Below are 288,358 nucleotides of genomic sequence, written 5' to 3' on the forward strand. Positions count from 1 at the left end.
GTATGTTATCACTTGTATGGACTGAGGGATAATTTAGTAATTCTTAACCAAAATGTAAAAAGTTCATCTGTGTCCTAAAATGAATGTATGCTATCCTAAATAACACTTCTTTTTGGTATACTAAACAACTGAAACATGTTTTTCTAAATAGATCGTATTTAACAGTTAGATGTAATCATTCTTTATAAATACTTCTACGTTCCTCATATCTCTTTGGAAATACAGAGAGAAGAAAAAACTTTATAGAGTTATTTTCAAGTTTATGATTTAAAATTTTATGTATTAAGATAAACTATAAAAAATAGTGTCAAGCAAAATAAGAAGTGGTTCAAAAATGAAAATACATACTGTGTAGAATATGAATTTTGGCATATAACTTCATATCTTTGACAACATTATCAGAAATGTGATGTGTGTGAGCCCCATAAATTTAAAGTAGTACTTTTTCAAGATTCGAGGAGGTACTAAAACTTTCTACTGAAATAACAGAAACAAAGTACACATGGACATTTTAGTGCTATTTTCTCTAGCTAAATTCTTTATTCCCTCTTCAATTAGGTTATTGTAATTAAAACAATATGCCGGAAGATGTTTTGACAGAAATAAGTCTATAACACTATTTCTGAGTCACATTCTTTTTCTTGGAAACATTTATCCAACTATAGTCATTTTAAGCCCTACAAATTGTTTTTACATTAAAATGACTAATAACTCTGGGTGTTCAATATGCATGTAATATTTTTCATTGGTAAATTTTTATTTAGTTCTCCTTGACAGATCTATTCTTAATATTGTTATGTCATATTTTCCTGTGAATATAATCAGAAAATGTATAGGCTGTCATATTGGAAAAAAAAGGGGGGCGGGGAGATTCTTCCAGGATTTAACATATTAATATAACAGCATATTCTTCAATAAACCTCCACCCTCTGAATATAAATATTCATGTGATTATTTAAAGGAATTTTCTCTATTTAGGAGATGTAACTTCTTGTAGTTAATTTCTTATTATTTTACACTGTTATTTCCATGTAGAGCTAGAAAATACATGTTCAATATGTTATTTGGCATAGTTTGTTAAATTATAATTGGTGGCACAATAAATCATTATGCTTTTGCCTCACTGTCTGCATTCTTCTTTGGTATAGTAAAAATCTATTGTTTAGTATTCAATTTAATAGAAGAGCATTTAATAGAAGTTACATTTTTCAAACATCCACAACATAATAATTGACTTTTGAAATTATATTAAAAATATAGTCTTCATATTCTAAAAATCTCTTGATTAGCTTTAAAATATTGTTATATGTTGTAACGATGTTACATGAAGTTTATGGTTAAGAGTATTTCATAGTTCTCTAGATCTTTAAAAGGTAGTTGTTTGTTTGTGGTATAGAATTGCTTTTCCAGTTAACCATACTGTTTATTGAATTCTATATATTGAATTTACTGTTTCTATACTTATAAGTAAAGTTTTACAGATTTTCAGGGAAATTTTATATTTAATTAGAAAAGGGATATTATTTAGGAACTTTTAGCTATATTTTAATTAGGAAAGAATATACATTTGTATGATGGAGCAACTTGAGTATAGTATAGATAAAAGTATATGTTCCTGTTTTAAATTTTATGGTATATGAACATAGGTCCTTAATAAGCCAGTGATTTTGCACAGGGAGAGTCACTTAGGATAATTCATAATGTAGATGCAGCTGTAAAACACATCTTAGTTTATTAATTACTTTGGATTTCTAGTCAATCTAGAAAACAAGTCAGTTACCTCAGGAGAGAATTGTATAAAGTAAGCTGTGCTTACTGCAGATGATTTAACATGCATTTGTGAGATTACAGTTTATGCTATAGTGCTTGCAAAATAAAATATGTACTGTGATAAACTGTAATCACTACTAGGTTGACCAGCAAGAAAAAAATATCTACAATGAAAGTGCTTAAAGAAGTAGAAGGGACTGAGCCTGTATAACAGAAGCCAAGCAAGAGAAGAGAATCCAATGGGTTGACAGGGATTATTAGAAACTGATAAGAGAAGAAGCTTGTGTCATTGCCTCCTACTTTTACTTTATGGTTATACAAACTTCTAAGGACAACTTAGGTATTGGATGTCTTCATATAGTAAAGAATAAATATTCCATATTGGAGTCACTGTTCATTTGATCATTACTTCATTCATTCAGTCATTTACACCTATTGTGTAGCACTATCCATACAGTTGCCCAAGGCGAGGTATTCTAAATTTTTCTCACACTCTGTATATCCACTCAGTCCCAAGTCCTTTGGTTTCTTTCTTTTGAATCTGTTCCTTTCACTAGTCTCGATTGCTTATGCCTTTGCTCAAGCTTTTACCACATACCGCCTCGTCAACTCTGACTCTTCCCGTCCTACTTCAACCCATCCTACATATTGCTGTTGGAATGATCTTTCTAAAATGTACACTGCTTGCTTCCATGATTAGAATCTTCCCTTGGCATACCATATCTTTTAGAAAAGTTCAAACTGCTTACCTTAACTTGTAAACCTGAACGATCTTGTCTCCCTAAGCTCCTCTCTCTCCACTCAGCTCACTCTCCTTGATCCCCCAGCCATCCTGAACTACTTACAATTTTGAAAATGGATTGTGTGGTTTCAAACTTCTCTGCCTTCAGAATTGCTCTGCTACTTTTGTCCAAAATTATTTCTTCCACTTAGTGCATCTAAGTTAATTCATAGTTGTGTTCTGATACTACCTCAAGAACCATGTCTTTTAGAAAACTACATCAGACAAACTCTTGAGTCTGATGTAGTTGCCCTTCTTTGGGATCCTCTTGGCACCTTGGATGTGCCCTTAATCCAGCATTTATCACTTCATACTATAGTGATTATTTTGCTTATGTGTCTCCAACTAGATTGTAAGCTTCTTGAGGATAAGAACCATATCTTATTTAACGTTATGGTGTCTAGCATTGTGTCTGACCTGTGGTAGGTGTTAAATCAAAATTTGTTGACAGGATACACGTGTGATTTACTGAGCAGCGACTGTTAATGTTTCTTACATATGAACACTTTTGCATTAAAACATTTTAGCATAGACCATGTAAATAGCATGAATGTGCCCTTTGGTGCAAACTTCAACTACAGGGGCAGTAAGTTTCCCTAATAAAGAATGCACAGACTGCACTTCATCAACAAGGCCTCACGGCCCAGGGGCTACTGTATTCACTTCAGTTAGCTGGGACTCAGTCATTATCGGATGCCTAGGTAATTAGCCTCCTAAACACAATGGGTTTTATTCATGAAAGCAGTGTCTTATTAGAGTCCTAAATGGTCTTGTGTCCACCTATGGATTAGAACGACTTCTGGCCGACCAACTGTAACAATGCAGTAACCAGATCCCTCCCCTGAAGTGTGGCGGCTTCTTCCTCTGGTGAGCATTGCAGCATAGCATTGATTGGAGTTCCCAAAAGGACAGACTGCTGGGATTTCACTGAGTTTACAGAAGAGGTTTGGTAATCTCTCCGTGTCTCCTTGCTAAGACATGCTTGTTTAATAAACGTCTGGGGGGCTTCCCGGGGGCTTCCCTGGTGGCGCAGTGGTTGAGAGTCCGCCTGCCGATGCAGGGGACACGGGTTCGTGCCCTGGTCCGGGAAGATCCCACATGCCGCGGAGCGGCTGGGCCCGTGAGCCATGGCTGCTGAGCCTGCGTGTCCGGAGCCTGTGCTCCTCAACGGGAGAGGCCACAACAGTGAGAGGCCCGCGTACCGCAAAAAAAAAAAAGAGGAATAGCTAATTCTCACCTACCTCAAAGATTTTAGGGAGGGTGGGGAAGTCACAGTTAACTACCGTAAAGAACCTATTACTTGTGTACAACTAAGTTAGCTACTCCTAAGTTAGTTGTCAGGTCACAGCTGCAGTTCTCTGTCAGACACTACAGTAGGCATCACGGACCCAAATATGGCATGGCACAATGCCTAAGGTAGTAGAGTTAAAAATTCCAAAACCTAATTCATGATTGCTATAACACAGGCATAACCTAGGCACAGTGGAGCACGGAAGGGCTGTCTGTGTCATCCCAGGGGAATGATAATAACACACCATTCTGAAAATATTCGATTTATTAAAGTATTATTGAGATGGCAATTAAAAGGTTCTATTGACATACGTATGCTGAAACAGAGAAGATTTTGAAGATTTGATCATGGAGATTTTAGAAATGTATTAGTGGCTACACATTTTCAGATTTCTCTCTTTAACGACCTGTGTAAGCTGATTTGTAAAGTTTTTGGATATCCAAGCAAGGTAAAGTGATTTGGAAGGATTTGAATAAAAATTACCTCTCTGGTGACAAATTTTATGCCAAGAGAAAACAATCATGGTCCCTGTTGTGTTTAAGTATTCTTTTTATCAGGTTACAATAGGATTTCTGAGCCATGGCTGAATGAGTTCAGATATAAACGAAAAGAGTCCTCACCTTTGCAACTGTATGTTGAGTTTTCTGCGATTTTCAGATAATGAGAAAGCCAGTGTGAAACAAATGACTGTAATTCAAGGAAATCATTGTGTGTCACTTATCAAAGTTGCACACTTATAAAGTAGTTGAAGAGATTCTTACAGAACTTTTGTCAAGGAAAAGTAATTTGGGGGAAGTATTCAGATGACCACCACATCAAAGAAAAGTATGTGCTTATAGTAATATGTTAATGTAAATGATGTTGTGGAAAGAGCACAAGCTTTAAAGTCACTGAATACTGCTTTCAAACCTGAGCTCTGCTACAAATCAGCTATATGACTTTGGGAAGCAACTCAGTATCACTCAGTCTCTGCTTCTGCATCTGAAGGTTGAAATGAGGGTTGAATATAGATATAGAAATGGATATATTTAAAGATGTTAAATGTAAATACATATCTAGATACAGTACTTAGCACAATCTAGCAGACAGATGTAACTCAGTATACATTTAGTTCCTTTGTTTTCTTGCTTGAAATAAAGTAATCAAACATTTCCTTATTTTTTTCTGATTAATCCCAAATGGCAATCATAAGAGCTATTCTTTTTTTTTAAACATCTTTATTGGAGTATAATTGCTTTACAATGGTGTATTAGTTTCGGCTGTATAACAAAGTGAATCAGCTATACATATACATACATCTCCATATCTCCTTCCTCTTGCGTCTCCCTCCCACCCTCCCTATCCCACCCCTCTAGGTGGGCACAAAGCACCGAGCTGATCTCCCTGTGCTATGCGACTGTAGAGCTGTTCTTTTAAAGGGATATATACTATGGGTAGAAATAATTTGTATGTCACCATTTACTCCTGCATCTAATAAACTTCTCATTATTATCAATTCTCTTCCTTCAACAGAGCCCATGAAGGAAATTCAAAATCTTGTACTAAGGCTATCAATTCTTTAGTGATTAGTAATAAAACTTATTGTTATTGAAATTAATTGAAAGATGATACATATGGAGGACTAATTTTATATCTATACAGACTTTAGGTGACATTTCTAATATCTTTGGTGTGTTACAGTAAGACAATAGACTGCCTGGAATTCTGTAAGAGATTGTTTTCCAAAGATGGCTGCAACAGTATCCCATCCCATGTAGTGTTCTTACATAGTGAACTTGGCTTCACATCAAGAAATGGGGTCTATTTCCCCTTTGCTTGGTTGTGGATAACTTGTTACTTCTTTGTAACAATGGATTATGGCTACAGTGATGCTGTGTTACTTTTCAGACTAGGCAAGAAAAAGCCACCTAGTTTTTGCCACATTTTTTGATACTTGAGCCATGTGGGGCTGCCAAACTGCAGAGGTTATATGCAGGTGCTCTGATCAATAGCCAAATCTGCACTCGCAGCTAGTAGCTAGTATCAATTGTCTGCCAGGTAAGTGAGTCATTTTGGGTTAATTCCAGTACCAGCCAACATCTCACTATAGTTACATGACAGACCCCAAATGAGAACCACCCAGCTGAACCCTTAGCCCTTCCATATTCTTTTTTTTTATTTCAGATTTATTGAGATATAATTGATCCATAACCTTGTGAGAAAAATAAAATGGTTGCTTTAACCTGCTAAGTTTTGGAGTTAATTTTTATATAAAAATAGTTAAACAAATCCTTAAACTTTGAATAAAGCAAGGGTATTAAACATTTTGTCAAATATTCAACGGATTTAATTTATATGGCAACAGTTTATAAAATTCTTCTGAGACACTAAAGGAAAAAATAGACATGATAAGTCTATATGATTTCAGTTGTGTGGCAGAAAGCTATCTGATGGAATGTGTAATACACAGTATCCAAAAGGTCATACTTTATGAAAGATAAACCAAATTGAATCATAATGTAAAATAAAAACCTTGCAGAACATGTTATTTTATCACTGCAGCAGTTACTCTTTATATTATATTAGTTCTGGCAAATAGTTTACTTATTTGCCAGTCTTAGATTAAGTATCATATAATTTTCTTGCTGAAAATATTTGCTTATTTCCTCTAACAGTTTCACCAATGACTCAAATAAATATGGCAAGATAATTTGTAGAGATAATAATTTATGTTTGGTTCTTATTCCTATAAGATACAGAAAAGAATAATATAGATCCCTCCAGTCCTATTCCAAGAAGACAGGCAAGCTTTTGTTTTTATTGTTCCAAGGTTTGAAGCAGAAATGCCAAGAACTCAAATCAGGATCTGAACCTCACCTATCTTGAGTATTTGTGTGTGTGTGTGTGTGTTGGAGGGCGTTTAAGTAGATTATAACGGATATAGGCCCCCCTGGAGTGGAAGAGTAAAATTTGAGTTTCTACTGGGAGAGAGAAGGAAAGGGTTTTCCTAAGCTAGATCTTCATGGTAACAAAGTAGAATAAAAGATGCTTTCTGTCCTCAAGAAGGTTTATGGGTCCTGGAGACTGCAGATCCAGAAGTCAATGATTATAATAAGTGTGACAAGCAATTGACAACATAGATATAGAAATAATACTCTAGGTGAGCACATGTGCATTTGTATATGTGTCATGACAATGGGGGAAGAGACAAAGAAGATGATACGTAAGCAAGTTTAAAAGGAGCTACCTAAGGCAATGAAGGCTGGAAGGCAGAGGGAGGGTAAGATTTTGATGTATTTCCTATTTATGTTTTTCTTTTGTATTTCAGTATCACTTAGAAGGTAACTATTCTATTTCTGAAATTTCTTGTGAACAATTTAAATCCCACTTTCAGGTTTCATCTGTAATGCCAGAAATACTAGGACTCCTTTTTTATACCCTCCACAACATTCTCTTTATCTGTTGTATCACTTCGCCACTAGTATTTGCCTAAATCAATTATTATCTTCCTTGAGAAGGCAATTGATATTTTTAACTGTTCATCACTATATTCTCATAGTCTAGTGCAGTTCCTGGTTATGTGTCTGGCACATAAATAGAAAATGAATATTTGTCCACTGACATAATACATAAAATTGTATCTACCTCAACAATCCCACTACTTTTGGATCATTTTTATATCATATATTTTATGTTGTTTATCTTGTCTATCCTGTCATATTCTTTATGATTTCTATATGAAGAACTGATATTTTTGAAAGTTATGTTCAAAAGTTACTCGAGTTATTTAAATTCCATACCAACTTCTTCTAAATGTTTGTATTTTACCCTTTTAAATGATCACTTTTATCTTCTTTTCATTATTTATGAATCACTAAAGTAGTTAGTTTATAAAACATCCAAAGACCTTTTTTTTTTGAGTTTTCCTGTAATCTTTTAGTTATTGATGTTCTAAGTGCTATACTCTATTGTCCACTAAAGAAAGATGTATGAGTGGAAAAGATGTTGGAAACCGGCCTTTCTTAGTATGGCTCCTATAGCCGCCATGCAGTAGGGACAACTTGAGCTTAGTCTTAGATCACCTGCTTTCTCTTTCAGGCTTTTGGAGACATCACTCCACTGTCTTTGATAGTCTGAAGCACTCTTAAATTTGGTTTCCTGGTGGTAATCTGTTCACTCTCCTTCTGCTTTTGAAGTTTAGTGAACTTTTTTCTTGAAATTTAAGGCTTTTATTAGGATATATCCTAGTGTTGACTTCAGCTTGTTCATTTAACACCAGACATATTTTCTAATTTTTCCATTTCTCACCTTAGTTATTTTTCAGAATTTTTACATTATAATGTGGATTATCAATTTTGCTCTATTATTCAGGTGTTTTCTTTGCATATTTTAAGGTTGGATTGCAATGTTGTAATATCCATATCCATATTTCTTATATTAAATGTTTGCTGTTTTCCATATTTTTCTTGACTATCTTCTATTTTATAAACGGCATGTTCATATGTCACTATATCCTTTTTTTGTATTAAAGGTCCATGTTTATATGTCACTATATCCTTTTCTTGTATTAAAGTTCTTTCTTTCGCAGTGGAGTCAGATTAGTGTTTTCTGGTTTTCCTGTTACCTTGCAAGCTCCCCCGTCCCATCCCTAAGTTAGGACCTATCAATTGCAACTCCTGAGCCAGATTTTCCTCAGAACTCAGTAAGAAGAAGTTATCTTTTAGAAAAACGAAACAAAAATACATGTATGCATGTGTGTATGTGTACACACACATTTATTTTGTACAATCCCTGTTCAGTATTATTTTCCAATTAAATCACTGAATTGTAGTTTCTTCATTAAGAGTCTCACTGGTGTTCCTTATTGTTGGCTAATTCTGAAGCTATAGATAAACACTAATCTTAATTGAAAGTATTCAGCCTAATTGTTTTTTACCCTTAAGCAGGCCCATAGTACTTCTCCTTTGTTATTTCCTTCAGCAAATATATACTGAATACTTACTATATATGTCAGGCACTGTGCCAGGCATGGAGAGTATACAAACACAAACCACATAGTTACTACACTTGTGTGACTGTCTCATATGGGAAACAGCTATGTTATACAAATATAAGCCAAATTATAAAATATCAGGAACTATGGAAGTCCCAGTAATGTAATCGTGGTGGCTAATCAGAGAAAAGTTCTTACAGGAATTGAAACCAGAGATACTTCTTAAAGGACGAGGAGGAGTTATTTAGTGAATACCAGGGATGGAGATGGGAGAAGTGTGGAAGAGAAAGGCATTAGCAAATGCACAGAAGTAAGGACCAGCATAGTAGGTGGTGTGTGTGTGTGTGTGTGTGTGTGTGTGTGCATGCTCCCATAGAGTTTAGTTTTGCTGGAATTTGACTAGTCAAACAAGGAGTGGCAGAAGCCCAGAGCAGGTCCTGGAGAGCAGGTCCTGGAGAGCCTTGTACGCCTTATAAAGGGACTTGGATTTTATGCTGAAGGTGAGTGGTTCTTAATCTTTGGATAATGTTCCCCTTTGAGAATCTGTTGACAGCACTGGAACCTCTCCAGAACAGTGGGGGGAGACTTACACATGTTCATAGATTAAAGGACTTGCACTCAAGACACTTCATATCTTCTGCTCCAAATACAAGCAAATGACAAAATATTAAATGAAATTAACTGACAATAAAAAGTTATTTTGTGTGTGCATTTAAAATAGAGAATAAAATAAAAACTGTAAACAACAGTAATGTTGTGCAGGAAGGGATTGTGAAAGATGACATGATTGGCCAGGGGTAGAGGTAGAAATACTGTTACATTTTGCTAAAAATTATAGTTAAGTATTCGTATCAAAATTTTAGCAGAAGTCACCAAAAAGAATAAAAATGTAATCTACAGTTTTAAAATCATCATAGATAAAAGAAAACATAAAAATATTTATCAAATGGAAGGTAAGTAGGGAAGGAATCTAAGAAAAACTTTGGATAAACAGAAACCACAAAATAGGATTGTAATAAAATCCTAATATACTAGTAACCATAATAAATACAATTGGGCTAATTTCACCAGGCAGATTTTAACACATTGAATAAAAAGAATAAAAATTTTAGCCACATACTACTTATAAGGGACACCCAAGTTAAATAATTAATTACCTAAATCAAAACCACACAGAAATGGATGAGGAAATATATACCATTCAAAAAATAACCAAAAGAAAGTTGATCTAGCTAAACTAATATCAGACAAAACAATGTAAGGCAAAAAGCATTTATGAGAATAAAGCAAGGGCACTACTTAAGAATAATAAGAAGATAAAAGGGAAGGAGATTAAAAAATATGAGGTACTGATGGAGTACTAGGTAGCTTGGGACAAGATGGGGTCAAGGGTACACATGATGAACTTTAAGATTCTTGGGAAGGAATAGTGCAGATGGTTGAGAATGGGTGTAACCTAATTGTTGGCAGGCCTCTCTTGTGGTTAGAAAAATTGGGGTAGAGATGAGGAGGTGTGCATTTTCACTTGTGTCCAGTGGCTATTCAGAAAAAGCTCACTTTGAAGCTTTCCCAAGTTATTCTGGGAGGCTTGAAAGTGGTATTTCATATGCTCCCAGGACCATTCTCCCAGCTGCATTAACTGAGCTTATGGTCGACTGTTCAAGGATAAGTTCCTAGTCTTAGTACTGGATCGGCTACCTCCTCTCAGGACCATGTGGTTCACATTTTTCTTATGGGTTTGCTGAAAGCAGAAATAGGAACTGCATGTACATAACAAGCACAAGGAGGCTGATTACTCAGTGAAAGTTTACTACTCTTATTTTGACAAAACTACAAAACATCAACCAAGATTGTTCTTGTCCTTGGAGGTTCATGTATGAAAGATCTTCTCTTGTATTAAAGGGGCTTACCCATTTTATATTCTACACCCCCCTTTTCTTGACATAGAATACATGGTTGTCAGTGGTCTATACCCCTTCTACAGAGGGCAGCCATGAATGGGAGTTAAGGGGCTGGTGAACACATATTAAGGTGGCAAATGAATGTTAGGTTAGATTTAAATCTGGGGGGAAACTGAAAGCCTATTCCTTGAAATGACTGCTAGGCATCTACTCATTGAACAGTACAAGCATTAGTTAGGACCTCTCCTCCAAATGCTAGCAGGCATAGTATGGGAATGAAGTCGGCTATTGGGCAGGTTTCAGGCATCAGAATAAATCCAGATTGGCTTTTCTCGTTTGCTACATTGTTTCAATCCACATGACAGACGGTAGTGTCCTGGTATAAAATGATATCACTGGACTAGGATGACAGCTATTGGGGAGTTCAAATTCTGATCATACTTTGAAGGTAGAGTCAAAAGGATATTCTAATGTTGTAAATGGTATATGGCATTACCTATTGCCCCCCAAACCACCCATATGTACACTTATGATGTTGTCTAATGTTTTAGAAATATCAACAGTTAACTACTGAACCCTTCCAGTTAAGTTTGGCAGATTGACCACCCTTGCCCATCAGCTCTCCCTCCAAAAACTTCATTAAAATATCAGTGAAGAATCAAAAAAGTATTAACCACAAGGGTAAATTCAACATAAGGGAAAACCATGGATGAAAGATTTCAAAAAATGTTTAGACAACAAACTGATGGAGGAGATTTAATGAACTTACCAGATTAGAAGAAGTAGAAATCCAAATACCTGCAAGAGGTGGGGTACCTATAAGAATTTATCCAATTTGCCTTGAAGAATGCCTAGAACATGGGCTGAGGTGTGATTGGCAACATGATTGGTTTAATATCTGTACATCAACTGGTTGAACTTGCCTGCTCTCCTCACTTCCCTGAGCAGTCAGAGAGCGACTCTACCCACCTCCATCGTATGCAGCAACAGGTTTAGCCTGGAGAAACTAAGCCCAGGAGCTCTGGATTCAGAGACAACAGACATAGGATAAGATAGGGGTGAGTGTTGTAGCTAAGAATATTGGAATTATGTAAACATCTACGTATTGAAATACTGGACTAGCAGGCTGCTTCTCCTGCTTTGTTCCTAGACTCCTAGACAGCCAGGTTGCTACCCTCCACCAACATACACCAATGCACTTCTTCCAATCAGCTTCTCATTTTTACATATAAAGGGAATGCCAATAATCACTGGACATTTGAGAAAAGACAACTCAAGAGGCAGAGACAAAAACAAACAGAAAAAAACTTGGACAAAAACAATCAATGGAACAGAGAACCAAAAAAAGTCATAGTTAATATCCTCAAAGATAGAAGAAAAGATTATCTGTTTATGAAACCAAAACGGGATCTTATAGAAAAAGAAAAAATCAAAGAACAATTTTTAACTTTGGAAATTAAAAATATGATGAACAAGAACAAGTTTGCTTCAGCTTCTGCTGATGGCATGGCATGGCCCGGGAGCTGCTGGGAGACCAGAGTCTGCAGGAGGAGATGCTGCCAGTAGGAGGGTGGGGATGGGCAGCGGTGTGAAGCTGGGCTCTGAGGCTGTGGAGGAGGTGGCAGAGGCAGTGGAGGGTTGGATGCTTGTTGGGGGCACTGTTGAGCTGTGGGTCACTGACCCAGGGAAGAGTCCATCGTGTTCTTCTGTGCTCAGCTCTCTCCAGGCCAGATGCTGCCTCTCCCACCTAGTGAAGGATCTGGGGGCATAGGTCTTGGCAGTCTGGAATAAGTTCAGCTCTCTGAGCTACTGAAACTCTACTTGGAATAGGAACAGAAATTCCAACCACAAAAAAAAGGACTGAGCTTGACGAAGGCTTCCCCTGAGAACAATAACATTGTGTGTCAAAGACAGAGACAGGCCAAGATTTAAGGGATTTAACCAACTTTTTTATTTTCAATCTTGCACATAAACTTTTATCCTGGTTGTCAATATTTTGGACAGATCCTTGGCTTTTATGAAGGTGAAATCTAAAATTTGTCTTGCACTGGAGTCTATTGTTTTTGATGGCTGCCAGAAGAGTTGAAGAAGAATGTAATGATTCATCTTCTCATGAAGTTATCTGGAGTAGTCAATGTAAATGCACTGCTTCTGACAGAAAACGAAGGAAAAAAATAACTTTGGAAGAAAAATTAGAACTATGAAATGGAACATACTGCTGTATTAAACTTTTTTTTTCTTACACAAGACTATTATACTTCTTCATATTTCAGAAAGGAAAGAAATATTGAGCCTTGATAAACTGGAAGCTCAGCTGAAAGCTTGCAATTTTCTACTAGTCTTTGCAAAAGCAAAGCCATCTGTATTAACTTTGTGTCTTCTCAGTCTGGAAGTAGAAACATAATTCATTAAGTTATCACAGTTTCTCCAGCTTGTTATAAAGTATTCAAAGATTAATGATTCTGAGTCCTTTTACTGGAGGTAAGTAAATAGTTTCTAAATGACTAGCTGGATATTTTCTCTTGAACGTTGCAAGAAGTTGGTTTGGATTGTCTATAGGCACAGGGCCCATACCCTCCAAGACAGCAACTGTGGTGTTCCTGAGTTGTCCACAATACCAGAAGATTGCTGTCTTGATGAAAGTGAAAGTGAATCCTTGGAGGATGTGAGTTTTAGAGAATGAAGTCTCAGCAGTTCTCTCGCCATCTCAGTGATCAAAGATGCACTGTCTTTTTTGTCTCAAAAGTGGCACACTCTCTGTGTTTTCCATTTTAGAAATCTAATTACATTGTGTCAGAATTTAAAGTATACATATAGCTTATAAGCAATAAATGGGGAAATAGGTAGTTTTTGGTCCAGCCCCTATCTAGGTAGGAATACAAAGACTGGAACACCTGTTGTCTATAATTGTTCAGATCAGATCTGGTTTATTTTCATATTCTAAGCTATCAAATGTGTTAGGACCTCTCAAATGACTGAAAATGATTTAAATTTTGCACTTTAGTTTTTTCTTTGAATAAAATAATTTTTAGCTACTTTTCCATATGGATAATATATTTTGCTGGTAAGGATGTAGGGAGGTAAAGAGAGAACCTTTTTTTCCCCATGATGAAATATAAAGCAGAAGACTTTGATATCCGCTGAGAATAAAAGAGTCGAGTCTGAGTGAAGATGAGGTTTGAGGGGAGTGGTGCAAGTTCTGAATGTGTTTTGAGGGGAAGGTTGGAGGGAACTAATAAGGAAAGTAAGAGTACTGAGGTTGATGCTGAGGTCCTAGCCAGGGCTGAAAATCATGAATTTATAGTAGTGCAAAATCAAAGAATTGGGAGATTTTTATCCAGTATTCTCAACTATCAAAATGTAGAAACAGAAAAGGTTAACTGTTACTGCTCCAGGACTTGGGTTTTGCAGTTGCTGAACTTCTGAGGTCCAAGCTCAGTAAGGAAGGAAGTTAGCCTAGGATGGAACTGATAAATCCAAAGAAAATGGGGAATCCAGGGACTGGAGGGTTTGTGGAAATTGTTGTGCAGATTTGGTGGGAAGGATAGTAGGAGAGAGGTGAAAAAACAAAAATTTGTTTACAAAGTATAGAATATGAAACTTTGAAATTTCTGAGTGAGCTATTAAATGTGTTCTTTAGAGGAGCGCTGTACTGCAGAGGAGGAAAGGGTAAGGTGAACGAGGTCTAGGGAATTTGAAACTAGGATGCCATCCTTTGTCTACATGAATGCTAAAATCTCCTAGAATTACAGCAGAAGTATGGCAGAAAAATACTGTGAGCCAGGCCTGAAGGCCTCCATTCAATGAAATGAGCTTAACAAGGGTGATGTACAATAAATAGCCTTAAATGAGGATGGACTTTTACAGGCAGATGGAAGAGTAAAAGTCAGGAAGAAGAATGAGGGAATCACAGGAGAATGTCACCTCCACTACCTCTCCATGTATCCACTTTCCTGTGGACATCGGAAAAAGAATAGCTTTCAGTAGAGAGGCTTACGGGAGTACTAAAAGTCACAATTAATCAAGGTCTGTCTTCCTGTAGCATCAATTTCCATGCTTGGCAAACAATTTCATACATCTCAGATTAATAGAAATTCAGATGCATTTTGAAGTAGGATGCTAAATTTATGTACATTAATGATAAAACAGCAAACGACAAAGAAAATTCACACTATGAAATGCTGCTTTGGGCTAGTCCTATGGTTCCTTCTAAAGACTCTCTTTTCACTGTCACATATGTGGAAAACTTTAGAATTATCTAGGAGGTAAGGGGAGGGAAAGCGGCCCTGAAAGAGAAGGACACAAGGCAGTTCATTATCCACAGAAAGGACTCTTGCATGGCAACGAATAAGGTGGAGCTTGTGTTGTTTAATAGAGAGAAAGATCAGGAAGAGACATTTGAAAACAGTAATAGTGCAGGTGCCCAGGAAAAGAAAAGAGGAGAAAGTGTAGGAGGCTGCAATTGTTCAGTGATTAAGAAAAACAAGAATGAAGATTGTTCACAGGTGATTGTTCTCAGATATTTTCCATTCTAACTTTTGCACAAGTCATTTTTGTGTGAGAAGTACTGTACCCTGCTTGTCTCAGGCATGCGGTAAGGACTATATGTGAGGAGATTTCAGCCAGTGTTAAGAGTGCTGATAAATACAGGGTTTTTCATAGTGTTAGAAACAGTGAGTCATTAGTTTAAGTTCCTTCATCATAACCCTCCATGTATCTTATAATTAATTGAAATGGTGATGAGATGACTTAACTTTAGCTCAGTAACTCTTTTCTGTCAGGTCAGAGATAACCAATGAAGACCCCAAGACACGATTTTACTTTTTGAAAAAATTGGTTTTCATAATACTTGTCTCTTCAACCTCCTTAGGAGAGACAATAAATGCATGCAAGCTGCTAACAATGAGTTTCTCAGCACATTTAACTTGTTAAGTGCCCAAGTATCAGATCTTTTGGCCTTCTGCTCACACAGTGTCTTAAATCCCGGTTCTTTTATTGGAACTATTTGCTTTTATCAAAAATTACAGCAACACTGGTATGTTTTCCTCCTTAAGGGTTATTTTGTCCTCATGAGAGTTCTCTAAAAATGCATCAGAGTAAAGACATAACCTCAGAACCCTTGAAGCTCTTTTCCTCTGTTGCCCAAATGATTCTGCTATTTTGAAATTATGCAGCATTTTTCAACCTGAAAGCTTTGTGAAGAATACTTCCTTCCTCAAATGTTTTTGGATATTGAATTATAGTCCCTGTTTTCCCTGTCAGTGAAAGTGATCACATTATCTTCAGATAAACTAATTTCATGATTTATTAATAATCATATGGCAGTAATTTGACCTGGTAAGGCTATGAATGGTGAAATAGACTTTTTATGAGAAACTCTGGAATTTAAAGATGTATATTTTTGATCTAGCCTGAAAGATCGGCAGTCATTTCCAGAAGGACTGAAGGCAAGCTAGTTGAAAAATATTGTGAGTTTGGAGCCACTGATAAGGGGAATTTTTCTAAAAAGGAAGGCAGTGGCATCAGGAAAGGAGACTTGCTAAAGGTACTGGGTACAGACAGGAAATAATAGAATTGCCAAATTGGGTTTTTGAGGATATCAGGATGAGACTTAACCTGGAATTATTGAGTTTAAGTCTAGCGAGAAAGGACAGAGTAACTCCTGGGGCTGTTATCAATGGTCTGCTAGCCCGAGAGGGTAATAACAAAGCAATGCTAACCCTAGAATAAATTGTTTAATTTTTATTTTTAAGAGATACTCTTCTCACCTAGGTACAATAAAGCAACAGCTGACATCTATTAAACAAAATCCATACTTAGTCATTTCAGCATCAACTGATTTACTGAATTTTAAAAAAGACTTAAAATTGTCCTAGAAAATTTCCCAAATGTATTGAGAGGTAGTGGGGATTTGTGGTGGATGCTTAAAGATGATGCGACTTAGATAATTTGAAAAAGAAAGTGTGTGACATAAGGACTAGGATGAAGAAAGGCAATAGCTAAAAACAAAACAATGGAAGTCATATTATAAATATTAGAAAGATATTTGAATGACAGATTGTTTGGATTTTTTTCGAATGGTCACAGAAAAATACTATACATCCTCAAATAGAAAAGTAGCACTGATTTAGGAATTTTAATCAATGATGTCATGTTGGATGGGCGAGGATTATATAGACAATAGGGTGACGGTGGTGGCTATTGCAATTACATAAATACTACGTGAACCTCCCTTGCAGGGCAAGCTGCGATTATGGAAAAGTAAAGAAGGAATAGGTGTGAGAGGCTGTGGCTGTAGCTGATTGCATTTAAGCAAGCTGTTTCCACCATTGGTTTAAGATAGATGTGGTCTGTGTGATGGTGATTAGGTCTACCAGAGTCTATCCTGCCTAACTGAGGAGGCCTCTTGGATGAAAACTTGACCTAAGAGAAAAAGGGAGTCAATGACTCAATCTGTAGATATTCAAACCAAAACCAGGCATTTTTCATCCTTGGGGAATAGTGATGCTGAGTACACATCATTTTTGCCAGTTAGATTTGTCTCCTCTCTGGATCTATATTTTAAAGTAAAAACTAAGTTTTTAAAAAAAGTCTCTAAGATGGGAGCAAGCAACTCTGCTGTGTTATCCTTTAGTAGAACATAACACAAAAAGTGGAAAGAAGCATTTTCCTCCAATTCAAAAATTTGATGCTTCTGGGATTTGAGTGCCACTATTGCAGCATCAGCAGAAATGGTGGGCAAGGCTAGGAACAGTGATCGTGATCCTCCAAGGCTACATCACTAACCAGAAGACATGCTTGTATTTAATGAACAAGGCCAAGGAAGAAAAGAGGGATAACAGTACAGGTGAAATGTTAAAAAATATGACTTGGTTTAAGTACATGCGAGGTACCTGGTGGAACTCCCAGAAGTGCTTGGAAGGAAATGAATTTTGCATAGGATTTGTCCTAAATTATGAAATAAGGGGGAGAAAAGCAAAAAAAAAAAAAAAAAAAAGGGTGGGGTGGGGGAGGTGATATTTCAATTGATTTGGATTAGATAATGTGATAGATAGAATAATGGCTCCACAAAGATGTCCAAATCCTAATCCTCAGAAACTGTGAATGTTACATGGTGAGGGAGAAATTAAGGTTGAGATTGGAATTAAGATTGCTAATCAGCTAATGCAGGAAATTATTCTGGATTATGCAGGTGGGTTCAGTGTAACCCAAAGGGTCATCGAGGAAGAAGGAGACAGAAAACATAGAACCAGAGAAATGGCAGCATAAAAAAGATTCAACTAGTCATTGCAGGCTTTGAAGATGGAAGGGGACTATGAGCCAAGGAAGGTGGGTAGCCTCTAGAAGATGGAAAAGGCAAAAAAAATGAATTCTTCCCTAGAACTCTCAGTAAGGAATGCAGTCCCACTGACACGTTGATTTTAGCCCATTTCAGACTTCTGTCCTCTAAAACTGTGAGATAATAAATTGATGTTGTTTTAAGCCACTAAGTTTGTAGTAATATGTTACAACAGCAATAGGAAATCAATACAGATGTGAATTTATGGGAGTTGATGTGATTGATCAGGGAAAGAAAAGAGAAAAACAAATATATGAATCTTTTTTTTTTTTTTTTAATTTAAGTGGTCAATTGGGATAACAATGCATCCAGAGAAGCCAAACATAATTGGCAATGGGAGATGTTTTGGGGTAGAAGATAATGAGAGTCAACAGATTTATGTTGAGTTTGAGGTAGTAGAATGTTATGAAAGCGTAAATATCCAGATTAAAGAATAGATTTGGATTTGGAAATTGACAATATAGAGAAGTATAAGAATAGAAGATTAGTCTAAAGAGTATTTAGGGCAAAATATGGTTTAATTTTAGAGATTTTCAGATTTAGAGGTAGATCAAAATTATAAAAAATAAAATAATAGAGCAATCAGAAGTGGAAGAGGAACAAATAAAGGACGGGGATGAGTTTTAAGAGGGTTTGTGGAATGTAATTGGAGTTTGGTAAACATCTGTTGAATGAATAAAAGAGAAATATTTTAGAAAGTAGATAAAGGCTAAGACTGGGGTGGTTAAACGTGGCCTTGATAGTCAAGAGAGGTGAAATTGCTCCTATAAAATAATATAGACTTAGAAATTGACTAGTTTATTATACATTCCAAAAAAAACACAGATTAGAGTTTATGTCCTGAAAAGTATCATCTAATAGCAGTATATGTGAGTGCTTGTTTCACTATGCCCTTGCCCATGTGGAATGTTATAATTTGAGAAGGAGGATCTCAAGTGCATCCAACTAAATTGAGGTATATTCCTTGGTATATTATCAGTCAGTATATGACAAATTTTTATTTTGTATTTTTATGCCCTTTGTCTCCCAGCACGATACCATCCCCTTATGCTTTCTTTCCTTCTGTGCTTAATTTTTGTCCTGCCAATTCATACTTCCATAAATGTCTGTCCCTATGGACAGAGCACAGAGAACCTCATGAACCTGAATTACTGGGATTGGGGTCCTGAGTTTACCTTTTTTTGGCAAGTACAAAGGTGATTCTTATTTACACTAGAGATGATGAATCACTGCTTTATCATGTGATGTGACACTGGACACATAATACATACTGCTTTAGAATCTTTAATCTCTAATCCTCAGATATAGTCATTAGCCCACGGTTGCTATTCAGTCTAACTGAACCATGACCAGCTCATATTCCTCTATCTTTTCTTAGAGATTTCTATAAAAGACCTTGCCTACATCCACAAACTGCCCTATAAAGAGCTTATGATCTGTAACTTTCCCTGACCTGGATGCCTGGAGTATAAAGATGAACAAGACAGACATGCTTCTCATCCTGATAGAGGTTTAGTCTGGTGAGAAAGACAAATGTTAAACAAATAATTATACAGACAACTAATCAATTATAAAAGTGATAAATATTATGAATGAAGAGCTAAGGCTATAATAGGGGAATCTGTCCAATGTTTGTGTTTCTGTGTGGAGAGTGGTGTTAGAGAAGGATTTCATAATAAATAATGCTGAATTTGAGACATGAAAGGTGAATTGAGCTAGCTAGGTTAAAGCTGTTGGGCTTAAGGGAGTCTCAATCAAGAGAGTGAGTGGTTTACAGGCAGACAGAACAGCATGCGCAGAACCCATGTATGGAAAAACCCATTGGAGGATATCATATTAGAGATTGAGAATGAAAATTTAGTTATCCACTCAACAAAAATTTACTTGGTTTCTATTATGTGCCAGGTTTTTGGATGAAAGGTAACCCTCTATGGTAGGAGCACACAGAGCAAAAAGGGAAGGAAAAGTATGTTAGCATTAAATCGCTTGCCTTTAGTAACTTTGCTACTATTTCCTAATAATTACAGCTTTATTTCATAAAGCTTATAAATTATACCATTATAACTTGTTCTAAAAATGTTCTTCAGGTAGGACAGTCTTCTGGATTTTTCACTTTGTTCTCTGCCTTTTTGAATATTAGAGAAACATTAGATTCTCTCCAGGCTTCTGGAAGCTCACGTACCCACCAGAATTTCTCAAATATTTAATGCCCATTATACATCCTTCAGCAAATTCCTTTGAAAGTTATTTTACCACTCTTTGGATAATTCATCTGGTCTAAGAGAACTGGCCTCATTTTGAGATGTTGCTATGTCTCTTTAAATATCTTATGTTCTGGCTTTCAACTTCCTCTTTTTGGTATATTTATTCTACTCTTTACATATGGTTATTCACCTTGCAGGAGAATACAAATGCAAAATAGTTGTTTCATTTTCTTTTCATAATAACTATTTCCCCAAGCTGTTCCTTTTTTGGTTGTCTTTTTGCTCCAAAAATGAGCAAAAAGTTCTTCTAGTTGTCTTTAATATTTTTGTAATTTTAAATGAATTGTGAACAAGACTTCTTCCAAACATTCTTAAGTGCTACTATTTTATCACTGTCACTAATTTATTTGCCTTTTTAAATTGAATGTATCAGAAAACTTTCTTTGTGGAAATATCATTCTACTGTTTTTGCCCCCATATAATTTCTCATCAGTATCTCTTCTGTATGATGTAAGCAGAATTACATCTTGTGGAGCATTTTGAAAACTGTTGATGTCTTCCTTTTAGGTTCTGATGGCCTGCATTCATTTTCACTTTGTTATTAAACAAACTAATAAACTTTTCTTCAAAAGCGTGAAGAATGTTGTCTGAATATGCCCAGGATTTTCTTTTGTCATTATTTTAAACTCTAGGGTAGCATTGTTTCCTGTCCCCAAGGTTCTTGTCACTTCTACTTTACCAACCAATTTTTCCTTCTTGGTCATTATTGAGTTCAGAGTAGCAATTTCCCAAGTTGCTTCTACTACCCTCTAAAGGTAAAATTATCAGTGGAAGCAATTCAGTTTCTAACTATTTTGACAGTCCAGGCTACTCCTACCAGTTTAGTGGCCTGAGAGAATTTTTTTGTAGCCATTTGAGTAGAAATATTATGATAGTTAACTTAGCTATAATACAGCACCATAACTCATATTGTATCCCATTAAAAAAAGTTACAGAACAAAGACGAGTTATTCTTACCCAGAAGGTTCTACATAATCCAGACTCTTTCTTCCCAACTTCAACTCATACTAATCTCCTGCTCTCACACTTTACTTTAGACATGATCTGTTGACACAGCAAGCGTTTTTCTTTCTTGGGGCATTCATTTATTTACTTCCCTCTGCCTGGACACTGTTTTACCAGCACTCTGCAGAGCGAGTTCCTTCTCAATCTTTAAGTTTCAGCTTAACATTTACTTTTCTATAATAACCTGCTGTTTATTCCCTTCATACTACTTATTATAATCTGAAGTCATCATACTTACCTGTTTGTTTACGATATTACACCAATGAGAAAGTAAATGCTAAGAGGTAGGAAAATTTTGTGTCTTTCCATTACTGCATACTCATGCATAGTAAATCCTAAATAAATGAATGTTAAATAGGTAAGTAAAAGGTGTCCTGAAATGGTAAGTTCTTTGCAAAAATGAATTAAATAAAATTGTTGAGAAGTTCTTTGTTAAACATATTACTCAGTCAGAACAGCCAATTCATACTTCTTTTGAGTAACCTTTAGCAAAAGGTCATAGAGAAATGATTCTGGTAATATAAGGCAAAGAAATGCAGGTCCTATAGAACATCTAGAAAACTGGATAAAATGTAATATCAAAATTACCTGAAGGCACAGAAAGTTAACAAGGTTGTGAAGAATTATGAAGCAGACAAGTAATCCTGACATTTGGGGCACTACTTCTTTGGGTGATATATGCCAATTCCGAGAAATGGGTCTCAGAGGGTGAGGGGTGAGCAGAGCTTTAAACAGTCTTACAGGACTATAGAGACAAATTAGAATCCAGAATTTGTCAAGAAGGAATAGCATTGGCAAATTTCCCATCCTTAGTTAGAATTTGAAAGAATATACCCTAGAATAAGGTTGAACCAAAAGTAGAAAAGCCCTTCAAGAAAGCTGAACCCAGCATCAAGTCATTTTAATCCCTGTAAAGGGATGTAAGTGATCTATTATTATTAGCTTTCTTTGATGCATGAATCTAACAATAATTAAATGAATAAAGGATATCCTAAAATATCAGAATCTTTTTCAAAATGAGCTAAATAAAATAGCTGAACACTTCTTTGTATAATTGCTAAATTAGAACAGCCAATCCATATTTTTGAGTCACTTGTAGCAAAAGATCATAGAGTAGTAACAGAGAAGCTAGCAAAAGTAATTCCTCTGTAGAGGAAGTTAATGTCATCATAGGCCTCAGGTTATTTCCATAAAATTTCATTTATGATGCCTGTAAATATGATTTCAATAAAAAATGGAATAACTCATGGAGGCAATCAACATAATTTAAAACCAAGAGAAACAATAAAATATAGAAATAGATCATAAGAAATAGAGATAATGGAGTTACAGACTTTAACTATGCTGTGCTTGTTCAAGGAATTTAAAAAAAGATTGAAAACTTTGACAGGGAATTTGGAAGTATAAAACATAACAAAATGTAAATTTAAAGAAAAATTATAAAAATCAAAATTAAGTACCTAATGTATGGATTTAAACATACATATTGTAAGAAAATTATTGTGATGATTGGTCAAAAGAAAATGTTCATAACAAACCAAGGAGAAACAACATAATGAAAAAAATACAGAAAGCAATACAAAAGATATAGGAAATACAGTGATAAGATCTAACATAAATGCAATGGCATTAATGGAAGAAAAGAAATAAGAGAGCAGAACAGAAACAATATTTCAAGACCTAATAGCTACGAAGATCTAAATTTAATGAAAGCCATCAACATACAAGTTCAAGAAGCCCTTCCAACACAGAAAAGGATGAATAATAAATAAAAAGAATTATCAAGACCCATCAAGGTAAAATTGACAGAATATAAACTGCTAATATATATAAATAGAAAGTTTTCAAAACAGCAGAAAAATAGAACAAGAATGACACCTGATTTCTCAATAGCAATTAGAAATGAGGATATAATGGAATGACAGCTTCAAAGTAATGAAAGGGTATAAGTGCCAAACTAGAATTCTAACTCCAATAAAAAATATCCTCCAAAAATGTTCATAAAATACAGACATTCACAGACAAATCAAATTAGAGAAAATTTGTCATTAGCTGACTGTTCTGAAGGAAATAGTAAAGGTTGTTATTCTGGAAGAAGGAAAAAGATCCTAAGGAGCTCTGAGGTGGAGGAATAAATTAAGAGCAATGGACAGAAGTATATGGGAAAATATAAATAAATAGTAACTATACAGAGTAAGAATAATCATATTTTATAGTTACACACATATTATACATAAAAGTATATATACATTTAATATATTATATACAATACACATATACATGTATGTTATATAGCTATATCTCTGTATATGTAATTCATGACAACGATATCATTTAAATCTAGATAAACAGATTTAAAGTATTCTAAGATCCCTTCATTTTTCCAGAAGAGGTAAAAAAAATGTTATTTTAGACTTTTATAAGTCAAGACTACCTATTGAGAAAAAAGCAATAAAATTGTCATTATTCACAAATTGATAATGTAAATTGCAGTAATTCCATGTTAATAACTACTAAAATTCAAAGACTTCCGGTTTCTGGTTCTGCATGTAAAGACCTTAGAAGTCACCAATCCTGTCTTAAGAACAAGTAAAAGCCTGAACAGACTGAAAAATCAACTTTTCTTGGATCCACAGAGAGAGAAGGACACAGGGCAAACTGCTGCCCCCAAGACTGGAGAGCTGGGGAGTAGTGGCTTACCGGAGCAGAGAATCATAAACAGAAACTAGTGCTGGGAGTAGGAAAAACTGAACTCCAATTGAGAGATTCCTGGAGGCTCCATGTGGACAAATCTGAGAGTTTAAAACTCCTAGGTGACCAAGCTGTAGGGGGATTCCCACAGTGTTGTGAGATTTACCTCCAGGGGCATGACCAGATGCCCACAATAAATATCAGGGAAAAGTCCCCTCAGTCTTTCAGCAGAGGGAGGGGAAAAGGAACCAATTCGAAACAGCCAAAGCACTCAGTTCTTCTCAACAAAGCCTGCCCACAGGTGTAACTAGTTAACCAGAGCCTAAGCTGCTGAGCTACAATCAGAGTCTAACTGATCTGGAGAAGGGAAATACCCAAATCCAGCCCAATCGTTCCATTCTGTCCCATCTCATGGATGAGAAGAACACTGAGAAACTTGTGAAATTCAGAGTCCAGAGCATAGGTTCACTAAAAGACTGAGACCTAATCATGGGATTATAGAATGTGTCCTCCCTCCCACACCTCACCACCACCTTACTGAAGACCTGTTTACAGCAGTTCTTTTTACCTGGTACAGCATGCCTGGCTATCAAGAAGAAATATCACTAGGCATACCAAAAGGCAAAAACAACAATTTGAAGAGACAGAGAATGAGACATGGCAGAAACGTTGGAATTACCAGACCCTGAATTAATTAATTAATTGATTGATTGATTTTTGGCTGCACCACACTGCATGCGGAATACTTCCCCAACCAGGGATTGAAACTGTACCCCCTGCAGTGGAAGTGTGGAAGTGTAGAGTCGTTCTTTTTTTTTAAATTTAATTTATTTTTTATATAGCAGGTTCTTATTAGTTATCTATTTTATACATATTAGTGAATATATGTCAATCCTAATCTCCCAGTTCATCCCACCACCAGCCGCTACGCCCAATGTGGAGTCTTAACCACTGGACCACCAGGGAAGTCCCAGACCCTGAATTTAAAATTACTGTTGTGGGGAGACCTTCAAGACGGTGGAGTAGTAAGACATGGAGATCACCTTCCTCCCCACAAATACATCAGAAACACATCTACATGTGGAACAACTCCTACAGAACACCTACTGAACGCTGGCAGAAGACCTCAGACTTTCCAAAAGGCAAGAAACTCCTCACATACCTGGGTAGGGCAAAAGAAAAAAGAAAAAACAGAGGCAAAAGAATAGGGATGGGACCTGCACCAGTGGGAGGGAGCCGTGAAGGAGGAAAGGTTTTCACACACTAGGAAGCCCCTTCATTGGAGGAGACGGAAGGTGGCTGGGGGGAAGCTTTGGAGCCACAGAGGAGAGCACAGCCACAGGGGTGCAGAGGGCAAAGCAGAAAAATTTCTGCACAGAGGACCAAAGAAAACTGGACAGCTACATGTAAAAGAATGAAATTAGAACACTGCCTAACACCATACACAAAAATAAACTCAAAAGCGATTAAGGACCTAAATGTAAGATCAGACACTATAAAACTCTTAGAGGAAAACATAGGCCCAATGCTCTATGACATAAATCACAGCAAGATCCTTTTTGACCCACCTCCTAGAAAAAGGGAAATAAAAACAAAAATAAACAAATGGGACCTAATGAAACTTAAAAGTTTTGCACAGCAAATGAAACCATAAACAAGACAAAAAGACAACCCTCAGAATGGAAGAAAATATTTGCAAATGAAGCAGCTGACAAAGGATTAATCTCCAAAATATACAAGCAGCTCATGCAACTCAATATCAAAAAAACAAACAACTCAATCCAAAAATGGGTAGAAGATCTAAATAGACATTTCTCCAAAGAAGATATACAGATCGCTAACAAACACATGAAAGGATGCTCAACATCACTAATGTTTAGAGAAATGCAAATCAGAACTACAATGAGGTATCACCTCACACCAGTCAGAATGGCCATTATCAAGAAATCTACAAACGATAAATGCTGGGGAGGGTGTGGAGAAAAGGGGACCCTCTTGCACTGTTGGTGGCTATGTAAATTGACACAGTCACTATGGAGAACAGTATGGAGGTTCCTTAAAAAACTAAAAATCGAACTACCATACGACCCAGCAATCCCACTACTGGGCATATACCCTGAGAAAACCATAATTCAAAAAGAATCATGTACCACACTGTTCATTGAAGCTCTATTTACAATAGCCAGGACATGGAAGCAACCTAAGTGCCCATCAACAGATGAATGGATAAAGAAGATGTGGCACATATATACAATGGAATAGTACTCAGCCATAAATAGAAACAAAACTGAGCTGTTTGTAGTGAGGTGGATGGACATAGAGTCTGTCATACTGAGTGAAGTAAGTCAGAAAGAGAAAAACAAATATCATATGCTAACACATATATATGGAATCTTAAAAAAAAAGAAAAAAAAGGATCTGAAGAACCTAGGGGCAGGACAGGAATAAAGATGCAGACATAGAGAATGGACTTGAGGACATGGGGAGGGGGAAGGTAAACTGGGATGCAGTGAGAGTGGCATGGACATATATACACTACCAAACGTAAAATCGATCATTCTTGGGAAGCAGCCACATAGTACAGGGAGATCAGCTCTGTGCTTTGTGACCACCTAGAGGGGTGGGATAGGGAGGGTGGGAGGGAGACGTAAGACGGAGGAGATATGGGGATATATGTATATGTATGGCTGATTCAGTTTGTTATAAAGCAGAAACTAACACACCACTGTAGAGCAATTATACTCCAAAAAAGATGTTAAAATAAAATAACATAACTGTGATTAGCTATGCTAAGGGATCTAATGAATGAATTAGAGAGCATGCAAGAACAGATGGGCAATGTAAGCAGAGATGGAAATCCTAATTAAGAACCAAAAAGAAATGCTAGAAATTAAGAACACTGTAATACAGTTGAGGAATGTTTTTAATGGGTTTATTAGTAGACTGGATATGGCTGAGGGAAGAATCTGTGAAGCAGAGAATATATCAATAGAATCCTCAAAACTTGAAAAGCACAGAGAACAGTGACTGAAAGAAACAGAATAGAATATCCAGGGACTGTGGGACAACTATGAAAGGTATAACATATGCATAATGGGAATGCCAGAAGGAGAAGAAAGAGAGAAAAGAACAGAAGAAATATTTTAAACTATATTGACTGAAAATTTCCCCAAATTAAAGTCGGATACCAAACCACACATCCAGGAAGCTCAGATAACACCAAACAGGATTAATGCCAAAACCCCACTACACCTTAGCTTATCATTTTCAAATTGTAGTAAATCAAAGATAAAATAATCCTAAAAGAACGCCGAGGAAAGCAATACCTTATCTAGGAGAAACAAAGATGATTACATCTAACTTCTTCTCAGAAACCATGCAAGTAAGAAGAAAGTAGAGTAAAATATTTAAAGGGTTGAGTGAAAAAAGTCACCAGTCTAGAATTCTGTACCCTGTGAAATTATCCTTCAAAAGTGAAGGAGAAGTAAAAACTTTCTCAGATAAACAAAAATTGAAGGAATTTGTTGCCAGTAGACCAGTTTCACAAGTAATGTTAAAGGAAGTTCTTTAGAGAGAAGGTAAATAATATAGGTCAGAAACTCAGATCTACATAAAGAAAGGACTAATATTGAAGAAGGATAACTCAAGATAAAATAAAAACTTTTATTTTTTAAAAGATCTAACAGATAGTTCAAAATAATAATAATAGCAACAGTGTATTCAATTATGTATGCTTACATATAGATTATATATAAATATATAAACACTTATGTATGCTTATATATAAGTGAACTGAACGACAGCTACATACTATATAGTTCTAACGATTCAACATTTTGGAAAAGGCAAAATTATGGAGACAATAAAAAGATGAGTGGTTATCAAGTGGGGTGATGGGGGAGATGATTAGGCACAGCATAGAGGATTTTAAAGGCAATAAAATACTCTGTATGATATTATAATGATGGACGTACATCATACTTTGTTCCAAACCCATAGAGTTTGGACCAAGCGTGCAACACCAAGAGTGAAGCAAAAGGTATAGTATGGATTTTGGGTGTTTATAGTATGATAATATAGGTTTATCCTTGGTAAAAATGTACCATTCTGGTAAAATGGTGTTGAAAATAGGGGAAGCTATGGATGTGTGGGACAGGGGTTATACGAGAAATCTCTGTACCTTCTCCTCAATTTTGTTGTAAACCTAAAACTGCTCTAAAAATAAGATCTCTTAAAAAAACAGCAATGAAAATAAATGAATTACAGCTACACTCAGCAACATGGGTGAATCTCACAAACATAATGTCCAAGAAAAGAAGCCAGATATGAAAGGATGCATATTGAATAATTCTCTCTATATAAAGTTCAAAATAATGATATATTTGGTGTTGGAAGCTGAGGTAATGATCGGCAAGGCACTGGAGGAATGTTTTTGATATGTTGGAAATTTTTCTTCCTTATTTACACGAGTGTTACAAACCTAAAAAGTTTTCTTGAAAATGGTCAAAGGTATTCCTAATACCTAACAGTTAAAACAAAAAACTATTAACATATAAACTTGGTATATGTAGCTTTAAATGCATGCATGACTTTGACTCTTCAAAGTTAGATACATTACTAAAAAAGGAAATGTATGAATAACGTTAATTTTTTTTAGAGAATGGACTTGTGTACAAACTATTTTGTAAATAGTCTTGTAGTTCTGATAAAGTTGGTTTGTTTTCTGATATTTTCCAAATAATGCCTTGACAAATACATGAATCAACACAAGGTTATTCAAGGACAGACTGAACAATATCTACGTATGTTTAAGTCACTCTTTTCTATTAAATTTGTTAATCACAAAGGGCTTTATTTTGGCATATTAAGTTATCTGAAGACTTAAGACTTGTTCCCTATGAAGAACAATAATTATAAAATAACAAAGTATTTTTTTCCTGTTGGGTCCCTTCTTCTTGGAATCAGTAATGACAAGTGATTTTAACACCTATGAAGGATGTCAACAGCAATACTTTACATTTGAATGTTACACTTTTCAATGTTCTTTTATGTATGTGATTCATTTGATTTATTTTATTTTATTTTATTTTATTTTATTTTATTTTATTTATTTATTTTTTTTTTCTTTTTGTGGTATGCGGGCCTCTCACTGTTGTGGCCTCTCCCGTTGCGGAGCACAGGCTCCGGACGCGCAGGCCCAGCGGCCACGGCTCACGGGCCCAGCCGCTCCGCGGCACATGGGATCCTCCCAGACCGGGGCACGAACCCGTATCCCCTGCATCGGCAGGCGGACTCTCAACCACTGCGCCACCAGGGAGGCCCTGATTTATTTTAAAAGAAATCCTGTAAGGTAGACAATATGGGTTTTTTAAAATCACCATTTAAAAAACTGAGGCTATTGAAGACCATCAAAGTTAAATGATATGTCTAATGAATAAAGACGTTTTTGCCATGAGTAGGCACTAGTAAAGCCAAGGCTAGAAACTTTAAAATTCTAGTCCAGTATTCTTTCAAGAATATTCTTTATTCTTTTAATAAAGTCATTTAACTTTAGGTAACTATTGAATATGCTTGAAAAAGCATAGTTACTTGCCCAATTATTTCTCTTTTCCTCCAGGGATTTTAACATTCTTATTAGACTTTTTATAGTGTCCCATACATCTCCTATATTCTTCATTTTTTATTCCTTTTCCCTGTATGTGTTTCAGTCCTGATATATTCTACTAATCGGCTGAACTTCCACTTCACTAATCATTTCATCAGCTGTGTCTAATATCCTGTTACACTCATGTCTTAATTCCAGTAACTGTATATTTCATTTCTAGAATTTCTTATATTGTAACAACTAATATAATAAAGATTAATTCAGGCAAACATTATACATGAATGCTAAAACAAATAAAATGTTGGGAAAAAGAATTTTCATGTGATATCAAAGAATCATCCCACAGATTACTAATTACCACAGTCAAATGTACCTTTACCTGACAAGATTTGGTGGTCACTTGATTAGCAAATGACAACCTTAGCATCATCAATAGTAGTATAATTGGTTATTGCATGTCTTCAGATGTGATACAATAAAAAATATGCTATATCATCTATTATTTCCAAAAACTGTAGTTGAATCTAATAATAAGAGAACAATCAGACAAATTCAGAATATGAGACATCCTGCAAGACAAATGGCCTGGCCTCTTTGAAAACAGATGAAAGGAGATTAAAGAGACCTAATGAACACATGCAAATGCGTAAACATCGACTAGATCCCAGAATGGGGAAAATTCAATATTGAAGGTTTATTAGACATTATTGAATTACTGTTAATTTTCTTAGATATTATGGACATATAAGAGAATGTCTTCATTTATAGGAAATACATATTGAAATATTCAGAGGTGAAATGTCAAGTCATCTACAGCTTATTTTCAATTGATTCAGCAATATACACACATATACACATACATATGTGTGTATATTTGTATATATAATGTAAGTCCTTATACATATAAATGTAACTAAATATACATATTTAATGAACAAGTTAAATTCACTGATAATAAAATAAATATAAGGTAATAAAACAATAAAGTATTTTCCTTCTATATCAATAGAGAGGATAAATTATGCTTCTTCACACAATTTACTAAGGCAGAAAATGTGAAATACATTTTAGGTAGCTTTTCTTAAAATATTGAAAAGAAAATATATGAAATCTAAAGGAATAACTGCTACATGTCTTGAAAATGTGAACAATCAGAACATTCACCAGCTATCCTAGATATTAGAAACAAAATCTTAACATTATATGTTAAGTGAGAACGGACACTTTTTTTCTGGAAGTAAAATGTTCAAGCCCTGTGGAGTCTCTTGTCTCTTCCAGGGTAGCATATGTGTAGTGGACATGTTGTAGTATCATTTGACAAATTATATTTCTGGCTGTCCTTTCTGGCCAGAGTTCCATCATTCCACTTTCATTGCAAGTATTTGTGCTCCAATAAAGTAATTTTATCTTCACAGGAAGAGAGTCAAGACTTTTATTTTGCTAGCCTGAGAATGAGGCTTCCGGGTACACTTTCTTAATGGATTTTACAAAGTTACTAGCTTCACCTATGCTTTTTAGTCTAGCAATTGCACAAAGATATTTCTGTATTGCTTTTTTTCACTGTATAATAAATTCTAGTATGATTCCCATGAGGTAGATTCTGTGGAAACATTTTCCTTACTAAGAAAAAATGCATGTGAAATTAACTTATTTCTAAATCCTGGTGGAAGTGATGAAACTTGATGTTTAATGATGTTTCCTTGCGATTTAAAGTGCACATTTCTAAGACAGGGACAAGACTACAATTAAATTTCTAGTTTCCTCTATTGCCTAGAGGGAGAGTTCATCCAAGTTGATCCAGGCATTGCTTTCTAATAATTTCTTTTGCATCTGCTATGGCAACACAACACATCGTACTTTCTTATAACCACTGAAGTCAGAATTTTTCCCTGTATGTCTAATGTAATTTCCAAACTAGCAATTTCATTTGGTGTTCTATTGTTCAGATGAGAGATAGAGTTTAAGAAATAGTATTTGAATGAACAAAAATGCATAAGCATTTGTTTTATACTGGACATTTTCTCTATCCTTCATATATTATTGCTGTTGCTCAGGGTATGGGAGTAAAACAAAACAGGAAGATGGTAATTGACACAGTTGATGGGAGGAAGGTTGAGGGGTTTTAGGGCTGCATATTCTGCTCTATCATCCCCACTTTTTTTTTTTTTTTTGTGGTACGCAGGCCTCTCACTGTTGTGGCCTCTCCCGTTGTGGAGCACAGGCTCCGGACGCGCAGGCTCAGCGGCCATGGCTCATGGGCCCAGCCGCTCCGAGGCATGTGGGATCTTCCCGGACCAGGGCACGAACCCGCGTCCCCTGCATCGGCACGCGGACTCTCAACCACTGCACCACCAGGGAAGCCCTCATCCCCACTTTTCAAAGCCTGGATTCTAACTTATTTCTTCTATTTATAATTACAACTTCCCCAAACCTATTAGGTGAAGGACAAGAAAAAAAGGGGTATATGATTAGACTGTGAATCATTTTGCTTTTCATAAAACCACAAAGATTCAATGAGGGGGAAAAAAAAGTCAGGAAAAAAATAAAGTCATAAGTAATTGCAGTATCTCACCTCCTGCAAAAGAGGGTTCTCTTTTTCCTTTTGACCTCTCCACTGCACACCCTGCATCACATTAAGAAAAGTGACATACTTCCCTGGATTCTGGGTGACTGATGCAGGAGGTAACTATGTCAAGACAGTTTCCATGTGATGATGAGTCTGAGCAGAGACTTGAATGACACAAAGGGCAATCCAGGAAGAGATCCATAAAATAGCAATTCAGGCAAAGGAGACAGTAAATGAAATGGGCTCAAGAGAGGAAGTAGTTTTAGTACATTATGGAATAGAAATAAAACTACTAGGACTGGAGCTTAAGGTTAGGTTTGCAACATCACAGGAATCCTTATAGTTCCTACCATGATCTATTGGATTTATTGCTTTTGAAGCCCTGAGCTTCAATGTAAAGTGTATGACTACCCTGGGCTGCCATACTGGAAAAATTACATGGAGACATCCCATGAAACGACCCCGAGACTATGTAGATGGCAAACTCTCAGTCAGTCTCAGCAGATCCAGACCACAGTCATTTCAGTCTTCCCATCTGAGGCCTCAGATATCATGGAGCAAGGATGAGCCATCCTTTGCCATGGTACCTGACCCACAAAACCATCATAGGTAATAATAAGATGGCTCTGGTTTTAAGCCACAAAGCTTTGGAGTAGTTTGTGATGCAGCTCTAATCAGAACAGAATTTGGTTCTGGAAGTGTAGCACTGCTGCCCAAAGCATTTTCCATTGGCTTTGGGACCCAGTGGTAGACCAAAGCTGAAAGGGTCTCAAGGAGACTGTTAGTGGAAGCTGGAAGTAACCTTGACGAAACCATTGTCAAGGACTTGAAGGAAAGTGAGAAAAATGTTACTGGAGATTGCAGACAGAGGGTTCTTGTTATGCAGTGGCAGAAAGTTTGACAGTACTGTTGCCTACGGTCACATGAGAAATAGAAAGGAAACCTAATGAACTCATAGATCTGGCAGGGGAGATTTTCAGGCAGAATGTACAAAGTGACAACTGGCTTCTTTTTGCTGCCTGTGATAAAATAGGAGAAGAAGAGATGCACCAAAGAAGAAGCCTCTAAATTTTTGAGCAGAATTTAGAGAAATTACATGAACCAGAAATTGCTGGATTTGAAAGTAAAACTGTTTCTTTTCTCAATCTTTCCCAGCAAAAGAAAACCAAAGTAAGAAATCAAATTCAGATAGGGCTGTAAGATCCTTTGTTAAAATCCTCAAAAGATATAAGTTGGTATATCTCATAGATACTTTCAGTTAGACAAGAGCCATCGAAGGAATTTAAGGGTATGCCACATAGACCTTCCCTGTTAAAACAATAGAACTCCTAAGACTGTGAAGGGTTTTGTATCCTAGCAGCCTCACGGGGAACCCAAGATTTAGATGGGCTTTGAGGAAAATATATGAATGTATCTTTTGTTTAATGGAATAGATCCTAATTTGATGCACAAAGATTTAAAAAGAATTATATTAGATTGGACTAAAAGGGGCAGGGAAAGTTCAAAATGAAAAGAGGCTTTTGGACTCGAACCTGCTTCAGATAAGAAGCAGGCTGAGAAGCATCCTTATATTTTGGAAGATTTTCTCTTCTTATTTTTTGAATATAGATGACATATTAGAATAGGACATTAATTGAAAAATAGTGTCACTAAGTTAATTTTAAAGTTAGAAGGACATTGATCTATAAACTTCTGAATACCCATTAAAAATCTTTTACTTTGTAAGTGTATTGTATATTCTGGGTTTTGTAATTTTCCAAGGAAATAATACAGTTAGAATTGTTAAGGAAAGGCAGCAGAGCTGAGAGCACTAGGATTGCACTGTGAACGAGTCAGATTGAATCATCAGAAATCCAATGGGAAAAGAATCCAATACCTAAAATTCCCAGTTGTAGGAACTCAAACTCATAAAGAGCAATTTCCTCCACATGGCTTGCAACATGCAATAAAATTCAGCACAAATATTATTGAGAAAGACAACCTTTGCAGGCAAAACACCTGGATTCAAGTCTTGTTTCCTCCAATTACTAGAGGTTTGATTTCAGGCAATTTTAATAACCTTTCTATACCTACATGCCTTTCCCTCTAAAATGGGAATAGTCATTAACTTTAAAATGGGAATAATCATAGTACATATACTAAAGGATTGTTGTGAGAATTAAAAGGAGGAATAAATGTAAATCATTTAACCCAGAATCTGGAAGACGGTAGTTACACAATAATATAATTATAATCATCAAATGCAATATAGTCACCATTGCAGTTATTTCATCATCATCATCATCTTCATTATCTTCATCATTGATCATTTTAAAGCAGGCATTAACCTGGGCATTGGGGATATAATTGTAGCCAGGAAAGCCTTGATTTCAGCCCTTATAGTCTAGCATGGGAGATAAGCAATTAAACAAGTAATTGCCATTCTGACTTCTAAGTGTCCCGACAGAAAAAAATAAAGCATGCTATGTGCATATGCATAGTACTGAATCCACAGAACACAACATATTTTAGAGGACTGAGGAAGCCTGTGAGGAGATAATAATGTTTAAACTGAGATCTGAAGGTTGAGTAGCAGTTAGACATGGGAGGAGAGATGGGAAGGGTCCAAGAAAAAAGAATGGTATCTGAGAATTATCCTGAGGTAGTTCGAAGAAGGAGAAAGCATCAGAAAGAAATGACCCAGGTGAGATGGACAGGGACATCTTAAGGAACTTGGGTTTATCCTAAGTGCAAGAAAGTAATAAAGAAAGTAAGTAATAAAACAGGGCAGGGCATCATGAGTGTCTCTATTCTCTGAAAGACCATTTTGACTGCAATAAGCAGAATAGATTTTTTTTTTTTTTTTTTTTTTTTGGTATCAATACTGAGGGCAGAGAGCTCTGTTAGGGAGCTGTGGATATTATGCAGATAACACATGTTGACTGCCTGGACAGTTAAGAATGAAAGGAAGTGAGCAGACATGAAAGCTGCTTAGGAGAAAGAATTTTTTGAACATGGTGACAGAGTTGATCTTGGATGTGAGATAGAAAGGGATTGAGTCATGAATGTTTACTTTCCAAGTTTTTAGCTTGAGCATATCAATACCACTCATAGATTTCAGGAGGAAGTTGGAAAAGCCGAATTGAGGATTGAAGATAATGGATGATGAGTTTAGTTCTAGGTTTTCTGTTTGCAAGGCCTTGGGGACAATTTTTTATTTTTTATTTTTATTTTTAGTTATTGTCCTCAACTATGCTTTCTAAGTTGGTTCTACTGCCTAATACTTTTTTTTTTTTGGTCACTGCCTAAAAGGGGACAAAATCATTGAAATGACTCCTAGTAAAAGCAGAAAGTATTGCCTTTAGGGTTAGAGAGGAGTATGTATAGTGAGTATTCTCTTGGTTTAATATTTCATTAATAAATGTGTCACTCATCACAGTAATGAAATGAAATCAACTAAAGATGCTCTTAAATCTATTTAACTAAATGTCCAAATTTAATTATGGCAATAAAAAATGATTCAGGACATTCAGAGAACACTGGACTTTTAAAGATTATATATCATACTATGGAGTTAAAATTGATGCGTGTTTTTTTTTTTTCTTGACAGAAATTTGAAAAGTGTTTTATATCTCTTGGAAACAATTAACTGTGTGTTTCAGTATGGGGCTTAACATTTTATCTGAGAGGTTATTTTGTCATGCTAATTCATATGGAGTTTTAAACTATTTTTCACCTCTGTTCCCAAAATTGCATGATATTCTATGCTATCCCATAGTTCTATTTCTTTAAAAAAAAATAAAAATAAATTGTAAAGCAGGTTTCCATGCTCTGGTTAAAGAAGAATTTCAATAATATTTGTCTCTGTCTGGTTCCCTTTTAGAACTGCTCCTTTGCCCGGATATTATTTTTACTTCACTCAATTCTGTTTGAAACCTGCATATGGTAGCTTTTCAGGAGCCTGCTTTTCTACCCGTCTAGCTCTATTTCTAAATAATGAAGCTAAAATGGTGTGCTTATATTTGCTTTAGTCTTATTGCAAGTTTCTTTCAGCTTTCCTCATTCTTTGAGCTCATACTTTTATTTCCTGGGGAAACCCACCAGATTATTTCCGACCTTTTGCAAAACAATATTTGTGACTCATGGTTTCCATTCTTCTCTTGTATTAAATAAATCCAAACAAAGTCCTTCTTAAAAATCTACTTTGATTTCTGCTTTTTTTTTCATATGCTGTTTATTAAACAGAAGGAAGAGATACAGCTCTGAGATATTGTGATAATGGGTTTTCAATTCACTAAACAATTGGTATACTTCAAATTTGGTATTTATTTTTTGTTATGTCTATTTTCTTCTATTTCCTATTCAAATCATGGCTCTACATATATTCAAATCACGGCTCTACTATTTATTCTCTGACTAGGGCACAAGCATTGAGATTAAATGCCTGTGTGTTTGAAAGTTACCATCTGTGTCTTATTAGTCATGTGACACTGGGCAAATTATTTTAAAATTATGGAATCTCGGTCTCCTTATCAGCAAAATGCTGGTAAAATCATAGGTTGAGGATCAAATGAGTTACATCTAAAGCTGTCGGCCTTTTATTTTGCTCTTAAGTACTTAAAAATGTTTTGACTACTGCAGTTGCTAATAATTCTCTTTCCTTAATCACTCTGACAATCCGTGGCCTAATGTGAAGAAAATAAGTGTTTCCACACTTGCTTCTTAGACTTACTGTAATACTAATAAAATAATACATATATATGTCTATAGTTTGTCCTTAGTAGATGTTAGTTCCCTTCCTGCTCCACCCCTGTCTAATATATTCTGCAGATGCAATGTTCAGCTAATTTCTTGTTACATATTTATAAACATTCACTTCCATACAGCTTCCTATGGACATTTCATAAAGTGTAGGATGCTTTTTAAAAACACAGATTTCGAACTGCAGAAACTGGTGCAGACCAAACCAACTGAATCAAAATCTCAGGGTGGAGACTTGCATTTTGAAAGGCTTCTTAGGGGAGTCTGATGCACTTTAAAGCATAGAACTCTCCAGCCTGGGGAGAGGGAGAACCGGTAAAGAGAGGGAATCTATAAATGTATACAACGTAGTAGAGTAAGTCATACAGATATGAAATAATTAGCAGGAGAAGGCAGGAAAGTACTAAAAGTACAGATTATAAAATTTTAATGAAATATCTTATCTAGCATCCATGACCTATTGAGGAACAAGGACAATAGGAAGTAAAGTGCACTTTATTGGTATCTGCCAATAATTTAACCCTTAGTAGTAAAACAGTCGGTTACTCTAGGAGAAACTACTGCATATTGACCCATTTGTAAGTTAAAATGACATCAAGTAGTGCAGCCTGAATAACGGGCTGTTCCATTTACCAAAGCTTACCTATCTATCTATCTATCTATCTATCTATCATCTATCTTTCATCATCTATTTAAATGAATGGTTGGCACAGAGGACTATGACCCAGAATTTTTCATAACAAGAAGGCTATTTTCAACTCTTGCTTTTAATGCTCATCAGTCAACATGATCCTATATTAGTGGGAAATTTTTCTCATCCTTCAATCTAAATACCTTTTCTTAGCACTCTTGCACATTAATTTTATAAGCATACAGTAAGCTCAAATTGGCTAAATGTCTATGTTGTTATGCTGAGTATTTATGCAGAGCCTCTGGCTCTTGATAACCAATGCAAATATGTATTTCTTACAAATTAAACGACCAAGTTGTAAAACTAGTAATCTATGAATTCTTTGTATTTAGGTCTATCTTATCATAATTGTCACAAGTAACTATGTTGGATAGTAAAAAAAAAGTGTATTGCATAAACGAAGTCACTAAAAGATGGTTAATACATATATTTTTAAATTAAAATAATTTGATAAGAATACAGACGTATTGTAAGGATTCTAGAGTTTTGGTTTCATTACATCTTTATGGACTCTTCAGTATTTGAGCTAGTTTTGACCTCTCAGCAAGGCAGTGTGCTATAACAGATAAGAGTTAGGATTTGCCATCAGAAAATATGGGTTATGGTCCTGCTTCTGCCAATTAGTAACTATGTGATTTGGGGGTGAGACTTCTTCCTCATTTGACAGTGAAAGTTACTATTCATAGATGCTTAAAATATGCCAGAAACTTTTTAAGTGTTTTATTGGCCTTATGCCATTTAATTCCCATAGTAACTATACTGTCATCTTCCTCATTCTATAGAAGAGAAAATTGAGGCTCAAGGAGATGGGTAATTTTCTCTAGGTCAGACATCTAGGGAGCGACACTCAGAAGATAAACTCCATTTTATCTGTCTCCAAGGCCTGTGGAATTAACCACCATAAAATATTACCTCTCAAAAAGTTATAGTTTAAGAAAATATATATCATATATTGTTAGGTTTTTTAGAATTCACAATACATGATATAAATGTTAGTTATTGTTAAGAGGTCAGGTAAGTAGGCTCGTTTTTTACTTTTCAGATGAAGGGAACTTAGAGGATGAATCAGCTTGTATAACAAACCATTCCAAAACTTAATAGTCTCTACATAGTCTTTTCTTTAGTTCTTGATTCTGTGGGTCAGTGCATCTGGGCTTGGTTCAGCTGGACAGCTCTTCTGGACACATGCATAAGGGCAAGGCAGTTCTACTTCTGAAGATTAGCTGGGTATCCTCCAGGGGCAGAGATGAGAAGTTTTAGCTGTTGGTGCGGGGTGCTTTATATCTTTTAGTGGTTTATTTCTTTTAAATCCTTATTGTATTATGTCCTCTTACTTGTTTTCTAGTACTATTTTTCTTTGTACCAAAGAGGTGTGTGTGTGTGTGTGTGTGTGTGTGTGTGTGTGTGTGGCCGGGGGGGGATGGTATATATGTCTCTCATCATCAAGCAGGCCAGCTAAGGCTTGTTCTCATAGCACTAGGGTAGGGTGCCAAGGAAGAGAGAGAGCAGAAGCACACAAGACCTTCTGAAGCCAAGGCTTTGAACTGGTACAAAATCACTTGCACTTTTTCCATTGGCCAAAGCAAGTTACAAAGCCTGTATAGATTCAAGGTCTGGAGAAACAGACTTAATGGGAGAAGATGCAAAATCACATTACAAAGGGGCATACCTAAAGGAGGGGATGGGAACTTCTGGCCATCTTAAAAATTTTACTGCAGAGAAATTTTGCTTATATATATGTTGCTTTCTGAAGGTGAATAATATTTAACTAATCATTAGACTGGACTTTAAAAGAGTTAATTTGTTAAAGTGTTAAAATTTGACAAGTATGTCATTCTGACAGTCACCATGTGGCTTTATGAAATCAATCCACATTTCTGGTGGTGATGTAGCACAGTTTCTGTAGCCTTCTGTGATGCTGACCCAACGATATAAAGGAAGCAGTATTTCAATTGCTTCTCTGCAAGAGGTAATGTCCATACAGTCTTTTAAATCCTTGCTCTACACAGACCAACAAAGGAAACCACAACTGTTTTTCCTCCTCAGTTTTCCATTGCCAACTTTCAAAGGTTTGCTTCCCCGCCGTCCCACACGCTTTTATGTGTGTTTTACAGCAGGATCAGTGGAGTTAGTTAGCTGGAGGGGTTTTCTGTTCTCTCCTGTCTTATATAATGAAGGCTGGGTATTTGTCTTAGGATCTTCCCCTCTTATAATGACCAGAAAAAAAAATGTGAGACTGTTATTTCATTCACTGTTTCATTTACCAATTCTCCATTGATAAGGCATCTTATCCTTGTACCTTCCCGCATTCTTATTTCCAAAGTTATCCAAAATCTTCTCTAATTTCACATCTATTTCTTTATGAATCACAAGAAAATTCTGAATTCTTCTAAAAGATGATCCTTTTGCCAATGTGATTATTTCCAGAGAGCTTATATAACCTCAGGCTCAACTTGATTCATTAGATCTTTGTTTTCTCCTTGCCCCCCATGAGTCCTTTGCATTATTTTTCACTTTTCTTTTGGTTTCTATATAGAGCCTTTCTAATACAAACTTAACATTATCAAGCTAAAAGCTTTCATTATTGATTCCTGCCATCTGTAGGCGTTATCTTTCTGGAAGTCTTGTAATTTAGTGTAAATATTTCCGCCATTCAAATTAACAGGAGTAATTTATGTAAAGCATTTTGCACATAGTAAGCCCTCACTAAATGCTATCTATAATTATAAATGCTGCTGCTACTACACTTACTATTACTAATTTATTTTAAAGCAAACCATATGCCTTTTTCTCCCTATTGAATTTACATAAGCTATATAAGGAACTATCTAGACAATATGAGAATGCATGTTAGAATCTGAACATAATTTTTCTTTGTAAATTTTCTGGCAATGGAATTTACTATCACTGTTACTTTTAGAAATGCCTCAGTGACTGTGCAAAACTAGAATCATTCCCTCAGTATTTAAGCTTTACATTTTTTTTGCATGTTAGTAAAATTTATATTTTCACAAGGCTAGGTAGGTTATTATTACACATTTACTGTCATATTGTTAGTAAATTTCTTATAAATGTATACTTACCATATTTTCTTGCATTAGTTTCCTAGACATTAGTGGCCTTCCAAAGACCTTTTAGTTCTTCACTTTGTTTAGTTATTTACTGTCATAACAGGTAGGAGTTTTCTTTAGTGAATGGTTTATATTTAATTGCCTGCCTTGCGGCCCTGTATATTGCTAAAACTTTTTCATTAGTAACTCATAACTCTTGCTCTTTCCATAATGTCAATATCAGTATCTGTTTTTCAAAGAGACTTTCTCCTACATAAAACCTGGTGTTTTACCTACTCCATGGACTTCAAGTTCAAGCCTATCAATCTATCTCCATGGACTATGGTCTCTCTCTTCCTTCCTTCCTTTCTTTTCTTTCTAGAAATACACACACAGAAACACATAATCCATTGGTGGTAAGGTCTGATATGGGTTGCTCTGCGTCTCAGCCTTCCCCTCAAACCTCCCCTCCCCCCAGAGAGACGTGGGAGTCCTAACCTCCAGTACCTCAGAATGTCATCTTATTTGGAGATAGGGTCTTTACAGAGGTGTCAAGTTAAAATGGAATTATTAAGGTGGCACCTAATCCTATATGACTAGTGTTCGTATATAAAGGAGAAATTTGTTCACAGAGACAGGCATGCATAAAGGGAAAATGATGTAAAGAGACACAGAGAGAAGATGGCCATCTATAAGCCAAGGAGAAAGGCCTTGAAGAGGTCCATTTCTCACAGCCCTCAGAAGGAACCAACCCTGACAACACCTTAATCTGGAACTTCTAGCTTCCAGAACTGTGAGATAATAAATTTCTGCTGCTTAAACAATCCAGTTTGTGGTGCTTTGTTATGACGGCCCTAGCAAACTAATACAAGGTGCAATAAAAATTTGAGAAAGGGAGAAATGGCTAAAGAGATCATTGCTTCGTTACTTGGATATCTGTAGCTTGTCTTTTTAGCTTCTGATAAACCTGAATTTTTACTTGCTAGAGCATATGTTTCTGGAATAAACTTTTAAAACTTGTTTTGTTTTATATAACCATGATGTGGTGACTGGAGACCTACATTTCACTGAAAAGAGCAAGCCAGAGCCATGGATAAGATGCGAGAAACCGGACACACTTGTCACCTGTAAGTAGAGCTCTCTCCCTTCAGCTGCCATTAAGAAAAAAAAAAAAGCAATTTGTCTTAGATTTTCTCTCTCACTTGTTGGGAGGGGTGCGGCAGCGGGAAGAGAAAGGGTGTAGACAGTGGGGTGTAAATAAGGCAGACAGACGCTCCAGAGAGGGTGGGAATAGAGCTTCACTGAAGAAAAATAGAGGAACCTGGTTGGTACAACAGAGCTTCCCCAGGTCCACCCACCACCCACCACCCACCGTTCCCCGAGCTCTGGGCTTTGGCGGCGGGGGCTGAAGGCGAGCGGCGGGGAAGGGACAGCTCCAGCAGCGGCTGCTTAGCGGGGAGAAGCGAGACCTGCAGGTCCAAGTCGGAGCCGGGTGGCCTCACCTTCGAGTGGGTGAGCTCTCCGGCCCTCGGGTCAGCTCCGCGGCAGCCAAGGCCGGCCGCTCTGCCGGCTCCCGGCGGGGTCGCGGAGCGTCGGCTGGACCCGCCCCGAGCTCCATGGTCCGCCCGGCCCCGCGCGATGGTGACTCTGGGCGCCGAGGTCGGCGCGGAGCGAGCCCACAGCAGCTCGCACAATGAGGGCGGGTGGCGCGGCGCGCGGCCGGCGGGGGCTGTCTCCGCGAGCCCAGCGCCACGGGAAGCAGCCCAGCCACCTGAACCCGAAAAACGCCAACAAGTAGTTTCTCGTTGGAAAAGGGCGGCTCGGCTGGGTGTCGGGACTCCGTCCGGCTGCCCCGAGCACCTCGTCCACTCGGACACCATAGCAGAACCACTTTTCTCTCGGTCTCGTTAAGGTACCTATAGAGGCGGGAGGGCAAGGGGCTGATTTGCCGGGAAGGGCGTGCCGACCCTGCAAGGCAGGCATCCCCGCTCCGTTCCGCAGTAGGACTGCAGAGGTGAAGCCCAGGCGAGAGGTGGCTGGGAGGTCGGAAACGGGGACACTGTCAGCCAGGACTCCCAGCTCGGGGATGCAGGGGGTGTGCCTCCAGCAGCTTTTCCCCGGGCCGCGCTCCTCCTAGAAAGCACCCCTCCGCCCGCAAGACGTTTGTTGTTCTTGGGAAAGGGGGATGGGGTGGGATGCACTGATCACTTCTGCTCCCCCAAATGGATCCTAGTCAGGCGTTTCCTTTCCCAAGTAATAATAATTTCAACAATAGCAGTGATGTGAAAAGGAAATTGGATCAGGAAATTGGGGAGAGGTCTCCTTGGTGAAAGGCACCAGCAGGGACTTTTTTTTGCTCTGACTTCCGCGTTCAGTCTATTTGCCTGGCCCGGGAAGCGGAGTAGAGGTCGCGCAAGGGGCGCTCCCCGCGAGCCAGGCAACAGCGGGCTGTCCAGAGTTCACCGAGAGGACGCGTTTAGTGGGGGCTCGCCGCCCAGTCTGGGGGTCTCTCACCCAAGACTGCCAAGTTGCCTGGGCAGAGAGAACTCCCTGCCTAAGGGAACAGCCTCCCGGAGAGGGTAGGAGGGAGAGGGTCTCGGAATATGAGGGAGGAAAGGGACGGGGCACGGGGCGAGGGCGGGGGTGGGGAGAGGGGGAGGGGAGGACTTAGGAGGGAAAGGTAAGGGGTTTGGGGGAGGCGGGGGAGAGTTAGGGGCTGGGCACAGGTGAGACTCGAGAGAGCACAGAGGGCAGAGAGGGTGAAGGGGGCAGAGCAGAGGGAGAAAGGTGTGCGGGTGAAAGGCGTCAGGGAAGGTCAAGGAAGATTCTGCCTGCTATCTCCTCCGTTCTCTAGAAGCCTGGGAAAGGTACGGTGCTTGAGGCGGGGACAGGGCTGGGTGCCAAACTCATCCTGGGAGGGCCCTTTGCCCCTCGCCTTTCTGTCAACCCTGCATCTTGGGACTCTCGGGCTGCGAGTGGGGGTGGGAGTCACAGCGCGGCTCCGCCGGCCGAGATCTTTAACTTGGTGCTGTGTTCGCCTCCCCCCAGTCATGTCTAAGGCACAGAGATGGGCAAGATCGAGAACAACGAGCGGGTGATCCTCAATGTCGGGGGCACCCGGCACGAAACCTACCGCAGCACCCTCAAGACCCTGCCCGGGACGCGCCTGGCCCTTCTCGCCGCCTCCGAGCCCCAGGGCGACTGCCTGAAGGCGGCGGGCGACACGCTGCAGCCTTCGCCCCCTCCTCTCTCGCCGCCGCCGCGACCGCCCCTGCTGTCCCCCGGGCCGGGCGGCTGCTTCGAGGGCGGCGCGGGCAACTGCAGCGTCCGCGGCGGCGGCGACCACCCCCGGGGCAGCCGCGAGTTCTTCTTCGACCGGCACCCGGGCGTCTTCGCCTACGTGCTCAACTACTACCGCACCGGCAAGCTGCACTGCCCCGCCGACGTGTGCGGGCCGCTGTTCGAGGAGGAGCTGGCCTTCTGGGGCATCGACGAGACCGATGTGGAGCCCTGCTGCTGGATGACTTACCGGCAGCACCGCGACGCCGAGGAGGCGCTCGACATCTTCGAGGCCCCCGACCTCATCGGCGGCGACCCTGGCGACGACGAGGACCTGGCGGCCAAGAGGCTGGGCATCGAGGACGCCGCGGGCCTGGGGGGCCCCGACGGCAAGTCCGGCCGCTGGAGGAGGCTGCAGCCCCGCATGTGGGCCCTCTTTGAGGACCCCTACTCGTCCAGAGCCGCCAGGGTAAGGCCAGAGTCGCCCCCTTCCCTGCGGCGCCAACTTCTCCCAACTCCTTCCGCAACTTCCGGTTCTTTTCCGCCGAGGCCTCTGGGATGGGGGCAGGGGGCGAAGAGAGCAGGGTTCCCCAAGCAGGAGACGAGGGGCCCCTCCCGTGCAGGGTAAACTCAGGGACCCTGGCCCCGACCCTCCCTGCTCCCTCCCCCCGCCCCCCGGCACCCCCCTCCTCTCCTCCTCAACTGCAACTGAGATTTACTTCAGCAGATGGGACCGAAAGGGCAAATGTCGGCTACTCTGGGCGAGTCTGTCTGGACCCTTGTTCTGAAACCGCTGTCACACTTCCTGTTGAGTTTCTTTTTCTAACTCTTGTTCCAACGTTTTCTTTAGCTCGGATGGCCCTTCAGGCCTTCTGGTCATCACTATTGGACCTTTCCAGTGAGACCTGACACCGCTGCACACCTGACTCCCCCAGAGCAGTGGCTCCAATTAGGGATCTAATCTGAGGACAGTAGAGGAGAAATGAAATATATGTCCGTGGTTGGGCCGGGAGAGGGTGTGCCAGGAGGTTCATTTTGTGAAAATCTGCCGAATGTTGTTTCCGCCTGTCTCCTTCCAAGAGAGAGCGGTGCTGGGTTTGCTTGTCCCCGTGAGTTGACGGGATAGCCCACCTGCACAGTGAATTTTGGAGTCTGATGCATTTCCCCTTGTGCTGTATCTGTGTTTTCTACAGGTTGAACGCCAATTTGTCACTTTGGTGATCCTGGTTTAGTGGGAGTCTCTAAATTAAAGACTGGGTAATTTAGATTGTAGGCAACTTTATTATACTCTATAGATTGTGATCCCATCCTCAATTTTTCTTTTCAGTTTTTAGCTTGAGTGACAGTTTAAATTTAGTCCTTGATACCCGCGATTAATTCTTCAAAATCCCAATGAAGAGATTATAAAAGTAACTAATAATGGTTTCTCTAGTTTTAAAGGAAAGAAAAGAAATATAAATAACCCAAAATTATACAGTACGTGAATGGTTTTTAATTATATGTGAGAACGGGGTACTGTATTTAGTTAAATCTTTCTAACTGCGTGTGTCTGGTTTGCTTCTGACACCCAGAAAAGATTCCCCTTGGGCAGAATGGGAATTCTCCCAGCTTAACTTTGGCTCCATCCTCATTATTGTGTTCCCCTGAATGTCAGAAGTCTCTGCATCTGAGATGTTGTGCAGCTGATAACATGTCAGAAGATGTGCTTCTGATACCACTGTAGAAGTCTGAGGATATGTTTTGTTTTCAATTTGAAATAGAATATCAAAGAGACAATTTAAAGCATTGCTACTTTATGGGATCTGGTACTTAAATGCATACATAAATTCTAGTAAGTCCATGTTCTCATATTTGAATGTAGAATTACTAACTTCAACTCTGAAATCTTCCTTTTAAGACCATTCTATAAATTCAGCAAGAGTTGGCATTCAGGGGGGAAAAAGTGCATATTTATTTATTTAAGTTAAATCATAGACTCATGACCCTTACCTCTGTTGTTTTGGATTCCAGCTGAGTCCTACAGTGCTCCTTCCACTTGGCAGCTAACAAGATAATCTGCATTTGTTTTCAGACTCATCCTATAATTTTCTTATTTTATGTGGTATAAAAAAAGACAGGAAGTTTTATTATCTTTCCTCATAATAATAGAATACATTTTATTGTAGACCGGGTTGCACAGCAAAAACTTTAAGATGTTCAGTTTTTATTATTGCTATGGTAATTGATTCTATTGATTATTGGTCAGTGGTTAGACCATTAAACTGAAAAGAGTTTTTTAAAAATCTTACTAAGATTTCATTGTAGTAATATTAAGGATTTGGCCTGCATCCCTTTTAGGTGAGGAAAAGAACACAGATAGATTAGAGATTAATACAAGGTCAAAGAGCCATTAGAAGCAGAATCAGCTGAGAATCATAGACCTGGAAAATTCCTTTGAGGTCACCTCGTGAGGACCCTGTATTTTGTAGATGAGGAAAATGAAGACTGCAGATACTAAGTGAGGGCCAAGGTCATACAGCGAGTTATTAACAGAGCCAAAATTATGCTGGAGGTCTCATGACATCCCCCCCAGGCCCTTTCCACCACAACCACTGATTATAACTGACTGTCTGGCTTGTGAAATCTCTGCAGATAGTGTTGCTCTTGAGATTTAATGCAGCATAGGACAGTCACTAGAATTCTAACTTTGAAAGGACATCTATGACATATGTGTATGTGTATATATATACATACATATATATATATATATGTATATATATACATATATATATATATATATATATATATATATATATATATATATATATATATATGTTCCAGGTCTTTGGCTGTACCACCCAACATTAGAGTGCAAATATGGGATTCCAGTTTTCTTAAAATGAACGCTGTTTTAACTTTCCATTTTTATTGACCAGTTGATATGTAATGTTTTCCTTTTTGTTCAGATTGGCTAACATTTGTGGGACTTGTCTTCAAGAAAATCCCTTTTCAAATTATTAGGGGTTGCCTGAAGAATACTCGGAAGTAACCATTCTATTTAAATGTGATTTAATATTTTTATACGGACACTTTTAGTTCAGATGATTGACAGACAATGTTATCTGACTAATTTGATAAATAGAATTACATTGGGAGGTCACTGGATGAAATTATATTTTTCATGGACATGATTCTAGGAGACATAAAATCAGTTACCAAGTGGTTTGTTTCAGCTGTGGTCTTACTGCCACAAGTCTCATTCTTAATAGAAGTATTTAACTTTTATAAGCCCTCTTACTTTTCATTTTACATTAGTTCATCTTTTATTGATATACTTGAGATGAACAATTTTAACTGTCCAAATTCTATTCTCAATTTGTTATACCTGTTTCAACATTGTTCTTATCCTTTCCCAACATTGAGGAGATTGGCTCAGTTATATAATAGACATGTTTAATTTCTGACTTTTATGATCTAAAGTGGCAGACTGAAACAAGAGTGATAGGAACTGGATAATTAATTGAATTCTACAACACTGTATTTTTGCCTTTTGTTTCGGTTGGCATTTCCCCCTCCTCTATTACTTTTAATTTATGATGTAAATACCTATTTGAGGGGTCTAAATTGTTCAGGTTAACTTGGTAAATAAGTTTATACTTTTCATTTATGAATTATATCCTTAAGAATAGTATTCCAAAATAGAAATTTATAAAAACTTAAATATAAGTTGTCATGGAAACCTGTTGTTCAGAAAATGAGATCAGGAAAGAAAAGGTGAGATTATTCTGTTGATGCCATTGAGTGATATTTACAAATGGTAAAAAGCAAGGAGCCATAGATGTTTTTGTAAAAATGTTCTGCATTGTATATTTCCAATTTAATGTCTAAGTTTTAGAAGGAAATGAAGCTTGTATGCGCTTTCCTATGAAGGCATATAATTGTAAGTGAACAGGCACCAGGCAGAAATTCTTTAATAGAACTTCTAGATTTTTTAGAAGTTTGAAAAATAATATAAGCGCAAAATTTCCCAATATTACAGAGCTAAGAGTGGTTATATTAGATCTCCCTCTTCTTTTCACTTAGTTTTTGGGGGAAGGAGGGAAAGTGATTGAATTAGGTTCTGGTCTAGAGTGTGGCCCTTCCTTGGCAGCATGTATATCTTTGATTACTTGATAGACCTTTAAAAAAATTTTTTTTTACTCTCAAAGAGAATTTTAGAAAAGAAAAACAAAACAAAACAAAAAAACTGCCATAGAACCATATTTAAGATGTTGGCTTTTTGGTGTGGGTCTGGATCACTTCGTATATGTTCTCCAGACCTTTATCCATATACCACTATATGCAGATAATCCTGAACTACACTTGGATTATGATAGTGAATCCACCATTTATATAATCTTGAAAATATACTTTATTAGTATTTTAAATTGTTTTATTTCCACAGCATTACTAAAATATACTCCTTAAAACTGTTAAAATTTAAACTTAAATATCTAGAATTGGATTCAAAATTGCAAATATGTAATTTACATTTTATGGGCCATTTTTTCCTCTACCTCAAGGCACAAAACAAAACAGGAAAGAAATTATCTAAGTAGCTATTTGCTAGCTTTAAGTGTAACGTTTAATTAAAAAAATTATAATAAGGCAAAGACAATTTGAGTCATATATTAAGATTAAAGAAAGAAAATGTATTAATTCTTATTTTGTGAACCTTGCTCCAGTTAAAAGAATTAATGGTCAAATATAGCTTGTTTATAAAATATTGTTCTTAATTATTAAAATTTTAGAGTGTTTATTTAATCAGTGAATACTGATTATGCAGTCACTGTACCAGAAACTGTGTAAGCTACTGGGAATGCATGAGAAGATATAGTGCTTTGCCCTCAATAAGCTCACCACTCTATTTGTAATAAGATATTTCCTAAAACATTATCTATTCAATTAAAAATGCAACAAAATAACAACAAACAAAATTCCAGAAATATTATAGATGTTTTCCTCAAAAAATGTCTCACATTGAAATATTGCCTAGATGTGCAGGAAAATATTCCATCTAGAAATGATGGTCTCAGGAACTCCCTGGTGGTCCACTGCTTAAGATGCCCATGCTTTCACTGCAGAGGGCCTGGGGTTCAATCCCTGGTTGGGGAACTAACATCCCACAAGCTGCAGGGCGTGGCCAAAAAAAAAAAGAAATGATGGTCTTAAGGTATCGTTAGTCTTTATTTTATTATGTGAAAATGTTAGGCTTTTTCAATCTTGATTTTTCTGTTTTTCAAAGTGATTTATACACTGTCTTTCTGCAGCATTATTGAAGAATATGGTAAACGATGTACATATACCAAACAACTGAATTATTTGCAGTGTGGTCGAGTATCTTCATCCCTTCCATTTTAATTACAAGTTATGACCAACCACATGACAATGCAAATCCAAACTTCAGGCCCCTAAAAAGAGTCTGGTGTAATAGTCTGGTGTGTTTGCATTTGCTGTATAAGCATCTAAGTGTCCTTTGTCCTTTTCCAGGCCACTAATTGTATAGTTCACAAATTAATTTTTTTCTTATATTCCGAGCATTGGATAAGATCAGAGAGTGCCTCATTCAACATATAATTTTAAGAAAACAGGTAACTCTAATAGAATTGTATTTTCAATAGTGTATTTGATCACAAACTAGGTGATCTGATCCATTGCTGGGGCATTAGGCATGCCAAAGGTGAATAGCTGGACAGATTAGGTATGACTTTTTTCTGTTATATTTTCCCAAGAGCTCATCTGTAGAACTGAGTTGACAATACTAAATGAGAGTCAAGGAAATTTTTCTTCTCTGTCAAGAAGCTTATTTTCAAAGCAACTGAAAACAAGGAAATGTGTGTTTATAAAGAAATGCAGGTCAACCTTTCCCATTAGAAATATGTATCATTACTATTTATTTTTACTACTGCAAATAAAGTAAATGCAGTTTTCAGATCTCATATATTTTTCAAATTCTGAGTCATTTATCCTTTTTATTATGGCAACCTTTAAAGTATATCTAAATGAAATAGTAAATGACACTAAAGGACTGATAAAATATAAAAACAGATCTCCATAAGGAAATATAGAGTGGCAACATAATCTAAACAATAACCATCAATATATGATATAAACTTAATTCAATTCTTTTTGAAGTATGAAGGGCTTTTCTTTTGGAAGAGCAGCCAAGATTTTTTTTTTAATGACAGGGTAGCATTGCTTTTTTGCTTTTCTCATAGGTTGAAGTGTGGTGATTAATTTTAATACTCTGTTGTCAATATTTTCTCAGAAAGTGACTAAAATGTGGATGTTGGGAGGAGAAGAGACTAGAAGTAGAGAATATATGGAAACAGCATTGGAAAAATGCCTGAGTTGGAATCCATGAGACCTAGGCACTAACCTTGATTTCACAACTAGCTGTGTGACCTGAAAGAATTTACTTCATCTTCCTGAGTCTTGATATCCTTCAGCCTTATTCTGAAAGAAAAAAATGGGGATGACACACTGGACTACATAAGTATCCAAACTTCTTTCCAGCTCTAAGATTTTGAGGTTTGGAGGAAAAATAAGGATAGTGATTGCTAAAAATCCCTTGGGTGGGGGGAACAGTATGTCTGCACTGGTTTTGATTGTACTCTAGGGACCATCACCCTAATAGGGTAAACTAGTATGGATTTCTTTTGTTTTTTGCATTTTAACTTTCTGCCCTTTTTTTCCCCTACAGCTGTTGGGTAGCTGCTGCTCTGGTTACCATAGAGACAGGTTAGCTCCTAGCTTCTTGTTTCCATTGAAAACAGCTTTCTCTCAACCACATATTGATCTCAGGAAATCATTTTGCTGTGGCTCTGTCATGGAACCCATAAAGATGATCGGCTCTGTCATTTCCTAAGTCTAAGATTCAGTGCAGGTGTATACCCATCCACCCACAAGGATAACTGATTAGATAATCTCAGTTTTATTTCCATTTGAAAAGTGCCTTGTCAAAGACACCAGCGTTTTCCCCTTCCCGTATCTTATACAGAAGGGAAAGTCTTATTCACATAAGGATTTACAGATATGCCTAACACATTGAAGTGTTTACAAAATAGTGTCAAATTATTTAGTCCTAATCTCTTTCACAGCTCATTCTATCAGAGTAAGCATAGAGAATGGTATGCTGTCTAGCACACTTCATAAGCTTGTATTTTAATGTACTCATTAATGAAGACTATTTCAAGAGAAATATATGGATGTATTATATAGGGCACCAGATTTCTGTTTTGAGAAAAAATAGTTTTTCTATTTCAGTATATACATATTTACATAAAAAGATATATTCACTGTCATACTGTAGATACACACTCAGGGTTTGTATATGTTTATAAAATTTTTATATGGATAAATGAAGGAAGAGACTCATGGGAATATGGCTTAAAGTATTGATTGAGAATATTAATTTGTATGTGTGCATGTGTATATTTATATATATATATATAATATATATACTCTTTGAATGAGATTGGTATATAAAACAGACTTCTAGTGTGCGTGAGACGTAGAATTGGAAGGAAACTGGTGATCACCTGACACAATTAGCTCAACTCACAGAAAAAGCAGCTGGCTTGTTCACAGCCTCGGCTGGTTAGTGCCAGTAGCGGGGCTAGAACTTGGATCTTCTGAGTCCTGGCGCTCTTTGCATTCAATCTTGATTGTTTAGTCTCGGTTGGCTTTAATGTTAGGTGCACAGATTTTAGCTTTTGGGAAGCAGTAAGATGTTAGGAATAGTTGGGGTAGGGTCTGTCCTCTTCCATGTCCTATTATTCAGCAATAGCAGGGAAATTGTCACTGTTTTAGATATTCTCTCTATTTCCAGATCCCCTCCAGACGAATCCTTCCATTGCTGCCTTCTCTACCGGTTCTATATCTTACTGTTCTACTACCTTTAAAGCCTCAAAACTAACCTGCCTGTGCACTTACCTCCTATTTTTTCCCTCTATCCTTGTGTGTGTGTGTCTTTTGTAGTATGTTTTTCTACTTTTATTGAACTTACTGCCTTTGGAATTTTTAAATGCAACCCTAGTTCAACCTATTGGTGATGGCTAATGTGTTTTATAGAACATTCTCTTCTCACATGTAATTAACCAGATCATGGTTGGCTTTACACAGGAATAACTGGTAAATTAGAGTGAAAGATACTTGGAGTGTTTTTTAAGATCTGAAAATGAGATTATATATTGCTTGAGGTCAGCAAATACAGGACAGAAAAACTTTCCCTTCAATCTTCTTTTAGTAGACAGTTAGCCAAAGGTGATGTTTCCTTCCCTGTGGTGGGATGTAAAGCAGCATTATAATTTTGAGAATGTTTGAAAGAATGCATTTTATAGGAATCAAAACAGAAGAAGTTTCTGGTAATATTGGGAAAAAAGTACTCCATAATTGCTATGGTTACTTGACTGACCTTTTCTTCCGAAAGCTCATAATGACAGAGACATCTTTGTAATCTGACATTTCCTCAGTGTTCATGTATTAAGAAAACCCTATGCAGACAACTCAGTGTCATCTTCATTTTCTGTTTGAATGCTCTGGTGGGTTTGCTATCAGATGTTGGAGCTTTGCCACTCTTTATGTATCTGACAACGTTGCTGATATCTTTAAAAACTGGAGCAAAGGTCAAGATAGCCCTCCTTGGCAAGTGATCTGTGATTTAGTCTCAGCAATGGAAGGTGTTCTCCTTTGAGTTGTCTCCATGGAGAAAGTCCAAGTGACGAAAATATGCCACCTTTTGACCACAAACATTCTCTTATTTTACACCAATACTTTGTCCAGAATTTGAAAGTTATTCACTAAATGATAAAATGCAAAAATTTTTTTTATAAAATAAAGTGGTCCTAGATAATATTGTCATGATATCCAAATAATATTGTTAATTCTAAACTTAAGACATGTTTATGAATTATGTTTAAGCAAAAACAATTTGGATGAATATAAAATTATTCATTGAGTAGTTTGTCAGATTGGGCTTAATGAAAGGGACAGAGATTATTCAGAGTTTCTGTAAATTTTGTATCTCTGTTTGTAAATTATACAACAGAAGTTCAGGTATAGGGTTGCTTACTTTTCTGTTTATTGATTAAGGATAAAATGCCATGTGCTAAAAGTGAATATTGTGTAATAACTGTATTGGAAACAATGGCAAAGTAATCACAGCAAGAGGAAGCTTCCTTACTATTGGGCTGGCCAAAAAGTTCATTCGGATCGTTCAGTAAGATGTTATGGAGGAACCCGAATGAATTTTTTGGCCAACCCAATATATTAATTTGGATAAAATTGGTATTTAGGAAAACAGAACAATGCATCATTATCGTTTGATTTACTGTTTAAATTGTCCTGCTTCTCTCTTGGGGTGAACAGCAAGAGGGCAATTATGAAAATTATGAAAATACTCTTAATGAAACCCATCTTTCATAGAAATTGAGTAGGAAATGGACAGAAGAGAGATTTAGCTGGCCCTTTTTTTGTGCAAACAGAATCTAAAGTAGCAAGTAGCCTTTTTTTTTTTTTTTTTTAGCTGGAACTTTATTATCAGGCCTGAGTGACCTATGAGGGTCATATAAAATGATTAGTGGGTGCATCAAGTTGAACAACCATCATATTTGTATCGTGACGGAGAAACATTTGTGAGCTTATGCTTAATTCCTAGGTTCAAAATGGCGTTGACTGTGCTTTGATATTTGGAGTACAATGCTAGAGATATAAAATTCATGCAAATTAATGAAATCAAATATATTTTAATGTACTAATAGGCCGCAATGGCATTCAGAATGGATTAGTCTTCATTCAGAAGCAGGATTCGTTAGTTGTCTCACCTTCTCCTGAGAGTCCAGTGCTCAGTTTTCAGTTGTAACATGTGCATACTCTCAGTTCTTTAGTGTTTTTTAAATTTAGTGATTGTTTTCAATACTTATTCATTTTTCTATTTATGTATTAATCGTGGATTTAATTCATCTTAACTTTCTCTATATAGGTGATTTCTTGGTAACTTTACTTTTGAGCACTTGACTTGGTGCTTCACTGCTAGGTTTCTTTGTCAACAACATTTTGTGTTTCCTCTACCTTGGTTTGCATCACTTGGTTGATGAAGTGGCGCGCTGTCACCAGGTATTAGTACATTTTTCTCAGCTAAACAAACTGGAAGCATCAAAGATGAAAGCTGTCAAATGCTTTTGAATCTCTCTGCTGACAGTTATTGAGCTTCAACTATTGGCCAAAACTAGGTTAGTGCTGAGAATGCAAGGGTTAAAATTTGGCAGTTACCTTCAAGATGCTTGTATTCTCTTGGAAAAGAACAACTGTATGTCCATAGTTACAATATAATGCATTAACACTATAATAGAGATATTGGTATAGTGTGGACACACAGATTTGGGAGGGACCCACTCTCCTATACAGAGGAGATGAGATTTTAGTTAATGCGCAAGAGATAAAGTTTTTTTCCAGCAATCAAGGATTAGGGTAACAGAGTAGTGTGCAAACATGGAAGTTTCACAGAGAATACCATGCCATGTTGTATGGGGTAATAAAAAGATCAGAAGGCAGGAGAACGGGCTTCAGAGGAAGAGAGGGCTTCTGGGCTTATAAATGAGATTTTCTAATGAGATGGATATTCAGTCCAGGGCAGGAATAAACACTGTTATCTCAGTTTATTCCAAAATAGTGGTTCTGAAACTTAGATAGGAATAATTTAAGATGATGACTAAAATTTTTACTTCCCAGGTCTCACTGCAGTAGGATTTGGATAGGATTCAGATCAGATGAACATCTTTGGGGTTGTAGTTGGCTACTGACCCAGTACATGACAGTACTGTGATGTGGCTGCTGCCAAAGCAAATACAATTTAACAGTGAATTAAGATAATAATCATGCTTGGATCAGTAGCAAAGTGTGCTTTCTAGATCTGCAGCTCTTCAGGGTGTTAACAGATGTTGCCCCTCAAAAGAGTTCCATGGACAGATGAACTCGGAGACTAGTTTAAAACAAAGTTAACTAGGTTTTTATTTTTTATTTTTATTATTATTATTAATATCATTTTTACTACAGCTCTTTTTCAGGGCAAAGAGTTGAAGGACTAGCTGACAGTTGGTTTTGAGATGGGAGTGAATTAATGCGAAGTGAAGTCGTGTGAATTAAAACTCAGTTGGCTGAGTTCGAATCCTGACTGTTCCACTTGCTTGCTGTATAACTTTCACAAAGTTTAAGCCTCCCTCTTTTCATCTGGACTGGGGAGATAATAATTGTATCTGATTCAAGGAATTGTTAAAAGGGTGGATTGAGCATAGTCATGTTCAGGAGCCAGCATAGTGCCTGGTTCTCTAAATTTTAGCTGTAATGTTATTATCATCGTCGTCATCATCATCACTCTTCTTTACGACAAGCATTGCTTATTTTGGGAGATAGCGTGTTTGCAATAGCCCACCGTAAGGGAACTTTCTAGCATTTAGAATGTTCATAAAAAAATAAGTTGTCTCTTCCTGAGATTTTTCATATGGGTCTTGGATTACTGTCTGGAAAATTGTAGGAGTAATTCTATCCCTAATGAATAAAGGGTGATTAATTAGAACAATATCTAACATGTATGTATTATATACCAGGCATTTTACGAGTGGCAAGGTAAAGGCGTATTTCCTGCCTTTAAGGAGTTATGGTGTCCTGGAGGAGAACAGAAGGGAAATGATAGTGCAACGTCAGGAGAGCTCCAGTAGAAGTTAACGTAGTCTTGCCAAGGTGGGAAAAAGACTTCCTGGAGGAATTATGCCTCTGTTGGTACCAGAAGATGAAGAGGAGGAAATAGCTAGACTTTGTAGAGAAAAGAGCTGAAACAAAGTCCTAAAAGGGAGAGAAGGCAAGGCCTGTGCAACATACTGTAAATAATTCAGGACAGCTACAGCATTGCGTGAGGGATGCGGAGATACGGCAGGAGACAGAAGCTGAGGTTGGATCCAGAGGCTTGGTAAGCTCTGTTGAGAAGGTCTGGTCTTCCTCTGGTGGTAGTGGGGCACTTCTGAAGGATTTTAAGCAGAGCAATGGCATGCGTATTTGTAATTGGGAATATTATTCTGAAACCTTTATACTTGAAGAGGGGACTGGGCTGGGGAAAATGAGTACAAGTTTCTCAGAAGAGCTACAGTTTAGCATGTTATTGCAGTAATCCAGGTAAGAGATACCCGTGACCTTAATTAAAACAGTGGCCAGAAGGATGAAGTAAAATGAACATAATTAAAGTGGAATTGTCTATTAATTACATGCAGTGAATGAGGCAGAGAGAGAAGTCAAGAATGTCTCCCTAGTTTCTGTTTGCACAGTGGAACAAGACAACCTTTATGACTTTTTTCTAATTCAAGAGTCAGTGGTTATATGACTTGAGAAATCAGCAGTTATTCTTTCATGGGATTTAACACTATAATATTTTGTATTGTTTCGTGGTTTATCTTTTATACTTCAGTACCAATTACTCGATTATTAATAGCTATCTCATAGATTTTATAGTTGTGAAATTAGATGCAGAGTATGCCCCTTAAATTTTTTGGTTGCAGTAATTCACCACCATAAAAAGGTGGTGAGGAGTAAGAAGTCCTCTGTACAAGAAACATCAGCTTTTTTGGTTTAAAGCCCAAGAAAATAATATTAATTTTTGCATAATTTCTATGAAATGGAACTGACTAGTTCAATATAGTAGCTCAGGTAGACTCCAAAGCTAGAAGCTTAAAGTGAACTGGGGATTTAAAAAATACCAGTAAGATTCTGTGGCTTTAAAATACTCTTTGGAAAATTGCTTTAAATAAATATTTCCTTTAGATAAAAGTCCAGGAAGGAGCAAAGGTAGTGAGGAAGAAAAACAGAAATGAAAACAGACACCAAAGGAGTTAAACTGGGAAGAAGATGGTGTGTTCAGATCCAAGGCAGAGTAATTCCTTCTAAAGCATTAATGTACCATGCTATTTTCTTGCTTACAACCTTGTTATCCCTTTCCACTGGCTACATATTAAACTATATTTTCCTTAGTCTGGCTCTCCAGAATCTGTCCATCATCCATAAATGTAATAATAGCTCTCACAGCTCTACCAGTCAGACTGCATGCTTTGCCATTCCTGAATACGAGATGCATTCACATTGTTGCACATTTGTGCACACTGTTTTCACAGCCTAGAATACTTTCTCCTCCTCGATTTAACAGGTTGATTCAATCTTCTTTCAATAGCCTGTATAATTATCAAGTCTTACTTGACACCTTCTAAACTCTCTCAAAAGCAGTTCATTTCTTCCTCTGAGTTTCTATATCACTTTGTAGATAACTGGCTGTATTAGTTTCTCTGAGTTGTTGTAGCAAACTACCACAAACTTGATGTCTTGAAACAACAGAACTTTATTCTCTTATAGTTCTGGAGGCTAGAAGTCTGAAATCCAGGATTGGTTTCTTTTGAAGGTTTTGAGGGAAAAATCTGCTCCATGGCTCTCTCCTAGCTTCTGATGGTTCCTGGCAATCTTTGGTGTTCCTCGGTTTGTAGACACGTCACTCCAATCTCTGCCACCCTTTTCACAAGCTGATCTTCCCTGTGTGTCTCTCTCAGTTTCCTCTTCTTATAAAGACACCAATTTTTGGATTATAGCCCATAATAACCCAGTATGACCGCATCTTAATTTAACTAATTACAATACCTCTGCAAAGATGCTATTTCAAAATAAGGACATTCTGAGGTTTGGGGTGAACATGCATGTGGGTACATACCATTTAACCCAGTACACTGACTTTTCCATTTGGGCAACATTTTTGTAGTATCCAATAAGTCATTTATTTTCTGACTTCTCCTTTTCGATTTCAGTATGTTCTCATTTAATGGATACAGTGTATTCAGGAATCTCTGTGAAGATGCCAGTTAGATAATTTTTAAAGTTCTGTCTCATTTCTGGTATTAACTCTGGTCCCTCTATGGGTATTTTTTTCCTATTCTTTCACCTTTGTTCTTTTTTATAGTATTTATTTTCTTGAAATATCTTTTCCTTTGAAAGAGAGGTGGGGGTGATTATAGTGTTATGTGGGTAGATAGGCAGGGTCATGCAGAAACAAAGAATTCCCCTCAGGGTGTGTAGGGAGGAGCAGGTGGGCAAGCTTGGGACCCTCTCAAGGTTTAAGGAAGGAAGCTGTATTTGGGGAAAGAAATTTAGTGAATTTCAGTTAATGCAGGTGACCTTTCTCTTTTCTTTTTCTCCATGCTCTTTGAGGAAATCTGAGGTACTAAGAAGTTTACTTTACTTTTCTCGATCACACCAACACACCTAATAGAAACTGTCTTCTCTACTGTTGAATCTCTACATAATTTAGAGGGCTATTCTTGCTGGCTATATCCTGAGGGAAAATTCTGTAGCCAGCCACTAAAGTAATCCAGGAACTTCCAAGGAGTTGTCCCACAGCCAGCTCCTTGTCTTAGGGCCCGTTGCCTCTGAGTTTGAGGTTCCTCTGGCTTCTGGATCTCTTTGGGAAGAATTGGACCAACTCCCAGAAAAGCTTTCTCTTGCACCTGTATTGAATTCCATTCTCCCTCTCCCCTGAATCTGCATCTCGGATTCGTTCAATTCTGTTTGCTTTATATCTTAATATTTCTGGGTCAGTGATAGCAATGTTTCCTGTTTTCTATCCCTGTGATATTTTTTCATCATTTTTAATGAGACTTGGCCAAGGAGATGAGGTGTACTATCTTCCACTAGAATTTGATTGTATGTATATAGACTTCTTGCCCATACTAGTTATGAACTTCTGCATAGGGGCACCATTCCATTCTTGTTGTTGTGTCTGGTAGTTTTCTCAGTGGGTTTTTATTACCATATGAACAATTCCCTTAGTTCTCTTGTCTACAAGGATGTATTCCTCTATGATTCTTCCCTACAAAGTCATTGTTTCTTCTTACCTTCTTTGGGCCCACCTTCTTTATCTACTTTTTGTCTATTCTGGTCCCCAAATATATAATCCTAGTGAAGAAATTCAAAGCCGACCTATGGTGTGTGACTTTATCATTGCTATAAGAAGCTTGTTAGACTAACATTAATACAAAATCCTAGAAAATTATCACTTGGAGAACAGTGACACTTTAATTTATCATCTGCCCACTGAAAATACATTTGTAAGAACATGAACTTTGATGGTTAAACAGATGTTTGTGGTACTTAAAGTTCCCCAATAAAGCAGCAACATCAAGCTGAAATAATGTCTACATATTAGTGTGCTTTAATTTTTTACACAGAGACATTGCCAATGGGACCAAATGCTTAGTCCTTATTTTATAGAGAAACATCTGACTGACGATAATAGATGGCACTGATTGTCCTGTTTATTACACGGAAAAGGGGCCTTCAGTGAAGTGTGCTGTGTTCTAAGAAAAGACGCTGAAGAATGGACATTGTAGCAGCAAGAAAATTAGACAAGGAGAACGGAAAAAAAAAAGATTCTTCTTCATCACAGCACTGTTATCTCATTGCATTTAATATAATGGAAATATCCAAAGGTGACTTTTTCCTCATGCTACCCAGAATACAGTTTATCAAACCAGTGCAGTAATGAAGACCATTACATCTAAAACCTAACTATGCTCAGATATTCTCTCTAAATTGTGGCAAATATGAAGTCTGAGAAAGACATTTAAAGAAACATATACATTATAGTGGTCATGCAAATAGAAGGAATTGGAAAAGCCTTCATTTATACAAATATATTGTATATATTATAGAGATCAAGTAAAACTGTATTGTTTTTAGGAAAAACCATTGTGAGATAGTAGATAAAATAAAAATTATAAAATCATAGTATTCAAAGCGGAATAATTTTAGGACAAATTTATGTTTTTAAGATAAGGGATCATTGTAGTTTGTTTGTTTGTTTATTTATTTATTTATTTATTTTTTGCGGTACGCGGGCCTCTCACTGCTGTGGCCTCTCCCATTGCGGAGCACAGGCTCCGGACGCGCAGGCTCAGCGGCCATGGCTCACGGGCCCAGCCGCTCCGCGGCATGTGGGATCTTCCCGGACCGGGGCATGAACCCGTGTCCCCTGCATCGGCAGGCAGACTCCTAACCACTGTGCCACCAGGAAAGCCCTATTTTTAAAATAAAAAAATAGTCTTAAATCATAAAAGTAAATGTTCCTATTATGGACAATTAAGGGAATATATAATATACGAAAAAAGAAAATAGCCCCTTTGTCCCCCAAAGGCTATTAGAAATTTAGTATAATTATATTATTTTTATTTCCTCTGAGATAATTTTAGCCATAGTGGTATAGAGAGTTTTTTTAATCCAATATTTAATCTTTGTAATTAGGAACACAGTACCTTCCGATTTTATTCAAATCTGGATTTACATCTCAAAAAAGAAATTTATCGTTTACTTCATACATGTCCTATGTGTTTACTTCAAGTATTATACTATATATTTTATGTTTAGTTGGTATTGTGAATGGGATCTTGCTCTCCATTACATTTTAACTAGTTATTGATGGCATATGAGTAAGAACTACTTTTAGTATATTAATCATATGTATAGTTATCTTACTGAATCCTTATTGATAGAAATAGTATTTCAGTTTATCATTTTAGGTTTTGTGGATATGCCATATATGTAAACAATAATTCATTTTATAATTAATATATCTTTTATTTTTATTATATGTACATAATTGGTAACTATATTTATGGTCATAATTTTCAGATATATTTGTACCTGTTTAAAAAACTACCACTATTACTTTCTGTCATTATTTCTCATTTTTGAGTCAACTTGGAAACACTTCTTTGTGATATGCTATATATTTTAAATTTTATTTTTTAGGAATGAGTTGAGTATGATATTTTTTTGTGGGTATTCATAGGTCTGAGGATATCTTTCTGTTGCATTGACCTATGAAAATTATCTTGGCTACGTTTAGAATATTTGGATACACAATTTTGATTACTAAAATCTGAGGTTTCTGTCTCATATTTAGAAATAATGAAAGTAGAAGAAAAAAGTGAATAGGGAAATTCCCTGTGCTATAAGCACAGGCAGGAGCACTAAACAAATCTTGGCCCCAAGAAGGACATTTCTTGCTGCAAGTTCCACTTCTACTTCCACCTTTAGTCTCCAGTTTTCTTGGTATTCTGCAGCCAAGATTCAGAATTGTCCTGAATTTCCTCCTAATCCATTTATGTTCTAGCATAACCTCTCTTAAGAGGCAGCATATTGTGATGGCTAAGAGTAGAGATCTTGGCATCAGACAGAGCTGGATTTGGATATGGCCCTACGACATATTAGTTGCATGACCTTGGATGATATAATTAACTTCTTTAAGATTTTGTCTCATTATTTGTAAAAGAACCTCCCCATAAGATGGGTATTATGAGGATTAAATGATATGAGAACTAAATGAGATAATGCATTTAATGTGTGTAGCAGAATGCCTAACATAAAGTAAGCCTTCTGTAAATGGTAACTATTATCATATGAAGCTTGAGAGCAGGCTGATGTGCAAAATCTTTAGTCTAATAATTGGTGGCATCTTTCAAATGCCTGTTGTATCCCTAGATCTGGGGACAGGAGAGCCTCTTTTCATTGGATCATAGGTAGAAAATCCAGGAGGCTGTGGGAGAGTTTCCGAGATTATTTGCATTTTTGTCAATAGCTTGTGGAGCACAGCTGACAACTTTCTATCATTGCCTTGACTATAATTCCACTAAGTTTAGACCCTGTGTTGAAATGATGTAAGATAATATTCCTGATACCATTGCTTACTTCTCTGAAAGACATGAAGGGAGTAAAGATCATGAAGCACAGGGGAGACTGAAATCACTTTTTAAAATTTATTTATTTATTTATTTATTTATTTATGGCTGTGTTGGCTCTTCCTTTCTGTGCGAGGGCTTTCTCTAGTTGCGGCAAGTGGGGGCCACTCCTCATCGCGGTGCGCGGGCTATCTCACTATGGGCCTCTCTTGTTTCAGAGCACAGGCTCCAGACGCGCAGGCTCAGTAATTGTGGCTCACGGGGGCTAGTTGCTCCGCGGCATACGGGATGTTCCCAGACCAGGGCTCGAACCCGTGTCCCCTGCATTGGCAGGCAGATTCTCAACCACTGCACCACCAGGGAAGCCCTGAAATTACTTTTGTTTAGTGAATTACTGATGCCTAGGACAGACTGGTACACAGAAGGTCCTCAAAGAAGTGTTTCCTGACAGACTGGCCACTGATTATTTCGTAAGTGGTGAGGTATACTTCCCAGCCTGCAGTGCTCCAAAGACTTCTACTGCTTCACCTGCAAATGTATCTCTGAGGGGAGCAATGAGAAACCTTTCTTCCCTCAGCTCTGTGGCTCCCTGTGGTGGTTGTCAGACAAGAAGGAACAGGAGGACTCTTGAGCATTGTTACACTGCTGGTATTGGAGAACATCACCACACTGGCAACTCGCTCCACTTCTGAACTATCAAAAGAGTAACGACTAAGTAACTAATATTGTTACAGAAGTAGAATTCTCCCCTTTTATTAAGTAGTTCCCATTCCTTGAAAGATTATTGGTCGACTGATTTGCCAAGAATCAGTCGACCAATAATCTTGACCTTCCTAGTCAGAGGTAAGGCCTGCATGAACTGTAACTTTTAAGCTCAAGGGAGGTTTCATGTTTCTCTAATCCTGGCCAGTCTTCAGTTCCCCCAACCCCCATTTCAAGAGTTTGAGCCCAGGATGCTATGAACATTGATTCTTAACTATTCTCATCTGTAGATATTTTAATTAGTATAAACTCTTCCTGGATCCTGGCATGTTGTGAGTTTTTGTCCTTAATTTTCTGGGCTATTGTAATGTATTATATGTTTTTATGCCTGTAGGGTTGTCAGATAAAATATTCAATACAACACCTAGTTAACTTTGAAAAATAAGTGCTTTTAGTATAAATGTGTGTACCACATTGTGGGTCATACTTCTACTAAAAACATTTTGTTTCTTATCTGACATTCAAAGTTAATCAGGTAACCTATATTATTATTTGCTAAATCTGGTAATGCTACATTGCATTTTAAAGAGAATTCAGAAAAAAAATTTCATGCTTGCATTTTGCAGTGTTTCTCACTGTTTTAGCTTTAATTCCAAACACAAATTTTCCAACTGAATGTATTCATAGTACTGTACATTGTCTTCTGTAGCTCTAGCACTAATTTTTGAAGCAGTTAGTGTTCAAATAGAGACAGATAACTTCTCCAGCTGTCCAGTGACACCACTGCCAAAACAACAACAAAGATAGTTGGGTCCTTGCCAGAGGTGATTTCTATGGTCCCAGAGGTGGAGAAAGGGTAAAATTTAATACCATTTTCATTCAAACGTTATTGGATCAACATATCCCTGTATTTTTTTCTCTTCTTACTGGCTTTTAGACAACTTCTGCTTGCATGTTTTTTTTTTTTTTTTTTTTTTTTGCGGTATGCGGGCCTCTCACTCTTGTGGCCTCTCCCGTTGCGGAGCACAGGCTCCGGATGCGCAGGCCCAGCGGCCATGGCTCACGGGCCCAGCCGCTCTGCGGCATATGGGATCCTCCCAGACCGGGGCACGAACCCGTATCCCCTGCATCGGCAGGCGGACTGCTTGCATGTTAATAGTCTCTTCCTAGTATATTTTACTCAAAAAAGGTATGATGATTGCAAAAGAGGACTTTTAATTATTACTAAATAATTGCTCATAAAGGCTATGTTATTTGAGGAAAACTCAGTAACTGCTAATGAGCTATATAGAGATGCATCTTATTTCAGGTGTGTTTTAAAATATATGGGTATATGCATTCTTAACTTCTGGAAATTTGATTTCTCATAATTTTATTTTATAGTCCTCAGGTTATTATATTTATGTTATTAGTTGTGCTGTTTTCAGGCAGGCAATAGTCCGTGGGCAATTCAACTTAGATTAAGCAGTCTGTTCCATGATGTACTTGAGACAAAGTTGCGTCTTGCCTCTGCCTTCAGTTTGGTTCCACAGTCATTCCCTTTGGCCTTCACCGTGTCTCTTCTGCAAATAACTCCCCTTGCAAGCAGAGCCAGCATGCCCCACTGTGAGTTCTGCATGGTTCAGTAAGTGAGGAATAGGCAGGTGAAAGAATACAGCCAAGAAAATAAGGACAAAGAAAGAGGTTGGAACAAAAGAGCATACGCTATAACTGTAATTCAGTAAGACTGATTTTTATGGTGTTTGGTAACTTGTCTCTTGAAGTTGGTCCCAACAGAGGACTTCTAAAAATGCTTTCAACATTGGCAATTTCATACTAAGGGCATAATCTCCCCAAGAGGAAGTGTGTTCTTCAGTACACAAGTCCTTTGAGATGCTGCATCATAAAAAACAAATTCTGCTTGAGAAATGAGTCACACTGTATCTCCACCTGTCGATTCACAGTGCACATTGTGCATTAAGCCTCTGAGAAATCTCATTTAAAACAAAAAGGAAAATTGCCTATCTTCCAATTTCCTTCCCCAAAACACATAGTTTCAAGGAGTGTCTTTCTTTTTTTTTCTTTTTTTTATTAGTCTCTGCTTTTTTTTTTTTTCTTAACAGTTTTATTTTCACCTCAATCATATACATATATATTTGTTCACCGATCTTTAACACAGGCCCAGTTCTTTCCTTTGAGTATAGGTCTGTTGTCTGGAGTCTTCTCACTTTTTTGCATAAACCAAACCTATGTCTTTTTTTTTTTTTTTACTTCTTTTTTTTTTTATTAGTCTCTGCTTTACAACAAAGTGAATCAGTCATACATATACATCTGTTCCCACATCCCCTCCCTCCTGCGTCTCCCTCCCTCCCACCCTCCCCATCCCACCCCTCCAGGCGGCCACAAAGCACCGAGCCGATCCCCCCGCACCACGCGGCCACCCCCCACCAACCATCCACCCCACGCCCGGCAGTGTATACACGTCCCGGCAGTGTATACACGTGAGTATCTTTCATAAATACTGTCCTTTGGGCACTTTTTAAAAGGAGATGATATCATTGCTTATCTGAGTTTTGATTTGTGTGTTTTTAAAGCCATTGCTGTGGAGTCACATATTGCAGGAAAGGTGTTAAAATGGTTAATGAAAGGAAAATGACACCTGTGGTTCAGGTATCTAAGTTAAAATTTTATGAAATGAGAATTCGGTTCAACTCTGTGTGCCTTTGAGTTTGGCCACCATTCAAGATAACATTTGAGGGGTTTGATCACATGATTCTGTAACAGAATAAGGAATCAAGAGCTAAAAAATAAAAGAAAGTAACATGAAAAGAATGTCTTCACGCTTACACAGCAGACCTTTCAAGCATAGAAAAGACTGGTGAAATGCTGTCAACTTTGTAAATAACCAAGATTGTTTCTCAATCTAGTAATCTTACTTTTAGGATGAATTATAAGAAAGTGTATTCAATATGAAGAAACTAATCTTTGCACAAAAATATTCCTTGAATAATTATTTCATTTTAGTGAAAAATTTGAAATAACTTTAATTTCCATCAAAGGGAGATAAAAGATATATGTAAATTATGACAATCCACATGATGAAATATTACTGTACTGTGAAAAATAATATGTATGAAAAAATCTTAGTAATATGGAAAAATAGTTATAAAATATTCTCATAGCAGGTTTAAATTTTACTTATTTCATATATTATTAGCAACTTAAATATATGGTAAAAAAATTCTGAGAATTAGTAAAAAGTTATTTATATAACTGAGCTACAGAGTTTTGAGATCATTTACTTTTTCATCCTTAAAGGATTACGTATTTCTAAGTTTTGTACAGTGGTCATTTGTTAACTTTATAAAAAATATGAACATACCAGTTTTAAAGAGCACATTTCTAAGGTATAGCAGTGTGCACAAATAAAGCTCTTAGCACTAAAGATGTAGCAGGTCGGGAATTCTGTAAATCTTTCTGCTTTAAAGGAATAGGTAAAATTATCAAAAAATCTCACCTCTAATGTCTAAACTCTAATGCACACCACAGAGAGAAATTATCAGTGAGAAAAATTGCGTCCAATTTAATTTTTATTTATTCATTGATTAGATATTTATTGAGCTTTATGCCTCCTAAGTGCTATTGGTGCTGGAGATTATCTCTAGCCTGAAGAATCATACAGTCTAACTGGAATTTGGAGGTGCAGCAGACAGGTAAGCAAATTACACAGTTTGGTAAATTCATGAGAGAGATACACAGAATGTCTTAAGAACCCATAGGATGAGCATCTAACCCAGACCTGGAAATCAGGAGAGATTTCCTTGAGAAGGCAACACCTGAGCTGAGTCAAATGACAGGTTCAAAGTAGGCAGAAGAGTAAGAAGCAATATGTTCTTCATAGAGGGGGCAACACTGGGAATGCCTCGAGGTTGAGTGCCCCATAAGGCAATCATTTTGGCTTGAGTAGAGTACAGACACACAGAGGAATGGTGAGGGAGAGCCCTGTGTTTTTCCTTAAAACGCACTAGATGGTTCTAGAACTCCAAGAATCATTCTCAAAGAAGCCTAAAGAAAATTTCCAATAGTCTAGGATTTGTAGGCTGTTTTGTACTGTGACTCCACTGTTATACCTCTATTTTCTTTTTTGGCATTACAATGAAATTGAAATTAACAACTAAAGTAACATTTATAGACTATGATAGTACATTTATTTAGTAGATAGCATTTTTTTATAGCATTCTGTTTTCAGAAATACATACAAATTGAATAAGTATGCACACTAATAAATCACATAAACTTAGTAACGTGTTACCATTGCACCACAGTCCAAAGATGTCTTTCATAATTCTGTCCTCTATTATCTGGTTAAATACAGCATCTGTTATAGCATTCCTATAAAGGGTTACACATCAAGTCTTTTTCATAACTCTTTTTTTTTTTTTTTTTTTTTTTGCGGTATGCGGGCCTCTCACTGTTGTGGCCTCTCCCGTTGCGGAGCACAGGCTCCGGACGCGCAGGCTCAGCGGCCATGGCTCACGGGTCCAGCTTTTCCGCGGCATGTGGGATCCTCCCGGACCGGGGCACGAACCCGTGTGCCCTGCATCGGCAGGCGGACTCTCAACCACTGCGCCACCAGGGAAGCCCTGTAACTCTTGATTATTCTATTTCTTCCATGAGAATTTGACAGATCTTATAGCATTTCAGATGTAGAATTTGCTCTTAACATTCCAGATATGTTCTCTATATCCTTCCAGCTCTATACCGCTGTCCCTTCAGAGATAGCCTGCATTCATGTATCCATTAATGGATATTTACATACTAAAAATTTCCCATGAGAATATCAGCCCTGATTCTGAATAGTGAGGATTGGGCACGTAACCACCACGAGTATTTAAACTCTGTTTTGTCTCTGGATTCACAGATCATTTCGCAGGCAGGCACTGAGATATGTGTGTCTCTTTAATCAATGCGTCTTACAGGACTAGATGAATATTTTGAATATAATCTTTCTTAGGTGCTGTGAGATAATTAAAAGAGATCACTGTGCCTGGTGACTCCTACCTACATTTCCTTAATTCAGGAAAAAAATGCTGTGTGGCAGCACATTCTATCAGGCAATGTAAGAGAGTAAAAAGAAGTGCCTGGCAGAATTAGACCTGGGTTTACGTATCCGCTCTGTCAATTAAATTATTGATTTCCAGGCAGTTACCTCACTTCCCTTGCTGAAAGGGGAGATGTAGTAAGGGTTAAGTGAGAAAAACATAAATTGACTTCACATGGAAGGTACTTATCTAATGGTTGATATTATTGTTAGTGATTAAATCCAGTGCTATTAACCCAGGTTTCCTTAGCCTAGCCGATCGACATCTGTGGAGACTCAACTAGATGATGAAGTTGGGACTACTAAGTATCTGCTCTTGAACAGTGCAAAAAATGTTCAGTTCCTACAAAGGGATGTATGATTATTAAAATTATTCATTTTGTGTTTCTACAAAATGGAAGACTGTGTCATTAATGGGGCTACACAAGTCCTTATAGAATTAACATTTAGAAAACATGAACCAATTATTACAAGCAAATATGATGTGTTATAACAGTGTGTATACAGGGAACATATAGAAAGTGGACTTAATCAAGCCAAGGTAATCAGAGAAAACCTACAGGAATTAAACTTTATAGATTTTTTTTTAAACATCTTTATTGGAATATAATTGTTCTACAGCGGTGTGTTAGTTTCTGCTTTATAACAAAGTGAATCAGCTATACATATGTCCCCGTATCTCCTCCCTCTTGAGTCTCCCTCCCACCCTCCCTATCCCACCCCTCTAGGTGGTCACAAAGCACTGAGCTGATCTCCCTGTGCTATGTGGCTGCTTCCCTCTAGCTAGCTATTTTACATTTGGTAGTGTATATATGTCCATACCACTCTCTCACTTCGTCCCAGCTTACCCTTCCCCCTCCCCGTGTCCTCAAGTCCATTCTCTAGTAGGTCTGTGTCTTTATTCCTGTCTTACCCCTAGGTTCTTCATGACCTTTTTTTTTCTTTTCTTTTTTAGATTCCATATATATGTGTTAGCGTACGGTATTTGTTTTTCTCTTTCTTTTTTTTTTTTTTTTTTTTCGGTACGCGGGCCTCTCACTGTTGTGGCCTCTCCCGTTGCGGAGCACAGGCTCCGGACGCGCAGGCTCAGTGGCCATGGCTCACGGGCCCAGCCGCTCCGCGGCATGTGGGATCTTCCCGGACCGGGGCACGAACCCGTGTCCCCTGCATCGGCAGGCGGACTCTCAACCACTGCGCCACCAGGGAAGCCCTGTTTTCTCTTTCTGACTTACTTCACTCTGTATGACAGACTCTAGGTCCATCCTTTGAAGGAAGAGTGTGGATTAGGAGAAGTGGGTGTGAAGGAAATGTGTATGAGCTATGAGAGGGAGGGTATCAGGGGGACGAGGGGTGAGTGCGATACTCTTGAGGAAGAGAATGGAGCTGAGCAAGGCTGGAGCTCTGAGAATCTGAGAGGGAGAGTGGGTGGCGAGATTGCAAAGGCAGATGGAGATAGTGGAGAGCCTGGTAAGCCACTTAAGTATGGATAAAAGGACAAGGGCAAGAATGGAAGAACAACCAGTGAAGGAGGAATTACACAAATCGAGGCAAGATTCTTCTGTTTGAGCATCTTAGTGTACTTCCCCTTTATGGCTAATTGTGTCAGTGTTTGCCTATAGAAGTGTACACAGTGAATAGCAAACTTGAACTACAAGTTCCTTAAAAACAAAGCAACTTTTTATTGGACAATCTGGACTTTACTTATATTTTTTTAACTGGGAAAAATAGTAGCAGCTTCACTTTTTTTTGATCAACAAAATATTTTAAGACAAGAATATTATTCAGTTTACTTTCACATTCCAGGTTAAAATAGATTTCTGTTACTAAAGTTGTGGGACCATCTCAAGGGGAGCTGACATTTCATATTCTTACATCTCTTTATGGTGAGAAGAAAAAGATATCATTCAGTTGGACTTGAAAAGAAGCATAATGATTATGCTGAAATTCCTAACGTGTAGATAATATTTCAAAGACACATTAAAGCCTTACAGAAATTTCAGATGTAGTTTGCTTTTATCTCTAGGATCTTGTCATTTCCTGGTCTTTCCAGTCACTGGTTATTTTATTCCTGAGTATGACTGATAATTTTGGGCACAGTGGTTTTTGTATTTTTTTTTACTTTTTTTACTTTTTGGATTGGACACTGAAAAGAAAGTTTAAATATTTTTATTATGGTGGATATCTGCTATAATAGACTACAATTTGTTTCAGAAATGATCATGGTTACAGAAGCTCCTACTTGCTTAGCACAAAGGATTTGTCAAATCCAGGTTTGAGATATATGTATTAGTAGTCTGTTTGTGGGGAATATTTGAGCTAAGGTCACCAAAATCTCTGCATTATGTTACTTTATTATGAAACTTGTAAGAAAACTTCTAGTAGTGGAGTCACTCCTTTCAATTAATGCACTGTGATTTTGGAATGTCTCTGTTAACATATAAATATGTTTCCTGAGAGGGGTAACATTGTTGGGTTCTTTTTAGCCACAAACACTACAACAAATTAGTGATCAGATTGTTAACTGTTCCATCAGTGAGGGTCTGGAAGAAGTAAGAAGCAAAAAACAGTGTGTTTGGGGATAGAAGGTCCGAATGATAACTTCTTCATTCTGTCAGTCATGGTCTACTGTTAGACATCACGTGTCCCTAGCACCCAGTACAGTGCCTGACACAAAATAGCCCACAATATCTTGTCCTCAGTTCTCAAATCCTGGGGCAGAGGGGGAAGCTCTGGAAAGAGAACATTTTTTAGTAACTGATTTGTAGTAAAACTTGTCCTGAAGTGAGGTGAGGCTATTTATAGTCTTCTTTATTTATCCCACTTAGTGTGAATGTTTTGATTGTTGCAGAAATATTAATATGCTTGATTATGGGGTGCTGCCCCAGACCCTGCTGGAGGTGTTACGTAACATGTGTTAAAGGTACTGTATTGCCTTTTCAAAATCTAAAAAAATCGTAATTCTGAAGTACATCTGGCCCTAAGGGTTTTGAGTAAGAGACTGAAGATCTTGGAAAGTATCACGTATTCAGTGCTTCCCATGAGTCAGGTAGGACACCATGTGCTGACACACATCACCTTTTTAATACATGAGGGGCAGCTGTTTCAGAGTGGAAAGAGCAGGGATTTGAAAAACCAAACAACCTGGGTTGGAATTTCAGTTTTATTCTTTAACCACCTGTATGCCTTTGGATACTAGTCTTTTCCTCCCTTTACCTCAGTTTTCTTATCTCAAAATAGAGAGGTAACATTTCCCTAATAGACTTTTAATGGAGATAAAATGACTTAAGAAATGCAAAGCACTTATAACCATGCTTCAGAGAATTATTATTGTTAATCATATTGATAAAACTGTGATGTTGGCACAATGTTCCTCATTTTATATATGAAAAAATTGAGATATAATGAAGTTTGATAACTTGCCTGTGTTCACACAGCAGGAAAGTCATTGAGAAGGGTTTGAATCCATATCTGTGATGTCATCAGATCTGCACTTTTCACTGTTGTACTCTATTGCTTCTCTGCAAAAAATGGTGCTTTAATGAACTGCTTGGAATGAAAATATTGAGAGAAAGAGGCTGCTTGGAGAAGGTCAAGTGGTAGGTACTCTAGTGGGGGGCCTCAGCAGCCATGAAAAGGTGGACAGTTATACTTAAGGGAGGAGAGAGAAATCAAAGGCCGAGATAAAAGTTGTAAACACTTTTTGCTGCTCTACAATACTGCATAGGATTGGTCGCACCTGCATTGCTGTGGATAGGCAGGTATGTCCTGTAGACAGAAGGAGACTGGAAAAAGGGCGACTTAAGCATTGGAAAAAGTGAAAAAGTACTATTGTTAGAAGTAGCGAACCAGCTTACTTTATGAACACAGTTCATTATTCTTAAAGTAAGGGTAAGGAATTATTATTTTGTTAATTCAAATGAGGTCCTCAACCCTCGTACCTGGGATCATAACTCGGTTGCACTGTAAATGAACTGACTTTTTTTTAAACATCTTTATTGGAGTATAATTGCTTTACAGTGGTGTGTTAGTTTCTGCTGTATAACAAGGTAAATCAGGTATACGTATGCATATATCCCCATATCCCCTCCCTCTTGCGTCTCCCTCCCACCCTCCCTATCCCATCCCTCTAGGTGATCACGAAGCACTGAGCTGATCTCCCTGTGTTATGCAGCCGCTTCCCGCTAGCTGTCTATTTTACATTTGGTAGTGTATATATGTCCATGCCACTTTCTCACTTCGTCCCAGCTTACCCTTCCCCCTCCCCGTGTCCTCAAGTCCATTCTCTACATCTGCGTCGTTACTAAATGAGTTGACTTTTGAGTTTTGCCTTACGTTTCAATGGGAATCCTGAAAACCAATTCGTCACGTTCCTTACTTTACCTTGAGGATCATTATCTTCAGTATTGAAGACTGTCCACGAAGGCTCTCTTTTCAAGAATTTATTGTGAAGCATTGTACTCAACAAGTTATAAGAAGAGCAAAAAGTATGCAACTATGTGTGAGTAAATAAGAAAATTGTGAAGAAATTTATGTTTTTGGAAAGGCATAACTTATCAAAAATACTAACTATGGAAGACCCTGAAAATTGCCAAGAATTACACTAAGAAGGCTTGAACCTGACTAGTTTCATAACAAGTTCTTCTAAACTTTCGAAAAATGGTAATTTTCACAATATATAATTTATTTCAGAGCAACAGAAAAGATTTTATAAAAAGATACCAAGTAAATGTATGAAAATCTTCCAGTTTTAAATCTGACAGAGTAAAACTTATACAGCAAACGTACCTACAAGTATAGAATGCAAAACTACTAAATGGAATACCTGCAAGTTGAATTTAAAGATATTAAAACATTGATCTACCACAATCAGGTTGCATTTATTATAGGCATTATAGGGATGAAAATCTATTATTAAAACAAGTCAAACCAACACATCAAATAAGAAATAATAAACAGCTTGCATGCCTTGAAATCAAAAGAAAAAAACAATTAAAACTTAATTGGAATAGAGAGTGTTTAACAATAAATTGAACATACCAAATTCATTAGTTTTCCTTATACCAAGAAATAACTTGTGATGAAATAGAACTAGTTTATACACAGACGTAACATATAAAAGAGGCTTCACATTGTTAGAAATTAATAGCACCGATTCAACTACATGGAGACTTACATGCATAAATTAACCAAAATACATTAGTAGGTCTGGGGGGAAAATCAAATTGATTTCAAATCCTTTTCCTCATATAATTGGAATTGATATCCAATTACGGGGATTTTTTTTAATGCTTTGTAAATTTCTTCTTGTCTTCTGATTTAAGGAACATTTCTTTAGCTAGTTGTCATATTTCTTCTTCTATATTTTAACCAAAGTAGGAAAAATAAAATTGAGATTGATAAAAATGATAAATGGTCTTTTTTCTAAGGAGCAATTATTTTCACTTTTTAAAAATTATTTGCCCTCTGAATGTTTATAGACAAGTAAAACACTGTATCATTTCCTACAGAAAGCCTAATTTTTACTAGTACTCTGATTCAACCTTAGAACTGATTTCATTTTTTAGTAGTATATACATCAAATATTGTTGGAACACGTAGGTAAAATTTTTTAGAATTATGGGATTTAATTCTTACTCTTTCATTATTTTCTTTCCTTTAGTGTATTTCTGTGTATCATAATTAATCTTGAAGTGAGATTTCCTTCTGGTTTGTTTGTTTCCTATAGGGATGTAATGTTCAAGCCTAAAGATAAAATATGCACTGGGTTCCTGTTACCTCATCTATTAACTCATCTGTCCCAGAACTTTACTATTCATGACTTTTTTCCTTTTCTGAATAAGGAGGTCTGAAATGCTTGCACCTTTACGAAATGGCAGTGATACTAACTGTATAATGTAATTATTGTTAAAGAATAGATGGGATGGATATGTTCCTTAACTCTGAATTGTTTGCTTCATGCTGGCAGTTTGGATCCTTCTGTATCAAAGGCAGAAGTATCTTAGTGCTAAGCTGTGCTCCCAAATGTTTTCATTTATACTATCCCATTTTTCTTTACTACAGTTCTGTGACAGTTTTTTTTTTAGAGGGTGGTGAATTTTTGTTATTGTTATTATTCTGTTTGATTCAATTCCCATTTGAGGGTTACAGAGCTCTGAATAGTTGCATGCTTACAAAGTTGGTAAGCTGCAAAACCAATTTCCAAACTTGGTATATCTTGCTCCAAATCTAGGGTACTTTTTACTCTACAATGAAGTGTTTGAAAATATTTTTAACAGTCAACAAAACACAATGTCAAGAAATGAACTCTCTACACTGCCTTCACCAACATAACTCTGCTAAATGAATTTGATGTCGATTACACTAAGAGCTTCAAGAAGCATTTTGCCATCCGCATGGATCAATTTTCCAGTTTAATTCTTACCCACCACCTGATTTCTTTTTGGAAAGGCCTAGTTTCTAGTGAGAGCTAGTAGGCCTATGCATCCACACTAACTTGTGTGGTACAGTAGAACTGTATCGCTAAGCTTAGATGTAGGTTGTGATGAAAGTAGAAGAGTGTCTTGACTACTTCATTAGTATTTCACATCTGGGCCATGCCTTCAGTGTGTTCCTGGGGATAATTGTATTACAGAAGTTGAGAGGATTAACCAGTATTCTCATTGGGCACTCCACATTCCAGAAGACATGGGCATCAATGGTAGGCCTTGTCACTTGATTCTTGGACAAGGCTTTTACTCTGTCTGCATATCACCTTTAGTGTGTTAATATGCAACTCGATATCATCTTTAGTGTGTTCATATGCAGACAAGGAACATTGTTGTTTACCTCTGTCCTCCACTTTGTTCCTATATAAAATAACTCTGATTGTTTTCAGGTAGACACCATTCTCTGTATACAGCTATATGTCTCAGGTGATGTTGACTCCAACACAGATACAGTGGTGGACCTGAATGATCCAAGAACAATCCCATTTCTCTTGTCAATGAATGGTTCAATAAAACAATGAAATTTTAGGGCAAGTCTCCAAGGAAACTTTTGGAGAAATTGTCTTCCTTCTGAAGAGTTTGCCTCAAGATTAGAACTTAATTTTTCTTTTCTGTATGATATTATGTCCAGATATAATGACTGAAACAGTTGTTTGATGAAGAATGAAGTGAATACAAGGGATCTTAGAGCAGAAAAATTGAAGGAACCTGGTCACTAGGGGAGCTGCTGAGTCAACCAACCTTGAAGCCACTCCTGGTTTTCATAAAGTTTAAGATGAATTTTCCTATATTTTAAGTCAGTATTTCTTGTTTATTGCAGCTGAAAACATCTTAATTTACACAATTCCCAAATTTCCTTCCACTTTGACAATTCTTTAAAAAAATATATATATATATAATTGATATTCCACAGTAAGCTTATAGAATTAAAAGCACATTTCCTGAACCCTGTGTCTATTCATGGAATAACGTTACTTCTTCCTGGTGTTTCTTCACTGCTCTTTTTGCCAGGAAGTAGGGGAAGAAATCAGATTTTATTAAATTCTCTAATGTAAGTTTATTAAAACTTCTCCTTAATTCTCGCTTCATCCCATAGCAACTTCTCTTGGAAAGTAGCTCTTGTTTTTTATGTTTTTATGTTAACACTTGATTATCATATTAACAAGACAAAATAATAAAAAAAAATTTCAACTATAATTCCATTACTTTATGTTATGGGCTGAATCGTAGCCCTCCACAATTCACATGTTGAAGCCCTAACCCTCAGTGCCTCACAATGTGACTGTATTGGAGATAGGGACTTTAAAGAGGCAGTTAAGTTAAAATGGGGTCAATAGGGTGGGCCTTAATCCAATATGATTGGTATCCTTATAAGAAGAGGAAATTAGGACACAGAGACACCAAATAGAGAAAGAACCATGTGAGGACCCAGCGAGAAGGTAGCCATCTGCAAGTCAAGGAGAGAGGTCATGGAAGAAACTGAACCTGTCAATGCCTTGATCTTGGACTTCTAGCCTCCAGAACTATGAGAAAATTAATTTCTGCTGTTAAAGTCACCCAGTCTGTGGTATTTTGTTATAGCAGCTGTAGCAAACTACTATACTCTAAAACAGTTGTTTTCATTTCTTCCTGTTTTCCAATGTGTAAAGTCGAAGTGCAGTGTATAATAATTTGGAGCAATGTTTTACTTAACTTTCTTAACACTTTCATATTGATGCAGTCTTCCTCTTTATGCTTTCTGAGAGACACATTATCCCATCAAGATATTCCTTTTTTCACTATTGTGAATTAAATTATTGAGAACATTACTGAGGCATTAGTGTTAAGAACATATTTGAAAATACACATTTTTTCCATTTGATTTTTTTGACAAACTCTCAGGACTTGGACTGCTATTTCAGAGGTCACAAATATTTTTAATGCCCTTTAATAAGAAAAGCTAGATTAATATCCAAAGAGATTATATAAATTTACAATATCATTTGAAATGAATCATTCTATCTGTTTCCAAAGTGGAGATGGTAGGGATTCATTGCTAACTGAAGTGGTGGAAAAGACAGTTCAATCAGATCAATAGATCACTCTTACTGTAGTAAGGAGAATGGGTTTATAGAAATTAAGGCAAGAATGGCAGTTGGGAGGTAGAAGGCTCCACTAGTGATTTATGGGGCCATGATGATTATTCAATTAAGGCAATGCTAGTGAATATGGGAAAGGGACTTGGATTTCAAATGTGTTAAGGACATGATCTTAACATGATGTCAAAATGATTATGTGAAAGAGAGAGAGTCAGATAACTCCCAGGTTTTGGTCTGAGTGACAGGTGTCATTAATTAAGATTGTAAGAAAAGATGATAAATACAATTTAGACATGCTGTATTGATGTGTTTGTGGGACGTGCAGATGCATGTGTCCATCAGGCATTTGAACATATGCATGAAGCTTAGGGAGAGTAAGGGCTGGAGTATATTAGAGGGTTCAGGACAGGCATGTAGAGTAATGAGAATACCACCCAAAGAGTAGAACCCTAGGAGATGGCGAAACGTAAAGGGTGGGCAGAGAAGAGTCACAAAGTAGCTTGATAAATAATGGCCATGGAGGTAAGATATCATCATCCAAGAGAGAGCCAACCGTCAAACGAAGGGAGTAAAACATTTACAAAGGATTCAAACAAAGGTCAGCGTGACCTGTGCAATCTAGAAGTCCAAAAATATAAGGCGTGAAATGTGCCTATCCGATTTATCAACATGGAGATTATTGATGACTTTTGGATGAGCAGTTTCTGTGTGGGAAACTTCCATATTCCAGTGGGATGAGAGGAAATAGTAAAGTCTAGTGTAAAATATTATTTCAAGAATATTGTCTAAGAAAGGAAAGTAAAAGATAGAGTTTTAGTGAGAAAGAACTGCAAATTCAGAGAACTGTGGATCTGGATTCAAGGGAGGATATTGTTTGAGGTTGGATATGACGAACATATTGAGAGCCAGGAGAGATCAAGAAATTGAAAAAAAGGAAAATAAATAGATTTTGAAATGAGTCAAGGAAAAGACAGAAAATGAAATGACTTATAGTAGACTCTCAGTATTTCCTAAATGAATAAATGAGTTGATACCAGTGGAGGGATTAATGAATCACACAAGAATCACTCATCCTCTGAGAATGAAGGTAATTGCATAATACCAGGTTTAAATGTAGATAAAATTCTAAATGGGTCAGGAGATGAGCCAGTTTATGTCTGAGGTTTTGGTTTTTATGATGAAGGTAGCAGGTGAGAAGTTGAATAGGACATTTGAGAGGATATTAAAGGCTTGTACCATATATATTAAATTACTGAGAAAAAGAATTTATCAGGAGGAAAGATTACTACATAATTATATGATCTGGGTTTGGAGATTTTTCTCAATGAAGAGAGATGAGTGTGGACAGGGGTGGAGAGGGAGATTAGGGCAAGTCTCTTGATTCTCATCTTTCTCACTAAGATGACAACTAATGGGCATTGCCATGGAATATGGTATGTCATATTATTTTTCTTCAGTGTATAGTGTTGTTACCAGTTTTTTGTATTTTTTAATGAGAGGATTTGAATTCAAAGCTGCAAAAAGTGTGAATCTGGTAGAGTACAGTACATTGGGTACAGTTTATCTGTTTTTTAAAAAAATATGGTAAAATATACATAACGTAAAATTCACCATTTTAATAATTTTTGTGTGTACAGTTTTATGGTATTAAGTACATTCACACTGCTGTGCAACATTCACCACCATTTGTCTCCAAAACATTTTCATCCTCCCCAACTGAAACTCTGTACCCATTAAGCACTAACTCCCCATCTGATTTTCCCCCGCCCCTGGCAACCACCATTCTACTTTCTGTCTCTATGGATTTGGCTACTCTAGGAATCTCATATAAGAGGAATAATACAATATTTGTTCTTTTGTAATTGGCTTATTTCACTTAACATACCGTTCCGAAGTTTTCATTCACGTTACAGCATGTCAAAATTTCCTCCTCTTTTTAGGCTGAATGATATTCTATTGTATGTATGTATCACATTTTGTTTATACATTCATCTACAGGTGGGCACTTGGGTTGCTTCATATTTGGCTATTGTGAATAATGCTGCTGTGGACATGGGTGTACAGTTATCTATTCAAGTCCCTGCTTTCAATTCGTTTGGATCTATACACAGAAGTGGAATTTCTGGATCATATGATAATTCTATGTTTAATTTAATGAGAAATTACCATACCATTTAGCAGCTGCACACGTTTACATTCCCATCAGCAATACCCAAGGTTTCCAATATCTCCACTTTCTTGCTAACACTTGTTATTTTCTGTTTTTATGATAATAGCCATTTTAAATGAGTGTGAAGCTGGTATCTCATTGTGGTTCTGATTTTCATTTCTCTAGTGACTAGTGATGTTCAGCATCTTTTCATGAGCTTATTGGCCATTTGTATATCTTCTTTGGAGAAATGTCTATTCAAGTCCTTTGCCCATTTTTTTATCAGGTGGTTTTTGTTGTTGTTGTTGTTGACTTGTAGGATTCCTTATGCATTCTAGATACCATTCCCACGTCACATATATGCTTTGAAAAATATTTTCTTTCACTCTGTGGGTTGCCTTTTCATTCTGTTGATAATATTTTTGATGCACAAAGTTTTTAATTTTGATGAAGTCTAATTTATCTAGTTTTTCCTTTGTTTACTGTGCTTTTGGTGTCATATCTAAGAAATAATTGCCATATCCAACGTCATGGTTCAATTCTCCTGTATTTTTTTCTAAGACTTTTATATTTATCTGTTTTAATGGTAAATCATCACACTAATTATTTTTTAATACTATGAATAAGAAAGTATAATGGCTGAAATAAAATTATAATAAATAATATCTAAAATTAAACTAATAAAAATGAAAGTAACATATCTCATGGAAGAATTTACCTACTTATTGAAAATTAGGTTACAATAAAACTGTGCTTAGGGGCTTCCCTGGTGGCGCAGTGGTTGAGAGTCCGCCTGCTGATGCAGGGGACATGGGTTCGTGCCCCGGTCCAGGAAGATCCCACATGCCGCGGAGCGGCTGGGCTCGTGAGCCATGGCCGCTAAGCCTGCGCGTCCGGAGCCTGTGCTCCGCAACGGGAGATGCCACAACAGTGAGAGGCCCGTGTACAGGAAAAAAAAAAAAAACCCAAAAAGCAAAACTGTGCTTATATTCTTGCAATAATGCAAATAGTTTGCTAAACATTGATATGGGATAGGGATGAGCAAAGTTGATTGGGACATGGTCTTCTAAGAGATAGTAGATTATGGAATTCATTAGGTGATTAAAACAAAGCAGGAGTGCCCATAAGGCTTGAAAATTCCAACTTTCAGTAAAATCACATTGCTCTCAAACTCCACAGTTATCTTGAAAATTTTTCTACAATTTTCTACTTATCCAATTGATTGTTGAGTTTAAAAATGTTTATCTTACTATTACCTCTTACCTACATATTCTTCCCATTCGCACACTGCTGCTCTTTTGATATTACAGAAATAGCTTCCACAATGAACTTCCTATCTCCTCTGCATGGATTATTCATGGGAAGATTATGGCATTGGGAAAGTTGAAGCATGTATTTTTCTTAAAAAATTTGTTATTAGGTATTTAAAAAATACATTGAAAGAGACATTTTTGGGGAAAAAATCATAACTTTATTAGACTTCCGCACACTTATTTTATGGTTCAGGTTGTTTTCTAAAGTTATTTATTCAGGGTATGCCAACTACTCTTACACTATGTTGTTAATCTTGCTAAAGCACAACTCAGATAATATGCTTACTGACTTCAAATCATCCAAGGCTATTCTTATCTTCCACAGCATTTATGCATTCATTCATTTAAAAATATTGAGTAACTTCTATGTGCAAGTTGCTGTTTTGGGCACTGGAGATGCAGAAATGAACAAAGCAGACAAAACCTTTACTCTTGTGGATTTTACATTTTATTGGGGGAGCAGATAGAAAATAAATGAATAATTAAATACTGTATATTATGTGGTGATAAAAGTATGGAGAAAAATATTTGACAAGAGATGAGGGCTTCAGTGTCATAACTATCAAGAAGGGCTTCAGTGGAAAGAGGATATTTGAGCAGAGGCCTGAGGGAAGTAAGATAGAAAGTGGGGCAAAAATAAATTATGTGAGAAGTGTATTCAGATAGAGACAGTTGGCAAGTGCACAGCTTCCATGCTAGAAAGTATGCCTGGTGCCTTTGAGGAGCACCAGGGAGGCTGTTTGGCTGATGCAGGGATGGAAGAGAGTAGCAGTAAATGGAGTCAGAGTGTTTGAAGGGCCTGCAGGCTGTTATAAGGACTTCAAATTTTACTCTGAGTCAGACGCCATTGAAACATTTGAGCAAGAAGAGTGACACAACTTGGCTTCTGTTTAAAATGATTACTGTGGTCATTATTGTGAAACACACTGTAGGGTTGGGAGCAAGGGCTGAGTCAGGGTTAGGGGGCTATTGTAAGAATATAGGCAAGACATGGTGGCTCTCAACAGAAAGGAGGTTATAGAAGTGAGTTACAGCCCAACCTACGTTTCTTGTCCCATTCCAGCTCAGATGAGAGGATGGCTGGAGTGGATGACAGTGCTTAGGGCAAGCATGTACAATAATGAGAGTAGTACCAAGGATGGAACCCTAAGAAACAGCAAAATGCAAGGGTAACTGCCATCCCAGGTACACAGTGTTTCAGTTAAGTCTGACTTCCTGATCTTTGGCCATTCTTCTGTACTTTTTGCTATTTGGCCCTTTACCTGAGCATTTGCTCATCTTTCCTACATGTCAAAATTCTATTAATGATTTAAAATTCATCTCAGGGCTTCCCTGGTGGTGCAGTGGTTGAGAGTCCGCCTGCTGATGCAGGGAACATGGGTTCATGCCCCGGTCCGGGAAGATCCCACATGCTGCGGATCAGCTGGGCCCGTGAGCCATGGCCGCTGAGCCTGCGCGTCCGGAGCCTGTGCTCCGCAACGGGAGAGACCACAACAGTGAGAGGCCCGCGTACCACAAAAAATAATAATAAATAAATAAATAAATAAATAAATAAAATTCGTCTCAGATCCACTGCCTTCATAAATAGGGTTGTCAAATTTAGCAAGTAAAAACATAAGAGGTCCAATTAAATTTGAATTTCAGATAAACAATGAATACTTTAAAAATATAACTATGTCCCCAATACTGCATGGGACACAGTTTACTATTTTTTCATTGTTTATTAAGATTCAAATTCATCTGGGAGTCCAGAATTTTATCTGGCCAACCCTATTAATAAGCTGTACTTGAACACTGAAGTTTGTCAGGTTAGGTTTTGTTATGCCAAGGTAGATTGAAACTCCAGAGTCTTTGAGACTTTAGACAACAAAGTTTCGTTTCCTGCTTATACTACATGTACTTTATGGAGCAGCAGAGAAGCCCTATTAATTGTAGTTCTTCAGAGACTACCATTTCAAAGTTGCTTCTTACGATGCCAGAGGAGGAAAATAGAGAGCTTTGCAGAATCTCACATTAGCAATTAAATGCCCTGGCCTGGAAGTAACAATCATAACTGCCACTTGCAGCTCATTGGCCAGAAATAGTCCTTTGGGCCCATCAACTAAAGAGGAGCCAGAGTTCAATTCTATCATGTCCTGGGAAAGAGAGGGCTGGAACTATGTAGAGAAAAGCACCAAAGGTGTAATCTCTATGTACAATTCCCCATAGGTGTAATCTCCCCTTTCTTGAGCCCCGTAGGGATTTATTTGTTATTCCCTGATGATATTTATCTTATTTTAACCACTTTCTACTTATTTAATCCTTTTGGGATAAATTATTTGAGAGGCAGAGCTTAGAATTATATTGATGGAGAATAGAGCTTCAATTCATGAGCGTTGAAGTGTTCTTACATTTTGTGCCTCATTCACCTCTCTCTAGTCCCAGCCCTGTGTGAAGGTGGGATTTCATCTGAACGTTGCTGTTGAGATGTCCAGCGTTGTGGTCTTCAATGGTCCTTCAGGTACACAGGCTCTCCTCTGCTGCTCATTTGCCTGGCTGTTTTCCTGGAGGTACAATATGGCAGGCAGGAAGCAGATTCCTCTGCTTCTGGACACTACACATTCTCTGCTCCTTGCACCTCTTTACTGATGCTGTCTCCAGTTTGGAGGAATTAATCTGGTATTAATTTCTTTTTCTTAACCTTTTTCTTTTCTGCTATCCTTTCAGTCAGGTCAGACAAACAGATGTTCACACATAAGCACATGTGTACAAAACCACAGTTAATTCAATAGAACATATAGGAAAATATGTTGACTACTCAAATGGGAAATTTCTTTTTGAATCCATTTGGGATAAATAACCAAATTTTGGTGGATTTCTGCCAGAAATAGACTTCATTTTCTAACAACTGAGAAGACACATTGCAGTAAATACCAAGAATTGGGGAATGGAAGAAATTTGAGAGATTCAAACTCTAAGTGAAGACTGGATTATTATTATTATTATTATTATTATTATTAGATATAATAGTTAATAGCAACTTTTTTTTTACATCTTTATTGGAGTATAATTGCTTAACAGTGGTGTGTTAGTTTCTGCTTTATAACAAAGTGAATCAGTTATACATATACATATGTCCCCATATCTCTTCCCTCTTGCGTCTCCCTCCCACCCTCCCTATCCCACCCCTCCAGGCGGTCACAAAGCACCGAGCTGATCTCCCTGTGCTATGCGGCTGCTTCCCGCTAGCTATCTACCTTACGTTTGGTAGTGTATATATGTCCATGCCTCTCTTTCGCTTTGTCACAGCTTACCCTTCCCCCTCCCCATATCCTCAAGTCCATTCTCTAGTAGGTGTAGACTGGATTTAAATGACCACTTTCATATCTGAAGAGTGGATCAGAGGCAACACCTGTACTATGTCAAGGAAAATTCATTTGTATCTCAATAAGAGATTCAGACTATACAACCGTGCTGCAAAGTTTTCATCATTCTTGTGGTGAGAATGAGGCAAAATAAGATAGGTTTTTGTTACTTTTTATTTTATATTCACTAGGGGAATCCACGTGCCATGGAGAGCATCAAAAGTGATTAAGATAGTCATCCAATTATTATATTTCAGAACATTTGAAAAATTAGTTTTATATATCAGCACCCATTTTATGACAGTTTAGTTGTGTGTTTAATAATTTTTAAGAATTCTGATCAAGCTTAATCAATGATCTAGAATATTCAAGTTTGCTATGATTTTGATTACCAGTTAAATTAAGGAACTAGGTTGGAAAAATGTCAGAGCTATGAGGAAGAATAATATTTAACCAAAATTCAATCAAAATCTATATTAAAGAAGTTACAGTCTTTAAAATGACTTTTTGTTGTTAGGAAGGGTTACGTATATTATGAAGATTAAAAAAATGAAACTCAGAAGAGGAGGAAATGAAAGTACCCTGCAAGTGATTGTATTAGTTAAAATTCTTTCCAAACTGGTTTTTTACCTCGTTGTCCAGAGAAGATAAAGTACAAATGAAGTTTGGTTGGTTAAGCAAATTATGTATATATTTCTTTTGATTTCACAACTTTTAAAAGAGAGTTTTTATTTTGCACCCTAAATGATATTATCTTACCACTACTAATGGAACATCATTGAAGGTCTTGTTGTATACGTTTTGAATAATTTGTGCTATTTCATTGGTTATAATTAATTCTACTAGTTTTTTTTTAGAGTTGTTGCAGTCTTACGTCTATTTTGTGATAGTCAATGATTCATCCATTTATTCAAAAATATTTTTGTTCAGTGCTTACTGTGTGCCAGGCACCGTGCTATGTGCTAGTGTAGAGACTTACCTGGGAAAGACTATCAGGGCCAAAGACAAAGGCAATCCCAATTAGCTTTATGCTTGAAACAGATTATTTTAATTACTATGATTTATTTTTGATCACATTGGTTTCTGGGTTTCAAAAATGGAGGCTACACATAGAAAATTAACTGCCTGGTGGAGAGATAACTTTGACAAAAAATGTTTGCTCTTTCCTTTCTGGCATCTATCTCAACAGAAGATTGATGATTAAAAACATCATCTACTTGACTTTTGCAAAGGAAAGCCTTTCTGTTAGTCTTATTATTTGCATTATATTTGTGAGCAAATCTTTACAAATAGTCATAGCAATGGCTTAAACCAAGTAAGAGAATCTTTAAATGAAGATTGTGTAAACTTTTCTTCCAAAAATATTGAAACAGCTTTTTAATATTGATTTTGGCTGAATTAAATACATTTGGACAGATTCTAGGTTCTAGCCAGTCATACATTATGTACAACCCCTACTTATACATTAAGTATACATTATTACATTATTTACAACCCATACTTATACAGAATTATTTGGGAATAAGTATGATGAGGGAATAAACATTTTAAAAAATATTTGAGCAATTCTCCATCTGCTGATATGGTTTTAAACAGAAAACGTGGTTGTCAGAATTAAAGAAAGTCAAACGATTATATTTATCATTTTTGAATCTCAAAACCATTGTGTTTTGGCTTTTACTTAATTATATTTTCCTAGCAAGTTTATGTGAAACTTATTGCTTGTATGGAAACAAGGCAGTTTAAAATTATAGAGCATAGGAGTTAAACCAACTCTCTTGTTCGGCAGCCTGGCACCACCACTTTTTAGCTCCTTTATGACCTTGGGCAATCAGCTTCTCTGACTTAGTTTTCTAGTTTGCAAAACAGGGCTAGTGCTCTTATTTTGCTTTAGTAAAGGACTAAACACAATACCTGGTAAATAGACAAGTGCATAATAAACAGTCCATTATTATTTCTTATCGAATATATTTACCACATATACCTACTAGACTTATGCATAGTAAATACTCAAAAAGAGAGATACAAAAGTCATTAAGGATTTTTTTTTCTCCAGTGCTTGATTGATTTGCCCAACATAACCATGACTTTCAGTTTTCTCAAATCATTCATTGAAAAAAACAAAAACCAGCATTCATTTTGTCAATTACAGGAGGGTAAATGATGAACAGCAAGAAGAGATTAGATTTTTGGAGACAGGTATTCCAAATCACTTGGATGTGGAACTCATTTTGGTCTTTGGCAATCTCATATAATACATTTTTAACAAAGAGTTGTCATTCAAATATGGAAGATAAATTGTAGAGATTAAAGCAAAATTGGAAATGATGATTGAGGATTTAAGATAACTTTTTTAATGCATTATAGATTAAAGGCCATCAGGATGTCAGACAATCTTGAGATGCTGATTAAATTCTATATAAAATAGGAGTTATCTGAAAAGAAAGAGGATTTAAAAAATGAAAATAATAAAAAATTTATCCTGTAGAATGCATGTTTAATAACTCAGTCTTTCTCGCGGTACTTTTAGGAAAACAGAAATGCCCAAAGTGTAGAGCTGTAAACACAGTGCATCAATTATAACTCAGATTGGTGAAAGAAAGACCTCTCTGCTAAGAAAACTCTAGTTATCAACCTTTGTTTATTTCTAATTTCATGTGTCTTTACATATGTTAACCTCAAGGTTATTTTGCTTGTACAGCTTTCTCGCTGTGTCATTCCAGTATTTACCTATGATTTTCTTTTCGTATGTTATATTTATGAATGGTTCCTAGCTTGTAATTATCATTATTTCTAAAGAGGAAAATGTGACCCATCAGGAACCTTTATTTTATATTTTTGAGAAAAATGTTAGATTTTTAATCCATCAATTTACTCTTTGTAGTATTTATTAAATGAATTTTATTTTACAAATGAAAAAATTAAACAGTAAAACATGCTTGTTGCTAAATAGAAACAAAAGGAGAAAAAAAAAACAGATAATAGAGTAAAAATTCACCCATTGCCCTATGCTTGCTGATAACCACCATTACTATTTGGATGTATATTGTTTTATATTTTTCATGTGTTCACATGTACATGAATGCACATACTACACTGTTTTATTTTACAAAAATTAAACCATATAATACAGTTTTGTTCTCTCTCGCTCTTTTTTTACTTTACAATATATATATTCTCTCATTTCTGCCTGAATATAGATCTACATGGTAATTTTAATGGTTACATAATATTCCTTAGAAAGCTACATTATTTAAGAAATTCCCATTTTTGAACATTTAGAGCATTTATGAAAGGCAGTAATAGGTGTGTAATGGTTAAGAGCATGGTCCCTAAATTTAGATTTTCTTTGTTCAAATGTCAGCTCCAACACTAATGGATGAGTAATTTGGGGAAAGTTTTTAATACTTCTCTTGCTGGGTTTCCTCTCAGGGTTATGAGTATTTAATGGATCAATGATAAAAATCATAATATTTGTAAAATTGAGATTAATCTTGGGCTGGAAAAGCAGAGTGAAATCTTGTACACTGTCTCACTGCTGATGCAACAAAATCCTTCTAGAGGGAGAGGCCTGAAATAAACATTCTACAAGTCTCACCATTAGACATTTAAATCAGAGATGTATTGAATTGTACAGACAATGCAAAATATCCTTGATCTATTGCAGATCCTTACTGGATTAAATATTTAACCCCTCAAACTATCTGCCTAACTGTGGAAAGGATGAAACTGCTCTGGGGAAGAGATTTTCAACTTCAGCCTATGTTTTCTTTCTTAAATATACAATTTTTGATATATAAATGAAAACTTAAAAGACAAGTGAAAAGACAAGAAAATCAAGGGAAAATTATTAGACAGTAGAAGCAGACACACAGATAATTCACACAGTAGGGTTAGCAGACAAGAACTTTAACTACAATGGACATATTTAAAAAATAAAAGAAATATGAATTTTTAAAAGATGAAATTTGAAAAATGGAGAATTTTATATAGACTTTCAAACCATCAGAGAGAGTCAAGTGGATATTCTACTAATACTAAACTTAGGAACTCATTAGGTTGGATTAAAAACAATTAGAGATATCAGAGCACAGGTTTAATGAAATCAAAAGGCAGATCAATAAAAAACACATCTGGTACACAGAGGGGGAAAAAGAATAAAAAGAACAGAAAAAAAACTTAATAGATATTCGGGGCATAATAAATGGTGTAAACTTTGGGAAACTAGAGTACTAGAAAGAGAGGGGAATGAATGAAAGAAACAGTATTTAAAGTGATAGTGGCTGAGGATTTTCTAAAACTGGTAAAACTTAGGTTCAAAAGCACATGAAAAATGCTCAACATCACTAATTATTAGAGAAATGCAAATCAAAACTACAATGAGGTATCACCTCATACTGGTCAGAATGGCCATCATCAAAAATTCTACAAACAATAAATGGTGAAGAGGGTGTGCAGAAAAGGGAACACTCCTACATTTTTGGTTGGAATGTAAATTGGTACAGCCACTATGGAGAACCGTATGGGGGTTCCTTAAAAAACAAAAATAGAGCTACCATATGATCCACCAATCCCAATCCTTGGCATATATCCAGAGAAAACCATAATTCAAAAAGATACGTGCTCCCCAATGTTCATTGCAGCCCTATAGCCAGGACATGGAAGCAACCTAAATGTCCATAAACAGATGAATGGATAAGGAAGATGTGGTATATATATACAAGGGAATATTACTCAGCCATAAAAAGAAAGAAATAATGCCATTTGTAGCAACATGGATGGACCTAGAGATTGTCATACTGAGTGAAGGAAATCAAAGACAAATATCATATGATATTGCTTATATGTGGAATCTAAAAAAATGGTACAAATAAACTTATTTACAAGACAGAGTCACAGATGTAGAAAGCAAACTTATGATTACCAAGGGGGAAGGGCAGGGGGATAAATTAGGAGATTGGAATTGACATATACACACTACTATATATAAAATAGATAACTAATAAGGACCTACTGTATAGCACAGGGAACTCTACTCAATACTCTGTAGTGACCTATATGGGAAAAGAATCTAAAAAAGGGTGGATATATGTATATGTCTAACTGATTCACTTTGCTGTACAGCAGAAACTAACACAACATTGTAAGTCAACTATATTCCAATAAAAATTAATTAAAAAAAGAAGTTCAGAGAACCTTAAGTGAGAAAATTAAACACACCTAGGAACACAATATTCAAATTTCTGATAATGACAGATAAAAAGAAACAATAAATATGATTTAGCTGGATTTAAAAAAATAAAGAAATAAGACCCAACTGTATGCCAGGCATTGTTCTGTGTACTTGTGTAGCATCTAAAAAGCCATTACCTAACTCCAGACCACAGAGATTTACTCCTATGTTTAAAAGTTTTATAGTTTCACTCTTACACTTAGGTCTATTATCCATTTGGAGTTAAGTTTTGTATAGGGTCCAAGTTAAAGAACTAACTTCCTTCTTTGCATGTGGATATCCTAGCACCACATGTTGAAAAGACAATCATTTCCCCCATTGTATTGTCTTAACACTCTTGTCAAAAATTAATTGACCGTAAATATAAGGGTTTATTTTTAGAATCTCAATCCTACTCCATTGATTAATATGGCTATCTTTATACTACACTGTCTTGGTTACTATAGTTTTGTAATTAAGAAGTGTGAGTCCTCCAACTTTGTTCTTTCTCAGAATTATTTTGGCTATCCTAGTTCCCTTGAATTTCCAAATTAATTTTAGTATCAGCTTATCAATGTCTGCACAAAAGGCAGCTGGCATTTTGTTGAGTCTGTAGATCATTTGGGAAGTATTGCCATCTTAACAATATTAAGTCTTCTAATCCATGAACATGGGTTATCTTTCCATTTTTTAGAAATTTTTAATTTCTTTAAAAATATTTGTAATTGGGCTTCCCTGGTGGCGCAGTGGTTGAGAGTCCGCCTGCCGATGCAGGGGACACGGGTTCGTGCTCCCGTCCGGGAAGATCCCACATGCCGTGGAGCGGCTGGGCCCGTGAGCCATGGCCACTGAGCCTGCGCGTCTGGAGCCTGTGCTCCACAACGGGAGAGGCCACAACAGTGAGAGGCCTGCGTACCACAAAAAAATAATAATAATAAAAAAATATTTGTAATTGTCAATGTATAAATCTTGTACTTCCTTTATTAAATTTATTCTCAAGTATTTTTTATGCTATTTTAAATGGAATTGCCTTCTGAATTTTATTTTTGGTTTGTTCATTGCTAGTGTATAAAAATGCAAGTTGATTTTTGTATATTTATCTTGTATCCTGCACACTTGCTCAAATTGTTTATGTTATAATTTTTTTCAGTGGATTCCTTATTATCATGATATGTCATCTGTAAATACTTTTCCAATTCAAATGACTTTTATTTCTTTTTCTTGCATAATTTTTCTGGTTAGGACCTCCAGTTTAATGTTGAATAGAAGTGGCAAGAGTGGACATTCTTGTCTTGTTCCTGGTACTGGACTGTTTCTGATCTTAGGCTTTTGCCATTAAATGTAAGGGGTTTCTTAATGCCCTTTATCAAGATGAGGAAGTTCCCTCTATTCCTAGATTTTTTTGAGTGTTTTATATCATGAAAGAGTGTTGGATTTTGTCAAATGCCTTTTTCTATATTAGTTAAGATGATCATGTGGTTTTTGTCCTATATTCTATTAATAGAATGTATTACAGTGATTAATTTTTAAATTTTATTACATTTTATTTATTTTTTTTATTTTTTATTTTTTATTTTTTTTTCTTGCGGTACGCGGGCCTCTCACTGTTGTGGCCTCTCCCGTTGCGGGGCACAGGCTCCGGATGTGCAGGCTCAGCGGCCATGGCTCACGGGCCCAGCCGCTTCCCGGACTGGGGCACGAACCCGTGTCCCCTGCATCGGCAGGCGGACTCTCAACCACTGCGCCACCAGGGAAGCCCTAAATTTTATTACATTTTAATAGATTTAATCTAGCCTTGTATTGCTGGGATAAATCCACTTGGTCATGATATATAATCCTTTTTATATTTTAGTCAATTCAGTTTTCTAGTATTTTGTTGAGGACTTTTTTTTTTTTTGGTCTATATTTTTAGGGAGTATTGTTCTGTAGTGTGTGTGTGTGTGTGTATGTGTGTGTGATGTCTTTTTCTGGTTTGGGTATTAGGGCAATAAAGGCCTCACAGAATGGATTGGAAAGTGTTCCTTTCTCTTTTATTTTTGAATAATTTGTGAGGGATTGGTATTAATTTTTTTAAAGTTTGGTGGAGTTCACTAGTGAAACTATGTAGGTTAGGTTTTTTGTTTGTTTGTTTGTTTGATTTTGTTGGGGAGATAGTTTTTGAAATTACTACTTCAATCTCTTTACTTTTTTTGGTCCTATTGAGATTTTCCATTTAGTCCACTGATAAAATATGGGAAAAGAATCATTAAAGGATAGATATTATAAACACTTCTAATCAGGCTCAAAGATAACAATGCAAACTTCATTTTATCAGTTACCCTTAGAATTTTCATAAAGGGGCTCCATGGATGTGGGGGACACTACTAGGAAATGTACAAGTTCACTATCTTGACCTGAACAAGTTATAATCACTAAGAAATGAAATAGGAATTTAAGTATGTGTAGCAGTCATGGCTTGGCCTAAGAATAATTGTTATAACTGCAGTAGGTTGGTAGATCTTTTGGTGGTGAAGCTAGGGAAGTACATAATTGAAAACCTGACAGAATTTTTTAAATGAGCTTTCGAAGTATTAATGAATATCCAACAAAAATTTTGAATAATTCATGCAGATGAAGATACTTTTATTTCAATCATTTCTGACCTATGAATAACACATAGAAAACTCCAGGTGCCATACTACTGGGTGTCCTCATAAATAAAAAATAGATTTGGGAGGGGAAACAAAGCATTTATTACAGGTCCGTGTTTAAGGGACTCTAATTGACTTACCCAGAGAACATTTATGTTCTTCTTGCACATGACTGGTGGTTCCATTACCCAAATTCTACCTGGCAGCTGTTTAGTCCAGAGGAATGCACTCCAGTTAAGGATCAACAGTTATGCCCAAATGCATTAAGTGAAAACCTTCAGGGACAGTGGCTACTGGCAAAGGATCAGAAATTCGAATTGTTTTCAGGAACCAGAATTTTCTCGTTAGGGCACAGTGTGAAATGTATTAGAATATGTGTGGAGCTGAGAGTTTAATTTGACCTGTGATACCCTAGGATAGTCATGTGATAATATAACCAGAGTAGTCCCTAAAGTGGATGCTGATTTATTGTTCAAAATGAAGTGAATCAAATTCCGTTTAGATGGTGGTGTGTTGCATTGGGCTGAGTGAACATAAGAGGGGTCAACACACACACTAAGTCCAAACCATTTCCTCCACTGAAAATATATTTTAAAAATACAACAAAAAATAAGTGTGAGGATAATAATGTTCAGAGGCTGGGCTTGTGTTCTCCTCAAATGACCAAAGAAAAGCCGGTTACACAAGAGGGAGCTTAAGTCATGTATTAAAGGCAATTCTTTTTGAGAGTTTTGAGAATTCCTGAGTTCAGGTATCATTCTGTTGCTCTTCTTTCATATTTTTCTTGCAAATTCCAATCAAGGGGAGTGTGAGATTTTCCCCAAGGTAGTTTTAGAATAAGTGGGGTTTGCTTCACAGTAGCAGTAACAATCTTTGCAGGAAGTCTGATGGCAGTTTTGAAATGGGGTCACAGTTTGGAGAAGTCTAGCAAAACTATAAGTGTTGTAACACAAACACTTAGCATTTCAAATTTTTAGGTTTCAGGAAAATAACTCATCTTTCCTTTTACTTAATGTAATCTATATTTTTCAAATCATTGACATTGCAGTTCTCCAAGTGTAATGGTGAGATTTTCTAAATTACATTCAAGATAATGTCAACAGCTTTTTAAAAAACAAATGGAGCACAAATGGCTGGAATGAGTAAGTAGCAATAGCTATTTCTTATATGGGCTATTTATCTATCTCATATTGTGAAGCTTAACAATCCATAGACCTATGTGTGTGCTTAATGCTATATTTAATGCTCAGAATTTTTCAACTGTAAATGACTGGTATTAGAATGAATTATTAATGTGTAGAAACTAAATGCATCTGTTCCCAGTGAGAAGTGTTCTTTTTCTCCATCTGGTAGACTCTTGGCTTAGGAATCCCACTTGAAAAATTAGGTTTCTCCCAACAACTCTTTGTTTATTCCCTGCAGTGATTTCACAGTAACAGCTCTTTTACCTGGAGATGACCTATCAATCCTTTTTACTTTGGGGTTTCTGGTCAAGGAACTGAAAAAAAAAAGGAAATAAAATATCAGCTTTAGTGATTAATGGAAAAGCACATGATGACAGCAACTCCCACTTTTCTTCTTTCACCTCCTCCTTATCCCCTCTCTCCCTCCTTGCTGGGCTTCTCAGGGAAGCTACAATATGAGCCTTAGGTTTTGAGGTAAATGGAGCATGTTATCTTCCCCTGAACTGAAAACAGACTCACATGCTCAGGCTTGCCTGCATGGGGAGAGAGAGACAGGTCTGGATCTGCAGATCCACTTTTACTATGAGTTAAATAGGTTGGCTTTGTGAGGACAAATTGTAAGCAATACCCTCCTACCTTTATTTACAGGAAATAAAGAGGAAGTAGTTTGTGGCCTTAGCCTTTTAAATCTCTAGTAAAATACACCTCCCATGTGAATGTCTTGAGATGGGGGCTGCTAAAGGAGCTGGAAATATTTTCTTCCACTAACCTGCGAGTAGGCAGAGAAGGTGAAGTTACCTCTTCTGAAAAATGAAGCTAAAAGAAAGGGAGAAAGAGAGGTTTTCTGATGATGAGGAGGCAACACAGATGTCATTAAGTCTGTTCTTTCTCCTCAAAATCTAACACTGCACAGGACAAGCCTCTTTTCGTAGAGTTTTAGCAGGCTTGATTGTGCGTAAGTGTGCGTATGATTTAAGATGGGAAATCAGTCAAGGCAAAGGGACTTAACAATGTTCAACAGAGCAGGGCATGGCCTCTGACAGTGTGATAGCAAGAGAAGAAAGAACAAAAGTATAGAAGTAATCTAATAATTCGAAAGGCATTTGCCACCAGGTGCCACTTTGTGTGCTGGCGAAGAGTCCCATAAACTTGAGCCAACCTGGTGGCCTCAGGATATCATGGAAAAGAGTTATCATTAGGTTGAAAGCAGCAAACCCTGATCATTTAGAGAAACTCAAAAAGCAGACCTTGGAGTCCACATAACCTAAATCTTTCATAAGTGAAGAAACTAAGGTCAAGCATTCTGCTGAAGAAGCTGTATTTAATAAATTTTAGAAAGAAGTTTATAAAACATTAATTTTTTAACAAAAAGTTTAGTTTTGAGACAGGTAAACTGGCTCAGTGGAATAGTTGGTCATGCAGAGAGACTCACTATCAGAGAGAGCGAGAGAGGGGGGATATCTTAGTCTGTTCAGACTGCTATAACAAAAATACCATAGACTTGGTGGCCCATAAGTGACAGAAATTCATTTCTCACAGTTCTAGAGCCTAGGAAGTCCAAGATCAAGGTGCTGGCAGAAAGAGGTGTTTGATGAGAGTCTGCTTCCCAGTTCACAGATAGCCATCTTCTCAGTGTTCTTACACGGTGAAAGGGGCAAGGGATATCTCTGGGGTCTGTTTTATAAGGGCACTAATTCTATTCATGAGGGCTCCATTCTTATGATCTAATCACTTCCCAAAGGCCCCATCTCCAAATACCATCACACTCAGGGTTAAGTTTCAACATACGAATTTTGCAGGGACACAGGCATTCAGTCTATAATAGAGAATGAGAACATGACTGGACTGTCTTTGTTTATTTTCTATAATCCCCAATAGAACCTCACATAGCACTCTACTCATCATGGGTCCAGTCATTCTTGGCTGATGAATGTTGGATGGTGTACAGGTTGGGAATATTATAAGCACAGAATTCACAACCTTGAGGGAATTTAGTTACTGTAAGAGTTCAGTTCTATTAACGGTATCACTTCCCTTCTTCAGCATGTTTTCGTATCTCTGCCTGGATATTGCTTCTCAATTGCCAGTGCCTCTCCCCCTCTACACTTTAAGTCATAGTAATCTACTATGGGTAGGGGAACAAGGCTGTTTTTTCTTAGTAAGAAAATTTAGAGTTAAAATGTATTTCCCAGTTAGAAACAGCATTACATGACTCCAGGGGGTTGCAATTCACATTCAAGTCTCTAGAATTGGGCAGCGGACAACCTCCGTGAGTTTATGTGACAGCTCTAGACTGTAAAACTTGCCAGAACTATAAATTTTACCAAGGTGTTTAGAGTAATCACTTTTCTTTCTTTACATTGCTGGAGGAGAAAAGGCAATAAACTTCCCTGCTGAGCAGAAATCAGGATGCGTTAACGTCATGTTGTTCAAACTTTGCAGAACTTTATTCTGTAAAAGACCCTGATGTTCGATAAAATGAAGTTTTCATTTAAGTGATATCAGTGTGCTCCATTTGACAGATTATTTTTATTCATTTGAACTCTTTGTTTTGGGACTACTACTTGAAAGTAGCTTCCTATATGGCTTTGGGTAAAATTAGTTCCTACTTGAGTAGATACCAGTTACATTTTAAAAGTGTGTTTGTGGGATGAATCCACAGATGTTTACAACAATAGTTTAGATTTGATACTTTGGTTTAACTCTGAAAATACAAAGTTCTACATAGTATTTATTGTTGTTGCCATCAGGCTTTTTTCAAAAGCAAAAGCAGTCCTGAGTTTATACTTTAAGATATTGAGTATCTGTTAATCTCTGAAACATGAGATCTAATATATGGATATGTCTAAAACCTTTAATGATGTGGGCTTGTTAAAACCCAAATATGTAGGTTTGCCACCTCACACAACCTAGTAATAAATAGGAATGAAACTTATTCTGTTTTTATTTTTAATTTTATTGTATTTCCTGTTTAAGAATAGACACAGATTCCATTAAAGTTGTTTTTGTCTCATTTGCTTTTCATGGGAGATGCAAAATTTTCAAATCAATAATGTACTTGAAATTTATACTGCATGTTTTAAAACTGTTTCTTGTGGTTATTATCACCTACCATACATATCACTTGTGGAACTATAATAATGCATTTAACTGAGATGTTAAATGCATGTATTTCTTTTATATCTTAATGAAGCCTTGAGTACATTTATCTTATGATTTAGCAAATGAGGATCTGAATAGAGAAGATCTCAATGTGCATTTGACAACGGTGTTATCTGAAAAGCATGATGTTTCCGAGCAAATCACCTTCATGTTTTTGCAGATTGGATCCTGCTTTAGAAGTTGGTTATAATTCTGGATTTATTAATAGAAAGAGCACATTCCATGCCATAGTCCAATGGGTAAAGTGTTTGAGTTGTGAGTAAAGGTCACATTTTCACCCCATACTTCTAAGCCTTTTAAATAAGAATTTTGTCATTCCTGTTTCATTTCTTGGGTCTGATTAGGACAAAACCAAATTAAATTTTGCTCAGTATTGACTCTATGACTTGATTATATTCAAAGTCTCAGGGGACTAAAATTAAATCTGTAGAAGACAGCCCTGCTGTTAATAAATGCCTCTTATGTGGCCTTTGCCTTTGAAGTGTTACTAGATGCATTTTCAGATGAAGCTTCTGAGGTTTTTGGGCAAAAAAAAATCAAAGTAACTTTGTTGGCTGAAGCCTTGTTATGGTTTCAACATTTCACAAGACCCTGTTTCCAGTGCTTGAAAAGCAAGATTGATTTTTTTTTTAAGGAAATGTCATAACCATGAAAAACCCTTGGTTTGGATTTCAAAGCACCAGGCCCTCTTGGTAAGGAAAACCAAGGCTCTACCCAATGTAAAGATCAGAGGATATAGACTGTTACTTTGTTTTTTCCATTAACTAAAAATGTATGGCTGCTTCCTTTTTTTCTCTTTGAAGCATATCTAAAAATATAATCTTCAGTGATATAGTGAATGATTTCCAAATATACGTATGGTTTAATTCTTACTAAAGGTGGGCAGCAAAGTTGTGTCTGTCACTTTTTTCCCACTTTCAATTAAGGTTAAAAGTTAGATTCTATAAGTTCAGAAAATTAGAACTACAGTTTTGGCTTATAAAGGAACACTATTTTATTACTGTTCTATTTCACAGCTTGAGTTTGGTGGACGACAGACTTAGATTCAGACAATAAATTGATAAACTAAAAGACTGGTAAAAATTTATGTATTCATTACTGAACCCTGTGAGAAAACATGTCTCCCACTGACTTCTATTGACTTCAAATGTAAATTGTACAAGTTAGGTCCATAGGATCAGATTAATGACAAAGATTGGCCAAATTCAAATGTAACTTGAATCAGTGACCTGCCTGAGTGAGTTATGACTTAGATGGACTTGACATCAATAAAGCCTCCCTGTCATTTAATCTAGTCATTGTAAGAGAGAGAAGTTTCCAGAGGAGTGGGTGAACCAAAGGTTTATGAAGTTTGAAGTTTCCATTGAAAACGTCTTTAAATGATAAAGTAATTATATTGCTGATTTGAAGGACAGAGTTCAAGCTCCCAAATCAGAGATATCCATTAAGATCACCACTGTCAGTAGTCAGCTGGCAGGGAGTCTCATTTACAGTTAGGCATCTCAGATTCCTTTTCCCTATTTCTTTATCTTTTCCCCTCACTTTTGATGATTGGTGCTAGTAGATTACATAATATTACTCAGGCATAAATGACCAGAAGCTGATTAAAATGGCTAAAGTGTAGTCTTGATATTTGGATGCCTAGACCCAAAGAAGTATGTGGATCAAAGAACTCCTTGAGGGTGGATATATTAGTTAAGATTGGATTTGGCTATAAAAAACAGAGAAACCAAAAGACAAATTAAAGCTTTATTTTTCTGATTTGCCAAGAAGTCTTGAGATAGAGCATTGCTGGTTCAGCAGCTCAAGGATGTCAAAGCCTAGGTTTCTGCAAATTTTTAAGCCTTTCCCCCATAACCACAAAATGACTGCTAGAGCTCCAGCCATGATGCCCACAGTTCAAGGAGGAGGAAGGGCATGAACTAAGAACAAAAAGCAGGAGTAACCCATCCAAAAATGGATCTACCCAGTGATTCCCACTTACTTCTCATTACCACAATTATCCCTACCTTCAAAGTAAGTAGGAAAATGTAGTGCTTTGCTTTAGCTGGGCACATTGCTACCCCCTACAAAACTGAAGTTCTGTCAGTGAGGAAGAAGGGAGAATGCAGCTGTCAGGCTCTGCACAGGAAGGAACCAGGGTAGCACCTAGGATTGTCCCTGGACCATGGTGGACTCTCAGTAAATATTTCTGAAATTAAGTTGATTTATATGGAATAGGTGATACCCTACAGAACTTTAGTTTTAGCGAAACCACCCCCTGGCTCATAAACACACTGGCCATTTTCCTGGAAAAGGACCACATGGTAGACTTATTTGGGTATGATAATGATATTGAAAAATTCTAAATGGGCTTATGGAACCCATGACATATTATACAATTGGTAGGCTGTAAAGTTACATAAGGAGCTTAGACTTATCTGAGCAGGGTATCTATACTTTTTTTGAGTTTTATTATGTGCAAGATACTAGGTTAAGTGCTTTAGATAGTTTACCATTTTGTTTCACAGTAAACCTTCAGGGTAGGTGTCATTTAAAGATGAAGACATGAGGTTTAAAGAAATTAAGTGAGTTTGGCTAAACATAAATCAGGATTTGAATTCAAGATGCAACAACTCAGAGCAGGGATGGAAAACTTTCTCTGTAAAGGGCCAGATGGTGAAGATTTTAGACTGCAAGTGTCATAACTCTCCCGTGTGATAAAATATTATTTTTGTTTTCATATTTTTCAACCACTTAAGAATGTATAAGCCATTCTTAGCTTGTGGACTGTCCAAAAAATGGGCAGGAGTGTCAGCTTTTGTCCGTGGGTGATAGTTTACTGACCACTGCTCTAAATCCTGTGCTTTTGATCTTGGTGCTATACCTAACTGCTATAGCCACATCCAACTGGCATTTCCTAGATGTCTGCACTGTCTGTGATATCTCCACCCTCAAAAACTACGAGGAAGAAATATACAACTACTACTCTTGGTGACCTGAAATCAGACCTTTAGAACATTTTTTTTTATGTTGAAGCCTCACTCCACTTTTAAAATATACATAGTGCGACATCATAGGTACTTATTTTTTGTTGATGCTCCCTGATGACAACGTTTTCTCCTTTTTCAGATATAAGTAGTCCCAGTTCTTTGGGATTTCATATTGTCCTCTTCTGTGAATGTTACCTACCTTGCAGCCTTATTGCAAGAAGAAATGATGAACTCTATCTAAAGCACTTGTCCCCGTGACCTGAACCTTCCTACACTGGTCATTACGGATTGGTGCTCTGCTTGTCTTTAACTGCTTGGCGATGTTTAACTTATGAATTCTTCTCCCATCTTCTTCCTTGCTAAGCACCCTTTCCAGTTAGGGTCACCTGCAGTCTTAACAAGCCCTCTCGTTTTCTATCATCAATGGGTAAATACAGCCTATGAACTCATATGTCAGGATTAGATATAAAGCCTTGCCAACATAAACACACATTATCTTCATAGAGTCCTAATTTCTCAGCTATGAACTCTAACTTTGAAGGAAAACTACATTAATTGTTTGGGACTCCATCATTGTGCAATCATGCTGGTGCTGAGCTTATTCCCTTGAATGATGCGAGTTTATTTTTTTTGGTCTTTCTTGTCCCTGACATTTGTTTAAAACTGGATTTGAGACTAGCTTTTGGGGGAAAAAAGAATCACAGCTATTCTCAGTTTTTCTTTGTTTCTACTTTGTTCCTCTGACCCCAAATCAGCTATTCAATAGTAGAGTGCATGAGAGAACATGGCTTCATTACAGGCATCCTAGAATACAATTTCCTCAATTTATATAATTGGCCCTAACCTAGTTTGTGCATTCATAGTTGTTATTGCATATTTGAACCAGGGGCTTGTGCAGGAGAGGGGAAATTTTCTTGAAAGAGAGTTGGAAGACAGGACTGAATCTAGTGTCTTTATTTGCCCTGAACTTGTGTGAGCTCCAAAGTGTTTGGTGATAGTTTTGAAACTCTCTTTATACTTAGCACACAGCATGGCATATCAGTGAAAAAGTGTGTTGGAACTTGAAAAGTACTTCTTGATAGAGACAATAAAGACAGAACAATTGACAGAAGCAAATATTAGTTTTTCAAAACGCTTAAAATGTGAAAGAAATATCACATAGCAGTTGCTATGTTGTAACTATTGTAGAAAACCACAGACTTCTCTATTATCTATTTATATACTGTGTATTTAGTTTTATAGCACCAGTACCATATGATTTATGAAATGACATCAAACAAAAATAGCTCAGAATTATAAAAGCTTTAAGTGAGTTTTCCTCTCATGCTTATTTGGGTGACCAGCTCACACATTTCATGACTCAAGACACACCACTGCCAGTCAGATTTCTTTTTTAAACCATGGTTGCATCTATCTGTGCAGCAGCAGTACCAGATGGGATTGGGAAATGTAGTCAGTCTGATTTATCGTTGCTTATCCTCCACATGCCACAAATGCCAGAAACTAAGAGTCCTAATGCCTTGACATTTGCCAAGGTGTAAAAGCTGCATAATATGAGAGCCCCTGAACCTCCAAGAGAGAATCAGCCTGGGAGTCTGTAAATAGACAACTGTGAGGACAGGTGTGATGATCCTTGGAAAGGAGATCTCAACTAAGGCCTCCCAGATCTCAGCTGCTCTGTCTGTAACAGCCAGTTTTATCTCAAGAATATGACTTGTTTGAGATGCCCGTCTTTCAGATGCTCCCATCTAAATCTTCCACAATTATTTCTCCTGATATGACAAATGCAGTAATTGTACGTTTTGCTAAATAATTAAATATTAGGATGGACCCCAAGGAATCATCTACTTCAATGTGCTCTACCCGGTCAATTGTCTCATGAAACTACTCAATGGAATGAAAGTAAGTTTCCTTTATGAAGAGACCTGATAGTAAAACGTTTTTATTGTGAAATACACCATTCCTATGTGAGTGTGTAAAGTTATGTGCATACTTCAGAAGAAAATGATAAAATAAACATCATTGTCACATCACTGAGACTAAAAAATGGAACCCTCCATGACCCTTGTCCCATCACATACCACTGTATCTTCCTCAAAATGTCTATTATTCCAAGTTACAGTTCCTTTAAATGCATCTCTACAATATATGGTTTACTGTTGACCTATTGTGAACTCTAAATAAATGAAAAGTATTTCTTTTCCTTTTTTTTAACATCTTTATTGGAGTATAATTGCTTTACAATGGTGTGTTAGTTTCTGCTGTATAACAAAGTGAATCAGTTATACATATACATATGTTCCTATATCAAGGCATCTCCCTCCCTCCCACCCTCCCTATCCCACCCATGTAGGTGGTCACAAAGCACCGAGCTGATCTCCCTGTGCTATGCAGCTGCTTCCCACTAGCTATCTATTTTATGTTTGGTAGTGTATATATGTCCATGCCACTCTCTCACTTTGTCACAGCTTCCCCTTCCCCCTCCTCATATCCTCAAGTCCATTCTCTAGTAGGTCTGGGTCTTTATTCCCGTCTTACCCCTAGGTTCTTCATAACATTTTTTTCCTTAAATTCCATATATATGTGTTAGCATACGGTATTTGTCTTTCTCTTTCTGACTTACTTCACTCTGTATGACAGACTCTAGGTCCATCCACCTCACGACAAATAACTCAATTGCGTTTCTTTTTATGGCTGAGTAATATTCCATTGTATAAATGTGCCACATCTTCTTTATCCATTCATCCGATGATGGACACTTAGGTTGCTTCCATCTCCTGGCTATTGTAAATAGAGCTTCAATGAACATTTTGGTACATGACTCTTTTTTTTGTTTGTTTGTTTTTTGCAGTACGCGGGCCTCTCACTGTTGTGGCCTCTCCCATTGCGGAGCACAGGCTCCGGACACGCAGGCCCAGCGGCCATGGCTCATGGGCCCAGCTGCTCCGCGGCATGTGGGATCCTCCCAGACCAGGGCACAAACCCGTGTCCCCTGCATTGGCAGGCAGACTTTCAGCCACTGAGCCACCAGGGAAGCCCCCTTGGTACATGACTCTTTTTGAATTATGGTTTTCTCAGGGTATATGCCCAGTAGTGGGAGTGCTGGGTCATATGGTAGTTCCATTTGTAGTTTTTTAAGGAACCTCCATACTGTTCTCGATAGTGGCTGTAACAATTCACATTCCCACCAGCAGTGCAAGAGTGCTCCCTTTTCTCCACACTCTCTCCAGCATTTACTGTTTCTAGATTTTTTGATGATGGCCATTCTGACCGGTGTGAGATGATATCTCATTGTAGTTTTGAGATATCAAAAGTAGTTTGTATTTCTCTAGTGAGAAATACAAACTCTAATGTAGTTTGCATTTCTCTAATGATTAATGATGTTGAGCAGTCTTTCATGTGTTTGTTAGCGATCTGTATATCTTCTTTGGAGAAATGTCTATTTAGGTCTTCTGCCCATTTTTGGATTGGGTTGTTGTTTTTTTGTTATTGAGCTTTATGAGCTGCTTGTAAATTTTGGAGATTAATCCTGTGTCAGTTGCTTCATTTGCAAATATTTTCTCCCATTCTGAGGGTTGTCTTTTGGTCTTGTTTATGGTTTCCTTTGCTGTGCAAAAGCTTTTAAGTTTCATTAGTTCCCATTTGTTTATTTTTGGTTTTATTTCCCTTTTCTAGGAGGTGGGTCAAAAAGGATCTTGCTGTGATTTATGTCATAGAGTGTGCTGCCTATGTTTTCCTCTAAGAGTTTGATAGCTTCTGGCCTTACATTTAGGTCTTTAATCCATTTTGAGCTTATTTTCGTGTATGGTGTTAGGGAGTGTTCTAAACTCATACTTTTACATGTATCTGTCCAGTTTTCCCAGCACCACTTATTGAAGAGGCTGTCCTTTCTCCACTGTACATTCCTGCCTCCTTTATCAAAGATAAGGTGACCATATGTGCGTGGGTTTATCTCTGGGCTTTCTATCCTGTTCCATTGATCTCTATTTCTGTTTTTGTGCCAGTACCATACTGTCTTGATTACTGTAGCATTGTAGTATAGTCTGAAGTCAGGGAGCCTGATTCCTCCAGCTCCGTTTTTCTTTCTCAAGATTGCTTTGGCTATTCGGGGTCTTTTGTGTTTCCATACAAAGTGTGAAATTTTTTGTTCTAGTTTTGTGAAAAATGCCAGGGGTAGTTTGATAGGGATTGCATTGAATCTGTAGATTGCTTTGGGTAGTATATTCATTTTCACAATGTTGATTCTTCCAATCCAAGAACATGGTATATCTCTCCATCTATTTGTATCATCTTTAATTTCTTTCATCAGTGTCTTATAATTTTCTGCATACAGGTCTTTTGTCTCCTTAGGGGGGTTTATTCCTAGATATTTTATTCTCTTTGTTGCAGTGGTAAATGGGAGTGTTTTCTTAATTTCACTTTCAGATTTTTCATCATTAGTGTATAGGAATGCCAGAGATTTCTGTGCATTAATTTTGTATCCCGCTACTTTACCAAATTCATTGATTAGCTCTAGTAGTTTTCTGGTAGCATCTTTAGGATTCTCTATGTATAGTATCATGTCATCTGCAAACAGTGACAGCTTTACTTCTTCTTTTCCAATTTGGATTCCTTTTATTTCCTTTTCTTCTCTGATTGCTGTGGCTAAAACTTCCAAAACTATGTTGAATAAGAGTGGTGAGAGTGGGCAGCCTTGTCTTCTTCCTGATCTTAGTGGAAATGGTTTCAGTTTTTCACCATTGAGGACAATGTTGGCTGTGGGTTTGTCTTACATGGCTTTTATTATGTTGAGGTAAGTTCCCTCTATGCCTACTTTCTGCGGGGTTTTTATCATAAATGGGTGTTGAATTTTGTTGCAAGCTTTCTTTGATCTATTGAGATGATCATATGGTTTTTCTCCTTCGTTAATATGGTGTATCACATTGATTGATTTGCATATATTGAAGAATCCTTGCATTTTGGGATAAACCCCACTTGATCATGGTGTATGATCCTTTTAACGTGCTGTTGGATTCTGTTTGCTTGTATTTTGTTGAGGAGTTTTGCATCTATGCTCATCAGTGATATTGGCCTGTAGTTTTCTTTCTTTGTGACATCTTTGTCTGGTTTTGGTATCAGGGTGATGGTGGCCTTGTAGAATGAGTTTGGGAGTGTTCCTCCCTCTGCTATATTTTGGCAGAGTTTGAGAAGGACAGATGTTAGCTCTTCTCTAAATGTTTCATTGAATTTGCCTGTGAAGCCATCTGGTCCTGGGCTTTTGTTTGTTGGAAGATTTTTAATCACAGTTTCAATTTCAGTGCTTGTGATTGGTCTGTTCCTATTTTCTATTTCTTCCTGATTCAGTCTTGGCAGGATGTGCATTTCTAAGAATTTGTCCATTTCTTCCAGGTTGTCCATTTTGTTGGCATAGTGTTGCTTGTAGTAATCTCTCATGATCTTTTGTATTTCTGCAGTGTCTGTTGTTACTTCTCCTTTTTCATTTCTAATTCCATTGATTTGAGTCTTTTCCCTTTTTTTCTTGGCAACTCAAGTTAATGGTTTACCAATTGTGTTTATCTTCTCAAATAACTAGCTTTTAGTTTTATTGATTTGGTATCGTTTCCTTCATTTCTTTTTCATTTATTCCTGATCCAATCTTTATGATTTCTTTCCTTCTGCGAACTTTGGGGTTTTTTTGTTGTTCTTTCACTAATTGATTGAGCTGCAAGGTTAGGTTGTTTATTCGAGATGTTTCCTGTTTCTTAAGGTACGATTGTATTGCTATAAACTTCCCTCTTAGAACTGCTTTTGCTTCATCCCATAGGTTTTGGGTCATCGTGTCTCCATTGTCATTTGTTTCTAGGTATTTTTTGATTTCTTCAGTGATCACTTTGTTATTAAGTAGTGTATTGTTTGCCTCCATGTGTTTGTATTTTTTACAGATCTGTTCCTGTAATTGATATCTAGTCTCCTAGCTTTGTGGTCAGAAAAAATAGTTGATATAATTTCAATTTTCTTAAATTTACCAAGGCTTGATTTGTAATCCAAGATATGATCTATCCTGGAGAATGTTCCATGAGCACTTGAGAAAAATGTGTATTCTGTTGTTTTTGGATGGAATGTCCTATAAATATGAATTAAGTCCATCTTGTTTAATGTATCATTTAAAGCTTGTGTTTCCTTATTTATTTTCATTTTGGATGATCTGTCCATTGGTGAAAGTGGGGTGTTAAAATCCCCTACTATGAATGTGTTACTGTTGATTTCCCCTTTTATGGCTGTTAGTATGTGCCTTATGTATTGAGGTGCTCCTATGTTGGGTGCATAAATATTTACAATTGTTATATCTTCTTCTTGGATCAATCCCTTGATCATTATGTAGTGTCCTTCTTTGTCTCTTGTAATAGTCTTTATCTTAAAGTATATTTTTTCTGATATGAGAATTGCTACTCCAGCTTTCTTTTGATTTCCATTTGCATGGAATATCTTTTTCCATCCCCTCACTTTCAGTCTGTATGTGTCCCTAGGTCTGAAGTGGGTCTCCTGTAGATAGCATATATATGGGTCTTGTTTTTGTATCCATTCAGCCAGTCTGTGTCTTTTGGTGGGAGCATTTAGTGCATTTACATTTAAGGTAATTATCGATATGTATGTTCCTATTCCCATTTTCTTAATTGTTTTGGGTTCGTTATTGTAGGTCTTTTCCTTCTGTTGTGTTTCTTGCCTAGAGAAGTTCCTTTAGCATTTGTTGTAAAGCTGGTTTGGTGGTGCTGAACTCTCTCTGCTTTTGCTTGTCTGTAAAGGTTTTAATTTCTCCATCAAATCTGAATGAGATCCTTGCTGGGTAGAGTAATCTTGGTTGTAGGTTGTTCTCCTTCATCACTTTAAATATGTCCTGCTACTCTCTACTGGCTTGCAGAGTTTCTGCTTAAAGATCAGCTGTTGATCAGCCATTAACCTTATGGGGATTCCCTTGTGTGTTATTTGTTGTTTTTCCCTTGATGCTTTTAATATATTTTCTTTGTACTTAATTTTTGATAGTTTGATTAATATGTGTCTTGGCGTGTTTCTCCTTGGATTCATCCTGTATGGGACTCTCTGTGCTTCCTGGACTTGCTTAACTATTTCCTTTCCCATATTAGGGAAGTTTTCAACTATAATCTCTTAAAATATTTTCTCAGTCCCTTTCTTTTTCTCTTCTTCCTCTGGGACCCCTATAATTCGAATGTTGGTGCATTTAATGTTGTCCCAGAGGTCTCTGAGAAGGTCCTCAGTTCTTTTCATTCTTTTTTCTTTATTCTGGTCTGCAGTAGTTATTTCCACTATTTTATCTTCCAGGTCACTTATCTGTTCTTCTGCCTCAGTTATTCTGCTATTGATCCCTTCTAGAATATTTTTCATTTCATTTATTGTGTGGTTCATCGTTGCTTCTTTCCTCTTTAGTTCTTCTATGTCCTTGTTAAATGTTTCTTGCATTTTCTCTCTTCTATTTCCAAGATTTTGGATCATCTTTACTATCATTATTCTGATTTCTTTTTCAGGTAGACTGCCTATTTCCTCTTCATTTGTTAGGTCTGGTGGGTTTTTATCTTGCTCCTTCATCTGCTGTGTGTTTTTCTGTCTTCTCATTTTGCTTATCTTACTGTGTTTGGGGTCTCCTTTTTGCAGGCTGCAGGTTCATAGTTCCCATTGTTTTTGGTGTTTGTCCCCAGTGGCTAAAGTTGGTTCAGTGGGTTGTGTAGGCTTCCTGGTGGAGAGGACTAGTGCCTGTGTTCTGGTGGATGAGGCTGGATCTTGTCTTTCTCGTGAGGAGGTCCACGCCTGGTGGTGTCTTTTGGGGTGTCTGTGGCATTATGATTTTAGGCAGCCTCTCTGCTAATGGGTGGGGTTGTGTTCCTGTCTTGCTAGTTGTTTGGTGTAGGGTGTCCAGCACTGTAGCTTGCTGGTCGTTGAGTGAAGCTGGGTGTTGGTGTTGAGATGGAGATCTCTGGGAGATTTTCACCGTTTGATATTACATGGAGCTGGGAGGTCTTTTGTGGACCAGTGTCCTGAAGTTGGCTCTCCCACCTCAGTGGCACAGCCCTGGTGCCTGGATGGAGCACCAAGGGCCTTTCATCCACATGGCTCAGAATGAAAGGGAGAAAAAGTAGAAAGAAAGAAAGAAAGAAAGAAAGAAAGAAAGAAAGAAAGAAAGAAAGAGGATAAAATAAAATAAAAAAGTAAGATAAAATAAAGTTATTAAAATAAAAAATAATTATTAAGAAAATTTTTTTTATAAAAAAGCAAACAAAAACACAACAAAAAACAAACAAACAAAAAAATGGACGGACAAAACCCTAGGACCAATGTTGAAAGCAAAGCTATACAGACAATATCTCACACAGAAGCATACACATACACACTCACAAAAAGAGGAAAAGGGGAAAACATAATATATCTTGCTCACAAAGTCCACCTCCTCAATTTGGGATGATTCGTTGTCTATTCAGGTATTCCACAGATGCAGGGTACATCAAGTTGATTGTAGAGCTTTAATTCGCTGCTCCTGAGGCTACTGGGAGAGATTCCCCTTTGTCTTCTTTGTTCGCACAGCTCCCGGGGCTCAGCTTTGGATTTGGCCCCGCCTCTGCGTGTAGGTTGCTTGAGGGCGTCTGTTCTTCGCTCAGACAGGACGGGGTTAAAGGAGCCGCTGATTCGGGGGCTCTGGCTCCCTCAGGACGCGGGGGAGGGAGGGGCACGGAGGCGGGGCGAGCGTGCGTCGGCGGAGGCCGGCATGACGTTGCACCAGCGTGAGGCGCGCCGTGCGTTCTCCCGGGGAGGTTGTTCCTGGATCCCGGGACCCGGCAGTGGCGGACTGCACAGGCTCCCCGGAAGGGAGGTGTGGAGAGTGACCTGCGCTCGCACACGGGCTTTTTGGTGGCGGCAGCAGTGGCCTTAGCGTCTCATGCCCGTCTCTGGGGTGCGCGCTGATACCCGCGGCTCGCGCCCGTCTCTGGAGCTCCTTTAAGCGGCGCTCTTAATCCCCTCTCCTCGCGCACCAGGAAACAAAGAGGTAAGAAAAAGTCTCTTGCCTCTTCAGCAGGCCCAGACTTTTCCCTGGACTCCCTCCCGGCTAGCCTTGGTGCACTAACCCCTTCAGGCTGTGTTCACGCCGCCAGTCCCTGTCCTCTCCTTGCGCTCCGACCGAAGCCCGAGCCTCAGCTCCCAGCCCCGCCCGCCCCGGCGGGTGAGGAGACAAGCCTCTCGGGCTGGTGAGTGGTGGTCGGCACCGGTCCTCTGTGCGGGAATCTCTCCGCTTTGCCCTCCGTACCCCTGTGGCTGCGGTCTCCTCCGCGGCTCCGAAGCTTCCCCCCCTCTGCCACCCACTGTGTCCGCCCGCGAAGGGGCTCCTAGTGTGTGGAAACCTTTTCTCCTTCACGGCTCCCTCCCACTGGTGCAGGTCCCGGCCCTATTCTTTTGTCTCTGTTTTTTCTGTTTTCTTTTACCCTACCCAGGTACGTGGGGGAGTTTCTTGCCTTTTGGGAGGTCTGAGGTCTTGTGCCAGCGTTCAGTAGGTGTTCTGTAGGAGTTGTTCCACGTGTAGATGAATTTCTGGTGTATCTGTGGAGAGGAAGGTGATCGCGTCTTACTCTTCCGCCATCTTCCCCCCTCCAAGTATTTCTTTTCTTTTGACTTTATCTCAACATAATATTTTGAAATTCATCCATGTTTATTGTTGCTGTTTTCCCCGCTCTCCCTTTTCCCCACCCTCACCCCTACCTTTGCCCCAGTCTTTTGAGATAAATTGAGTTTTCAAATTTATTTTTCATATTGTATATTTCTCCTCTAATTTTTGGAAGTTATGTGGACTATAACTATTTTTCTAGTGGCTACCTTAGTACATATAACAGGAATACTTGAGGCCTCTAAATTCTTATTCCATGTCTTTTCTCTGCAACAACTTAAATACCTTAGAATTCCTTATCTTGAACACTCTTATAACAACTTACATATTATTATGGCTCAGTATTTTAATTCTGGCCTATTTACCCTCTACCCCACACAAACATACAATTAGTGATTTTTACTGCTAATGTAGTCAATCAATGTTTGTTTAAATTTGCCCAAATATTTATTAATATGTTATCTTACCATTCTATTTTACATGTCAAATCTCACATCTGAGATAATTTTCCTTTGGCCTGAAGGATATAGATGAAAATTTCTTTCAGTGAGGGTCTTTTGGTACTATACTTTCTCATTTATTACTTGTTTGAATATGACTTGAAATCTACAATACTGGAAATAGAACTGTGTTGACCATTATTTGTTCTCAGTAAACCAAGGGATCCATTCTTATCTGGATTCTATTGTTGTTCAAAAACCAGCAATTATTTGAATAATCATTCTTTTGAAGATTGTCTCTATTTTTCTCTCTCACTGATATTAAGATCTTCCCATTCATTTTGGTACTTTTTATTTTAATTGTATCTCTTTTTATTTTTCTGCTTAGGATTCATTGAGCTTCCTGGATCTGAGGATTGAGTCTTTAACCATTGTCTTGGAAATGTCTTCAGCATTATCTTTTTGAATACCATTTGCTCCCCTTTCTCTTTATTGGCTACTTTTATGACCTATAATTATACATACATTAGATTTTCTTCCACTCCATGTCTCATATTCTCTTTTTCATATTTTCCTTCTCTTTAACCCTCTGCATTATATTCTGGATAATATCTCAGGTGTTTATTGTGGTTCACTAACTTTCACTTAAACTAATGCATCTAGTTGATCCGTCCAATAAGTTTTTAATTTCTTTACTATATTTTCCATTTCTGTAAGTTCTGTTTGTTTTTTTTTCAAATATTGATTCCTGGTCATATTATCAAACATTTTATTTAGGATTTTAATTGCTTTAAATGTGTTAAATAAGTATATGATAATTCCAGAATCCGTTGTCTATTTTAATTTGTGTATTATTTATCTATCTGTATATCCATCTAACCTACTTTCGCTCTCCCTCCCTCCCGCTCTCCTTCCCTCTTCTGTCTATCTATATATTACATTCTGCTGGTTCTTGTTTTGGCTCAGGTTGTGAATTTTGACTGTGAGCTATTCATTTCTCTTGGAATTTTTACCAGTGGGGATTCTTGGAGGTCTGGTTTGAAGTTGAGCTCTTCCAGAGAGATTTTATATTTGTTTCTGCGAGTCATATGGCAGTGCACCAACCCAGGACACCTTGACATTCTCTACATGAGGACCTTGGGTCTAAACAGATAGTGTGAATTCCAACTGCAGACCTGGGTGAAAACTAATCTGTGGCTACAGATCCTCAGGAGGAATTTTAATTTTTCTTCACCCACATCCAGCAGCTAGACAGTCATGTATCTTCCCAAATGGAAGGGTTTATTTCTCTTGTACTTAATCTTCTTATTAGTTTCCCTGCATTGTGAGAACGTCAGGTTTTACCACTCTTGTCCTTGTGTGCAGTAATCACAATGGAAGCTCAAAGTCTTTTGGCTTCAGGTAAAAATTGTCCAGGTAAAAATCATCTTTGGTATTTGCTCATCCCCCAGAGCTCTTGCTTCCTTTTTTGTATTTTTCACATGAACTCAGTGATCTGTTCAAAATAACATTTATTACACACACATGCACACACACTCATATATAATTTTAGTTCCTCAGTAAGGAGCATCAGGCAGGGTATATAATCCACCGTACAGATGGAACTAGATATCCTGAGTGTTAATTTAAGGACTACAAATGCATACAAGATTGATTTTACCCCTAATTTTACTGTAGGGTTTTGAAGGTTATGTTTTACATAGCTGAGTTGCTGTTATAAGGTGCATTTTATTCTTGTAACCATATGAAGACAAATTTAGTGAATGAAGTAAAATTTAGTAAATTGTTGATATTCAGAGGGGCATAACATTAAAAGTGAATGTGTAAAGTATTGATATATTATTTAAACAATATAATATATAAATAATTTATAATATATAAATATATATAACTTATATATATTATTTATATATAAAATCTTTTTTAGAGTAATGTGGTCATGTAATATTTTTTGTTGTTGTTGAAGCCGGTATTTCATATGTATATGCGAAGATATGCTTGGCCAGTAAGCCTTTACAGAATTTTTAAAACTTCTGAATCAAAGAATTGTGAGGATTACACAGTTTCATTTGTTTTCTTTTATGAATGATATGTTTATGGTGCCCATAAAAAGGCATTATTTCTATGCTTAGGTTCAGTAGTAAAAGTAGCTAACTTTTGTTGAGCAGTTCTATGTGCTAGGGACTGTTCTAAGTTTTTAAAATTTATTAACTCAGTCCTCATCATGACCCTTTGAGGAAGGTACTTTTTAATACCTGTTTTATATATGAGAAAACGGAGGTCAGAGAGTCTGAGTAGCTCACCCATATTTACACAGTTACTTGCAGCCACGTCAGATTTAGCACCCAGACAGTATGGCTTTAGAATCCAGTTTTCTTAAATGACAATACATTTACTAATTTACAATGCATTTACATTACAAATATTCATTCTCTAAGTGACTTGGAAGATTGAGGATATTATTTATGTAACAATTCATTCCTTGTTTTGAAAATTATTTCTTGAATGCTTACTATGTCCCAAGAATTGCTCAAAGCACTTGGGATGTTCCTGCTTTGATGAAGCCCACAGTTAAGTAAATGGATAGCCATGCAATCAGATAACTGCATACCTCGAAATACATGTACAGTGGGAGGGAGACGCAAAAGGGAGAGGATATGGGGACATATGTATATGTATAACTGATTAAATTTGTTATAAAGCAAAAAATTAAAAAAAATAAAAATAAAAAAAAAGAAATACATGTACATATTAATGGTGCTTAGAGGAAGGATCAACTCAGTCTGCCTGTGAGAATCAAGGAAATTTTAAGAATGGTCTTGAGGGACTTCCCTGGTGGTCCAGTGGTTAAGAATCTGCCCTCCAATGCAGGGGACACAGGTTTGATCCCTGGTAGGGGAACTAAGATCCCATATACCGCAGGGCAACTAAGCCTGCCCATCACAACTACTGAGCCCGCATGCCACAGCTAGAGAGCCCATGTGTCGCAACTACAGAGCCCTCGTGCTCTGGAGCCCATGTGCCACAACTAGAGAGAAACCCAAGCGCTGCAATGAAGAACGGGCACACTGCAACAAAAGATCCTGCATGCTGCAACTAAGACCCAATGCAGCCAAAAATAAATAAATAAATAAAAATAAGAGAATGGTCTTGATATTTTTAATAGGCATTTACCAAGTTAATAAGTTGGAGATGGTGGTGATAATAGTTTATAAAAGCATAGCAGTTTTTGCAGAGCAGTATAATATAGAACTCTAAGCTCACTATTACTAGAGACTATACAATGTGTTAGTGTGGACGATGAGTGTGTAGTGAAAAAGGAATAAACTGTTAAGCAGAGGTCATTGAAGTTATTTTATTTTTATGAACCATCCGAATAATTGAAACTGAATGATTTTCTGATTTTTTTAAAAAGTAACATAGGGAATAGCACAAAGCCAAACAAAAATAAATAGTTAGCAGAAGTGAGCTCTAGTAGACTCTGGATAGAGCTGCAGTATTTTGGTTTATATTTGAGGTTGTTGTGATCAAGTGCCTTCAGGGGTCAGGCAGGTAATAGACAGTGGGTTATAGTAAGATATGAGGGCACCGTGGTCAATTAAAAAGTCCTTGCCCAACCTAAAGATATTTAAATTTAGTGTTTCAATAACACTGTATCTGCTTGTTGAATAAAATGGGAATTCTTACTGAATTTTCTCAGTAATCCTCATTTGTACCTCTTAGTTATGATGCCCATGATTTGAGTAAGAAGGTGTTGAGTTTTTGTCTGTCCAAACTTAATAAACATACGTATGCATTTTGATTTATTATCTTCCTTTTAAAACATTATTAGGTAATTATACTTGATTTTTTATTTCTTAGCAGATAATTAAATGTCTTCCAATGAATATTTTAAATTCTGGGACACATGTCAAAACATAAATTAAAACAAATATTTGCTATTTCACTCACAAATGTGGAGCACTAATGAAGATTAAAGATGACTAATATGAGATTTGAGCTAGAATATCGGTGGAAAGACATGCCACAACTAGTGGTTGCTTTTTTTCGTTTGTATGGCTTAGAAGACTAGTAAAGAAAACTTCCACAGATGTAGGTTCTATCCACTTTTAAATGGTGTACATTTTCTTGGCTTTTACCATATTACAGAATAATTTTTGGAGGAGAGGAAAATATGTGATCTTCAGAAGACTAAAAGGTAATGAGAAATAGACAGTATACAGCCTTGATCTGTGAATGCAAATGTGTAGACGCAGGATTTGCTTATTTTCTACACATTAATATTATTAATACAAGGCGTAGAGTAAGTGGGAAAACCATAAAATAAAATGCAGACTTCACACACACACACACACACACACACACACACACACACACACACACGGGTCCTCCAACTTTTCCACACCATTACCTTTTTTAATGACTAGATAAAGATTTCCTTAAATTACATCCTTGATTCACTGAGTTACTGGGAATTGGTCATTCATCACTTGCAGTTCACATTTTAATATTCTGGTAGACAGTGATAAGATGATATCAACTTTCAATTTCCACCAAGGATTTTTTTTTTTTTAGTAACTCAGTTATCAAAAAGCTTTTCACACTCATTGACATCGTGAAATGCCATGAGACATAAGAAGTTTTGTAAGAAATAACGCAGCTTTAAAAATGTTTGCATTGGCAAACAGGAAATCCTCAAACTGTTGAGCTGAAATAGAGGCAAAAAAACTGAATTGGCAATGCTGATTCATTCTTTCTTCTCTAGATAGATATTAAAGAGAATTAAGCCAAAAAAGGATTTCACTGTTCTTTGAAGAATTGGACCAGAGTTTGATGAGAAACTATAAAACTACAGCAGTGTTTGCCAGTGAACTTGCATTATGTTCTTGGTAAAAACAATTAAATAATGCAATTTTATTTTACCTATAAAATGCAACATAAAACACATAAGAAATCTTTTTCTTTTAATATGCTAAGTGGAAATATTAAAATCATAGTCACCAAGTTAATTTTTTGATTCAAATGACTATTTTTAACATTAGGAAGATATATCCAGAAGGAAAAAAAAAAACAGACAAAACAAAACACTTACTCTGTGTTATCCATACAACTAAGGCAAGGCAGACCTCCTGACCTAAGCATACATAGTTTAAAAGCAAGTCAAGGAGGAAAAACATTTCCTGAGAGCTCATTTTAAGTGAATAATTGGTACGGATTGGATGTCAGCCATAGAAGAGCTCTAAAGTTTTGTCAGTTTGGATGGAGGTTATCTCATTCATTTTTTTACTAGCCATGCAAAGGATTGAATTGGGACTTTGTTAAATTTACGTGTAACAATGAGTCATAGATTTATTTCTTTTTAAGGATGTTTGGGGATAACAGCCATGTCTTTCGATAACTTGTATTCCAGAATATTTAGTTCCCTGTGGATACTAGCACATACTAATTAAAAAAAACAGATGATAATTAAAAAAACAATAGTTATACTCACAGACAATACATTTGATGACTCTTATCTTTGTACAATAAAACTCATATTCTCCTTTTTTTGTTTCAGTGACAAGTAAAACTATTATAATTATTAATACAATGTCAGTCTTATAAAAATGGGTATTCACAATGAAGTGCAATGTTTTCTTAGGCAATCTTTACTCCCACACAATAATTCTTTACCTCTGTGTCATTTTTATTATCAGATGAAAAGTATGTCTACATGCATATTAGAAAAAATATTGCTGACACTTAAATTAGTTTTATATAATTAAGACTCCTGTCAAAACATATCGTGCATAATAGGAGTTTTCAAGCTGACTTATGGAAACTTTGGGGAAGGTTTTTGCTGCTATTTTTGCAAAAAGAAGCAAAAATCAAGGTGAAAACTACAAGAACTCACTAGACACTTTTGTTAAAGCCAGTGATGGAAAGAGAAAGGAATATAAAATAAACATGAGAACCCGAGAACAGATGGCACTGGGGAATTCTAAGCCAGAAAATCAGAGATTTCTCCTAGAACCTTCTTGGGGGTGTGAAGGTCAAGGAGAGCAGGGGATCAAGGATGGGGCCTGCTATTCCAGGGAAAGGTATGAAGAAGTGAATCTGAAGATAAATCTCTGACAAGTCAATCTACCTAAGAAGCAGGCTGCTAGGACCTCATCCAGATCAGGTACCAAACCTAGCCTCTACCATCCTAGTCATTTGGGGCAGCTGAGTGACAGAGTTGCATGTGATAGAAATCCTGGAAGGAAGGCTGTCCTCTGAGAGGGTTGTAGGACCAGGTACTAGGTGCCTAGTCACAGAGGTAGATTTTCAGAGGCAGACAAATTCTGTATCTGGGTGAGCACTAGAACATGAGGTATGGGACATAAGTATGGGAGAATGTGTAGGTAAGGAGTTACTTTCATCATAAATCTCAGAGGTTTTGGAGGTCACCTAGATCAACAACCGTTTTACATATGAGGAAACTAAGGCCTGTAGAGTCTTTAATCGTAAAACAGGATTAAGGAAACTCCTGGAATGAGATCTTGGATTGCCTGATTTCCCAGATGAGTGTTCTTTGAACAGCATGACTGCTTCTATAGGCCTGCAGGTCTGACTCTTCGCAGAGCCACTGAACTGCTTCAGCAGGGCTTTGTACATCCTCTTTATTAGAGACAGAGTTGATCTGAGAGTTGAGAGTGGGACTAAAGTTATTAATTAGGGTTAAAGGACTGTAGCTTTTAAAGTAAAATGAGTGCAAGAGTTTAATTACTTTATCACTTTGACACTCCTCCCAAGAGATGGGTGGCCATGTTTCTATCCTTTGAATATGGGCAGCCTGACCTGTGACTACAGCAAAGTGTCACTATGTGACTTCCCAGGCTAACTCTTTTTTTTTTTTTTTTTGCGGTACGCGGGCCTCTCACTGTTGTGGCCTCTCCCGTTGCGGAGCACAGGCTCCGGACGCGCAGGCTCAGCGGCCATGGCTCATGGGCCCAGCCGCTCTGCGGCACGTGGGATCTTCCCGGACCGGGTCACGAACCCGTGTCCCCTGCATCAGCAGGTGGACTCTCAACCACTGTGCCACCAGGGAAACCCCCAGGCTAACTCTTAAAAGGTAATACCACCTCTATGTAGTTCCTTTGGGACCGAGCTACCATGCCACGAGAGAACCCAAGCAGTCCAGGAAGGGGCTTAATATCCCTGGCTGAGGTCCCAGCTGACAGTCTGCACCTATCTTCAGGCTAAAGAATCATCTTGAAAATAGACTGTCTAGTCCCTGTTCAAACCTCCAACAGCTGATGCCACATGGAACAGAAGTGGCCTGTTCATCTCAAAACTGCAGATCCATGAGCAAAATAAATGACTGTTGTTTTAAGCCACTAAGTTTTGGGGGTGGTTTGTCACGCTGGATGCCATGTGCTTGATTACTTGACTGAAGTTGTCAGTGAGACCCTATATTCGAGAGAGCTTTAAAAACTGTTTAGCATACAGCTTTCATTGTTTCTGTCATTTTCTTTTCAAAACTTAAAGTTGGACTTGTGAATGACAAGTCTACCCAGATAGCGTAACAAGAAATTTACATTTGCGGATTTGTGCTTTCTGGAACCACAGTTGTTTTACTATTTTTGTTGTTGTTGTTTTATCCTGAAGCCAGACTGCCCTGGGTTCAAATATTTAATCTGCCATTTATGGTGGATCTTGGATAAGTTATTTAACTTTTCCTTGTCTCAATCTACTCACCTAAGAAATAGAGCCAATAACTCTCTTACAAGACTTTTTTGTGGCAGTTGTACAGGAAATTTATTTAAGGATTAGAAATTCAGTTTCTAGAGTCTGACCTGGATTTAATTCAAACATTGACACCTAAAAGGTATGCAGCATTAGGCAAGCCACTCAGCCTATCTACAACCAAACTTCCTCATTTGTAACGTGAGAACAGTATAAATACCTACTACAGCATTGTAATTTTGTGAGGATAAAAGAAATAATTCATGTAAATTGTATAGCACAGTATGGTACAGAGTAAATGCTCAAAACTTGTTAGCTATTATTTATTATTATTGGAATTAAATCAGATGATCCTTCAAAGCATACAACTGTTTTCTCCTCAGATACATAGTAACACCTGCTAAATAGTACTGTCCTTCTTCCAACTCCTTCTCAGGACCTCAGAGCTCACTGAATCCACAACAGTAAATTTACATTAGTCACAACCTTACTCAAACATGGAAAAATTGCTTTAACAGTGAGAAGAGAGATTCAAATTCTGAATGACTTTGATAATTGAGTAAATTTAAAAAAAATGGAATGCTCAAATGGGAAATCACTGGTTCAATCTGAATACAAGTGAAGAAGAGCTAGTAGCCATAGTGGCTGAGACGCTCCATATTAGCTGATAATATAGTACATACTGTTAGTAAAAATGCCCATACCCGAGAAGGTTTAAAATTAATGTGCCCAACAGCTACTATAATTACTGCTTGCTAACATATGTTATACTAGTTACTATTTAAGCTCATTGTAAGAAACTGTATCAGTTTATTTAATCCTCAAGACAGTCTAAGGTTGGAGAGGTTAACTGCATTATACTTGTCTCTGGCTAATCATAACCTAAGATGAAGGAGCCTCACTCCCTTGAGATGAATGTTGAAATTTATGAGAGGATTTAGAAGAGTACAGGTGGAAGTGATTCAAGGGTTTGAAAATAAAACATCTTGAGGAACAGTTTAGAAAACTGAAATTTGGTTTACAGAAGGGAAAAAAAAAAGAGATGTCATTAGAACAGCACTCAGGTGAATGGAGGGTTATGTGGTTGTGTGAAGGCACTAACCAGTTTTCACGAGGATTGCCCAGAGACAGGGGCAAGGCTAATAAGGGCAAGTTTTAGCATGAGTAACATAGGTTGGATGCAAGAAATGTCTTTCCCTCACTGAGAGACTACTGAGTGGAGCTAATGGAGGAGATGGAACTTTTTCTTCACTTTTTTTAAAGCATAGTTTTATCTTTAGAATGGCATTAAATGGTGTTCTAGAGGAGATAAACAACCTCTTTTTCTCGTATTTCTGGGTCTATGACATTAATCATTACATGTTTTTTAAAGATTTATTTATTTATTTATTTTTTAGTTTTGGCTGCGTCGGGTCTTAGTTGAGGCATGCGGGATCTTTGCTGAGGCATGCAGGATCTTTCCTTGTGGCGCGCGGGCTTCTCTCCAGGTGTGGCCTGCGGGTTTTCTCTTTTCTAGTTGTGGCACGCAAGCTCCAGGGCGTGTGGTCTCTGTAGTTGTGGCATGCAGGTTCCAGAGCTCGTGGGCTCTGTAGTTTGCAGCATGCAGGCTCCCTAGTTGAGGCATGCAAGCTCAGTAGTTGCAGCATGCTGGCTTAGTTGCCCCGTGACATGTGAGATCTTAGTTCCCTGTCCAGGGATTGAACCTGCGTCCCCTGCATTGTAAGGCGAATTCTTTACCACTGGACCATCGGGGAAGTCCCAATCATTCCATTTTTTAAGCAATGATAGATTATATGTCTCTACTTCTAACTTTTATTTCACTGAGTTTGTGATTATTCGTTTGTCTAAGGTTTTTATTTTTCTTTTTTGCCTATTAAGTAGCAGATATCTTTTTCTGTCTGCCTGCCTTTTGGTTCTTTATTCTTGAGCAGGTATGTATCTCAAATGTGTTTCCACCGACATTTACTTCAAAGGGTATTTTTTAAAATTGATGAAATTTGAATCAATCAGATTTACTACATTGTAGGAAACAAGGTCAATGGTCAAAGGTGGAAGGCATTGATAGACTTGGTCCAAGTTTACTTTTATAATGTTTTTTTACTATTTTTATTATACTTTTACTACTTTACTATTTTAAATGTTATAATTCTTATATTCATATGATTCTTTATAGTTACTAAATAACTGTAATACATTTTTGTTAGATTGTGATAATAACTATCCCTGATGAATCACACCCCTGGCATCTACATGTTTGTACAATCCCCTCCCATAGTGACTCTAGGCTTGGCCATGTGACTTGCGTTAGCCAACTGTATATTCATCTGTGTGATGCAAGCAGAGGCTTGAGAGATGCTTGCACATTGTGACTTGCTCTTTTGGAACATTCTGGAGAAGTTACACGGAGAAGAGCAAAAGTGCCCAGAACAAAAGTCCCAGTGAAACACCAGACATGTGAGTGAGACCGCTGTGGACCATCCTTGCCTGACAGATACCCCTCACGAGTGAACATAGGGGAGATGATTAGAAGACTCCATTCCAAAGCAGAATACTAAGTCAATGGATGGTTTTTGTTTAGACACCTAAATTTCAGGGTGATTTGTTACACAGCAATAGGCAACTGATACACATATTGCTATTTGAAGCATGTGGGGATATCAACTCTGTGAAGCAGTTAGAGAAGATTTTGTTGTCTCAATTTTGTACATGAGGAATCTATAAGGATGCTATTAGGTTTTCTTCTACTATGATACTTTATTAATTCCTTCAGCAGATTTAGAAGAAAAACAAAGTCTAATAATTATGTTATAATAAGCTTCTTTAGAAATTTTTTAAAATTCTAAGACAAAATATGAATCATATTTCCAAGGTCAAAATTATTTTATTTTATATTTGAAAAAGTAGCTATATTTCTGCTAAGACACTTCTTGCTCAGTGCTGGAGAAGAGTTGTATTAGCCACCATCACAACATACACTTAGAGGAAAAGAGAGAAAACCTGAGTGAGGGTAATACTTATGGATGTGGAATAGCAGTTAGAGTGGAACTAAATTTACACAGAAAGTTTTGTTCACGTAAGAAAATTTCACCCTCAATCATGATCTCTTTTTGAGAGAATTTTGTGCTCTTCCTGGCTGCCAAATTGTATTTCACTTGCTGCTGTTTTTAAAGTAGAACATTGCTTACAATTTTATCAACTTATTTCTAACTATAATTCACAGCTTCCTTTGAGGAAGAGGTAAAATTTTGGTTCATGTTTTATTCTTTTTCATTTCCTTTTCAAGGCATGGCCTTATTATTATATCTGGGCCAACTTGGATGCTTGAAGTGACTGATTCTTGTGCAGCAGAAGGAAGTGAAGTGAATTGGTTATTTTAACTCTAAAGAGAGCAAAGGCAGTCAAGCTGCTCTTAAAGATGTAGACAGTAAATAATATGATTTGTTAGGTCCCGAGGTCTCTAGGACATCATGCTAGAATGCTGTCATTGCCTTGGCTTTTTCTCAGGTGAGGAGCACAGGCAGGAATCTCCTTGAACCTTTTCTAAATAGGATCCCATTTTTTTAAAAAGTGAAACATTTTTGATAACCTCCTCTGCTTTCAATCACTCTTTCTGATTTCTTGTTCAAAGTCAACTTAGTAAAAGCAATGAAAATGTCTTGTTTTCAACTTTAGTGTGCATAAGGATCACCTGGGAAGTCTATTAAAACATAGACTCTTGCTTCACTGAAAATCTTCTGACTCAGTGGATTTCCTGGGGGATCCAGGAATCTGTTTTTGTTTTGTTTTGTGTTTAGAAAAGCATCCAGGTGATTCTGAAATGGCCTAAACCATAGTTTCATAAACTCAGATATAATTATATTTTTGTTATCTTCTAATTGGTATTGGTAAGTCACACATGTGTATAAACAATATTTTAAGACCTATGATAAAGATAGTGAGAACAATTAAGTAATAAAGTTTTTTATAGTGGATACAAGACAAGCAAATGGCTAAACAGTGGATATTTTTTTCCCTTGGCAAAGACAAAATGCCACAGCAAAAATTCAGGTGGTTGCTGTTCTCTCATGTCAAGAAATAGTCCAGATATGCAGTCCTCCTAAAATAAGCATTGCTTTTAAAAATGAAATTAGCAGGATTGTGTTTATGTCCATATCAGTGAGTCATTCCACATGAGGGCACAGCATGGGTGACTACTGATTAATGACAACCCATTCTAAGCAGCCACTACATTCCCATAGTGGGCTTTCAGCAATGCTCATAATCTTGATGCATTAGACTTTTCTCTTTAGAAAGTGAACTCAACGCTGTATTTTCATGTTCATAGCTATTAAAATAAATGTAAACTGCTGACAGGCACATTTTTGTGTCCCAAGGTTAAATCAGAGGTATTGGCACTCTGTTCCTTCCCATGCTGAAGAGGTGAGAATATTTGATGGGTGGATATTCTCTAATGGAAATGTGAACTGAGGAAGGAAATTTAAGCTGACTTTATGTCTCATTTATATCCTTTTTTAAAAGATCATATTGACTGTAAAGTTTTCTTCAGTCAGAAATAAGAGTGATCTGTGCAGAAATGTTTCAGCATAAAGATATATGTAAAAACAGTGCACTGGGACAAAATATTAATGATAATCCTGCTATTTTTAATGGATTTGACCATGTCATCATTTCTTTTATCCATACAATTTTTTCAGAAATATGATTAGTCCAGTTTTTTCCTTGGTCTTATAAAGAATTTAGTTATGACAGATAAACAACAATAACAAAAAATATACAGACTATTCACAACTGAACACAAGATCCTGGGACTTTGGGGAGAAGCCAGGAACACACTGATGCAGTTGTAAAAAGCCGTTATTGTAGTGGTGGTGGATAAAACCAGTAGGTTATATAATTCTCCAGGTGGTGCATGCAGTGTGTGAAACAAGTTGAGGACGGGATCCTTGAGAAATTAGTATTTATAAAAGACAAAAAGGAAAAAAAAGCCTACTGCTGGAGACTTAAAAGGAATGATCAGTGAGATAGGAAAGACCTAGGTGAGACAGTATCCTGAGGGCCAAATAGAGAAGAAAAACCCTAAAAGAGCCCATTAGATTTAACTGTTAGGTGATCACTGGTGACTTTGGCAAAGGCATTTTTGGAAGAAACTTACTGTAGTGAGTTGAAAGAAAAAAAAGGAAGACAGAGTAAGCTATTATTTTGATGACAGTGAAGAGAATGGTTATATATATAAAAGAGAGAAAGGATAATAGATGGAACTGAGTCCTAGATGATATGGGGAGATCTGAGTGCTTAAATTGACAGATTAATCTTAACTGGAGATTAAAGGAGCTGAAGCTAAGTTTAATGTATATAATGAAAAATGCTTAGTTTTTTCTTGATAGATTACACACTTGTCAAAGAAGAAACTACGTTAAATTAGAATATCAACATGCTCAGGGTACGGGTAGGGTGCAGTTATCCCTTGTACATAATTAATGACCGAAAATGGGGAATTACAATGAGCCAATTATTTTAAAGAGCTAAGCTAAGTCATTGGTCTGAGGAAATGAGTGGACAGAGATCATGTCCATTGTGATAGCCACAATTCTGTGATGTGTGGAGAAGGGAAGCCATTTGTCACAGTACAAATGTAGAATGTCCTTACATTTTCTTCCTTTGATTTTCAATAATAAGCTCTATCAAAAGTTCTGCAATTATAAAACTATTGCTGTAACATCTACAGTATTTCTTAGTTTATAAATTCTCTCTTGGACTAAAAATATTTATTTTCAGAAAGATGTCTGAAGTTTGGATATAAGCATTTGTTTGTTTAGCTAGCTATTTCTTTATCTCTCTTATTTTCTCTAGAGAATTTTAGGACTTTAATATGAGGAAAGTTGGACATTGAGTCTCCATGCGGTAAATGTTTGAATGTCTGACTGAAATAACACAGACCTGCCCTGTAGCAAAGAAGACACATTAATTTAACTACTGCCATTATCACATTCAAGCAGAACTGTGAGGACATAATGGTCAGGGATTCAGTGGCATTTTTGCCAGAAACAAACACCTGGAATGTTGCCTAATGAACCCAGCTACTCTCCATCTGTTTTGTCCTGGACTTATTCCCATTTGCTATGTAACTGTGGATAGGGATTCTAAGGAAAACAAGTATTTGTGACCCTAGGTCATAAGAATCAGTATAATTTTTACTTAGTGACTTGGGCTGTATAGCATTTGAGAGAGCAAATAGGAAAATATTTTTTATTTATTTAGAGAAAAATGGTCTGATATTGGTTATGAATAAGTTTACTAGAAACCATTCTTTTTTGTGAGTGTAATTATAATTATATGAAACCCGGTTAATCAGACTAACTGGGGAGGACTCCAGTTTGAATCTAAATTTTAGAACATTTAAAGCAAATGTGATTTTGTCACTTGCAAATGAACATTGCATTTAGTATTAGACTGAAAGTGTTTTCTAAGGGTGAGCGTTAAGAAACTTCTTGTATTATAAAATGATTATAATTGTATCAATAAATTATCTGTGAATAGTTGTTTCTAGAAAGACTGATACTGCTTTAAAAGAATTTATAATCTTAGTGCCTTGCAAAATCCATTCTGAGTCTAACCCAAAACATTGGATTGGTCTATGAAAGGAGAATAATAATGTCCTTTATGGTCTATGGATGGGTTGGGACAGGCAATGTTATAAACATGTGCATTACATATTTATGTACATTGCAACGGCTTCCAACAATGAACTTAGACATTGAATCATTTTTAAGTCATTACAAAGATATCCATGCTTATTTTTCTGCCATTCTAACATCATGTTTAAAAAATAATAATTTATGCCCAATAGAACTGCATTTTTCTTGTTTCAGAGAATACAGATATCAGACCTTCTGTGTTATAAAAAATTCATGTGTGTCTGTTAATCATATGCTTTCATGGTATGAGTAGAAACATAATATAATTATATATTTGGAGTATCACAATACTTTATTCAACAAGTAATCACTTGATGTTTATTATAGACAGTTCATTATGCTTTAATTTTAATTATACCATTTTAAGTGGATAATGGCTGACTTGCCAGGTGACTCTGACAACTGTCCAGGCACATTTTAATCACCACTGAAGATAATAATAGACAGCTTTTCATTTGTATGACAAGTTTTATTTGTTTGAGGAAATTAGGATAAATATTAACAAACACCCACTATTATATGCTCTTGTAGTACTCTTGTATCCCTTCACTTCTGCCACCTTTTTCCTTTTCTTTCTGTTTTTTGTTTATTACTATTATTATTATTATTATTTTAGTTGTTCATCCCAACTATTCTGCTTAAGGCAAGAGCCATGTCTGCTTGGTTTATCACTACATCACTGCTGTCTAGCCCAGTTTCTTGCACAGGGCCTAGGTTCTGTAATATTTGTTGGATGAATGTATTCCCATTTTATCAAGAATGAATTACAGAGAAGTCAAAATATGTGCTCAAATTTATAGAGACAGAGCCAGAATCTATTTCTTATATTTCTGGGACTTATTTCCCCCCCCACACCCCATTGGGCCATATCCATGCTGTTTGCCTAAAATGGTAACCAATAAAATTGGAGCTCCAATACATGTGGGGCTCAGTGACTGATCTTCAATTGTTGCAGAAGTCTCACAGAAAAAAAGTGATATTATTAGTCATCTCAACTGAGAGAAAATTGAGGAAAATGATTCAGTTCTAGCATTGGAAATATGAAAGGGTTCATAAGGAAGGTTTTTCTGGTAGTGTCTTAGTGTAAACTTTGGAATTGGTTTGAGTGGATTCTTGAAAACTTTCCTTTTATAGACATCATTAATTGCAATGAATGCTCATCTATCCTAAATGATGGGCAAGTAATGCCATTGAGCTCTGAGCTTAGCTACAAAACCCCCTACATAAACAATACTCAAGCAATATCAATACTTGGTTTATAAATCATTCTGTAACACAAGTCTTAATTTGTATGATGCTAGTAGCCAGATCTTGAAGACATTTTTAAGCATGAAAGACAAATACTGGACAAAATCATTTCCTCTTCTATAAACTTGTACAAGTTGTTTTATTTGAAGTTATTGAGTCTTGTACATTCTTTAAAGCTGAAAATACTAATTTAATACTTTTTATTTCTAAAGGTAGATCCAAATAGATATTTCTTCAGTGATCGATGAAATCAGGAAGTCATTTATAACTTTTAACAAATGTTCATACTTCTCCAGCCAGTAGGAGTTCTAGGGGGAATAAAAGCCAGTAAAATAGAAAACTGCAAAAAAAAAATCACTGTTGGATGTCTGTAGTACAGTGTTGCTGAAGTTCTCATCATTTGTTTAAAAGATCATGATCTGTAAATGTATGTCTCTATGGCTCTTACACATACTGAAAATCTCTAAAGGAGTCTTGCAGCCAGAAATGAACAGCTGATTAATCAGGGAAAGGTTTTGGCACTCCAGTCTAAATATTGGTTGAACTCATTTTCCTTTGGTAAGGGACAAAAATTTAGATCAGGGCAATTTTTATGAGTTATAGTCCTCGTTTGATACAGGAGCTAACTTGCAATGCCTGTTGCATTTAGAAAAGAAAATATTACAGTTTGGGGAATTATCCAACCCCTAGCACATACACTTTATTTCCTTATTTTGCTTTTGCCCAGAATATCTTTCAAAATTCTTTTCCTGTTGGAAAAGAATATTTTATTTTATAATTTTGTCTTAACATTGCTTTAAGAATCTGCTTGAGTAAGAGTCATCTTTTAATTTAGTTTGTTCAAAAATTCCAACACTCTCTTTAGGTATACTGACACTTCTGCCAAAACCTCACAAATAGACTCAAGGGAGCTGAAAGCTGATCCACACTGGTTTCAAAGCAGAATTTTGATGCATCCAAAATTGAATTGTGCTGCAATTAAAACAGATGATCAACAATTGGGCAATTATTATGATAAGGAAATTACTAATGAATGAGGCTTTAGATAAGGCTTATAAGAAATGAAAATTCCTTGCTTACCAAATTCCAACCTTTTCCCATTATATAATATAGGATAACCAAATAATATACAGTACCCACAGATGTCAAAGAGAAACATTTTGGGGTTTTAATACATGTAGCTTTGTATCACATATCGTGCCTAACAGTGTATATCCTGATTTTAACTATTTAGCTTCCTCCCCCATAAAAAATATTCTTCCTTCTTTTGCATTCCTTAATGCTTTCTCTAGAATCATTATCACCAATTTTCTTAAGCTACAAAACCTAGCATCATCATGAACTTCTTCCTTTGTGTCATTCTCCAGAGTCAGTGGAATACCCATCAGAATAAGTTTATTTCTGGAGTGACTTTTAAATGCAATCTTTCAATATTTCAACAGTTTTCACCCTGTTTTAGGCCCCAGTCATAACTTTTGCCCTGTAATCCATCTATTACACTGTTACTTGGTGATTTTCTCATCACATAACTAACTGATTATGTTCCTTTTTAGGAAAAAAACAACACAAAACAATAAAAATAGTAGAGGTAAATTTCTTAGTATGGAATTTATGCTTTAGGACTTTCTAAACACATTTTCCAAACTCTTGATTTTCTCCTAATTTAACTATAACCAGGCCACAGGGTAGTGATCCCTGAGAGAGGGAAGGTGAGTTCTACCATGGCCCCAGATGATTCCCTGGAGATAGTTTCCAGGCCACAGGCAAAGAGAAAGAATTTCAGAAAGAACCCAATAACCTCTTTCAGTAGAGGATACAGAGTTCAATGTGTGGGGATGTCAGGGCTGCTGTATTTGCAGAGCAAAATATGAAAGAGGGTGGAACTGCACAGATTGTCTCAGACATATGCCAAGGAGTTTCTTTCAATTTTTGGTTGAGTACTCATTTGCATATGCAGGGAAAGAACTACTGGAAGATGGAAGGTGGAACGATCCCAAAGGCCACATGGGACTGGGCATAGCTCATGCTCCAACAATGAAGAATGGAAAGACCTAATACACAGAGAATTCAGTAGAATCACCAAAAGTCACAAAGAAGTAGGATAATACAGCCCAAAAATCAGGGGAAAAAAATCAATGAAACATAACAAAATAAATATAGTGAAAATTAAGTCATAAGAAAGTAAAAAGGATAACACACATATTTAAATAAAATATTTGCAAACTATATATCTGATAAGGGACTGGTATCCATGATACATAGAGAACTCTTACAACTCAGTAACAAAAAGGATAAATAAATTTATTGATGGGCACAGGATCTGAATAGAAATTTCTCCAAAGAAGATTTACAAATGGCCAATAAGCACACCAAAAGATGTTCAATGTCATCAGTCATTAGGGAAATACAAATCAAAACCACAATGACATAACCACTCTACATCTATTAGGATGTCTGTAATAGAAAAAATGGACAATAAGTAATATTGATGAGGATACTAGAGAAATTGGAACCTTCATACATTGTTGGTGAGAATGTAAAATGTAGCCACTTTGAAAAAGAGTTTGGTACTTCCTCAACTGGTTAAACACAGAGTTACTGTATAACTTCGCAGTTTCACTCCTAGCTATATACCCAAGAGAACTGAAAACATTTGTCTACACAAAAATGGAGACATGAGTGTTTATAGCAGCATTATTCATAATAAACAAAAAGTGGAAACAACCCAGATGCCCATCAACTGATGGAAGGCTGAATAAAATGTGGTATGATTTGGTCATAGAAATGAATGAAGTACTGATATGTGCTACAATATGGATGAACTGTGAACACTTTATGCTAAGAGAAAGAAGCCATATACAAAACACCAAGAGACCTTCAAGATGGTGGAGGAGTAAGACATGGAGATCACCTTCCTCCCCACAAATCATCAGAAATACATCTACACGTGGAACTGCTCCTACAGAACACCTACTGAATGCTGGCAGAAGACCTCAGACTTCCCAGAAAGCAAGAAACTCCCCACGTACCTGGGTAGGGCAAAAGAAAAAAGAAAAAACAGAGACAAAAGAATAGAGATGGGACCCGCACCAGTGGGAGGGAGCCGTGAAGGAGGAAAGGTTTCCACACACTAGGAAGGCCCTTCACTGGCGAAGAGAGGGGGTGGGCGGGAGGGAAGCTTTGGAGCCACGGAGGAGAGCTCAGCAACAGGGGTGCAGAGGGCAAAGCGGAGAGATTCCCGCACAGAGGATCGGTGCCGACCAGCACTCACCAGCCCGAGAGGCTTCTCTGCTCACCCGCGGGGTGGGCGGGGCTGGGAGCTGAGGCTCGGGCTTCGGAGGTCAGACCCCAGGGAGAGGACTGGGATTGGCTGCGTGAACACAGCCTGAAGGGGGCTAATGCACCACAGCTAGCCGGGAGGGAGTCCGGGAAAATGTCTGGACCTGCCTAAGAGGCAAGAGAGCATTGTTTCGGGGTGCTCAAGGAGACTGGATTCAGAGCACCGCCCAAATGAGCAACAGAGACGGGTGCGAGCCGCAGCTATCGTCACGGACCCCAGAGACGGGCATGAGATGGTAAGGCTGCTGCTGCAGCCACCAAGAAGCCTGTGTGCAAGCACAGGTCACTCTCCACACCTCTCCTCCCAGGAACCTGTGCAGCAAGCCACTGCCAGGGTCCCGTGAATCAGGGACAACTTCCCTGGGAGAACACATGACACGCCTCAGGCTGTTGCAACGTCATGCCAGACTGTGCTGCCACAGGCTCGCCCCGCATTCTGTACCACTCCCTCCCCCGGCCTGAATGAACTGGAGTCCCCTAATCAGCCGATCCTTTAACCCCGTCTTGTCTGAGCGAAGAACAGACAGCCTAAAGTGACCCACACGCAGAGGCAGGGCCAAATACAAAACCGAACCTCAGGAGCTGTGTGAACAAAGAAGAGAAAGGGAAATTTCTCCCAGCGGCCTCAGGAGCAGTGGATTAAATCTCCACAATCAACTTGATGTACCCTGCATCTGTGGAATACACAAATAGACAATGAAACATCCCAAAATTTAGGTGGTGGACTTTGGGAGCAACTGTAGACTTGGGGTTTGCTTTCTGCATCTACTTTGTTTCTGGTTTTATGTTTATCTGAGTTTACTATCATTGGTAGATTTGTTCATTGATTTGTTTGCTGTCTTCCTTTTTTTTTTAATATATAGATATATATATTTTTTTCCTTTTTCTCTTTTTGTGAGTGTGTATGTGTATGCTTCTTTGTGTGATTTTATCTGCATAGCTTTGCTTTTACCATTTGTCCTAGGGTTCTGTCTGTCTTTTTTTTTTTTTTTTTGGATAGTTTTTAGCTCTTGTTATCATTGGTGGATTTGTTTTTTGGTTTGGTTGCTCTCTTCTTTCTTTTTTTATTACTTTCTAATTTTTTTATTTTTAATAATTTATTTTACTTTTTATATTAATTATTTTATTTTGCGTTATTTTATTTACTTTTTTCTTTCTTTTTTTCCCCATTTTCTTCTGAGCTGTGTGGCTGACAGGATCTTGGTGCTCTGGCTGGGTGTCAGGACTGAGGCTCTGAGGTGGGAGAGCCGAGTTCAGGACATTGGTCCACCAGAGACCTCCTGGCTCCAAGTAATATCAAACAGCGAAAGCTCTACTAGAGATCTCCATCTCAACAATAAGACCGAGCTCTACTCAACAACCAGCAAGCTACAGTGCTGGACGCCCTATGCCAAACAACTAGCAAGACAGGAACACAACCCCACCCATTAGCAGAGAGGCTGCCTAAAATCATAATAAGGTCACAGACAACCCAAAACACACCACCGGACGTGGTCCTGCCAACCAGAAAGACAAGATCCAGCCTCATCCACCAGAACACAGGCACCAGTCCCCTCCACCAGGAAGCCTACACAACCCACTGAACCAGCCTTACCCACGGGGGGCAGACACCTAAAACAATGGGAACTACGAACCTGAAGCCTGCAAAAAGGAGACCCAAACACAGTAAGTTAAGCAAAATGAGAAGACAGAGAAATACACAGCACATGAAGGAACAGGTAAAAACCCACCAGACCAAACAAATGAAGAGGAAATAGGCAGTCTACCTGAAGAAGAATTCAGAGTAATGATAGTAAAGATGTTCCAAAATCTTAGAAATAGAATGGAGAAAATACAAGAAACGTATAACAAGGACCTAAAAGAACTAAAGAGCAAACAAACAATTATAAACAACACAATAAATGAAATTAAAAATTCTCTGGAAGGAATCAATAGCAGAATAACTGAGGCAGAAGAACGGATAAGTGACCTGGAAGATAAAATAGTGGAAATAACTACTGCAGAGGAGAATAAAGAAAAAAGAATGAAAAGGATTGAGGACAGTCTCAGAGATTTCTGGGACAACATTAAATGCACCAACATTCGAATTATAGGGGTCCCAGAAGAAGAAGAGAAAATAAACGGACCAAGAAAACATTTGAAGAGATTACAGTTGAAAACATCTCTAATATGAGAAAGGAAATAGTCAATCAAGTCCAGGAAGCGCAGAGAGTCCCATACAGGATAAATCCAAGGAGAAACACGTGAAGACACATATTAATCAAACTATCAAAAATTAAATACAAAGAAAAATATTAAAGGCAGCAAGGTAAAAGCAAGAAATAACATACAAAGGAATCCCCATAAGGTTAACAGCTGATCTTTCAGCAGAGACTCTGAAAGCCAGAAGGGAATGGCAGGACATATTTAAAGTGATGAAAGGGAAAAAGACACAACCAAGATTACTCTACCCACCAAGGATCTCATTCAGATTCGATGGAGAAATTGAAACCTTTACAGACAAGCAAAAGCTAAGAGAATTCAGCACCACAAAACCAGCTTTACAACAAATGCTAAAGGAACTTCTCTAGGCAGGAAACACAAGTGAAGGAAAAGACCTACAATAACAAACCCAAAAGAATTAAGAAAATGGTAATAGGAGCATACATATCGATAAATACCTTAAATGTAAATGGATTAAATGCTCCAACCAAAAGACACGGACTGGCTGAATGCATACAAAAACAAGACCCATATATATGCTGTCTACAAGAGACCCACTTCAGACCTAGAGACACATACACACTGAAAGTGAGGGGATGGAAAAAGATATTCCATGCAGATGGAAATCAAAAGCAAGCTGGAGTAGCAATTCTCATATCAGAGAAAATAGACTTTAAAATAAACACTGTTACAGGAGACAAAGAAGGACACTACATAATGATCAAGGGATCAATCCAAGAAGAAGATACAACAACTGTAAATATTTATGCACCCAACATAGGAGCACCTCAATACCTAAGACAAATGCTAACAGCCACAAAAGGGGAAATCGACAGTAACACAATCATAGTAGTGGCCTTTAACCAATGGACAGATCATCAAAAATGAAAATAATAAGGAAACAAAAGCTGTAAATGACACATTAACAAAGATGGACTTAATTGATATTTATAGAACATTGCTTCCAAAACAACAGAATACACTTTCTTTTCAAGTGCTCATGGAACATTTTCTAGGATAGATCCTATCTTGGGTCACAAATCTAGCCTTGGTAAATTTAAGAAAATTGAAATCGTATCAAGTACCTTTTCTGACCACTACGCTATGAGACTAGATATCAATTACAGGAAAAAAACTTTAAAGAACACAAATGCATGGAGGCTAAACATTACACTACTAAATAACCAAGAGATCACTAAAGAAATCAAAGAGGAAATTTTAAAAAAAACCTAGAAACAATTGACAATGAAAACACGATGTCCCAAAACCTCTAGAATGCAGCAAAAGCAGTGCTAAGAAGGAAGTTTATAGCAATGCAATCCTACCTCAAGAAACAACACACATCTCAAATAAACAACATAACCTTACACCTAAAGCAATTAGAGAAAAAACTGAAAAAAATCCCAAAGTTAGCAGAAGGAAAGAAATCATAAAAATCAGACCAGAAATAAATGAAAAAGAAATTAAGAAAACAATAGCAAATATCTCACAGATTCATGGGTCAGAAATCTGTGTAGAGCATACCTCATCTAGGTCCATTGTTCAAGATCTCTCAAGGCTGAAAGCAAGATGTCACCTGGGCTGGTTACTTATCTGGAGGCTCTGCAGAAGATTCTGTCTCATTCACGTGTTGGCCAAATTAAGTTCCACGCAGTTGTAGAACTGAGGTTTTCCTTTCTTTACTGGCTGTCAGTCGGGGACCATTTTTGCTCCTAGAGGCTGGCTGACTTCCTTAAGCTTTCTATATAGCCCCACTCCAGCAATGATGAGTTGAGTTTCTTTCATGCTTTGAATATCTCTAACTTTTCTTCTACTTCATCTCTCTACCTCCAGCCAGAGAAAGCACTCTGCTTTTAATGACTCATTTGATTAGTTTGGATCCACTCAGATAATCCAGAATAATCTCTGTATTTTAATGTCTATAACCTTAATTACATTTGCAAAGTCCTTGTTGTTATGTAAGGTAACATATTCACAAGTCTGAAGACACTGAGGAGTTCATTCTGCCTGCTACAATCACAGTTACATGCCATTGCTTTCAGAAGTCCTCTATTTTGAAAAAGAGATCCTGATTATCCAAAAATTTTACTGAGTGAACTATAAAGAATGTAATTAATATTTGAGGATAAGATCTGTGAGAAATTATTATAATGTTTACATTTACCTTTTGATTTCTGCATATATGTTGAAAACCAAATATACCAAGATATCAATAAAAATTTTGGTCATCTTCCTTGTGAAATATTCCCTTCCATAGGCTATGAGTCATTTTGTATTTATTTGAGGCATTCTAGCTGACTTGTTGCATTGCACATCTGAAAATTTATAATCATCTAGTCTTGTTTATTTTGGTGGAAATATACAAAGTACCACAACTGCTCTGAAGCTTTAGGTCTTTTCTCAACATATGTTTATTCTAGTTATATCCTGAAGGGTATTCTACACATAATTGCATTGGTGCATCCAAGCAGTAATAATTTAGAAGGCACAACAGATGGAAATGATTTTATCATTGAATATCAATGAATGGAAGATATTGGTCGTTCATTCAGAATTGCCAATGAACTAAAGTGGATTCTAGGGCAAACCAAATCTGAGCTTCCCTATGTGGCTTTCCTACCTCACTTTACCTGCCCAGCATATGCATTGTTTTTTATTAGTAGGAGATCTTTCACAAGATATGAAACTCCCTATATGATTTTAAAAATGAAAGTATCCAAGTCAAATAAAAAATTCTTGCCCTCACAAATATGGGAAGCATATGCTTTCAATATCCACATCGATGCAGATGAATTAGTTCTTCCCACATCCTTACAATAATTTCTTGTTGATGGTTTTATTGCTTTCTATGTTATAATAATATCTGTAAGCTCATTTAAGTCATGACTTACATGGCTTCATATTACAGCCCTAACATTTCCTAATACTGATTCTAATACAAAACATGTGCTTAATTTTGATTACTTAATCACATCATTCATTTTTGCATAGGGCTATTGTGGGCCTATGTTATGTTAGTCATTGTTAAGTCCTGGGATGAGAGAGATACACTGGAAAAAGATACTTTAAAAATTTGTGGAGTAGCAGAAAACAACATATAAATAAATTATTATAATATAGTAGTGAATGCTATGATCAAGAGTATTAAATAAACATGGAGGAGAAAGACCTAACTGAGGTTAAAGACTTGAAAGATATAAATGTTTGTGTGGTGTTTGCACTTTAATACAGGTATATGAACTAAGACTGAAAATGTGTTATAAGCACCTCAGAAGTGTTTAGGACCATTCCCATACTTTTGAAAATTAAGCCTACTGGCATAACATGGATACTACACAGAACTTAAATAGTGTTATATAGACTTAATGATTTTAGGACTATGCATGAGATTTATTTCTGCATATGTCTTTAGGTAAGTTATTTACCCAGTCAAGCAAATATGTAATCAAATTACTATTCTGCCATAATTTTTTCAGCCTTCTAAAATATATTAAAGTACAGTAAGCTCTTAGGCATCATACCATTCTACAAATATCTTATTAGTATAATGATTATCAGGACCATTCAGAATGTTCTGTTTCTAGCAAACACTTCCTATCCCCATTTTTTCTGCATGATTTCCATATAGTGGTACAGATTACAGAAAGTCATTTTATTTCTTCTCTCAGTCCCTTTTCTGTTTTCTCTATTCACTTTCCTTTATTTCAAGGTGTATATATTAAACACTTCTTGTGCATCAAGCAGTGTGGTATACATTGAAAAGGGAGCCAAAACAGTGAGAACACAGTCTTGCCCTTAAGGAAATTAGAATGTAGGCAAGAGTCAAAATATAAACACCAATGAAAGCACAATGCTCTCTACTATTTAATATTCGGCACTTAGTAAACTGAGTGGTAGGGAAAAGTGAGCTCAATGTAAGCCACTTTATCCATGAAAACTATCAGTGGATATATGTGCTGACTTGTTACCGAGGCTAACTGGCAACCATGGCAGAGTTATAGTGGAACTCTTTCATAGAATGTTAGTGCCCTGACTCCCTGGCTGAAACATGTTCCAAGAGGAGTTGTTCATCCCGTGGTGTTGATGTGCTTGTTTGTGCTGATATGCCCCTATTTTCCCATTTCCCTTTGAGATCCATAGCCTGCCTTTATAAGATAGTAGTTTTGCAAGAGTTATGGGTGAAGTATATAACCATGAGAGAGAGCAAGTGTAACTTGCTTTTGAAAATTTCAAGTTGACATCTTGGCAACCTCAGTGTGATTCATGCTTTAAATGGTTTTCTCCCTACTTATATCAATGGACAGATCATTCAGACAGAAAATCACTAAGGAAACACTGGTCTTACATAAATTAGACCAGGTAGAGTTAATAGATATATACAGAAAATTTCATCCAAAAACAGCAGAATACACATTTTTTTCAAGTGCATGTAGAAAATTCTCCAGAATAGATTACATGCTAAGCAACAAATAAGCCTCAATAAATTTAAGAAGATTGAAATCATGTCAACCACCTTTTCTGACCACAATGCTATGAGAGTAGAAATCAACTACAAGAAAAAAATGGCAAACACTGCAAACGTGGAGTCTAAACAACATGCTACCAAACAACCTATAGGTCACTGAAAAAATCAAAGAAGAAATTGAAAAATACCTGGAGTCAAATGAAAATGGAAACAGGACAATCCAAAATGTAAAGGATGCAGCAGAAATGGATTTAAGAGGGAAGTTTATAGTGATACAAGCCTGCCTCAGGAATCAAGAAAAATCTCAAATAATCTAAATTTACACTTAAAGGAACTAGCAAAAAGAAGAATAAACAAAACCCAAAGTTAGTAGAAGGAAAGAAATAATAAATATCAAAGCAAAAATAATGAAATAGAGACAAGAAAAAAAGAATAGATCAACGAAACTATGAACTAGTTCTTTGAAAAGATAAACAAAATTGATAAACCTTTAGCCAGTCTCAGCAGGAAAAAAAAGAGATGGCCTAGATAAATAAAATTAGAAACAAAAGAGAATATACAACCAACACTGCAGAAATACCAAGAATCATAAGAGATTACTGTGAAAAACTATATGCCAGTAAAATGGACAACCTAGAAAAAATGGATAAATTCCTAGAAATGTACAATCTCCCAAGACTAAATCAGGAAGAAATATAAAATATGAACAGACAGATTACCAGTAGTGAAATTGAAACATTAATGAAAGAGAAAGAAAACTCCCAACAAACAAGTTCAGAACCAGACTGTTTCACAGGGGAATTAAAAAAAAATTTAAAGAAGAGTTAACACATACCTTCTTAAACTATTCCAAAAAATTGAAGAGAGAGGAATGCTTCTGAACTCATTCCATGAAGCCAGCATCATCCTGATACTAAAACCAGACAAACTACCACAATAAAAGAAAATTACAGACCAGTATCACTAATCAGCAGAGATGCAAAAATCCTTAACAAAATATTAGCAAACTGTATTCAACAACACATTAAAAGGATCATGCACCATGATTAAGTGGGATTTATACCACAGATGCAAGGATGAGTTAATATTTGCACATCAATCAGTGTGATACACTACATTAACACATTGAAAAATAAAAATCATATGATTACCTCAATAGACACAGAAAAAACTTTTGATACAATTCTACATCCTCTTATGATAAAAGCTCTCAGCAAAGTGGGTATAGAGAGAACATACCTCAATATAATAAAGACTCTATATGACAAACCCATAGCCAACATGATACTTAACAATGTAAAGCTAAAAACATTTTGTCTAAGATCAGGAATAAGGCAAGGATGCCCACTCATGCCACTTTTATCCAACATAGTATTGGAAGTCTGAGGCACAGCAATCAGATTAAAAAATAAAAGGAATCCACACTGGAAAGAAAGAAGTAAAATTGTTTTCAGATGACATGATACCACATGTAGAAAATCCTAAAGATTCTACCAAAAAACTATTAGAACTAATAAATGAATTCAGTAAAGTTTCAGGATACAAAATTAATATACAGAAATCTTTTGTCTTTCCATACACTAATAACAAACTATCAAAAATAGAAATTAAGAAAACAATTCAGTTTACAATTGCATCAAAAATAATAAAATACCTAGGAATAAATCTAACCAAAAAGGTCAAATCTGAAAACTATAAGACATTGATAAGAAAATTGAAGACAATACAAATGGAAAGATGTCATGCTCATAGATTGGAAGAATTAATATTGTTAAAATGACCATACTATGCAAAGCAATCTACAGATACAATGCAGTCTTATACCAAAGGCATTTTTTCACAGAACTGGAAAAAATAATTCTAAAATTTTTATGGGAATACAAAAGACCCCAAATAGCAAAAGCAATCTTGAGAAAGAAGAACAAGCTGGAGGAGTCATACTCCCTTATTTCAAACTAAACTACAAAGCTACACTTATCAAAACAATATGATACACATAAACAGACACATAGGTCAATGGAACAGAATAGAGAGCCCAGAAATACTCACATTTATATGGTCAATTAATCTGTGACAAAGGAGGCAAAAATATACAATGGAGGGAAAAACAGCCCCTTCTACAAATGATGCTGGGAAAAATAGGTACATACAAAAGAATCAAACTGGACTACCTTTTCACACCATATACAAAAATAAAGTCAAAATAGGTTAAAGACTTAAATGTAAAAGCTGATACTCTAAAACCTCTGGAAATAAAGATAGTAAACTTTGAAATAGGTTCTAGCAATATTTGTTTAGATCTGCCTCCTCAGGAAAGGGAAACAAAAGCAGAACTAAACAAATGGGACTACACCAAACTAAAAAGCTTTTGTACAGTGATGGAAACTATCAACAAAAGGAAAAGGCAGCCTACTGAATAAAAGATATTAGCAAACAATATATCCAATAAGGGGTTAATATCCAAAACATACAAAGAACTCTTACAACTCAACATCAAAAAAATTCAATTAAAAAATGGGCAAAGGGCCTGACTAGACATTTTTTCAAAGAAGACATACAGATGGCCAACAGACACATGAAAAAATGCTCAACATCATGAATCATTGGGTAATGCAAATCAAAACCACAATGAGATACACCTCACACTTGTTGGAATGGTTATCTTCAAAAAGAAAAGAAGTAGTAAGTGTTGGAGAGGATGTGGAGAAAAAGGAACCTTTGTGCGCTGTTGGTGGGATTGTAAATTGGTGCAACCACTATGGAAAACAGTCTGGAGGTTCCTCAAAAAATTAAATGTAGACCTGCAATCCATAAATTTAACTTATGGGTATTTATCTGAAGAAAATAAAAACACTAATTCAAAAATATAAATGCACTCCAATGTTCATTGCAGCATTATTTATCATAGCCAAGATATGGAAGCAGTGTAAGTGCCCACTGATCAATGAATGGATAAAGTGTAGTATATATATGTGTGTGTGGTGTATATGTGAATATTTATATTTATAATTTATATTTATATTTATACATAATGGAATATTACTCAGCCATAAAAAAGAATTAAATATTGCTATTTGCAGCAATATGGATGATCTAGATGGTATTAGGCTAAGTGAAATAAGTCAGATAGAGAAAGACAAATACTGTATGATCTCACTTATATGTGGAACCTGAAAAACAAAACAAAGAAACAAAACCAAAACCAAAACAGACATATAGATACAGAGAACAAACAAGTGGTCGCCAGGGGGGAAGAGGGTGAGAGGGAGAAATAGGTGAGAGGAATAAGAGGTACAATCCTCCAGTTATAAAATAAGTAAGCCACAGGGATATAATATACAGTATAGGAATATTGTCAGTAATGTTGTAATAACTTTGCACGGGGACAGATGTTTATTAGACTTACCATGGTGATTATTTTGTAATGTATGTAAATGTCGAATTACTATGTGGTACACCTGAAACTAGCATTATATTGTACATCAACCATATTTTAATTAAAAAATAAACTAAGGGCATCCCTGGTGGCGCAGTGGTTGAGAGTCCGCCTGCCGATGCAGGGTACACGGGTTTGTGCCCCGGTCCGGGAGGATCCCACATGCCGCGGAGTGGCTGGGCCCGTGAGCCATGGCCGCTGAGCGTGCGCTCCGCAACGGGAGAGGCCACGGCAGTGAGAGGCCCGCATACCACACAAAATAAATAAATAAATAAAAATAAACTAAAATATCTCCTATGACTCTTCAAGTTTTCTTAAAAAAAAAAAGCTATTTCTGCCACCTGGATAATAATTTCATTTGTAGAAGTCAGTGAAGAGGATTTTCAAGGTGGTGACAATCTGACCTTAGTTTCATGAATCTATAAATGGAAATGCCGAGAGGCATGAAGCCACACATTTGATTAGCAGGTGAGAGGCTAATCGCATCTTCTCTAGAGAAAACATGGAAATAAATGAAGCATGAATCAGTAGACAGTGGGACTCACCACTGGTGATTATCTGATTGTATGCATCTCTCTTTGCCTCCTATAAGAAATTAATTAGTTTAAAGCTTAACATTCTTTTTGAATAACATCAGCAGGGTCTGAAAACCCTCTTGAGGCTTGAATATCTATTGTTTTTCTCTTGTAGGATTTGAAAGACAAAACCCTAGATAGGTTTTCTTTTCCTATTAACAAAGAAGACTGGTATTGAGTATGCATAAATGTTAAAGTCTAAAATTCCTGAAGTGCAAATATGAACGACTCTTTTTGGTAACAACGTTCTCTTTGAGTCTGTAAATGGGGAGAGTAGGTGCTTACACTTAAAAGTACAAGGGACTTTCATTCTCTAAGCATTAATTGATTTAAACAACTATTTAATGGTAGAGTTTGTTGTCTTGCTGTTTTAACTGATTTTGTAAACTAGGTGTTGGGATCATGAAATTACGAGGAACTTTGAAAGGTCCACATACCCTGGCATGTTTCAACGTATGCTGAATATGAAGCTGACTTGTAAGAATTTATTTACACCCTTCAGTCCTCACATTGTTTTGATCACTGACAGTGTTCTGCAGAAATAGGCTTAGAGAATTACATGCATTTGTCTTTCTCTATGTTGAGTATATTTCTACTTACGTATGAGTATAATAGAACAGATTTCCAACGTGGGCCACAGAGGATTGAACATCTTTTATTGACTAATTTTATGGTTATTATGCTGAAGATTTTCCTTTATCATTCCAATGCCCATTTAAAAATCTAAATTGTAAATATTTGAGGGCTAAAGATATTATAATAAGAGAAGTAGACTAATTATGAGAAAAAGTAATAGAGAATAGACCGTAGAGTGTACTCTGTAATACAAATTTACTGCGAAATTGTGTTTGAAGCTGGGACATCCTATTATATTACTAGACATTTTCATTGCTACACCACTTTAATATTGAGAAAATTTTCATGATTATGTCCTTTATTAATGAAATAATAATGGTTTTGGCTTGACATGTTTCTTTCTTAGTTTGGAGAAAAGTCATATCCATATATTTTTAGATGATTATAGTCTTCGTTCCTCTCCAGGTAAATGCCATGAAAAAATTTTAATATTTTACTTAAAGATAAGAAGGGAATTCCATTAGCAATTCCATAATTGATAATTTATTTGAAAAGGTACATTGAGTTGTGAGATAGAAATATTCCCTTGAGTTTTTTTTTTAATGGACTCAACTTCTCATTATATTTGTCTTCCAAACATGCTCACATCTGCATTTTTTTTTCAAATGTTAAATTCTGTCTTTTTCACTTGCCTCCTTTTTTTTTTTTTTTTTTTTTTTTTTGCGGTACGTGGGCCTCTCACTGTTGTGGCCTCTCCCGTTGCGGAGCACAGGCCCCGGACGCGCAGGCTCAGCGGCCATGGCTCACGGGCCCAGCTGCTCCGCGGCATATGGGATCCTCCCGGACCGGGGCACGAACCCGTATCCCCTGCATCGGCAGGCGGACTCTCAACCACTGCGCCACCAGGGAGGCCCGCCTCCTTTTTTTAGACAAATCTGGTTTGCTCTCCCTTTTTTACTTCTCCATCATTTCTAGTCTTTATTATTTTCATTCCTAAGGGCAATGTGTATATTTGCCTCATCATCCTCTTTAAAGCTTTCCAGTTTGGGAATGAGAATCTATGTGTTTCGATTACTCAATAAAGGACTAGTTTTTTTCCCTATCCTTTTTCTTTATATTTTCCAATGGACATGTTCAATTATTATTTCCAAACCATCACAAGACCAATAAAACAGACCACTGAGACTACCAGTTTTCTCCATGGTTCTATAAAGCCATAGGCAATTTTCCTTAAATATCAAGCTTCTTTTTCTCTTCCTGTTAGCAGTTGGAGAGCTGACCTTTTTCTCTGAAAGCAAGTGAGAGATCCTATAATTTTCTATATTGTTTGAATTTAATTCAGCTACATTTTCCACTAGCGCTGTTATGTAGCTACTAATTCTCACTTTGTTAAAGTGTGGCTTTCCCTAGAACAGAAAGATTGTTACTACCTGTTTTCTGTAATTTCCATGATGAGTTCTCACTCATAAATCTTTGAGACAAGTGCCAAACCCAAAACATTAACTGATACAAACTAGGAAGCAAAAGTCTTTAACAATATACAGTATACAGTACATACAATATACAGTATAATATACAATGGTATATTGTAGAGTAGGGAATGCTTAATACAGCAGTGTTTTAGTAGGCATGATGGAAAGTTTGTTGAAATGTTTGGTTATCATACATGAGTTTTTCTTTTAATATATCTGGGTAATTTTGAAGAATTGACTCTCGACCATGTGATTTAAGAACACTGGGAAATCCTTCCTGCCCCCAAATGCTTCTCCAAAGGCATATTTCTAATCTTCCTACTGCTAGAGTAATCTTTTTTGTAACAAAAGCCTTATCCTGAACTTTCTTGTTTATAATCCTTTGATGTCCCCATAGGATTCAAGATAAAGTTCAGAAACTTCAGCTTTAGCCCATGACCATGACCCTTCATTTTAAGCCTCTACATTGAGCCTTGCGCATCATCCAGAGCCATTTTGAATGGCTTGTGATTCCTTCCTTGTCTCAGGCTGTTTCACACCTGTGCCTTCTTCATGCAGTCCTAAGTGTCTGGAGCATCCTCCCTCTCATATCACCAACTTCCTAATCCTACAAAACTCAGCTCATTTGTCACATTACACATGAAACCTTTATAGAATGTTTTCTCCAAACTCCTTTTGTTTCCATGGCATCCTGTGTAAACCTCATGTATTATATATCACTCCACTGTAATCAATGGCATTTAATTTTCTATATCCCCTGACATAAAATACTTAGAGATGTAAAAATAGCCTATTCAAGTTGTACCCTTAACAGCTTATACAGTGACTGGCACATTATACAGTGTTCAGTAAGGGTTTGTTGAATGAGTGTGTGAATGAATAAATTAATGCTGATACTTCAACATTGGAAATTCATTTTCCTGTTTTAAGGACTTAATTTACCAAGCTATTTTCTTTTAAAATGCAAATTATTATAAGTGAGATGACACACTAACTCAGTTTTACCTCCTTCAGTGCAACAAATATTCTTTAAAACTAGTTCATGTAACACTGGGCTAGGCTATAAAGATTAATTTCCTTACTATTTTGTGTAGTAGTAAGGTCTTGAGTTTGAGAGAATAGGGACTTGGGTTTCAGTTTCGGCTTCACAGCTTGCTAGATATCCATCTCTTGGCCTTATTTCCCTTATCATTTAAAAGGAAGAGAATGATGTCCATGTTTTGGTATTATTATAAGGAGCAAAATGAAATGTCTCTCTCTGTGTCTATATCTATGTATCTATGTATGTATGTATGTATCTATCTTATCTACCTATCTCATTTCCTAAGGCTAATATTCAAGTAGAAATTTTATTTGAACACTTTATTTTCCAATGCATGTTTCTAGGAAAGGGAGAATTCTGATGAGGAATGAGAAAAATAAGTGAATTTAGTTTGAGGGTGCCGGCCGGTAGCCTGAGTATGTATGAGTTTGATAACACTGCATACAAAAGGGTTAAAGGAGTACAGAAGGGGTGTTTGGTGCACAAAATGGCAATGACATAAAATTTGTCTCTGTAAAAATTCTTCCCATGACTGACCCTACACATTCTAATAGTCTTGGCTAAATACCTTATAAAAGGTGATATTGAAACAGAAGCTATGGTTCATATTCAGAATGATTATTTTCTGATTGCACCATTTCACAAGGATATGCAAATAGTGCAGCTAAGAAGCATCTGCTCCTCTTTTCTTCACTTAGTTTGGTTCTTCTGCTGAGAAACACAGTTGATTACTTTTGGTTGTAAATTTATTGGTAAGTTTCTGTTAAGAAGAATAACAGTATAATCATGGAACCCTAAACTGTTGGTTGGTTGGCTAAAATAGGTTGGTCTGATTTTGGCTCAAGTTCAAGACTTCAAAATTGTTTTCCAAAACATTCAATTTAGATGTGTATTTTGCATGCTTTGTTAATCTGTGTATCACTCAGACTGTGAAAAACTTGCTGCAGGAGAATGGTAGCCTCATGAGTTTGACAAATAGCATAGTTATTCCCGCCATGGTGGACTATACACCAATCATATGAACCTCTTTGATGTTCTTTGCCAGCTTGGTCATCATATTTGCCCACAACATTTGATGCATTTTGATTAATGTCTCCTCAATAGGAATAGTAATAAAGATATCAAGGATGGTAAATTTCAGTGGGAAGATTATGAACTTCTTTGCAGAATGTTGCAAAATATTTTTTATTTTTAAAGTTTTATGAACCTGGTAGGAGATAGAGATTTAATCACAATATATGCAAATTCTACATCTTTAATCCCTCTTTGATATGTAGAAAACATCTTTATCTTCAAAGACTCACCTGTGTCATGGCCCATTTCTATAGAATCATAGTTCTGCAAAGAATCCCCAGAGCTCATTTTTTTGTCTCTATGTATGATTAAATATTTAAACTATCTCAGATAATTAATTCTTAATCACTTATTAAAGCATCTTAAAAGCCTCCTCTACCATCAATTCATATTTATATCTCATAAAAACCTTCTCATTGAAATCTAAACTCTTGTTCTGGCCTCAGTGAAGCTATAAAACTTCTATATAGTAAATCCTCATAGAGCTGAAGATTATGATCAAGTAAACTTGCAGACTTTTAACTTAAAAAATTATGGTATAAAGGCATTTTGGGGTGTTTAAATCCCTTGGATATGTTTTGTGAAGTATGAATAGTCATACCTTTGGGTTTTTTTGAAGCATAAAAATTGATCAGTAGAGGACAGATTGTTTGCTCTTCTGGAGTTATACACAAGGTGAAAATTGATTCAGGGGAATGAGGACGATTTAAGTTCATACAGAACCAAATCCTGTGTACAGAAGGTAATAAAATTTCATGTAGCAAGAATTGAAAGGTTTGGACTCTTTAGTGGAATTTTGTACTTGCTTCCTTTAGCGATCTTAGGTGAAATTTTATTCCCTTCACTAGATGAATGGGGAACATATAAGGCTTTAGAGAGTGTAGTGTTTACCGAAGGATAGCTCCACCGTGTTGCAAAAGTGGTATTCAGTTTTGGGTTTTGACAAGTAGCCTTTGCAACCTCCTCTGGTCAGCTTCCTCTAGATCCAATGTTCCAAGTGCTGCTGATTCTGAAGTTTCTCCTGCTTTCTATGTGATTCTGAGAGGTGCTCACTGATTCCTGGGGTTTCTAAGACCATCAGATCCCTAAGGGTTTCACCAGGTAGGAAAGAATTGAAGGGGAAAGAAGTGTGGAGGGGTGCATACCCCAGAGGAAGAACTGTACTCAGATTGTATTGGACTGACATGCAGGTCAGGGAATCTGGTACCTTTTAACCCTTGACTTAATTGGTCTAGAATCAAGGCCTTAAACTGTGTCCTCAGAAAAAATCGTGTTGTTCCCACATGAAAGGAAGGAGGGGATGTTGCTGTATTGGTTTCCTTTGCATTCATTCCTAATGAATGATTAGGGAAGAGAACCTCAGGTAGAAGTAAGGATTACCAACTCACTGACTATTCAGCCCCAAAAGAGGCACTTGGGAATCTCCCTGTTGGGATTCATAGAGAAGCTTAGAATGGTGGGTAGATACCAATCTGTTTGTTTTGCTCTTCTCCTGAAGTGTATTTTTAAAACATTTAATTAGAAGAAAAGTATTTCATTGTGTCTATTTTAGTACTATTAAGAATAGAATTGGTTTCAAATGATACTCTAAGATTTATATGTCATTGATTCTGCGCCAGTTAAAATAAACTTAATGTTTAGGCTTAATATGCGGTAAAAATTGCCTTAAAAAAAGAATATTTTGTCATGTGTGTCTCTCTTATACCCAAATTTGAAGCTGAGATCTTATGCAACTGCTTTCATTTTTGTCCTAAAGTGGTACCTTACATTTATATAATGATGTTAGAGAAACATTCATCCTTTAAAACTGAGCAAGACCTATATACCAATCTTCACTTTTTTTCTACAAAATTTTTACTTACTTTTGAAGAAATATATTTAATTTAATGTAATTATCTGATCTAGTTAGGTAGGGATTTTATTTCATCGAGGATTTGCTAAACACTCAATTTAAAAAATATAATACTTGATAAAATATCTTTATAAATTATCAAGGCAGATTGGCCAAGACCTGAATTAAAATATCCTCTGATTAAAATAAATCTGAGTTTCAAAGATTAAATTTCTTTTAGTAAAACTATGACCTACAGCACTACCTGATATTTTTCCAGCTTTCTGGTTTTAACTAGTATCTGATATTTCATTATACAATCTTAGCAAATGTTAGAAGATAATGAATATTCCATAGATGAACAAAAAATGTTTGTACTTCCTCGTTTACTTTGATGCCTTTTAATTGTATTAGTGCTTATTTGGCCTAACAGATCAAATAAGAACATTCAGTCCTTGAATTTATCTGTTTTACTTACTGAAAACTATACCTAATAGATTTTCCTGTTTTGGCAATGATTTACTTTGATACTGAAGCCATGTGGAAGAGGTGAATCCTATTTTCCTTATCTTAAATATAGGATTAGTGATCAGTTCACAAGGATTAAATGAATGTCGTACATCACACAGCCACAGATGGGAAGAACTGGGACTTGAACTTTGGTCTTTGGATTCTGAATCTGTCATCTACTTATTACATGCTGTTCTTATGTTTTGCTTTAAGGATGTGTGAGCTAAGTTTTCTAGAAGGTTGAGATTTAAGCAATGGAATACAAAGTTTAAAGACCCTTAGGATATGTACTGTGGAACTGAGATTTTATTGAAAATGTGTCATGATGTATGCTCAGTTAGCTGAGCTTTTTCAGTCACATAACACAGCTTCAAGAAACAATTTCACTCACGTGAATATAGACTATAAAAAGATAGCTAACATTTCCTGAGTGTGTGCCAGACATTGAGTCAAGAAATAAGTCTACATCATTCAACACAATACTTGAAAAAGTCCTAATAGAAACATACAGTTATTGACCTGAGTTTATAGGTGACAAAATGTCTAATGAGCAGCAGAGCCAGGATAAAAACCCAAGTACGTTGAAGGTCAGAACCTTCAGCTTTGAAGTTCTGTTTCCTGGTCTTCTGACTTTTTAAAAACAAAACTTTCTGTTGATAAGTCAACATACAAAAAGGGGCACTCATCAAGGAAATTTAATGGAAAATAGTACATATATTACAACAAACTTAACTCTTAATTCATACCCTATTTTTCAACATTGGTAGGTGTAATGGGAAATGTGGCAGCTTTGGATTCCCACCTGTGTGGGTACTAAAATGAGTGCTGTTTTTCTCCATCACATAAATGGCTCTGGGACTCAGTTTCCGCATCTGTAAAACAAGATTTCATATCCTATAGGGTTGCTATAAGATTTGGATGATGATTTTTGGAGGGTGGTCATGACTGTATAAAATAGCTCCTATTTCTCATCTCCCTTCACACTAACAAATGAACTCTACTGTCCATGAGTCTAGGGAGGGCAGAGATAGCTCCATTTTTCTGGCAGAAGACTCATGTCCTTGCCTTGATGGTGGTGGAACATGGCTATTATTTCCCCAGATGCTCCTTCTCTTTCAGTGTACCATCCTTCTAAGTACTTTGGTGGGGGCCAAAGTTGTTAGTGTGACTCAAGCAGTGTCCGCAGCAACCTCTATGTGATGCTTCCGGTCACTCACTTTAGAGGCTGAGTCAGTGCTCAAGGAGCTGATAACCCAGAGCTCTGTGTTCTGACCTTTTCTCCATCATGAACTTGTGGAGTCCTTTGGATGAGATCACTGAAGCACAAAAGGACTTCACTTTTCTCCTTTATACAGTGGAGGTAGCCAAGGATCCCAGTGAGTATCAGAAATGGAATGCAGAGTTTTACTCTGACATTACAGCTGAGCTGACAAATGAGTTGCATTTATTTTAATCCATCAAATATGGTCATGGGAAATGAATGCTTCTGTTCCATTGGAAATTCCAGAAGAAATAAGACCAAGCTCTCCAGGCACAGCTGCAGAGTATCTGAATCACATGCTGAATATTAACCAAACTAATACAACATTCTGATTTCAACAGCTCATAAAAAATGTGCAATTAAACAAAGAAGAGTGCTTATGGTCCCGTGACAAAGACAATCACTTCTTCAGGGGCTTTCCCTGACTCCCTCCCACCTCCGATATTTTTCACTAGCACATATCGCAACTTTCATTCTCTAGTTATATGTGTGATTACTGGCTTAGCATCCTCTCTTTCCTGAGGGCAGGAATCATGTCTATTTTTCACTGCTGTGTTCTTAGCATCTCACCTCATGCCTGGCCCTGTGCTCAGTAACTAATTGTAAAATGAGAAAAAGGACTTGTTAGCAAATTGTCCTAAATCAGCTGACTCAGTAGAGAGAATACTTGGCTTCTCTATGAATCCCAAAAGGGAGAATTTTGGAAACAAAGCAGGTATAATAAATAGGAAATCCATTGAAATCAGCTATGTATTTAAGAACCAAATGGGGAACCAAATAGCATTGGTTATAGAAGTGTGTACTATTAGGAACTAGGGGTGAGATGAATTAAGAACTGGAAACATCATAAAGGCTAGAAATAGAAAAATAGAAGATATCCATGGCCAGTCTTGGCACTGTGGGTCATGTGGCCCTCTGGGAGGTGTACCCAGAGGACTAGAGTAGAAAGAAGCCTGCACTGTACAGTAGGCTGCTGTTGTTGAGGTTCCATATTAACTCAGAGAAGGGGATAAAATACAGCATCACCTACTGTTGAAAAATACATAAAGTAAATCTTTTGTGGTTTTATAATCAGAGCTAGTGTTTAAGGAAAAAAATGTTACAATGATTAAAAGGAAATGAAAAGATGTATACAGCTAAGAAATGAGAGCATAATCTCAAAGTCTTCTGAAAAGACATACGTGGAGCCCCTCTCAGGTAATTCCCACAATTCCTCTTAAAGAGACGCTTTCTGAGGACCACTAAGTGACTGCCTTTCCTGGCAGGGTAATTAATAACCAAATGCCAAGGAACGTTTTGTAAAAGACTCTCCTTGTTGCCAGAGTCTTTCATCAAATTTAGCACTTTTGTATTTGGGGATTAGGACATTCCTTTGATGGCTTTGGCCTCATTTGTGGCTTCAGTCCATGCAGCTTCAGAATCTTAAAAGGGTGCCATTCCCTAAGACATAGGATATAGTATATGAATTTGTTCCAGCTGTGAAAAGAACTGGCTGGGCTCAAGGCATGGCATTATAAAGAAGCGCCGCTGCATGTAATCCCAGCTGTAAATCCTGCTTGATTTAGAATATGGGGTCAAAGGAGGCCAGCAGGGGGAGGCTAAGGCTCCTGGTGGGAGGCCAGGTTAGGATACTGTGTCTGCCAAGCCTGACTGCCAGAATGCCCAGGAATCTATGGTCTGTGCTCCAACATAAATCAATCCTGAATATTGACAAGACACTGCTGCCATATTGTGGAGTCTCTCAACTGTTAAAATGATAGAATATTTGGGGTTAATGGGAAGTGAGTTATTCTGAACATCTCGTAAATGCAGATGGCTGGAACTATTCAACTGAAGCTCATAAGAGACTAAATTGGAAACGTTTAGACACAGAGAGATTGCCAGTGATGTAGAAGAGTCGACGTATAGATCCCTGGAGCTACATCTGACCTCAGAGCCTGTGTTCTTACCCCCAGCACTAAGCAGCTTTCTGGGGAAAGACAATGTTTTCTAAATGCAAGCTTGAGTAGAGTGATGGAACTAGCGTGACCTTGAACGACAGAAGAACTGGCTTCAAGTTCTGACCCAGTTGACCAGTTACTGGCTGAGTATTCTTGGTTAAGTCACTAACTTCTCGGAACTTGTTTGTTCATCTCTGTATTAGAGATAATAATAATTATTATTATCCTACATCACAGTGATTGTTTGAGGATCATATGAGGCATTGTATGGGAAAGCACTTTGCAAATAGTAAAGTGACTTATAATATTAGTTATTTTTAACCAAACTCTTTTCACTATCTCTATTAGAGATAGAGAATATCTATCTCCCTAGTTGTGACTTGGTTTGGTCAAAGCCACTTTTTAAAGAAAACCTAAATTTTGAACTTATTTGTGAAATGGCTCATTTGGCAGTCTCTGCAACGAGTTTTTGTTGTATTCCTGAAAACAAATGTGAGCAGTTTCAAGATCCATCTTGCAGTTACTAAGTTGTGCATTTAATATTAATCTATTCAAAAGGGCCATTGAGTGAAATGAAAAGGCCTGAAAGGATACAATGGGAGAGGATATCCAGCAAACACATTCCACATAACATTTCAATGTAATTGGTGCATTGCTTTATTCTTTGTAATTTCAGTGTCTCACTGTGATTTAGCTGGACTCTTGTAAGGCCTGGTAACTTAGAGTGAACTTGCTAAAAAGTAAGGTGCAGGTCACCTTTGGCTTGTAAGCAAATTCCCTTTTCCTGTGCCTGTAAGGCATAAAATTTGGGATATCATATTCATTCAGTACATTCTGTCTAGTTAGAAGTTCTTTCTCTCACTGTGGTAGAAAGGGATGTAATGCAAAACATAATCTCTTTCCTGGATTACTGTACTGGACCCTTAACTGAACTTTTAGCCCTTTTCTTACCTTATTTTCTATATATTAGCTTGAGTAAGTTTTCTAAAGTTTAAATTGTATCCCACTGCTTCCCTGCTTAAAACCATCTAATGGATTTCCAATGTAACCACAATAAAGTCTACCCTCTTGATCATGACTTATAATGCCCAGCCCTTCCTTCTGCCTTCTTCCTAAAATCTCCTGTTTGCTCACAATATTCCAGCCACTCTGGGTTTCTTATTACTCCTTGCCAGCTTGTTTCAGGTCTTGATCCTTGATTTCCTTCTGTTTGGGATGCTTTCTCCAGGGCAGCCTTCTCAGCATTGAGGTTGAAATGCAAAGGTCACCTCTTCCAACAGGGCAGGTTGTAAACCTGCCAACCAACCCACTCTAGACCCTACCACCCTACCTTATTCTTTTTTCTTATCAGTAGTATCTGAAGTTCTTTTATTTGCTTACATGCTCATCATCTGTTTCTCCCCAGTGGAATGTTAGCTACTATACAGTAACAGTTATGTGTTATCCTTGGCTGTGCCCTTGGAGTGTGGCACACCATAGTATTCAGAAATGGTGCTTAGTAAATGACCAATGATCATTTAACTGAAAGTTCCTAATTCACTTATCCTTTCTGAGATTTGGCTTCTTGATTTGTCTACAGAGAATGATAATTATCTGCTCTAATTCCCAGGGATTTTGTAACACTCTCTGAAAATGTTAGCATTCACCTTTTAAGGCCTTGTGTTAGGACTGAGGTACAAGGATGAAGGATTGGGCCTGTTTTGAAGAGATCACCATGCAGTGAGGTAGGCAAGGACACAGACAAATAACTTTGACACATGTTAACCACTATACAGGATCACTGCTTTGTACAACTCCAGGGGTGCCATTCAATTTGTGGTATGTAATACCCAGCTTCATTGCCCTAAATTATGTAATGCATTGTTTTAAACACTTTTAAGCATTAACTCATGTGATATTCATAAAAAACTGATGAGGATGATAGTTAAATGTCCATATTAACAGTTCACTATAAGAGAGTGTATATATGCTATTCTTACATATGTTATTACTATTATTTAGGTATTGCATGAATTTAAACTTTGATTATTTACCTCTCTGCTTTATCTTTTTGAACCTAGAAGCTCTAATTTTTAGTTTGTTCTCAATTATTGCTGATTTCCTTGTTTTTTAAAAAAATTCCCTGAACCTTCTTCAGTATTACCTTGGTTAAAGAATAATGATTAAAACTGTAGTCGCAGTGCTTGGTTATGTAGAAAAATAGCATTTGACCATAAAAGTAATTTGGACATTCCGAGACTATCCATGGTTCTAACAATTGCCACAAAAGGAAACAGTCAGCACTACAGTTGTTTTGGAGGGCCGGGGAGGGTGACCAGTTGTTATGGGTAGCTTATATAAATTGTCTGCTGTCTTTTTGCAGTCAAGACAATAAAAGCAATACAGGGCCAGCCTGTTGACAGGGCAGCCTGTATCTTGCCCAGATTTTCTCCTTTGTATATTTTGAAAGGAGCAGGCAAAATGAATTCAAAACAAAACCTTCTCGGAGCATTAGAAAGAACGAAAAACATTAAGCTTTTATACCCAGAAACTTCTCAATGTATGGAGATAGATGTGTAATTAAATCTGGAAGTCATTTCTTTCTTTTTGTTTTCTCTTCTTCTTTTTTTAAAAGCTGCAGTGCAAAAAAAAAAAAAAAAAAAAAAAAAAAGCTCAATTACCAGTTATAACGAGAGTCAGGGAGTAACTGCCCAAAACAGAAGAAAAATTGTTTTGCTATGTGAATGGAATTTTAGGGAGAGCAATTGTAAAGGAAAGTTTTCTTATGCTAAGCTGGAAATTATAGCTGAAGCAAGTGAGATGCCACCCTTTACTGCTAGGTAATTAAGGCAAATCCGGTTTTTTTGGAGGTAGATGGGCTGCAGGGAAAAAGTTGTATCAACCGTGAGTTGGAGACATGTCTATGGGGGTCAGTCTGTGGGGTCTACTAAGGAAAGTGGGTGCAGCATATGGGCTGAGGTTGCCAAGACAGAGGATGTTAGGAAAGGGGCCATCTTGCAGCTCAACATTTCCTACATTTATTACTGTTTTGTTCCACTTTTAAATATTGTTTTGTTATCTATTTATCTGAATTTCAGGATAAAATATGGTGCTTTGTCTCTTATTCCTACTGTTCTTATTTGGCTATTTTTAAATGTTGGTTTGCTCTTACAGTATTTTCCTCTGCTGGAATATATATAGTCAGACAGTTCCCTCAGAATGTTCATTTCACTTGAATCTGAATAAGAAAATGATACTATGTGAATTGGAAGAATTCCTAACAGTGATTCTTAGTAGCTGCCTTTATAGTATTCTTTTTGAAATCTAATAATATTTCCCTTTGCTTTAGTTTTGTGATTATTTTATAATGAGCAAGTCCAAAAATATAACCAGGTGGAAATATTCATCTGATACTCTCTTTGAGGAAGGGAGTGTGAGTCCCACTTGAGCCCATCTATCCCTCCTTCTGTATGTCTACAGAATCTGGATTTACATGCTTAAGAGGAATGTCTCAAGGGAAATGGAGGGATAGATGGGCATACAGATGGCCAAGAGGCACATGAAAAGATGCTCAACATCACTAATTATTAGAGAAATGCAAATCAAAACTACAATGAAGCATCACCTCATAAGGGTCAGAATGGCCATCATCAAAAAATCTACAAGCAATAAATGCTGGAGAGAGTGTAGAGAAAAGGGAACCCTCCTACACTGTTGGTGGGAATGTAAATTGGTACAGCCACTATGGAGAACAGTATGGAGGTTCCTTAAGAAACTAAAAATAGAGCTACCATATGATCCTGCGATCTCACTCCTGGGCATATATCCAGAGAAAACCATAATTTAAAAAGATACATGCACCCCAGTGTTCATTGAAGCACTATTTACAATAGCCAGGACATAGAAACAACCTAAATCTCCATCAACAGATGAATGGATAAAGAAGCTGTGGTATATATACAAGGGAATATTGCTTAGCCATAAAAAAGAAAGAGACAATGCCATATACAGCAACGTGGATGGACCCAGAGACTGTCATACTGAGTGAAGTAAGTCAGACAGAGAAAGATAAATATCATATGATATCGCTTATATGTGGAATCTAGAAAAATGGTACAAATGAACCTATTTACAAAACAGAAGTAGAGTCACAGATGTAGAAAACAAACTTATGGTTACCAAGAGGGAAAGAGAGTGTGGGAAGGATAAATTGGGAGGTTGGGATTGACATATACACACTACTATGTATAACATAGATAACTAATAAGAACCTACTGTATAGCACAGGGAACTCTACTCAATACTCTGCAATGACCTATGTGGAAATAGAATCGAAAAAAAAGTGGTTCTATGTATATGTATAACTGATTCACTTTTCAGTACAGCAGAAACTAACACAACATTGTAAATCAACTATACTCCAATAAAAATTAATTTTTTTTAAAAAAGGGAAAAAAATCCAGATTCTGCAGCCAGGTTCAGAATTCACAGCTCAATGACCTCAAAACAGTGGGGTTGAACTCTATTGTGCTCCCTTTTTAAAGTATAATCCCCTGATCTTTGGGTTCTGCAAAATGCATCCAACTTTCTTATTTTGCAAACTGGAATTAGATGAGTTTATGCTGCAAACCTATCACTTTGCATAATCCAAAGCACAAGATTCTTTGACAGGCAAGTCGCTTAGTATATTTGTTCAGCACTGTACCAGGCACTGCAGGGAGCTCAAGAGAAAATAAATCATAGGTACTGTTCTCAAGGAATAGGTAATTTTCTTGGATAGTTTAAATAGATGCATTCAGAGCAGGGAGTCCAGGGATGAGTTTCAGGTATGCACAGTTATAATTGTAATGTAATTGTATTCATTATTTTTCTGGGGAGAGTGTCTAGAGCTCGCTTTAGATTCTTAAATAATTTTGTTTAGAAGAAGGATTAAGAATCACACAAGTAAAGAAAGAAACAGGTTCCAATCTGTGCAATTCTGATTCCAAGTGTACCTTAACTAATTTGGAAAGGCATTGTAGCATGCTGAGCCCTGAAGAATTTAATATGTGGAGGAGAAACCTAACAGAATTCCAGGCAAAAGCACTGAAAATCATCTAACTCCTTAACGTGGAAAAAAGATATGGGACAAACTGTTTTGATGTAGGAGTATAAATAAATAAATAAATAAAATTAAATATATGAAATGGTATAAAACTGGGTATGGATTTTGGCTTTGCCATTTAATAGCTGTGTGGTCAGAATCTCTTGGAAGATCAGTTCCCTCATCTGTAAAAGTGAATATTAATACCTACCTTATAGAAGTATCATGAATATTTAGTGAGATAATACGTAAAAGGCTATGGGCAGGGATCCTGGTTCATGTTAGAAGTTCTATAAGTATCACTTCTTTTCTCTTTTAGATTCTAAGTTCAATGACATTTGGTGAAGATCACAGTAAGTGGGATAGCTGGCCATGAAAGACAGAAGTTGAGTATTGACTGGAGTTTTTTGAGACAGGGTCATGGAAGCATGCAAGAAACTGATTGGATTCTAAAAAGCAACAAAAAGGGTGGTGGGCATTTTAGAGAGGGAACAATACAAGCAAATGTACAGATAAAGGAAACAGAAGATGTAAGTAACTCTAGATACAGAGAGGATTCCAGGTCCTTTGAACATACCTGAAGGAAGGCTCAGTTCCACACATCACTTACACTTTGATTGAATGTTACCTCTATGGGTTGTAATCCCCAATGTGAAATATTATCCTCTAACGTTTTATGTCCTGATATAATTTTCTTGATCGTGCTTATACCACCAACAGCAGCAGTACATTATAAAACACAGGCTCAAGAGGGCAAGACTTACTCTATTTTGCTCACTACTAGGTATTTGCTGCTGAAACAGTATCTGGTATTTATTATATACTCTCTATATATGCATTAACTAAATTAATAATGCCTGCAAGATATTTAGGAAAAAGAACCCCCCATATTTGCTGACAAATTGGCTATAGGGTACAAAACAGGGGAAAGATCGAAACTGGCAACCATCTACAATTTTATCTTTACATTTTGGATTTTTTTTGTTTAGTGATATCTGTTCATAGCTGGTTTTGAATCTCTGAACTCTCATTTTGGTTGACTGCTTTACGTAGTATTCCATCAGATTTCATATGTCTTCCATTCTGCTTCAAATTAAAAATTTAGCTGAATGAAGTTCAAATGTAAGTTAGAGTAATTAAATTGCCTGATTTTTCTTTTGATTTATGTATGAAATTAAACTTTCATACACAAATATGTGTGTGTGGGGGAGTTACTTGGGGCAAGGAAAACTAGATTTAAAATAAATAAGCCAGGGCTTCCCTGGTGGCGCAGTGGTTGAGAATCTGCCTGCTAATGCAGGGGACACGGATTCGAGCCCAGGTCTGGGAGGATCCCACATGCCGCAGAGCAACTAGGCCAGTGAGCCACAACTACTGAGCCTGCGCATCTGGAGCCTGTGCTCCGCAACAAGAGAGGCCGCGATAGTGAGAGGCCTGCGCACCACCATGAAGAGTGGCACCGCACCCTCTTGCCACAACTAGAGATAGCCCTCGTACAGAAACGAAGACCCAACACAGCAAAAATAAATAAATTAATTAATAAACTCCTACCCCCAACATCTTCTTTACAAAATAAATAAGTAAGCCATAATTAAGTCAGATTAAACAGATTTTTTTGATTAAAAAAAATTAACTCTTTCCTAGAGGAGATTTTTAAATGGCTAGATGCTCTATGTCTTAGCATCAACACAGTATTATGATCCAGGTGAGGAGAATGGACTAAGAATGTCCTGTAATGGACAAAAATAAACTTCAGAATAAAAATACAAAGTGAAAAAGAGGTTTATTTATTTATTTATTTAATTTTTAAAACATATTTATTGGAGTATAATTGCTTTACAATGTTGTGTTACTTTCTGCTGTATAACAGTGAATCAGCTATACATATACATATACCCCCATTTCTCCTCCCTCTTGTGTCTCCCTCCTACCCTCCCTATTCCACCCCTCTAGGTGGTCACAAAGTATTGAGCTGATCTTCCTGTGCTAAGCGGCTGCTTCCCACTAGCTATCTATTTTACATTTGGTAGTGTATATATGTCCATTCCACTCTCTCACTTTGTCCCAGCTTACCCTTCTCCCTCCCCGTGTCCTCAAGTCCATTCTCTAAGTCTGCGTCTTTATTCCTGTCCTGCCCCTATGTTCTTCAGAACCATTTTCTTTTTTTTTTGGATTCCATATATATGTGTTAACATATGGTATTTGTTTTTCTCTTTCTGACTTACTTCACTCTGTATGACAGACTCTAGGTCCATCCACCTCACTACAAATAACTCAATTTCATTTCTTTTTATGGCTGAGTAATATTCTATTGTATATATGTGCCACATCTTCTTTATCCATTCATCTGTCGATGGACACTTAGGTTGCTTCCATGTCCTGACTATTGTAAATAGAGCTGCAGTGAACATTGTGGTATATGACTCTTTTTGAATTACGGTTTTCTCAGGGTATATGCCCAGTAGTGGGAGTTCTGGGTCGTATGGTAGTTGTATTTTTAGTTTTCTAAGGAACCTCCATACTGTCCTCCATAGTGGTTGTATCAATTTACATTCCTACCAACAATGCAAGAGGGTTCCCTTTTCTCCACACCCTCTCCAGCATTTACTGTTTGTTGATTTTTTGATGATGGCCATCCTGACTGCTTTGAGGTGATACCACATTGTAGTTTTGACTTGCATTTCTCTAATGATTAGTGATGTTGAGCATTCTTTCATGTGTGTGTTGGCAGTCTGTATATCTTCTTTGGAGAAATGTCTATTTAGGTCTTCTGCCCATTTTTGGGTTGCGTTGTTTGTTTTTTTGATATTGAGCTGCATGAGCTGCTTGTGTGTGTATATATATATATATATATATTTTTTTTTTTTTTGCGGTACGCGGGCCTCTCACTGTTGTGGCCTCTCCCATTGCGGAGCACAGGCTCTGGACGCGCAGGCTCAGCGGTCATGGCTCACGGGCCCAGCCGCTCCGCGGCATGTGGGATCCTCCCGGACCAGGGCACGAACCTGTGTCCCCTGCATCGGCAGGCAGACTCTCAACCACTGCGCCACCAGGGAAGCCCTGCTTGTATATTTTGACAGTTAATCCTTTGTCAGTTGCTTCACTTGCAAATATTTTCTCCCTTTCTTAGGGTTGTCTTTTCATCTTGTTTATAGTTTCCTTTGCTGTGCAAAATCTTTTAAGTTTCATTAAGTCCCATTTGTTTATTTTTGTTTTTATTTCCATTTCTCTAGGAGGTGGGTCAAAAAAGCTCTTGTTGTGATTTATGTCATAGAGTATTCTGCCTGTGTTTTCCTCTAAGAGCTTTATAGTGTCTGGCCTTACATTTAGGTCTTTAATCCATTTTGAGTTTATTTTTGTATACGGTGTTAGGGAGTGTTCTAATTTCATTCTTTTACATGTAGCAGTCCAGTTTTCCCAGCACCACTTATTGAAGAGGCTGTCTTTTCTCCAATGTATATTCTTGCCTCCTTTATCAAAGATAAGGTGACCATATGTGTGTGGGTTTATCTCTGGGCTTTCTATCCTGTTCCATTGATCTATATTTCTGTTTTTGTGCCAGTACCATACTCTCTTGATTACTATAGCTTTGTAGTATAGTCTGAAGTCAGGGAGCCTGATTCCTCCAGCTCCGTTTTTCCTTGTCAAGATTGCTTTGGCTATTTGGGGTCTTTTGTGTTTCCATACAAAGTGTGAAATTTTTTGTTCTAGTTTTGTGAAAAATGCCATTGGTAGTTTGATAAGGATTATGTTGAATCTGTAAATTGCTTTGGGTAGTATAGTCATTTTCACCATGTTGATTCTTCCAATCCAAGAGCATGGTATATCTTTCCATCCATTTGTATCATCTCTAATTTCTTTCATCAATGTCTTATAGTTTTCTGCATACAGGTCTTTTGTCTCCTTTGGTACGTTTATTCCTAGGTATTTTATTCTTTTTGTTTCAGTGGTAAATGGGAGTGTTTCCCTAATTTCTCTTTCAGATTTTTCATCAATAGTGTATAGGAATGCAAGAGATTTCTGTGCATTAATTTTGTATCCTGCTGCTTTACCAGATTCATTGATTAGCTCTAGTCATTTTCTGGTAGCATCTTTAGGATTCTCTATGTATAGTGTCATGTCATCTGCAAACAGTGACAGTTTTACTTCTTCTTTTCCAATTTAGATTCCTTTTATTTCTTTTTCTTCTCTGATTGCTGTGGCTGAAACTTTCAAACCTATGTTGAATAATAGTGGTGAGAGTGGACAACCTTGTCTTGTTCCTGATCTTAGTGGAAATGATTTCAGTTTTTCACCATTGAGAACGATGTTGCCTGAGTGTTTGTAATATATGGCCTTTATTATGTTGAGGTAAGTTCCCTCTAGGACTACTTTCTGGAGGGTTTTTATCATAAATAGCTGTTGAATTTTGTCAAAAGTTTTCTCTGCCTCTATTGAGATGATCATATGGATTTTCTCCTTCGATTTTTTAACATGGTGTATCACACTGATTGATTTGCCTATATTGAAGAATCCTTGCATTCCTGGGATAAACCCCACTTGATCATGGTGCATGATCCTTTTAATGTGCTGTTGGATTCTGTTTGCTAGTATTTGTTGAGAATTTTTGCATCTATGTTCATCAGTGATATTGGCCTGTAGTTTTCTTTTTTTGTGACATCTTTGTCTGGCTTTGGTATCAGAATGGTGGTGGCCTCGTAGAATGAGTTTAGGAGGGTTCCTCCCTCTGCCATATTTTGGAAGAGTTTGAGAAGGATAGTTGTTAGCTCTTCTCTAAATGTTTGATAGAATTCCCCTGTGAGGCCCACTGGTCCTGGGCTTTTCTTTGTTGGAAGATTTTTCATCACAGTTTCGATTTCAGTGCTTGTGACTGGACTGTTCATATTTTCTATTTCTTCCTCGTTTGGTCTCGGAAGGTTGTGCTTTTCTAAGAATTTGTGCATTTCTTCCAGGTTTTCCATTTTATTAGTATATAGTTTCTTGTAGTGGTCTCTCATGATCCTTTGTATTTCAGCAGTGTCAGTTGTTACTTCTCCTTTTTCATTTCTAATTCTATTTATTTGAGTCTTCTCCCTTTTTTTCTTGATGGGTGCGGCTAATCGTTTATCAATTTTGTTTATCTTCTCAAAGAACCAGCTTTTAGTTTTATTGATCTTTGCTCTTGTTTCCTTCATTTCTTTTTCATTTAGTTCTGCTCTGATCTTTATGATTTCCTTCCTTCTGCTAACTGTGGGGTTTTTTTGTTCTTCTTTCTCTAATTGCTTTAGGTGTAAGGTTAGGTTGTTTATTTGAGATGTTTCTTGTTTCTTGAGGTGGGATTGTATTGCTATAAACTTCACTCTTTTAACTGCTTTTACTGCAGCCGATAGGTTTTGGGTTTTTGTGTTTTCATTGTCATTTGTTTCTGGGTATTTTTAAATTTCCTATTTGATTTCTTTAGTGACCTCTTGGTCATTTAGTAGTGTATTGTTTAGCCTCCATGTGTTTGTATTATTTACAGTTTTTTTTTTTTTTTGCTCTAATTGATATCTACTCTCATAGCGTTGTGGTTGGAAAACATACTTGATACGATTTCAATTTTCTTAAATTTATCAAGGCTTGATTTGTGACCCAAGACATGATCTATCCTGAAGAATGTTCCATGAGCACTTGAGAAGAAAGTGTATTCTGTTGTTTTTGAATGGAATGTCCTATAAATATCAATTAAGTCCATCTTGTTTAATGTATCATTTAAAGCTTGTGTTTCCTTATTTATTTTCATTTTGGATGATCTGTCCATTGGTGAAAGTGGGGTGTTAAAGGCCACTACTATAATTGTTTTCCTGTCTTTTCCCCTTTTATGGCTGTTAGTATTTGCCTTATGTATTGAGGTGCTCCTATGTAGGGTGCATAAATATTTCAGTTGTTATATCTTCTTGCATTGATCCCTTGATCATTTTGTACTGTCCTTCTTTGACTCTTGTAATAGTATTTATTTTAAAGTCTATTTTGTCTGATATGAGAATTGCTTCTCCAGCTTTCATTTGATTTCCATTTGCATGGAATATCTTCCATCCCCTCACTTTCAGTCACTATGTGTCCTTAGGTCTGAAATGGGTCTCTTGTAGGCAGCATATGTATGGGCCTTGTTTTTATATCCATTTAGCCAGTCTGTGTCTTTTGGTTGAAGCATTTAATCTATTTACATTTAAGGTAATTATTGATATGTATGTTACTATTACCATTTTCTTAATTGTTTTGGGTTTGTTATTGTAGGTCTTTTCCTTCTCTTGTGTTTCCGGCCTAGACAAGTTCCTTTAGCATTTGTTATAAAAATTCTCTTGGCTTCTGCTTGTCTGTAAAGTTTTTAATTTCTCTGTTGAATCTGAATGACATCCTTGCTTCGTAGAGGAATCTTGGTTTTAGGGTTTTCCCTTTCATCACTTTAAATATGTCCTGCTACTCCCTTATGGCTTGCAGAGTTTCTGCTGAAAGATCAGCTGTTAACCTTATGGGGATTCCCTTGTGTGTTACTTGTTGTTTTTCCCTTGCTGCTTTTAATATTTTTCTTTGTATTCAGTGTTTGATAGTTTAATTAATATGTGTCTTGGCATGTTTCTCCTTAGATTTATACTGTATGGGACTCTCTGCACTTCATGGACTTGGTTGACTATTTCCTTTCCCATATTAGGGGAGTTTTCAACTATAATCTCTTCAAATATTTTGTCAATCCCTTTCTTTTTCTCTTCTTCTTCTGGGACCCCTATAATTCAAATGTTGGTGCACTTAATGTTGTTCCAGAGGTCTCTGAGGCTGTCCTCAATTCTTTTAATTCTTTTTTCTTTATTCTGCTCTGTGGTAGTTAGTTCCACTATTTTATCTTCCAGGTCACTTATCAGTTCTTCTGCCTCAGTTGTTCTGCTATTGGTTCCTTCTAGAAAATTCTTAATTTCATTTATTGTGTTGTTCATCATTGTTTGTTTGCACTTTAGTTCTTCTAGGTCCTTGTTAAACGTTCTTGTATTTTCTCCATTCTGTCTCCAAGATTTTGGATCATCTTTGCTATCATTACTCTGACTTCTTTTTCAGGTAGTCTGCCTATTCCCTCTTCATTTGTTTGGTCTGATCTGTTTTTACCTTGCTTCTTCATCAGCTGTGTGTTTCTCTGTCTTCTCATTTTGCTTAACTTACTGTGTTTGGGGTCTCCTTCTCACAGGCTGCAGGTTTGTAGTTTCTGTTGTTTTTGGTGTCTGCCCCCAGTGGCTAATGTTGGTTCAGTGTGTTGTGTAGGCTTCCTGGTGCAGGGGACTGGTGCCGGTGTTCTGGTGGATGAGGCTGGATGTTGTCTTTCTGGTGGGTGCACCACGGCCGGAGGTGTGTTTGGGGCTGTCTGTGACCTTATTATGATTTTAGGCAGCCTCTCTGCTATTGTGTGGGGTTGTGTTCCTGTCTTGCTAGTTGTTTGGCATAGGGTGTCCAGCACTGTAGCTTGCTGTCATTGAGTGGAGCTGGGTCTTAGCATTGGGATGGAAATCTCTGGGAGAGCTTTGGCCGTTTGATGTTACATGGGGCTGGGAGGTCTCTGGTGGACCAATGTCCTGAACCCTTGTCTCCCACCACAGAGGCTCAGGCCTGATACCTCACTGGAGCACCAAGACCCTGTCAGCCACACGTCTTAGAAGAAAAGGGAGAAAAAAAGAAAGAAAGAAAGAAAGAAAGAAAGAAAGAAAGAAAGAAAGAAAGAAAGAAAGAAAGAAAGAATAAATAAAAGTACAATAAATTTATTAAAATAAAAAATGAAAAGATATTGTTAAAAATAAAAAGTATTTAGAAAAAAGAAGGAAAGAAAGGAGCAACCAAACCAAAAAGCAAATCTACCAATGATAACAAGTGCTAAAATCTACTTAAAAAACAAAAACCAAAATCAAAAAACGGACAGAACCCTAGGACAAATGGTAAAAGCAATGCTATCCAGACAAAGTTACACAAAGAAGCATACACATAACACTCTCACAAAAAGATAAGAAGGGAAAATATATATATATATGAAAAAAAGGAAGAGAGCAACCAAATCAATAAACAAATCTACCAATGATAATAAGCTGTAAATACTAAACTAAGATAAACATAAAGTCAGAAACAAATTAGATGCAGAAAGCAAATCCCAAGTCTATCATTGCTCCCAAAGTCCACTGTCTCAATTTGGCATGATTCGTTGTCTATTCATGTATTCCACAGATGCAGGGTACATCAAGATGATTGTGGGGATTTAATCCACTGCTTCTGAGGCTGCTGGGAGAGATTTCCCTTTCTCTCTTTTGTTCTCACAGCTCCTGGGGTTTAGCTTTGTGTTTGGCCGTGCCTCTGTGTGTGGGTCACCTGAGGGCGTCTGTTCCCCAGCCAGACAGGATGGGGTTAAAGTAGCAGCTGATTAGAGGTTGGATAGGGGATGCCGGGGAGCTTGCGGCAGCAGAGGCCAGCATGACGTTGCACCAGCCTGAGGCGTGCTGTGTTTTCTCCCGGGGAAGTTGTCCCTCGATCACAGGACCCTGGCAGTGGCGAGCTGCACAGGCTCCTGGGAGGGGAGGTGTGGATAGTGACCTGTGCTTGCACACAGGCTTCTTGGTGACTGCAGCAGCAGCCTTAGCGTCTCATGCCCGTCTCTGGGGTCCACGCTGATAGCCATGGCTCGCGCCCGTCTCTGGAGCTCATTTAGGCAGTGTTCTGAATCCCCTCTCCTCGCGCACCCCAAAACAATGGTCTCTTGCCTCTTAGGCAGGTCCAGACATTTTCCCGCACTCCCTCCCAGCTAGCTGTGGTGCACCAGCCCCCCTTTGGATATGTTCACGCAGCCAACCTCAGTCCTCTGTCTCCCTGGGGTCTGACCTCTGAAGCCCGAGCCTCAGTTCCCAGCACCCACCCACCCCGGCGGGTGAGCAGACAAGCCTCTCGGGCTGGTGAGTGCCGGTCAGCACCGATCCTCTGTGCGGGAATCTCTCCCCTTTGCCCTTTGCATTGCTGTGGCTGCCCTCTCCTCTGTGGCTCCAAAGCTTCCCCCCTGCCCGCCCCTGTCTCCACCAGTGAAGGGGCTTCCTATTGTGTGGAAACCTTTCCTCCTTCACAGCTCCCTCCCAGAGGTGCAGGTCCTGTCCCTATTTTTTGTCTCTGTTTTTTTTTTTTTTCCCTACCCAGGTAGTGGGGAGTTTCTTGCCTTTTGGGAGGTCTGAGGTCTTCTGCCAGCGTTCAGTAGGTGTTCTGTAGTTGTTCCACGTGTAGATGTAGTTCTGTTGTATTTGTGGGGAGGAAAGTGATCTCCACGTCTTACTCCTCTGCCATCTTGATGGTCTCCCTGAATAAGAGGTATTTTGCCCCCTCATGTCTCTGTTGTATTGTGAATTTGCAAAAATGGGTTTCTGCGATTTAGGTGACAGTTTCTCATAAATAGTGGGCAGCCCGTGTATTCGTAGGCATTCTAAACTCCATTGGAATTGAGAGTGGCTACAACATTTGGAGCTGGAGATACGGAGGTTGGGTTGCAGTGTTGGGAAGTTAACAGGCCAGGATTTCTGTCATAGGATGGTGTGATTCCTTTATAAATACAAGCCCTAAATGCACTACTATTTTGGAAGATTATACTGAACTAAATTCTCTATCTTTCTTTGAAAAATTACAATAGTCCCTCCTTATTCATGGTTTCAGTTACCTGCATCAACCATGCTACAGAAGTATTAAATGGAACATTCCAGAAATAAACAATTCATGTGTTTTAAATTATGTACCATTCTCACAGTGTCCTGTCCTGTCCCTGCCCTGGGCATGAATCGCCCCTTTGTCCAGCATATTCCACCTGTTAGTCACTTAATAGACAGATCTACTGTGGCAGCGTTGCAGTGCTTGTGTTCAAGTCACCCTTGTTTGACTTAATAAACGGCCCCAAAGTGCAAGAGTAGAGATGCTGGCAACTCAGAGATGCCAAAGGGAAGCCGTAAAGTGCTTCCTTTAAGTGACAAGGTGAGAGTTCTTGACCTAATCAGGAAAGAAAAGAAACTGTATGCTGAGCTTGCTAAGATCTACGACAAGAACAATTCTTCTACCCATGAAATTGTGAAGAAGGAAAAAGAAATTTGGGCTAGTTTGGCTGTCACAGCTCAAACTGCAAAAGTTATGGCCACAGTGCATAATAAGGGCTTAGTTAAGATGAAAAAGGCATTAAATTTGTACAATACGATACTGTGAGAGAGATAGAGAGACCACATTCACATAACTTTTATACCCATAGATTGTTATAGTTGTTCTATTTTATTATTTGTTATTGTTGCTAATCTCTTATCATGACTAATTTATAAATTAAACTTTTTCATAGGAAAAAGCATAGTGTATATAGGGTTTGATACTGTCTTCAGTTCAGGCATCCACTGGGAATCTTGGAATGTATCCCCCACAGATAAGGGGGACTACTGTGCAGGGGAAATAGTGGGTTTAATATTCGGTTGATCAGAGACTGCATATCCAAATGACTAATACATTTGGGATCAAGTTTGGGAATTCAACCTTCAAGAGATAATGCTGAGATCTTTTCTTATGAAAATTAAGTGCATTCACCTTACTGGTCCAAATCCCTTGGTATGGAAATTTTGATTAGTATCAGTACATTGATTTTAAAGCAATTAAATTCATCAAATAGCAGGCACTGTCATATGTATATATTCACTTTGAACATTCCAGATGTTCAAATATTGGTACATGTATAATTATAAGCATCATTTTCTACCATATAACGTGCTTCTGATTTTCATGTCTTCTGAACTACGGATGGTTACTTATTGCTTATCTTTTGAGATAAATAGTAAAATGAATACAGGTTTCCTACTTATACTAACTTGATTCTGCTTTGTGTAGATTTGAGAATTTTCTATAGCATTTCAATTTCCTATTATTTAGAATATCAAGGCAATGCTGATTGTTAAGGAAAGAACTAATACTTGTATACTCTAGGTGTTTTTTAGCAGTATCTTCCACGTTTTCAAATTTTTAGTTTTGCCATGGTGACTTTTTATCAGTATTCCTCTTTTGTATTGTTACAATTAATTCAAAAGTTATGTACTTAAGATTTCTATTAGACTGTTGGTCTCCTTATGCTTAATTTTATGGCTGCTATGAAATTTGATGGCTTGTTATGTTTTGTGGTACTTGTGCTATGCCCACTTCTGGGCAATATTGTCTATTAACAAAGTTCAGGCTTGCACTGATTGTACATTCCAATTGTACAAGTAAGTGGAGAAAATATGTAGGAACTTACAGTTGAGGAAAAGAAGATGATATTGGCTCAAAGAGAAATTAAAAAAAGGAGAAAATGGGGGAAAAAGTAGAACATAGTAGAATTTTTAAATGAGATAGAATTAACATGGAATGGCCAGACTTGAGGTAGTAATAAAACACATGGGGACAGGCTGATTGTAGGAAGGGTTAACAAGAAAAGCATAAAAAATTGAAAATGTAAAATATCTTTTGGTTCTTAGAAGTTGTATTAAACTAAATGTAATCTTCAGTAGTCATTACTATCAAGGAGGCATTAATTCAGAAAACTTTCCTTCAGTTGAAATATTGTTCTTTTCTTAATATATGATAGTTGGAGAATAATTTGTGAATTATGAATAATTTTCATAAGCAAAGAATAGAGTTGGATACTCTTTTTTAAGATATTAGCAATCTTTTGTGGTAGTTCATTTTTTTCACATTACATAAAGTTATAAGTAAACTTAATCAAAAAGAAATTATAACACTGTATAGCGCAGAGAACTCTGCTCAATATTCTGTAATAACCTAAATGGTAAAAGAATTTGAAAAAGAATAGGTACATGTATATGTATAACTGAATCACTTTGCTGTATGCCTGAAACTAACACAACATTGTTAATCAACTATACTCCAATACAAAATAAAATTCTTTTTTAATTTTTATAAAAGAAATTATAACAGACATTTTGTATTTTAATGGAAAAGGTTTCTAAAAATTAAAGATACAAAATCTAGTGTGAATTGGATGGAGAATTCAATATTTTCATAATTTTCTTCATCTTGTCTATAGAATGTTTATTTTTTAAACGATGAGAGTATTTAAAAAGTGTCTAATTTTTCACACAACACTGATGGGATAGTTTGTCGAGGAACTTTAAAAATGAAATCGCTGTGTTTCCTGTTTATGTGTTTGCTGTAATACCCTAGAGAACATTAGATTTTGGCTGTAAGGAAGAGGGTGATTAACAAGTCGCCCATAGACTGACTTTAGCTGTAGATCTGTTTTATTGGGCCAACCAGTTTTAGTTCACATAGCATAGTTCCTCACTGTATTTAAAATTTTTTTAGTTTCCAAGTAATTTCATGTAAAAGCAAAACAAAATAAAACAAAATTGAGTTAATAGGCATCTTTTGGAAAGTTGGAAGATATGCTGCACTGGCCCACACTCCCACATGGCAGTGTTTCCCTGAAGCATTGTGATCAGCCTGTGTGTTCCAATTCACAGCAGTGCACATCTTTCCCTACTATACCCCGACCTGTCTTGATATACTTAATTATGTCAATTACCTGAATTCTTTAGGCATTTGCGTTTGTGACCTGTTCTAGTGAACTAATGTAACAATGATGAATTATGACCATCTCTCTTTCTAAAAACTCCAGGCTCTTTATTATTATGAGTGTTATGGTAGTTAACTGTAAAATGTGATTAATGGACACTGATGATAAAGGTAGCTAGAATGAAATACTAAAAGATGGTTTGGAAAGTAGAAGTTCCTTCTTTATTTTGTATTTCTTTTATTTTAGTGTAGTCATCCCTCAGTATCTGTGGGGGATTGGTTCCAGGACCCCCACGGATACCAAAATCTTCAGATGCTCAAGTTCCTTATATAAAATGGTGTAGTATTTGCATACAACCAATGCACATCTTCCTGTATACTTTAAATCATTTCTAGATTACTTATAATACCTAATACTATGTAAATAGTTGCAAATACAAGTAAATGCTAGGTAAATAGTTGCTGGCTTGTAGCAAATTCAAGTTTTGCTTTTTGGAACTTTCTGGAATTTTATATTTTTGAATACTTTTAATCTGTAGTTGGTTGAATCTGCAGATACAGAACCCGCATATATGGAGGGCCAACTGTATTTACCTGTATTTAATTACATCTTCTTACTTTACTGGTTTATTCATTCATATACTTTTTTACCTTCCAGTTTCCTAAGATGAGCACTAAGTTATTTTTTTCAGTTCCTACATATTAATAATGATAATACTGGGCTTCCCTGGTGGCGCAGTGGTTGAGAATCCGCCTGCCGAGGCAGGGGGCACGGGTTCGTGCCCCGGTCCGGGAAGATCCCACATGCCGCGGATTGGCTGGGCCCGTGAGCCATGGCCGCTGCGCCTGCGCATCCGGAGCCTGTGCTCTGCAACGGGAGAGGCCACAACAGTGAGAGGCCCACGTACCACACAAAAAAAATAATAATGATGGTGATACTCAAGCCTATCAGAGTTCCTCTGAGTAGATCCTTAGCTCTCTCTAAAAGACCTCTTTTTATTTTTAAAATATATTTTATAAATTTAGTTTTGGTTATTTCTTTGACCCAAGGGTTAAGAAAAACATTTAGAAGATGCCACTGTAGTAAGGTTTTTAGTTGTCTTTTTATCATTTCTAAGTTTATTGGTTGAATCCTATTATTTGAATATCAAGGCAAGGCTGATTGTCAAGAAAAGACTGAATATCTGTATACCATAGGCATTTGTTAGCAATATCTCTCACATTTTCAAATTTTTAGCTTTTGGCGTGGTGACTTTTATCAGTATTCATTCTTTGTATGGTTACAATTAATTCATTGCTAAGTTTATTGGTTGATTAATAATAGACATTCATATATTTTCTATTTTGTGGCCTTTTATTTGAAGAATAAGTACATATTTTTCTTGATCAGTTGGATGCAATTGTAAGGAAAATTACTCTATTGATTTTATCATTTCTAAGTTTATTGGTTGATTTATTCTTTGTAAAGTATACTGAATATTTTTAATTCCTAAGTACGTGATGCATTTTTGTAAATATTCCTTGGTCATAAGACATGAAAAGAATTTCAGTGCTTACAGTATAAGACATAATTAGATAGATACAGAGATGGAAAAAAATATAAATCAACGTAACTGAGCTTTTTAGTCATATTTTTCAGACACCTCATTCCTTAACAAATGTTTTTGCTCTGTATTCTGTTCTATTCAGAAAGATGTAAATTAGCATCTCACACCATAATTGTTTGTTTATCAAGGTCACCTTGTACTTTGAGTAAGTTTGAGTTTTTATATTTAACTGCAGAGTTTATAGAAGAACTTTGTAAGTTGCGTCTTTATGATTACATTACATGTCTCTTGTCCTATTTGATGCTTTGACTTTAAATTCTACTTTATTGATATTGTCACTTCTGCTTTGCTTCTGTTTGCATTTGTCTAATAGCTGACCCTCATTTTATTTTTAGACTTTTTGTTTTATGTGTACTTTTAAAGAAAAAACAACAGAGGGGTTTTTTTGTGCTTTTTTTTCGGCCCCTCTTCTGTAATAGGGGAAAGCAGCAGTCAAGTCAGTCACATTTAATGTAACTAATGATAGCTTTATTGCATGATTTTTAATTCTGCTCTCTGAAGTTTTCTAGTTATCTTCATTCTTATTTCTTATTTTATAAACTGATAGGGAATTTCTTCTCTCTAAATTGATAAATTTAGAGCTTTTAATATATCTTTCATTTCTGCTGGTGCTTACATTCCCATTCTAATCATTAGGTTTTGTTTTGTTTTGTTTTGTTTTTGTTTTTTTGCGGTACATGGGCCTCTCACTGTTGTGGCCTCTCCCGTTGTGGAGCACAGGGTCCAGATGCACAGGCTCAGTGGCCATGGCTCACGGGCCCAGCTGCTCTGCGGCATGTGGGATCTTCCCGGACCGGGGCACGAACCCGTGTCCCCTGCATCGGCAGGCAGACTCTCAACCACTGTGACACCAGGGAAGCCCTAATCATTAGTTTTTATATTCATATTTTGTGATTATTATTTTAAAAAAGAAACAAGTATAATGTGCCTCTGTCCACAAAATGCATACTTAAATGCACATATTTTAAAAATGCATATATTTCCCATCTTTCCCTAAATCACTTCAAGTCTCTAGATTTTGAGGAGATAGCTTAATATTCTTAACTCCAGACTTAATAAGTTTTCTCTTTTAATGTGTCACTTTAGCTTTTAAGACTCATTACTTAGTGACAATGCCAAATCTTTTTTTTTTTTAATTAATTAATTAATTAATTAATTTTGGGCTGTGTTGGGTCTTCGTTTCTGTGTGAGGGCTTTCTCTAGTTGCGGCAAGCGGGGGCCACTCTTCATCGCGGTGCGCGGGCCTCTCACTATCGCGGCCTCTCTTTGTTGCGGAGCACAAGCTCCAGACGCGCAGGCTCAGTAGTTGTGGCTCATGGGCCTAGTTGCTCTGCGGCATGTGGGATCTTCCCAGACTAGGGCTGGAACCCATGTCCCCTGCACTGGCAGGCAGATTCTCAACCACTGCGCCACCAAGGGAAACCCCAACAATGCCAAATCTTGACAACTTTCAGTGAAAACTCATACACTACTGGTGACAATGAAATTGGCATTACCTTGTAGAACATATATTTATTAATATAAAAAATATTGATATATTTATCTTGGTATGTTTTCTAGAGAAACTATTGCACCAGGAAATATAAATAGAATTGTTTATATCAATGCTGTTTGTAACTGCTAGCGACCAGGTTTCTCCAACAAAAAAATAGACAAACTGCAGTGGGTTCATGCAATGGATTATATCCTGCAGTGAAAGCAGATCATCTACATAAAAATATTCATGAACTTAATGAGCATATTACTGCATAAAAAGTAAGGTCTAGAAAGTTGCATAGTCTGACACCAGTTTTTACAGATGTTAAAAACAAGAAAAGCAAAGAATGTATCATATAGAAATATACATATAGATATTTTAAAACGTAAACTCAAAAAGCAAGAAAATGATAGTGGTCTCTGCTGGTACAGTAAGGCAGAGGTATTGTAGCCTACAATCAAGGTATTGGAGTAGTTAGGTGTTTGGTTCATGAATATTCTTTTTCTTATTGTTCTTTATAGCTTTTATATATGTAACATATTTTATAACTAAAAACAGTACATTAAAATATTTCCAAAAAAGAATGCATATTTACAACATAACATATCAGTCATCAGCCTTATCATGGCTATCATCTCTTTTGATTTATCTGTGTGCTTTATGAGGTTCCTGTCTTACCATTCTTCCCTTCATCTTTTCCTATCCCAAGGTCTCCAGTCTTGCTCAGTTGATATTTGGTACCTTCTCATATTTTCTGCAAATGGGAATACGTGAGTGACATAAGCTCAGATTCCCTGTGTATCCAGAGATATACTTCTTTTCTTTTCCCAGGTGACAGGTGTCTCATCTGGGTATGGGTTATTGATTACAGTCCTTTCTCAGGGGCCTGTGAATATGAACTTCTTTTACCTTCTGGGATTTCAGATGAGTTTGAATGCTACTCTGATTCTTTTTATTGTGAAAGTTACTTTGTATGGAAGTTTAAAATAATTTACCTCATTTTAGGAATTTGGGATAATTTACCAGAGTACTTATAAAAATATGTTTTTTTATTAGTCTTTTCTGAGACGTGGTGAATCTTTTCAATCTGCAGTTCAAATGTTTCTTCAGTTGAGAAAACGTTTTGTCTATTGTTGGCTTGATTATTCTCCCTCCTCCAACTGTTCCTTTTCCCTCATCTGAAATTCTTTTTCTTTTTTTTTAAGAAGCAATTCTCCCAGGTGTGGGATAGGGAGGGTGGGAGGGAGGGTGACGCAAGAGGGAGGGGATATGGGGATATATGTATATGTATAGCTGATTCACTTTGTTATAAAGCAGAAACTAACACACCATTGTAAAGCAATTATACTCCAATACAGATGTTAAGAAAAAAAAAGAAGCAATTTTCCATGCTTTTTTTTTTCTTTTTTTTTTGCTGTGTTGGCTCTTCGTTACTGTGTGTGGGCTTTCTCTAGTTGTGGCGAGCGGGGGCTGCTCTTCCTTGCGGTGTGCGGGCTTCTCATTGCAGTGGCTTCTCTTGTTGTGGAGCATGGCCTCTAGGCGCTCGAGCTCAGTAATTGTGGCTCGTGGGCTCTAGAGTGCAGGCTCAGTAGTTGTGACATACGGGTTTAGTTTTTCTGCGGCATGGGAGATCTTCCCGGACCAGGGCTTGAACCTGTGTCCCCTGCATTGGTAGGCGGATTCCTAACCACTGCACCCCCAGGGAAGCCCTTAAATTCATATTACTTGCATATCAAACCTCCTGTATTTTTCCTTCAGACTCTTAACTGTTCTCCCATGACTTTTTATATTCTTGTAGCTTTTTTGGTATGTTTTGAGATATTCCTGTTCATTGATCTTTCCCTAAACGTTGTCATCTTCTCTTTCATTTCCTTTACTGATTTTTAAAAAAATTCCAGATTATTTTTTAAGATCTAAAGGATATCTTTATATAGTCTTATTGCTTTTTACTAGTTTCAAGTCATCATCAGACTCTTCTTAGTGAATTTTTTCAAAGCCTTCAGTTTGAGATCATCTACTTGAAAGTCCTCCCAGAGGTTTTTGGGTTCCATTGCTTGTTGGTAGCCATCCGATCAGATTATTAGGGTCCTGTAAGTGCTGGCCAACCAGGAAAGGGAGCCCAGATGATTTTTGTTCCTTTAGGCCTGTGGTGAATAGATAGGGGACTTGAAATCTGATGAGGCACCATGAAGGAACTTCTTGGGTGCTCCTAGACCTGCTGGGGTGCAATGTAAGCTTTAATACTCCACTAACTTCAAAGACCATTAGCAATGTAGCTCCAATTATGGCTTCTCTATAGGTTCTCAGACCCCACATAAGCATGAATTCCCTAAAATAACTCACAGATTTTCAAGGATGAAGTTATTTCTGGGTGTATGAAGGTCCAAATAATCATCCCAGACCAGTGGTGTCTGGACTCCCATCAAAACACAGAGGAGAGTGAACAGTTTGTCTTCAGTGGCTGCTGTCTTGAACCATAGAGCAAGAGGGAGTATGGTGGGAGCATTAAGGTAGAGTTTAGGAGACACTGCCTCTCCAGAATCTCCCAGATCTTTCTATGAGATTGATCAGTTTTACATGAAAGAGAATACCTTTTATGGGGTTTACTGTGTGTCGAGCATTATCTACTTTTAATCACCACATCAATCGCACTAGATATGTAATAGTTGCCCCACTTTAAGTGAGGAAACTGAGGCTTAGATAAATAAGTAACCCTCTCACAGTTGCATGAGTAAGTGGCTCAGATTTTGACTGCTGTTTGTCTGGACTTTAAACTTTGTACTCTTTCCAATAGGTGACTGTCTTACTTTCTGAGTTACCCTGAACTTAATTGCAGAAAAATTGTGAAAGTTGCTATAATATTCCCTTCTTTCCTTTTAGCACATATGTGAAAGTATTGCTAGATACTAGGGATGGTATTTACTGTAAAGTTAAATGGCTGTATCTGATAGCTTGATTTCAGTTGAACTTCTGAGAAAAAATGCTTAAATTTCCATGCCCAACAAAACTATCTCAGCCTTGAAACTACCACATTGGTTTCATGAAAACACCATTTCTTATTTGGTTTAGAATGGAATTAAGCAAAGAATCCATTTACAAGAAGCTGTGAGGGTTTGGGGGAGCAAATTGTAATTGCTGGCTTTAGGAAATTTAGCAGCTGTTTTGGAATGGATAAGGGCAGTTAAAGGCTTGGTCATGGTAAACAGTAGTCCCAATTCTAAATGTATTTTTAAAATAATTGCTTCTAAAGTGAAATGGATAAACAACAATATTAGAGAAATTGTTCTAGAAGCTGTCGAAGGGTAAAAGGAAAAAGATGGCAATGTCTCCATTTCTTGCCCCTAAATAGTCTTCAGTTCAATAGTCATAGAAAAGATAGGGTAAACAAAAATATGCAAATATTAGTAATTATTTTATATATCTATAATCAGAACCAAATTTTAGTCACTGTTCTTTCCTCTTCTAATTTTTAATTAAATTTGTTCTCAAATTCACTGTCATATGATAATATAAGGAACTAAGTAGTTGGGGTGGTGGGATGCCTAAAGAATGGACATGGATGTTTCTGAACCTATTAAAAATTATGAAATAGAAGGGAGAAATATATCATCACAGTGAGGTTGGGAAAGGCTATACGAGGTCATAATCATGGCAGCAGACATTTCATTTTGTTTTGTTCCAGACCCTTTCCTGAATGCTGTTTATTTATATTATCACAAGTTACCCTATAATAACTCATTAAATTAAAAAAAATATATATATATGTTTTCTTATTTGATGGATGTGGAAACTAAAGATTGGAGAGGTTAGTCAGCTTGCCCAAGGTCACGTTGGTCTATTGCATATCAGCTTTTTAAACCACTAGTCATTCTGAGTCAAGATTCAGGCTGTTAATTAATTTTTCTTGGATATATTCAGTTAGCTTTGGAGAGGTCATTTTCTAAAGAGGTAGGTGGAAAATAACCCAAAATGCTGTTCCAAGTATCTGCTCAATATTTATTTATTGCTTTATTCAGCAAACATTCTTTTTCACTATTGACTGAAGTAATGTCAGCTCTCAGAGGTCATAGGCCTAAGGACACTTCTGGTGACTTTATTTTCTACTCTGCAATTGTCTTCTTTCTCTTCCCTGTTTTGTTTTTTTATTTTCTTTTTCATCTTTTGTGATATGAATACAGAATTTAAAAGTAAATTCGGTTTATAAGCAGGATTCTGCTTGCGACTTTCAGAAAATAAGAGTATCTGGAGAGCTCTGTGTTTTAATATGCATCAGGTGAAAGTAATTCTTATCAAGTTTTTCTTGATAGTTTAGAAAAGGTAAAAATCAATGTCCTGGGCCTTATTTTTCCTTGTTTGCTCTTACAACTTATTCTAAAATTTATATTCTTTATGATTGTCATCATCATATTCCTTTTACTCTTCTGATTTTTAAACTTAAAAATTATAGCTGTGTTATATGAAAGATATTTGCAAGAAACGTATTCAAATAAAAAGACACACTTCATGTTTTCCTTCCGCTCTTCAGCTGAAAACATAAATCTAGCAAAGACTTGAGAAGATTGTGTGGCCATGTCATTAATCGGAGATGTCTTAGAGAAATTTTTCTTTTTCTGACAAAAGTTAATAAAATCGACTAAACATTTCAGATAATACATAGAAGATGGAAAATATTATTTGACTTCTATATGTTTTTGATTTTATAATGAACTTTATAAGAAAAACTTTTCATAATGAGTGATTATTCTTACTCTTTCAACTCTATTCACATCCCTGTGTTATATTATTTTTTGGTTTATCTTCTTATGAAAGAAAAAAAGACAACTTTAAATTTGCTGGCAGAAAATTGACTTGATTCAAAAAACTACTGTTTTTTAGTATATATTGTTGTTTGATTAATGTTGGCTTTCCTTAAATATTAACATGTGTGGAATTAAAAATATATTTTTGAAATCGAATATATAAATTGTTTTGTTGCTGACATCAGCTTACACCATAGTAATGTAAGGATAATATCTAAACTAAAAGATGTATTAAATCACATAATTAATGGACCCAGCTCTGGGCCTGCTACATAGCTGATGCTCAGTCAATATTAGTGGTGATTGTATTTGTATTATATTATATTATATTTTATTTTATTTTATTTATTTATTTTTTGTGGTACGCGGGCCTCTTACTGCTGTGGCCTCTCCCGTTGCGGAGCACAGTCTCTGGACGCGCAGGCTCAGCGGCCATGGCTCACGTGCCCAGCCGCTCCGCGGCATGTGGGATTCTCCCGGACCGGGGCATGAACCCGCGTCCCCTGCATTGGCAGGCGGACTGTCAACCACTGCGCCACCAGGGAAGCCCGTGTATTATATTTTATTCACTTCATATTTTGTTGAGAAAATAGTACCAATCTGAAAGAAACCTACATGTGCTTCTAGCCACCTGTCTGCATCTATTAGCCATATCCTCATCCTTTGCTTTCCCTCCTGTTTCCGTGAATGAACTTTCCCATTTCCCATCTGATAACCATCTCTCCTCTTGTTCAGTAAATCCAGTTCATCTCTTCTTCTCAGTGACAACTCTCCAGCAATTCTCCCTTCTCTCTCATTTATCATTGCTTTTTCTCTTACCCTGGAATAATTTTCATCAGCATACTATAATTTCTTCCTGCCACCACCTTACTTCTCTGCTCTTTTACAGAAAATTTTCTCAAAAGAGTTGTCCATTTTTTCTCTCTACATTCTCCATTTTACTAGTCTTGCTTGAATCTACCACTCTCAGGCTTTCAACCCTCAATTTCACAGAGACTGCTCTTTTCAAGGTAACCGAAGTCCTCTAATTGCTACAACTAAGGTGAAAACTAAGGTGAAATCATTAATCCTCGGCAACACTAACACTTATCAACAGCATTTGACGCAATTGATCATTCCATATTGCTTGAAACATTGGTTTACAGGTCATCTGATTTCCCCTTGACCTTCTCTTTGCTCCTTCTCAGTCTCTTCTGCTGTTTTTTCTTCTGCCCAATGTCCTAATGATTGAGTCTCTAGGAGACAGGTCCTCAAAACTTTACTCTCTCTAGTTCCCCCTGTAGGTGATCTCTTCCAGTCTAAGAAATTTAAATTCCATCTATATGTTCATCCATATAGTCCTCCTCTCCAAACTCTGCATTCTTGTATTCAACTGCTCTAATTGACATCCTCTTCCTGTTGCCTTATAGTCATCACTGCAGACTTAACATGACCCCAAATGAAATTCTGGTAAAGCTCTAAACCAGCTTCTCTAAAAGCCTTCCCCATCTCAAGATATGGCAACTTTATCCTGTGACTCCAAAACACAGGAGTCAAATTTAACCTCTCTCTCTTCTTTTACTTCCTATATCCTATTCCTCAGGAAATTCTATTTCCCCTGCCTTCAAAATATATCTGGAATTTGATACTTCTCTCTATCTCTACCACCCCTAGCCAAATCCAAACCACTGTCATATTACCTGTTTTTGTACAATAACCTTCTAATGGATCTTCCTGCCTTGACATTTTCCCTCTTAGTCCATTCTTGACCAAAACACCTTTCAGCTCAAAATCCAAAAATGGCATCTCATTACTCTTAAAGTAAAAGCCAAAGTCCTTCCAAGGTTCTTTGGACCTAGGTTTCCATTTATCTCTGACTTCACTTCTATTAGTCTATTCCTTTGTTCATACTGCTCCTGCCACACTGGTATTCTTGATGTTACGCATAGAGGTTAAGCGTTTTTGGGCCTTGGGACCCTTGCAGTTGCTGTTCCCTTGGCTAGAATGCTCTTCCCCCAGGCATCTACTTGTTTCACACATTCACCTCCTGCAGCTCTCTCTTTAAATGTCATCTCTGTAGTGAGATTTAAAATATCAATAGGAAATCTTCATTTCCTATACACCTAGACTTTCTTATTTCACTTATTTACATTTTTTCTCTAAAGCACTGACATGCCATATATTTTACTTATTGATGATGCTTATTTTCTGACTTCCCCGCTGGAATACAACCTCCTGAGGTCAGGGACCTTGATATGTTTTGATTCTAGCTTCATCTCAGGCACATAGATCAAGACCTGACATAAGGTGAGCACCCAAAAAATGTTTGTTGGATTAATGGATTATAATAATTGCCATTAATATTGAGAACATGCTTTTATTACTTAAAGGGCCATTCAAGCTACTGGTAAGATCTTGAGACTGGAGTCATACTGCCTAGGTTTGAATCCTGGCTCTATCATTTACTTTGCATGACCTTAGACAAGTTACTTAATTATCCCATCGGTTTCCTTACCTGTATATATACTGCACAAGGAGTATTATTATTTTAAATTTATATATGAATTAGACATGTTTCAAAACTATGCTCAGGTTGGTGTAAAAGAATGAAATTAGAACACTTCCTAACACCATACACAAAAATAAACTCAAAATGGATTCAACACCTAAATGTAAGGCTAGACACTGTAAAACTCTTAGAGGAAAACATAGGCAGAATACTCTATGACATAAATTACAGCAAGATCCTTTTTGACCCACCTCCTAGAGAAATGGAAATAAAAACAAAAATAAACAAATGGGACCTAATGAAACTTAAAAGCTTTTGCACAGCAAGGGAAACCATAAACAAGATGAAAAGAGAACCCTCAGAATGGAAGAAAATATTTGCAAACGAAGCAACTGACAAAGGATTAATCTCCAAAATATTCAAGCAGCTCATGCAGCTCAATATGAAAAAAACAACCAACCCAATCCAAAAATGGGCAGAAGACCTAAATAAACATTTCTCCAAAGAAGATATACAGATTGAAAACAAACACATGAAAGGATGCTCAACATCACTAGTCATTAGAGAAATGCAGTTCAAAACAACCACTACGAGGTATCACCTCACACCAGTCAGAATGGCCATCATCAAAAAGTCTACAAACAATAAATGCTGGAGAGGGTGTGGAGAAAAGGGAACCCTCTTGCACTGTTGGTGGGAATGTAAATTGATACAACCTCTATGGAGAACAGTATGGAGATTCCTTAAAAAACTAAAAAAAAACTACCATATGACCCAGCAATCCCACTAATGGGCATATACCCAGAGAATACCATAATTCAAAAAGAGTCATGTACCACAATGTTCATTGCAGCTCTTTTTACAATAGCCAGGACATAGAAGCAACCTAAGTGTCTATTGACAGATGAATGGATAAAGAAGATGTGGCACATATATACAGTGGAATATTACTCAGCCATAAAAAGAAACGAAATTGAGTTATTTGTAGTGAGGTGGATGGACCTAGAGACTGTCATACAGAGTGAAGTAAGTCAGAAAGAGAAAGACAAATGCTGTATGCTAGCACATATATATGGAATCTAAAAAAAAATGGTTCTGAGGAACCTAGGGGCAGGACAGGAATAAAGACACAGATGTAGAGAATGGACTTGAGGACACAGGGAGGGGGAAGGGTAAGCTGGGACGAAGTGAAAGAGTAGCATTGACATATATACACTACCAAATGTAAAATAGATAACTAGTGGGAAGCAGCTGTATAGCAAGGGGAGATCAGCTCGGTGCTTTGTGACCACCTAGAGGAGTGGGATAGGGAGGGTGGGAGGGAGACACAAGAGGGAGGGGATATGGGGATATATGTACACATATAACTGATTCACTTTTTTATACAGCAGAAAGTAACACAACATTGTAAAGCAATTATACTCCAATAAAGATGTTAAAAAAAAACTATGCTCAGAAGTAAAATATATTGATATAATGGTGGTCATAGAATTAGTTTGATTATACTTAATTATTAGTATTGTTTCTTTCACTTCCTGTTTTGTGGGGAACACATTGTACTGATCCCTGTATATGACTGTCACGTTGTACAATTAGTGTGGGTTTTGGAATCTGATTTGTGGTTCAAGTTCTCCCACTAGCTGTGTGGATTTAGGTTACTAATGTTAAATTTTATCCACCTCATTTTTAAATGGGGGCATTTTTGTACTATAGAGATCTAGCATAATAAGCAAATAAGGTAACAGATATATTGGATTGGCCAAAAAGTTTGTTTGGGTTTTTCGTAACATCTTTTGTAACCCAGTAGAATGTCCTACAGAATGGTTGGTACTAAGTAAATCAATTACTCAGCAACCCTGGCACTGAAGAGGAAGGACCAATCTGCAGAACATATAACTGCTGTCCTTGCTTTGATGTCTTATAGAAAGTTACTGGTGGAAGTTTATGAGTGGCTATATTTTCAGGTTTCAAGAAAATGGATAAGGACAAATCATAGGCTTTCCTTAATAATTCTACATAACAATAAGGAAAGAAAACACCCTACACTTTTGGGAACCGTAATAGTTGCTATAGAACCCATACATGTAGTCTGACTCATGGTTGGAAATTTCCGATTACATTCTTTGGCTTGTTTTCCATGGAGTTCGATTTAACCCTTTTAATCGTTTTCATTTAGAGAGCTTATGATTTGCCCTTGGAGATTATTTTTCAAGCAATTCAGTACCCTTTTAGGGAAAGCTGGAATGTGTCTCGACATTCTCAATTTCACCTCTCGGCATCCAGGCCTTGTCTGTCAGGCTTGTAGTCGGTGGAGGCGTCTCACATCCCAGTGCTCTTCGTCCAGCTATGAAGACCTGCGCTGAGGAAAATGTAACTAAAAAATTAGTTACAAATTTTTATATCATATGGGAAAAGTTCAGATCAAAACATTGCATTCCATCGATTCCTATTTGAAACATATTATCTTATAAAATTGAAGGCTTTGTTCTCTATTAAAAGATCCATTATCAGTAAACCTGTATGGGAGGGGATATGTTCCATGGGCAGTGGCACTTTCTGAAAACTGAAAGTTCACCATGTTATAAACCTAATTTTTTCTGTACTTCCCCTAATTAGCTCCATTAAGAGACAACTCTTTGATCTTAAAAATAAAACACCACATAGACATATTGCTTACTCTTAGAACTCTGGTCTGACATGGAGGGCCCTCTGGGCTATTGCTTAAGAACCGAGGAGCGGGGGGATTAGCAAATCCCATAAGAAGATGCTCTTCCATTCTCAGCAGCCAGGAAGGGCCACAGGAAAGGAAGTGTGTTATGAGAGGCACTACAGAGTTAATCGAGATAGGAGCCCTGAGAATTTGTGCTATCTAAAGCCCTACTGCTCTTTTAATATGCGTTATATGTCCCAACATTTATTGTTTTATAAGTTTCTTCCTTCCAGCTTTTCTTGTTTGTTTGGAGGTATCTTTTTATCTTTCTTTTTTTTCTTGTTTTAGTTCCCCATAGGTTTTGCCAAGGAAGTTCAAATCACACATGGTTCTCTAAAGTGATACTGATACTGAAAAGCTCTGAGTAAACTGAGATATTCCATGAATCCTATGTCTATGCATATCTTTCTATAATGACTTTTTAAAAACTAGCCCTTTATTGTTAAACCACAATTAGCATAGATCTATTTTTTGAAAAGATATTTATTGAAGTATAATTTTCTTTTTAAAAAAGCACCCCTAGAGCTTCCCTGGTGGTGCAGTGGTTGAGAGTCCACCTGCCGATGCAGGGGACATGGGTTGTGCCCTGGTCCGGGAGGATCCCACATGCAGTGGAGCGGCTGGGCCCATGAGCCATGGCCGCTGAGCCTGCGTGTCCGGAGCCTGTGCTCCGCAACGGGAGATGCCACAGCAGTGAGAGGCCCGCGTACCGCAAAAAAACAAACAACAACAAAAAAAAAACAAACAAAGAAAACACCCTTTTCAGGTCAGAGTTTGATGATTTCTGGTGAATGTATACAGTTGGAAGCAGCACCTCAATCAAAATATAGAAGATTTCCATCACTCCAAAGTGTGATGCCCTTTTATGTTCAATCTTTCTTCCTTCACCACTTCCAGCCATCTCAGCCCCTGGAAATCACTGCTCTCCCTATTCCACATGTCAAATAGATAGAATCATACAGTGTGTACTCTTTTGTGTCTGGCTTCTTTCAGTCAGCACAATGCTTTTGATATTCAGTAGTGTTGTTGCTTTTTATTGCTGTATAGGTTTCCACTGTATGGATCTGTCACAATGTGTTTATCCATTTATCTGTTGATGGAAGTTTGGGTTGTTTCCAGTTTTTGGCAATTGTGAGTGAAGAATTTGTGTACAGGACTTTGTTTGACACAAGTTTCCATTTCTCTTCGGTAATTACCCTATGAATTATTGGGTCGTATAGTAGATATGCTTGTGACCTTATAAGAAACTGTCCAACTGGTTTCCAAAGTAGTTGTAACATTTTGCACTCTCACCAGGAAATTTTTGAGCGTTTCAATTTTACTGCATCCTTGTCAGAAATTTGTATTGTCTTTTTTTGTTTTGTTTTAGTTTTAGCCATTCTAGTAGTTGGCTCATTGTGGTTTAATTTGCATTTCCCTGATGACTAATAATATTGAGCACTTTTCATGTGCCTATTCATCATATTCATCTCTTGTTTGATGAAGTGTCTGTTCAAATCTTTTGTTCTTTTTTAGATTCGACTGTTGGTTTTCATATTATTGAGTTTTGAGTTCTTTACATATTGTAGATACAAGTTCTTTAACTGATAATGTATTTTGTAAATATTTTCTTATAGTTTGTGGCCTCTTGTGCCATGTTTTTAGCATGAAAACAGGAAACAGAAGATTTTTACTTCTGATAAAGTCCTATTTATGTATTTATCTTCATAAGTCCTGAATTTTGTGTCCTATCTAGGGATGAGTCTAACAGAATTTCAAAAAGATTTTTTTAAAGTACTTTCTTCTAGAAATTGTGTAGTTTTGCTCTTACATTTAAGTCTGTTATCCAAATTGAGTTGATATTTATATATGATTTTGGAGATCTGCTTTATTTAAACATTTTACTGCTTCATAATTCCTACTATTTTTCATGTTGTATTTCTCTTGATACCTGATTACTTAAACTCCTAATTTCACCTTTATCATTAACTGCTTCTACAGAGCTTGTAGTTCATGATCTAAGAAGAATAAGGAATATTAATTTAATATTTAGATTTGTCAAGTTTTTTTCCTAAGACAAAAATGTATTAAAAATAAGTGCAGTCAAGTTTTTGTGCTATAATTTGGGATTTTTTATAATCATTGTGAATATACTACATTAATACTTTCTAAATGTCTAGTCTCTCTAACCAGTAAAGAAGGGGGACCCCTGAAATGGTAGCAGCAATATGACTCATAAAAAAGGAAAATATAGTACTTCATGATACCCCAAAATACGTGTGCTGTACATATGTTTTACATAAATATTATTTCCACATAAAATAGTTCTCTATTCAGTATGCAAAGTTATATATTCTTTTGTAATATCTTTAGGGAGCTTTATTGATTCATGAAGTTTTACATTTTCTTACTGCCTTTTTCAGGTGGTTTGGATTGCTAGAATATGTTTTGCTGTGTGGACATGCACAGTAAGTACATAATACCATAATAACAACAAATAAACCAAAGGAGGGGAAAACCTCTGATGTAGACCTGTTTGAGGAACAGGCTGACCAGGATTTATCTGAAATTCATTGAATTTTTTTTCTAGTTTGGCTGGTAGATATAAAAAAGACTCTAGAAATAACCTAATTATTTAAAGCATGTATAGAAAAGGAAACATTTTTATTAAATTAAATCTTATGATAAACCCCAAGAGTAAAAAAAATAAGCGCAGAATGATTCTAATGAAAAAGGGAGTGAAAATCCTACCCATGTGAACTTTTCTTTCTCCTTTTTTTGCAACCTTAACCTTCCCCTACAATACCTTCATAGAATCCAGAGGTTCTGGAATACAATTTGAAAAAACATTCATCTAGTCTATTCTCAACTGTTACGTGTAAATGGAGGTCCAGATAGTTTCCAAAGATCACAGCATCATTTGGGGTCAGAGAAAACTCTTCTGATCCTGGTCTATTGCTTCACTTTTCCACAGCAAGTTGTTTTGTTTTATTCATTCTGACAAATATTATAGGTCTTAAGAAACATGACATTCTTTCTTGTGATATATTTTGTTTGTTAATTTGAAGTTATTCAATAGAGACTTGAGATTGAAGTGGGAATAATAGAAATCTAGTATTTGAGCACAAGCTGAGTTGTTTATCTTGAGATAATTGGTCATTCAACAACTATCTAAGGAAGCCATAATAACTCAATCAGGGTTGAATTCTTATAAATGCCATATTTTTGTATAAGAATCTTTAAATAAAGTCTTCTTTATAATCTTCATGTTCATCGAGTCAGAAGCTTTTCTGTATGACCTTCAAACAAAGAAAATATATGTTTACAATTTTTAGTTGCAAAGGATATAGCAGGAGTACAGAATCACACTAATAAAGCTATGATCGAGAGTGACTGATAGACAGCTGGGCAAGCAGCTGGGCCTTTCATGGACAAAACAAAGCAAAATATACAACAACTGAACTGTATTTGACTTTGAACTAAATTCAACTCCAAAATCCCTGGATGCCTTGTACAGTTGTGCATTTGTGTGTGAAATATTCAATTTGTTTCTCTCGTTTGAATCTTAGAAAGTAAATTTATCTCAGCACAAATGGCACCTTGCATATGTGCCAGCCCTCTAGACACTACTCGTAATTTTTCGAATTAATACATTCCAGTTTTCTTATCACATTTTGCATAAATAATAATAATGTTTTGCATTTCTTAGAAATATTTCTGCTTCAGATTTGTATCATAAGGTAAGGTTATTAATTCATAAGTTGTCATTAAAGAATATAGAAGATGTTGACACCTTTTGCTCGTTTTCTTCCCTTAGTGAGGAAGAGTTCTTGAGAGAGGTCAAACAGTGAATCAGCAGGACACCGAGAACAGAATCTGTCCAAGTTCTATGAGGGCAAAGCCCCACTCTGGATCAACAGCTCTCTTATGCTTTCTCAGACCACGCTTGCCTTATAGTTTTGTATAGCTTCAGAATTCTTCCAGTATGATTTCTGAGAAATAATTCCTTGTACAAGACCAACACAATTTAAGAATTCCACAGAGAAAGCAGATTTAAAATAGTTTTAGAATGTTCGAAAAGCTTCTCTGTAGTTCTCCATGGAAATAAAACCTGAATCAACCAACCGAAGTAATGTGAAATAAATACTTTACAAATAGCAACAGATTGCACAGTAATATAAGCGCCCAGTAAAGCATGTAAGTACTTAAAGTGCTTCTCATACTTCTTATTAGGAAGAACAGAAGCAAACTTCTCTTCTATTAAATGCTGGTGATGTGTTTATTTTGTACGCGGTTCTCTCACTGTTGTGGCCTCTCCCGCTGCGGAGCACAGGCTCCGGACGCGCAGGCTCAGCGGCCATGGCTCACGGGCCCAGCCGCTCAGCGGCGTGTGGGATCTTCCCGGACCGGGGCACGAACCCGCGTCCCCTGCATCGGCAGGCGGACTCTCAACCACTGCGCCACCAGGGAAGCCCATGGTGATGTGTTTTAATATGAAATATTCAATAAGATAATCATGTCCTTAAGTTGCCCTTATCTGGATGAGAACTGCATCTACTTAATGAAGTTCAGATTGGAGCCTTATTGCTATAAATTCACCACTTCTTTAAGGCTTGAAAATGAGCAAGACTTCTGAATTGCCCATATTCATAATAATGTAAATAATAAGCTTTCCTGCTACACAACTTGAGTAGGCAGAAGGTAGTAATTTAAACCAGTGGTTCAAACTGAACCATTTCATAACTTGATGCTGCTTTTATTTCCAAAAGAACAAATAAAAGGACATTACTAGTTTTTTGAATATTTCATATTGAGAAAAAACAAAGGGAGGGAAATAGGTACAAATATCACCTCTATTTTGTAAATGATGAAACTTAGTTTTTGAGAGGTTAAAACATTTTTTTCCCAAGGTCAAACAGGTGGTAAACAGCAAAGCTTCCATTGAAATGCTGGTTGAGCTCTCTTCAAAGTCCTTGTTAAAAATCATGCTATATATAGGCTTCTAATGCTTTTTTTTATAAGGTAGAATTACTTCACTACTGTACTTTTATTTTCTCTTCTCATTTTTATGGGCCTTAAAAATAGACTTATTTATCTTTGAGCAGTTTAGGTTTTCAGCAAAATTGAGCAGAAAGTACAGAGAGTTCCCATATGCTTCTCCTCTCCTCTCTTCCCATTTCCACATCTTGCATTAAAGTGGTACATTTGTTACAATTGATGGGCCAATATTGATACATTATTATTATTTAAAGTCCTCAGTTCACACTTGCTCTTTGTGTTGTGCATTCTACAGTTTTGACAAATACATGATGACACATATCCACCATTATAATATCACACGGCGTATATTCACTGTGCTAAAAATCCCCTGTGCTCCAGCTATTCATCCTTCCCTCCCTCCCCCAAACTCCCGGAACTATTGATCTTTTTACTCTCCATATAGTTTGGCCTTTTAGCAATTTGCATTTAAGTTTCTTCCATGACTTTTTCTGGTTTGATAGCTCATTTTAAAAATCACTGAATATTCCATCGTACGAACGTACCACAGTTTATCCATTCACTTATTGAAGGATGTCTTGGTAATTTCCAAGTTTTAGAAATAAAATAAAAGCTGATATAGGCATTCATGTACAGGCTTTTCCATGAACATATCTCATTCTTTATCTATTTAGTTACTTTTTTTTTAACTTTAGCCATCCTAATGGATGTGAAGTACTATCTCGTGTTTTTTGGGTTTTTAAATTAATTAATTTTTTGGCTGCGTTGGGTCTTTGTTGGTGGGCTTTCTCTGGTTGCGGTGCACGGGCTTATTGTGGCAGCTTCGTTTGTTGCAGAGCATGGGCTCTTGGCGCGCGGGTGTCAGTAATTGTGGCACGTGGGCTCAGTAGTTGTGGTGCAGGGGCTTAGTTGCTCCGCATCATGTGGGATCTTCCTGGACCAGGGCTCGAACCCATGTCCCCTGCATTGGCAGGCAGATTCTTAACGACTGAGCCACCAGGGAAGTCCCTAGCTACTTATTTTTATTGAAGTACAGTGGATGTAAAATATTATATAAGTTCAGGTATTTAATATAATGATTCACAATTTTTGAAGTTATACTTTATTTAGTTATTATAAAATATTGGCCATACTCCCTGTGTTGTACGATATGTCCTTGTTACTTATTTTATACACAATGGTTTATACCTCTTAATCCCTTACCCCTACATTGCCCCTGTCCCTTTCCTCTCCCCACTGGTAACCACTGGTTTGTTCTCTATATCTGTGACTCTGTTTCTTTTTTGTTATATTCACTAGTTTGTTGCATTTTTTGGATTTTATATATCAGTGATATCATACAGTATTTGTCTTTCTGTCTGACTTATTTCACTAAGCATAATACCCTCCAAATCCATCCATGTTGTTGCAAATGGCAAAATTTCATTCTTTTTATGGCTGAGTAGTATTCCATTGTAGGTATATGTATATATATATTATATATACATACATATTATATATAATATATATATAATACATACATTCATCACATCTTCTTTATCCATTCACCTGTTTATGGACACTTAGGTTCCATCCATATCTTGGCAATTGTAAATAATGCTGCTATGAACATTGGGGCATATGTATCTTCAAATTAGTGTTTTTGGTTTTTTGAGATACATACCCAGGAGTGGAATTGCTTGGTCAAAAGGTAGTTCTATTTTTAGTTTTATATTTATATAAATTAAATTATTCTCCATAATATTAAAGTTGAAATTCCTTAAAGGCCTGAAACTAATGAGGATATTATTTAGGCACTAAATATTATGAGTTATATTTGATTTTAAATTCATCTCTCAATCTATGAATTGCAGAATTTTTTCAAATTCCTAAATCTGGGTAAACCCATTTCCTATGTGCTTAAGGATAGTAGGTTAATGATAGTAGGGATGAATATGTGCTTCTGCAACTTTTTCTTATTCTTTTGTTGTTTTCTACTCATCCTGTAATTGCATAATCACTTGCCTTTTGTCATTCAGTCTTTCTTCTGAAGAAATATACCATTTCTTTCTTTGATAAAGATCCTTTGAGTAACAAATTGACCATATACTTTTTTCCCATACTCAACAAAAATATTTTATTTAATCACTTAGAACTATAAGGAAACTTAGACAATTTTTAGCAGAAGAATATCTTAAATGTTATGAGAAAATGCAATGAATAAGGAAGATAAATACAGAGTTGCTCTGGTAGAAAGTGGGGAATTCAGTGGGATTCTTTCCTATTTTCTCCACTTCCCCAAGTGGAGAAAATCTGTTCCTAAAATATTTTCATGAAATATTAAATAATGTAAATAATAAGCTTTCCTACTACAGAACTTGAGTAGGCAGAAGGTAGTAATTTAAACCAATGGTTCAAACTGGTTTGAACTTCCCCAGGTCTGTTCCTAAAATATTTTCATGAAATCGACAATATTAGAAAACATTAATCTAATTCATTCTTCTCAGTTTGAATCTCCTATAAGCATGGGAAATGAAAGTTTATTTCTAAACGGAAATAAAGTTGAGCTGAGCTGTTTGTGTTTGATTTGGTTGGAAGTGGTGTAACAGGAGTGCAAATTGTGGGATTTGTCCATTGTGGTATATGAAGAAAATTAAGAACTTCAGCCAAGCTGTAGATGGCTTGTTGTAGGGAGAGGGTGAAATCTGAATTCTATAGAGTCATCCATAACTTTACTATTTTACCAAAAGCCATTCTAAATTACTTTCTCAAGTAAATTATTTGAGCACTCCAGTATTACTTGAAATAGATTCCTGTACCCATCCACATTACTATCTAATGGAATAAGAATAAAGTATCATAATTATGGTAAGGAAGTAAATATTAGGAAATTTTTTAAAAATTAAGGTTACTTGGTAGATTAAGCAAACAAATATTTAAGAACATGATTAGTTTCACTCATTCTTTCAACAAATATTTATTAAGTGATTGCGGTTGAGGTCTTTGAGGGACTCTTATAAACAACATTAAAAATCTTTTTCTCCTGAAAAATAAGACAAAGAATGAATAGACAGAGATCCCAACATATTACATCTAGTAGTATTAAAGGTGGAAATGGGGAATGTAGCTCATGTGCAAGGACAAAATGGGTTTCCTAATACTGCATTCCAGAATTAGGCAGATTTACTGTCCTGTCATGGGATTGATTAGACCAGGCATTAAGTAGGAGTCATGTTCCCTGTGGGTTAGGTGGCTTTAGATAAAATAAAGAAACATTCATTCAATGTATCAGGAGGAGACCCAAGTTTATATGTGTACAGATGTAGCTAGGTTGCTGAATATGGTTGCATGAGGAGGTGGAATTTCTCTTTTGATTACTTTCATTTTCTTTTTAGTAAAATAATATACCCAAACCATCAAACTGAGAGCAAGAAAGGAGAAGACACTGGAATAATAAAAGGAAGCAATAATAATTATTTGGGAAAGTAGAGGGATATAAGAGAGATTTGACTAGAGACCGCACAGGCAACACAAAATGTCAGTGTCCTGTTAATAAATTATTAAAAAATTCAAGACAGTGACAGCTATGCATAAAACCAAGCATGGTTCCTAAATGTGGGCCTTGTGCAAATACACCCGTGCATTTTAAGGTGGCTAAAAGATTACAGTAGAATTGCCTGCCAGCACTGAGGGACAACTTAATGATTAAAATCATAAATTGAACATGAGAGCAGAAGGTATGGTTGTGTAATTTTCTTTGTTAATGAGCAGCTATAAATCATTCTCCATCCTTATACTTCTCCTTTACACTTCTTCTGTTATCTATAAATCAGAGGTGAATAAACACAGATCTTCCTTCAGTATATAAACGTGCTGACAATGTATAGTCCACTCTATGTGAAGCATGATGCCTTTAAGACTTTGTTCTATCCAGGGAACATTAGGTGTTATTAATTTCTGGTTTTACCCATTGTTACTTTTAAAAGAGCTATATCTTCCTAGACTACATGGGTCTGTTTCCAAGCACAGCAGGTCACTTATCCTCTATCTCATTGTAACTTCATTTTCTGTAATGTCTTTGCAGTGGGGATTTGTATTTGAGATAGAGAGATGCAGTAAGTCTTTATCACTGCCCATTTCTGTTGACAGGGCTTTTATTTGATTATTGTTCCCACATCAGGGCTGTCATGAGGACAGATGTAGCTAATTAATCTTTATCAGTTCTGATTCAATTAAAACTTCCTGGAAACTTCTCAATGTCTGCTTGAATTGCCCTTATGGAAACCTTGCTGTTAGAAAGGTGAAAGTTCTTGCTGAACAGAAACAAGGATTTAATGAGTTAGACATTTCCCTGGATAAGAGAAGGGTTATATATATAATTGATTTAAGTGAGAAGACAAAATATTACTGAACATAATTATGAAGGGGTGCAGGAGAATTTTGCTATGCAGGTTCAACTTTTAAGCTAAGACAATATGAGAATAGGTGTATTTATTTATAAGCAGACAAGAGGAGAATAATTCTGCTATATCACCTTTAACAAATAGGCTATTACTTCACTCAACTTGAGAATGACAATTCATTCAACTATGTATTATCTTGGTAGCAATGTGTTTTGGTGGTCCATTCATAAAACATTAGTTGATGGAATATTTGATGTTAGTATAGATGGAATAGATAACTTTTTATTTTTAATATGTACTTTATGTATGTTTAAATTTTATTTAATTGAAAAATCAAAAGACAACTTTAAAAGAAAAATCATATTTAACTTTACTTTTAACAAGCAGAAAGTTGTACCCACCCCACCCAAACTGTGAACTAGTCACTAAATGAGCAGGACTGGTATTCTGAACCTTAACCCAATTTGGGGGCAAGAGTTTGCTTTTTTGTGAACTGGAAAATAACCAAAATTTTAAAAGGAGGACCTAATAAAACACTACACTGAGATTATGCATTATTATACATGCAAAATGTACTAAACTGCTCTCTTAAAGTGGAACCTTCTAGTAAAGCAGCCTCACATTATTGGTTTCTTGCTGGTCAGTACATATATGTTTACTAACTGGAAATAATAAGGATTATAAATTAATCTTTTTCAGAAAAGCTTGAATCTTTTGTAGGTAACCATGGGTCTTAGTTGCCACTGGTCATTTAAATTAAAGCAAAATTAGTGCATTAAGCTCTAGTCAATGTCAAGTTGTGCTAGGTTCTCCATACCTAAGAGGCTGCACTGTAAATTAAGTATCTTTGACAACTTCATTAGCCCTTTTAATTTAAGAATAATTTACTTTTATTATGTTGTTGTCTATACTTCTAGAAGAAATTAGTGCTTCTATCTCTCAGCAAACTAAAAAAGAGCTTCAAGTTTTTTAATCTTCCACAAATCCATGGGTGACCAATCAGTGGTGAAAAGGTCTAAAGAATAGATGTTGCATCTGGAGAAATCAGACTTGTTGGGCCATTAGCTTCTTACAGAGATTGATTTTTCACAAACACATGAGAGAAGGAACATATTTTAACATAATTTTTTCTTTTTATGGACATAAACTGATCCTGTAACATATGCAGACTTGACACTACTGAGACAATTGTTATCGTGAAAAAAGAGAACAAATTTTAAAAGAAGACTTTCCTGAATTTCATTTAATTTATGAATTGCTGCCATTCCATCTGAATATGCACATTTCTTTTTATGTTTATGGTTGCCAATGTATTTTGGATCTATGAATTCATAAAATGATATAAAGGATCAATTTCAATTGCTGTATTGGTTTCTTTCCACTCCCTATCCTCATTGTTTTTAGAGGTTTCAAGTATAGGGGAAGGAAGAGATAACTATTCAACCAATTAAAAAAACTGAAGGTCAAATTACAACCACATACTGGATTCATGACCTTTTAAAGTTAGCGTCATTCTTGTGATAAAGATTTGTGATGAACTGATTGAACAATATATACAAGAATGACTTCTGGCATATGATAAGCTTATCCATATATTAGGTTTAATTGTGAGCATAGCTATTAATTTGTGACTTTTATTCAAAGAATGTTTTCTTCAGGACTAAATGTAATATTTGCTATGTGTTTCCTTTAGAGATTGTGACAGAAATATGAAGAGGTAGGGGAAGGGAAGATTGATCATTATTCTTTTATTTTCCTTAACCATATTATTTTAATTTTTGTATCATTATTGTTTAGAGTTTTGTGCAACTGATTATCATAATCATCACTTTCCCAAGGGAGAGTCTCATTTTTCAGGAATAGATGTCTTTGTTCAATTTGCCTTGAAGATATTTATACAAGTTGTCATCAATGAATTTTAATGCAAACTTGAGTAAAATTTATTTGAATATGTTTGCAAGGCAATGAAAAGTAAGCTGTCCCTCCAGAGAAGTGCTACACTTACACTGATTAAGATACTTTTACAAATAAATTTATGTTGGATATATAAGCAACAGTCTGTTTTCCTATTTAAACTATCAAAACTTTGTCAAGAAAATTTGAAAACCAGATCTGTTATGCTACAGGGTAATTAAACATGCTGACTATACCCTAAAGTAAGCACTTCCAACTGTTCAGTGTGATTTAGAGGAGAGGATGGAGATGGGCCACGTGGCCTTTCGTCTGCCTTTGGCTTTGTCATTTAATTTCTTTCATTCTAAAAAATATAGTGCGGTGTTTTTAAATTTTGAATACCTAGGAGTTATCTGAGGAGATTGTTAAAATGCAGATCAGGCACTGCCTCCAAAATTCAAATTCTCCAAGGAATTTGTATTTCAAACAAGCATTTCAGGTGGATCCGACACAGTTGATCCAAGGAGCACATTTTGAGGCACATGGTATAACGAAATAATGTTGGTATTTGAGGAAAATGATACAAAAGTGTAACACGTACATTATTTCCCTCAATTAACTAGTAACCACAATTGAGTTGTTGAACATTTGCCATAAATGACAAAATCATTGAGATCTTGTAAGTTCTGGCTTACAACCAAAGTGGATAGTATTTGCATACATCTTCTTAAAAAATTTTTTTAACATCTTTATTGGAGTATAATTGCTTTACAATGTTGTGTTAGTTTCTGCTGTATAACAAAGTAAATCAGCTATACATACACCTACAACCCCATGTCTCCTCCCTCTTGCATCTCCCTCCCACCCTCCCTAACCCACCCCTCTAGGTGGTCACAAAGCACCAAGCTGATCTCCCTGTGCTATGCGGCTGCTTCCCACTAGCTGTCTATTTTACATTTGGTAGTGCATGTATGTCCGTGCCACTCTCTCACTTCATCCCAGCTTACCCTTCCCCCTCCCTGTGTCCTCAAGTCCATTCTCTATGTCTGCGTCTTTATTCCTGTCCTGCCCCTAGGTTCTTCAGAACCTTTTTTTTAGATTCCATATATATGTGTTAGCATACAGTATCTGTTTTTCTCTTTCTGACTTACTTCACTCTGTATGACAGACTCTAGGTCCATCCACCTCATTACAAATAACTCAGTTTTGTTTCTTTTTATGGCTGAGTAATAAAGGACTCAACTTTATATTTACCTACAGTCCTTATGGCATTATATTCTGTTATGGGTTTCAAAAATAACCATAAATATTTTTACCACCAGTGAGAGAGGATTCTACACATATTCTAACAACTTCTAAACTTTGTTTCAAAAGCAAAATGAAACAAAAACAAACACATAGTTTGCATTATAGAAACTGAAGACCTTTTAATTAGAGTAACTTAATACTTGACTTTCCACCTATTTTCTATGAGGATAAAAGTTCTATTTTAAGGACCTCTTATTTTATAAATTGCTTAAGCATTTTTTTTAATGTTTTTTCAAAACAAGACTGTTGTGCGAGGAAAGCTGAGATTCAAGAGGATTCACTTGCTAGGACAGCCTCACAAAGATGTTATGATCTTTCAGCAAATTTGATGCTTTTGTTAATAACAAGTTGCCTTTATTAAATCAAAAGGCAGCTATCTTATTGATGACTGCTCCTAAATTGTTGCTGTATGAAGAGCTAAAAAAAAAATAAACTCAAAGAATTAAAAAGCTCAAATGAAAGTGAAGAATGAAAATTGGTGAAGGTTGTCAAAAGGTACAAACTTCCAGTTATAAGAAAAATAAGTATAAGGATGTAATGTACAACACACGATTAATATAATTAACACTGCTGTATATTATATGTGAAAGTTGTTAAGAGAGTAAATCCTAAGAGTTCTCATCACAAGGAAACCATATTATTTTCTATTTTTTTAATGTTGTGTCTATATGAGATGATGGTGTTCACTATACTCATTGTGGTATCATTTCATGATGTATGTAAGTCAAACCATTATGCTGTACACCTGAAACTTCTATAGTGCTGTATGTCAATTATATCTCAATAAAACTGGAAGAAACAGAAAAGAATGAACATTTAGATAAGCCCTATAGTAACAATATTCCAGTCATTTTTATTTAGTAGTAATGTGGTAACATTACCAACTGGATAGACTCGGTATTGTAATGTGTCTGAGCAATAAGGCATGCAGGCTTCAGATGCAATCTTTGCATCAAGAGGTAGACGAAGTACAATGAAAATTTTTGCACTAAATTCAGAAATCTTATAAAAACAATTTAAGGTCATTTATAGCATTAGGCTTCAACAGCCTTTGAGTACCTTTTAGTAGTAATGAGAAGGTCATTGGTATCCTGAGGCTACACCCCAGTGATACAATTGGTCATGGCAAGTGCATGGTGCCTTGTCTGACCTATTTTTCTTCACCAGTGAAATGAAACATAGGGATCTTTAGCAATTTGTCTATGCAGACTTCTTTGAAAATGCAACCAGAAATGTGGAGGTTAGAGCCAAATGAATGATGATGTTGAAGATGATGATATAAACAGCAGCAATTTATTACGTGGCTTAATTTTAAGCTCTAAATTATCCCTAATTTTAAGCTCTAAATTATCCCTGGAAGTAAATATTCTTTTTTAAAAAAAATATTTATTTATTTATTGGCTGTGTCGGGTCTTAGTTGCGGCACCCGGGATCTTTTGTTGCGGTGCGTGGGCTTCTCTCTAGCTGTGGTGCACTGGCTCCAGAGCACGTGGGCTCTGTAGTTGTGGTGTGCGGGCTTAGTTACCTCGCGGTATGTGAGATCTTAGCTCCCCGACCAGGGATGGAACTGGCGTCCCCTGCATTGCAAGACCAATTCTTAACCACTGGACCATCAGGGAAGTCCTGTAAATATTCTTTCCCTCACTTTATGACAGAAGAACTGAGGGTCACAAAGATTAAAGACCTTGAACTTATTTTCAGGTATTTAGAAAAGGTTTCAAAATATGCCAACAGGAGTTACCAAGCCATTGTGGGGGGGGTGGGCAGCAGTAGCATGTGTTTATGCTACATGCTAGCATGGGTTTATGAGGTTCCTTAAAGCTATGCTCAGGAGTTCGCCTTTCATTTTGTAGTTGGATCTGTCATATTATCTGTGTTCTAGTAAGGCTGCTGTGGCTTTTGTTTGGAAGATAGATTAAAGTGAGAAAAAGATTGATAAGAGTTCATGAGGGTAGAGAGGAGGAAAAGACAAAAAAGAATTATGTGATTGAAGAAATAGCGCCGTGACCATTTTAGAGGTACGAGGAGAGAAAGAGGAAGAAATCAGAGACATGATTTTGAAGATTATGTTGACATGGCTGTGGGGATAGTGGTACCATAAACATAAATAGAGGAAGAAGGGAAACAGAAACCTTGGAGAACTGTGTATGGAAGATAAGTAGAGTTTCCAAAAGCAATGAGTTTGAGGATATTTAGAAACTTCTGGCAGATATGTCAGGCTATTGAAATGAGGATTTGGAGCTCCTTATAAGGTAACATTCAAGACCTCCCTGGTTTATTAATAATAATGACAATATATTATTTAAAAAATCCATTCTCATTTATTAGAAAGTCACAAACTGGACTTTTATGCATGGAAAAGTGAAAGCTAAAAATAGTTGAGTCTAAAACCTATTTAGTGGCCCTCCAATAGCTGTTTCATATCTGCACTTCCCTATATGGCAGCCACTAAGCACATGTATTTACTGACTACTTGAAACATGGCTGGTGAGAGTGAATTTTAAATTTTATGTAATATATTAAACATCTTATTTATAAATTTAGATATTTATAATTTATATTCATAATGTATAAATCTAGATATTTTATGCATATTTTAATCGCATATTTTAATCTAAAACAGAGTGCATTATTAACAGTTTGTAGACCACAATTCCGTTTGTAATTTTCCACCAAATTCATCACTGATAAGGAAAATGGAAAAAAGTGCCCAATTAAATGTAAAATTGTTAAATGTTGCATGTTCTTTTAGCTGCACATCTCCCATTGACATTAATGAAACCTGTAGGTAAAACAGTGTTCAATATTTTAAAATTCATAAATTGTACTTTAAATCTACCTAGGTTGCATTTTTATTTCCCTGGTTTCACTATAATTAAGATAATCTTTCAAAGCAGAGCCCAATTCAATTACTGATGCAACTGGAGTCTATTTTATAGTTATACTACACAGAGGTCTAATAGAAGATATCAATTTAGGAGTATGACATAGTGAATGGTGAGACTACAATGGCAGTTTCTTATTTAACATAAAAGTTTATGCGTTGATGGAATGCAGATTAAATATATTCCTTTAGTGTGTTACAGCAGAATTATATAGGCACTTAATTTTCAGTAGAACATTAACAGAGAAAATAAATCACCAGGATGTACCCAATCTCTGTTCACTTTTCCCTTTGCAATTAAAAATATCTATATCAATGGAATGCTGACATAGAGCATAAAGATGTATCCTTAACTTATAATCAGTTAAGTAGTCAGTCTTCCAGAATTAGCAAATTAAGCTCTTTAGGCTTCTATTCAAAAGATATCACATTTTTTTGCTTGCTCTAGCCTTTACATACTATGTCTTCGTTATGGGGTGGTGGAAGCTCTTATCTAGCTACTGAGAGCAAAGATTTCTGTTTCAGACACATTTAGGTTTGTGATTCAGCACTGTTGTTTACTAGTGGACTTAGACAGATTATTTCCTTGCAAGGTTATTTTGAGGTATAAAGAAATGTATGTATGAATCCAGTGACACAATTCACATTTTCTTTTTTTCATTCTCTACAATTTTTACTTTGAATTTCTGTGAATGAGAGCAAGCACTTACACTTGGGAAGTAATGAGTGTGGAAGCTTCTACGCTTTCAGAAACTCTCTAGCCCCCCTTCCTGATCTTTCTTTTCCTCTCTCATGTCCAATGCTGTAGAGTTTTTCATTAGTTTATGTAGATTTTTAATTAAATTATATTTAATTCCATAGCATTTTCATCAGTTTTTATAAAATTTAATTGAATTATGAATTTACAATAATAAGGAAAATTTGCAAAAACAGCACTGCAAACTAATGCAGAGAGTACTTGGAGAGCATACAAATTTTCTGGCGTGTATGGAGGGCATGGGTGTACTTGTAGAGTAGACATGTAATTTATCATCCATGCCTAGAAGATTTTAAGAGTAAAAGAAAATATAAACTATGACAGTCCTGGACAAATGGAGGCCTATGATTACCATAGTTAGAGGGTGTGTGACTAGCCACGCTGTTTGGATCCTTTGGACATCAGCTCATATGTTTTACACAAAGAACAGAATTTTTGGTTAATCTAGGCAACTAATTAATTAGAGGTTAAGAGAGCTTCCACTGTAACTTTATGCTTGTGCAATATATTAAGAGTTCACATTTATTGAGCTCATATTATAGACCTGACACCAAGTGAAATGCTCTCATGCATAACCTCATTAAATTCTCAAAGCTTATGGGATAAATTATTTTTACTTACATTTCACAGATTTGGAAATTGAAACTTAGAACTTCATCTTTGTACAATTTGCTAAATTCCATTGATTTCACTGTATGCCAGACACTGTGCTAAACACTTATGTTCATTGCCTCATTTAATCCTCAGAATTATCCTATTGGATCAATAGTGTTTTAACCTCCAGTTCACAGGTGAGAGATGAAAATGCTGCCCAATGTTATACAGCTGATAAGTGTCATAGACTGGATATAAACCCAGATCCACCAAATAAAAAGCCTGTCACTCAGTTATTAGGCTAATTTCTGTTACCATGAAACTTTTGGTTCTGTCACTTGGGGCAATTAAGAGCTTAAGGGAAAAGGAAGAGGATGGTACTGGTGGCCAAAGGGTTTCATTTGAAACACTTTAGTCAGATTCTTGGGGGAAGAGGCAGCTTTCCACTGGCCTACCTTCACGTTCTCATGCCTGGTCTACTCCCAGCCTGTGCCCAGGCTTTGCATTATTATACTCCGTGGTAACATGTGCCCATGGATGGGGATCTGCAAAGTAACTAGCAGTGCTGGCCTGGGTTTCCCCAAGATTTAATTTGAAAGAGTTTAATGTGGACAAGTGGAACTAAAGTCATGGGCATCAAAAAGAAAAACCAAATGGTGATTTCCTTGAGTGATCAAGGTCACGAACCTCAAAATAATGAAAGTACTACAAAATAGTAATTAATCAAAAAATGTATCATGTCTTCACACAATTAGAGGTTTAAAAATTATTGAAATGACCAGTTGTAGGAACAATTGCTTATAACATGATGCTGAGACCACCAACTAATATTACTCTACATATCTAAAATAATAGGCAAAGGATTTATAAATCTAAACCTCTAGAATATTATCTTTACTAACAGGAAGAGAGGGCATGCACTAATGCCAAGGTGAATGTTACAGATGAAAAGTCTCATCATGGTTTTGCTTTCAGTTAGCTCTTAGGCCTTAGAAGAATCCTGCTACACCTCCAAACGCCAATGCTACCTTTAATATGGGGATGCAAACATTAATTATTTTAACTCAAGGTTATTGTGAAGATAAGTGGTTCAACACTTTGAACATTCTTTCATATGGCGCTTCTCACATAGAATAATAATGATTTGTTATGTGTTTTCCTTCTCAAACTCCAAAGCTTCGTAAGCGCAAAGACTTAACACAGTGTCATTTATCCTTGCATCCCCAGTACATAGCAAAGAACTTGGTACAGAGGAAGTATTTTGACGGTTTCCTTTTTGTTGAATGACTACACGAATAAAATGAAATGTGTCTAAAAGTGCTGTTGAACATTAAAAAGCATCGTAAAAATAAATTTTATAGTTATTTAGTTCCAGTTTATTGGTTGCGCCAATTACAGTCATCCCTTTTGTATCCGTGGGGGATTGGTTCAGGGACCCCGGGGATACCAAAATTCGTGAAGGCGTATATAAAATGGCATAGTACTGCGCCTTCCCTATCAGCCAGTTCGGAATCTGAGGATTTCAATCTGCGGTTGGTTGAATCTGCGGTTGCGGACCCGTGGATACAGAAGGCTGACAGCTAAATAAACCCACTTCACTTAGAATGTAAGGTAAATAATTTATATATTAGTGTCTAATGTGGGAAATTTCAAATGTTCATTTTTTTCTTCATTTCTTGAACTTGCCTTTATCATTTATCTTAAATTGCATTTTTTTTTTTTTTTTTTTTTGGTAAACGAATCTGCTTTTAAGGGACTATATTCTACTTGTTTGAAGGTGAACTAAATACACCTCTTAGCCCTGAATCCTGGTGCTGACTTGCTGACTCCGTGCGCTTGTCTATTCCGTGACCAAATGCAGGTTGAGAACACATTAGAAAGATCTGACTTAGTCATATACATTTTAGTATTTCAAGAGGAGAGCACCAACTAAATTATTTTCATTATTTTTTTGTTACGCACTTTCTTCCAATTCACCTAAACTGCACACTTGACAGATGGCAGGGACTGCAGAGGCTCAAAAGCCACGAGCCGTGTGTGGCATATTTGGCACAAAATCATGTCTTCTAATGACCAGATTTCTCACCCATTGCCCCCTCCACTCTTTCTCCCACCCCACCCGACACACACGCCAGCAAAAGCCCTTCCCAGTAGTTTTAGAGCAAAATGATGGCTTCTTGAATTTTGGGGTAGAGAAATTTTACAGTCACTATTGATACTTCTTGCACCCTAAATCTTTCCTAGAATATGAATGGAGCATACTGAAGGTGGAAAAAATACTTATCTAAAAAAGCTGAATTATATTAAAATTATAAATTTTAGAACCAGCATGGGCATGAGTTAGGCTGATACCTTCAGCAGAAAAGGAATTTCACCAAGAAATGTTTAGAGAGTGGAAAATCAAGTCTTTTGAATCTTAATGTAATATTCTTCCATCACAACCATTGCATTAATGGCACAACTTTAAGTTCATCTTTAATTTTCTAATTTTCTTCTTATTTGTATTTTGAGATATGAGAATTTAGGAAGTTACTAGATAAGTGATCATAATCAGTTAAAAGGAATCTATCTTTAGAATCCTAGCTCCGCCCCTCCCTAATTGTAAGAACATATGGGTGGTAATTATTTTAATCATCTAAAAATACTAGAACTAGGATGAGGTCTTATTTTTATGAATTCTTATGGCATTTGGGGGGGCTTAAAATACTACTGTTTCTCATATTTAACTGGTGTATTTATGTGTGTGTGTGTGTATTTTATTTATTAGATAGCCAGATAGATAGATTTAGATATAAAATCAATTAGATTATGAACTCCTGGAGAGCAAGGTTTCCTTTTCATATTGTATTTGGTAAAGAAGATGCTCCTTAGATACTTTTGGGTGAATTACTTTCATGTCCACATTTTCCAACTTTCTTTATGAACACACTTGAAGTGGTTTAATTCTAGGATACTTCAAGAGAAGTATGAAACACTCAAATCAAAAATTAAACAGAGGATTCTAATTAAAAGGGTGTATCCAATTTAGGAACATCGGTGCTTACATATTCCACTTGGTTCGAGAATACAGTATAGAGGGAATAAAAATGAATTAAATTCATTGAATTTAACTAAATGTCATTTTATTTTATATGTCTTGATGTTTCTGAATTTTTACTAATTGCAGTACAGCGCATTTCTAGTCTATAAAAAAAGAGTAAGAAAAACATTAGTAAATCATGTATTTATTATAGTAAAATATCTTCTTAAAGGGTTAAAAATGCTAAATTTAAGTATTTTGTACTGATTAACAGACACGACAATTAACTCACATTGTCATTTTCCTGGTTTATTTTTAAATAGTAATAATCACACTGACTGTAATACTTATATAAACTTTCTTAGATTTTATGCGTACTGCCAGAGCCAGTATTTACATATTTCTGTTACGGTAGAGGGCAGTTATTTTTAGCCCAACTTTATAAATGAAGTAAATGAGAGGTAGAAATTTTTACGAAATATTTCAAAGCTTTGTGCCTAGTGAATAATGAAGTAGGATTGTAGCTCTTATTTTCATGACTTCTAATTTATTATTCTCTTTTGGCTTTAACATGTACCCTTATTAATTTTATCAAGTTAACTACTAACTAACTACATTCTCCACACATTGACCCGTTAAATGCACCCAGGGTGGTTGTCTCTAAGGACTTTTTTTTGCGAACCTGAAAAATTTTAAATATGATGCTAATTAATTACCGATAAAATTAACAAACAAATTAAGTTGTGATTGGAGAAGTCTAAAAGGGTCTTGAGTTTTTTCTGCTCTCTATGAATTAAAACAGCTAACAGAAAACAGCAATGATACTCCTCTTGGTAAGATGATGCTAACCTTTATTCATAATTTTTTTTTGTCTTTACAAATGACTTTTTAAAAGAAAATATTACATATTAACTTTTTATTTTTAAATTTTCTAAATTTTTAAACAAAGTAAGACAGATAAACAAAAGAAAAAAAATCTAATCCTCACTACCTATAGATAACCACTTCTAAACTTTTGCTGTATATAGATATAGGTATGCATATAAATATATATGCATACCTATATCTATGTATTTCTGAATCTGTAATTTTATCTCTATAGATATATTTTATTACTCTATGTAGATATCTCTATCTTTATTTTACTTCCACATCTATCTTGGTAGGTATATCTGTCTCTGTCTCTCTCATTTTCTCTCTGGTTCTATCTCTATTGTACAGATGTCTTTCTATCTCTCTATATAGATATCTCTATCTCTGGATGCAAAAATGAAATGTGTGCTGTCTTTATATAAACAAAATAGAATCATCCTCAATACTAATTTGTACACTGAGTTCTTTTCAATTAATTTGTGAACATTTTTTTCATATCATTAAGTATTTTTCCAGAATACCATTTTAATTGGTTACAAAGAAGTTCAATATATGAATGCCCCAGGATTTACCTAAATTATTCTTTATTTATTACCTTTACTGAGGTAATGTCCATGCTTTTACTATGAAAAGCAGCACCACAATGAATATTCTCATAGCAAAAATTTTTGACACATTGAAGCTTAACTCCTTTAGTTGATTTTCTAGAAGAATTTCTGGATCAAATAGAAATTAAATTTTTAAGATTTGGGGATTATATTATAGATTACATTAAAATCTTCTGAAATGTTGTACCAGTTTATACTCCAACCAGAGGAATAAACATCCCTGAATTTTATAAACATTGGTTCAAAAATGTATTTGATTGGCAGCAAATATTGTTTGAGTTGCGTTGTTTTAGTATAAGTGAAGCTAAACATTAAAAAAAACACATGGAATTTGTATTTCTTCTCTGTGAATTCACTGATTGTGTTCTTTGACTCATATTTCACCTTAAAAATTGTATAGTTCGGGCTTCCCTGGTGGCGCAGTGGTTGAGAGTCTGCCTGCCGATGCAGGGGACACGGGTTCGTGCCCCGGTCCGGGAAGATCCCACATGCCGCGGAGCAGCTGGGCCCGTGAGCCATGGCCACTGAGCCTGCGCGACCGGAGCCAGTGCTCCACAACGGGAGAGGCCACAACAGTGAGAGGCCCGCGTACCACAAAAAAAAAAAAAAAAAAAAAATTGTATAGTTCATTTAAAAAGTAGAGTTTTTCACATATTAAGTATGCTAATCGACATCACATATGTTGCAAATGTCATTTTCGTCTTAGGTTGTTAATTGTATTTACATTTTACATGTGATATTAACAATCTGAATTGTCTTTCTGCACAGTGGTAGTGACAACTAAATTTTAATTATGTACCTACACATAGGGCAGTATCTACCTGCACACAGGTGATAACCACTCCCTCATAAGGAAGTGTCTACTCTTTTTTTTTTTTTTTTGTTACGCGGGCCTCTCACTGTTGTGGCCTCTCCCCTTGCGGAGCACAGGCTCCGGACGCACAGGCTCAGCGGCCATGGCTCACGGGCCCAGCCGCTCCACGGCATGTGGGATCTTCCCGGACCGGGGCACGAACCCGTGTCCCCTGCATCGGCAGGCGGACTCTCAACCACTGCGCCACCAGGGAAGCCCAGTGTCTACTCTTATATAGAGCAATCTCTCTAATTTTAGAAGTTTAAATTCTCATTAAATGGTAGAAATATTAACTATATCTTGGTCAATGACCATTAAAAATAAATACTCACAACATGTTGAAATGCAAAGAGCAGAAGACCTGGTTGGAAGTCCTAGCTCTGGTAGTTAAAAGTTGTTTGATTTGAGCACATTATTGAACATGCTTGAGACTGTTTCATCACCTCTGAAATAATTAAAACTATACCCATTTACATTAAGGATTGTTGTAAGTCTCAAATGAGATTACTACATAAAAACAACTGGCAAAGTATCTGGTATGTAATATGGTGCTTAATAAATAATGTTGTCTGTCCTTCCTTCATCTCTGTGTTAAGAGTGCTATTCATTGTATTTTTCTAGAGGTTATTATCTATGAAAATTTTTTCTTTTACACAAAAAACTGATGTTGGTGGTAGTGGCAGGGTCAGGTGTAGAAATCTCACTTCCACTGTCATTCTATAATTTTAAGTAAAATTATTATTATTATTATTTCATGAATTTTATAGATGATTACAATGCCTTCTGATGTATCATTTGTTTCCAAGATTTAAAACTTCCCTAAGATAATTTCTTACTCCTCAAAATTGTAATACCTTGTGTTTATATAGCACTTTTCAAAGTTGTCAGCAAACAGCGCTTTTAATTAATCTTCACACCACTGAGGTCATAGTAAGAAATAAGTATTATTGTGCCTCTTTCACGCATTCTGAAAATACTTAGCAGAAAGGCAACTTCTTCAAGCTTGAGCAGAAATTAAGTGGTTCTCAAGAGATTCTATGGAAATGCATACGTCCAGGAAACTGGAATCAACTTAGTTTTGTAACGTAATCATTTTGAAGATGCATGTGAGTAGAAACCAGTAAAAAGGTATGGTCCACATGGTATTGGCTTTGGGTCCAGCACAGGCTTCTAGGTACTGAACAGTTATATCAAAGGATGTCTACTAACGTGGGTTATATTTGTTTTCTAAACTTAGCAGATGTGCATCACAATTTTCAACTTGTGTGTTTCCACTGAAGCATTTATGCTTTTCTTTTCTTAGGTATAAATAGTTCTCATAGTCTTTTTATATTTTTCAAACAATTATATAGGCATGACTCCGTTACCTGCAATGGAAATTTTTATTGCTAGCATTTTCCAGGATAGCTGAGGAAATTTATTACAAGAAGTGAATCAGGCTGTTTGTAGATGAAATATTTAGCAAACTATCCCCAGCAACCAAATTATTACAAGAAAGCTGTAAATCTATAGAAAAAAGGTATTTTGAGGTTGGTCAAGTCAGTCTCAGGTCGTATTATTATACTTTACTATCTTTATAAATCTTGTCTTCTACCAAAGGGGCTTCTAAGGTCAAAATAAATGTGTTGACATACCCGAGTCATGATGTGAAAAAAAAATTCTCTGGGATGGGATATGGTTTAGTTTGAATATTGTTCCAGGAAGTTTAGAGATTATTGGGAAAAATTTGTTAAAGTTACACGTCTGATAGAATGGGTACTGAAGACAGTGTGTAGAGTTACAGGGAGGCTGCAGAGTATCACTCCAGACAAGAGAAAGGCATCCTGAAAGCCGCGTATCTTCTTTCAGAGAGGAATTTGCCGTGAGAAGATTAAGAAGCCATAATCGACCCATCAAGTTTTGTCAGTTAATGTGACTGCTGATATGTGCTCAGCCCTGCACTATGTGCTGAAGGTTATGCTGTCATGGGGGTGGTCAAATGCAAACTCAAACAACCATCTAGGAATGAAATTCTAGTATAGGCACATATCTCAGTGTTCCGCCTGTGTGTATGGGCGTGGGGGCCTGGCACACGGCCAGAGGACAGAGGGTTAGAGAGTCTCTGCGTGTGAAAGGGGTCAGGGAAAGCTTCAGTGCAGAGCTGTTCCTTGAGTTTGTTGACCTTGAAAACACAAAAGAGCCAGTTATTTTATCAGCAAAATGAGTTTATTTGGGAAGATCAGAGGAATTCCAATTTGGGCCATGCAAACTATGGTGAACCACAAGCAAGTCCGAGGAGACAAATGGGAGGTCAGCCTTCAGCAGGGATTAGGAGGAAACTGGGGAGGCTGTGATGGCTCTTCATCAGCTGCAGGTGGTGGGAAGCTGGTTGTTGCTGGGTCAGAAGGGAATCTTTCTTCCTGCTGGGGTCGGTAAGCTGTGGTGAGTGATGTGTGTGTGAGAGTTCCCCCTCAGAGCTTCCTGACTTTAATTTCAATTTTTTTCTTCTAGTTTTATGGAGATATAATTGACATACAGCACTGTACAAGTTTAAGGTATACAGCACAATGATTTGACCTACATACACATGAAATGATTACCACAATAAGTACGGTGAACATCCATCATCTTATACAGATACAACATTAAAGAAATAGAAAAAAGATATTTTGATGAGAACTCTTAGGATTTACTGTCTTAACAACTTTCCTATATAACATAGAGCCGTGTTAATCATATTTATCATGTTCTACGTTACATCCCTAGTACTTATTTATCTTATAACTGGAAGTTTGTAACTTTTGACCACCTTCATCCAATTCCTCCTTCCCTCCACAACCCCTTACTATGGTAACCATGTATCTGACCCCTTTTTCTATGAGTTTGTTTGTTTGTTTTTGAAGTGTTCGTTGATCTACAACATTATGTTAGTTTCTGGTACATAATATAGTGATTCCATATTTCTATACATTTCAAAATGATCACTGTGTTAAGTCTAGTTGTCATCTGTCACTGTACAAAGATATATAATTATTGACTATATTTCCCATACTGTACATTTCACATATGTGACTCATTTATTTTGTAGCTGAAAGTTTGTACCTGTTCATCTCCCTCACCTATTTCTCTCCTCTCTCCACCCTCTCCCCTCTGGTAACTACCTGTTTGTTCTCTATATCTATGGCTCTGTTTCTGTTTAGTTATGTTTGTTCATTTGTTTTTGTTTTTTTTTTTTTTTTTTTTTTGCGGTACGCGGGCCTCTCACTGTTGTGGCCTCTCCCATCGCGGAGCACAGGCTCCGGACGCGCAGGCCCAGCGGCCACGGCTCACGGGCCCAGCCACTCCACGGCATGTGGGATCCTCCCGGGCCGGGGCACGAACCCGCATCCCCTGCATCGGCAGGCGGACTCTCAACCACTGTGCCACCAGGGAAGCCCAGTTCATTTGTTTTTAAATGAGGTTTTCTTTCTTTATTTTCACAAGGTATTTCTTCAAGGATAATCGTATCTTAAAAATTGATCTGTTGTGTGTAATTTAGTACAATTCTAGCCCAGTATAACATTTCCATTTATAGAGATGTTATATGTGTTCAAAAATGCCTTTTGTTTTTGTTGTAAATCTGAAGCTCTAAAGTTGGATTGAACTCTGTGTTCCCTTTATGCATGGCTATTTGGTTTATATCAAAAGACAACTTGAGTAGTTTCTTAGTGTTTTGCTTTTTCTTCTATATTACCACTCTAAGTGGAGCTTATGCATGATGGTGAATACACACATTCCCTTGCTCACATATTCAAGACAAGACAGTTTCTAATCCTCAATCTTGGTGCACAATGCCACAGATAAAGGATTATTTGCACAGTGCATCTGTTTTTGTCTTAGCATGTTATTTAATTACTTTTTCTACATTTTTTATTTTTAAAAAATATTTTCAATGAAATTCTTAAGTTGTTTTGGACGAGTAATTCATTGCCAACAGAACTGATCCTGAGATTGAGCAAGAAAATAGAAAGAAGAGAGGCAATACATTTTTAAATTAAAAAAGGAAAAATTTCATGTAAAATTAAACTGATTAGAAGAAAGTCTCTACTGAAGAACCATTCCAGTCATTGACCCAGCCTCCTTCTCTTACAGTCACTGCCAAATCTAGCATCTCATTTATTCCTCTTTATTCTCATTGCTGATGAAACGTAGAAAGTCTTCAGAGACAAGAACAGGAAAACACATTGTCCCCGGTAAAAGAGTTGCATCCACGAAAGAAATGCTTTGTATCAAAGAGGGATGCTATACTTTCCCCCTCTCTCTATCGCTAAAATTTTAAAAAAACATGTCAGAGAATTATCTTAACTTTTGATTATTTGGTTTTCTTATACTGAGAAACTCTAAGAGCTGTAAAATTCAGCTAGCCATTTAGATGCTTAGATTTATTCCAGATTTTGATGTTCAGTAACTGAGTTTTTGTTTTATTTCTGTTAGAATTCTGGCCTTTTGTAGAGACTGCTTATTTTTATGATGCATGATAAGATTTACCTTGCAGTTAGTTATGGTGATCACTTTATAAGCATCTATACACTCATACAAACATACCCATTTTAAACACACAGATATACTACCAAGGGGGTTCAGTATACATTTATTCATTCACTCATTCATTTAGTCAACAAAGTATTCCTTCATATGTGTTACATGCCAATTGTAGTAAATATAACGATTCTTAAGATCTTGAGACCTTAGATTGTTTTTCACAGTTGAACTTTTTTCCTTTTGAAATTGAAATTTTACATATAATCTTTCTATTCAGGGATGAAGAAAATTTCATTCCCTAAGGTAGGGCACTGGAGAATTTCTGGGGAATCATGGAGAAATTGTAGCTCTAGGGCATTTGGAAATGTGTCCATAGGAAAGATCAAAGCTTTGATCTTTCTTCATGTTTAACAGTGGAAGAGGCACAGACCATAAATATGGTTTAATATATTCCTATATACTGTTACCCACAACACCACAAACATTTTCTCTAAGTTGCAAACACCATTTGGTGTTATATATTTTAAGATCTATATAAAACATATAATTCTCATTTTCTTTGCTCTCCTAGTCTAATTTCAGCTTCTCGTGGTAAGATATGAAGCTTTTGTGTTTAGTACATGTTTATCTCAGTGAAGTAAGAAAATACACTTTAATAAAATTCTCTGTGCCCTTACATTAAACTTGGGTATAGATAGAATCTACAGAAATTTATGCTACCATTACTTAGGTATTCTCTAGTCATACCCAAGTTAATTAACTTGTGGTATTCAAAGACCATCTTAAGTGAAGACCGCTGAAACTCTAATATAGCAGGGATGTAAGTTATGTTAAAAGTATCCTCACTATACCTTCACGTCACTATACCTTCCTTTTGCTTACCAGATTTACTCTCATGGTTAGTATAGAAGCTGACTGACTAGATTGGAATCCCAGCCCTACCTATGTGAATTGGCACAAGTGAATGTCTATGTGCTTCACTCATTTATAGAATGAAGGATTTCCTCGAGGATTACAGGGGTTGACACATGTACAGAACTTAGAACCGTGCTTGTTCTGTAGTAAGAGCTTTCAATATGTGTTGACTATTATGATGATGAAGACTGATTGCACTGAAGGAAATTGCTATCACCATTCAACAAGTCATTCTGTATTCTCTACGCTAGTATCACATTTTCTTGAAAGTCAGTCATTGCAATGATAGAATATAGGTTTATTTGGAAATGTTGAACTGAATGTTCAAAAGCATAAGTTTGAGCAAAGCCAGGAGTTAAACTCCTTTGTATTTATATATCCTGAAAACGAGTTATAATAAAGTACCCTCCAACCAGGGTTGGTCTCCCACTACCCACTACTCTGGCTTTCTGAGCCTGTGAAATCACACACCCAACATTCTTGAATCTTTATTCAGACTACTTTTTCCTAGCACTTATTCACAGTTTATGGTTTCTTATTCTTGACCATCTGCCTAATGAATATTATATACAAGCTACCTAAGTTGGGCTGAATGTATTTTGTGTTATTAACCATAGTCACCCCAAAATGGAAGTAACAACACAAAGCATGAATACAAGTGACAAGAATAATACAGCCAGAGAGCTTGAGCTCTGAAGTAGAAAGGGGAATGTAATAATAAGGATAATCAGGGGTCTCCTCTTATAACTCAGAGAGTAACTGAACATGTGCTATCTTTTTGCAACACCAGCCTCCTACTGGGATACCTGGATACTATGCTCTTAAATGTTCTACTCTCCATCCTGCTTTCCTTTCAGAAGTACCAGAGGAAGTGGGGTTTCAACTCATTTGCCCCTTTACTTATAAATTTGTGTAATACATTTTGGAGGTCTTACTGTATCATTACTTAGATAGTCTAACAAAGGACATTGCCTAAATAAACCTAGACTTCCCTTCTAAAATTCTAATGGTTACCATATGAATAAATATATTATAAGACAGCTGACAGATCCGTGGTTACAAATTAAGGTGTCTCCTGGAATGCTTTACAAGAGAGGAAATTTTTCTCCTTCAAGGTTAAAATGGACTAAACAATAAAAGAACAAATGAGTACTGCCAAGAAGTTGATTTGCATCAGAAACCTTACCTTGTTTTCTCAATTAAAGTTACTAGGAGCCATGGAATATCCCATTAGGAAATAAACAAATTTGGTCAGACAGCATGTGATATTACCAAAATGACCATGTGTGGAAAGTAATTATTGTATGAGTCATTTAGATCCATAAAAATAAGAATTTATTAAGTCTTAGAAAATTGACTGATTTTAATGGGGTTTATCATAGAGATATGGTTGCCTTTTCATTTAAATAATGAGGACAACAGTGATTTTTTTTCGCAGCAAATACTAATGAAACTAGCATGGCATTAGCAAGGTGTGCTATTGATGTAATAAATCTATTATTAAAAGTTGGTGAAACTAAAATTTTTATGAATTGACTCATGGTTTTTTCATTGATTAGATTAAATTTGAAGCTATTTCAAACCACAAAAAATCTTACTCTTAAGCTTTATTGGAACTCAGTAATGCTTGTGATATATTTGGCTAGGTAGAGAGAAATAGATATATATAGCTGGAAAATAAGATATTAAAATAAACTTGCAAAAGAATGTGGAAAAAGACCCTATACTGTACCTCTTCCTAGGTATACTTCTTAAGTTAATAATGTAAGTAATGGTATATAGTTTATTTTATTTAGAGCATGAATGCAGCCATAATTCCATCAATTTTTTAAAATTATGAAGTCAGGAGTTTCAACATTTAGGTCAAAACTCTAACATTTTGGAAACCAATAATACAATCATAGCTGTCATCTGCCTTCTCCTCAACCCCAACAGGTTCCAGACTGGCTATGTGTTTTTCTTCTAAAGAGGCTTCCATTAATTCCCCTTCAGTCTTCAGATTAGAAGGTATACATGCTGAGGAACTTTTGCATTTTGTCCTCCTGAAACTTGTATTTAATGTTTGGAAACATTCACCTTTCCTACAGAGAGATTAAGGAGATTATTCAGATCCTGAAGGGGTGTTTTCTTCTGAAGGGATAATGTGAGGAGGAATCATAGCATCCCTTGACCAGAGCAGAGTTTAACCACCAACATTGGCCTGGTGGGGTGGGGGTTAGGATAAATAGATAAAACAAGAGAACAAAACAAAACAAAACAAAGACATTTGGTTAGTTCACACTTTAATCAGAGTATAGAAGATCTGATTCTATCACTGTCTTGCACAGACCTTCAATATTGTTTTGGGCTTAGAGTTCAAAGTCTGTAGATTAAATTTAGGTTCCTAAATTATTTCTTTTTTGTCTGATCTTTCTAGACTCACATTCTTCTGCTCTTCCACATAAAACTGTCGCTCAATAACACTACATATCTTGCTTTCTAACATTTCTATTCCTTCTCTTTCTTGATGCAGGAACACCTTTCCCTCCTTCAGTGACCTGGACTTTGGTTCAAGTGAACCCTCCCTGTCCCCCTGCGTTAGGCCTCTTTTTGTGCTTCTGTAGGCACACGGTGTTTCTCAAACACAATACTTATACCTTTACAATAAGTATTACTTTACCCATTTCACTTGTTCAGCACTTCAGTCTCTTTGAGGTAGAGAATGTATCATATACATTTTTGTGGTATCAGTATCTCATATCTAATGTTTGCAAAAATGTAGGTCTACAATTAATGTTTATGAAATGAATAAGAGGTGAGCGAGGCTCAGTTCTTAGACCAGGCAGATACTTTTGAACTTGAAAGTGGTCTCCAAGATCATATCCAAATCCTGAATTACACACAGGAACCAAGAGGTCAGGACTTCAGTGACAGACTGAGACCAAAACTCTAAATGAGGCTGAAACTAAAAGTGTTAATGCAGTTATTGCCTTGAGGCAACTTGATTTGATGTTAAGTTTCCAGAAGGGCAAGGAAAGTAGAATTGGTGAAGTAGTAGCAACTTCATAAAGATTTGGGTATCAGAGAGAGCATTCTACTTAATTTCTCTTATAAGTAATATTATAACAGATTTTCTTTTTTTTTTTTTTTTTTTTTTGCGATATGCAGGCCCCTCACTGTTGTGGCCTCTCCCGTTGCGGAGCAGAGGCTCCAGACGCGCAGGCCCAGAAGCCATGGCTCACGGGCCCAGCCGCTCCGCGGCACGTGGGATCCTCCCTGACCGGGGCACGAACCCGTGTCCCCTGCATCGGCAGGCGGACTCTCAACCACTGCGCCACCAAGGAGCCCAGATTTTCTTTTTTATTTAAATAGATTCTTATGACAATCCTAAAACCAAACCACTATTGTCAACTCTAAATCTATTTTTCTGTTGGCTGTTATTTTTTATGAGCCACCTTTCCTCTCAAAATGCTTACAATTTCAATAGGCAGACAAAAAATAAAAGTGCTACTATATGTGAAATTGACATAGGGAAAAGTCACTTGTCCAGACTGTTTAGGAAGAACTTCAGTACAAAATGGCAACTTTAATTAGGTTAAGTTCCTCTAGTTTTATTTGGGTTTATTGAGTTAAAAATCATCAATTGAGAGGCATAGCAACATCTTAAGGATAATTACTACCTAGATCTAGGTAGCCCGTAAATTTATATGCTCTCTGGAATTTTAAATCATTTCCATGATTTATTTAATAGAGGCATTCGAAAGTCATCTATTTCTGTATTTTTGGAATTTTATATTCTTCCTTCTCTAAAGAGATATCTTAGTTGCATATAGTTTATATGAATAATTCACAGTCTCCTAAATTTAGGTGCAGCATTTCTAACTGTGCATTAAGCAAAGAAACACACAAAATAATCAAAATAAGATCATTTGTACCTACTTGAAACTAATGTAATATTACAAGTATAGAGGGAAATTTTTTTTTTTTTTTTTTTTTTTTTTTGCGGCACACGGGCCTCTCACTGCTGTGGCCTCTCCCATTGCGGAGCACAGGCTCCGGACACAGGCTCAACAGCCATGGCTCACAGGCCCAGCCACTCCGCGGCATGTGGGATCTTCCTGGACCGGGGCAGGAACCCGTGTCCCCTGCATCGGCAGGCGAACTCTCAACCACTGTGCCACCAGGGAAGCCCTAGAGGGAAAATTTTTGTTAAACATGTTGACAACACTCAGTTGAGTGTCATTGTGAAAGAAGTTTAATTTTGTGAAAATCTTACCTATCTAAGGAAGTGATACAAAATTACAAAGAGGATGGATTTCAGAAATTGGTATAGAAATATTCCTTTGACTTTGAAAACTTTTTAAAATGTATTTCCTACTTTCAATCAAAAGGTTTTTTTCAGCAGAATTTAGCCAGCCAAGAACTTATTTTAGAAGTATTTATTTTAAAAATAACAATATTGTTATTGTTATTACTGAATGGTAACATTTACTTCAGAGGAGCTAGAGAGTTGTACAGACATTGTATGCTTAGACTGAATAATCAGAGATATGGCAGTAGCTCTTTTATGATGATAGAATGTCATGTCGTAACAGATAACAGCCTGTGCAGAATTATGAAACCAGGAAATGAGCTTTATCATACTCGGTTCAGTTCGCTGCAGGTTAGGTCACACTTGTTTTTCTTCAACGTAAACAGTCATTTTTGTAATGAGGGATGTATTTCTATTCCTTTGAATGGGCACCATTCTGCCCACATCAGTAGAAACTGTCTTATCGAAAGATCCTAAATCCCCTAATAGTCTACAAGTTATATTTATTTGACAGTTTTGACAGATTTGTGTTTTAAAATCATGTCAGATCAAAGCCATTTCGAGATCTTTGGTTCAAAACCCTTTACTGAAATAGCATTAAAGGTCTGATTGAAACTGACAAGCAAAAGAAAATTGCAAGTTGAGGTTGTCATTCCCGGGCATTAAGCAAGTTCCAGAGAAATTTTTGTGTTCTATAAAAGAGTTCCTGAAATGCTAATCATAAAATGACCTTTTGTATATAGGACTTACTTGATTTTTCTCTTGGTTTTCCCTTTTAAATATCCTGATGTTTCATATCTTTGGGTTTCCCAGATGTTATCCATTTTTAAAACTTCAGCCTTGTGGGGAGATTAAGCATCTGTAATACACACACTTAATAGGACTTCCTGAAGAATCTCAAGAAAGATCTTCTTGAAGGATATATTTCTGAAGTATCATTTTTTTTGTAATTATAGAAGAATAAATTTCTTTTTACCATTATTTGGTTTTATTTCCATCAATATCAGTTTGAATCATCTATGTTGAATCTATTTACCAGTGATTAGCATAATGTTAAACCTTAATTGAATCAAATTAGATATCACATTGTCTTGCCACAGTGCCCACAAATGTCAAGGTCACTTTTAATTCTTCTCCCTTTTGGTGACATGATGTCTAGTAACAGCTATGAACAGTTAGGTAACAGGGGTATCAACAGAAAGACAAAGAGAGCAATATGCAACTTCACAACCAGCTCCATGACATATTAATTCTATATCAGCTATGTTACATATATCAAATTGACATTATTTTAAGGAATAACCCTACTGAGCTTTCATTTGAAAGAGATTTATATAAACAAAATCTCTGTATCTGGCATTCTGTTAACCAGCACCTTAGCTAACTCTCACTTGGATGGAGGGTTAATTGTTTTCATGATGATAGCCCTGAGGAATTATCAATAGAGTATTCTTAAGTGTCTGCTGAAGGCCAAAAGAGGTTTATCTGGTGGAGTACACTTTTAGTACGAAGCATAGTTCATTGTTTTCTAATTCTTTGAGAACATATAATATGCATGAGGCACATAGGATAACTTCCAATAAGAATAAGTTATGAACCTAACCATTTAACATAACAAAGAATGTGTTGGGTTTCCTTTTGAAGTGTTTATATTAAAAAAATAAATTTTTAAAAAGTGTACCAATATTTTTAGCATACTTCTTTATTCATAAACCTGGTGTGTCTAAGAAGAAGAGGGGAATGAAACATAATATTTATTAAGTACCTCCTTAGTAAATGTTAAGGACTCTGAGTTAGGTTTTGCAGGTTGTGCTGCATGTCATGGCTCCTGTCATGGGGTATAAGTGGGGATCTGAAATCCCCTCTCTCAGTTCCTTAAACCATGAGACTTTGGTGAAGCACGGAAGCATCTTTAGAAATTAGTCTGCCCAGAGCAAATGTTTATTTAAATTGCTTTCAAGACATCTTATGCTAGCAGAGACCCTGGCATTATGCAGTGCCTTTTACATAGATCAGATCATTTTGAAGCTCAAATAGTAACTATATAAAGAGTTTATTATCTCTCTTCTTCAAGTGGGACACTAATAGCCAGAGTTACACAGATAGTGAATGGTGAAGATATGATTATACTCCAGTCCTATAAAATTTATTTTCTACTATACCATGAAAATGTGGTTAGGTACAGGGAAACCATGAGAAAGATGAAAATAAAGAACTTAGCAAAATAAATATAAGAATTAATGTGAAAAATACATCTGTTGCTAATAAAATAGACTATTAATTTTAAAGCTTGTATTTTTAATATGTAATTTTCTCCCTCTACATTTATATGTCCTATGAGTATATTTTAGCACCTCAGTCTGAAAAATAAGTTTTTCAGAATACTTGTACTCTCCATTTATTTCCCAAAAATGCTGTTTTAATCAGTATTTATAATTTATAAAGTCATTTTCTTTTAAACTAAATTAATACACAGACATCTTATAAAGGGTACATATAAATTAGATGTATTATAAATGCATTTACACATTTGTATATTATCATTTTATAATTTTGTATTTAAGAATATGTAAAGGATTTTTTTAAGTCCTATTTATGAGTATCACCTTGAGGATTGAGATAAAATCACAATATAGGTATCAGACTGTGTGGGAATTTTTCTCTGAAAATATTTAATTCTCCTTGAAAGAATTTGCCTTTGCAATTTTTAATATTATGCAAGTTAAAGAGTGACTCTGCTTTGTCTAAAAATGTATCATAAAATATTTCTTAGACTAGCAAGAAGAATAATCTTATTTATTAATATTCTTTTATTAATTAAGTGCATTTTCTTAAGTTAGCTCATAGAGCTTAGCTAATGATTGTTAACAGCCACATTTCTATACATGAATAAAGGAGCCAGAGAGAGAAGTCTCCCACTTGTGAAATTTGTTGCAGAGGAGTCACTTAGATCCTATTTATTGTTTTCTTGATGTATAGTTGGGGCTACTGAAGTTGACTTTACAGCCTCAAAGACTGATCCTCTGAGGCCCACCTGTACTCCTCTGGGTCTCCCTGAAATAGGGAAGATGCAGACAGTTTAGCTGAAGCATAGAGAAGATAACTCCTTATTGTCTTGAAGCTTCATTTATCCCCTAGGTCTGCAAGAAGCTTCTACCCAGAGGCTGAAGGTGGAAAGGAATGCCTTCCTTTTCTCGTTATACCCAGTAAAGGGACTTCCTTTCCTCTTTTTCAGTATTTGGTAATAAAGAATGGTTAATTAAGCCCAGTTATGATTAGATTGGAAGAACTGAAATAAGATCTTTGTAAACCACTGAAATTTGTCCACAGTAGTCATTGTGCAACAGCCATATTGTATAGTGAAATTTTGGCCCACTGGACTCATTCAACAGAAACAATACACTAAGCCTGAGATGAAAATTGTTTTGATTTTTAGATTATATAAAAGTGAAGCTATGTTTTAGTTCTTTTGACATGTTTCAATGGTCCTTTATTTTAATTCTTGAAGATATTTTCACAGAGAAATGTGCTGACTCCTGTATATTCAAGCTCTTCCTTTCCACTGATTTCTTTCTTTCTGCCTATTTTGAGTATTCATACTCAAAATATCTTCTAAAAGAAGAGCAGGGCTTCCTTGGTGGCGCAGTGGTTGAGAGTCCGCCTGCCGATGCAGGGGACACGGGTTCCTGCCCCGGTCCGGGAAGATCCCACATGCCACGGAGCGGCTAGGCCCGTGAGCCATGGCCTCTGAGCCTGCGCATCCGGAGCCTGTGCTCCGCCACGGGAGAGGCCACAACAGTGAGAGGCCCGGGTACTGCAAAAAAAAAAAAAAAAGAAGAAGAGCAAAAACCAAGCAAAGACAACAGACCTTCCTTTAACTCCTCCTCCCCTTCAGCGTTTTGCTTTCCTGTTACGGTGAGTTTTGTGAGGAAGAGTCAGCCCTTCTTTCTTCTATGCCAGTCTTTCCTAAACCTAGTTTGCTTCTGGGCCCAATACTCCCTTGAAAAGATTCCCATTCTGGTCACTGATGACCTCCCATTGCGGAAGTCCAAAGACCCATCTTAAGTTTTCTTTTATTTCTCCCTGATATTTGTAACTGTTAATAACACTGTACTCCTCAAATTTTGTTCCTCCTTTGGGTTTTTGAAAATTAAACTTATCAGTACAAATATAATCATTTTGTCAGTAGACAAGTCCCATAGGAGTAAAGCACACTTAATTTGTCTGGATAGCTTCACCTCTTATAATTTCTAACTTCTGCTTTCTACAAATTAACCTCATTAAATAATCCCTAGCAAAATATATCTGTACGTTTTGTTTGTTTCACCTCAGAAATATATCTTGAACCTATTTCCTTACTCCATCCTGATGGCTGCTGCCATGGCTTTAACCCATGCCCTTGTCTTCTCTTGCTTAGTTGATTAGAATATACTCTATTTTTTTCCTCCAAATTCCTTCCTTCTTATTAATTAAAATTTATTAAAAAATAAAGATTGATTATGTCACTACCATGCTTAAAACTTTCCTTGGATACCTGTGGTGAACAGAAAAACACACAATGTTTATTATGGCATCTAAGACCATTCCCTATTTAGATCCAACTCATCACTCATCATTTACTTCACAAGTAACATGCCCCCACTTTCCATACCATGGTTTGCCCCTCCAAGTATGCATAATTGACTAAACTCTACCTCAGACTTAGTAGAGTCTTTTAAAACTCTGTACCTCTTCCACTTTTTTTCCTTCCCTGGGAAGTCATTTTCCAGCTTCTTAAGAGGTAAACACTATGATCATTCCATTAGAACCAATTTACTTTAGTTTAACAGAAGTTTTGTAGAGGCTCTCTATGTGCATAAGACTGAGAATATAAAGAAAAAATGATTTTCTCTGCTCCGAAATAGTTCACAGTCTGTATACAAAGAGAATGTGAGAGATATTGACTAATTGATAGAATATCATGGAAACCCAGGAAGGGAGTAGCTAATTAATGACACAGGGAGCTACAGTGATAGTAGCTACTACTTTTGAATATATTCTCCATAGTGATGATTTTTCAGATCTTTATATATTTAGAGCAGATAGCTAAAAATTAGAATCTATTTTCAGTGCTGCCATAGGATTTGGGGTATGATTCTTCTTCTAACACAACTAGCCATGCAAAAGAGTCAGGGAAAGCTTTTTAAAGGAGCAGGTAGAGTCTAGTATTTTCTCCACAGTGAAGCCTTTCCATATTCCCCCAGGAAGAATTCACCTTTTCTGTCTCTCCATTCCCACAGAACTCCATTTATATCTGTCATGTCATATCACGTTATATCTGATCATGTTATATCTGATCTATCATGGGTCTTACCTATTGTAGGTGTTCAACAAGTGTTGGGTAAATGCACATATAATGAATTTCTCAAATAGGACATAATATACTACATTGTTTTATAATTTATCTGTTTACTTGTGTGTAAACTTTTAAAAATAACTCTATGTAAATACCTTGGTGAGTTAGAGACTTTGCCATAAACTATCTAGGTGACTCTGTACATGAGACCTAACTTCTTAGGCTTTTTTCATCCATAAATTGAAGAGGTTAGACAAAAAGCTTTTAAAGTTTTTTAAAAGTCTAAAATTTCCTTTTCTATCAATTTGTAACAGATAAAAACTAATTGGAATATATTTCCTTGGTATATTTAAGGTAACAATATCACTTTTAAACCACATCTTGTTAAATTTGGAAATCTTTATTTTCAGTTAACTAGTAAGAACAAGAATACGTAGGTCAATTCCAGGTCCCAAATGTGTTAGATTTATTGAAATTAATATTTTAAGCTTATTTATTAAATGGTGAATGATTACTTAAGGAGAAAGAACACATGGCTTAAAATCAGGTCCATGTAATATAACTACATCATTCAAGTAGTAACAGAGTGCTGTTTATTTCAGTAACATTAATTGAAGTTAAGTGAGTTATTTGATTTGGTTATTATCCAAATCTTTCATTTTTATATGCAAATGAATTATTTCAACTGAGTAACAATTATAGTCCAAAGGCGTAAATTATCTAGGAAATTTTAATTTAGACAAAGGTTGTGACATTCGTATAATTCAACTTATAAGTGATCTTGCTCTGTTGAAAAAAATAATTACTATTTCTTCCAATGGTGTGAGGAGCACATTATAGTTTAAGCTTTGTCTTGTAGGAAAATATTAATATTTACTGTATTAGACATCATATAAAAACAAAATTTGTAACATAACCTAAGACAAACTAGAAATTTTATTGTGACACATTAGACATTGGCTAACTATAAAAAATAGTGCCAAATAAATGGTAAAGAAATCAAAAAATGATACAGATGGCTGAAAAGAAAATATTACTATAAAGTTAGGTCTTCTTGAATTATTCTTATATTTCTATAAAAGAAGAATAATGTCTTATTTTTAATAGATATTTTATATTGTGTTTTAAGATAAGATTTTGATAATATATTTCACATTTAAAAAAAATTGGTGCAAATGGGATCTATAGCAAATTGAAAACATGAATATGATTTTACTTAAGAAAGTCACGAGAAGCCTGATCAAATGCTGCTTTTGAGCAGTTATAAAAATAAAATTTAGAGAAAGTGAATAACTGGCAATATCATACATATTTATAATATTATAAATATAAAATTTATAAAAACTATAAATAATTAAATTTAAGTAAAATCACATGGTTATCAATTTCTAAAAAGTTAGAATTAAGTCAAACTGGGGCTTCACCTGAGGCACACCAACACACTGAATGACTACATTCGCACTGCTGTTGGGGTCCTTTGAAGAAACTGAGCCAAAAAATATTGTTTGTTACTGTTTGCATCCCTACTAGGGATTCTTTGAATCCCAGTGATTCAGTCTTGCATTACCACTGAAATCCATTTTTCAAGTACTGATAATTATAGTTAATTTTGTATTTTATAATGTAAATGCTAGCTAATAAGAAAATCAAATTAGTGAATAAAGATTATTAGATGTTCAAATGGTGAAGAAATTCACTGATATTAGTTTCTCTTTTCCACCTATCTAGTTGCCTATGTTATTTGGGGAAATATACACACAATTTCATAAGTTTTATATAACTTTTATATGATATTTGTTGGTCCTATGCTACACACATGTATATATAATGGAGTGTATACACTCACAATCTAAATAATGCATACCAAAAAGTTTTGCCTGGTGTAAAAGTTGTAAATGGCATACTTCAATGGAGGGTTAAGTCTGCAAAATTCAAGCATGCAACTTCAAAATTTAAAACAAGAGAACATTTTCTAATTGGTTAAATTCAAAGTTAAAAGGCTATACACCCTGTCATAAGAAATAAACTTGGAAATGACATTTTTGAGCATAATTTCTATTGTCATTTCTAAGCCCACTTTTGAAAACATCTTTCTTATTGAAAAACAATTGCCACTGCTGACAACAGCGAGCAAAAATTCAATGGAAAGAAATTGTAATCTAATAACAACAGTAGCAAAAAATTAGGCATCATTTCTGTATCTTCTGTATAATGCATATAATTTAGAGAAATATTTATTGTTTTCCTACTACAATTATGTGAAACACTTAATATATACTTCTCGATCAGAAGAATTTAGTGTACTCAAGCTTTTTTCCAGGAAATGAAAAGTTATAATTATTTCAAGAAAAGTTGGGACACCTTATTAAAATAGTCACAGCCATAACATGGAGCTGCATTGTGAAAGATAAAGGTGTTATGGGGAGGTGATATTGCCTATCCAATGTGGCTTTTTTTGGCTTTACAATCTTTTAGAATCCAAAAAGAGACATTGCATATAGCACCTTAGAGTAGTAATGTAATGGAATAAAGGAACAAAGGAGCTAATGAAATTATTCCAAAATGGAATTTAAGAGAGATTAAGTGACATACATATCAATTTTTGCTTCTCAGTATTTATCTATCTTGGAATCAGTCTAGTTTAACAATTTAATAGAAGTTTCAAACATGATGGGAATATTTTTTATTATATCCCCATGTTAGGAACTTATAATTAGGAAATCACTTTTATAACACCAAGAAAGTGAAAATTATGTAATTTTAGTTGTAGTGTTCCAAAGTTCATCCAAATTATTATGAATCGTTTGTTGGGAAAAATAATAATTGACTGTGAAAATTAATACATTGTCAAGCTAAGGAAGTGTAGACATATTTGATTAGTCTTGCCTCTGCATCTAATTCTTCTTATCCAGCTTCTCACATGCCTGAACACGTTTATCATAAATTGTGAAAGGATTTGTCCCGTCTCTGGTCCATATGCATGTTCTGCCAAAATGTATAAAAAGAAACTTAATGATCTCAAGCATTTTCTTGAATTTACCACCAATGACTCAATGACTGTTCACTGAATGAAGTATTTGAGGTGATTTAGTTCATGACGTGACAAGTTACTGCTTATCCAGCTCTGCTTCCCCTCCACCCTCAACCTGTTGCTGACACACTCCTACCAAGTTCCTCCTTCTTTCATTCTGGGTTTTGAAAATCACTTTTGTGTGCAGAATAATCGTCCTTCCAAGATCAGAGAAGGCAGGTGGGTGCTCTGAGAAGGCTAATAATTTGGCACCAATTCAAGCCAAATTTCTAATATATAAATTGAACATTGAATAACTTCACATTTCCAACTTCTCATAATACTCACTTAATATGGAGTTTTCTCCATCTCATTGCACTGCCTGCAATTTTTTCTTGCTTCGAGACCAACACCCCACTATTCCTCAGTTACCCCCCAGTCCTGAATCTGACTCTGCACCCTTGCTTTCAGATCTCCTTCTCCATTGTATGTTTCCACCTTCTTAACATCTAACTCCTTCCTGTGCCTACAGCAACCTGGACCATGATGCTCTTCTCTTCTTTCATCTGGTCCCAAGAAACCCACAGTCCATTTTGAGTATGAATTAACTAATTCAGTATTATGGACTGAATTGTGTCTCTTGCTCACCCTGCAAATTCATATGTTGAAGTCCTAACTGTCAATGTGACTGTATTTGGAGACACAGCCTTTAAGGGAGTAATTAAGGTTAAATGAGGCCATAAGTGTGGGGCCCTAGTCCAATAAGACTGATACCTTATTATAAGAAGTGGAAGAGATACCAGGAATGAGCACAAATAAAAGAAAGACCCTGTAAGGACACAGGGAGAAGGTAGCTACCTACAAGCCAGGAAGAGTGGTCTTACCAGAAACAACCTGCCTTAATCTTGGACTTCTAGCCTCCAGAACTGCAAGGCAATAAATTTATGTTATTTTATTTAAGTCAGTGGTCCCCAACCTTTTCAGCACCAGGGACCGGTTTCGTGGAAGACAATTTTTCCAGGGACTGGGTCAGGGGACGGGGGGTGGGATGCTTCAGGCGGTAATGAGAACGATGTAGGGGATGGTTCACGCAGTGATGTGAGCAATGGGGAGTGGCAGAAGAAGCTTCGCTTGCTGGCCTGCCGCTCACCTCCTGCTGTGTGGCCCGGTTCTTAACAGGCTGCGGAGTGGTACCGGTCTGCAGCCCGGGGGTTGGGGGCCCCTGGTTTAAGTTACCTAGCCTGTGGTATTCTGTTATGGCAGCTAGACCAGACTAACAAACCCAGATTATAGTTCATTTTCCTGTCATTCTTCCACCTCCTTGCCTAAGTGAAACGTAACTTTTCCTGAGATTGCTTTTAATTAGCAGAGCCTGCTTTTGCCATGCCTTGAAAAGAAGTACTTTTCATTTTCCTCCCTGCTGCCAAGTTCATACCATGTTTTGAAGCTTTCCTCGTTTGAAGTAAAGTTGGCCCCTGTAGTTTATGCATTTAGGCCATCCCTTTTCACTGAAATTACCCACAGAATTTTTGAACCTCTTCCAATCCCTCCTGTTAACATTAGACTTTTTCACCTAGATTTCTTTTAGTAAATGCTATTCTCTGAATCAATATCAGCAGAAACTCATAGTTCTTGAATTAATCATTTTCAGAACCCTTTAATTCCACTCTCCATATGTTATTTGATGGTCTTGGAGTTGTTTTATGTAAAGGCCCTGCACTCTGGGCAAAGGAAGGCTGTGGTACTTTTAAAATATTCCCCTAATTCTTGATATTTCTCCCTTCAAAAGGCAGTGTTTGATTTCTCCCTTTTGAATGTGGGCTGGATTTAGTGATTTGTTTCTAACAAATAGAATGTGGAGAAAGTGATGGTACATAAAGTAACTTCTGAGACCAGGTCATAAAAGACACCACCTTTCCTTCCTTGTTCTTTCTCTCTCTTGGATTCCTCTCTGGTGTGGGCAGCTGACATGCTGTGATGTTATGAAGGCACTCAAGGAGCCCTATGGAAAGGCCCCCATGGTAAGAAACTGGGGCCTTCTCTCAATAGACAGTAGGAATTTAGGTCTCCTACCAACAGACTGTGAGTGTGCTACCTTAGAAATAGATCTGCCAGCCCCAGTTAAACCTTAGGTGACCACAGCTGCTGGCTGAAATCTTGACTACAACCTCATGAGAGGCTCTGAGCCAGAACCCACCCGGACCCACCCTGACTGATATGAAATTGGGATAATAAATATCTGTTGTTTTAAGTTGCTAAGTTTTGGGGTAATATTCACATAGCAGTAGATAACTACAACTTTCATGTCTGGAAGCACGGGAGCAAGGAGATTAATTAGAAGACTGTAGTGATTTCTCAAAGAGATGATTGTCACTTGGATTCCAGTGAGTTAGTGAATTAGGCTCTGAAGTGAGGAGGAAAGGGAGGCGCCAAGATGACCTCTCAGTTTTGACTTGAGTACCAGTGTTCCATCTACTGAGATAAAGAAGATAAAGGGAAGAACAGATTTGAGGGGAAAGAAATTTAAAAATTTGGTGAACCTACTTGACACCATGTCCAGTGACAATGACAAGAAAGCAACTGAGCAAGAATGCAGTCTAGAGCTCATCGAGGTCAGGGCTGATGATATAAATTTTGAATCAGAAGCAAATGGATGTAGGTTTTAATCATTGGACCATATCAGGTCACCTAAATATACAAAGGGATCTGGAGCCAAGTTGTATGTTGTTCCATCACTTGGAGATCAAGTGGAAGAGAGGAAGTAGCAAAGAAAACTGAGAGTATTGTCCAGAGAAGTAGGGTGAAAATCAGAAGAACATGGAAAATCACTTAGTGAGAGTGTCTCAAAGGGACAGGACCTTTAGTGTTTACTGCTTCTGAGAGTGAGAACAGAAAAATATCCGTTGGAATTGGCCACTGACTTGCAACTGATGACCTCTACAAGAGCCAGCTGCTCTAATTGGAGAACTATGAATGGAAGACTGACTGAAATGAATGGATGGCTGACTTTTAAACATTTTGTCTCTTTCTTATCGAACGAACAATTTCTACCTCTATTTGAGGCATTTGTTTCTTTTTATCTTTCCCCCCAAATAGATTACATGCTCTTTGTACATAAGAACTTGTCGTGGTTTCTCCAGAATCTCAGTGCAGAGAGCCTTCAACTTAATCGTTGAACAAGAAATATTTATTGAATTGAATTAGACTTTTGCACAACCAACAAAGTTATAGAACAGAGAAGAAAGAAAACCATAGGTCATTAAAAACATCCCATGAAGGATTACTATAACCATTTGAGAAGGACTTTTAGGTACGGGGGTTCCTTCTCCAGTCCTAGTTCTTTCAAAAGCTTACCCTGTCTTAAAGAAATTTTCACATTTGCAAAATCAAAATCAACAAAGCCTGTTGGATGTGCAAAAACTGTTAAATGGCATTAGATGGCTGATTTGCTTAGTATTCCTAAAATGTGTCACTAATGCAAACAAAACAATACAAAAATGACACAGCAGAACAAAATAAAACAAAACCTAGATAAAATCTGGGCTGTTGCCAAACGGTTGAAGTTCTAAAAAGAAGAAATAAGGTAATAAAAAATGGGATGTTAACGAAAACCTAAGGCACAGTCAGAGTTCTCTTTTCCTGATTGACTAAAACTTTTAGCACATATTTTAAAAGAAATGTTCTACCTTTAAGAATGAAACCAATTCAAGTTGTGTGTGTCATTTTAGAGCTTACAGCATTTTTAAGATTCTACAGTGCGGAAAAGAGATACTTTGGGTTTCTTTCTAAGTCAGCATTGTGCAAGCTCAAGAGAATATTAACTGTAGGATTTTCTAGCCCTATTAAATATTCAGAAGCTTCCCTTTTGTTGTCTCTGTATCAAGGGCAAGTCCTGTAAACCTTGCTTTGGAAGCTCTGAAATGAGCTAAATAATCTGTGAGAACCACCATTTCTTTCTCTAGCTAGAAGATATATTTTTAAAAAGTATGCAAAGGAGGGCTTCCCTGGTGGCACAGCGGTTGAGAGTCCGCCAGGGGACGCGGGCTCGTGCCCCGGTCCAGGAAGATCCCACATGCCGTGGAGCAGCTGGGCCTGTGAGCCATGGCCGCTGAGCCTGCGTGTCTGGAGCTTGTGCTCCGCAACGGGGGAGGCCACAACAGTGAGAGGCCGCGTACCGCAAAATTCATACATGTCCATTCATGCAAGTTTCAGACTTTTTTAGATACTTTAGGAACAAAATGTATAGTTGACTTTGTCCAAATCATGAGCACACGATTGCTTTCTATCCTGACACCTGTTTGCTTAGTTATTTTTGCTTATGTAGAATCAGCATTTGGTTATTATATCAGTTATTTTATAAGGACCTTGAAAAAGTACTATATATAAAGATCCATAAGATAAATCAGGAATAAAGCTTAGGAATTTCATTTTCCTGGCTTTGCTGCTTTTGCACTATTGTTGACAAAAGTTTAGCATGTGTGCGTGCATGAGTGTTTGCATGCATATATGTGTATAAAATGCTATTTATTGGAATACTGTAATATTTATTTTCTAAATATTTGTGTTCAGTAGGGTTTAAGATCCTTGTTTTGAAAACAGGTGATTTCAGAGAAGCAATATATGTTACAAAACAGAGAGCTTTGATCTTCATCTCTACACCTTGGTTCACTTTTCTTTAAAATGGGATAGTGGAATCTACTGTGCAATATGTTTGCAGGATTAGAAGAGATGCAAATTATATTTTTAGGACCGATGCCCTCACTGAATTTTACCTGTTAATATTATTATTGCTCTTGGTTTTAGATTGTTATTTTTATTATTTTTGGTTGCTATTTTTAAATGACAAAGGCAGTGTTGCTCTTGGCATCTTAAAACTATCCCTAGTTTTTTTAAAGTATCACTTATTAATCATATAAACTGTCATTGGTGACATAGCCTTGAATTTCTTAGTTTCCTGATGTCTGAGGACAACGGACACTGAATTAGATTTGGGAGGTAGAATTAGTTAAAAACAGTATAAAACAATTGTGTAGTTACCATATTTTGTTGATTGGTTATGGATAGAAAATGTCTATGATTTAGACAGCTTTATAGTACTTGGGAATGTTTGGTATTAGCTTTCATTACTAAGCTCTTATCTTCACAATTTCAAAATTATGGTCTGGTGCTGTATTAACTGAATAACTTTCTATATTTTCTAGAATTGGCCCATTTTGTTTATTCTTATAGCAAGTAGAGCCAAAAAATTAAAAATTGGTAATGATCTCTATGAATAAAGCTGGCTTACCCTTGTGAATGCAGTAATGTGTGTGTGTGTGTGTTTGCGACTCATACTTTTCAGCACCCACTAGTTTGTTAATCCCTTGCAATCTGGATTCTCTCCTATTTCTTCACTAAAAGTGCTTAATCAAGGGGAACTAAGGATGTCCTAATTATCTCATTCAAAAGCCCTTTCTCCATTTTTATCTTCTTTGAACTCTGCAGAAATTGGCATTGTTAATCCCTCTTCCTTGAAGCATTATCTTTCTTTTCTTATCTCTGACATTGCCCTGCTCTTGTCACTCAAACCGACAATCTGTTCCCTTATTAGTTCCCTTATTAGTCCCTTATCAGTCTTGGTTTATACTTTTCTTCCTAATCTATTATGTTTGTTGTTTTCATAAGCCTTCTTAAACATCCATTTGGGGGAAGTGGTTGGGTGTAAATAAGTGAACCAAAGTTGTGTTAAACTTTAGGTTTAGCGTGGCCATAGTCTCTGCTATTGTCAATATTTATTAAGCACTACTCAGTAACACTGACATAAAATAGGAATAAAAATCCTGCTGTCACAAGCTTGTGTTCAACCAAAGGAGAAAAAATAAAACATTACAGAAATGAGGCGAGTGCTATAGTAGAGATATGAATAGGAACCTAACAAGGAAGTGCTTAATTTTGCCTTAGATTTCAGGGATTTCTTTCAAAGACTAAGTGATCTCTGAGTTGAGTCTTGAATGTTAAGTAGTTCTTTGCCAGTCACACAAAGCAAAGAGGTGTATTTCAGACAGAAGAACTGCATGTACAAAGGCATGAGGATTAGAGTGCCTGGTACATCATAGAAGATGGTGAGGATCACAGTAGAAAGGTGTGTAAGGTCCACATAAAGAAACTTCTTGAATGACATATTAAGAGTGTTGTGTGTTATCCTGTAATTGGGAGCCATTAAACTATTTTAAGCAGATGAGTGACATAATCACATTTGTTCCCTTAAAGGAGTGCTTATTCCTAGTAATCCAAGACAAACTAATTAAAGGAAAATTAAAAGATAAGCCACTGACATTGGGAATGGAGAGAAGGGAGAAGAATACTAACTAGAGGTATTTCAAGTCTGAGAATCTACACAATTCAGTGATTCAACAGACAAAGGTGCTGGGAAAATAAATAAGGAATCTAGGTACCAAGCTGGTTAATGGGTAAAGATGGTTCAGAATAACAGAAAATAGGGCTTCCCTGGTGGCGCAGTGGTTGAGAGTCCGCCTGCCGATGCAGGGGACGCGGGTTCGTGCCCCGGTCTGGGAAGATCCCACATGCCGTGGAGCGGCTGGGCCCATGAGCCATGGCCGCTGAGCCTGCGCGTCCGGAGCCTGCGCGTCCGGAGCCTGTGCTCCTCAACGGGAGAGGCCGCAACAGTGAGAGGCCCGCGTACTGCAAAATAAATAAATTAATTAAAAATAACAAAATATAATGGAACAGTAAGATCAGATTTGAGCAGTATATTAGGCAGGTAGAGTTTGGAGTTCCTTTAAAATATTCAATAATAAAATGTATAAATAGTGTGATGGTTAATTTCATGTGTCAGTTTGACTGGGCTAGGGATGCCCTGATAACTGGTAAAACATTATTTCTGGTTGTGTCTATGAGGGTTTCTGGAAGAGATTAGCATTTGAGTCCGTCCACTTGAGTAAAAAGATCCCCTCACCAGTGTGGGTGGGCATCATCCACTCTGCTTAGGGCCAAAAAAACAGAAGGGTGAATTAGTTCTCTCTGCTTGAGCAGGGACGTTTATCTTCTCCTGCCTCCGAACATTGGCACTCCTGGTTCTTAGACCATCAGACTCACACCGGAACTTACATCGTTGGCTGCCCCGGTTCTGAGGCCATCAGGCTTGGACTGGGACTACACCACTGGCTTTTCTAAGCCTTCAGGGGGCAGACAGCAGATCGTGGGACTTCTCAACCTCTGTAATCTTGTGAGCCAATCCCTCATAATAAATCTCTTTTTATATACTATATATATCCTATTGATTCTGTTTTTCTGGAGAACCTGGACTAATAGAGCCATTGTTTTGATTACCTCCATATTGTTTGTTAATTAACTGAGACTGAAGAACTGTATGGATTTGGAGAATTATGATTATAAATCACAAAGAAAAAGTATAACCTGAAGAATGACATTTCATGCATTGATGGCAGTTGGAATTGTGGAAGTAGATGAGATTACCAGATTTCCAGAGATTTCAATATTTAAACTGTGGACGCAGATATTTCTGATTATTCCAGGTTTCTGTAAATACTGAGAATTCCTTAGGTTAGAGTTCAGTTCATTCATGACAGCTTTAAAAGTGTTAATGTGGTAAATTCATGTTTTTATTTATCTAGTAAAGCAGCTAATTGTATTGAAAATCACATTGGAGACCTTGTGATCTTGTATAGAGTCACTGTTGGGTCCTATTAGCTATATGTAGAAGGACCAGGAGTACCTATTTTCCTGGGTTAGGATATAACTCAGTGATGTGAGCAAATGCATTTTTAATAAAAAATAAAATTTTAAAAAGAATAGCATCTCTGAAAGAGAAAAAATAAAGTGAGAAGAGTGGCATTGTTTTACATTCTTGCAAATCTCTTTCATGTCTGACTTAATAGAAGATAGCTGGATTCTCATATCTCCTTGTGCATTTAGTCTGTTGTAATACCACATGTCATGTAGCTTCTGGAAAACTTCCCTGTAAACTGGTGTGACAATGACAATGAGAAAGGCAAAAATCATTTTAATATCATTACAAAGCTAATTTTGATTTTGTAGACCCAAACAAGGTTCTGAGGACTGCTAGAAGTCCCCAGGCCACACTTTGATAGCTGTTGGTATAGTTAAATCGCTAAGGCAAGCAACATTAAGGTCGACCCTACTGGGTTTCCAATTACACGGCCAATCAATCCCCTCCCGATTTTAAATATGGCTTTTCTGCATCTCGTAACAAAATTACAAGTTACACACAGGCTTTTGTTTTGTGGAATATAGAAAATGAGCCTCTGCCCTCTGGGAAGAATTTGAACTATTTGCAAGATGCCCAAGATCTTCAGGTAGAGGAGGAACTGACACTCTAGTGTCCTCTGTCCACATAGGGATACCGGTGGAGGTAGACTAGAGTGGACTGGAAGGTCCTGACACAGGCTTTGTAGCAAGGAAGAGCAGATGTCCACTAAAACAAAATCATCTTGAAGAGGAGGGAATACTAAAGCCCTAACAAGTATGTTAATCTGTTTGGGGAAGGGCCAGATCCGCTGGAGCTATGCCTGGGCTTGGAAGACTCTCAGGACTCAGGTACCTTGGCACAGGTCCTGTTTATAGAAAGGATTACGGAGCAAGCAGATATCGAAAAAAGAGAACAATGTGTTTGAGACCGAAGCTTGGGACACTCTGTGGTGTACAGCAGAGGTGACACTGCAGGGTAGACAGCCGTTCATGTCACTGGGTAGAGTGTGTTTTAACCACAGCACCATAGTGTTGAAAGAAACAGGTTTATGGGTCAGCGAATCTTTGGCAGGTGTTTGAAAGCTGGTCACCTCCCTTCACCTTCAGCTAATCCTCCCTTCATCTCTCTCACTTTCAACTGAGTAAAGTCAAGGATCCTTAAATAATTCATTGTGGAAAGTAATTGTTAATCTAAAGAAAGATATACTTGGGTACATAGGGCTTAAAATGTGCCCCCCGTGTAAAATTCTAGATCATGGTTGTGTACATCATATCATTTCAAGACAAACTGAATCATTTAAAAAATAAATTTAAGACAAATTAATATATGCTAAAGATGGAAAATTTGGTTTGGGGAGAGCTTTCAATAATTGGAATTTAGGGTATACAATTCACGTTTATGTTGTGAAATGACTATATATAATCTGTTATTCTTAAGACTCAAAAGGTATAGAATTTTTCTTCACCCTAATGAGACAGTTATAAAAATTATTTTCATGAAGTATGTTAATTGTACACTTTACATTTCATTGTGAGACTTAGAGAAGTAAAATGATTTTGTATATTCATATTTGATGACTTTCAATTCTAGTTCCCTAACTTTGAATACAACAATCCATTATGATAAAACCAATATTATGTACAGACCTCTCTTGCCTGTATCCTGGAAAATTATACTTGGGTGTGGGTGGATAGGCCTTGACTGTAAACAAACAACTAAAATTTCAATGAAATCAGTCTGTGGCATAGAAAAAAATGTAGAGAGAATGGTATATATATTGGATAAAGGTACCAAAAAACATGATAGAAGATATTTATTAGGGGCCACATAAGTCTCAGTAGCCAAAAGAAATATTGGGGTATATTTTCTTGATTTACAGAATCTAAATCTTATATTGTTCTATGTCTTTTGGGTTTTTTGTCTGTTTCTATGCCTATCTATATAATATATTTGTGTCTATATTTAAGCTATACCTACTGTGTATAATACACATATATCCATACATATAACACATTTTATATGTAGATATAGACATAAAACATATAACTTGTTATAAACACACACATGATTATATACAGTTACCTGTAGCTTAATCTTCTTCACTGATTTCTGAGTTTAGTAACCATGTATGTGATCAGCTTTCTTCAATCTAACTCAATACGATAAATGCAGTTAAGTTTGTGGAACTGCTTTTAAATGGTGAAACCTGGATGAAGAGAAATTGATTTTACCAGCTTCAGAAGAAGTCAAAGTAATTGTCAACTCTGCATGGAACCAGCAGACACTGGTCTCTAGTCTTCCCTGTTTGGCTGGCCTTTGAGGATAGACTTACTAATGAAAGAGACTTTTTCTCTCTCTAGAGACCACATTTCTGTAAACACCACCACACTTGTCAATTATGGCAAAAGTAGTACATGGGACTTGAATACGTACATAATTAAGAGCATCTGCTGAGTTTCAGGTGCTGTAGAAAAGAAGAAAATTTGCAAATGTATAATTTCTATGGACAAATAAAATCAGCTTCATGGTCATTGAGAATGAAGATCCAGGTTTAACCCTCTCTTGGTCGTTACTTTCTTTGAATTTTGTTTTTAAATTAAACTTAAAATACATGATAAAAATTTTGTGAAAAATGTAAACTTTGCAGGCATTTATAAAATCAGTTATGATTCTCCATTAGAAATACACTCACCTGAGGCCACTCTTATACCCAGACATCACCACTGCTGAGAATATAGTGTTTCTATTTATTTGCACACACTAGTTGTACATAAAGAAAGAAATGGGATTGGACTCTGTGTATTGTTGTGCCACAGCCATTTAGAATAGAATCAGATACTCAGTATTTACTATGAGCCACTTGTTGTTGTTTAATATGTTTCATTAGTGATCATTCTGTGTCAGTATGTATTGAACTACATCATTCTTTGTGATGCATACCATGACTATGAATATTTACATTTCTCTGGATCTTTTCGGGTACAAATAATGCTTAAATTAATGCCCTACATATATCCTTATACTTATATATATATATTTTACCAGAGTAAATTTCTAAAAGTGGAGCTTTGGGATCAGGAGGCACTATGAGCTCTGATACTTCATCATTGGACGTCCTTGCTCTTCTCGTATATTGATTTCATTTAAGCTCTCGAAACACAAACTAAAAATAGGTGTACCTCATGTGGGATTGTAAAAACAAATTCCTTAGCATATATCTAAGTAACTTGTCTTAAAAATCTTCTCATAATGTTTATTTCCAAGTATTGAATTATCTCATTGACTTTCATTAAAAAATAGAGGTGAATTTCATTTTTCTTCAGATTTTTTCTCCCTTTAAGTTTTACAATGAAGGTCCATATTTCTGACTGTGAATTAATAAGATGAAGTGACTTTTAAAGACAGATTCTGTGTTGTGGCCAGAATTTTTACGTAACAAATAAATATTTTAAAAAGTGCTGCTTTACTAATTTCATAAGAACTGAGCACCGACTTCTTGTCATGGGTTAGGCCTTGTCCTTGGCTCTAAGGATAGATGTTAAGTCCTTCTCTTTGAAGAACTTGTGGGCATGTAGAATCAGTAAGAAAAGTGTGTGAAAATTGCTACAATATCATCAGTGATCCTGGACTAGGGAAGCATGGAGAAGGGTCACTTTATGAGTCTGGTTCTCATTATGTTTGTAAGTTCTGGAGCTTTTGAATTAGTTATTGAGTTCAATGTTATTTATTTATTTATTTATTTATTTATTTAGCTAGCTATTTATTATTGAAGTATAGTTGCTATACAATATTATATAAGTTACAGGTGTACAATATAGTGATTCACACTTTTTTAAGGTTATACCCATTTACAATTACTATAAAATATTGCCTGTATTCTCTGTATTATACAGTATATCTTTGTTGCTTATTTTATACCTAATAGTTTGTAGCTCTTGATCCCTACCCCTATATATTGCCCCTCCCCCCTTCTTCTCCCCACTGGTAACCACTAGTCTGTTCTTTATATCTGTGAGTCTGCTTCTGTTTTTTATATTCACTAGTTGCATTTTTTTAGATTTGACATATAAGTGATATCATATAGTATTTGTCTTTCTCTGTCTTACTTATTTCACTTAGCATAATGCCCTATAAGTCCATCCATGTTGTTGCAAATGGCAAAATTTTATTCTTTTTTATGGCTGAGTAGTATTCTATTGTGTGTGTGTGTGTGTGTGTGTGTGTATCTCTACACCACATCTTCTTTATCCATTCATCTGTTGATGGACACTTAGGTTGCTTCCATATCTTGGCAATGGTAAATAATGCTGCTATGAACATTGGGGTGCATGTATCTTTTTGAATTAATGTTTTGGGTTTTTTTTTTTTTTTGGATATATATCCAGGAATTGAATTGCTGAGTCATATGATAGTTCTATTTTTAGTTTTTTGAGAAACCTCCATACTGTTTTCCACTGCAGCTGCACCCATTTACATTCCCACCAACAATATATGAGGGTCCCCTTTTCTCCACATCCTTGCCAGCACTTGTTATTTGTACTTTGATGGTAGCCATTCTGACAGGTGTGAGGTGATATTTCATGTGGTTTTGATTTGCATTTCCCTGATGATTAGTGATGTTGATCATCTTTTCATGTGCCTGTTAACCATCTGCATTTCCTCTTTGGAAAAATGTCTATTCAGTTTTTCTGCTCATTTTTTAATTGAGTTGTTTGTTTTTTCTATGTTGAGTTGTAGGAGTTGTTTATATATGTAGGATATTAATCCTTTATTGGTCATATCATTTGTAAGTACTTTCTCCCATTCATTAGGTCGTCTTTTCATTTTGTCAATGGTTTCCTTTGCTGTGCAAAAGCTTTTAAGTTTAATTAGGTCCCATTTGTTTATTTACGCTTTTATTTCCTTTACATTAGCATATGGATCCAAACAAGTATTGCTGTGATTTATGTCAGAGTGTTTTTCAATTATATCTCAATAGAACTAGAAGAAAAAAAGAATAGTTCTAATAAAAAAATAAAATGTTCTGCCTATGTTTTCCTCTAGGAGTTTCATAGTATCTGGCCTTACATTTAGGTTTTTAATCCATTCTGAGTTTATTTTTGTGTATGGTATTAGAGAATGTTAGTTGTTGAGTTCAGTTACATATATTTTAATGCTAACCTGAAAGAGAAAATGATGAAACATGAAAATATACTACACTTTCCCCCTGTTTCTCTCAGCCTATTATATATACCTGGAGATTCTACTTGAATGTTTGCTTTGAGGTTGATTGACATAATACCTTCTATGTAGAACCTGGACTCTGAGGACTTCTACTCCATAATTGCTAATTGGAAAAAAAAAAAGGAAGAGAGAGAGAGTTTGGGGCACTCTATGTTGCTAAGCATGGGCACTGAGCTTATGGAGAAAAAGTAACTACTCACTGGACGCACAAGCCAATATTTTAGTAGGATATCCCCAGCCTGAAACTGCCTTGGGTGAAATATCAGTTCTGTGAATTCAGTCAACATGCTACATTTTGTCTGGAAAGCTTTCTAACATTTTAATTAGTATTTAACATGCCTCTTTTTATTTTCAATTAATGCTTGTAGGAGTCTGTGGTCTTATCACAGGGGAAAAGGAAAAGAAAGATGGCAGTATAAGTTTCTTCCCCAACTCCCTGGTAAGATACAAGCTTCATTAACAGAATGAATGGAAGCTAACATTGGCAACATTTGGGCCTGTGAGCCAATTCAGTTTGCTTCAGCTGTAAATTTGCTTTTATGCACACTTTCATTTTTCATTTCTGTTACTTCCTTTTTTCACATCATTTTTATCCTCACTAGAATATAGTCTACCTTATTATTTTGTTAATTTATTCATTCTTTTCAGTTTTCCATCCTTCTATTCATCCATCCAGCCATACTAAATACTAACTATTGTGACAGAAGCAGGAGGTACAGAAATGAATATGACATCATTCCAGTCCTTAAACAGTTCCCAGTTCAGTGAAGAGGAAAAACAAATAAAACCTTCTTTTTCCCCATTTATTTCCTTTTTAATATTATTCAATCTAACCGCATATTTACCCATCTTGGCTTAACTCAGTGAGTCAGGAACAAAAGAAGACATTTTCTATATCCAAGACTCTTAGATTTAAGTTCAGATAAAGTGCACAATTTCCTTGCTAAAGGAATCCAAATGTGGCGTCTGGATAATTCTAGACCTTCAAGGTTTCTGGAGTCACCCTTTCATTTGATACTCAAGCTAAGTTCCTACTAAACTGAGATCCTGTTCTTCATTCCATGGGAAGCTCTGTCTCCCACTGTCTCCAAGGACTTTATTGGGAGCTGCATTTCTCCTTATTACGTTTTACTTTTATTTGTTACTGTCTTATGGTTTTGAATCTCAGTACGTATTTTGCCTCTCGTGGTTGACTGATGTCCTCTTTTTGTTCTCCCATGGTCCAATGCCTTCATTACTCAAAGCACCTTCAACACCAAGCTGTTTTGTACAACCACCTTTTGCTGAAGGCATAACAGAGCAAGCATCCTCTTAGAATTTAATCTTCTCCATTGGTCTCCCACAGTTCTGCTGCTGTACCTGTGGGGGGATTTCTCAGTTGTTTGTGCTCATATTGTGGGCCACTGCTCCTTCTCTTTAGAGACATTTTCCACTTCCTTCTCTTCAGAATTCAACTTCCTTCCAAGGTTCTCATTTGCAGGCTGACAGAGGCCAACTTCCAATTTCCTACCATGTTATTATGAAGCATACTTTGGTTCTCAGTTACAACTCTTGTTGTAGACCATACCTAGTGTCCTTAGCCTTTATAAATAAAAAATGACCTATCTAGCTGTTTTTTTAAGCAAATAATGAGGTACTTCTAAGATGAATGTTGTATATTTCCAGGAATATCAAAGTTTGTTTCCATTCTTTATACTCTTTTTAGTTTCCTATTATAGTATTATCACACTCCAGCAGATTTACAAAGTCTTTAAAAGCTAAAGATATACTGAGTTATAAAGATTACAATGAAGAATAGTACAAATACAAAAAGCATCATGTAGTTCTTTAAATAATGCTAATAAAAATATTTATAAATGCAAGTTCCAATGACATAAAAACAGACAATTTTGGTTTCTAAAGTTTTGTGTCTTAGAATTGTGTATATTTAGAAACTATTCCGTTGTTTTGTTTATTCACAGGTATTTGTGTAGTTCTTTAAAGCAGATAATCTCAGGCCGAAGTTTTTTTTAGTCTTTTTGTGTATCTCTTATGTATTTGGCGAGATCTGTATATCTCGTCCATTGAAGATCAACCAGGGGGGAAAAAAGAGGTGGTTTCACTCTCTTCTTGAAACTTAGATCTTTTCAATGTCATGGTTGAGATGCAGGATATTAGGGAAGAGCTTTGGGTTTGGGGTACACCCTATTATTTCTAAATAATGGCCTCCCTCCACTTGACTGATGACCTTGTCCCCCTGAATAATTCATTTGTTTAGACATTCAAGGAATAGTCTCTTGGTATTCATTAAGCATGCTCAATCTAAGAGCATTATCAGAGAGCACCAGGAATCTGCCAGCTTCTTTGAAAGCCTCTGGTGCTGGCAAATGGCAACAGTGCCATTTAATAAAACAATTGGGTTTCAAGTTTTCAGATCTTTAATATTAAGAAGTATGTGATCCCAAGATAAATAAAGGTTTCAACATATTTGTACTCTACATTTGAGAGTTTGGTAGTTATGGGAACAGAATTGGGGGCAAAACTTATCAAGTTAGTGTCTCAGGTCTATCACTTTGTAATCTTATGACTTTGGAGAAGTGACAAACTCTGTGACTGTAAAAGGTGATGGTGTAGTGTTGACATGAGTTAATTACGTAAATTGCTTTGAAGAGCATCTGGCGCTAGTAAGAACTATATAAGTGAGAGCTTTTATTATTATTATTATTCTGTATTAGTAGGTGTGTATTCATATATTATTGACCAAAGAAATGTTGAATTAAAAAAAACCCTGCAACTTTATAACATATTACTTTAACATTTGGAGTTCTTTTTCAGGACAGGAAGAAGACTGCCTTTTAATTTGTTCCTTAACTCTCTCTCTCTCTTCAGTCTTGATGCTTACTCTTCCTAGATTTGCTTTTTTGGACAAGACTCTGCCTTAAGTTGATATAATATAAATGGTAACATAGCTCAAATTTTTTTTCATGTTCATACCTCATGACAATCTGAACATTATAGAAGAAACCTACAGTTAAATATGGTGGTTACCAAATTTCTATCATTGTGGACTGCACCTTATATTTATGGTTGTAAATCTTGATCTAATATGTGAAGATTTCTAGGATGGTAAAAAATATCTGGAGCCATTGTCTACATTTGTTTTTTTTCAGCCTGTTGCCCTTTAACATTCTTATGCAAGGATTTTTATGCTCTTTTCACAGGTATAGTGTCTTACACAAAAGAGTCAAATTATTTTCCAACATAAATCAAAACTTTTTACCTATATAAGCTGAAAACAGAACTTGAAACATATCATCAGTGCAACTCTAATGAATGTTCCCTACACATGTCTTCTTACACTTGAGTAACATGCCAAGTGAAATCTTCAAATATATGTTTATACTTTTTCTACTACAGGGATTGATACATTTAGATTTGGTTTGAAATATATTATGGTTAGATCACTCTGTGTTTCTTCTTTTATTTCTTTTTTTTTTCTCTACAGTTTATTGCTTTTGCTTCTTTATTCTTCATCCTGGTTTCAATCACAACTTTTTGCCTGGAGACACATGAAGCTTTCAATATTGTTAAAAACAAGACAGAACCAGTCATCAATGGCACAAGTGTCGTTCTACAGTATGAAATCGAAACAGATCCTGCCTTGATGTATGTAGAAGGAGTGTGCGTGGTATGGTTTACTTTTGAATTTTTAGTCCGTATTGTTTTTTCCCCCAATAAACTTGAATTCATCAAAAACCTCTTGAATATCATTGACTTTGTGGCCATCCTACCCTTCTACTTAGAGGTGGGACTCAGTGGGCTGTCCTCCAAAGCTGCTAAAGATGTACTTGGCTTCCTCAGGGTGGTCAGGTTTGTGAGGATCCTGAGAATCTTCAAGCTCACCCGCCATTTTGTAGGTCTGAGGGTGCTTGGACACACTCTTCGAGCAAGTACTAATGAATTTTTGCTGCTGATTATCTTCCTGGCTCTAGGAGTTTTGATATTTGCTACTATGATCTACTATGCGGAGAGAGTAGGAGCTCAACCCAATGACCCTTCAGCTAGTGAGCACACGCAGTTCAAAAACATTCCTATTGGGTTCTGGTGGGCTGTAGTGACCATGACTACCTTGGGCTATGGAGATATGTACCCCCAAACATGGTCAGGGATGCTTGTGGGAGCCCTGTGTGCTCTGGCTGGAGTACTGACAATAGCCATGCCGGTGCCTGTCATTGTCAACAATTTTGGAATGTACTACTCCTTGGCAATGGCGAAGCAGAAACTTCCAAGAAAAAGAAAGAAGCACATCCCTCCTGCCCCTCAGGCAACCTCGCCTACTTTTTGCAAGACAGAATTAAATATGGCCTGTAATAGCACACAGGGTGACACATGTCTGGGCAAAGACAATCGGCTTCCGGAACATAACAGATCAGGTAAGGCACAATTTCAAATGCATGCCATTAAATACTTTACAGACCAGTATGTCCCTGAAATAGAAGGCGAGCATCTCATTTTCCGCAAATTTTCATGAGTTTTCCGTTCTACCCCCTCACAAAATATTTGTCTGTCAGGCTTGTAGATAGCTAGATTATAGCTTTTCTAAATGAATCCTAAGTAGAAGTCTGCATAGCTGTCTGTAGAGCTCTCCTGCTTTAGTGGGAATGCCCTTTGCTGATGGTACCAATATTTTCTTTTGCCTGTTTGTTGCTTTTGTGCCAATGTTTCTTTGTTTCCCTGCACGATGTGATGGTACGATACTGGACATTTTCCATCCTTCATTCTCAAAATGTTGATCTTCGTATCATTTGGCTTGGCGTGTTTGTCTCAGTTTTATCTCTGCCACATGGGGCCATGCATTTTAACCTAATTCACAAGAAGAAGATATGTAAGAAGAATGGACGTTTACATTTCAAAGGCCTAAACACCAAAGAGGTGATATTAAGATGTCCCTTTTCAAAGTAAATAGCTTCCTCAGTAATACTGTGGAGGGTTCATTAAGTTTTCCTTATTCTTAAATTAGCATATTTCAATATAAGCCCTTTGGATTGGGTAAGGTGCTATGTAACATAATCAGCCCAACATTATTCAGGGGATAGGTAATCTGCTTTGGCTAATCAATGGCAAGGTTGAATTTCTCTGTGGATTTCCTTTTTTATGCATTCTGCATTGGGCTTTGTCCCCTCCCAGAACTCAGTTTTGGATGATTTACTGCTTGAATTAGTTGAATTGCTACTCCTCTCTATTGTCATGAATAATCTAGGGTTGATTGTAAACTGACATTCAGTTTGCCAAAGTGATAGTCAATAGTGTCATCTCTAGTCTATTATGTCTACTACAGATGAAATATTTTTCAGTTTACACAATTTAGATTTCGTCCACTATGAAAAGTTAAGATACATGCATTCCCTATAACTTAGATAGGTTTGATCTTTTTCTTGTAGAAAAATGACTTACTAGAATCCCATGTGAATAATTTTGCGTTATTTAGAAATAACACCAATTAAACAAAGCAAGCAAGCAAACAAACAAACAGAAAAGGCAAGTGACACTTTCACAGCTTCCCTCCTTTGCTTCCAAAAGTTATTATGGGGTAGATGGGAAAAAAACGAAACTGGCTGGAACTGAACTGCTTTTTAATAGATTTTATTTGCAGTCCTTATGTTTATTTAGTAGATTGTTGTGCAAATGCTGTCAATATGTATCTGAGAATTGTTATGCCAGGAATGTCTTTATGAAAGATGAAATTTCGTTGGTGTTGCTGCTCTCATTAGACTGCTCTCACGTACTCGCGCAGAGCCCGTATGAAGGGCATGGAATGGAGGACACACTCAGCCTGGGCAAGCGTTGTTATAAGTTAGTATCTAGGCTGATAGGATGTGAAAGTTCTCGGCAAGCACAGAAGTAGACACTTGTTTCAAGCGCATTTGAGAAGTTGATCTTTTTCCACTGGTGTGCTCGAAAATATTATGTCACCTCACAATAGAGAACCTGGACATAAAGTTTGTGAACTTCAGGATTCTTTTCATTACAGTTTATTGGGGAGAATTGCTTTCAGAAAATAATAAAAGCAGGTGTCTTAAAGCACTGCAAAGACAAATATTTACTTAGGAGTTTTTCCTTCAGTAGGCTCCACTCTCAAAGATGTCTATTTGCATTAACTAGATAACATGTCAAAAAAGGAAAGATATTCATTTGTGTGCTACTTCATTATCACACTTATTTTGAATTCACATTAATTGTGTAAAAGTTATTGTCCTATTAGATAAAATCCAAAATGAAGTTAAAATTTCCCAAGCAACATTTCTCTCCTTTTCAATACATTTCCATTTTGCTCCACATAAATTTGTGTAAGGAGTGATGAAAGTTCTTTCTCTTATCATGATGTGATTGTTGCGTTTTGTATATCGAGTGACTGTACTTGGACGTTCGGCGTAAACTCTTTGTGCTGTGTCTCATTTCCTCATCCGTCACTGTCTGTCATTGGGCGTGGTGCTGTGACCAGTGTTATCAGGTGACGACAGTACAGGAAGTGAGCCGCCATTATCACCCCCAGAAAGGCTCCCCATCAGACGCTCTAGTACCAGAGACAAACACAGAAGAGGGGAAACATGTTTCCTACTGACGACAGGTGATTACACGTGTGCTTCTGATGGAGGGATCAGGAAAGGTAGGCATGCATTTAATCAGATCCTAACAGGTGACTTAGCAATTAAATGCTGCAAATATATGGAGTGCTGTAAAATGCTCTTTCATCATTTTCTAGGAGCAACTGTGCCATCATGGTGCTCTTTTCCTCATCATATCTTCTCTCTTTATAAACATTTAAAAATACATATCATAACAGCCGACTTGATTGTCATATCTAAAAGGCATTTCACCCTTCTTTCTTTTTTTTATATTTTGGTTTTTCATTTGTCTGTGGGCAGAATTGTAATGAAGTATTTAAAAATTAAGTCACTCGTCTAATTATTTTAATACAATGGATTCAGCAGTCTTTAAAAGTTATCTTTTTCCCCACAATGAATTAAACTCACTAATTGACACTAGGCATATATTTGATAAGTAATTAATAATTTAAAACAATAATAAAGCTTTTTTCAAAGTAGAACATTAAACCTAGTCTAGTTGTCTCTTACCCAGTATTTGGGCAATTTTTCCCAGTGGTTTACCTGAATGTCAGAAGGTTGCTAAGGTACAAGATCCTCAGCCATATAGAACAATATACCCAATCACTGGAAAGGCTACTTGTGTACTTACAAAATGTATTTATGGAATTTTTCTTCAGGGCAGGAATAATTCTAAGTTTATCATTTTTTTAATTGACACTGAACAGTGCCTGGCACATAGAAGATACTTAATAAATATTTGTTGAATGAGTACATTGTATTGGACAGACATCTTTGTTAAGGAATATGACAGGGTACTGAAGCTCCACTCCAGCACTGTTTCATTTCCCTAGATTGTGCCAGGTGTCTATGACTATTACTTAGGTGCTAGTTTTTGTCTTTGTTTTAGTAAATTTTATGAACCAACAATTGGACCCTTTTCTTCTCCTTAAGAAGTAGTTTTGTGACACTTATAACCCACCATTGTCAAAGTGCTGGTATGCTCTTAGATTACCTCCTACTTTGAGAATTCCAGTGGCTTTAGTGTCATGGTTATTTTTCTCTGTTTATTGACAGAATAAAGAAAGAACTACTAATTTCTTATGAAGAAATAATAATTTCTTATGCAGTTGACTGAATTTGAATGAAAAGCCACTCCAAAACTTTCATGTTCGTGCAAGTGCATTTTTAAAATATTGTGCTTATTTGCTATTCATTGCAGTTTCTTCCTATTGAATACTTTACCATGTTAAGCCTAAAATATTTATTTTGTGATGACTACTGTCTTTGAAATAGCTCATTACCCACGTTGTGCTTCTCTTTCATTTCTTCTGAGCACTTTATATTGTTCTTTCTGTCTCCATACCTGTGAGTCGCGAAAGAGAAGACAAAGGACTCTTCTTTCGTTTCTTTAATATGTCATATTTTAAATCCTTCTTCATTCTAAGAACTTTCAATCTCTACATCTGTCCCTTGCACCAAAATGTATTTCAATGATCTTAATAGATTTATTTGATTTTTTGCTATTTTACATTTAAATATCGTGTTACAACATTTTTTAAATATTTTATAAAGATAGTTAATATTCTGTCATAGTATTTGCGCAAAATGTATATACATATATTAAATAATATCTAACTAATAATATAGAACATAGAATTTTAAGTGCATTGTAATCTTAGATCACTATACATGTATATACATATATACTTATATATGTATATGTTTATTTTTATGTAATATGTGGTTAGATTTATGTGCATTTTGAGCATCATTCAATAAAGTATCACATGCAATATTTATACTAGGGTTACATGTTTAAGGATCTAGATAGAATTTTTTTTTTCCAGGTAAGAAAATATTTTGAATTTTAAACTGTCAAAGGGGATCACATCTGAAGAAAGACTTTGCAAATTATAAAGCACTATATAAATATAGTTTTTCCATAAAATAGCAAAGTTTCATGAGCAAAGCAATTCATAAGATATTCAGTTTATATGAGAAAACTATACATTCAATCTTATTTCACAAATACAAATTCTATCAGTGAGAACATCTTTGAAAATTCACCCGTGAGCTTTTTATTCTCTGTCATTTCTCACCATAATCAACTTCATTTTCATTCTTGCTTAATTCTTTTGCAGATTTGTGTTCTTTTCCTAGGTCTGATAACATTTCTGGCTAATTTCACTTAATCTTCTCAGTGTCTTATTCTGTCATGTCTATTAGAAATCCATTCATTCCTTCTCCTTTTTCCTTTATGTAGATTAGAGATGTCTCCTATTACTCCTACACGGATATTTATTTCCTATATGATTTCTTCCTTGCCTTTCAAATTGGTTTCTACCCTAACCTGATTTTAGAGTTATGAAAATTCTCCCCTATGTAGATGAGAAAAATGACTGGATTCCCATTGTATTATTTTTCTATCAACAAATGTAAATGTAGTTGGGCATACATTAAGAAAACATTTGGATTCCCTAAAAGAGTAAACTCCCAAAACTTAGAACCTGTGTTTTCATTTATATAGTAGTTTTATGAAATCATTTTACATGAACACAAACATACCCATTGATAGTACATGAATAGGCAGTTTCAATACTGCCCCAAACTAATATGTGCTCTTAAAAGCTGTATAAACTGTATACCATGTATTGTGTTCAACATTGTTTATTCTCATGAATTATATTTTTAGTCATTCCATTCAGTAGAAGTTTGATAAGGCAAAATTTTATCAAATTTTCTGTTCATAAATGAACCTGCAGAATAAAGGAACAATATATTTATATGAATAACTTATACTTTTACTAATTAAATACTTGTTACTAAATTATAAGGGAAGCCTTCTCAAATGCACATTGAAATCATAGTTATTAAAAATAAAAGACCTATAAATAGAATAAATAATATTTGTGTTAATAACTATAATTCAGAAAAGTAAACACTGAGAATGGCAACCAAGATTTCCATGTAACTAGCATGATTAATATAAATTGTCAGACAGATTTTTTACCTTTTTGGAAGTCTTATAGAGAACATGGTGGCAGCGAGGACAAAAGGTACATTTTTATAAGGATGATTTTTAGTTATTAACAACCTCTTTGTTTCATACATATTCACTAGTTTGCTTTTAATCAAAACCAATCGGTGTTTACAGTCTAGTTTACATTTTTCGGTTACACTAAAAATCCAAGTCAACTTGTATAAATTATTCTTTCTACAATTCCCAGTTATATTTCCAATCGCATTACAGAAGAATAGTGATAACTAGCCCTCCAGGCTCGTGAAGATCCCTATGTAAGAAAAAAATGACTTGCAATTCCTTTTTAATTAAGACATTCTCCCATTATCTATTCCATTAGCCACCAAAGGAGAATGAAATATATACCACCTCCCATGCTTTATAGCTCAAAATACTAACAAAATGTATAGGCAGATAATTTTCTCATTAGCAGAAATTATGTCCTAGAGAACTTGATTGTGGTTGATGGAGGACATAAATTTCCATCTACAAAATATCAAAGAAGACATCTAACCTGCTGAAGGCTTGTGGGTGTATGTGTAGGGAGAGCTTCCTATCATCCCACCCTTACCCCACAGTAGAGCTATTTCATCTTCCTATCTACAACACTTTTTCAGTGGAGCTGTCAGAACATTTATTTGCTAAGCTGTATAATATGACTACTTATTCAGTTAATAGTTGCCTGGCTTTTAAGACAATTTTACTTCTAACTTTATACTAGGTACTCCCTTCCTCATTTACCTGCCTCTAATCTTTTCTAATAAAAAATACTGCAATATATGAATCCTTCCAAAGGTGACCTTGATGGGATGTTGCTTGAGTGGCTAAGGCAAATCAATAGGTTAGAGCTTGTGGGAAGTGTCTTTCATTCTGTAAATTCATGATGATCATGAACAAAAGATTAGAATGCACGACAATAGAAAGAAAAGGTGGATTAAGATCAAATTGTTCTCAATTCCTGGCAGGGGAGAGTCAGCTGAAAATATATAGTCAAAATCAGACTTTAATTTACTAAAATTATGACTCAATTTATATTCTTTTCTTTTTACTTTTTTTTAATACAAGGGATTAGAAATGGGCATTCATTCTACATCATCTAGATAATGGCATTAAAAACCATTATTTAGGAATCATCCTTTAAACCCCATAAGGCTGGAAGATTAAATATGCTGGAAAAGAGTTGTTCACTTAAAGTTAAGCATGCTTTATTAGCTTAGTAATAATAAAAAGTGAAAAGAGAAAAAATGGCTCATTTTTTTAAGGAACATATTCTGAAATTTAAAAATATTTGCCAAATTAATATCTTACTTAAGTTGCTTTGCCTAATTCTTAAAAGCTTTCTGATATTGTGTATGCCAAAATTACATCGATACAAACTGTAATCTGCGAACGAATAGATTTTGAAGTATTGCAACAGTAATTTGTGATAGCTGGTTTAATCTTTTGGAAGTGACAGCTACAGTGAGCTTCATTTTCTTTTTTTTAGAGTTGTAAATTGTCTCAATATTGAATTCTTTGTAAACAAATTCTTTGAGCTCAAAAATAGCACTTTTGATTACCCTGCATGATATTGTTTGTCTTTGTCTATTTTCTGGTTGAATTCAACTGATGTCTGTGCATTTTTTCATAAAAGGATATGAAAAATCCCGAAGCCTAAACAACATAGCGGGCTTGGCAGGCAATGCTCTGAGGCTTTCTCCAGTAACATCACCCTACAACTCTCCTTGTCCTCTGAGGCGCTCTCGATCTCCCATCCCATCTATCTTGTAAACCAAACTGCATCAGTCGGCTTAATTGTCTTAATTCAAGTACTGTTTACCCCATAATGGAAATAATTAAACATAGACTTACTCCAAGCTCCATTAATACAGTACCAGTCCTGCATGACACTACTATCTGAAGTCAGAAATGCCATTTGGGTAGCCAACCAATCTTATCCTGGCTTTAAATGAATCTTATCCTGGTAGTGCTACTACTTCTCCATATTAATTGCCCTGATCTCCTTTCGCAATAAAACGACAGATAGCATCAGATATTGGCCAGTACCCTAATCCATAAACATATCTTCAGGGAGATATACTTAAACCAGTGTGCTTCCAAATGCCAACCACTTCATGGGAACTTCATTTCTTGTGACTCTCTAAACCATTCTGAAGATGTCTGGGATTCTATTTTGATTGCTCCCAACATGACTTTGGTCAGCTCATTTGCATGGACCATCTTGTCTCTATCACCTGAAAGCAATGTCGCAAAGTTCGGGGACCATGGATGGCTCGGGACATGTGTACTTGCATCGACCCATCCTGCTGATGTACTGGTCGACTGTTGTGCATGTTGAATTGTGGGGCATATGGAGGGCGAGTTTCTCCTTGACATTTTGTTTTCTTAGTCTTTGAAAAAAATATTTGTTTTAAAAGATTTAATTTCTTGGTTGATTTACTTTTCTTCCAAAATGCTGTATTGGAGTTCTGAATGTCTCTGGTTGTTTGCACACAGATAACTGCAAAGAGGTTGTCATTACTGGTTACACGCAAGCTGAGGCCAGATCTCTTACTTAATGGCTTGGGGAAGGCACAAAACATGAGAGAAAGGTAACTGCCAGCCAGGCTTGCATTGTTTAGATAGAAATTGCTGCTTGGTACTAGAGTCATATATATTTTTTTAAATCCCAGAATTTGTCATCATTTTCAGAGGCAGAGTGCCAAATATCATTCAAAGCTCTTGTCATTTTTACCCCCTTCCTTTATTTTAATTATTAATTTTTTTTTTTTGCAAACAACAAGGAGCATTGTTGTTCACAGGAAGCTTTCTTGACCAGCCTTAAATTTTCTGACTCACAGGATTAATCAGATTTTCAGGCAGTATTTAATCAGGTGCTTTGTCCTGTATGTTGTTGTGTCCGTTTGTCTTAGCTCCCTGTCTTAAGTGTATATGCCATGTGTCTCCATGAAGCACAGAAATGCCTTGATAAGGTGTTCATGATTTTAGTCCTGGGTCTTCTCCCATGCCCCTTGCCTTCTTTGTTACCTGGAACAAGCCTCTCTGCTTGTTCACTCCAATGAAACCCCCAGGGTGTCTTATTCAGTCCAAGTGGAAGGAATTCTGTTTACACATCCCTACAAATGCAATAGCAGTAGTGTGTCTGCTGTACTGGGCATGAGAGGGAGGAAAAACGTCATACTATAATTTGAGAGATAAACAATATTTCTAAGGCATTTAGGATCCTAGAGACTCTGCTAATTCCTAATGCTCATGTTTATTTTCAGTTAGGAAGACAATTGTCACTTCTATGATTGGCCGCGTAACAAGTACTACTTTATATTCCCAAGTCCTAGAGCATGACCTGCATGTCAAAGACCTTGTACAGCAATGTATTTACCCAGACATAAACATCTGATATTTAGAGATTCAGTGATGCTTTTGATAACACCATACATAGGAAGTTATAATTACACACAGCTTTATGGTAAAGAAATTAATATACTGTCTGGTGCTGCTGTTATTGACTGCAGTGTGGTACAGAATTTATCATGGATTTTTGACTCTGAAAAAGGGACTGTGGAATTTAGCCATACCAAGGACTGTACTGGAAACAGAGTTCTGCTGCTGAATGTGCCCTGATGTGACCAGGTTGCACTTGGAAGAGATCCTCCCGTCTTTATGAGGCATTAAAAGTTTGTAAGAGACCTGTGGATGGAACTCATTTGGTGCTCCCCATATGAGTGGTCTGCTTGTGGACTGGCCAGCGTCCATGAGACAACTGTAAATACCAGCGTGTGTGCACGGATCAACAGCTTTGGCCAGCTCACGTCAGAGGAAGCCAAATTCATGATTAACATCTCTGGAGCTTCAAGTAAGGCCCATACCTCTGTGAATTACCACCTCATGGAGTTGCAGTAGATTGTGCTGTGAATCATAAAAGCAGTGATATTGGTGTAGTATAGGTCTGTCTTAATTTCCCTTATTTCTCCTTTGTTGGTTGGATCCACAAACACTAACTGTATCATTTTTTTAATAAACCACTTATATGATCAGCTTGTCAGATTATGTTGTGAAATTTTCAGTGCCTATTTATCAAAACTGACCTATTTTGAATCCCCATTTGTTTAAGTTCTGAAAAATTGTTTGACTTTAAAAACTCACTAATATTACTTATAGTTTAAGTGTTTTGTCATTGTTACCTCAATTACTAATATTACAAAAAATAAAATTCTGGCAATGAGAGTATTTTTTTATTAAATGATCAAGGAACAATGTCAGTATATAGTAGAATATTAATTGAATTATATCCTAAAATGTATATTTTGCATAAAAGAGATATTCTTCAATCAATTACTTTTTTGTGTTTTGTGGCAAATTCAGCTTGTACTTGTCTTTAAAACTGTTGTAGTTGAAACTGTATAAGAATTCTTCATCTTGCTTAATCAGTATTTCCAGAATCTATTAGTTCCCCTGGGATTCTGAATATAACATATAATCTAATTATGAACCTCTGTATTGTGGACATTTTGTGAACATCTCAAGGTGCATGCACATCCTTGTTGATAATCGATGGAAATGTAAATAACTGAAATGAAGAATAAAAGGCAAATAAGCTGGGGATAAACTTGAATCCTATCTGATTAAATTCTCCATATTCTTTTCTTGGCTCTTGTCTTTGTTTTGGAGTTTTCAACAGGCTTTACTATTTTTATGCATCATGATACCAAACCAAATACTCATACATTATAAAAAAATTTGGGATGAAAGGATTTATAAACATACATAGCTCACATTTTCATTTAAGTCTTAGGCATGTAGCCAGTGTCTTCCTTTTCTAAGTGCTTTTTTCTCTTATGATTCGGAAGTGGTAAAATTATGAATTATTATGGTATTTGATTTTTATATGGCATTTTATGACTAATACTGAATTTTCACTTACACTTTCCAACTTAATCATCACAGAGATTCTGGAGGTAAATATTTTTTGTTTTCATTTTATTGGTGGTGAAGTGAAGAATCACAGAGGCAAAACTGTGTCACAGATAATTTCCCCTGTCATAGTCTCTTATGGTTTAAATATTTACTGAGCCTCTTGTTGTAAATGCCTTATCTCCCAAAGATGGCTTCTGTCTCACTTTTGGGTAGTGGACCACTGTTTCAGCAGCACACCACACGTAGCTGACATTCCATTTGTATTGGGGGGTTATGTGTAAATTTATCCTGTAAATTCTATGATGCCAACAGGATTAGAGGAAAGGTAAAATGGAAAAGAGAAATAAGGTTGGGTAATCCAACACTTTCCCATAATGCATCAACAGAATCTTTTCTAGGTCTAAAGTGCTCAGTGTTGATTATTAAGAGACTATTAAGAAACTGAGATTCAGAAAAGGAAATCTGTCTAAATATAATTACTGATAAAAAGTTTTTAATGATTGTGTCAGGATGTAGGATTTACTGTAAAAAGGGAAAATATGTAGGATGGGGAAAGAATACATTTTAATAGATGATAATTGCCATCAAATTTTGATTAAAAAATCAAGATTAAATAGCCATGAGTGAAAAGTGAAGATATTCATTTTATCTTTGAAATAAATCACAAGACAGATGAATTGAATAGCAACAGTGAACTTAACTTGGAAAGAGACAATCAGTATATTAAAAGGCTATAGTACCAAGCAGGGACTTTGGAGGATTTATAACATGCTTGAAGACATTTAGAGCTAAATGAATCTGTTAAAAAATTGAAATCCTTAGCAGTTTATGATGATTAACATATGTGGTTTAAAATTTTCCTTACTGGAAAAAATTGTCATCCTTCCAATTCCCCTGCCAAAATTTAATGAATTGTTTAAATACTTGGACACTATTAAACTGTAGATTTATACAAATTTTCTCTAACATGATTGCCGTGTCATTAATATTCATCTTAAATTTTGTTACTTCCTGTTGTCCCCTAAAATAATTGTTTTCACTATTGTCTAAAATTTAAATAATTTAATTGAATTAGTATTACATGATTTCTTTTTTTATTTATCAAACCGTCACGTCAAAGTGACAGATCACTGAATATGCATTTTGAACATTAAAATGTTCAAAGACTATGGATTTTCCATTGCAGATCCCAGGTACCTAGCACTCAATTTTTTAAAAATGAACTATATTTTAGAGCAGTTTTAGATTCACAGCAAAATTAAGCAAAAAGTACAGAGTTCCCATTTATCCCCTGCCCCCCACCCTGCACAACATCCCTGATTATCTGCATCCTACACCAGTGATATTTGTTACAAGTGATGAACCTGCATTGATGCATCATTATCCAAAGTCCATAGTTTACATTAGGGTTCATTCTTGGTGGTGTACATTCTATGGAACTTGATAAATGTCTAATGACAGGAATCAATTATTGAAGTATCATACAGAATAATTTCACTGCCCTAGAAATCCTCTGTGCTCTTAACTATTTACCCCTCCCCTCATCTTGGCAACCACTAATCTTTTTACTGTCTTCCTGGTTTGTTTTGTCTTTTCTAGATGTCATACAGTTATATAGGATGTAGTCTTAGATTGGCTTCTTTCTCTTAGTGGTATGCACTTAAGGTTGCTCTATGTTTTTTCATGGCCTGATAGCTTATTTCTTTTTAGTGCTGAATAATATTCCATTGTCTGGATGTACCATAGTTTATCCAGTCACCTACTGAAGTTGCTGGGTTGCTTCCAAGTTTTGGCAATTATGAATAAAGCTGTTACAAACATTTGTATTCAGGTTTTGTGTGGGCATATGTTTTCAGTTCACCTGGGTAAATACCAAGGTACACAGCTGCTGGTATTTACACTCATTGTTTTCATTTGCTGCCCTAACATATTTATCAGAACTACTTTTCTCCTAATTCATCTTCTTACTGTCAATCATGTGAACCACACAGGAGTTATTTATAAATCTGTCACTTCACTTCAGGCTGTAAATATGTTGATTGATTATCCACCAACAGATTTTTCTCTGTAAAAGTAATTTTTTTTACAAAAATAGTAAAAGCTCTTATAGAAATCAAAAAAGTTAAAAAAAATTAACTAGAATTCCATAATTTTCCACTCCACAAATCAAATGTTTTTATCAATTTGCCTTTTTTCCCTTTTGTTATTTTCACTTTATAATACTAATTGTGTGTGTGTGTGTGTGTGTGTGTGTGTGTGTATTTAACCTATCATTCAAGTCATGCTGCAATTTGGCCTACTGCCTTTCTAGCCTCTGTTCATTCTCTCTCATGTACGGTGTTCTAACTATGTGCATGTTCATGGAAACATCCCAGGGCAACACAGATGAGTAAGACATCATTCCTATCATTGAGAACTCCATCTACTATGTTGATCTCTAATTCTGGCTCTGCATCAGAAAAACGGTTGGTGTCCTTTAAAAAAAATAATGCCAGCGCTCAACTCTAAACTTTTGAAATTATATCTGGAGATGAGTCCTAGACATACACTGTTTTTAAAAAAGACTTAGCATATATAGATTATTAACAAATGAAACAGAACAAACAAAAAATTAGCAGGAATTAAGCTATTATAGATTTTAGAAATATCATGCCCCTATTTACTGTATAGCTAGTCTTTTACTAGCAGACCAACCAAGTACTTCATTAGGAAATTCTTTTTTTTTTTTCATAGTCCTTAAATGTGATTCCAAATTTGAGGAGCCATTTAAAAAAATTTGTGTGCATGTATTATAAATCCATAGAGTTTATTCTTCATTTCTCAGTATATTTCTTATAATAAAAAATGACATAAGGACATTCCATGTAACTCAAGATCAAGTAACTTATTTTTGAGGGAAACTCAATTTTTTTGATCTTTGTTATAAATTTGGTAAACACTTAGACTTTTGTCTATGAGCCAGGAAGATTTGTCATCACACCAAAAGGATTAAAATTTCTTCGGCATTAGTGAAAATTTCACATTTATCTTAGGAGTGCTGGATAGTGACATGAAACAGCTAGCATATGAAAGGATTCTTAATGTAATTTGAAGGTGGTAGTTTCTGAAACCTTTGATTAAACCTTTCTTTAATCAATGGTCTCTGTTTTTATTTCCTTTTGAGATCTGTTAGCAATGAACTGAACTCTTATTTAAAACCAATTCTTTCTTAATGGCCAAGAGAAAGTATATTATTACTTAAAGATATGCCTAATTTTCTGATAAAAAATAAAACAAAACCTGTAATTTTATTGCAAAGGATTAAGCATGAAGTCAGTACCTAAGGACTGAATGTATATTTCTTTATTTTTTATTTTTTTATTTGTTTTCCCTGAGAGCTCACATTTTACCAGTAATTTGGTCTCACTGGAAACAAAGGGCACTAGTTTAAACACTCTACAATGATGTTTTCTCCTGTTGCAGTAGCTGTTCCTTATCACACTGGGTGCTGGCAGGAAGCTTAAAAAAATCATGGGAATTCTGGACGGATGGCTGGTAGAGAGCACCAGAATCTAAGATAATAATGATTAAAACACACACGTACGTACCGCTGGATATTCAGAGACAAAGAAAAGCCAAAGATAAAGCAGCAAACGCTGAATATTGCCTGAAGCAAGGTCATTTAGTGTGAAATAAACAAAAGGACAAGTCAAAGGTAAAGGAATAATTATATAATTCTGCTTCATTAGCCATGTTAGAATAAATTCTGCACAAAAGGACCGGACATTCTTTTCACTGGAGACCTTGAAAGGTTTGCATTACATCACAGGGGGCTATAGAAGAGACCATCAATTTTCACATTCCCTAGCGAAGAATGAATTTAGACAATTTTCTCTTAGATGCTCTGTTTTTATTTGCTTCTTTCAGTTTTGACAAAGAAGTATCCTTTCTTTACTTTTACGTTAAGGTTAAATGTTTTCAGAACCAACTGATGACTGTCAAAATATAAAATACCACTAGCTTTATATTTGTTTTGATTTGTGTAAAATGTATTTGTACAAGTTTTTAAAAATTTATTATAAGAGCACCACATGACAGAGTACTACTGAGAACACATTGCCTTTTAATGTGAAACTCCTTAATGACACAAATGAGGTTCCAAGGAAAAATATCATTATAAGGTTTATTTTCCAAAATTAAATTTCTTCAGGCTCAGATTTACCTACTTGTTTTTTAGAACTGATAATGCATAACAACCGTAACATTGAGTGTCAAAATATTAAGGGGAAATAAGATTATTTGCCTTTAATATCATCTTTTCTTGGCACCAAATGTCCTTGTATTGACATGCGGTGTGTTGGACCTGTGGCAAAAGGACACACAGAATTACTCCTTAGCATCTTCTGACCTAAGTGGTTCACTCGAGATCCATAGGCAGAAACTTCTACAGCCTCACACCATTGAATAATCCTTCATCCAACTAAACTAGGTTTAACTATGAGCCTGTTTCATGACACGAATGTTATCTTTTGAATTGCCAACTGATGGTTATGACCAAGATGCCTTAACATTCCCCTCAAGTCCACAAAACATGTTTCTTCCTGGCCATCGGCCCCTGACAACCCTTTTCTTAGAGCATTTACTTTTGAAAACTTGCTAGTGTAAATTCTTTCTCTGCCCCTTGGAAGTGTAAGTCTTCTCCTAGCTCTTGCCAGTTCTACAACCCAGTAATATCTTTCTCAAGGGCCGGGGAGCCATTTCTTTGAAATGTAATAATCACGAAAGATAGCACCTCTAACTCCTAGTCTCTGTGGGAAGGTAGGAGCCTAACTTTCTTAAGTGCCAATTAGCAAACACGGAGGCCATTAACCAACCTCCCCTCTAACGTCCTCTGGTACTTTTCACTAGCTCACCCCGGGGCTTAAAATCTCTACCACTTTTGTTTCAGTGTAGTTGAGTTCCATCTCTTTCCTTTATTGCAGTGGTCTTAAATAAAATCTTCCCTGCCTGTTTAACTAGTACGACACAATTTGTCTTTAACAGTTCCTTGGTAGATATTATAAGTTGTGGTGAATCATAGAAAAAAAAAAGCAACTTTGAGGACTTACATGGGTTGGGTAGGAGTGGGGAGGAATTCCAACCACTCTGTTAGTCACTTTAATTTTGAAATAAATCTTTAGAAGATTTTAATAATATCATAAATATAATTTGAAAATGAATAAAACTCAGCTTCTTTCCTTTTTTGAAACAGTTAAGTTTCCTTTTTTGAAAGGATTAAACTGAAGGGGAGCTGTAAGTAAACTGAAAGGTTGCTGCCATTCATGTCTTTTCATTTTACTGCCAAAAATATGATAAAATGATCTAATTAGATCTGCTCTTTTTCTGGACACTGTCCCTTGGAGTCCCCCAGCAGGCATTCATCACTCTATCTCTACTGCTTGGCACACTACCAGGCTCACTGAAGAATCTCAATACATATTTATTCAATTGAACTGTTACTAAGACTGATTTTTCTGAAATTTGTATCTATGTTCTTTCCTAGTTGTACATCTATCAACATCAGAATAAAATGCAAACTTTTAAGCTTGCCATTCAAGACATTTTATCATTTGGCTTCTTTTTACCTCTCTATAGTCAACAATTTATTCTTTTCTTTGGCTCCTTTGTTCATCATCTCCAGGGCCTCACACGGTCTCTAGGATATGGTAGACACAGTGTTCACCGCTGTCCCTGGACCTCTTGCAGCCCTGCCTCGCCTATTGGTCTGGACCTTCTTGGACACTAATAACTATCTGGATTAAACTTCAATTTGCCACAGATTCTATGGTTACTTTATTTTAAACCTCTTTTGTATTTATCTAAACTTTTTCAACAGCAATGCCAGAATTAACTCCCAGGATCAGAAATTCACTTTACAGATCTCCTCTGGTGCCCCCTCCCCTTAATTAGCACAAGTAATTAAGTCCTATTGTGCTTTGTAGATAAACCTACTTAACCTGTGGTAAAGCAAATGGCATTTAGAGTCAAAGCAAATTTGAGTTGGAATTTTGTTCTCACCCTTTACTAGCTATATGATTTAGGACAAGTAACTTAAACTATAAATTTCATAGAAACTTGTAAACTTCTGAGAATAATATCTACATCATAATTTTGTCATGAGTTTTGAATGAATGAGAAAATGCATGTAATATGATTAGCACAGTATTGTATCCAGAGATTCTGCTCAGTAAATGTGAACTGCAATTATGATTATAATTATTATTATGTTACTGTTTTTTACAAAGAATTTTTATAGTGTAGTAACTTGTAATTTTTTCTCTAGTGTTGATTTTTTTGTGTGTGGTAGACATGGGACAAAATTTTGACAAAAGTTTCTAAACCCATTTCCAATTGCCTTTAAAGATAATGAAATCTTCCTTTCAAATTCATCCTGGCATCAACATGAACATACTTTCAATGGTTTTTTAAAAATTGTTTACAGACTAAATCTCAGAGATGGAGGTATTTACATTTTATAACAGCAAATAGAAGTCGGCAGAATCTCTTTGGTAATTTAAAGTTTCAATACGATTGGAAAGTCTTAGCATATTTCCTGAATAATATAAAAATATTATATGTATATATAATTTCTATTTAATTCTGCAAGGTAGGCTTAAGAGATTCCAAGATTACCCCCAGGTCACACTAAGACCACCCAAAATTAGACATGATCTTTGGGTGGTGTTGGGACTTCCCTAGTCTATTAAGAATTCTTTAGAAAATACCAAATCCACAAAAGTGGAATTGTCTGTTTATTTTTCACATTAGGAGGAAGTTTTATTCTGAACTGGTTAAAGTCATGGTTTTATTAACATGGTTATTCTCCTAGTCATTTCTCACAATACTGTGAAAATGGAAAACATGCCCTCATTTAGTTTGAGAAGGAGCGAAGCAGTGGCCAATGTTGTTAACAACAGCAGTAACACAAGACTTTGGGTTTGTTCTTTTCTGAGATAATAATGAACAAAGATAGAATAACTCTTCCTTGAGGTTTGTGACTTGGCGTATTTTTCCTTGAATTGAGGAGAATAGAGTACATTTGGGAAAAGAGAGAACTTTATTTAATGCTTCTGAAACACATTATTTACTAATTTAAAAGTTGCATTTAAAAATCTATAGCACTGTCTCTAAAATATTCATAATCTGTGAAAGATTCAATTATTGAAGAAAATGGCTAGGCACAAAAAGTATATTTATATTTATTACTTGTAGATTTCTTCCTTAGAAAATAAATTGATGAACTTTTTATTCTTGGTTCTTAGGAAAATGAATCACTGTTGTGGCCTCTCCCGTTGCGGAGCACAGGCTCCAGACGCGCAGGCTCAGCGGCCATGGCTCTCGGGCCCAGCCGCTCCGCGGCATGTGGGATCTTCCCGGACAGGGGCACGAACCCGTGTCCCCTGCATCGGCAGGCGGACTCTCAACCACTGCGCCACCAGGGAAGCCCATGAATTTTTAATTTATGTATAAGTTATAATGTTTCTGGGAATTCCCTAGTGGTCCAGGGACTAGGACTCCTTGCTTTCACTGCCAATGTCATGGGTTCACTTCCTGGTCGGAGAGCTGAGATCCTACAAGCCAAAAATTAAAAAATCATAATAATATAAAATAATAAATATATACATATCAGGTTTCCACTGAACAGCCAAGTGGATAGTTTAAGTATTCAGATGGATATATGAGCCTGGTGATTAGGTAAAAGGTATATTGGGTAAGAGGTCTGGAATGAAGACAAACATTTGGGAGTTGCTGGCATAAAGATGGCATTTACAGCTATCCTAATAGGTGAGATCACCAAGGGGTATGTGTAGATGAGAAAGTGAAGAGATCTAAGGACTGATTCCTGGGGCACTTCCACATGGTTTGGTAAGGAGAAATTGTCAGGACCAGCAAATGAGATTGAGAATGAGCGAACAGTGAGGTGGGACAAAAACTGAAAGAATGCAGGGACCTGAAAACTTAGAAACGAAAGCAATGAAGGAGGAAGGAATAATCAATTGTGAAAACTGATCATCAGATTTAGCACGGAGGAGGCTATTGCCAGTCTTGACAAGATCAGCTTTGGTGGCAGTGTGGAAGTGAAAGTCTGATTAGACTAGGCTTAAGGGAATGGAGGAGAACTAGAGACAGCACATAGAGAAACTTTCTTGAGGAAACTTGTTACAAAGGAGAACAGAGAAACAGGGCAATTGCAGATGAGAAATGTGGAGTTGAGTGCTTTTTTTTAATAAGGTGGAAGAAATGACAGCATATTTCTCTTTAGCCAAAAAAAAATGAGGCAATATTCTTAACTATTTTGAAAACTAGTTCTGCTTATTTTTAGACAGAGGGAAATGTCTTTAAGTTATGCTTGACATGAGCATAATACATGAGCTCAGGATTGAAGGTGATTTCAAGTGGCTAACATAACATAAAGTTGAAATGGTACTTTATTTCTTTTATCCCTGGTGATAAAATCTATTTTCAAATTAAACTTTGGTTGTGTATGTGATTGTCTTTTATAGGAGAGCTTAAGGTTTGAAATACAGGAATTTGTTCTCTGGTATTTTAACCAACAATGTATTGGGTGTGTCTATCATTCATTTGACTGATTGGTAGCTGAGACAGACCCTGGAATTTAAAACTGATCTTTTGGATGACTAAATTAAATACTTAAACCTAGAGAGGGTAGGTTATAATAGCATAATTGGGCAATTAATATGAAAAGAAAAAGTACTGAACAGCAGCATCTACGTTCCCTATTCCAATCCTTCCTCTATCTCATCCTTTAGAAGAGATCTCAATTTAGGGTCTAAAGACCAATTTGCAGTGAATGTGCTTGATCTTTCCACAGGGGAAGAGAACAAAATAAGTGCTTGGAGGGTGAAAGCTGGAACTGCCCACTCTGGGGGAAGGTGAAATTCCCTAAGACTGGGAAGGAGGCAGGCTTTGGAGGTTACCAGGAACAACAGATAACTGTACCCGCTTTATCACCATAGCCCAGAGAGGCAGCACTAACTGCAGAAAATTGCAGCATGATGCATCTAGAGAGCTTGGAAAATAGGTAGCAGGGCTACCATGCTAGGCAAAGATCCCCTTAACGAAGGCTGTCATTTCAATTAGAGGTGTGCTCAGCTACAAGAAAGAGAATTTTAAAATATTTTAAACAAATAGGTGCCTGTTTTTTGGACATAAAATTTAGTTCATAGGTGGTTGCTTCTTGGCATTGTACCAGCTATTCAGCAATGCTTTCAAGGACACAGGCCCTTGCTGGCTCTCTGTTCTGCCAATCTTAGCATGTTGGCTCTTATACTTTTGCTTTTCATTTGGCATCTGTACTTCCAGCTTCACATCTCTTCCAGGAAGCAGAATGGGGAAGTAGCCGTATGCCAGTGAGTCATGTACAACACACCAGGGGGGAGTAGCAATACCAGCGAGCTTCTGCATTCAGTTCATTGCCCAGACTGTATCGCATGGCTAACCCAAGCTGCCATAGAGCCTGGTAAATTGAGTCTTTAGTATTTATAGTTTCTTGTGTTCCAGGAAGGCGAAGGAGAATCAAATGGAAGTGAAGAATGAGTCAGGCAGCATATAGCTGCTGTTGCCCTTGGCATGTTACCTCCTCCAGGGGAAAATGCCAACTTAAAATATAAGCATGCCTTAAGTTTTCGGTGAGAACAAAAGACCAGGGGCCCTTCATTTTCTGGACTGCATAAGATCCTGGGATTTTCATAGAATCTTAGAGACAAAAAGAGAGACATTCCCCAACAATGGCTATATTTGAATTTCTTGCCACAGTGAAAAAAAAAAGGCATAGAGATAGATTTAATCTGATTGCCAATATATAGTCATTTATGCTTCTTGTGTCTGATTTATGTGGTGGAATTAAAACCATCTGCCAAGAGATATTGGTTCAAGATGGCAGAGTAGAAGGACGTATGCTCACTCCCTCTTGTGAGAGCACCGGAATCGCAAGTAACTGCTGAACAATCATGGACAGGAAGATACTGGAACTCACCAAAAAAGATACCCCACATGCAAAGACAAAGGAGAAGCCACCGTGAGACAGTAGGAGGGGCGCAATCACAGTAAAATCAAATCCCGTAACTGCTGGGTGGGTGACTCACAAACTGGAGAACACTTATACCACAGAAGTGCGCACACTGGAGTGAAGGTTCTGAGCCCCACTTCAGGCTTCCCAACCTGGGGGTGCAGCAATGGGAGGAGGAATTCCTAGAGAATCAGACTTTGAAGGCCAGTGGGATTTGATTGCAGGTCATTGATGGGGAAACAGAGACTCCACTCTTGGAGGGCACACACAAAGTAGTGTATGAATTAGGACTCAGGGGAAGGAGTAGTGACCCCATAGGAGACTGAACCAGACCTACCTGCTAGTGTGGGAGGGTCTCCTGCAGAGGCGAGGGGTGGCTGTGGCTCACTGTGAGGACAAGGACACTGGGAGCAGAAGTTCTGAGAAGTACTCCTTGGCATGAGTCCTACCAGAGTCTGCCATTAGCTCCACCAAAGAGCAAGGCAGGCTCCAGTGTTTGGTCACCTCAGGCCAAAAACCAACAGGGAGGGAACCCACACCCACCCATCAGCAGAAAGCAGATTAAAGTTTTACTGAGCTCTGACCACCAGAGCAACACACAGCTCTACCCACCACCAGTCCCTCCCATCAGGAGGTTTGCACAAGCCTCTTAGATGGCCTCATCAACCAGAGGGCAGACAGCAGAAGCAAGAAGAACTACAATCCTGTAGCCTGTGGAACTAAAACCACATTCACAGAAAGATAGACAAGATGAAAAGGAAGAGGGCTATGTACCAGATGAAGGAACAAGATAAAAACCCCAGAAAAACAACTAAATGAGGTGGAGATAGGCAACCTTCCAGAAAAAGAATTCAGAATAATGATAGTGAAGACAATCCAGGACCTCAGGAAAAAAATGGAGGCAAAGATCGAGAAGATGCAAGAAATGTTTAACAAACACCTAGAAGAATTAAAGAACAAACACCGAGAAGAATTAAAGAACAAACAAACAGAGATGAACAATACAATAACTGAAATGAAAAATGCACTAGAAGGAATCAACAGCAGAATAACTGAGGCAGAAGAATGGATAAGTGACCTGGAAGACAGAATGGTGGAATTCACTGCTGTGGAACAGAATAAGAAAAAAGAATGAAAGGAAATGAAGACAGCCTAAGAGACCTCTGGGACAACATTAAACGCAACAACATTCACATTATAGGGGTCCCAGAAGGAGAAGAGAGAGAGAAAGGACCTGAGAAAATATTTGAAGAGATTATAGTCGAAAACTTCCCTAATATGGGAAAGGAAATAGCCACCCAAGTCCAGGAAGCACAGAGAATCCAAGGCAGGATAAACCCAAGGAGAAGCATGCCCAGACACACAGTAATCAAATTGACAAAATTAAAGAAAATGAAAAATTATTGAAAGCAACAAGGGGAAAATGACAAATAACATACAAGGGAACTCCCGTAAGGTTAACAGCTGATCAGCTGATTTCTCAGCAGAAACTCTACAAGCCAGAAGGGAGTGGCATGATATACTTAAAGTGATGAAAGGGAAGAACCTACAACCAAGATTACTCTACCCAGCAAGGATCTCATTCAGATTCGACACAGAAATCAAAAACTTTACAGACAAGCAAAAGCTAAGAGAACTCAGCACCACCAAACCAGCTCTACAACAAATGATAAAGGAACTTCTCTAAGTGGGAAACACAAGAGAAGAAACGTACCTACAAAAACAAACCCATAAAAATTAAGAAAATTGTAATAGGAACATACATACTGATAATTACCTTAAACATGAATGGATTAAATGTTCCAACCAAAAGACACAGGATCACTGAATGGATACAAAAACAAAACCCATAAATATGCTGTCTACAAGACACCCACTTCGGACCTAGGGACACATACAGACTGAAGGTGAAGGGATAGAAAAAGATATTCCATGCAAATGGAAATCAAAAGAAAACGGGAGTAGCAATTCTCATATCAGACAAAATAGACTTTAAAATAAAGAACGTTACAAGAGACAAAGAGGGACACTATACAATGATCAAGGGATCAATCCAAGAAGAAGATATAACAACTATAAATATATATGCACCCAACACAGGAGCACCTCAACACATAAGGCAACTGCTAACAGCTATAAAATAGGGAATCGACGGTAACACAATACTAGTGGGGGATTTTAACACGTCACATACCCCAATAGACGGATCATCCAAACAGATGGCAAACACATTCTATGAGGCCACCATCACCCTGATAATAAAACCAGACAAAGGTACTACAAAAAAGAAAATTATAGACCAATATCACTGATGAATATAGATGTAAATATCCTGAACAAAACACTAGCAAACAGAATCCAACAACACATTAAAAGGATCACACACCATGATCAAGTGGGGTTTATCCCAGGGATGCAAGGATTCTTCAATATACACAAATCAAACAATGTGATGCACTATTTTAACAAACTGAAGAAGAAAAACCATATGATCACCTCAATAGATGCAGAAAAAGCTTTGGACAAAATTCAACACCCATTTATGATTAAAAAAAAAACTCTCCTGAAAGTGGGCATAGAGGGAACCTACCTCAACATAATAAAGGCCATATATGACAAACCCACAGCAAACATCATTCTCAATGGTGAAAAACTGAAAGCATTTCTTCTAAGATCAGGAACAAGACAAGGATGTCCACTCACTCCACTATTATTCAACAGTTTTGGAAGTCCTAGCCATGACAATCAGAGAAGAAAAAGAAATAAAAGGAATACAAATTGGAAAAGAAGAAATGAAGCTGTCACTTTGCAGATGACATAATACTCTACATAGAGAATCCCAAAGATGCCATCAGAAAACTACTAGAGCTAATCAATGAATTTGGTAAAGTTGCAGGATACAAAATTAATGCACCTATACACTAATGAAAAATCTGAAAAAGAAATTAAGGAAACACTCCCATTTACCACCACCACAAAAATAATAAAATACCTAGGAATAAACCTACCTAGGGAGACACTAGGGAGACAAAAGACCTGTATGCAGAAAACTATAAGACACTGATGAAAGAAATTAAAGATAATACCAACAGATAGAGAGATATACCATGTTCTTGGATTGGAAGAATCAATATTGTGAAAATGACTACACTACCCAGTGCAATCTACAGGTTCAATGCAATCCCTGTCAAATTACCAATGGAATTTTTTACAGAACTAGAATAAAAACTCCTAAAATTTGTATGGAGACACAAAAGACCCCAAATAGCCAAAGCAGTCTTGAGGGGAAAAAATGGAGCTGGAGGAATCAGACTCCCTGACTTCAGACTATACTACAAAGCTACAGTAATCAAGACAATATGGTACTAGTAGAAAAACAGAAATATAGATCAATGGAAAAGCATAGAAAGCCCAGAGATAAACCCACGCACCTGTGGTCAACTAATCTATGACAAAGGAGGCAATAGAGAAAAAACAGTCTCTTCAATAAGTGGTGCTGGAAAACTGGACAGCTACATGTAAAAGAATGAAATTAGAACACTCCCTAACACCATACACAAAAATAAACTCAAAATGGATTAGAGACCTAAATGTAAGACTGGACACTATAAAACTCTTAGAGGAAAACATAGGAAGAACACTATTTGACATAAATCACAGCAAGATCTTTTTTCATCCACCTGTTAGAGTAATGGAAATAAAAACAAAAATAAACAAATGGGACCTAATGAAACTTAAAGGCTTTTGCAAAGCAAAGGAAACTACAAACAAGATGAAAAGACAACCCCCAGAATGGGAGAAAATATTTGCAAATGAATCAACGGACAAAGGATTAATCTCCAAAATATGAGCTCATGCAGCTCAATATCAAAAAACAAACAACCCATTCAAAAAATGGGCAGGAGACCTAAATAGACATTTCTCCAAAGAAGACATACAGACGGCCAAGAAGCACATGAAAAGCTGCTCAACATCACTAGTTATTAGAGAAATGAAAATCAAAACTACAATGAGGTATCACCTCACACCCATTAGAATGGGCATCATCAGACAATCTACAAACAACAAATGCTGGAGAGGGTGTGGAGAAAAGGGAACCCTCTTGCACTGTTGGTGGGAATGTAAATTGATACAGCCACTATGGAGAACAGTATGGAGGTTCCTTAAAAAACTAAAAATAGAATTACCATACGACCCAGCAATCCCACTACTGGGCATACACCCAGAGAAAAACATAATTCAAAAAGACACATGCGGGCTTCCCTGGTGGCGCAGTGGTTGAGAGTCCACCTGCCGATGCAGGGGACATGGGTTCGTGCCCTGGTCCGGGAAGATCCCACATGCCATGGAGCGGCTAGGCCCGTGAGCCATGGCCGCTGAGCCTGTACTTCCGGAGCCTGTGCTCTGCAACGGGAGAGGCCACAACAGTGAGAGGCCTGCGTACAGCAAAAAAAAAAAAAAAAAAAAAGACACATGCACCCCAATGTTCATTGCAGCACTATTTACAATAGCCAGGTCATGGAAGCAACCTAAATCCCCATCGACAGATGAATGGATAAAGAAATTGTGGTACATATATACAATGGAATATTACTCAGCCATAAAAAGGAATGAAACTGGGTCATTTTTTGAGACGTGGATGGATCTAGAGACTGTCATACAGAGTGAAGTAAGTCAGAAAGAGAAAAACAAATATCGTATATTAATGCATATATGTGGAACCTAGAAAAATGGTACAGATTAACCAGTTTGCAGGGCAGAAATTGAGACACAGATGTAGAGAACAAATGTATGGACACCAAGGTGGGAAAGTGGGGGTGGGGGGTGTGATGAATTGTGAGATTGGGATTGACATATGTACACTATACACTATATACATTATTAGTGTATACACATATATACACTAATATGTATAAAATGGATAACTAATAAGAAACTGCTGTATGAAAAAATAAAATTCAAAAACAAAATAAAACAAAAAACCATCTGCCACCAGGTTTTATGATATGTTCTGATAATCATTCTGATAACCTAAAACCCCAATCACAAAACAAAATCAATTACTGATCTTTCAATTGATAGTACAGAATTAATGAAATATCTAAAAATTTGCACATAGGTATTTGGTGATTTTATTAGCATGCTTTTATCTCCAAATATTTTCAATTAAACGTGATTCAAATGATTAAAACTCATTCCTCCACAAATGTTGACTGCTAAAAGCAATAAGTAGGAATTATACAGTGTCATAAGCCAAAACATTTTTAATAATGTCTTTTATTTATATAAAACAGCATGCACTTTAAGACATTTGCAGAAACATTATACTATTTTCATTGATACATCATTAATTTAGAGTTACATGATTTCTATTGTAACTTGCATAGTACTTAAATTCTATTTTGCTTTATTCATTAACAAATAATCATTGAATCCCCAGTTGTTCTCCTAGGCATAGTGTTTTCATATACCAAAGTCTTTGCTTTCATAGAATTTATATAAATAAATGCTATCTATCATATTCTAATTGGTGATAAGGTGTATAAAATAAATAGAAATGTGAAGAGAGGGAGTGGTTGATATAGATGCATGTATATTGGGTAGTCAGGGAAGGCCTGGTCCAGGGATAAATCTGGGACAAGGGTGTTTATAGCTGAGAGGACAGAAATGCAGAGATGTGGTTGGTATGATTAAGGAATAGCAAAGGAACCAGTGTGCTGGAGCCAAGTCAGCAAGAAGAAAAAAGGCAGGGGATGAGCTGGTGTATAGAACACCTAGGGACATTTAGGCCATCGTAAGAACTTCATTGACAAATCAAACAAAAACTCAAAATTATGACTTTAATTGATCTATGAGTTGACAATTGTTTTCATAAGATATGAGTACACAGTATAGAGCAAAACATGTTAATATGCTTTTATAATACTCTTTGGATAAAATTAAAATTCATAGTAAATGCTTTATAAGTAGCATAATATACATAAATAATTAATTCATAAATGTAATTTTTTTCAGTGGTTGTAAAAGTGTTGATATTTGTCATCTTTTGAAGTTGAGTCTTGGGCCTCTACACACCTGTAATTTTAGGTTGCCTACTCAGAGAGGGTGCTAAGCTGTTGTGTGGATAGTGCAGACAGAGCTGCCTACACAAGGTGGTTCAGCTCATGTCAAGCCCAATTCTTGCTACTCTCACACCCCATGATTCAAAACCATTTTTCCCACAAGCCCCGCCACAGGGCTGGAAATTACCACATTATTCATTCACATGAGGTAAGGCACTGGAGGTTGCTGGTAATTATTTAAACACCCTTGGAGAAGAAAGCAAATTAATCATTACCTATAAAAAATCCCCTCAAATCCTATGAGCTGAGCAGTCATCTAGTAAGACACTGTGGGGATGGAGCAGAAGTGAGGTTTCATGAGAGTGTGAATGTCAAAATTTGTGAATATGGCGTTTCCACAGGGGGGATCGAAATGAGGGCACTGGAAGTAAAGAGGAAAGTGGTTGACTTATTCTCAGAGTAAACTCTGCTCACTCTGCTATGGTCTAGGGGAAAGCATTGAGATTCTGGAAGCAGAAGAACTGGGTAGGTTGTTTTACTTTCTGTGAGGCTGAAGAATCAAACAGAAAATGTATATGAAAGCACTTTCCTAAGTGATAATCGGAAGCCTGTTGCAGTGCTTAGACTCACTTGAAACAAAAGAACAACAGAAGAAGTTTGAATATAATTATATAGAATAAAAGATATTTCAGGCAAATATTAACCAAAGGAAACTAGATTAACAATTTTAATAACAGACTAATGAATTTAAGATGATTTTTAAAATGTATAAGAAACAAATAGATATGTTCTTGTAAAAGAACAATGGGTCTAGAACACAAGAGCTGGAATGGATATATAACTACATACATTCTTTTCAAACACACTCACAGAAATCAACTTTGTTTTAAGTCTCAAAGGAACCTTCATAAATTCAAAGACAACATTTTAAAAAATCATCTTCTTTGATCATAATACAGTAAAATGAAATTGATAATGAGAACATCTTAAAATGCAATACATCTGTAAACTTAAAAGTATACTACTAAATATTCTTGCTTGAAAGAGGATATCATACGATAAATTAGAAGGTACATGGAATTGCATAACAGTGAAAGCACAATATACCAACACTTGTGTGACACAGCAACATTCTGCTTAGAGAAAGATTTTTAGCTTTAAGTTCATTTATCATAGAGCAAGAGAGAATAAAAAGAAAAAATTGAGATAAGCATTCACTTCAAGAAGTTAGTAAACCACTGACAGAATGATGGAGAAAAAAATCCAGACATAGAAGAAGGTAAGGAGGAGAGCATTGAAACAAAAAGCAAACAAAAGTTTAACTAAGCAAAACCTCGTTCGTGAAAAGATTAATAAATAGACAATCATCAGGTAACTGGTCAAGAAAAACAGAAGCAATTTAGATATAAAATCCAGAATGAAAAATAAATGTCTAATTACAGACACAATAGTAATTGCAAGATAGCAAAGGAAAATTATCTAATAAATTTTGAGTATTGAACAGAAATGTTTAAGTTTGGGGAAAAGATGTAAAATGCCAAAAGGTACAAGACAAAATAGAAAACTTGGGTAGACCACTATCTACTAAAAAATTCACATGATGATTAGAGCCTATGCCACCTTCTCAATAAGAAGTCACAGGTCAATGGCCTTTAGTGATGAGTTCTTCCAAAAGTTCAAGGAACAGGTTATCCTCATATTATATATTTTATTGCAGAATGTGGGGATAGAAGTTTTCAACTGAAGTTAATGTAACCTTGATTCCAAACTGGAAAATGAAAGAACAAGAAAAGAAAAGAATAATATACTTATTTAAGTTATGATCATGCAGAAGTCAAAAAAGTATTCAAAATATTTCATAATGGTCAATTAGAGTTTGGTCCAAGAATGCAAGGGCTATTCCACATCAACTTACCACATTAATTGAAGGAAAACAGTGATCTCAATAGAGTCAGAAAAAAAGGTGATACAATTAATAGTTATGATTAAAAAAAACTTTCAGGAAGCTACAGGTAAGGAAAATTTTCCATAGCTTACTAAAAGCTGTAATATTAAACACCTGCAGGAAATTCAGAAAGGATTACTTACTTTCTGTTTAAGATCAGCATTACCAGAGATGTACCTTAGTACTGTTACTCTGTAACTTTTTACTAAGTGCCCTGACTAATTTTATAAAAAATAAAAAAGAATACAATCTTTATAGGGTTAGAAGAGAGAAAAATGCTGTCATTTTTTGCATATTATTTGATCAACCCTACAGAATCACTCGAAACACTATAGAACTAATAAAATAGTTTGTAAAGCTTCTGAATAAAAATAAATTTGGCATAATTGACTTACAAAAATCAATAATACCCTTTTATACTACAAATAACCAACTAGATATTATATTAGAAAAATGTGTCATTCTCAGACAACAAAAAATTAAAACAATTTAGTAATTAATCTAAGAAAAGATGTAGAAAAGCTCTATGGAAAAAAATTGAAACTCTATTGAAAGACATAAAATAACACCTGTATAAATAAAGATCTCTTCATGCTCACAGACAAAATCTTACCATAGAAGAAATAACTTACTAAAACGTGTTAATTCTCAACAAATGTTTATAAATTAAATCAGATCCCAATAGAATTTTTGAAGCATTTAATGAGTGTATACTAAAATTTATATAAAAACATAAAAATGTCTCTGACTATGCCAATTTTGAAAAAGAAGAGCAAAGAAAGGGACTCACTCTACAAAAATTAGAATATAGTCCAAACATATAGTGTAGTACTTATGAAAAAAAACAGACGTAAGACTAATGGAATAGAATAAAGAACTCAGACCCATGTGTACAGAAAAGATGGACTGTTTAATAGGACACAACATTGACAAAATTGACTGCTAATATGGAAGGAATAATTGGATCACTGTTGGATTCCAAATGAATTAAAAACAGTTGGAAAGGAATAATTCTGAGCTAATAAAAAAGTGCAGTTGACAATCACAATGCAAATGTATGATGGATTTTACTACATTAAAATTAAAATTTTCAGTTCAAGAAATGACACGTCCAAAATCTAACAAATGATTTATTTCTTGAAATGTCACTTTAAATTCTAAAACTTAGTTTTCAAGGAAATATGCAAATGTGTGCATACATGCACACAAGGAACTTCCATTGAAAAATGGGCAAAGAGGTAATTCATAGGAAAAGAAGCACAAATGACTGTAAACATATGAAGAGATGCTCATAATCTCATGGAAAACTACAAATAAAAATGACAGTGCAGTGCTACGTTATTCTGATCAGTTGGTAAATTTAAAAAGTCAGATTATTTCCAAGCATTGGTGAAGTGTGGAAAGGCTGCATTGCTGTATGAATGAAAATGGACACAGTTGTCTTACAGGACAATCTTGCCCTCCTCAGTGACAGTAAGTGTGCATGTACTCTGCAATCACACCCAGTTATAGGTCCCAAAGAAAATCTCACACAGGTATGTCAGAGGATACGTATGGAGACTTTCATTGAAATATAATTTCGGTATCAGAAAACTGGAAGTAACCTAGGTGTATACTTCTAGGGCAATGGAAAAGCAATCTCTGGATCACAAACAAATGAAGCAGTAAACACAATACTAGATCTTAAAAACATAATGTCAAGGGGAAAATGTAGAAAAGAATGAGATCTGTAACACGGCAAACACACACAAGACAATGTCATGTGTTCTCCATGTACAAAATATTTTTCAGGTAACAAATTAAATATTTGAGAATGATTTTCTATGAGAAAGACAATTATGGGGGCGTAGATTTTGGTAAATATACAAAATAACATAAAATCAAAAGAGACCTGAGAATTCCCTGGTGGTCCAGTGGTTAGGACTCCGCACTTTCACTGCCGAGGGCCCGGGTTCAATCCCTGGTCAGGGAACTAAGATCCCGCAAGCTGCGAGCACCGCAAAAAAAAAAAAAAAAAAAAAAAATAGAGAAAGAGAGTGAGCCATGAACTGTTGAGAGTTACTAATTCACTTCTTTTCATCCGAGGACCAAAGGGAAAAATGAATTCAGATAATGCTCATTTTCAAAATAATTACACCAAATTGCTTTATTTAGGAAAAATAAAGTGACAACATTTGAGGTAGTGGAATAGCAGGACAGTATTTGTTTGTTTGAAGATCTATATGTATACAAAGTAAAATCAGTTGCAGTTATCCAGGGATATTATCTGAGAATTTCTCATCTGGGCTCATTACTTGGAAATTTACAAGTGATTTCTCCATTTGTAGTAGCCACAGAGATTGGTGGCCTGAATGGAGTGATAATTTAGGGATGACACCAGAATCAGGGAAGGGAGAGGTTTTTTTCCCCAATGGGCTCAAGATATAGCCATCAGAAACCTCAATCAAACGTCTCCTTTGAACTTGTCTCAGCATTGAATAAGTTCGTTGAGAGAGCAGACTAAGACACACACACAAACAACCAAAATAATTGACTTTAAATATCATATAGCTAACAAAATACCATATAGCTATCGGAGGTTTATACATTTCCTTTTTGAACAATATCAGAATGGTGATCATGTCCTACTTAACAAAGAAACCACATACTAGATAAGCGAACCCTTCCAATATTTGTGACTGAATAAACCTACATGAAATACATTTCTTTAGCATTTTTCCAACACATTCATATATATAAACTATAAAAAAACCCTCAACACTATAAAAATAAAATTTGTTGCTGATGGAGGAATGAAATATTCTAAGGAATGGATAATTTAATTATGCAACTTCTCTCTTTACATTACCACATTACTAATAAAACATGCATTCACTCTCTTTTACCTAGGATTATGTTATGTATATTCATATGAATAAACTCTGGGCTTACAAAGCAGTATCTAGAGTTTCTGTATTAAATATCAATGATTAAAAGGGTATAATTTTTAGGCATGCATTTTTAAAGGACCGTTTTAGTTTTCAATTTGCAGTTTATTCTCGTCTTGATATCTTTATTCTGAAACAAAACAAAAGACATGACAGAACCAGATGCCTTAGTTTGTGTCATTTTCTTTGAGAAAGCAATATTCACTAGAGAATCGGAGCTCTCATTTTCTTGACATGGGCGAGGAGGGGGGTGAGGTGGGAATGGCAGGTGTAAACCTAAGCCAGAAGCAAAATCCCTCCTATATCCAAAGTGTGCTACATAAAACGTTCAAGTATATCGTTTTTATAAATGGAAGTACCCTCAAAGGCAAAATTTAAAGACCTTTATCTTTTGAGATTTCAACTTTAGAAAGTTGTCTCTCTTGATTTGAATTGCTGAGGTAATTATAAATCTATTGCTCTTTAGGATGCATAGCTTGAACTTAGAATAAAATTGAGAAGAAATTTGAACATAATATTGAACACATATTGTAATATTATATTTTGAATTTCTGATATCTGACACCAAAAAGAAAAAAGTTAGAAAAAAAATTATTCCCAAATGTTCGTTATATTCTTATTAAATAAAGTACACTTTATTTACATAAATTTGAATATAATGAACAAACATCGGTAGGTTAACGTCCAAAGATCAGAGAGATGACTATTTTCTGCAAATTCTGTTGAGTATGTGGTGACTTTAGTTCAGGGTATGGTAAAAATATTTACTGATTGCTTACTATTTTACAGGTACTCTCCTAAGTGCTTTGGTGTCAGTGAACAAAGCAGTTTAAAGACTGTTTCCTTCGTGAAGCTGATGCTCTAGAACACTTAACTATTTAAAAACATTAATCGCTTTAATAAAATTTAAATAAAACCTTAATATTTAAAAAAGTTAAAAAACTCTCAAATTGTCTGTTTAAAAAAGCAACACTGGGCTTCCCTGGTGGCGCAGTGGTTGGGAGTCCGCCTACCGATGCAGGGGACACGGGTTCGTGTCCTGGTCCGGACAGATCCCACATGCCATGGAGCGGCTGGGCCCGTGAGCCATGGCTGCTGAGCCTGCGTGTCCGGAGCCTGTGCTCCGCAATGGGAGAGGTCACAACAGTGAGAGGCCCGTATACCGCAAAAAAAAAAAACAACAAAAAACCCCACAAATCAACAGCTCCTTGGTCTTCTTCCAAAGCACTGATTTTTGTATTACAATTAATTGACAGAACAATCCAAAATAACTGGTAATGTTCTCACCTGTTCATGAAAAGAATATAACATAGAGATAACATGAAATATTTAAAGATCATATTCTAGGCCTTTTTTTCACTTTAAGTAGAGCATAATTGAATAAAAGTTGGATTTTTTTATGCCATGGTTTAACGATGCAATTTTTAGATCCAAATTAGTCTTATTTTTCCTAATGTTCCTTAAATCCTTCTCTGGTTTGGAGGCTACAGAAATATATGGTAGTAGCCAAAAGGGAAATTTCCCAAAATTTGTAGTTGATTATGTAACCCAGAAGTAAATTTGTTTTATAATCCTGTGGGCAATATATCAATACCATATTTGGCATTAGTGGTCTTTTTCTTCAAGAGTATGAGTTCTCAAAGATAAAATTAATATTCTAGCTATTGAAGTTATTTAAATTTCAAAGGATTTAGGGCCATTCAATTCTGTAAGTGAAAACGTAAGAAGCTACATTTACCACTAAGGTGGACACAAATAATTTTATTTCCAAATTGCAATAGGAAACTTTGAGTAATAATGAAACATTGCTTACATTGTGTGGCATATATGAAGCTTCACAAAAAAATTAAGGAATCTTAACTACTGAAATAATATGGTATAAAGACAGATAATATGCTTATTTTCTAAAAACTCTTTATCTCAAGTGTTGTGGACTGTTTAATGACTCAGAATAGCAAAATTGTGAGCCTCATATGAGCTCCATTTTTACAAACAGAATATAAAGGATATTGTTTTACGTGGCAGTTCAGATGAGGTGATTGGGCATCAAATATTCCTCTTGAAAAGTTTATTTAGGCACAATGGGTATCTATACATAGGTAAAAAGACCTGACTTTGGACATTTTTATTTAAACCATCAAACTGTCACAACCCAGTTCCATACAGGCACAGTATTCACCTGTGTTTCTCTCTCTTTCTCTCTCTCTCCCTCCCTCCCTCTCTCTCTCTCTGTCTTTCTCTCTCTCATGTTTGACCATAGGGGGTAAGGCTATCAGTAAAACAGTACAATGTTCACTTAAAATAATGAAAAACAAGTCATTTTACTTTTCAATATTTTTCAATGCATACCTATTGTAAGTGGATAGCTGTTTTCCACAAATAGAATAAAGCTAATATTATTTGCTTGAACTTTCCAGAAGAAAGGGTAATAAGAGAAGATTCAGAATATTTTTGCTAGGCTTTGTTGTTTTTCCATTTGATCCGGGTTTATTTCATCTTGATTTGACAACCTGATGGATTCTTTCAAAGGCTACCAGCCCAGAAGAAAATATCTCTTAAAATATTGTGAAATTGTGTTTCTCAGAAAGACCTTTTCTTTTTAACCTTTTTAAAAATGTTAAAAAGGTTAACCTTTTTAAAAGGTTCATCATCAATCTAAGGAATATAGCCCATATTTGGTGGCAGCAATTGCTTGCTTGCTTATTTATTTATTTGGGTGTTGGTTTCATTATCCCTCATGTTTCCTGTAAACTATAGCATGGCATTTCTTTTTCACCAAAAGGATATTCCAAAAGCATGCGTTTTCTAATTGGATCATCAATATATTAATTCTTCCAAATAGATTTTGAAAGTATACTCTGAGGTACACAATCAGGGTAATGGTTTTCATGATAGTCCTTCAAGATAATCTGTTTATTTTATCCTTGTTTTCTAATTAAAACATTCTGTCTGTGAATTTGGGGCTTTTGAGTTGAAAGGTGAAAAAATTTATTACTATGTTTATTTTTACTGCTAATTTTTAAAGAATGCATTTCTCAACCCCCTATCCATGAGGTTGCTTAAAAAACTAGAAATAGAACTACCATATGACCCAGCAATCCCACTACTGGGCATATACCCTAAGAAAACCATAATTCAAAAAGAGACATGTACCACAATGTTCATTGCAGCACTATTTACAATAGCCAGGACATGGAAGCAACCTAAATGTCCATCGACAGATGAATGGATAAAGATGTGGCACATATGTACAATGGATTATTACTCAGCCCTAAAAAGAAATGAAATTGAGTTATTTGTAGTGAGGTGGATGGACCTAGAATCTGTCATACAGAGTGAAGTAAGTCAGAAAGAGAAAAACAAATACCATATGGTAACGCATATATACGGAATCTAAAAAAAAAATGATACTGATGAAGCTAGTTGCAGGGCAGGAATAAAGAGGCAGACATAAAGAATGGACTTGAGGACATGGGGTGGGAGGGGGAAGCTGGGGTGAAGTGAGAGTAGCATCGACATATATACACGACGGAATGTAAAATAATTAACTAGTAGGAAACAGCAGCACAGCACAGGGAGATCAGCTGGGTGCTTTGCAACGACATAGAGAGTGGGATAGGGAGGGTGGGAGGGAGGCGCAAGAGGGAAGGGATTAAAAAAAATCTATGGATGTAGACAAGTATGTTTAATATGTACTACATACATCAGTTTCATAAATAAAAATCCAACCAATTGGTTGTTCATTAATTTAGAAATTGCCATCTCTAGGCACACAAACTTAATTTTCTACTTTCTCAGAAAGAAAAAAAATGATGAGAAAATGAGTAACATTCCAGAAGGATATTCAACTTTTTCTTCTTTTTAGGAGGACAAGCTATTTTTTTTCACACTAGAAGCATCTATAAGCATAGAAACATTGATAGGTTGCTCATAACCTTGACATCATTTTAAGAAAAATAGTTCAGTACTTGAGAGCTGCAACATAATTAGGTCAATGATACAAATTTAAAATTTTATCCTTTAGAAATATCATATCATTCAGATTTTCTCATCTTCAGACTAGTCTTTTCCATCTTTTTAACACTCAGGACTAGTCAGGACCAATAATTCAGATTATTATTAGAAATAATTGGAAGTTATATGCCTTTGGGAAATTGTTATTTATTTAGACAAATTAGTTAGATGACCAATGTATCTCCTCCAATTAGTTGTGAACTACCTAGGAGGAAGAGATACTTCATGAGCTGTTTTAATTAGCAACAACAATAAGGGATATTACAGTCCTAGGATGAATCCTAGATACAGACTTTGGGGCACACATATAGGTACATTCAAATGGGTTTGACTCTGGATCTGGTAAGCAATAAGAGAAGAGAATCTGGGAATACGGGAAAAAACAGCCCTGTAGACGAGAAAGCCTGGTGAGTGATATGAGCAGAGGTTAAGCAAAGTGATCCTGCTTTGCAGCTTTACTGGAAGTTCTGTCATCTCTAATTCTGGGTTTTCCAATGTTTCCTTTATGGGAGTGCTTTTATTTCAGGATATTGCCACTGAGGAATGGAAAACCCTAACTACTGTGCAGTAAACTAACTGGTGCGGATTTGATAACAATGCCAGTCACTGATGTGGGTAGAGAATCTGTGCAAGTTGTTAATGAAGGTGAGAATTCAGAGGCTGAAAATTGCTGATAGACACATAAGTAAAAGTTTGTGTAGTAGTTTACCTTTACACTGTAACAAATTTTCACAAATGCAGTGATTTAAAAAACACAAACTTATATTACAGTTCTGGAGATCAGAAGTCTAAAGTGGGCCTTTCGGGGCTACAGTCAAGGTGCTGGCCGGGCTGTGTTCCTTCTAAGGCGTCTAGAAGGAAATTTGTTTCTTTGCCTTTTATAGCTTCTAGAGGCCACTTGTATTCCTTGGCTCAAAGCCCCTTCCTGCATCCTCAAAGCAAGCAGTGTAGCATCAGTAAATATCTCTGACTCTGACTCTCTTCTGCCTCCTTTACTTCTAAGGACCTTTGCAATTACATTGGGATAATCTAGAATAATCACTCTACTTTAAAATCAGCTGATTAGTAAATGTAATTCCATTTACAACTTTAATTCCCTTTGCCATGTATTATAACATAACATATTTATAGGTTCCTGGAATTATCACATATGTATCTATGGGGGGACATTATTCTGCTACAGCTTGAAAAACAATGGTGGAATGAGATCAATCACTGTATCTTCCCTCTGGGGAAGGAAAGCATTTGCAAAATTAAAGAGTCATTTTGGGAGATATCATAAAGACTGCATGGAAACGATATAGCCAGGAGACCGATAGAGACAAATTTGAGGGTGCAAATTGGGACTGAATGAGGATTATGTTTTAAAGTCAGGAACAAAGGTAAAAGTGCGTGCACAGTGTTAGGTAAAAATGATAGAATTTGGTAAATAAAGGTAATGGTAGAATTTGGTAAATAAATTCAGTAGAATAACATTAAAAACAAATTGAAATTTAATTAATAGAACTCTTCAAATTAGAGTTTTGAGTATGAAAATTTTGCTTCCTAGTTACTTTGCAGTTAACATTATTTTAGATGCTGGCTATGGTTCATTTTACGATAATAGGGTCTTTATTAGAGATTCTTACCTAGATTATACTGTGCATCTAACCAGCATCTTAATCTGGGACCTGAAAATTCAGCACTGAAATTTTCTTAGGGAAAGTCTGGATAACCAGTGCCTTTAAAAAACAAAAATAAAAAAACAAACCAAAAAACCCAACTATTACATTATTCTTAAGGCTTTCCCTTGGCCTGCCCTCCATAATTCTTGAAAGCAGTTGACAGCAGCTGTAGTCCTTTCAAGTGATCTTCAGGTAGAGGGAAAAGCCCTAGCTTCCATTTTAAAGCTGGATCTCTGAGAATGATTAAGGTTTCAAGTGAATATCACAACTCATGAAAAAATCGCTGGCTGGAAAATAGGATCTGGAAATAGCAACCACAGTAAAAGCAGGTATGCTCTAGAGAGTATACCATTAAATTATTAGTACATCATTAAATTATTCAAGATCTTAATTACATTTTCTTTCTCTATCCAAGAGCCTACTAGGAAATATCTTGTGACTGTTTTCACTGCTTCTTAATGACCAAAACTGTCAAAATAGATATTTTTCTGTGCTATATTTTCTGGGCTTTTTTTGCGTGTGTGATAATGAGAGACAAGGATGTAATATCAGCTAAAATGTGAAATATCCAAAAGCACTAGGTTCTTATGTACAAATATTTGGCACTGAAATCAAAAACTGAGACCCCCCCCAAAGTGTTTATTGTGATAATGTTTTTAAAGTTCCTGGAACAGAATATGCTCTAGTTTCTTTGATATTCTTAAGCAAGGAAATAGTATGTAAGTCAAGTCTTTGTGTTTTTATTCACATAACAATTCATTCTTTCTCTTCATCATTGCTTTGAGGGCATGGAATGTTCAACATGTAGCTCCCCAGCTCTTTGACCTCACTACCAATGAGTTTCCTTCCCACTGCACCACCTCATTCATTCTGATGGGGCATCTTGCTGCCACCTGTAACTATTTCATCTTCAGTCAGAATTAAAGCGCATCACACTCCGATCTCAAAACTTCTCCCATTCTAGCTGCTTTGATCTATGACTTCATTGGTCTCTCAAGGCCACTGATCCCCTGTACTTCTTCCCTGACTTCAAATATCTCCAATTTCCTTAGAGTCTACTAGCCATATTTCAACACACTCTTGATAATACTCTCAATTCCTTGGCCTCTTTGGCTGTTTTGTCACATGCCATCAAACAAACCCCCAACTGCGAATAAGTTCAACCACTTGCTTTCTCAGTAAATGCACTTCACCAGTCACATACTGTTGAGACAAGTGTTGCAGCAAAAATAGAAATGAGGTTTTTCCTCTCCTGATAACCAGGAAAATAAAGGGAACAGTGAACAGGCTAGAGAAGAAACATAAACTGGCCTGAGTTAATCAGTCCTAGCTTTATTTTAACTGTTACAAATCTGTTGTGTCTGTAGTTAGATTTGTCCTTCACAAAGCTAACCTGTCACCCCTAACCCTGTGTAATTTAAGTAATTTACATCCTGTACCTGGTATTTACTCTTTACTCTCCCTATAAACTCTTGTAGCAAATCACCCCTGTAGCTGTTTACATTTCAGAGGGGAGGTCGTAGACCGATAACCCAGAGGCTAAGGGACCCAATTACCAGGTTGCCTGACTCCAGCGATGACTGTTTTGAAATAATGAAAGAAGAAGAATGCAAGACCTTCACCATTTTGATCCTTATCAGTCACTTTGGACTGTAAACTCCCCATTAAGAATCCCTGTAATTCCCCAGGAAGGTGGGGCACAGTTCTTGAGGCTCTAGCCTACTGTGTCTTCCCTTTGCCTGGCAAGGAAAATAAAAAGCCTCTCTATTTCTTATCTTCCAATTCTCTGTCTCCGTATTTTTATTCGGCATTGGTGCACAGGGAGCCAGATTTGGCAACACTAGCCACATTGTACCACAACACAGCAAAGTGATCACCAAATTAAAATAGGTCTGAATGCAATTCAACCATTCTACTATCGAACATATGCAAATCACTGAGAAATTTATATTTATATCATCCTGAAATTTCTGAACTCCAGAAATATATTTCCAACTAGGGTTCCAATATCCTTAATTGGATGTCTCAAAGGCACCTGTAAGTCAACATCTGTGAACTCACTATTGTCCCCCTAAATTGGATCTCTTCCACTGTTTCCAACATAAATTTCCATTGCCCTCTCCTTTCCTCCAATGTAGAGGTGAGCACTGTGAATAGATTTTATGTCCTAAATGTTTCTCAAATCGGTGTTCTCTCCATCTGCACTGCTATTGCCCTAGTCAACACAGTATTGTCTCCTTCCTACTGCAATCGTCCCCAAAACCAGTGTTGCATCATTACATTTCTTCTTCACACTGAAGCCACATGCTCTACAGTATGTAAATTTAGACATGTGATCTCTTGCTTTAAAACCTTCAAAAGTTCCAACATATTTGGCAGGGCCCATAAACAAGGCCTTCCAGACCTGACTTTACCTTCACAGCTTCATTTTTCTCCATTTTTCCCTTTGCTATCAGAACTCTAGCCTTACTTAACATTTTTTTTTTGATTATTTGTTTGTTTGTTTGAAGTATAGTTGACTTTAATAAATTAATATCAGTAGTATAACATAGTGATTTGATATTTTTACAGATTACACACCATTCAAAGTTATTATAGATTATCATACTAAGTGAGTAAGCGAGACAGAGAAAGACAAATATCATATGATATCGCTTATATGTGGAATCTAAAAAAAAGATACAAATGAACTTATACAACAGAAATAGACCCACAGACATAGAAAGCAAACTTATGGTTACCAAAGGGAAAAAGTGGGGGGAGGGATAAATTACGAGTTTGGGATTAACATATGCACACTACTATATATAAAATAGATAACCAACAAGGACCTACTGTATAGCACAGGGGACTCAATATTTTATAATAACCTGTAAGGTAAAAGAATATGAAAAATAACATATATATATAAATAAATATATAACTAAATCACGTTGCTGTATACCTAAAACTAACACAACATTATAAATCAACTATACTTCAATAATATAAATATATTAAATACATAAAATAAATAAAGTGTAAGGATATAGTATACAGAAAAACCCAAAGTTATTATAATATTGTTGACTATATTCCCTGTGTTATACCTTACATATCTGTGACTTATTTATTTTATAACTGGTTTGTACCTTTTAATACCCTTCACATATTTTGCTCATCACCGACATGCCCCTCCCTTCTGGCAACCACTAATTTCTTATCTCTATTTGTGAGTTTGTCTCTATTTTTTTTTAACATCTTTATTGGAGTATAATTGCTTTACAATGGTGTGTTAATTTCTGCTTCATAACAAAGTGAATCAGTTATACATATACATATGTCCCCATACCTCTTCCCTCTTACATCTCCCTCCCTCCCACCCTCCCTGTCCCAGCCCTCTAGGTGGGCACAAAGCACTGAGCTGATCTCCCTGTGCTATATGGCTGCTTCACACTAGCTATCTATTTTACATTTGGTAGTGTATATATGTCCATGCCACTCTCTCACTTTGTACCAGCTTACCCTTCTCCCTTCCATATCCTCAAGTCCATGCTCTAGTAGGTATGCATCTTTATTCCCGTCTTGCCCCTAGGTTATTCATGACCAATTTTTTTTAAATTCCATATATATGTGTTAGCATATGGTATTTGTTTTTCGCTTTCTGACTTACTTCATTCTGTATGACAGTCGCTAGGTCCATCCACCACACTACAAATAACTCAGTTTTGTTCCTTTTTATGGCTGAGTAATATTCCACTGTATATATGTGCCACATCTTCTTTATCCATTCATCTGTTGATGGACACTTCGGTTGCTTCCACGTCCTGGCTATTGTAAATAGAGCTGCAATGAACATTGTGGTACTTGACCCTTTTTGAATTATGTTTTTTCTCAGGGTATATGCCCAGTAGTGGGATTGCTGGGTTGTATGGTAGTTCTATTTTTAATTTTTTAAGGAACGTCCCTACTGTTCTCCATAGTGGCTGTATCAATTTACATTCCCACCAACAGTGCAAGAGGGTTCCCTTTTCTCCACACCCTCTCCAGCATTTACTGTTTGTAGATTTTTTGATGATGACCATTCTTACTGGTGTGAGGTGATACCTCATTGTAGTTTTGATTTGCATTTCGCTAATGATTAGTGATGTTGAGCATCCTTTCATGTGTTTGTTGGCAGTCTGTATATCTTCTTTGGAGAAATGTCTATTTAGGTCTTCTGCCCATTTTTGGATTGGGTTGTTTGCTTTTTTGATACTGAGCTCCATGAGCTCCTTGTATATTTTGGAGATTAATCCTTTGTCAGCTGCTTCATTTGCAAATATTTTCTCCCATTCTGTCTTTTCATCTTGTTTATGGTTTCCTTTGCTGTGAAAAGGTTTAAATTTTCATTAGGTCCCATTTGTTTATTTTTGTGTTTATTTCCATTTCTCCAGGAGGTGGGTCAAAAAGGATCTTGCTGTGATTTATGTCATAGAGTGTTCTGCTTATGTTTTCCTCTAAGAGTTTGATGGTGTCTGGCCTTGCATTTAGGTCTCTAATCCATTTAGAGTTTATTTTTGTGTATGGTGTTAGTGAGTGTTCTAATTTCATTCTTTTACAAGTAGCTGTCCAGTTTTCCCAACACCACTTATTGAAGAGGCTATGTTTTCTCCACTGTATATTCTTGCCTTCTTTATCAAAGATAAGGTGACCATAGGTGCTTGGGTTTATCTCTGGGCTTTCTATCCTGTTCCACTGATCAATATTTCAGTTTCTGTGCCAGTACCGTGCTGTCTTGATTACTGTAGCTTTGTAGTATAGTCTGAAGTCAAGGAGCCTTATTCCTCCAGCTCCGTTTTTCTTTCTCAAGATTGCTTTGGCTATCCGGCGTCTTTTGTGTTTCCATACAAAGTGTGAAATTTTTTGTTCTAGTTCTGTGAAAAATGCCAGGGGTAGTTTGATAGGGATTGCATTGAATCTGTAGATCGCTTTGGGTAGTAGAGTCATTTTCACAATGAAGATTCTTCCAATCCAAGAACATGGTATATCTCTCCAACTATTTGTATCATCTTTAATTTCTTTCATCAGCGTCTTATAATTTTCTGCATACAGGTCTTTTGTCTCCTTAGGTAGGTTTATTCCTAGATATTTTATTCTTTTTGTTGCAGTGGTAAATGGGTGTATTTTCTTAATTTCACTTTCAGATTTTTCATCTTTAGTGTAAAGGGATGCAAGAGATTTCTGTGCATTAATTTTGTATCCTGCTACTTTACCAAATTCATTGATTAGCTCTAGTAGTTTTCTGGTAGCATCTTTAAGATTCTCTATGTATAGTATCATGTCATCTGCAAACAGTGACAGCTTTACTTCTTCTTTTCCTGTTTGGATTCCTTTTATTTCTTTTTCTTCCCTGATTGCTGTCGCTAAAACTTCCAAAACTATGTTGAATAATAGTGGTGAGAGTGGGCACCTTGTCTTGTTCCTGATCTTTTTTAAAAAAAATAAATTTATTTATTTATTTTTGGCTGTGTTGTGCCTTTGTTTCTGTGCGAGGGCTTTCTCTAGTTGTGGCAAGCGGGGGCTACTCTTCATTGCGGTGCACGGGCCTTTCACTGTCACGGCCTCTCTTGTTGCGGAGCACAGGTTCCAGATGCATAGGCTCAGTAGTTGTGGCTCACAGGCCCAGTTGCTCCGTGGCATGTGGGATCTTCCCAGACCAGGGCTTGAACCCGTGTCCCCTGCATTGGCAGGCAGATTCTCAACCACTGTGCCACCAGGGCAACTTGTTAAACGTTTCTTATATTTTCTCCATTGTATTTCCAAGATTTTGGATCATCTTTACTGTCATCATTCTGAATTCTTTTTCAGGTAGACTGCCTATTTCCTCTTCATTTGTTAGGTCTGGTGGGTGTTTGCCTTGCTCCTTCATCAGCTGTGTGTTTCTTTGTCTTCTCATTTTGCTTAACTTACTGTGTTTGGGGTCTCCTTTTCGCAGGCTGCATGTTCGTAGTTCCAGTTGTTTTTTGTGTCTGTCCCCAGTGGCTGAGGTTGGTTCAATGGGTTGTGTAGGCTTCCCGGTGGAGGGGACTAGTGCCTGTGTTCTGGTGGATGAGGCTGGATCTTGTCTTTCTGGTGGGCAGGACCGCATCCGGTGGTGTGTTTCGGGGTGTATGTGGCCTTATTATGATTTTAGTCAGCCTCTGTGCTAATGGGTGGGGCTGTGTTCCTGTCTTGCTAGTTGTTTGGGATCGGGTGTCCAGCACTGTAGCTTGCTTGTTGTTGAGTGGAGCTGGATCTTGGCGTTGAGATGGAGATCTCTGGGAGATTTTCTCCATTTAATATTACATGGAGCTGCAAGGTGTCTTGTGGGCCAGTGTCCTGAACGTGGCTCTCCCACCTCAGTGGAACAGCCCTGACGCCTGGCTGGAGCACAAAGAGCCTGTCCTCCATATGGCTCAGAATAAAAGGGAGGAAAAAAAGAAAGAAAGAAAGAAGAAGATAAAATAAAATAAAATAAAGTAAAATAAAATAGTTATTAAAATTAAAAATAATTATTAAGAAAAAAAATTTTAATAATAAAAAAAAACAGGCCGACAGAACCCTAGGACAAATGGTAAAGGCAAAGCTATACAGACAAAATCTCACACAGAAGCATACACATACACACTCACAAAAAGAGAAAAAGAGAAAAAATAAATAAATCGTTGCTCCCAAGTCCACCTCCTCAATTTGGGATGATTCGTTGTCTATTCAGGTATTCCAGAGATGCAGGGTACATCAAGTTGATTGCAGAGCTTTAATCCGCTGCTTCTGAGGCTGCTGGGAGAGATTCCCCTTTGCCTTCTTCGTTCGCACAGCTCCCGGGGCTCAGCTTTGGATTCGGCCCCGCCTCTGCGTGTAGGTCGCCGGAGGACGTCTGTTCTTCGCTCAGACAGGACGGGGTTAAAGGAGCCGCTGATTCGGGCGCTCTGGTTCCCTCAGGCCGCGGGGGAGGGAGGGGCACGGAGGCGGGGCGAGCGTGCGTCGGCGGAGGCCGGCGTGACGTTGCGTCAGCACGAGGCGCGCCCGTGCGTTCTCCCGGGGATGTTGTCTGTGGAGCCCGGGACCGTGGCAGTGGCGGGCAGCACAGGCTTCCGGGAGGGGAGGTGTGGAGAGTGACCTGCGCTCGCACAAAGGCTTCTTGGTGGCGGCAGCAGCAGCCCCAGCGTCCCACGCCCGTCTCTGGGGTCCGCGCTTTCAGCCGCGCCTCGCGCCCGTTTCTGGAGCCTCCTTTAAGCAGCGCTCTGAATCCCCTCTCCTCGCGCACCAGGAAACAAAGAGGTAAGAAAAAGTCTCTTGCCTCTTCAGCAGCTCCAGACTTTTCCCCGGACTCCCTCCCGGCTAGCCTTGGTGCACTAACCCCTTCAGGCTGTGTTCACGCCGCCAACCCCAGTCCTCTCCCTGCGCTCCGACCGAAGCCCGAGCCTCAGCTCCCAGCCCCGCCTGCCGCGGCGGGTGAGGAGACAAGCCGCTCGGGCTGGTGAGTGGCGGTCGGCGCCGATCCTCTGTGCGGGAATCTCTCCGCTTTGCCCTCCGCACGCCTGTTGCTGCGCTCTCCTCCGTGGCTCCGAAGCTTCCCCCCTCTGCCACCCGCAGTCTCCGCCCGCGAAGGGGCTCCTAGTGTGTGGAAACCTTTCCGCCTTCACGGCTCCCTCCCACTGGTGCAGGCCCGTCCCTATCCTTTTGTCTCTGTTTTTCCTTTTTCCTTTTGCCCTACCCAGGTACGTGGGGAGTTTCTTGCCTTTTGGGAGGTCTGAGGTCTTCTGTCAGCGTTCAGTAGGTGTTCTGTAGGAGTTGTTCCACGTGTAGCTATATTTCTGGTGTATCTGTGGGGAGGAAGGTGATCTCCGCATCTTACTCCTCCGCCATCTTGAAGCTCCTCTCCTCCTGTTTCTATTATTTTATTCCTTGTTTTGTTTTTTAGATTTCACATATAAGTGAAAAAATATAGTATTTGTCTTTCTCTGACTTATTTCACTAGGTGTAATATCCTCCAGGTGCATTCATGTTCTTGAAAATGTAGAGATTTCATTCTTTTTTATGGTTGCGTAATATCTATTTACCACATCTTAATCCATTAATCTGTCACTGAACACTTAGATTGCTTGCATATCTTGGCTGTTGTAAATAATGCTGCAATGAACACTGGGGTGCATATATCATTTCAAATTAGTGTTTTCATTTTCTTTGGATAAATACCCAAGTGGAATTGCAGGATCATATGGTAGCTCTTTTTTAGGTTTTTGAGGAGCCTCCATACTATTTCCCATAGTGGCACCAATTTATATTCCCACCAGCAGTGTTCTAGAGTTCCCTTTTCTCCACACCCTCCCCAACACTTGTTATTTCCTGCCTCTGATGACAGCCATTCTGACAGATGTGAGGTGATATCTCATTATGGTTTTGACTTGCATTTCCTTGATGATTAGTGATGTTGAGCATCCTGTCATGTGCCTGTTTGCCATCGGTATATCTTATTTGGAAAAATGTCTGTTCAAGTCCACTGCCCATTTTTTATCACAGTGTTTGTTTTTTCGATATTGAGTTGTACGAGTTCTTTATTGGCTATTAACCTCTTATCAGACATATCATTTGCAAATAAGGAAACTATCAACAAAACACAAAGGCTGGCTATACTGAAAGGGAGAAGATATTTACCTTTGAAGAGGTTATACTGTTCCTCTGTTTGAATGCTTCCTGCCGATTTCATCCTCCCCACCACTTAATTTCTTTTTTCTTCATATTTTAATGCGGTTATTACTTGCTCAGGGAAATTTCCCTGGCATATACAAGCAAGTAAATGCCCAATTTAGAAGTTTAATAGTATCACCAGCTTTTTGACATAGCTCTTATCACAGGTTTAATTTTACAGCCTTGTATGCTGCTTAGATTGATTTCTATTGAGTACAAGGTGAGCTCTCTAAAGATACAAAATACAATGGAGTTGCATGAATCTCCTCTAATACTAGTAGATTAGCCTATTAATGCCATCCTTGGTCTCATCCTGAAATATATGCAAGTACCAGCCTAAATTTTGAGAGTGTTGCTGGTAAGAAGTAAAGAGATTCCTTTGGCCATTGCTACATGACCAAACGTCAGATCTGCCTTGTGGTTTGTCCAACAGAGATTTTAGCTATATTCTTTAACCATTGCAATATACTACTTTAAACAACCCAAACAAACAAAACTCCTTTTCCATTTTCTTTCTCGTTGATTAACAAATCATTCTAATAATTGGACCTTTTCCAATCAACTTTAATGTTATCATGACTAGATTGAAATTTTATTGTGAGATTACATGAATGCCAGCTGCTTATCTGCTTGCCTTGACTGCTACTAAATGCATAGCTCTTAGCTCTGTTGATTATTTGCTCCATTTCTACTTGGATAGATTACCTGAATTTTGTATACTGATTGAAAATTTAGGTTAGAATCACAACAACCACCCACTGTATTATTTATTTGTTCACACACTATCTGCTGCTTTCTCACATGGAATTTCCTGGTTTTGAACTTATTCTCAAAATTACTTTGTTCTGATTATTCACCATTCAGATATCTAACTCTGGCCTCTTTCTCATGTATTCAAAACTGTATTTTGACTCTACATAATTCCACAGGTCAGTCAGTACACTCAACTCCCATACTGTGTGGTGATGGGAGGAATTTTCTGCTATTGAGGTATGAGGAAGTCATTATGAATTATACATGCTTTAACTTAAATTTTTTGCCAACTAGAACAACCTGTTTTGTAGCCTATTAAACATTCATTGTGTATCTGTTTTAACCATTAAAGAAAAGAATGCATTTAAAAATCAAAATGGAGTAACTTGTTCAGGCATTCGGAATGGAGCTGGGTGGCCATTGTGGATATGGTTTCAGACATGTTCCTGCATCACTGAGAACATGAATTTTCTGAACTGTATCAAGCTCAAGGACACGGCAAGGCATTCGTAAAACAATATCTGCTAGCAGCTGCTAGCTGCAAGCTTATGCTCTCAAGTTCACCCCTTGTAACTATGCAACCTTTTCGGACCCCAACCAATCCTTGTTTAATAAGCACCCTTACTTCTTGCCAGCTCCAATCCTAATTCTTGAAAAATTGTCTACGTAATTTTGCAGGTTTTGCCTTTTATAAGCCTCCCTCATTTTGTAGTCCAGAGTTTCTTGAATCTGTGTCTTCCTGGCTTATTGTCCTCAGTTTGGTTCAAATAAAACTCTTTCCTATTCCTATTATAGATTGTTTCTTGATTATTTCCGTCAACAGTGGCTTGTCCTGTGACTATGCAAGAATTAATGGTGCCAAGTATGAGGCTCTAGCAATCATTATTCATGCTTAGCAGTTATACTATGACATTTGTGTAATGTTTAAAAGTTTGCAAATCTCTTCACTTAAAATATTTTATTTGATCCTCTCAATTACTCTTAATGAGTGGTAAGATTATAATTATCATACTACATGGATAGGAAAATTAAATTCAGAAAAGTTAGTCAACCAAAGTTGTATCATTATTAACTAACAAAACTGGAAGCCATTAAAAAAAATACATTTATTTATTTATTTATTTATTTATTTATTTATGGCTGCATTGGGTCTTAGTTACTGTGTGCGGGCTTTTTCTAGTTGCTGTGAGTGGGGGCTACTCTTCACTGTGGTACGCGGTCTTGTCATTGAGGTGGCTTCTCTTGTTGCAGAGCACAGGCTGTAGATGTGCAGGCTTCAGTAGTTGTGGCACGTGGGCTCAGTAGTTGTGGCTCACGGGCTTAGTTGCTCCATGGCATGTGGGATCTTTCCAGACCAGGGCTTGAACCTGTGTCCCCTGCATTGGCAGGTGGATTCTTAACCACTGCGCCAACAGGGTAAGTCCCTGGAAGCCAAATTTTGATGTCCTCATTTGAAGTTCAATGCTTCTTCAGTAATAATTTCACTTTCTGCTAATTCTTTTCAATTTATATATAAAAATATCATTCCCTTTGGGAGACATTTATAAAAGATCCCAAATCTACATTTTTTCTACTTGGAAATCATTTTGAGAATATCTGACCAGCATGCCGTGAGCCATTAAAGAAAATGAAAGAAAAATGAATGTGTACAAAAAGAGGCCAGTCTTACATGGCATAAAGCCCCAAAGGATAACTGACTTGCCTAAGCATGGTTAAATGTAGTCTTAAAATCTTGCACATCAAAGTAATGTAGTCTCCTAGGAATTACATGGAGACTCAGGGAGCAGCGGACTATATAGCTATGTATTAGGTGAAACTATTAAGATAATAGTCTCTAGGTTTCCATACAGTTTCTCACAACAAGCTTTATTTCCAGAGGCATTAAAGTGTGATTTTATAAGGTAAAGACACTTAGCCTCAGAAAAATAAGTTTATACATAAAATCAAGAGGTTCTCAAGTGCAGCGGACTTTATAGCTATGTATTAGGTGAAACTATTAAGATAATAGTCTCTAGGTTTCCATATAGTTTCTCAGAACAAGCTTTATTTCCAGAGGCATTAAAGTGTGATTTTATAAGGTAAAGACACTTAGCCTCAGAAAAATAAGTTTATACATAAAATCAAGAGGTTCTCAAGTGCAACAGAAAATAAGGCTAGCCCTCCAGGAAAACTAATGTATAATACAGCACCACAGATAATATTATTATAATTGCTATTGCAGGTAACTATGGAATGAGAGTTTGGAGCTTTTTTTTTTTTTTTTGGTTGTTGTTTGTGTTTAAGGATGAATAAAGTAGACATACAAGTTACTCTTAGTTGATTATGTTGCTTCTGAGAATTAAGAGTAATTTTTACTATATATAGTATATAATTTTATATTTCATGTAACTGTGCCATGTACATTATTAGACCTATGTATTTGAGGTAACATTTTGAGTTGTGTCATCGTTCACTGCTTATTTGTTAATATACTTCACCAAGATTTCACTAGAAGAAGGTCTGGAAGCAAGAGAATGTAACACCCAGTGCCTGTTCTCAAAAAATAAACAAAGCAGTTTTAGAAAGATTTGAAGTAGCTAAAGAAATGTTTCCAAATGTGGTTCCATTCCCAAATGACTGGTATAGGCATTAAGAATGCTACAAGAATTCAGAAAAGGGAGCAAATACTAAAGAGTAAACCAGTCTAGTAGTGAAGATTTCACTTTGTTGAGTTTGAGGGAAATACAGGCCTCAGAAGGATGTAACAGAAGCGTACCCTGTATGGCAGGGCTATGTTTCAGCAAAACTATAGTGAAATACAGCAAATCTAAGAAATATTTAGAGATATGCATGATCCAGAAGAAAAATGGAAAAAAAAGGCTTTTGGGGCACATATATAAGAAAGGATGATCTGAATGTTATTCCAACAGCTTGTGTGGAAACATGCATTCTTGAAAGTAGCCTGAGAGTCAAACAACAAAATTAATAAGGCATCTATACTACGGTGCTCATTTGGCTAAGGCAAGGAGTATCATGCCTGTATCACACCTCTATCACATGAACTTTGGGAGGCAAATACATATATTATGTTTGAATAAAGTGGATTAATGTAAGAAGAAGGGAAGTGGTTGAGCATGTGGCTAACTGGAGAGTATATTAAAATGTCTTCTAAATCAAACTTTAAATGAACTGTGCTAACCAACAAAATATATCTGTGGCCCACAAGGAGCTGAGCCTACAACCCTTTCTGCACTATGCCTGTCTTGAAGGTACAGGGTGTGCTTTATGTATCTCCGTATCCTCCACCTTGGTATATTATTTGAAATATATCAGTGTGGCTTGAATGAGTAAATGAATGAATGAATCTCACTTAAAAATCAGTCCCTCTTCCGAGCGTACCAGTAAAGCAATTCACTGCTTATGAGAGACTATTGGTTTCTACTCATATACACAAGTCATCCCTAGGTAATAAAATAGCTAGTTTTTTTACCTTGTTTAATTTACTTTTTTTTTTTTCTTTGCGATACGTGGGCCTCTCACTGCTGTGGCCTCTCCCGTTGTGGAGCACAGGCTCTGGACGCGCAGGCTCAGTGGCCATGGCTCACGGGCCCAGCCGCTCCGCGGCATGTGGGATCTTTCCGGACCGGGCCACGAACCCGCGTCCTCTGCATTGGCAGGCGGACTCTCAACCACCACGCTACCAGGGAAGCCCTAATTTACTTTTAATAACCCATGATATAATCAGAATTGGGATTATTCTTTCCACTTTATAGAAGGAAGAAAATGAAACTCAGAGGAGTTTTGTGAGATAGCTAAGGTTATTTAGCTAAAATGAAAATCCTAAGTAGCAAAGATGAAATTAAAATTTTGTGTATTTATATGTGTTTGCCAATTTCTTCTGGCAATAAACCAATTACGAATTTTACTGAGATCTAACCTACATGCTTAATGCCTTATCATATAACAACATAATGTATATACAGCACCAGAATTTTCAGGAATTACTAGATGTTTTACTGGAATATTTTCCACTAGCTTCTGAGACAGCGGTCTATGAAGAAAATAGAATGGCTTTTGGTTTGAGGTGCATTGCACTGTTGTATGTCACAGGATTTTTGAGATCTGTGAACATTTTTCTTCAACAAGGTCTATTTTACAGATGGAACAATTAATACTCAGAGTAACTTACTTGCTTAGAGTGACTTGCTTAAGGCCTCTGAGTCTCATCCAGTCAATACGCCATTGCCTACCCCCTTAGAGACACACTGATCTAAGAGGATAGTCAAGAAGTCTCAAGAATTCTGAAATCTGCTAAGATTGGAGGTGAGATCATGTTAGGGTACAGCAACCTCATTTGTGTCCCATTTATTTCAAGGAGCATTTTAGAGACGTATGCTCTATCCATTTGCAGAATGCATTGCCCTTCTCCTTCAAATTTATGGTCTGTGTCCTCAGAGAATTCAGATCAGTATGATGACCAAGTGACTCATCTCCCTATGTCTTACTCACTTATAACTGTCACTTTGAGAAACACTTACCTCATTCCACCTTTCTAATATAACCTGGATCCCCTGTGGTACAAATACTGCTAAAAATTCTTTAAAATACCTTTAAATAGAACAGTAGAAACCTAAAAGCCAGTCTATTAGACTTTCCAAATACCAGGTTGTTTTAATCTACCTAAAAAATAACAATTTATAACAAGTGAGCAAAGTGAACACAGCTCTAGAAGCTAGAGGAATTTTTAAAAAAATTGTGTGTTTTCTATTACGATTTTTGTGAAAAAGTTTTCTTAAAAGTCACCCCATTTTCAAAATTCATCAACTACAGCTGAAGTTGTTTTTTTTTTATATTTTTTTGCGGTACACGGGCCTCTCACTGCTGTGGCCTCTCCCGTTGCGGAGCACAGGCTCCGGACGCGCAGGCTCAGCGGCCATGGCTCACGGGCCTAGCCGCTCCGCGGCATGTGGGATCTTCCCGGACCGGGGCACGAACCCGTGTCCCCCGCATCGGCAGGCGGACTCTCAACCACTGCTCCACCAGGGAAGCCCTGCAGCTGCAGTTTTTAGGTAGTCTTGGTTGAATTGTCTCAGCAGTTGGGGAGGGAGGACGAGTTGGAGCAGAGCCAAACTCAGTGGAGAATGGCCAAAGCATTGGCTGTGCTGTGTGTACTTGATCAATGGACAGCAAAGAAATGATACAAATGACAACAGCAGCATTCGTATGAAAATTAATGGAAATATTTCAGTGAGGATAGATTGAACATTTTATTCTAAGTAAAATCTTTTAAAAACACTATTTGATTTTTTTATTCCTATTTTTCTTTTTCTTGTTTTTTTTTAAAAATTTTTTACGTGGAGGGAGATGCAAGAGGGAGGAGATATGGGGATATATGTATATGTATAGCTGATTCACTTTGTTATACAGCAAAAACTAACACAATATTGTAAAGCAATTATATTCCAATAAAGATGTTAAAAAAATAAAATAAAATATGTAAAATTTAAAAAATAAAAAAATAAAAACACTTTGAGAAATTTATAAAGGTCTTGGATAAATGACATTTATTTTGTTAAGTGTATTTGGAGCAATTTGTTTTAATTCAGCATAAGAGAATCCATATAACAATTATTCTAAAAACATTCTTTAATTGATAATTTTTCTTATGGATCATGAATATCATACATAAGTACTGCCAAGAAAATCATTACTTTTTTACATTAAGAGCAGTTTTAAAAAAAAACTGAATAGGAAAGTAACAACAAACACAGTAAACAACTTTATCACCTAGCAGGTGTTATCTAACTTCTCATGGCCAAAACATCTATATTTTTCTCCTACATATTTATTTTAATACTCATAGTGCAATAGGATGTCCAGTATCTATATTGCACCATCATGGTTTTAATCTCCTTTTCTTTGGGACCACTTTTCAGCTTGCAACATCAGAGAGTCTATTTTTAAAGATCAGTATAAAACAATAAAGATATTGAGAACTGGAGACGAATTAAGCAGCATCCCTTGAAATGTGCCATCAGAAACCTTAAACTGTCTTCCTGTCTGTAGACAGGAAAATGTTTTGAAGCCAATCAAGGAGCTGTGGCATTATGTACATTGATTGTAGCTAGGGGAGATGCCAGATTGAACATCTGCCTCTTGACAGAAATTGAAAAGGGCAGTTGGTAAATGAAATGATATCAATAAATCTCAATGATAAGGTGATGATAGGGGATGTCTGTGAGGAACTCCAGGAAAGGTAGAAATGGACTCATAAGTAGAAATTTAAGGTGTTAAATTATAATAATTAGGTATCTACATTATTTATTGAATCTCAGTGCCTTTAGGAAGACGATAATACCAGTGCTGGAATTTTTAGCAGTGGGGAGAAAACACTGGAGTAATAAGATTAAATAATAG

At 36.6% G+C, this 288,358-nt stretch overlaps 1 protein-coding gene across 1 annotated transcript; it reads left to right on the forward strand.

Moving 5' to 3' along the window:
* Nucleotides 1-42,628: 42,628 nt before the first annotated feature.
* Nucleotides 42,629-242,714, forward strand: KCNC2 (potassium voltage-gated channel subfamily C member 2; the record flags this gene model as incomplete). Its single annotated transcript, XM_081248293.1, has 5 exons — nucleotides 42,629-43,245; nucleotides 43,715-44,414; nucleotides 234,823-235,750; nucleotides 237,820-237,984; nucleotides 242,578-242,714. The coding sequence occupies exons 2-5, from the start codon at nucleotides 43,734-43,736 to the stop codon at nucleotides 242,712-242,714; spliced, it is 1,911 nt and encodes a 636-aa protein (XP_081104419.1). The 5' UTR covers nucleotides 42,629-43,245; nucleotides 43,715-43,733.
* Nucleotides 242,715-288,358: the final 45,644 nt, after the last annotated feature.

Source organism: Mesoplodon bidens (assembly GCF_964165515.1).
Source record: "Mesoplodon bidens genome assembly, chromosome: 11".
Classification (NCBI taxonomy): domain Eukaryota; kingdom Metazoa; phylum Chordata; class Mammalia; order Artiodactyla; family Ziphiidae; genus Mesoplodon; species Mesoplodon bidens.